Source organism: Budorcas taxicolor, chromosome 13 (genome assembly GCF_023091745.1).
Source record: "Budorcas taxicolor isolate Tak-1 chromosome 13, Takin1.1, whole genome shotgun sequence".
Lineage (NCBI taxonomy): Eukaryota > Metazoa > Chordata > Mammalia > Artiodactyla > Bovidae > Budorcas > Budorcas taxicolor.
The window spans coordinates 52,363,281-52,650,051 of NC_068922.1; the positions used below are offsets into that span (position 1 = coordinate 52,363,281).

The 286,771-nt window shown below is 43.2% G+C and overlaps 5 protein-coding genes, 5 non-coding genes and 1 pseudogene across 11 annotated transcripts; 2 read left to right on the forward strand and 9 right to left on the reverse strand.

Annotated features, from left to right (window-relative positions):
• Window positions 1-1,905: 1,905 nt before the first annotated feature.
• LOC128058608 (STE20-related kinase adapter protein alpha-like) lies at window positions 1,906-3,089 on the reverse strand (annotated as a pseudogene).
• An 18,463-nt stretch (window positions 3,090-21,552) lies between these two features.
• On the forward strand, window positions 21,553-26,486 carry IDH3B (isocitrate dehydrogenase (NAD(+)) 3 non-catalytic subunit beta). 2 transcript variants are annotated; one of them, XM_052650742.1, is made up of 12 exons: window positions 21,553-21,599; window positions 21,717-21,797; window positions 21,923-22,021; window positions 22,114-22,234; window positions 24,019-24,079; window positions 24,157-24,289; window positions 24,394-24,527; window positions 24,619-24,721; window positions 24,802-24,948; window positions 25,174-25,268; window positions 25,376-25,436; window positions 26,350-26,486. In XM_052650742.1, exons 1-12 carry the CDS (start codon window positions 21,564-21,566, stop codon window positions 26,428-26,430), a joined length of 1,152 nt encoding a protein of 383 aa, XP_052506702.1. In that variant the 5' UTR covers window positions 21,553-21,563; the 3' UTR covers window positions 26,431-26,486. The 2 variants fall into 2 exon arrangements, with proteins under 2 accessions (XP_052506702.1, XP_052506701.1); XM_052650741.1 differs by lacking the exon at window positions 26,350-26,486 and adding an exon at window positions 26,059-26,320.
• On the reverse strand, window positions 26,474-31,815 carry NOP56 (NOP56 ribonucleoprotein). Its single transcript, XM_052650740.1, has 12 exons — window positions 31,763-31,815; window positions 31,519-31,608; window positions 31,040-31,154; window positions 30,271-30,432; window positions 29,919-30,117; window positions 29,392-29,579; window positions 29,159-29,310; window positions 28,873-28,973; window positions 28,357-28,505; window positions 28,015-28,136; window positions 27,695-27,829; window positions 26,474-26,944 (listed from the first exon to the last, which is right to left on the reverse strand). The coding sequence occupies exons 1-12, from the start codon at window positions 31,763-31,765 to the stop codon at window positions 26,570-26,572; spliced, it is 1,791 nt and encodes a 596-aa protein (XP_052506700.1). The 5' UTR covers window positions 31,766-31,815; the 3' UTR covers window positions 26,474-26,569.
• LOC128058920 (small nucleolar RNA SNORD57) lies at window positions 27,899-27,969 on the reverse strand. The gene has a single exon (XR_008200522.1). It is a non-coding gene; the product is annotated as a small nucleolar RNA SNORD57 (small nucleolar RNA).
• LOC128058921 (small nucleolar RNA SNORD56) lies at window positions 28,228-28,298 on the reverse strand. Its single transcript, XR_008200523.1, has one exon. It is a non-coding gene; the product is annotated as a small nucleolar RNA SNORD56 (small nucleolar RNA).
• On the reverse strand, window positions 28,724-28,809 carry LOC128058934 (small nucleolar RNA SNORD86). The gene has a single exon (XR_008200535.1). It is a non-coding gene; the product is annotated as a small nucleolar RNA SNORD86 (small nucleolar RNA).
• Window positions 29,696-29,831, reverse strand: LOC128058927 (small nucleolar RNA SNORA51). Its single transcript, XR_008200528.1, has one exon. It is a non-coding gene; the product is annotated as a small nucleolar RNA SNORA51 (small nucleolar RNA).
• Window positions 30,594-30,665, reverse strand: LOC128058939 (small nucleolar RNA SNORD110). The gene has a single exon (XR_008200538.1). It is a non-coding gene; the product is annotated as a small nucleolar RNA SNORD110 (small nucleolar RNA).
• A 14,382-nt stretch (window positions 31,816-46,197) lies between the features above and the next one.
• TMC2 (transmembrane channel like 2) lies at window positions 46,198-147,044 on the reverse strand. The gene is made up of 19 exons (XM_052650431.1): window positions 147,011-147,044; window positions 121,209-121,527; window positions 117,683-117,835; window positions 102,970-103,060; window positions 96,225-96,306; window positions 95,773-95,879; window positions 86,413-86,511; window positions 82,136-82,278; window positions 79,477-79,624; window positions 74,340-74,528; window positions 72,859-73,038; window positions 71,296-71,445; window positions 68,939-69,067; window positions 67,220-67,287; window positions 66,001-66,240; window positions 53,634-53,759; window positions 50,305-50,383; window positions 49,134-49,245; window positions 46,198-46,415 (listed from the first exon to the last, which is right to left on the reverse strand). The coding sequence occupies exons 1-19, from the start codon at window positions 147,042-147,044 to the stop codon at window positions 46,198-46,200; spliced, it is 2,667 nt and encodes an 888-aa protein (XP_052506391.1).
• Window positions 147,045-171,047: 24,003 nt separating this feature from the next.
• Window positions 171,048-179,716, forward strand: SNRPB (small nuclear ribonucleoprotein polypeptides B and B1). Its single transcript, XM_052650900.1, has 7 exons — window positions 171,048-171,185; window positions 173,887-174,038; window positions 175,735-175,846; window positions 177,281-177,433; window positions 178,155-178,293; window positions 178,593-178,718; window positions 179,412-179,716. Exons 1-7 carry the CDS (start codon window positions 171,183-171,185, stop codon window positions 179,420-179,422), a joined length of 696 nt encoding a protein of 231 aa, XP_052506860.1. The 5' UTR covers window positions 171,048-171,182; the 3' UTR covers window positions 179,423-179,716.
• Window positions 179,717-203,309: 23,593 nt separating this feature from the next.
• TGM6 (transglutaminase 6) lies at window positions 203,310-229,806 on the reverse strand. The gene is made up of 13 exons (XM_052650432.1): window positions 229,779-229,806; window positions 229,538-229,711; window positions 228,798-229,040; window positions 227,887-228,005; window positions 226,593-226,721; window positions 224,729-224,906; window positions 224,072-224,210; window positions 220,899-221,002; window positions 220,578-220,820; window positions 211,772-212,113; window positions 205,049-205,203; window positions 204,627-204,760; window positions 203,310-203,463 (listed from the first exon to the last, which is right to left on the reverse strand). Exons 1-13 carry the CDS (start codon window positions 229,804-229,806, stop codon window positions 203,310-203,312), a joined length of 2,142 nt encoding a protein of 713 aa, XP_052506392.1.
• Window positions 229,807-286,771: the final 56,965 nt, after the last annotated feature.

The following is a 286,771-nucleotide window of genomic DNA, read 5'->3' on the forward strand; positions in this document are numbered from 1 at the left end:
TATGGGCATTCACGGTACAAACCTTTACAAACTTCAGTACTAATTATACTTCCAGCAGTGGCAGCCCCAACAACAGTACATTGAGTTGACCTCAAAAGATCCACCTGTGGGGCTTCCCAGGTGGGGATAGTGGTAAAGAATCCTCCTGCCAATGCAGGAGACTTAAGAGATGCAGGTTGGATCCCTGGGTTGGGAAGATCCCCTGGAGGAGGGCCTGGCAACTCACTCCAGTATTCTTGCCTGGATAATCCCATGGATGGCGGATTTCGGCAGGCTACAGTCCATAGGGTCGTAAAGAGTCAGACATGACTGAAGTGGCTTAGCACAGCACACATGACCCAGGTCAATTTAATTTCCTGTCCCCACTTCAAACTTCACTCATAGCCCATCAGTTGAAACTGGGTGATTATTTTTTTCTTGTACCTTCATTGAGATATATTAATAATTGATGTTTGGTGCTGTAAAAGTTTAAGGTGTAAAGCATACACCTGTGAAATGATTATCACAATAAGATTATCACATCATCTCATAGAGATGCAAAATTAAAGAAGTAGAAAATTTTTTCCTTGTGGTGAGAATTCTTAGAATTTATTCTCTTTCATATATAACATATTATAGTGTTAATTATATTTAATGTGTATACATCCTGAGTAGTTATTTACCTTACTGCTGGAAGTTTGTACCTTTTGATCACTGTCATGCAATTTGCCTTCTATCCACCCCCTCATGACCACAAATTTGATCTTTTTCTATGAATTTGTTTGTTTTTGAAGTATAATTGACCTATAACACTGTGTTAGTTCCTGTTATACAACAAAGTGACATGATATTTTTAAATTAAAAATGACCACAAATCAAAGTCTAGTTACAGTATGTCACCTTGTAAGGATATCACGGAGGTTTTCTTTTGGGAATTTTTGCAAGTTTTCATTTGTTCTGGCAATGAATGTAACATGGCATAAGGACTTAGGCCCTCAAGCTAGGCAAGACATTATGGCCGTTGGAAGAAGCACCATGGCAGCTGGCAGGAGGGGTAACATGGACTCTTGTTGGGAAAGGACTGAGCTACACAGATGAACCAAGGGAAGGTTTTAGGTGTCAGGGCCCAAGCGAAAAGGAGGATGAGGATGGACTGCCCTAGCCTTAACCTAGCACTTTAAAAAGAAAAAATACCCTTCCCTTCAGTCACTAGGGAGCTGTCCGAAGAAAGGGAGGCTTCCCTGGTGGCTCCGGTGATAAAGAGTCTGCCTGCAGTGTGGGAGACCCAGGTTCGATCCTTGGGTTGGGAAGATCCCCTGGAGAAGGAAATGGGAACCCACTCCATATTCTTGCCTGGAAAATCCCATGGATGGAGGAACCTGGCAGGTCATGGTCCATAGGGTCGCAAAGAATTGGACACGACTGAGCGACTTCACTTTCCTTTCCTTACTGAGGGGAGGACGTCTTATTACTTGCCCCTCCATGGACCTATAGAATCTGAGAGCAGGGGAGAAGAATGGAGTGAGGCTGATAGGATAGCCAGAGTGGGAAGAAGTCACACAGTTCCCTGGGTGGATGAGTCAAAACTTGGGCTTGGACTTCGGTCCCCCTTGGCCAGAACAGCATCTTTTCCTTCTGAAGAGGTCAGGTCACTTGAGCTCGCAGGACTGGGAATATCAGCTCTTTGGCCCCTTTGATCCCTGGTTGTTGGGATTCCCTCGTGTCTCAAAAGCCTTGGAGCAATAAAGTTGCTCTCCAGGAATTTCTTTCCTAGTCAGCCAGCAGTTGGCTTTCCTGGCAGAAATGTCCTTTCTGCCCAATCTGCCCCCCAGGAGGGTGGGAATGTGGCCAACCCTCCGGAAGGGTCCCAGAAGCTCACATGGCCCCAGATGGAGAATGTGTACCTTCTTCATAGGCTTAGCACTCTCAGTCGTCCACCTCCAGTTCTTCCTGGTTTGGTACCAAGCCAAAGATTCCACTGTGATCTGGAGACTAGCGTCCTTCTAAACTGGTTTTGGGGGTGACAGGATGAAGAAACTTAGGCAAAGCCTCTGAGGCATGTCGCTTGATCTGCTTAAAGGAAGAATTGTTCATGAGGGAGCTGGCACTTGGTCTTATATCTGGGTTGCACAGAATGCACTGCTCCACAAAGTGGAGGAAATGGGGTGAGAAGTTGTGGTGATAAGGGTGGGATGGCGAGTCGCCATCGGAGGTCCCGGGAGTGCTGGTGGCCAGGTTGTCACTCAGGCCATAATTGGCTGCTGAGTATGAGATGCTTATGGTCAGCTCCTCAGGGAGGTTAGTACTGTTGTCCAGCAGGCAGGGCACTGTGCTGTTCAGCTTCTCCAGCAGCATCTAGGTGGCGGGCATATCTTTAAAGGGGACGTGGCCATCAGCCACTTCACAGGCCGTGATTCTCACACTGCAATGTCAAACTTGGCATCATAAACCTGAAGATTCTGCCAGAGCACTTATGAGCTGAGCCAAGGCAGAACCTTGATTCAGTACTTGAGAAAGTACTGTGCTGCTACTGCCAGAGACAGATCGTGCTGAGTTGCTGTGTAAGATCAGAATGTAATTGGCCGGTTTTGACTCTCCTGTGCACATATCCCATGTGGTGGGTGTAGTGGACCCTGAGCGCCCCCTGCAGACTGTAAGCAATTTCCAGTTCATTCATGCCGTCCATGAAGTGTGTATATATGAGGTCCTTTGCAGAGCCATATGCAGGGAATGGTGTGACAAGCCACAGCTCATTATCTGCAATAAAAGCGGCTTGATATGGCAGGGTATTGGGATGGCTGAAAAACTTAGAGACATGGAGCTCCTGCTGCAAGAATGTCACCATCTCACTGGAACGAGCTTCTAGATTAATCCTTTGTACAGTCACATACTCTCCCATTGGTTTGCACTTTGTTAGATTCACTGTTATCAGGTCCTCAAATCCTTTACCTGTAATAACGAGAAGTTCATAACACCCTCCCTCCAGCAGAAAGTTACTCATGATCTCCTGTTTAGAGAAGGATGTTATCGACTCTGAACTCGCCATATTGGTCTGCAAATGGTTCCAAATCTCTTATGCCCTCAACAATGAACTTTTCAGAAACCTAGCGCCTAATTCTATTTACTTATAAGAAAAGACCTAACATGTAGACCTACTTTAATTTCAAAAATTTAAACCTAGTCTCAGCTCTGCCTCCTTGGTTTAAGGTTGCACTTCTGCCAGGCCTATTTCTGGGAGGCCAGAGTTACTGATTATATCTTCCATACTGTACATTTCATACCCCTGACTCATTTATTTTGCAACTGGAAATTTGTACCTCTTAATCTCCCTCACTTATTTCTTTTCTGCCTCCTCTTCTCTCCCCTCTGGCAACCACCTGTTTGTTCTGTGTATCTGTAACTCTGTTTCTGTTTTGTTATGTTTGTTCATTTATTTTGCTTTTTAGATTCCATATTTAAGGGAATTCATAGAGTATTTGTCTTTCTCTGTCTGAGATTTCACTTTAGCATAATACCCTCTACGTTGCTGCAAACTGCAAGATTTCATTCTTTTTATGGCTGAATAATATTCCATTTCTTACATACACCACATCTTATTTATCCATTCATCTATTAGTGGAATCTTAGATTGCTTCCATATCTTGGCTATTGTAAATAATGCTATAATGTACATAAGGGGACATATGTCTTTTTGAACTAGTGTTTTTGTTCCTTTCAGATAAATATCCAGGATGGAATCACTAGTTTATATGGTTTTTGTTGTTCAGTCATTCAGTCACTCAGTCATGTCTGATTCTTTGTGATCCCATGGACTGCAGCATGCCAGGCTTCCCTATCCTTCACCATCTCCCAGAGTTTGCTCAAATTCATGTTCATTGAGTCAGTGATGCCATCCAAGCATCTCATCCTCTGCTGTCCCCTTCTACTTCAACCTTTCCCAGCATCAGGGTCTTTTCTAATGAGTTGGCTCTTTGCATCAGGTGGCCAAAGTATTGGAGCTTCAGCTTTAGCATCAGTCTTTCTGATGAGTATTCAGGGTTGATTAACTTTAGGATTGACTGGTTTGATCTCCCTTTAGTCCAAGGGAATCTCAAGAGTCTTCTCCAATATCACAGTTCAAAAGTATCAGTTCCTCAGTGCTCAGCCTTCTTTATGGCCCAACTCTCACACAGTTTATATGGTAGTTCTATTTTTAATTATTTTAAGGATTCTCCGTACTGTTTCCATAGTGGTTACACCAATTTATATTCCCAACAATAGTGTACAAGGGTTCCTTTTTCTCCACAACCTTGCCAACAAAGTTATTTGTTGTCTTTTCTATACTGGCCATTCCGATGGGTATTAGGTGATATCTCATTGTGGTTTTGAATTGCATTTCCCTGATGATTAAGTGATGTTGAGCAAATATTCTCTCCTATCCAGTAGGTGACCTTTTTGTTTTGTTGACATTTTCCTTCTCTGTGCAAAAGTTTCTTAGTTTGATGTAGTCCTAAATGTTTGTTTTTGCTTTTGTTTTCCTCACATGAGGAAAAATATCCCCCCAAATATTAGTATGGCCTATGTCAAACAGTGTACTGCCTATGTTTCCTTCTAGAAGTGTTATGGTTTCAGGTCTTATATTCAAGTCTTTAATCCATTTTGAATTTATCTTTGTGCATGGGGTGAGAGAGTAATCCTGTCTGACTCTCTTGCAAGTAGCTGTCCATTTCGCTCATACCATTTATTGAAGAGCCTTCCTCCATTGTATATTCTTATCTCTTTTGTGGTAGATTAACTGCCCGTATAAGTGTGGGTTCATTTCTGGGCTCTCTACTCTGTTGCATTGATCAGAATGTCTGTTTTTGTGCTGGTATCAAACTATTTTGATGACACTAGCTTTTCTTTCTCAAGATTTTGGCTATCTGGGCTCTTTTGTGTTTCCATGCAGACTTTATAATTATTTTTTCTAATTCTGTGAAAAATGTCATTGGTATTGTGTCAGGTATTGCACTGCATCTGTAGACTGTGTTGGGTAGTATGGCCATTTTAACAATATTAATTCTTCCAATACATAAACATGGTATATTTTTCCATCCGTTTGTCTTGTCTTCAATTTCTTTCATCAGTGATTTACAGTTTTCTGAGAACAAGTCTTTTACCTCCTTAGTTAGATATATGCCTAGGTATTTTATTATTTTCGATGCAATTGTAAATAAGCTTATTTATTTCATTTCTCTCTTTCTGAGTGTTCATTGTTAGGGTATAGAAATGCAATAAGGACTTCCTTGGTGGTTCAGTGGCTAAGAATCTGCCTGCTAATGAGGGGTTTGGTTCCTTGTCTGAGAAGATCCCACATGCCTAGGAGCAACTAAGCCTGTGCGCCACAACTCCTGAGTGTACACACTAGAGCCTGTGCTCCCCAACAAGAGAAGCCACCACAATCCACAATGAGAAGCTTGAACACCACAACTAGAGAGTAGCCCCCACTCACCACAACTAGAGAAACCTGTGCACAGCAACAGCCAAACATAAAAAGAATAAAACAAATTAATTTCAAAAATTTTTAAAAAGAAATGCAACAGATATTTTCACCTTATGGGAAAACAGACTAAGGAATTTTGTACGTATGGGCCAGGAGCTATCACAACAGCTTTAGGAGATCATGGTATTCCTAAAGGGAGAGCAGGGAGTGCTGGGTGGTAGGGGATGCCAGCTCATGGCAGGAGGCTGGGCAGCTGGAAGACTTTCATTTTCTCTTGCCTCTGAATTCAGGGTTGGCGTGCCACTGCCTCCTTCCTTGTGAATCTCCAGCGTCAGTCCAGAGAGAACCCAAGCCCAGGACCATTTTGCCCCCACTTCACATTGCATCCCTTGGTGACTCAACCACCTCTGCCTGCATTCATCCACAGGACAGGGTAAGATGGTGACACGGACATTGAGTCCTACAGAGCTGTAAGCATCTGAGGTCCTCAGTTCCATGAAGTTCTCAGAACACTTCACTTTTTCATCAAAGCAGCAGAGTGTGGTGGGTGGGTGGGAGTGAGGGAAGGGGAACACAGCATCAAAGGGCAGATCTATGCCAAAAACAAAGATTTTTGTTCACTTTGGATTTGAGTGCCATCTGTGGGGCTCAATCAAATAAACTTGTCATGTTTTTTTTGGCTCATTTAAAGCTCTGTTCCATTTATTTCAGATACTGGGACCCTTTGATTCAGCAGCCTCATCCACATTGACCTTTGAGGGATGCTGTGCAGCTTTCTGCCCCATTGTCATAATATCCCTCCTCCTCCTGCATGGGGTTAGAGTGAGCAGGAACCAAAGCACCATTCAGGTGGCTTTTTGCAATCCTGCCTCTCACTGCTTAGCCTCATTAACAGGTAGGACAATGTGAGACCCTCACCCTAGCCACCCTCATCCTGCTCACCATTTGAGTGAGTGGATTCACTAACATGTGCCAGTGAGTCTTGGCATATACCCTGATATGGTCCACAGTGTCCTCGTCCTTCCTTTTCCACAAGCCATAACCCTGTCAGCACCCTATCCTCATTGCCAAAACTGTCAGGGCCTGGCATTTGAATTTACCCTGCCGATAAGTCAATAATTAGCCTCTTACTGTTTCATAGATGCTGGCCAAGATAAGATTCTAAGGACAGAGACAAAGGACTCTATTACTCACAGCAAGCAGCATAGGCATAAGGTTTACATTGGCTCCCTTGCCCCCAAGTCCCACAGGGGCAACATGAAGGGCCCGAGTAGATGCTGTGCATACAATGGGTTTATGTTGCACCTGAGGTACACCGAACTTGGAGAACCCACTCGCTTTATAGCAGGAAATAAGTAAGACTGCTTTTTGTCCTAGAGGGAGGTGTAGGTTCATCCCTCATTGCAAACACAAGCCTGAGAAATGGCAAAGAGCCATTAGGACCCTGCATCCTTGGCATACCCAGGAAGACACACACACAGGGACCCCCAGGGCTCATAGCCGGTTGCTTCTTCTAGTAGTTCCTACTCTGATCTGCTTCCAGGCAATGCTTGTCTCTTTGAAAATCCCTGATTCTCAGTCCTAACACCCAGATTGGATTGTGGCAGCAGAAACAAATAAAAGAGAAACCCAAGCTCTTTTAAGATCACAGATGCAAAGGACTTACATAGATCTTAACAGATCAAATAGAGCAGTATACTTAAAGAATACTATATTATAACCAAGTTTTTCTAACATGTAAGGATGGCTCAGCCATGAAAACATTTATCAATATATAGTAACAAACATAGAGATAAATTTCATTCACTCATTTAGCAGATATATATGAGCCCAGGGTTGACAAAAACGACAAAATTCCAGTCCTCATTGAACTTACATTCAAGTGGCAGACACAGACAAAAAACAAAGAAACAAAATATGACATCTAATAGTGACTGGTATAACTAAGAAAATAAAACTCCAGTGAAGTGATGGATACCAGCAGTTTCACATTGTTTGACCTAACATATATGTGGGAACGCTCTGTCGTGTCCGACTCTTTGCGACCCCATGGACTGTAGCCTACCAGGCTCCTCTGTCCGTGGGATTTTCCAGGAAATAGTACTGGAGTGGATTGCCATTTCCTTCTCCAGCGGATCTTCCTGACCCAAGGACTGAACCCAGGTCTCCTGCATTGTAGACAGATGCTTTACCATCTGAGCCACCAGGGAAGTCCATATGTGGGAATTTAATATTTGATAAAAGTAGAAGTTCTTATCTGAAGGAACAGATAATAAATGTTGCTGGGGCCATTAGCTAAACTTTCAGAAAAAAAATAAAGTTAAATATTTATATGTCACATTTTATATAAAACTACATTTCAGATAAATTAATGACCATTACAGCATTTGAAAAAACATTGGAAAATAGACCTTCTGAAATGAAAGCACTGAAGACTAAGACTGACACGTTGCTCTCTGTATCATGTGGGAGGAGAGGAGACGTGGTGTGTGCAACTGGCAGGAAGTGTCATTAAAGGACTGGGGCCTCTGCTCTCCTCTCCTGTCCTTCTTCTTGTTGGCTGGAATACATAAATCGTGGCTGGAGCTGAAATAACTGTTCTGAATAAAGTTGGGAATGGAGGCCTTGCATGGTGGATCTACAAGATAATGAAGTCTGAGCCTCTGACAGGATGAAGGCCAATCTAGCCCTGAATCAACTATCACTGAACTTTTACATGAACAAGAAGTAAACCCTTTTCTTGTGTGGGCTGTGGTTATGTGGCACATGGTTGCTGCACCTGAATCTAATCCTAACTGATAAATCTCAGCCCCAGGAAGATCATGATTGGTGTAAGCCACTGGTTCTCAACTCTGATTGACTTTTTAGTCATACAGGGAGTTTTTAAAAAACTCCAGTATCTGGAACTCACCCAAGACCAAATTACATAAAAACCTCTGGCAGTGGGGTCCAGACATGGGTATTTTTAAATAGCTCACCTATGAGGCTAATGGGCTTCTCTGGTGGCTCAAATGGTAAAGAATCTGCCTGCAACATAGGAGACACGGGTTCAATCCCTGGGTTGGGAAGATCTCCTGGAGAAGGAAATGGCATCCCAGTTCAGTATTCTTGCTTAGATAATTCCATGGACAGAGACGCCTGGTGTGCAGTATAGTCCATGGGGTTGCAAAGAATCAGACATGACTGAGTGACTAACATTTTCACTTTCATATGAATCTAATATGCAATCAGACTGTGAAGAATTGGTTTAAGCCAATCAGGACAAGTTTCTTCCCTCTTTCTGAGTCTCCATTACAGTAGGAGAGGTCAGGGACCTAGTTCTGGCCTGCAATACTGAAGTGGAAATTCATTGAGATTGTTTCTTGGACAGTATTTGTACTTCTGATAAGAAGGACCATAAATGGCTATGATCTTTCTTTCTTCCCCTTTCTAGCTCTGATCCCAGAAGTGATGTCCAGAGCTGCTGCAACCATATGGTGAGTATGAGGCACCAAGGATGAGGCTATTAGACAACATATGAAAGTTGGCAGAGTGAAAAGTTAGACAGCCTGGATCTCAGGGTGCATCACCACACAACTAAAGCAGTCCCAGTTACTCCTTACCTTCAGAAAAGAGGCGGAAAAGCCCAACAACCTTATTTGTTTAATGAGTTTCTTGCTTATTGCAGCAGATCATATTCATAACAGAAACATATACATGGGTGTAGGCATTTTGGATGCACTTTGTAACATTTCTCATGTGTACAAAGAAAATCATACAGGGATAAGCACAGCATCATCACTGGTGATGGCCTAAACTAGAAATCACCTAAGGCTCCACCAACTTGAGAAAGGCTCAATAAATTTAGTAGATTCTCACTATAGAATACCATGCAGCAAAATAAAGCAACAAACCTGCCCATTTTCTGAAATGTGGTATCTTAGATCTCTAAGACATGATGTTGAGGGGAAAAAAGCAAATTACAACACAGTAAGTGCTGGAAAAAAAGGCAAATATATAGAGTATGAAACATTTTATTCTGAAACACACACCCATGCACTAAAAACAATACTTTATTCTGTGTGTGTAAGGGGGAGGGTATACACGCATAGGAAAACGGTTTCAAAGGAGACAACCAGCTGCATATGGGGAAAGGGCAAAGGATTGGGGCTGTGGCTGGGGTGGTAGGAAACTTTGGCCTTATTTATAATCTATACAATTAAAAAAATAAGGAATGTGATCATTTACCTACAGTCCAATTAGAAATACTCAAGCAAAAGTTTATATTAACAGGAAGGGAGGTGTTGAAGATGGTGGAGGAGTAAGACGTGGAAATCCTCTTCCTCCCCCAAAACACATGAAAAATGCAGCTCCACGTGGAACAGTCCCTGAAGAACACCTATTGAACGCTGCCAGAAGGCTTCAGACTTCCAAAAAGGCAAGCTAATCCCTATAGCTAATCTTAATAAAGTGGTAGGGAAATAGCAATAAGAAAAAAAAAATAGAAGGAAAATGGGAGGAATCCTGCACCTCAGGAAGAGAGTCATGAAGGAGGCAAAATTCCTCTGAACCCTCCTCACAGGAGCTTCGGAACCTCAGAGGGGAATGCAACAGGTGCTCTCAAGGCAAATGGGAGAGAATTCAGCACAGAGGTTTTTGCTGACCAGCACTTCCAGCTGAAAAGTAGTTTTCATGCCCACTGCAGAAAGTGAGGGTTGGGTGCTGAGGCTCAGGCTTCAGGAATCGGACCCCAGGATGAGGACTGGGGTTGCTTGCCATGAAGTTACTCTGAGGGGACTAGTACAACATGCAGAAAGAGCCCAGGGAAAAGCCTGGGCCTGCCAGAGAGGCAAGAGATCATCACCACTGGGACCATTTAACTCCAAGTGCTCACAGATTGCAGGACTGTGCCTATGTGAGTGTCATAAGGTGGGATGAGCTGGCTGTGGGCTGTGACCCCAGAGGTGGGCATGCCCGTGGACCTACTGCCATCAGGGATGGCACAAGTGTCAAAGGTGGTGGGGTGTGGCATGAGGATATGGTCTGTGATACCAGAGGTGGCTGTGATGGCTGTGGTCTGTGACCCCAGAGGTGGGCATACCCATGGACCTACTGCCATCAAGGATGGCACGAGTGTCAAAGGAGGTGGGGCGTGGCATTAGGGTATGGTCTGCGACACCAGAGGTGGCTGTGATGGCTGCCACACTGGCTGCCAAGCTGTGAGTGGGAGCAGGTCACTGTCCCTAACTGCCTGGAAGACTGTGTAGCTTGGTTCTTCCAAGGGACCCAGGGTCAGTTCGCCTGGGAGAGCAGGTGACCCACCTCTGACTTTGGCAGCTTCCAGCAGGTCTCTGCCACAGGCACTCCCTCATTGTGTCTGCCCTACCCCTTGCACTCCCTAGCCTGACTGAGCAAGTGAGCCCTAATAAGCCTTGGCCTTATTAAGCCCCTCTTGTCTGTGGCCTACACGCAGAGGTGGGGCCAAAACCAAAGCAGAACACCAGGGGCTGTGTGACCAAAGGAGAGGAAGGGAATTCACTCCTGCAGCAGCAGATGCAGCAGATTAAATCCCTGCAATTGGCTTAAGACTGTGAGCTTTGGGGGCAACTGTGGACTTTGGAAGCAAGTACAAGTTGGAGTAAGGCCAGATCTCAGTTGGAGATCTGGCCTTATCACCAACAACATATCACCAACATCAGGTCCAGAGACCTTCTGCAAACTTTGCAGCCTGTGGAAAAGAGACCCCAAACCCAGTAAATTAAACAAAATGAGAAGACAGAGAAACATGCAGCAGATGAAGGAGCATGGTAAAAACCACCAGACCAAACAAAGAAAGAGGAAATAGGCCATCTACCTGAAAAAGAATTCAGAGTAATGGTAGTAAAAATGATCCAGAACCTTGGAGATAAAATGGAGGCACAGATAAATAGAATGGAGACAAGGATGGAGAAGACACAAGAAATAATTTACAAGGACCTAGAAGAACTAAAGAACAAGCAATCAACAATGAACAACATAATATCTGAAATTTAAAATACACTAGAAGGAACCGATAGCAGAATAACTGACTGAGCTGGAAGACAGAGTGGTGGAAATAACTGAAGCAGAACAGAATAAAGAAAAAAGAATCAAAAGAAATGAGGACAGTCTCAGAGACCTCTGGTACAACCTTAAATGCACCAACATTCGACTTATAGGGGCCCCAGAGAAGAAGAGAAAAAGAAAGGGTATGAGAAAATATTTGAGGAATTATAGTTGAAAAATTCCCTAACATGGGAAAGGAAATAGCCATCCAAGTCCAGGAAGCCCAGAAAGTCCCATACAGGATAAATCCAAAAAGAGCAACATGCCAAGAAAACATATTAATCAAACTAACAAAAATTAAGCACAAATAAAAAATATTAAAAGCAGCGAGGTAAAAGCAACAAGTAACATACAAGGGAATCCCCATAAGGTTAAAAGCTTAATCTTTCAGCAGAAACTCTGCAGGCCATAAAGGAGTGGCAGGATATACTTAAAGCGATGAAAGGAAATGCCTACAACCAACAATACTCTACCCAGCAAGGATCTCATTGAGATTTGACAGAGAGATCAAAAGCTTTACAGACAAGCAAAAATTAAGTGAATTCAGCACCACCAAACCAGCTTTACAACAAATGCTAAAGGAACTGCTCTAAACAGGAAACAAAACAGAAAGAAAAGACCTACAAAAACAAATCCAGGGCACTTGCCTTTTGCAGTGGCCCACACTCTGTCTGTGGAGTGTGCTTCTCTCTGAGTCTGAACAAATTCATTTCTTACCTAAAAGAAAAACAAATAAACCGAAATCAATAAAGTTAATGGTAATAGGAGCATACATATCAATAGTTACCATAAATGTAAATGGATTAAATGCTCCAACCAAAAGACACAGACTGGCTGAATGGATTGAAAAAAAACAGGACTCATATATATATACTGTCTAAAAGAGACCCACTTCAATCCAAAAAGATATAACAATTATAAATATATAATATGCACCAACATATGAGCACCTCAATAATAAGGCAAAGCTATTACCTATAAAAGAGGAAATAGACAGTATCACAATAATAGTAGGGGACTTAAATATCCTACTCACAACAATGGACAGATCATCTGGACAGAAAATTAATAAGGAAACACTAGCCTTAAATGACACATTGGATGTGATAGACCAATTGATATTTATAGGGCATTCCATCTAAAAACAGCAGAATACACTTTTTTTCTCAACTGCACAAGAAACATTCTCTAGGATAGATCACATCTTGGGTCACAAATCAAGCCTTGGTAAATTTAAGAAAATTGAAATTGTATCAAGCATTTTTTCTGACCACAGTGCTATGAGATTAGATATCAGTTACAAGGGAAAAAAAACTGTAAAAAAAACCCAAACACATGAAGGTTAAAAAATATCCTTCTTAATAGCCAAGGAATCAGCTAACTAAAATGGACTGGAATGGGTGAATTTAACGCAGATGACCATTATATCTACTATTGTGAGCAGGAATCCCTTAGAAGAAATGGAGTAGCCATCATGGTCAACAAAAGAGTCTGAAATGCAGTACCTGGATGCAATCTCAAAAATGACAGAATGATCTCTGTTCGTTTCCAAGGCAAACCATTCAATATCACGGTAATCCAAGCCTATGCCCCAACCAGTAACGCTGAAGAAGCTGAAGTTGAACAGTTCTATGAAGACCTACAAGACCTTTTAGAACTAACAGCCAAAAAAGATGTCCTTTTCATTATAGGGGACTGGAATGCAAAAGTAGGAAGTCAAGAGACACCTGGAGTAACAGGCAAATTTGGCCTTGGAGTACGGAATGAAGCAGGGCAAAGGCTAATGGAGTTTTGCCAAGAGAACGCACTGGTCATAGCAAACACTCTCTTCCAACAACACAAGAGAAGACTACACATGGACATCACCAGATGGTCAACACTGAAATCAGATTGATTATATTCTTTGCAGCCAAAAATGAAGAAGCTCTATACAGTCAGCAAAAACAAGACCGGGAGCTGACTATGGCTCAGATCATGAACTCCTTATTGCCAAATTCAGACTTAAATTGAAGAAAGTGGGGAAAACCACTAGACCATTCAGGTATGACCTAAATCAAATCCCTTATGATTATACAGTGGAAGTGAGAAATAGATTTAAGGGCCTAGATCTGATAGACAGAGTGCCTGATGAACTATGGAATGAGGTTTGTGACATTGTACAGGAGACAGGGATCAAGACCATCCCCATGGAAAAGAAATGAAAAAAAGCAAAATGGCTGTCTGAGGAGGCCTTACAAATAGCTGTGAAAAGAACAGAAGCGAAAAGCAAAGGAGGAAAGGAAAGATAAAAGCATCTGAATGCAGAGTTCCAAAGAATAGCAAGAAGAGATAAGAAAGCCTTCCTCAGCGATCAATGCAAAGAAATAGAGGAAAACAACAGAATGGGAAAGACTAGAGATCTCTTCAAGAAAATTAGAGATACCAAGGGAACATGTCATGCAAAGACGGGCTCAGTAAAGGACAGAAATGGTATGGACCTAACAGAAGCAGAAGATATTAAGAAGAGGTGGCAAGAATACACAGAAGAACTGTACAAAAAAGATCTTTATGACCAAGATAATCACGATGGTGTGATAACTCACCTAGAGCCAGACATTCTGGAATGTGAAGTCAAATGGGCCTTAGAAAGCATCATTACGAACAAAGCTAGTGGAGGTGATGGAATTCCAGTTGAGCTATTTCAAATCCTGAAAGATGATGCTGTGAAAGTGCTGCACTCAATATGCCAGCAAATGTGGAAAACTCAGCAGTGGCCACAGGACTGGAAAAGGTCAGTTTTCATTTCAATCCCAAAGAAAAGCAATGCCAAAGAATGCTCAAACTACCACACAATTGCACTCATCTCACACGCTAGTAAAGTAATGCTCAAAATTCTCCAAGCCAAGCTTCAGCAGTACGTGAACCGTGAACTTCCAGATATTTAAGCTGGATTCAGAAAAGGCAGCGGAACCAGAGATCAAATTGCCAACATCCGCTGGATCATGGAAAAAGCAAGAGAGTTCCAGAAAAACATCTATTTCTGCTTTATTGACTATGCCAAAGCCTTTGACTGTGTGGATCACAATACACTGTGGAAAATTCTGAAAGAGATGGGAATCCCAGACCACCTGACCTGCCTCTTGAGAAACCTATACGCAGGTCAGGAAGCAACAGTTAGAGCTGGACATGAAACAACAGACTGGTTCCAAATAGGAAAAGGAATACGTCAAGGCTGTATATTGTCACCCTGCTTATTTAACTTCTATGCAGAGTACATCATGAGAAACACTGGGCTGGATGAAGCACAAGCTGGAATCAAGATTGCTGGGAGAAATATCAATAACTTCAGATATGCAGATGACATCACTGTTATGGCAGAAAGTGAAGAGGAACTAAAAAGCCTCTTGATGAAAGTGAAAGAGGAGAGCGAAAAAGTTGGCTTAAAGGTCAACATTCAGAAAACGAAGATCATGGCATCTGGTCCCATCACTTCATGGGAAATAGATGGGGAAACAGTGGAAACAGTGTCAGACTTTATTTTGGGGGGGGCTCCAAAATCACTGCAGATGGTGATTGCAGCCATGAAATTAAAAGACACTTACTACTTGGAAGAAAAGTTATGACCAACCTAGATAGCATATTCAAAAGCAGAGACATTACTTTGCCAACAAAGGTCCATCTAGTCAAGGCTATGGTTTTGCCAGTGGTCACGTATGGATGTGAGAGTTGGACTGTGAAGAAGGCTGAGCGCCGAAGAATTGTTGCTTTTGAACTGTGGTGTTGGAGAAGACTCTTGAGAGTCCCTTGGAATGCAAGGAGATCCAACCAGTCCATTCTAAAGGAGATCAGTCCTGGGATTTCTTTGGAAGGAATGATGCTAAAGCTGAAACTCCAGTACTTTGGACGCCTCATGAGAAGAGTTGACTCATTGGAAAAGACTCTGATGCTGGGAGGGATTGGGGGCAGGAGGAAAAGAGGATGACAGAGGATGAGATGGCTGGATGGCATCTCCGACTCGATGGATGTGAGTCTGAGTGAACTCCGGGAGTTGGTGATGGACAGGGAGGCCTGGCGTGCTGAGATTCATGGGGTCACAAAGAGTTGGACATGACTGAGTGCCTGAACTGAACTGAAAATTGAAAAGCTTTTGCACAGCAAAGGAAATTATAAACAAGATGAAAAGACAACCCTCAGAATAGGAGAAGATAATAGCAAATGAAACAACGGACAGAGGATTAATTTCCAAAATTCATAAGCAGCTCACACAGCTCCATTTCACATAAACAATCCACTCAAAAAACGGGCAGATGATCGAAACAGACATTTCTCCAAAGAAGACATACAGATGGACAATAAACACATGAAAAAGATGCTCAACATTGCTCATTATTAGAGAAATGCAAATCAAAACTACAAAGAAGTACCACATCACATCAGTCAGAATGGCCATCATCAAAAAATTCTACAAACAACAAATATTGGTGAAAATGTGGAGAAAAAGGAAATTTTTGCACTGTTGGTGGGAATGTAAACTGATACAGCCATTATAGAAAACAGTATTGAGATTCCTTTAAAAACTAGGAATAAATCTATCATATACCCTAGCAATTCCACTATTGGGCATATAACCTGGTGGTGGTTTGGTTGTTTAATCTCTAAGTCTGACTCTTGCGACTCCAAAGTCTGTAGCCCACAAAGCTCCTCTGTCCTCTGTCCAAGAGATTTCCCAGGCAAGAATACTGGAGTGGTTTGCAGTTTTCTTCTATAGGGGATATTCCCGTTCCAGGGATTAAACCTGGGTATGCTGCAATGCAGGCAGATTCATTACCGACTGAGCCACCTTCCATGGACCATAGTCTGCCAGTCTCCTCTGTCTATGGAATTCGCCAAACAAGAATACTAGAGTGGGTGGCCATTTCCTCCCCCAGGGGATCTTCCCAACTGAGCGATTGAACCCAGGTCTCCTGCATTGTAGGCAGATTCTTTACAGTCTGATCTACTAGGAAAGCCCTTTTCACTTTTTCATATACCTTGCTGCATGCTAAGTCACTTCAGTTGTGTCTGACTCTTTGCGACCCCATCGACTGTAGCCCGCTAGGCTCTTCTGTCCACAGGATTCTCTAGGCAAGAACACTGGAGTGGGTTGCCCTTTTCTTGTCCAGGAGATTTTCCCAACCCAGGGATCAAACCCACCTCTTTTTACATCTCCTGCATTGGCAGGCAGGTTCTTTACCACAATGTGGGAGTCTCGGGTTCTATCCCTGGCTTGGGAAGATCCCCTGGAGAAGGAAATGGCAACCCACTCCAGTACACTTACCTGGAAAATCCCATGGATGGAGGAGCCTCCATGGGGTTGCAAAGAGTTAGACATGACTGAGCGACTTCACTTCACTTCTTTACCACAGCACCACCTGGGAAGCTCTGAGAAAACCACAATCCTAAAAATCACATGCACCCCAATGTTCATTGCAGCAATATTTACAACAGCCAAAGCACATGGAAGTAATCTAGATGTCCATCAACAGATGAATGGATAAAGAATATGTCCTACATATATACAAAAGAATATTACTGAGCCATAAAAGGAAACAAATTTGAGTCAGTTGTAGTGAGGTAGATGAACCTAGAGCCTTTTATGAAGTGAAGTCTCTCAGTCGTATCTGACTCTTTGTGACCCCATAGACTGCAGCCTGCCAGGCTCCTCTGTCCATGGGATTTTCCAGGCAATAGTACTGGAGTGGATTGCCATTTCCTTCTCCAGGGGATCTTCCCAACCCAGGGCTCGAACCCAGGTCTCCCACATTGTAGACAGACGCTTTATTGTCTGAGCCACCAGGGAAGTCCACAGCGTGAAATAAATCAGAAAGAGAAAAACAAGTATCATATAGAAACACATATACATGGAATCTAGAAAAATGGTACTGGTGAACCTGGTAAAGAATGGAGTTGTGGACTCAGCAGGGGAAGGTGAGAGTGAAATGAATTGAGAAATCAGCATTGACATACATACACTATCATGCGTGAAACAGATAATTAGTGGGAAGTTGCTTTGTAACACAAGAAGCCCAGCCTGGTGCTCTGTGAAGACCTCGGTGGGTGGGATAGGGGGTGAGAATGGAGGTTCCAGAGGGAGGGGATATGTATGTATATATGTATATATATAATTATGACTGATTTGTGTTGTTGTATGGCAGAAACCAACACAACATTGTAAAGTAATTTACCATCAATTAAAAAAAATTAACAGGAAAAAATAAGTTCTATTTTGGGGGGCTCTTCTCACTGAAATTACCCTTCTTATTCTCTGCCGTCTCTGACCTCTTGGTGTCTCCTGCTTGCCAAGAGCATACTCTAGAACCTGGATCCCAGCCTTTTTCCTGCTTCTGCTGATGACATTATCCTAGGTGACTGTCATGGTGACACATTACCCATCCAATGCCGTGGGTCTGAGTCCTCCTCCACTGGAGTTTTTTCAAGATCTCTTCTGGATCCACTCCCATAGTCCCATCTGGTACTTCTTTTTCACTGGCATCTGCTCCATTTCCAAAGCAACTGGTGGAAACACCCTCCTCTCCTTCCATCTTACTTGCTCAGTGAATTCCACAAGGTCTTCTCTGATTATTTGGGGATCTTTGGTTCTTTTTTTCACCGGTCTATCCGTTAGATCTCTTCTGAATGGCTTCACTTCCCTCCTGATCCCATTTTGCCAATACCCTCAATGCTCTTGTACCTCTCTCTGGCAAAATACATCTTTAGATAAACCCAAGTTTGGCTTTCTTCATGAAATCACACATAATCATAACATGATAAATTCATGGTCACCATACCAACAGGGTCCTCAGTATTGCTCATTAATCCCTCTTCATTTCTCTTAGCCCTAGAACTTGAACCGGTCTTACTCACTACTCCTTACTGTACCTCATCTCCTCACACATGTCTGTTCCCCTCACTGGAACCATGGTCATTCTCATCTCCACAGAATAGTAGCTGCCTTGTCCAGCTTTTCTTTGCCAACTGATACATCCAGTCCCCCAGCTACTTCAGGTGTTGGTCATTAACTGCTCACAACTACCTCTTTCTCTAGGAGGGTTGTCCGTGGCCAGTGGAGCCTCCAAGAGCCAAAGAGGCCTGGCAGATTAGGCAATGCAGGGCTGAAGCAGTTATTAAGCCTTGCTTCAAACTGGGACAACCCTGAGACATCATTCCTGCTCCAGGGCTCCCTAGAATAAGCTAACGTAGACTCCAGCTGAGGTTATGTCTTGCTGAGCTCCATCCCTTGTCTTCTTCTTAGGAAAGGATTCTAAATACATAAACTAAAACAAATAGGATTATAAATAAAACTCATTTATGTTAATAATAATATTAATGCAACCTTTTAATATAGTGCTATGCATGATGCTTTATTCATGCATTAAATAACAAAATCTCACATTAGGTCTGCTGCTGCTGCTACTGCTAAGTCGCTTCAGTCATGTCCGACTGTGCGACCCCATAGACTGGAGGGCACCAGGCTCCGCCGTCCCTGGGATTCTCCAGGCAAGAACACTGGAGTGGGTTGCCATTTCCTTCTCCCATGCATGAAAGTGAAAAGTGAAAGTGAAGTCACTCAGTCGTGTCCGACTCTTCTCGACCCCATGGACTGCAGTCTACCAGGTTCCTCCATCCATGGGGTTTTCCAGGCAAGAGTACTGGAGTGGGTTGCCATTGCCTTCTCTGCACATTAGGTCAAATAATATTAAAGTAGTGATCAGAGTAAATAATATTTCAAGATAACTGTGACAAATGAAATGCAGTATGAATTATAATTCTTATTAGTGATAAAATCAAGGGTACTACAAATAGCACTACACTATCACTTTAAATTCATTAAAAAAATACATTTATTTATTTGGCTGAGCCAGGTCTTAGTTGTGGCATGCAGGATCTTTCTCTAGTTGTGGTGCTTGGACTCTGGAGAGTGCAGGTTCAGTAGCTGTGGTGGTGGGCTTAGCTCCTCTGCGCATGTGAGATCTTAGTTTTCCAACCAGTGATCAAATCCATGTCCTCTGAATTGCAAGGCAGAGTCTTAACCACTGGACCACCAGGGCAGTCCCTCACTTTACATTCGTAATGATAGGAAACACTAAGTTTCAGTTAAAGGTCATTGAGAATAAAGAAGGGATTTAAAAAAAAAATTTTCCCCATCCAGGTTCATGGTACTGATTTCTACTGATGGATACCTGGAGCTCTGGTTAGGACCCCTGAACTGGAGTATTTATAGGCCTAGGAAAGTGACATTCAAATCATCCAGCATCACACTGAACACTAATGTATGCTTCATAACAACTCAAAGGAATAAGATGGTTTAACTTCTCTCACTTGTCCAAGAGTCTGGTTAGGGAACTATTCAAGGGTCCAGACTGAACTTCCCTATTCTCAGGTAGTATCAGTAAGAGATGCCTTAATAAGAACTCAAAGTCCAGGAGAGCTCACCAAACTCACCAGAATACAATGACCTGGAACAGTGATGATCACATTTCCCTGGCCTGAGTCATTTGGTACCATTCATCAATTCCTTTCACTCTTTTGACAGCCACACAGCTTGATATCACGAGCAGATGTTGTTTGTCAGACTGGGCTCAGATTTGTGCAGAATTTAGGTATGGAAATAATGTAGTTGCCCTCAAGGAAATTAATATTTCTGGGATGAAAATTAGATTATCAGAGATTAGACTAAGATGGCACATCTCCTTTCCTGCCCTCAATTTCCTAAAGTAAGGGAAAACATAGCTTTGAGAAATTGTAAATCTCCCACTTTTTCTCTACTAGAAAGAGCAATGTTTGGAAGAAAAAAAAATGGTGGCAAATGGCAAGAGCAGTGCGTAACTTGGGACTAGGGAGTCTATGAAGGCAAGATGGTCCTGTTCTCTGGTTTTGATTCTGCAGATGGAGGAGTTTGTCACATTAATATTAACATTGATAATTATATTATCAATTATAATATCAATTAGCTATGTTATTAACAGCCTTTTATTGACACAGAACTTTTCATGTGTTCAAGTTTCTTACACATTTATTTTCTAATTTAAATCTTTTCAACTCACAACAGTAGAGAATGCCCTGCCTAAAGGAATGCAAAGAAGAGGCACAAAGCCTGTTCTTGGTCCCCAAGACTGGAACCACTGCATTCTTTCCCTTGGGCTGGGAGAATGCCTTGCACGTTTTTGGAAGGATTAGGTACATAAATCACAGACAACCTAGTTAGTGGTTCTTAAATTTGCGTGTATCATCTGAAGGAGCCTGTTGAATATGCTTTCTGGGGACCCAATCCTGAAATTTAGATTCAGCAAGTCTGGAGTGACGTAAGTCTGCATTTTTAACAAGTGCTCCATGTCCACTTGGGTCAGGTGCTTTAGGCATGTGAGTGAAATTTAGAAAATCGGTCTGAATTTTCCTTTTAGGGTCACACTAGATTGAGATAATTTGTCTCTAATTACTAACCTGCTCAGGGGAGTTCAATCCTGGGCCACACTATTAGAAAACAAAGGTCAGAGCAAAGAATAAGATCACCTAGGAAAAAACAACGAGGAAACTTGATTAATACAGATTGATAACTGCGCAGGCTCGGAGACTGAAGAAGCCAGGCGCCCACACACCTTCGTCTATGCATTGTGTGGTGTTCATTAACGTCTTCAGTGTCGGACACACGATTGTTCAGCGAGAATTGATAAAAAGAATAACAAATACGAGGACACAAAAACATATAAGACATATTCTCCAGTATTGTTTTTCAACTTGCCCTTAAACTTAGGTCCCTGTTTGATAGAAATGAAACCTCATATTCGCTTTTAATATTATTTTCAAGTTTCAACATAAATACGGTGACTGAAAGTAAAGCAATAGACAAAGCAGCTCTCTGCCGCATCAGGGGGTACCGGAAGAGGTGAGCCCAAGAGGATGCCAGCGGAGGAAAACCACCGAGTTAGCTGTTTTGGTTGGAGGAAATAAGGGGTACCGCCCAACATCCCTGCCGGGCCGGAAATAGGGGCCCCGGGCCGCTCCAGCTTCCGGCGTCACTTCTCCGCGACTTCCTGCGAGTGACATGGCTGCCCTCAGCCGCGTCCGCTGGCTTACCCGAGTAAGGCCTGGGACCCAAGGGCTGGCGGGAGGGCGGGGGGTTTGTACCGGGCTCACAGAAGTAGTCGGGGCCTGAGGCGCCCAGATCAGACTTAAAAGGCTTGTGTGTCTGTTGCAGGCACTGGTCGCCGCTCCGAATCCCGGAGCATGGAGGAGCCTGTGTACCTCAACCGTGGCGCAAGCATCCTCGCGGACCCAGGTAAGCGCAGGTCCGGCTCCCGTCTCGCCCAGGCCCCTGACATCTCCTCTCCTGGCCATGCCCTCCACCCCGCCCCAGAACCCCTTTCCTCGCCCCAGCTCTAGCTCTGCTGCCCCTGCTCGCAGGGCGAGGACGTCAGGGTGGAGGGCGCTTTTCCCGTGACTATGCTGCCAGGAGACGGCGTGGGGCCTGAGCTGATGCACGCTGTCAAGGAGGTGTTCAAGGTTAGTGGCCTGGGGCGTGACGGGGACGATTGCTTGAGTCGGAAAGGACTTACTCCATTCTGATCCTGCGATGTTTGGCACTGTTCTTGAAGGCTGCCTCTGTCCCAGTGGAGTTCCAGGAGCATCACCTGAGCGAGGTGCAGAATATGGCATCTGAGGAGAAGCTGGAGCAGGTTCTGAGTTCCATGAAGGAGAACAAAGTGGCCATCATTGGTATGTGTGCCGAATAAATGCTCATTAAGCTTCCCTCAGCACACACCGATACATTAACTCTTCTGAGTTCTCACCACTGATTGGTAACCATCAGTGGGAACCCAGTTGGAAACCCAGGAGCTGAGGGATCATGTGCCTCATGCTCTATGCAGGAAGGCTTTATGAATTTGTAGTCTGTCGTGGGGCTACCTCGTGGGTCATCGTGCTCAGTCCCGTCAGACTCTTTGCTTGGACTGTAGCTCGCCAGACTCTTCTGTCCATGGAATTTTCCAGGCAAGAATACTGGAGTGGGTTGCCATTTCCTTCTCTAGGGAAATGGTCCTCAAGTCTTGTTAATTGTGTCTCAGAAATGCCATTTCTAGCTGCCTCTTTTCTGTCTTTCCTTCTGCTTTCCTACTGTAACTGCCTCATTAGACTTTTTGGCTTTCAGTTCTGCCCCTACAGTCCATCCTTTACAGCTCTTCTCTTGGAAAGACCACCATGACTTTGCCAGTCCCAGCCTTAGGGTAGGAAAGTAAGTTCGTTATGAGTTTTTCTGCCTTTGTTTATGCAACATGTGTTCTGTTCTTTGGTCACTCCAGACTGTGTTAGTTTCCAGATAATGTGTATTGTCTTGACTTCATCTGTTCCTTCTGCCCACAGTGTTCTCCTTTTGGCTCCTTTTGGTTCCTCCTGTCAGAATCTTCCTTACTCACTGTATTAGTTTCTGAGTGCTGCCACACATTACTATAAACTTGGTGGCTTAAAGTAATAGAAATTTTATTCTTTCCAGTTCTGGAGGCAGAATCCCAAAATTAAGGTGTTGGCAGAGCTTCACCTACAGACTTAAGGGGAATCTTCCCCAGCCTCTTCCAGCTTCTCTGGTGGCTCCTGGGAGCTACTGGCATTCCTCAGTGTTTCTTGCCTTGTAGGTGTGTCACTTCAGTCTCTGCCTCTGTCTGGATCTGGTTTTCTCCACTCTGTGTCTGTGTATCTGTTTCTCCTCCTTTTCTTGTATAAGGACTTGTTACTGGGTTTAGAACCTACAAAGATCCCGTGGGAATCCATCTCAAGATCCTTTACTTCCTATCTCTGCAGACACTGTCTTAACAAATAAGGTCACATTTACAGGTTCTGGGGGTTAAAACATGGACATATCATTTTGGGGATCACTATTTAACCTGGTACACTCACTCAAACTAAGCTCTGGCTGAAGTGCCAGATGTTCTGTGATACTTCCTGGTACTGCCAGATCCCTCTGTGCATCCCTTTCTTCTCTGTGCTCCTGTGCACGTTGGTAATACCTCTCCCATGGTATTTATCATGTCCTTCCTATTAACTTCCTTCTCCCAGTGCATTGTTTGCCCCTTGAAGACAGGAGTTTGTGTTGTTATTTGGTTGGTATTCGTAGTGCCTGGCACATGATATGTGTTGGTTGAAAAGATGTCACATATGTAGACACAGAAACATCAAGAAGGGTCACAGATCTAAGTTGTTTCTCAACCTATTTAATCCAGGCCCTTTGAGAACATGAGAAAATTTTTTTCTGTTCTCCTCTTAGGTCATTTTGAAGTTTCAGCATACATCTGGTGACTAGAAATGAAACACTGGACACAATGTTTCTGGTTTTAACTACATTATTCTTGTTTGCCCCTTGCCTCCAGAGACATTTAAGGGTCACTTATTTGGGAGTGTGAGGTGGGAGTCTGGGTTGCATTATGTCACCAAGGGGACACCACTCCAGGTTTCCTTGAACTTGACCTGTGCTTGATTCTCTCCTCCTAACCTCTACTTTGTTTATGCAGGAAAGATCCACACCCCAATGGAGTATAAAGGGGAGCTAGCCTCCTATGATATGAGGCTGAGGTAGGTGATGGGAGGCTGTTGGTGAGTGGGGTACTGGGGCACCAGGCACAGTATTTATGGCTCTGCCCTATCCCCAGGCGGAAGTTGGACTTGTTTGCCAATGTAGTCCATGTGAAGTCACTTCCTGGGTACAAGACTCGGCACAACAATCTAGATTTGGTGATTATTCGGGAGCAGACAGAAGGGGAGTACAGTTCTCTGGAACACGAGGTGAGGTCCTAGCAACTGTGGGGAGCAGGCGTGAAGAGGGGAGAGAGGCCTAGCTCCTTCTTCGCTTCTTTCCAGTGTCACCCAGCTGCTTCTCTCTTACGCAGAGTGCAAGGGGTGTGATTGAGTGCTTGAAGATTGTCACTCGAACCAAATCACAGCGGATTGCAAAGTTCGCCTTTGACTATGCCACTAAGAAGGGGCGGGGCAAGGTCACGGCTGTCCACAAGGCCAATATCATGTGAGGGACATAACTTTGCATGGGGTAGGTCCTGGGAAGGTAGCCCCCAGCACTCTCCCAGCTGAATCTGTTCCCTTTGGCCCATGAACAGGAAACTGGGGGATGGGTTGTTCCTGCAGTGCTGTGAGGAAGTTGCTGAACTGTATCCCAAGATCAAGTTTGAGAAAATGATCATAGACAACTGCTGCATGCAGGTAAGGCACTCCCAGTGTCTCTGTTCTCAGTGAGAAGCAAGGCAAGGGCTTGGATTCATGTCTTTTCTCCATACCCCCAGCTGGTGCAGAATCCTTACCAGTTTGATGTGCTGGTGATGCCCAATCTCTATGGGAACATTATTGACAATCTGGCTGCCGGCCTGGTTGGGGGAGCTGGTGTGGTCCCTGGTGAGAGCTACAGTGCAGAGTACGCAGTGTTTGAGACGGTGAGTGAGGGACCTCCTCCCTCAGCCCTCTTGTGTGTGCCCTTCATCTGACCGCATATCCCCGACAGCTCTCCTCCAGTGCATCCCCCTGGCCTGCTCTTGTCCCCCCAACCCTTGCATCTTCTCAGTGTTCCTGGCCTGACCTCTCATGTAATACCCTTCCCTGACCTCAGATTCTGCAGAATGTCTGCTGCTAGTGACTCTGGCCTGCTCATCTGTCCACAGGGTGCCCGGCATCCGTTTGCCCAGGCAGTGGGCAGGAATATAGCCAACCCCACAGCCATGCTGCTGTCAGCTTCCAACATGTTGCGGCATCTCAAGTAGGTCACTGCCAGGCTAGGATGGTGGCTGGGTGGTTCGGGGAGCACGGGTGGGGGAAATCAGGAAGACGACGTGGGGGTAATTTAGTTTCTGTCCACATTGGCAGTCTCGAGCATCACTCCAACATGATTGCAGAGGCAGTGAAGAAGGTGATTAAAGTTGGCAAGGTGAGTTTAGAAAGGCTGTGGGGTTTAGGGTCTTGGCACTAATTTCTGGGAACCTGAGTTGGGGCCTCCTTTCCCTCCAGGTCCCCAGAGCCTCTGCTCTTTCCCAAATCCTGTCAGGGCTGTTCATTTCTCTTCTCTTGGCTGTCTCATTCTCTTGATCATCTTTGCCTCCTAGTTTCCCATCTGCTATTTCCTCTTCCATCCACTGGCAGATCTTGTAGCTTCCTATCTAGCGTGGGGGGAGATGGAGGAGCAGAGGGAGATAGCGGACAGGATGAGGCACCACCTTCTCCACACCTGGAAGCCTATCCTTATCTGCCACTCCCCTGCAGTTAGGTATCTTCCTTCGGTCTGACTTGCATTTCCCATCTCACTCATGCTGAGCTTCTTAACCTGCTGAGGCTGCAGCAGAGCAGGAATAGTGGCTCTGGCCCTCAAAAGACAGAACACAGGTTTGTGCTTTTCCAAACCTGGCTGCCTCCTTGCATCTCTGCTGCATCGCATCTTGTTTTCCTGGCCTTGTCACCCTCTTTGGATTCCATTTCCATCACATTGCCCTGCCCCTCACCTTCATGGGCTCTCTTCTCTTCTTCACCACGGTAATTGCCGGTGGTGGCTGTAGGTACGGACTCGAGACATGGGCGGCTACAGCACCACAACCGACTTCATCAAGTCTGTCATCGGCCACCTGCACCCCTATGGGGGCTAGAGCCCTTTATTCCCTCCAACCTCACAAGGACCATACACCTCCCTTCAGTACTGTGGACCAGAGAAGAGCCCTATACCTCTAGACCATAAACCTTCTGGGCAGAGCCTAGGTTGTTGGGAGCTGGCTTCCTTAGGGAACAGTTAGGTGGTGGGGGGTTAGGGATGGGGCCCAGGCCACAGGGATGATAACAATTCTCCCCTACAGGTTCGAACTTCTGACATGGGTGGTTATGCCACCTGCCAAGACTTCACTGAGGCTGTCATTGGTGCCCTGTCCAACCCATAGGTCCCACCCACACCCATGTTAAGGTATCCAATAAAACATGGTATGACTCTTGTGAATTTGTTTTTATTTTTATTGGGCTCTAGGGGATGGGATGGGGAATGCCTCTGTTAAGTTATGCCCCACTAGGAAGACGTCCATTCTAACTTTCCTGGGATAGCTTTCGGAGCTTTTTCTTTTTTTTGGAGCCGCTGCTCTTGCTGGCAGCAGCCTCTTCAGGTCCACTGCTGAGTGGCTCCTCCTTAGAAGACAATTTCCGCTTTTTCTTGGGGACTCTCTTGTTTTCTGACTCATCAGGGTCAGTAACTGGTTCCTCTTTGGGAAAAGATTTCTTCCTCTTGGGAAGACTTCCAGTACCAGCTGTCTCTTCAAGATCACTACTAACTAGCTCTTCCTTGGAAAAAGATTTCTTTTTCTTGGGTTTGGAAAAAGAGACAGATGGGTCTTCCACTCCATTCTCCTGAAGAGCCTCCTGGGGCTTTTGCTTTTTCTTCTTTTTGGGTCTTTCACTTGTCTCCTGATGGCAGAAAGGGAAAAATGGGCATGAAGTAGTGTCATCTGTTTTATGTACACATACTCGTGTTAGAATTCCAGCTGTTAAGTACTCAGGGAACAAAAACTAGTGAAAATGGCATTAAAACTGCCCAGTGTTTCTGGGATGATTTTTAATGAAATGGCTCTAGCTTTGGAAATCCATGTCAAATCAAAGGTAACCTGTCCCGCCCCCCATCACTTAAAAGGTAGAACACACAATTATCCTTAGGGAATTTACAGAAAAACCTCACCATGCTGGTCACAAAAAAGAATCACGATGCCAAGTTCCAGAGGGGACCCTGAGACACCGGCACTGCTGACAATCCTAGGGAGACTGATTCGACCACAGCAGCACATTGGAGCCCTCCCTGTTCCTCATTCCCAGTATGAGATGCTGTCATCTCTAGATACTTCTGAGAACAAGCAGAGCAGTCTGCACTACCCCTGGTTAAGAACTCCTGGAAGGCAGCAGAGGCAGAACACACTTGCCCAGGGAATGAACAGGTGTTGCTACAGACCAGCTCTCTGGGCTCTTGAATATTCAAGTTTTCTCAGCACCTATCTCCTTCCTATAGAATCAAGAGGTAGATTTTGATACTTCAAGTCTTTATTTCAATCCAAAAGCATGTACTCTAGACCCTGACTTGAGATGCTATATTCTCTGTTCTGCTGCTTTCTGTCCTACAACCTAAGATCTTTACCTAGGGCTGAGGGCTGGCAGTTTACTACTGACCTCACACTCCTCCGGGGCACTGCTATTTTCTGAAGAAGCCAGGGCAATTGCAGCCAGCCTTTTCTTTTCCTTCTTCAAGCGTTTCTTCTCCTGTTTCTCGAGCTTCCTAGTGATCTCAGCAGCCGCTTCCTCTGCCTGGCCAAAGAAAGATGCTGAAAAGGCTCGAAGACTTCTGGTTCCCCAGGTCTCTCTCATGGTTTTGTTGGATCAGGCTCATTAAATCAGTTTTTTGCCTCCACTCTACATGGTCAGGTTAAGACAGTTCATCACCTCCAACACCCAGCTCTTATTCTACCTGACCCGACCCGACCCAAACTGACCTGAACCATTGCCTCCTTCATGACATCCAGATTCTTTCGGGGAATCTCTCCAGTCTCATAGAAGGACAGCCGCTCCTCAACTTGTTCTCGAAGCTTCTCCCCAAAAACACTGGTGGGCACCTCTGGATGTGTTTATATAAGTAAACAAAGCACATCAGCCCCTAGAAGGACAAACTATTAGCTCAACCTCCAGTATTCCCTCTACCCTCAGCTTTACTCAGACCCAAAGTATCAACACTCACTAGGTGAACTGCTGTTGACGAAAAATACTGCCATCATTGTAGAAGCTGCTAGGGTAGTCAGCCTCCCCACCCTCCCAACTGCCCACTGCCCCACTCATACCAGAGAAGCAATCAATTCGTGAGGCAATACTGCATTTGTTTGCCAGGTATCGGGAGATGCGACCTTTGTTCTTGGCAGCTGCTCGACCAATGAAGGTAGAGTGGAAAATGAGTCCGTACTTTGGGGTGTTACCCCTTGTCTTCAAGGCTCTGGGAGAAGAATATTCAGCGGAGACTTTTAAGATCAGAAATTTCAACGGTGTTAGCTAAGACAGTGCCTCCCTTCCCTTTCCCCGCAGTTTCCAGAGTGAGCCTCAGGCCAGGTTGGGTTTCTACCCCACCTCATGCCAACCCACCACTCCCAGAGGCAGAGGGAAGGCATCCAATGTCGCTGACCTGGAAACTTGGTCCCTTTGCTGGGCCTAGGGAATCACTCAGACACCAGGACTGGCCATCACCCCCATAGCAGAGGCCTGTATAGGTCAGGGAGCCCTGGTCAACCATCACTGTGATCCCCAAACAAGCAAGTGGGCACCAGAAGTGGCACCTGAGTGTGAGCAGGTGCCCTCACTGGTACCTGAACAGGGCCTTTTCAGCCCCAAGGATCTGCACTGTGGATGCTGGATACTTGGCCAGATTGGTGAGACTGCCAGCGTGAGCAATGAGACGTGCACCTACCTAGAGAAAAGAGTCAAGGAGTCAAAGAAGCTGGAATTGCCAATGTACCAACTGCATAACATGCTTCAACCTCCTCCCCATCAAGTTCAACTGGGGAAGATATGATAGCTCATGAAATACAACAACAGTATGATGACTATGGGGTAATCCCATAATCCCCCATCTTTTGGTTTCCCATGACGTACCGCTTCCCCAATTAGGGCAGACAGGCTGGGGGCTACTTGGCTCATCTTGGATCGCAGGTAAGTGTGTAGACTTTGGCGGTACTCTGACAAAGACACCACACGACTGGAGAAGCTCTCGATGTTTATCAAGTCAATGGCTGATATGTCCATGCCTAAAGAACATCAAGTATGAATGCAGAAGCCCAATATTCAGAGCCCCATACCTTATTTTCACTGCTAGGCTCTGTACTGACCCATGGAAGACCGCGAGGCATCCAAAATAGCCTTAGCCTTGGCTGCATCCATTGTCAGCTCCTCCAGCTTCTCCAACTTTTCTTCATTAAGCTCCTTCCGGTTTCCAATGAACTGAGCAAGGCGGCAGTACGTAGCATTGTCATTGATGATCTTTACCAGCTCAGGAAAGTGATACCCATACCACTCCCTGCAAAGAACACAATCACTCCCTGGCCCAGCTGCCATGCTTCAAAGCTACACTCAGCCCTCTCCACATCTACTTTATGCCTGGAGGAAACTGGAACAAATCAGATCCAAAAACCTCCATGTCTCCCCATTCACAATACAGACCAGGTAAAGGGCCTGCCTGGGCTGAGGTGTATATGGGGTGGGTTTACTCTACCTCCTCTTTCTATACAGTCAGTGTAAGCACACAGCCTGTGGTAAGCATCAGGAGGTCCAGCTCTATCAGTCCTGATTTCAGGATTCAAAATTAGCTAACCCACAGACCCAAGACCTTGTTTCTCAGGTCACCCCTGCACTTTACCTGACACGCATGGAGAAGGTATTAATATCCTTATCCAGCTGGTCCAGGAGGCTAATGGACTGGATAATCATATTGTCCACTCGGTTCACATTAAACTTAACTTTGGCACGAGAATAGCTGTGTCCTAGCCCCAGTTGGGCTTTACAAGCAGACAAATCGGTCAGACCTTTCACCAGGTTGTGGAAGTGCAGACGAACCCCTAGAAGAGGGTGAGACTGTGAGTAAGGAAAGGCTCTGAGCTAGTACCTGCATGCACAGGCACCAGACAAGCAGCAGGGCTTCTAAAAAGCAACCTGCTAGGTTTCCAGAACCACTGCCCCACCACCAGCTCCAGATTTCAAAACTGTCTCACCTCGAAGGATCTCGGCTATGACACCTCCAGTCTGGCAGTTGTACCCTAACTCCTCTTGTATAGCCGCACCTATCTTGGGGTCCCCAACCCCCAGAAGTACTTTCTTCTTTTTGGGTGGCAGGTGAGTCTCCAAGAGCAGGCGGAGGTCCTCATGAACAACACCTCAAGGCAAAGAACAGAGCTCCCACTAACATGCTGAAGGACGTTTAAATCGTAAAAAGGGATCTTGTCACCTCAACTGCTCAGTGAGACTGATCTTACACTGGTCTTGCAGAGCGTGCTAAGATGGCCTGTGCCTAGAGCCCTCCTCTTACTCAGAGGCTTTGCTCAGAGACATGGAGACATCAGTGATTACACTCACTCAGGGGATTGACAGACTCAAGTCATCACTGCAAAGCCAGCATCAACCATAGGAGAACAGAACTCAGGCCCCATAACCTAAGTGTAAAATATATTACTGAAAGCTTGAAACACACCCTGGAGCACAATGGATGTATTTAGTACCAGATCTGCCTTCTGGGACTAAAACTTCCTCCAGGCTTTTGGCATCAAAATTGCCCTTTGCAATCAGCTGAACAAACTAGCAGAGAACCACATTTGATTGGATCTACCATTATACCAGCCCCTCAACCCCAGCCTGATTTCACTTAAAAATCATTACTACGGTGCCTACAAGAAATAAAGCGTACATCCTAGGTTGTTAAAGGGTTAACAGTAGAAAGAACTACATCTCGGCTCATCTCTCTACAATATTTAGTGGCCAACTCACCTTCAGACACAGCGTTGGCATTTTCCAAGGCAACTTGGGACGAGGAAAAGGGACAAAAGGCCACAAGACGAACGATGTTGTGGAATTTGCCAAGGTTCAGTACGCACTCCTCCACCTGGGGGGAGAAAGATGAGTGATATTCTTCCCTCCCTCTTGCCTCTAGGGGGCAGTAAAGCAGCAGCAGCTCTCGGACCTGAAAGCACTTTTAGGACCAATCGAACACTAAAATTGGACAGATCATGGGTCCTAAATTCCGGTTCCGCTTCATCGGTACGGGGTGGAATCTGGGAAGCTTACTTTTTAATGCTTCTAACGCAATTCTAATCACGAATGCAAGTAAGGACCACCTACTTTGGAACTGTCAGGCCCAGCGCACCTCCCAAAGCGCGGCCGGCCACGTGGGAGCGCGCGGTGCATGCTGGGGCCCGCGCGGCCCGAGGGGCTGCGGAGCCGCCGGCTAGCCCACTATGTCCACCCACCTGCGGCAGCAGAAGGCTGATCTCCTCCACCTCCTTCAGCGCCAGAAGCGCGTAGCCGACCGCGTGCTCGAAAAGCACGTGCAGCAGCACCTGAAAAGGGAGCCGGGACACCAGAGTAAGCGCTTATCTCACGTTTGCCCAACCCCGTCCCCGGGGAAGGCCCTGGTCCCGGCCCATGCTCCAGCCCAAACCCAGGCCTAAACCACGGCCTCTACCTCGCCCGCACCCTACAACCACTCCTCACCATGGCGCTCGCTCCTGGTCCGGCTCGCACTACGGCGAGCGCGCTCTGGCACGCGGAACCAGGCTCCGGAGGCCACGCCCCCGCCTCGTCGGCCAATCAGAGGCCGGGGACGGTACCATCCCTTTCCTCGGGAGGGGTCGCCCGGGGTGGTACGGCCCGCAGGCGAGGACAGGGGCGCGAGCGCCGGCAAGTCGGCCTTTTCCGGTCTCTGCTGCGGCATGGTTGGTTGGTACGCGCCGGCCGGAATGGGCCCTGCAGGCTGCAAAACGGTTTGGAAAGGCGCGCTTTTCTGGTTCATTCACTCTTGTTTTCATCCTGTAAATTACAGGCAGCAGAGCTTGGCTGGAGGCCCCCGCACTGATCGCGGCCACACTTCAGAGCAGAAACTGTTGCGGAGCCCAGTCTCCACAGCGCTAGGCATCTCAGGACCTAGGCCCCGCCCAAGCCCCCAGGATACCAGGACCCCCTGCGTCCCCACCCAGCAATAGGGGTCTACCCTCTGCCGGGCCAGGGTTCTGCGCTGGCTTTCCTCACCACTGGGGCGGAAGCTGGGCCTGAGGCACTGGCGCGGACTTTGAAGTCGTGATTCCCATTGCTGACTTGGTGCTTTTCAGTTTTATTTTTAAAAATAAAGGCTTCAGGCGCTGAAGTAGGAAAGAAAGATGATTCCCATCTTTTTCCAGTTCATTGTTCCCTGCTTCGGCAGAACCTTCCTTTGCGGGGCCAAGTGTCACTCGCCCTGGTGCACTGCCCAACTTCTTAGTACCCTGTTAGTTCCAAGTGAACGGGAGCTGCTGTCGTGTCCTCTGGGCAGCTTTAAGGCACTCAGGAGACTGTTTTGAAATTATTGATACTTTTGCTTTAATAATGTCTGAGTTACAAGTCCAAAACCTGGTTACCCCAAAATGGTATATATATGTTGGTAAATTTAAAAATAAATCATCTTAAGGGGATTTTTACAACTTAAAATTCCCTCAACTAGCGTGCATTTATATATTCAAGGTATTTTCTTAAGCAGTTCAGTTATTTGACAAGATTCAAGTACTGAGCTCTTAAAATCTAGTAGATTAAATTTAATCATAAATCTTAAAATATCATAGTCTTAATATTGCTTACATATGTGCTTACATTTTTTTGCCTGTATCCACTTACAATCATGAGTTCAGACTCCCATCTCATGTTTTTAAAACGGAATTGGATCAGTTACTCCATCTCATGTTTTAAAATGGAATTGCAAAATTAATCTGTTACATGAGAATGTTAAAGCATTATAAATGCCAAATTAAATAGAAGTTTCCAAAATGTATTGGAACATATTAATGCTATGACTGATTTACTTGATTACGTCTATACTTAATCCTAAATATTCCTGGGGTTACAGGTGCTTGTCTACTAAAGTAGAGAATTTCAGAGGAGAAGTTGGAATCCATTAATCGGTTTGCAGAATTAATTTAGACAGTCTTGGCCAGCATTAAAAAAGTAGGATGAAAAAAAGGAAATAATAGTCTATCACATAGAGTAAGGAGTATTGATTTGTAAAATTTTTGTTTTAAACAAATATATACATATATATACACCATATATATGTTATGTATATGCACATTTCTGTGGATTATGTACTAGAAGCCTGAGAGTCACTGAGCTGAAAGTTTACCTCATGGCTTTAGATAGATTTGAGTCCTCTGGTTATAAAGGAACTGTGTTAAAGCAGTTTGCTAACTTAGAGGGGTAGCTGAAGAAAAGTGCACTTCAGCTAGTGAGGTAGAAGAGCTTATAATTAGATAAGTGAAAGTGAAGTAGCTCAGCTGCGACCCGGGGACTGTAGCCCACCAGGCTCCTCCGTCCATGGGATTCTCCAGGCAAGGATACTGGAGTGGGTTGCCATTTCCTTCTCCAGGGAATCTTCCCGACCCAGGTATCAAACCCAGGTCTCCCACATTGCAGGCAGATGCTTTAACCTCTGACCCACCAGGGAAGCCCATAATTAGATAAGCTTAGGAAAGTTGGGTGATTAACTTAAGGTCGTGTTGTAAGCAGCAGAGCTCAGATCTGAACCCAGGTTTGCTGACTCTGATTCATATTTACTGCTACTGAAAACAAACATTTTACTGAACATAGGCCAGGTGTGACACAGGTGTGGTACCTGGCATGTAGGAGGAACTCAACGAATATTAGTGGACTTTTTTTTTTTTAATCCCCTTTATCAGTGAATAGTGATAATTTTTTATCACAGTATTTCATTTTACCTATTCTCAGTTGAGTCCCAGTTCTCCCATCACTTCTCATAAAGTCTACTAAAACCCCAATTTTTATAAACCCAGCTACTCTGATTCATTTCTAACATTAACTTACACACATAGACAGAGCACTTATAAAACTGAGTTTTGTTTCACATGGTAAAATAGTTACGCATTCTGTTTTTCAACTTCCAGTGGCAGTAGATAGACAGTTTACTGATTAAATGTTGAAACCTGGAAAATATGTTCAGTATATAAACCTGCCAGTTATTGGTCTCTTGGTTGGTTTTTTTTTTATTTAAACAGGGTTGCTAAGAATCTTTCAGGTTTCCTCTGTCTTCTTCAGGTCTTTTCAAAATGGCAGTGGGGTTTGTGGGAGCACTCTTATATCCTAGTTACAGGGGAAGAGGGGGCATTTCTCAGTTCTCTGTGCTTAGGATCTGGTGCTGTGTCTTGGGACACCATCAATCCCTGCTATAAAATGGCTGCTTTGGACTGGTCCCTGGACCTGTACACTTTTGTCCTCTGAGCCACACTGATCTTAGCCAAATACTTGAAATCTCTGAGCTGTATCTTCTTATGTCAGGCCTCTATTGGTGGAAATACTCCTCACTGAGGCATTTGTGGTCTTTGGGGTCACCTGTCTGCCATGTATAGGCTGGGAGGACCATGCTTATTACCAGAGGAACTTTTATCCTAACCCTTTGCTCATGAAGGACATCCCTGGTGTCTCAGACAGTAAAGAATCTGCCTGCAATGCAAGAGATCTGGGTTCCTGGGTTGGGAAGATCCCCTGGAGAAGGGAATGGCAACTCACTCCTCATGAATGCTCTGTAAGCCTTCCTCTGATGCACTGACCATTGCATTGGGTTGAGTGTGGGACCTCTAGAGCAGGGGTCAGCAAACCATGACCCTGGGGACTAAATCTGGCTTGTGGCTTATTTTTGTAGGACCTCAGAGCTAAGAATGATTTTTGCGTTTTTAAAGGGTTTTAATTTTGGGGTGTGTGTGTGGCAGAGACTAATGGGGCCCACGAAGTCTCAAATCTTTATTATCTGACAATTTATGCAAAAGGATTGCTAGTCCCTATTCTGAGATCTGATGAGATTGGGCGTTTTCAGGGTCATATGGCTGTCCCTGTTCTTGGAGGTAGGCAGTTTCATCTGTGCCATGTTTGGGGAACATGGCAGAAGTGAACAGATAATGATATTTGTAGAAATGAAAAACTTGTTGAAATTTAAAAGAAATGCATTGACTCATTAGCAGATTAGGCATGGTTTAAGAGAGTGTTAGTGAATTGGAAGATCTAACCAAATAATTTATTGAGAATGCAACAAAGATAAAGAGGCGAAAGAGCGGTTAGGAGATGTGGAATAAGTCTAGCCCAGAAAGCAGGAAGGATTTTAGTGAGGGTTCTCTTCAGAGAAACAGAAGCAATAGGATATAGCTATAGATAAAATGAATGGGGCTTCCCTGGTGGCTCAGAATGGGGTGAAGAATTTGCCTGTAGTGCAGGAAATAGCGGGTTTGATCTCTGGAGGATCAAAGGATCAGGAAGATCCCCTGGAGGAGGGCATGGCAACCCACTCCAGTATCTTGCCTGGATAATCCCATGGGCATAGGAGCCTGGCTGGCTACAGTCTATAGGGTCACAAAGAGTCAGATGTGACTGAAGCGACTTAGCATGCAAGTACATAGATATAGATAAGAGGGAATTTATTATAGGAAATGGCTCACATGTTTGTGGAAGCCAGGAAGTTTCTCAGTCTGCCATCTGTGGGCAGGAGAACCAGGGAAACTGATGATGTTAATTCAGTTTGAACCCAAAGGCCTAAGAATGGGGTTGAGGGCAGCTGATGTAGGCCCAAGTCTGATACTGAAAGCCTAAGAACCCAGAGTGTCCGAGGGACAGGAGGAAATGGATGTCTCAGCTCAAGCAGAGATAGAACTAATTTGCCCTTCCTTCACTTTTTTGTTCTATTCTTGTTCTCAGTGAATTGGTTGATGACCGTCCATGTTTGGGAGGGCCATCTGCTTTACTCAGTTCCCCAACTCAGATGCTAATCTCTTCCAGGAACACCCTCACAAACACAACTAGAAACAGTGTTTTACCAGCTGTCTGGGAGTCCCTTAGTCTAGTTGAGTTGACAACATAAAATTAACCGTCATCAGGAGGAACAATATTTGAATAGCTGGTGGATGTAGTTTCCCAAGAACTGATGAAAAACACTGAGCCAAAAGGTACGGGAATGCATCTCAAACAGGATAAAAAGAAATCCAGGCTTGTACCCTTGTAATAAACCAGCAAAACACCAAGAACAAAGAGAAGATCTTGAAAACATATTTTAAATAATTCAAATTTATAATGGTCACAAATTGTTCAGGATTTCTACTTTCTTGTACCATTTTTGTTAGTTTTCTGGGAATTTGTTCATTTCATATATTTTGTTGTTAGTCGTGTCTGACTCTTCATGACCCCATTGACTGCAGCACACCAGGATTCCCTGTCTTTTACTATCTCCTGAGTTTGCTCAAACTCTTGTCCATTGAGTTGGTGATGCCATCCATTTCATCCTCTGTTGTCCCCTTCTGCCTTCAGTCTTTCCCAGCATCAGGGTCTTTTCCAGTGAGTCGGCTCTTCGCATTAGGTGGGTATCGGAGCTTTAGTTTCAGCATCAGTCCTTCCAATGAATATTCAGGATTGACTGGTTTGATCTCCTTGCTGTCCAAGGGACTTTAAAAAGTCTTTTCTGACACCACAGTCCAAAATCAATACTTCAGCACTCAGCCTTTTTTATGGTCCAACTCACATCTATACAGGACTACTGCAAAACCATAGCTTTGAATATACGGACCTTTGTAGGCAAAGTAATGCCTCTGCTTTTTAGTGTGCTGTCTAGGTTGGTCATAGCTTTTCTTTCAAGGAGCAAGCGTCTTAATTTCATAGCTGCAGTCACCATCTGCTGTGATTTTGGAGCCCAAGAAAAATAAAGCATTTCATCTGTGCTTTCACATTTTTTAGTATAGATTTGAATAGATTTTTTTATGTTTTGTGTAGCATATATAGCTGTGATCTTTTTTATCCTTAATATTTATTTTTACCTTATTTTCATCATTCTCAAAAGTTAATTTTATTTTCCTTTTCAAACATTGAACTTTAGATTTTGTTGATTCTATTGTATGTGTATTTTTTTTTAACTTTTATTCTTGTATTTATTATTTCCTTCTACTTGATGGCTTTATTTTGCTGTGTTTTGTTTCTTAATATGGAAGTTTGTTCTTTGGTTTAAAAATTTCTCCTTCAATATGCATTTCTTTCTAGATACTTCTTTAGCTGTATTCACTAATTTGGCATGCAATACTTATAATTCAAATCAAGTTTATTCTAGTTTTCATTATGATTGCTTCAAGGACCCACACGTTGTTTAGATGGGTATTAAAGAGTGAAGGTATTAAAGCTCCTCCTTGCTTTCCATTGCTGCTTTCTAAACATTATTTCCTGTTTCTCTGAGAAAACCCCCAGCCACCCATTACTGCCTGGTAGCATTCGATTTCGTACTGGGAAGGACTGTACTTTTTGGATGAGGAGGCAAGATGCTATTGATCAAAACAGTTTTGGGGTCTCTAAGCTGTTGTACTTCCTCATCTCAGATTTACTATCCTGATTGTATTGTTCCAGCTTCTGTCAGTATCCACCTAGTTCTCTCTTTAAGTGCTGGTGTGGCCATGACAGCTGGCATCATTTTATGTGTGTGAGGCCCAGGGACTCATTGTAGTCTGCAGACACCTCACAGACAGGAAGCTTGAACTGGTGGGGCTGGTGGGAGGGTGCGTGGAGAAATGAGCCTAAAGCTGCATCTGTTCATCTTCCCAGAAACCTAACTAAGTCATGTAATTCAACTGGTCTTTTTTGGGCCCCTGAGAACATAGCTATGTTTTGAGCTAGTGGGCGTCTTGAAGACTATGTGATCGAACATCTTTTGTGGATGAGGTATCAGCTGTAATGATGTTCAAGAAGCTACAGAATCAGTTTTTCCATTCCTTAGAAGAAAAAAAAAAAAGTTTTTATGTGCCCATTGTATGCCAAATATCTTTGTAGATGCTGGGGGTACAGTAGTATACAAAGTCAAGTCCCTGCCACCGTGGAGTTTACATCCTAGGAGACAGGAAATCAAGTAAATATGTAGTACATACTTGGTACCATAGATGTTGGTACATGTTAAGGAAGGTAGCATTGAGTCCCTCAGTGGAGGGGCAACATTTCGAGCAGAGACGTGGAAGGATGATGAAAGCAGTGATAGTACGAACCCATGGCCTCTTCATTCAGAGACGTCACTACCCATGTGCTAAGATGTAGCAGTGTGGGAGGCTGACCAGGGTTCCTGAGGAAGATTTCAGGGGCAGGAGGTAATTTAGGTATTCACAGAAGGGTGTGTAGGTCATTTAGAGATGGAGGGTAGAAAGAGTTGAAAGTCAATCCAGAGAGAAGAAACTCTTGGAGGTGTAAGAGATTCATCCTGCTCGGTAGTTGGACGAAAGACTGAAGGATCTAACATGAAAGATCTAGAATGTATGAAGCCTTGAATGAAGGCCAGGGTGAGGGGCTTGGGCCTGATGACTCTTACTCTCCATAAAGCAGTGTTTGATAGCGGATTAGTTTGGAGGTGATGTGCAAAACATTTCCCACCAAGTTCCAGCTGAGGAAATGGCAGCAGGTCTGAAGGAGGCTACTGGCTTGCCAGGTGTGCTCCAGGCTCAGCTTTAAAAAGCCATGTGGGCCTTTCTTGTCTCTGTGTTCACCCATTGGGAAGGATAATACACTGCAGCATCTCTTCCTCTTTTTATTTAGCCTGGTGTATGGCTCACTGTGTCATTTTGGTGTAATTAAGCTGGAGGTTTTACTCTGAGCAGTGTTAATGGGGACTTACGGAAATGAATGTGCTATTTAAGTTCAAAGGACGAGGCAGAGCTTCAGGAAAGGAAATTACATGAAACAACCACAGGATGGCAGCACTTAACACTCATTTCCTGAATTTTTCTCATCAAATTTCAAAGGTGTCTGGCAATTCCCAGGCCAAATAAACCCTGCAACATTCTTTGGTAACGATTTATACATATTTGCAGCATTTCTTTACAGAGACACATAAGAATGGGAATCCTTCTAGAAAGATCATTTAGGAATACTGGGTAAAAGTTATCTGTTACTTATTAAGAACTTAGTCTAACGCTTGGCACTTAGTCTTATATGTGTCAGCTTGTTGAATCTTCACAGCAGAATCTGGAGGTCTCTGTGCACCTGTCCTTAGGTTGCTGCTGCTGCGTTGCTTCAATCGTGTCTGACTCTGCGACCCCATAGACAGCAGCCCACCAGGCTCCTCCATCCATAGGATTTTCCAGGCAAGAGTACTGGAGTGGGTTGCCATTGCCTTCTCTGGTCCTTAGGTTAATTCCTGATATATTTTGATTTATTTCTAGTATCATATATGCTTTGTATTTGTGCTGTTTTTTGTTTCTTTGTCCTCCTTTTTCTTAGAGGCACTAGTAACCTAAGATCACTTTATTTTTAATTTTTTAGTAACATATTTTTTCTTTTTTATTGAGGTATAGTTGATTTACATTGTTGTGTTCAGTTCAGTTTAGTCGCTCAGTTGTGTCCGACTCTTTGCGACCCCACAAGTCGCACAGCATGCCAGGCCTCCCTGTCCATCACCAACTCCCAGAGTTCACTCAGACTTGTGTCCATCAAGTCAGTGATGCCATCCAGCCATCTCATCCTCGATCGTCCCCTTCTCCTCCTGCCTCCAATCCCTCCCAGCATCAAAGTCTTTTCCAGTGAGTCAACTCTTCACATGAGGTGGCCAAAGTACTGGAGTTTCAGCTTTAGCATCATTCCTCCCAAAGAAATCCCAGGACTGATCTCCTTCAGAATGGTCTGGTTGGATCTCCTTGCAGTCCAAGGGACTCTCAAGAGTCTTCTCCAACACCACAGTTCAAAAGCATCAATTCTTCGGCGCTCAGCTTTCTTCACAGTCCAACTCTCACATCCATACATGAGTACTGGAAAAACCATAGCCTTGACTAGACGGACCTTAGTCGGCAGAGTAATGTCTCTGCTTTTGAATATGCTATGTAGGTTGGTCATAACTTTTCTTCCAAGGAGTAAGCATCTTTTAATTTCATGGCTGCAATCACCACCTGCAGTGATTTTGGAGCCCCCAAAAATAAAGTCTGACACTGTTTCCACTGTTTCTCCATCTATTTCCCATGGAGTGATGGGACCGGATGCCATGATCTTAGTTTTCTGAATGTTGAGCTTTAAACCAACTTTTTCACTCTCCTCTTTCACTTTCATCAAGAGGCTCTTTAGTTCCTCTTCACTTTCTGCCATAAGGGTGGTGTCATCTGCATATCTGAGGTTATTGATATTTCTCCTGGCAATCTTGATTCCAGCTTGTGCTTCTTCCAGTCCAGCGTTTCTCATGATGTACTCTGCATATAAGTTAAGTAAGCAAGGTGACAGTATACAACCTTGACATAAGGTTTCAGGTATATAGCAAAGTGATTCAGTTATATATATATATTTCAGATTCTTTTCCATTAGAGTTTATTAGAAGATGTTGAATATAGTCTCCTGTGCTATACAGTAGATTCTTGTTTATAGCACTGTGTATCTGAGGCTCCAATACTCTGGCCACCTCATGCGAAGAGCCGACTCATTGGAAAAAACCCTGATGCTGGGAAAGATTGAGGGCAGGAGGAGAAGGGGATGACAGAGAATGAGATGGTTGGATGGCATCACTGATTCAATGGACATGAATCTGCGCAAACTCGTGGAGATAGTGAAGGACAAGAGAAGCCTGAGGTGCTGCAGACCATGGGGTTGCAAAGAACCAGACACAACTTAGCAACTGAACAGCAACAACTTATCTGTTAATTGCAAACTTCTAATTTATCCCCCCTTCTCCTTTGTAATTATAAATTTGTTTTCTATGTCTGTGAGTCTTGTTTCATAAAGAGGAAGTTTATTTGCATAATAGTTTTTTAGATTTCACATATAAATGATATAATAATATGATACTTGTCTTTCTCTGTCTTAGGGTGATAATCTCTAGGTCCATCCATGTTACTGCAAATGGCATTATTTCATTTTTATGGCTGAGTAATATTCCATTATAGATAGATAGATAGATAGATAGATAGATAGATAGATAGATGTGTGTGTGTGTACTGGCTCCTTGTATTGAGAGCATGGAGTCTTAGCTATTGGACTACCAGGTAAGTCCCTACCATATCTTTATATCCATTTATCTGTTGATAGACCTTTAGGTTGCTTCTGTATCTTGGCTGTTGAAAACAGTGCTGCTATGAACAGTGAGGTTCATGTACCTTTTGGAATTAGAGTTTTTGTCTTTTCTGAATACATGCCCAAGAGTGGGATTGCTTGGTCATATGGTAACTCTTTAGTTTTTAAAGGAACCTCTCCATAGTGGTTGCACCAGTTTATATTCCCAAAAATATTTCAGGAGGGTTCCTTTTTGTCTATACTCTCTCCATCACTTATTATTTGTAGACTTTTTGATAATGGTCATTCTGACAAGTGTGAGGTGATACCTCATTGTAATTTTGATTTGCATTTCTGTAATAATTCGTGATGGCACATCTTTTCATGTGCCTATTGGTCGTCCGTATGTCATTTTCGGAGAAATGTCTACTTAGGTCTTCTGCCCATTTTTTGGTTAAATAGTTTTTTTCTTTTTTCTTGATATTGAGCTGTATGAACTGTTTTGGTATTTTGGAAATTAATCTGTTGCTGACTGCATTGTTTGCAAACATTTTCTCCCATTCTGTAGGTTATCTTTTTGTTTTGTTTATGGTTTCCCCTGTTATGCAAAAGCTTTTAAGCTTACTTAGGTCCCATTTGTGTATTTCTGCTTCTGTTTGCATTACTCTAGGAGATGAACCCAAAAAACTATTGGTGTGGTTTATGTTAAAGAGTGTTTTGCCTATGTTTTCCTTTAGGGGTTTTATAGTATCTGGTCTTACATTTAGGTCTTTAATCTATTTTGAGTTTATTTTTGTATGTGGTGTTAGAGAATGTTCTAGTTTCCTTCTTTTACATACAGTGGTCCAGTTTTCCCAGCACCATTTATTGAAGAGGCAGTCTTTTCTCTGCTGTGTATTCTTGCCATCTTTGTCGCAGATTAATTGGCCATAAGAGCAGGGGGTTGCTTCTGGACTGTCTATCCTGTTCCACTGACGTGTATGTCTGTTTTTGTGCCAGTACCGTACTGTTTTGATTATTGTAGCTTTGAAGTATATTCTGAATTCAGGGAGCATGATTCTTCCACCCCTGTTTGTCTTCAAGATTGTTGTGTCTATTCAGGGCCTTTTTGTTTTTTTCCATACAAGTTAAAATTTGTTTTTGTTCCAGCTCTGTGAAAAATGCCTCTGGTAATTTGATAGAAACTGCACTGAATCTGTAGTTTGTCTTGGGTAGTATGGTCATTTTAACAATATTGATCCTTCCAATCCAAGAACACTGTAGATCTTTCCATCTGTTTGTGTCATCTTTAATTTCTTTCATCAGCATCTTATAGTTTTTTGGAGTACAGGTTTTTGCCTCTTTAGGTAGGTTTATGCCTAGGCATTTTATTCATTTTGATGTGATTGTAAATAACCTAAGGTCACTTTAGATTAAATTTTCCATTTGAACTTTTTAAATATTTATTTTTTTTGTTTATTTGGCTGGGCTGAGTCTTGGTTGAGGCACATGGGATCTTCAATCTTTGTTTCAGCATACAGGATCTTTATTTGAAGCATGTTGGATCTAGTTCCCCAATCAGGGGTCAAACCCAGGCCCCCTGCATTGGGAGCATGGAATCTTAGCCACTGGACCACCAGGGAAGTCCTCTTGAGTTTTTCTGACACACAGCTGGTATGGGAATTTTTGATTCTCTGTGTGAGGGCTGTCTTGAGATATAATTTCTCAAAGGAGATTTTTGTCTTCCACTTTCTGCTGGTTTATTCCTTATTGTCCCTTTTACAGCATATGGAACTTTGTTGTCCCAGCTTTGGGTGGGCTCTACAAAGCATATCTGAATTGAGGGTCACCAGTGTAGTGGGTGCTGTTAGTACCCTGCCTAGGTTCCTACTGGCTGGTGTATCACTTCTAGTTTCTGTGAGTATCTGAGTCATGGGGCAATCAGGTGTCCCTCTTGATCTTCAGCAGGAGTGTGTTTTTACTTATATGCTTCTTTGTATAATGGGCCTGTTTATGGACACTAACCATGTAGATTCTTAGAAATGAAAGAATCAGCCTTCAAAAATAGTGTCTGACAGAAAATTTTAGTGTCTGTTTCATTTCCCTCCAGTAAGGAATGCGCAGACAAACTAAGGTAATATCAGTAAGATAACAGTTATAATTCTCTGGATAAACTGTTAAATAGACTTGCTAGTTCAATCAGGCTTTCCTGGTGGCTAGACGGTAAAGAATTTGCCTGCAAGGCAGGAGACCTGCGTTTGAATCCTGTGTCAGGAAGATCCCCTGGAGAAGGAAATGGCTATCCACTCCAGTGAAAAGCAGAGATTGCACTTTGCCAACAAAGGTCTGTATAGTCAAAGCTATGGTTTTTCCAGTAGTCATGTACGGATGTGAGAGTTGGACCATAAAGAAAGCTGCACGCCTAAGAATTGATGCTTTCAAACTATGGTGCTCGAGAAGACGCTTGAGAGCCCCTTGGACAGCAAAGAATCAAACCAGTCAGTGCTAAAGGAAAACAGCCCTGAATAATGATTGGAAGGACTCATGCTGAAGCTGAAACTTCAATACTTTGGCCACCTGATGCAAAGAGCCAGCACGTTGGAAAAGAGTCTGACGCTGGGAAAGATTGTGGGCAGGAGGAGAAGGGGTTGACAGAGGATGAGATGGTTGGATGGCATCACCGACTTAATGAACATGAGTTTGAGCAAACTCTGGGAGATAGTATAGGACAGGGAAGCCTAGTGTGCTGAAGTCCATGGAGTTGCAGAGAATGGGGCACCACTTAGTGATTGAACAGCAACAAAATTCAAATCATTCTTAGGTGAATTGAGGAAAGAAAGAGAAAGGAAAGAGGGATGGAAGGAAGGGTGCTCTTCATGGTTGATGATCCCTAGGCTGAGTAGTGAAGCTTTACAATGGAATGAGCTGGAAGATCAGCTCTGAGAAGGCAGAGATGAAACTCCCCTCACACTGTTTTCTAATGAAATGTCCCAGCTATAAAGTCATACCAGATGAACATCCCTTCTCTCTTACCCATGCCTTCTTCCTCTACCCATCTCCCTAGCTCATTTGAAGTTTCCTTTTGCTTGATGGTCCTAGGATCCACCGTTAACGAATCCACTGATGGATGTCTTTCAGAAAAGCTTTAGTGTTTTCATGACAGAGATCTGGTAACTATTTAAATTAAGAAACCTGTTAAAATGTGTCCAAAAATTCTTTGACCACTCTTCATTCAAGAGCTGGAGCCTAATTTCCATCTCTGAGTGTAAGCTAGACTTAGTGACTCTGTTCTAATGAACAGAAACTGGTGGAATTGATAGTGTAACTTTTGAGAACAGGTTATAAGAGGTGTTGTGGCTTCCTCCTTGCTGTCAGATCACTGGGGAAAAGTGAGCTGCTGTGTTGTGAGGACACCTAAGCAGCCCTATGGAGAGGTCATTGTAGGGAGTAAGCAAGTCTGTGGATGGCCAGCAAGGAAGCAACACCTCCTGCTAGCAGCCACGAGTGAGCCACTTGTGAATGTATCTTCCAACTCCCGACAAATGTTCTGATGACTGTAGCCCTGCCTCAGATTGTGACTGCAATATGCAGAACCAGAATTTCCTGGTGAAGCCAATCCCAAATTCTTGATCCACAGAAACTGTGTGAGATAACAAACGTTTACTGTTTTAAGCTGTTAAATTTGGGGGATAATTTATTATGTAACAATAGATAACATACATTCCTTCACATAAAGTTATGTGTCATCAGAACAGGATAATCTGTGTTTGTGGTGGGTGAGTAGGGATATTGGTCAGCCTTGGAAGCCTGAGGGTGACCTCTGGGAGTCCTGGACTGAGACTGGCACCCTGCTGATACTTGACCCATGCTGGCAAGGCCTCCTCAGTGGTCTGGCCTCCCTGGCTGATGCCCCCACGAGACTTCTGCACAGAACCAGGATGTGACATGCAGGATGTGATCGCCAGAGACAAGGCTCTGCACTGCACTCTGCAGAACTCCTCCCCCTCCCCCAAACCCTTTACAGTAAACAATCACTCATTTTAGAATTTCGTGCATGAGAAAGATTTTTCTGCCCTGAGCAATATTTTGTTTCCTTCACCAGGTCGTCCCTGATGGCTCAGAATGTAAAGAATCCATCTACAATGCAGGAGGCCCAGGTTTGATCTCTGGGTCAGGAAGATCCTCTGGAGAAGGAAATGGCAACCCACTCCAGTATTCTTGCCTGGAGAATTCCGTGGACAGAGGAGACTGGTAGGCCACAGTCCATGGGGTCTTGAGTCAGACATGACTGAATGACTAACACTCTCAGTTAGGTCAGAGGAACCATGCTGCTGTCTCTTTGCCTTGCTGCCAGGGAGGCTCCAGTGCCCTTTTGATGCTTGATGGCATCAGCTCTCCTCCAGCTAGTTTCTGGAGAATCACCATTTCCCACTCACCAAGGCTGGACTTCATTTTACTTTTATTTTCATTAGCTTCTTGAACCTTTTGTTTACACTGCATCACCCCCTTTGGAAGGAAGTGGTTGGTGGTCAGGAATGTGTGTCTCTCTGCAACCTCTTCCCAGTTGGTGGAGCTGGTAGAAACCTGTCCCCACGTGGGCTCCGTGCAAAAAGTCTATGATGGTGATCATGGCCCTGTCCCCTCTCCCCAAGTCTGGAGCCGAGGGAATCTGCTGTGAGTGCAGGGTACAGAGCTGCCTGAGCCAGGACTCTGGGATGGGTAGTTAGTCGGGGGAAGGCTCAGCTCTGCTAAGAGGTGGATGAAGCCATTGTCCTCTGGGCAGCTAACAAGAGCCTGAGACTGAGTCATCAAAGTCCCCACAATCGGTGAGAGTAGAGAGAACATGCACGTGTATGAGAGAAGAGAGGAGGAGGGAATGATTTGGGGGGTGGGGTCTGAGGATCAGCCCCAGGACCATGCTCCATTAGTCCCAGCTGTCAGTGGGGTGGTCTCCAGGCCCGCTTTCCAGATGTTGACCTCCAAGGATGAGCCTGAGGCTGGGCTTGGCCAGAGTCTGGTCTGACACCAGGGGCCCGAGATACAGGGAGGTGCTGGGAGGCAGGCAGCACAGTCTTGCCGGCAGAACTGGAGGCCCCAGGGCCCTGTGCCTTCTGGTCCAGGGTCTGGCTTTGGCTAGCAGAGTGATGGGCAGTCCCTGGAAATGAACAAGACAAGAATGAGGATATAGGAGATTTCCCTACAGTGTCCTGGTGTGGAATTGGAGTTCTTGGAAGCTGCCCTGTGCTCTAGGTAGATTCCAGTCCTATATGGTGATGTAAGAATGGCTGGATCACCTTTGGGCACCTGGGGGCCCCTTGGCCCACTCTTGAAATAACAGCTGTGTTGGAGGAGTATGATCTGCTGGATAGAGAGCTAGATTTTGAATGCTGGTCTTAGGCTAGACTCTCCGAGCCTGGTTTTGTTGAGAATAAAATCAGCTACAGTAACAGCTCATAGATGGCTACCAGGGTCAAATATGATGATAGAAAGGGTTGTAGAAACTGGGTCAATCCCAGGACAGTGCCGTGCTAGTCAGATCCATTTCCAGCTCTTTCACCTACTTGTTTCCCTCCTTTCCTTAACTCCACGTTGGGGACAATTACTGGCTTGTTCTTCACCAAACCCAGTTCTAGGACATAGAAATAGACTAAATTTCCTTTGTGGATAGCATGGCCTGTGGCTGAAGTCCAGGCTTTGATGGGCACTGTATCCATGTGTGACCTCTAGGCTCCTCCCATTCCCAGCCTGATGCAGGACAGGATGAACAGAGCCAGGGTTCCCCACATCACTACTTGGGAGGAGAGTGGCCATCAAGTGGAAATACCCAATTTGGGCTTTATAGAGTGAGAAATTTTTATTGTGTTTGAGCCATTAGCTGTTTTAGGCCTGCTTGTTAGAGCAGTGTCAGTGAATACTTCAAGAAGGAGAGGGCTTCCCTGGTGGCTCAGATGGTAAAGAATCTGCAGTGCGAGAGACCCAGGTTCAATCCCTGGATTGGGAAGATTCTCTGGAGAAGGAAATGACAAGAGAAGTTAAATGAAGGCAGTGATAGATGCTGTTGGAAGTTTTCCAGGTGAAAGTTTAACACTCTTCCGTTTCCCCCTACATCCTAGTCCCACTGATGTGTTCTGATAGCCCGTTCATTAAAAAAAAAAAAAAACAAACACTGCAATATTGATTTAATCAGCATAAAATCGAAAGAGCTTCAGATCTGTAATAAAAAATTCAGATTTGGAGAGGAGCAAACTTTAGATCAGCAGCCAGTAAAGAACGTAGGGGAAGGGAGTGGATAAGGGGTACAGGAACCCTGGGACTCTGGGGCCATGAATGGACCACTGTCAAACCAATGTTAGTTTCTTGCTTTCTCATGGAAAATGTTTTATAAACCTATTTTTTCTTTTCCATTGATGTTCAAATACATCCATCCATTTTCTGTCTTTTTTTTGTTGGTGGTGATATGGCAACATAATGTCGCATTTACTCCATTTCCTACCCCTTGTGAAAAAAATCAGGTGAATTCAGACACTTTCTTCAGGTCCATGATAAATACCAACCACCCGCTCTGCTGCATTTCATCTCTGAACCAGCTGTGGACAGACTGCAGCTGATCTTGCTAAGAGGGCTGTAGCTTTGAAATGCCTTCCTTACATTTTTGAGACTCACCAGGAATAGGTTCTATGTTCACACAGACTTCTTGTCCTCTTCTTGCAACCCCCACTTGTTCATGGCTTATTTTAATACCTGTTGCTATTCCAGTATCAATGAGTGTTTGCTAGGAATATCCAAACAGGTGCCGTTTTTCCTCCTGACTTGCTTCCACAGTCACTCTCTGCACTATTGCATCTGGGGAACTGAGGGTTTTCACCTTTGGGGAAATAACTGCTATGGGGCTAGATTCTTCTTGGTTCTGTTTCCTGAAGTCTAGCCTGTCCGTTACAAAGGCAGCAAATAAATGGTAAGTAATTTCCGTACTATAAATTCTAACTAACTCCTAAACTCTCAGCAATTTCTTGTGCATCTCATTCAATTTCCACATGAAAGGTCAAAATTACTGCATACTGATACTTAAATTTTGATACAGGGACAATCCTTGGAAAACAAGAACAGCTCAGAGACGGTCTCTTTCAGTTTGCTTTCCTCGCGGCCGAAGTAGAGGTGGTCTGTGATTACTCCCCTTTGAAGTTCTGTCACACTTTGGAATGTGTGTGGCCCTTCCTCACCATGTTATTCTAGTTGTTCTAGTGCTTCTTGTCTTTTAAGAGAATATGAATTGGTTCTGGTGGGAGTAGCAGTGGCTAGATGCAAATGTCCCTGTTTCTTCTCTTAAAAAATGCTCAAAACAGCACAGAAAACAAATAGCTCCTCCATCCCTGGCAGCTGCATTACATATAAGCCAACCTCAGGGCATCTTAAAGGGATCTGGGTGGGACACCAGGCATGCTCCTACAGTGGTTTAAGTAGCCAGATACTAAGAGGATATGACATGGGAAATGATAGATGTGGAGTGAGATGAAGGCAGAGTCACTTCAGAAATGAAGAAATAATGAAGAACCATCACCATAGAAAACGTGGCATGAGACTCAGAAATGAGGGAAACAACCCTGGTACTTCCCCATTTTACAGACATTCCTCCTCCCACTGGTTTCAGGAAGTCTGTAAGCACTTGACATGCATAATCCCACCTCATTTGCACCACCCTGGGAGGTTACCTATGATTTGCTCTTGCTTCTTGCTTCTATTTGCCCAACTTCATACAGCTACTTAGAAGTTGTCCCAATTCTGACTTCAGTCCCACATGCATCTGATTTCGTAGCATTTGCTCTTTTCACTTTTGTCGCCTTGTAAAAAGTAATCATCGTGCAATAGAATATACCTTCTTTGGTGAGCTGGGTGTCATTTTTGGAGTTGCTTTTATCCGTGTCCTCTGAATCTCTGGCTGTGGCTCTGCTTTTGACAGATTTATGGCTCTTCTCAACTTCACGGAGCTGCAGGAAAAAAAATGAATGGTTGGTCCTGGCCAGGGAAATGGGTGTTTTGAGTTTCGGACCCCGGGATGGTGAGATCCAGAGGGCAGCCACCTTAAATCACTGGTTCTTGTTCTCACCGCTGGTCGGAGAGGGCATCCAGGACTCAGGTTTGCATAGCATTTGAAGGGACATCTGGCCAGGGGAAGACAGACCCTCAGCCAATCCTGTATTTCAGTGCTTTTCTACACCTGGGCAGGAGGACAGTGAGAGGGGCAGAAGGAAGTGTGGGTGGGGACTGGCAGTGAGGCTGACTTGAGATTAGTTCCAGAAGAGAGGGTGAGAAAGCAAGGAGGACAGGGCTTAGGGAGGGTTGGGGTCCAGCTTTTTCCACATTAAAGGGGTGGGGGTGCGTGTTGTGAGAGCAGAAGAGTCAGGGTGTCATCAGATGTTGAGAGAGGCTGCGCTAGTGTGAGGGGACTCACGGAGGCTCCTTAGGCCATGGGGCCCAAGCACTATGTTGTTCTGACAATGCTGTTTTCTTTAGTATTTCTAGTACTCGTTTTAATCAGTAGGAGTTATTGTGGGTACTAGTTTTATTATGTTTGAACACTGGTTTAACGCATTGACTTTTTCCTGTTCTTCAGCAACTACTCAAAATTTAAGTTGTTGAAAGAAAGTGAAGTGGTTCAGTCATGTCTGACTCTTTGCGACCCTATGGACTATTGCGTGCCAGGCTCCTCCATCCGTGGGATTTTTCAGGCAAGAATACTGGAGTGGGTTGCCATTTCCTTCTCCAGGGTATCGTCCCAACCCTGTGATCGAACCCCGGTCTCCCGCATTGCAGCCAGACTCTTTACCATCTGAGCCACCAGGGAATCATTACTGTTATGTATTCCCAATTACCCTCAGACTATAAATGGGTGTCACTGAATCTCTCAAGGCTGCTTCCTACCATACAGGTAACTTGGGGTTTGGTTTAGAAGAAGGCCTTTAAAGAACACAACTTGGCTTAAAAGGTGAATTAGCAAAAGCCAAAAACATAACATTTTGTTTAATGAAAACTCCCGACAGACTTACCGCTTGGATTTTCTTTCTCAGCTGGGCATTTGCTCGAGAAAGGCTTTTGGAAACTGAGTTCAAGTAGTAGATGGCCAGGCTGCAAGAGAAAAGAATGCTCCAGGGGTACTGTGATCTTGGAAAATGATGAGAGCTGGACACCTTACCTAGGAATCATAGCTGGCTTCTGGGAGTAGGTGACCTACTTTGCCTCTGGGCAGGGTGGTGGGAAGTCTAACCATCGTAAGTTCCCCACCTAAAATCAAGAAGGTCTTGGATATCCCTGTTCTCTCTATTTTATTGAACACAATTTTAGTTCTCTGAGTGTTTAATGAAGGTTAGCTAGAGGAATCAGTCCCCTTCTTGGAAATCTGAAGACGCAGGGGAGAGGCAGTGTTTCTTGTCTGCAGGAACAGCCTGGGTACCAGGCTCTGTGCCATGTGGATCCCACTCCACATCTCCATGGTTTTGATGAAACCCTATAAAGAAGAAATGATGACTTCCATCTTTAAGGGTCAGCATCCTGGAATGCAGAGAGTTAAGTCATTTGCCCAAGGCCACCTTATCTGTTAGCACTTGTCAGAGGCCACATTTGATGCCAAAGCCCTTTCCACAGTCTTCAAATGCAGAGGGAGAAGAGAGAGGTGCTAGGTGACCTGCTTCAAGTTTGCTTAGAAACACAACTGCATAGACCCTGAAGGCCCTCCCCCAGGGTACACGGACAGGAATGTCTGTCCTGGACTTGTGGTTTTCAGAGGCCAGCCCCCGCTGGCTGACTGGGTGTCCTTAAATCTGTAGTCTGGTTTCCCTTTCATGGGACCTGGGATTTGGGGTTATGACCTGGATGTACCACTTGAGAGTGAGGGGCCACAAAAGCCTGGGATGCCTCCTGGACTAGGTGCTCTGACAGTTTGTCCTTATCTGTCTCTTTTCTTCCTGCCTTTGAAGCCTCAGCTGCCCAGCTTGAGTCTTCTGATCCTTGCCCTGGGGCTACCCTGAGCCACTTCAGCAGGGTCCAAGAGCTCTCTGCAGGCAGAAGGGAGGAACTACATTGCCTTTGGCAGAGTATAGGTCAGAGGTGTCCTGTGAGCCTCCTCAAGCAAAGACTCAGAGGACTATGGGTGATGAGAGGCCAGAGGGAGGACAGGTGAAGGGACCACCATCTGTTGGGAAGGCGCCCAGCAGGCTTTGCCTGCTCTCCTCATTCACAGCCCATTTTTTAGGGAGGAACTGGTTGTTTCTTTTGAGGCTGTTTCCTGTGCAGCCTGCAAGGTCTGGTTTGGCATTTGGGGTGCAGCATTTCCGCAGGTGGTGGTCATTACCACGTCAACCTTCCCTCACATTCAGACTAGACACAGAAACCAAGGATGTAAGGAAATAGACCTATTTTGGAGAGCAATTCAGCACTGTCTACAAAGATTGAAGAAACACATACCTATGACCCAGCCATTCCACTTCTGGAAGTCTGTTTTAGAGAAAACTGTGTACAAGGAGACATATATAAGGAGAACATTTGCAATAGCACAAGAGTGGAGACAACCTACTCTATGCAGAGAAATGGGTAAATTATGGTTTATTCATACAACTGATAAAAGCAATTTTCACATATTAAGGTTTGGGGAAGTCATTCTGGCTTAAAGATGAGTTAACTTGAATTTTATGCTAACTGAAATAGCCTGTTTGTGGCCTATGAAGCATACATTACATCTGCTTTCTTTGTTTCTTTTTCCCTCTTGGCTTATAGGATCTCAGTTCCTGACCAGAGATTGAGCCAGGGCAATGAAAGTCCAGAATGTTAACTACTAGGCCACCAGGGAATTCCTATATCAGCTTCAATTATGAAATAAAAGGGTGCATTGACTAGAAATAAAGAATGTCCATGTGAAAAATAAAGATTAAATGTCTGCTTTCCTAGGATTCCAATTCCAGTCCTCCTTCAATGATAAGACTCCCTTCCCAGGTGCAAAGGCCATACTGACTCATTGTGTATGTGCTGATCTATTTCTTTTTTTTTTTGAAACCTCGAAGGAATGTATCCCTGATTTGTTTAATGTTCTTTGTTCTGATAAGATATAAAACTGTGCTGAAAACCAGGATTCTCTGGAGCAGCTTCTCAGAGTTATCTAAGAGGCTGTCTTCTGGGATATAGTCTTCAGTTTGGCTCAAATAAAATCCTTTTCTCTTCTATTATAGATTGCTTATTGATTATTTTTGAGACACCATGGAACACAGAAGAGTCATTAAAATGTGTGTTCATGTATCCACATGAGAAAGTCCCCCAAACATAATGTGAGTGAGGAAAGCTGTGTAGTCTGAACCAGTCATGAAAAATTTTATAACTCAGAAGCAGTAGTACATACATGTGATTAAATGGTTCAGATTGAAAATGATTGAAATTAATCCAAATAGCGGTTACCTTTGGAGAAGGAGGGAGAGAGAAAGATTAGGTGGGCTTGAACTGTAATGTCTTTTAAAAAGAGACCAATTGGAAGCAAATATTGCTAAATGTTAACATCCGTTGAATCTTGTGATCTTGCACATGATTGTCTGCATATGTCTGTATGTTGGGACTATTTCATACTGCCCTCTTCCTTCCTTGAACATTCATTGCCTGCTATACCCCAGCCATGGAGCTGGTACTGGGGACACAGATCACCAAGCCCACTCACATGTTCAGTCTGTGAGGATGATGGTGACAGATGCACTGAATGCTCTCGTGTACAGGGGGCTCTGCAGAGAGATCCCGTGAGCCCAGCAGGGACAGGCTGCATCAGCCTCAGCTTTCTTGAGGGGTGGGTCTTTGATATTTCTGGTGGACGTTTTGGAGAGAGCTGTAGCTGCTGCCAGACTCCCCTTATCCTTGGGCCCTGTCTTCACTGTGTTCCCTGAAAGACATACATTGCCAGTGCCTGATGCCTCCTCTCCAGCCTGCACAGAAATCATTCTGCCCATGGATGCAGCTGGCCCAAACTGCTGGGGAGTTAACCAACACCTCTCCCCTGCCACATCTCCCAGCAGCACTCAACACATGATGGATGGGAACTGATCTAAAATGTCCCGATCTTTCACCCTTGAGCAGGATAATTAAAAGGCACACTGTTTCCCAGAGCTTCCATCAGGATTAAAGTCACCGCAGGAGTTAGAATGCACCTTCCTGTCCCTTCTCTGTCTTATGTCCCTACACACACTGCCCCCTCCAAGAAACTACTTGCACTTAAATCCTTGTCTGAGGATCTACTTCTGGGAAATCTAGATTGAGAGGGCAAGAAAGAAGGACTTGCCAAGGAAGTCTCAACTGCAAGGTGGGGGGGGTCTCCATGAGGCAGGGCCATGGCTCCTGGCTAACTTACAACATCAGCAGGATGGCTGGAATGATCAGGCCTGGATTGGCGAGGAAGGCAAAGATCTTGCCCAGGAAGGTTGGGAAATCATTTTCAACTGTCTCTTGGATGACGTCATACATTCTGTTTTTCCCACTGGAAAGAGGAGAGGATACATTATAGCATATGTCTTAACTCATATGGCATGAATGACTGTGTCCATACCTGGAGGGTCCAGGTTGCCACTCACCACTGCTCTCCTGGAAGAACAGAGCTCTTCTGCACAGGGACTGCAGTGAATTGACACATAGACATCACTATGTATGAAACAGATAACTAATGAGAACCTACTGTGTGACACAGGGAACTCTGCTCAATGCTCTGTGGTGACCTAAATGGGAAGGAAATCCAAAAAAGAGGAAATGCATGTATACAAATGGCTGATTCACTTTGCTGTACAGCAGAAAATAACACAACATTGTACTCCAATAAAAATTGGAAAAAGGAAACAAGCCCCATGAGGGGATGTCCTGTAGGTGCGGGCTCAGGGCTGCCCCAGCATCCTGACTCCCCAGCCCACGATGCCTTACGATCTCTCAGACTACCTTGGTCTCCTGTGCCTGGCCCCTTCCTTGGCAAGATGAACATGTTTGTTTTTTTCCTTGTGTACTCTCATAGGAGAAAATGATCTGTGATGTGCCTTAGAGACCAACATGGAGCTTCCTCTGGGGCCCTGGACTTGGGGGCAGCTCTCCAGAGACTGATGTGATGGACACCTTCATGGTGACTCAAAGATACCTACAGTTAGTCTTCAGGTTGTAATTCCAGGTGATTGATTGCCTAGGGTAGGCTCCTGGACAGTTTACAACAGTAACTTTTATATTCTTTGAATGTCTAAGAACCATTTTGTAGACTGTCTTCCATAAATACCCGCCCAGAGATTACTGACTGCTGTTGGCTTTTGATTGGTAGTTTGGTGCCAAGAAATGAAATTTGTGTTTTGAAATTCCTGATTTAAATCCTCATTTCTCCATTTATTAGCTGTGGGACACCATAGACAATTTTCTTACCTTCTGCCTGTATTCATACAGTCACTCTCCCTGGTAGAGCTGTACTGTCCAAGGTGACTATTAAATTAAAAATTCAATGTATTAGTCACACATTTCAAGTGCTCAGTAGTCGTGTGACTAATAGCTCCTATATTTGAGGAGCCGATGTGGATTTTTTCCCCTCATCTAGTTCTATTGGGTAGTGCTGCAGAGATTTGATACCTTTGGGTAAGATACTGAAAATTTCTCTGCCTTGGTTTCCTCATCTATATAATATAGTGCAATAATGATATAGTATAATGTGGTATTATAAATATAATAACAGCATTTGCCTCAGAAGATTGTTTAGAGAATATAGACATGAACTTATATGAAATATTGAGGATGGGGCAAAAGTGCCCTGCAAAATGTTGCATCTAGAAGCTTTGCCTTTCTCTCATGTGTCAATTAGGACTGGCCAACCAAGGACCATGGACCAAATTCTGCTTGTTACCTGATATTATAAGGCCTGGGGGCTAAGAATGATTTTTACATTTTAAAATAATTGGAAAAGATCAAAAAAAGAGTAATATTTTGAGACTCATAAAAATTCAGTGTCTGTAAATAAGTTTTATTGGAACACAGCCATGCTCATTTATTTGTGTATTGTCTGTGGCTGCTTTGTATTATAATAGAGATGAGTAGTTGTGTTAGAGATGGCATGGCCATCTCAATGTTGAGCACTGTTGCACAGTATACTATAAAATGCAGTGATGCAGTTGTAACATGACAGCATTTCAAGCACCATACATATCACCATATTATGACATGTAATTTATTATTTTTAAAATTACCAGTGTATACCCATTTTTCTGTTTGTAAAAACAAGAAAAGTGGACTTCAAATGGTATGCTTAAGTCACAATAGAGTGTAAATTATTTTTTCATTGAATTATAATGTATTAGATGATGTATCAGTTTTCAGTAATTACTGTATAACAAATTACTACATAGGTGGCTTAAAACAAGACAAACTATTCTCTTACAGTTCTGGAGCCCAAAAAGTCTGAAATGGTTTCACTGGACTGAAACCAAGGTGTTGGCAGGGCTGCTCCCCTTTCAGAGGGAGGCTCTAAGGAAGACTGTTTCCTTTTTCAGCTTTTAGAGATTCATTCCTTGCATTCCTAGGCTCATGGCCCCTTTCTGTTTTCAAAGCTAGCAGGATAAAAGCTTCAAATCTCTTCCTGCTTTCAAAGTCACACCACTTACTGATCTTTTATAGTCAAATCTCCCTCTGCCTCCATCTAATAAGGACACTTTTAGGGCCGATCAGGGTAATTCAGACAATCTCCCCATCTCAACATCCTTAATCATATAATCAAAGGCCATTATGATATATAAGGTAACATTCCAGGAATTAGGACCTAGATATTTTGGGGAACCATTATATAACCCACCAGTCTGCTCTCTGGGTTCAAAGATTCATACTCATTCTACCTGCAAAATACATTCACCACCATCCCTACATGGTTGAAGTCTCAGCTTATCTGAATATCATGGACTCAAAGTCCCAGATCTCATCATCTAAGGCAGATAGTGCAGGAACGCCTAGAGGAGCCATCCCATGTTGAAGGTCAGGAAGGGTGGTGGGAGGAGATACCCCTCATCCAAGGTAAGGAGCAGTGGCTGTGCTTTACTGGAGCAGCCGTGAAGAGATACCCCACGCCCAAGGTAAGAGAAACCCAAGTAAGATGGTAGGTGTTGCAAGAGGGTGTCAGAGGGCAGACACACTGAAAGCATACAGAAATCTAGTCAATCTAATCACACTAGGACCACAGCCTTGTCTAACTCAATGAAACTAAGCCATGCCCGCGGGGCAACCCAAGACGGGTGGGTTATAGTGGAGAGGTCTGACAGAATGTGGTCCATTAGAGAAGGGAATGGCAAACCACTTCAGTATTCTTACCTTGAGAACGCCATGAACAGTATGAAAAGGCAAAATGATAGGATACTGAAAGAGGTACTCCCCAGGTCAGTAGGTGCCCAATATGCTACTGGAGGTCAGTGGAGAAATAACTGCAGAAAGAATGAAGGGATGGAGCCAAAGCAAAAACGATACCCAGCTGTGGATGTGACTGGTGACAGAAGCAAGGTCCAATGCTGTAAAGAGCAATATTGCATAGGAACCTGGAATGTCAGGTCCATGAATCAAGGCGAACTGGAAGTAGTCAAACAGGAGATGGCAAGAGTGAACGTCGACATTCTAGGAATCAGTGAACTAAAATGGACTGGAATGGGTGAATTTAACTCAGATGACCATTATATCTACTACTGCGGGCAGGAATGCCTGAGAAGAAATGGAGTAGCCATCATCGTCAACAGAAGAGTCCGAAATGCAGTACTTGGATGAAATCTCAAAAATGACAGAATGATCTCTGTTCGTTTCCAAGGCAAACCATTCAATATCACAATAATCCAAGTCTATGCCCCAACCAGTAACGCTGAAGAAGCTGAAGTTGAACGGTTGGTTCTATGAAGACCTACAAGACCTTTTAGAACTAACACCCAAAAAAGATGTCCTTTTCATTATAGGGGACTGGAATGCAAAAGTAGGAAGTCAAGAAACACCTGGAGTAACAGGCAAATTTGGCCTTGGAATACGGAATGAAGCAGGGCAAAGGCTAATAGAGTTTTGCCAAGAAAATGCACTGGTCATAGCAAGCACCCTCTTCCAACAACAGAAGAGAAGACTCTACACATGGACATCACCAGATGGTCAACACCGAAATCAGACTGATGATATTCTCTGCAGCAAAAGATGGAGAAGCTCTATACAGTCAGCAAAAACAAAACCAGGAGCTGACTGTGGCTCAGATCATGAACTCCTTATTACCAAATTCAGACTGAAATTGAAGAAAGTAGGGAAAACTGCTAGGCCATTCAGGTATGACCTAAATCAAATCCCTTATGATTATACAGTGGAAGTGAGAAATAGATTTAAGGGCTTAGATCTGATAGATAGAGTGCCTGATGAACTATGGACGGAGGTTCGTGACATTGTACAGGAGACAGGGATCAAGACCATCCCCATGGAAAAGAAATGCAAAAAAGCAAAATGGCTGTCTGAGGAGGCCTTACAGATAGCTGTGAAAAGAAGAGAAGCGAAAAGCAAAGGAGAAACAGAAAGATATAAGCATCTGAATGCAGAGTTCCAAAGAATAGCAAGGAGAGATAAGAAAGCCTTCTTCAGCGATCAATGCAAAGAAATAGAGGAAAAGAACAGAATGGGAAAGACTAGAGATCTCTTCAAGAAAATTAGAGATACCAAGGGAACATTTCATGCAAAGATGGGCTCGATAAAGGACAGAAATGGTACAGACCTAACAGAAGCAGAAGATATTAAGAAGAACTGTACAAAAAGGATCTTCACGACCCGGATAATCATGATGGTGTGATCACTCATCTAAAGCCAGACATCCTGGAATGTGAAGTCAAGTGGGCCTTAGAAAGCATCACTACGAACAAAGCTAGTGGAGGTGATGGAATTCCAGTAGAGCTATTTCAAATCCTGAAAGATGATGCTGTGAAAGTGCTGCACTCAGTATACCAGCAAATGTGGAAAACTCAGCAGTGGCCACAGGACTGGAAAAGGTCAATTTTCATTCCAATCCCAAAGAAAGGCAATGCCAAAGAATGCTCAAACTACCACGCAATTGCACTCATCTCACACGCTAGTAAAGCAATGCTCAAAATTCTCCAAGCCAGGCTTCAGCAATACGTGAACTGTGAACTTCCAGATGTTCAAGCTGGATTTAGAAAAGGCAGAGGAACCAGAGATCAAATTGCCAACATCTGCTGGATCATGGAACAAGCAAGAGAGTTCCAGAAAAACATCTATTTCTGCTTTATTGACTATGCCAAAGCCTTTGACTGTGTGGATCACAGTACACTGTGGAAAATTCTGAAAGAGATGGGAGTCCCAGACCCCCTGACCTGCCTCCTGAGAAATCTGTATACAGGTCAGGAAGCAACAGTTAGAACTGCACATGGAACAACAGACTGGTTCCAAATTGGAAAAGGAGTACATCAAGGCTGTATATTGTCACCCTGCTTATTTAACTTCTATGCAGAGAATATCATGAGAAATGCTGGACTGGAAGAAGCACAAGTGGAATCAAGATTGTCGGGAGAAATATCAATAACCTCAGATATGCAGATGACACCACCCTTATGGCAGAAAGTGAAGAGGAACTAAAAAGCCCTCTTAATGAAAGTGAAAGAGGAGAGTGAAAAAGTTGGCTTAAAGCTCAACATTCAGAAAACGAAGATCATGGCATCTGGTCCCATCACTTCATGGGAAATAGATGGGGAAACAGTGGAAACAGTGTCAGACTTTATTTTTTGGGGCTCCAAAATCACTGCAGATGGTGACTGCAGCCATGAAATTAAAAGCACTGCAGATGGTGACTGCAGCCATGAAATTAAAAGACGCTTACTCCTTGGAAGAAAAGTTATGACCAACCTACATAGCATATTCAAAAGCAGAGACATTACTTTGCCAACTAAGGTCCGTCTAGTCAAGGCTATGGTTTTTCCGGTGGTCAAGTATGGATGTGCGAGTTGGACTGTGAAGAAAGCTGAGTGCCGAAGAATTGATGCTTTTGAACTGTGGTGTTGGAGAAGACTCTTGAGAGTCCCTTGGACTGCAAGGAGATCCAACCAGTCCATTCTAAAGGAGATCAACCCTGGGATTTCTTTGGAAGGAATGATGCTAAAGCTGAAACTCCAGTACTTTGGCCACCTCATGTGAAGAGTTGACTCATTGGAAAAGACTTTGATGCTGGGAGGGATTGGGGGTGGGAGGAGAAGGGGATGACCGAGGATGAGATGGCTGGATGGCATCACTGACTCGATGGATGCAGGTTTGAGTGAACTCCGGGAGTTGGTGATGGACAGGGAGGCCTGGCGTGCTGCGACTCGTGGGGTTGCAAAGAGTCGGACACGACTGAGAGACTGAACTGAACTGAAGTCAGATATAGATGAGACTCAAGAGTATGATACATTTTAGGGGCAAAATTCCTTTCTGTCTGTAATGAGAGCTGTGATACTAGAAAGCAAGTTGTACATGCATGCTCAGTCACTTCAGCCATGTTATTTACTCCCAAAACACAATGGTGGTCCAGCCATAGGAGAGCAGTTATAGGCATTCCAATTCAAAAAGGAGAAAAAGGATGGAAGAAAGGAATCACAAATTCCTAGAAGTTTTGAAATCCAATCAGCCAAATTCCATTAGATTTCAAAGACCTGAAAATAATCTTTCCTTGGCTTGACATACCTGCCTGCACCTCTGCCTTCCTGGTCCAAAACTCTGGCCTTGGAATTATCCTTCCTTTTTCTTGAAGAGTAGCGCATGTTTCAGCTAAGGAGATTTAATTAGCCTGTTTACTGTCTGTAGAATATTTGGAGTCCAACAGCTTCCTTCGTTTTGTCTTTTTTCTTCCTCTTTCAGTCCAAGTTGTGTTACTGCTCATAACACATTCTCAAATACCTGGTGGATCTTCTACCCATGTCATGGGAATTCAGTTCACTACACAAGAGAGTCCTACATAGATCATTCCTGGATATTCTGTTTCTGGCTTCTGCTCAGATGGTTGAGAGGATCTGAGCTAAACAACCTTCTTTAAAGATTCTTAAAAGAATCCTCTGTGTGAATGAATATTCAGATCTTATGATCCTTTAGAAGTGCTAGCAAAAGGTTATCCAGCTTCCCCCTTGACTTTCTCCTTAGAGCATGCTTTCCTGAAAGAGAACCTGCTCTTAGTCTCTTCTGCAATCTGACTAGGCTGAGAATTTCTAAAATCATCAAGTCCTGGTTCCTTTTTGCTTATCAGTTCTTTCCTCAATTTATCTCTTTCTTACATTTTAGTATAAATGGCAAGAAGTGACAAGGCTGCACCTTCAACACTGCTCAGAAATATCCTCATCTATAATCTCCAAAATATACAAACAGCTTATAAACTCAACAGCAGAAAAACAAACCACTCAGTTGAAAAATGGGCAGAAGATCTTAATAGACATTTCTCTAACGAAGACATACAGATGACCAGTGGGCACATGAAAAGATGCTCACTATCACTAATTATTAGAGAAATGCAAATAAACATTACAGTAAGGGATTTCCTTGGTGGTTCCGTGGGTGGGAATCTACCTGTCAATACAGAGGACACAGGTTCAATCCCTGGTCCAGGAAGATTCCACTTGCCTGCGAGCAGCTAAGCTGATGCACCACAGCTTCTGAAGCTCGTGTCCCTGGAGCCTGTGCTCTACAACAAGAGCAGCCTGAGCACTGCAACTAGAGCAGCTCCCACTCTCAGCAACTAGAGAAAGCCTGCACACAGCAATGAAGACCCAGCACAGACAGAAATAAAACAAAAGATTAATTAAAGAAAACAATGTGGTCCCACCTCACCCTGATCAGAATGCCCATCATGAAAAAGTCTACACAAATGCTGGAGAGGGTGTGGAGAGAAGGAAACTCTCCTACACTGTTGGTGGGAATGTAAATCGGTGCAGCTACTACGGAGAACATTATAGAGGTTCCTTAAAATAACTAAAAAATAGAACGACCATATAACCCAGCAATTCCACTCCTGGGCATATACCTAGACAAAACTGTAATTCAAAAAGATACCTGCAGCCCTGTGTTCATAGCAGCACTATTCACAATAGCCAACACGTGGAAACAAGCTAAGTATCCACGGACAGGTAAACGGATACAGAAGATGTAGCACATGCATAGAACGGAAAACCACTCCGCCATGAAAGAGAATGAAATAATGCCATGTGCAGCAACACGGACACCATTGGAGATGATCACACTAAGTGAAGTGAGTCAGACAGAGAACTATCCTGTGGTATCACTTATACGTGGAATCTAAAATAGAACAGAAATGGATTTATCCACAAATCAGAAACAGACTCACAGACACAGAGAACAGACTTGCGGTTGACAGGGAGTGGGGGTTGGGGGACGGATGGATTGGGAGTTTGTGGTTATGAGATGCAAGCTATTACATTTAGAATGGATAAACAAGGTCCTACTTATAGAACAGGAAGTTATATCCAATCTCCTGGGATAAACTATAATGGAAAAGAATCTTTAAAAAAAGAATGTATGCATGTATATAACTACTTTGCTGTACAACAGAAATTGGCACAACATTGTAAATCAACTATACTTCAATTAAAAAAACAGAGAAAAATAGTTTTTACTAAGATTGATCTTGAAAAAACATCCTCAGCTAAACATTCAAGTTTATCATTTACAAATTTATCTTTCCATGTAACGGAAGGACATAGTTTAGCTAAGCTTTCTGTCTATACAACAAGGATCCCCTTTCCTCTAGTTTCCAAAATCATGTTTCTCATTTACCAGTGATGAAGTAATTAAATTGTAGGAGCTAAAGAAATGTGTTCAGAGAAAATAAACTTAAAACTTCAAGACTTTCCACCAAGAGCAGCTGCTTGAGGAGTTGAAAACATTGAGAACAATGTCCTATTCAGACACAAGGAAAGTGATCTCAAGTGGTTTTCCTCAGCTTTTGATGAGTCAACAGATATAACTGATACTGCTTGGTTATTTATTTGAGGAGTTAATGACAAGTCTGAGGTGACTGGAGAATTAACTCCCATGAATATTCTGTGCAGGACATATATGGGTGAAAGTTTCTCAAAGAAATTGAAAACACTAATTCAGTACAACTGAATTGACTGGGATTCAGCACAACTGAAATAAAGGAGAATTTGCTATGATGTGCTACAACTGACAATGGTCAAACTATATACAGTGAAGAAGAAGGCACAACTGAGCAAATTAACATAGCTTGTGAAATCTTCAGTTTGTGAGACTATGGTTATTCTTATTCATCGCTAAGTAATTTGCAGAAAACATTTGAATCTATCATGTACAACTGAATCAACAATGTCAATGGTAAACATTTTCTTTCATGACTTTTAATCATTTTAATATCTGTACATTTTTATCAGGAATAGGAACTGAATATCCTGACTTGTTGCACAGCAGTTCAGTGGCTTGGCAGTAATGAAGCTTGTGTCAGTTTTTTTCCCTATGGTGGTAGATGTGTTGCCATGTTACTAAAGTGGATCCAGGCAGCAAAGGCAGCAGTCTGGGCAGGACAATTGACTTTTTTTGGGGGGGCGCATGGCCTGTGGGATCTTAGTTCCTCAACCAGGGATTGAATTCACACCCCCCCTCCCTGCAGTGGAAGTGCAGTCTTAACCACTGGACCCCCAAGGAATCCCCTAATTTTTGATGATAGAGAATAGCAACTTTGACCTTCTATTGTGTGAAATATCACCTCCTTTCCCTCAGAAGAATTCCATTCTTCTCATTCATAGCCCTGTACTATGAAACATTATACTCTATTATTATCATATTTTTAATTTTGTCAATATAAACTTTGTGGATGTTTGTTCCTCTCCTGTTATATAAGAACCTACGTAATAGTCTTGATTTTTGCCTCTTGATCCGCAAAGCCTAAAATATGTACTTTCAGGCTCTAAAAGAAAAAGTTAGCTGATCCTTGGCATAGATAATGCTTACCACCTCATAGTATTGTTATAACTACCAGCTACCCTGGATTTGGGCAGGACTGAAACTAACAAACTTGTATATATGTCCTACAATGGATTAGCATACTTCTCCAAGTACTTAATAGATAATAGCCCACTAAATCCTTACAGCCACCCTATGAAGAAGGCACTACCATTATTTCCATCTCAGAGATGATGAATTTGCAGTGTAATTTGTTCAAGATGACCCAGCTGGCAAACAACAGACCAGGCTCTAAATCATGGGGGTGGCAATTTTTCTCTGAAAAGATTTTAGACTTTGTGAACCAGGTGGTCTCTGTTGGAGCTATTTAAATTCTGCTGTTGTAATTAGAAAGCAGCCATAGATTATATGCAAGCAAATGCATAAGGCTGTGTCCCAATAAAACTTTATTTACAAAAACAAGGGGTGGTCTGAATTTGGTCCATGGCTGTAGTTTGCCAACCGTTACTTTTAACTTCATGCTATACAATGCTGTCCACCTCACTCATTTATGTTGCCTGCCTGGATTTGGTCCAAACCCTAAATCCCTCCCTGGAAAAGTGAATTTCTGCAAGGTGAAGGGGCTGGTTCAAGAACTGAGCATAAACCAGGTGTTTTCTCCTAGACACTGGGTGTAAACCAGGGAGAAGGGAAGAAAAAGAAAATCCCACCTTCATGGAGCTTATGGTCTGGTGGGGGAGATGGGCAACAAATAAGATTAAAAAAGGAAAAAGAGTGGCATGCTAGATGTTGATGAAGAGATGTGATCATCAGAAGTAATGATAAGGTGTATGTGTGTGTGTGTGATTTTAGTTACCATCCCTAGGGAAGGCCTCACTGAAAATGAGCCCACTGAGTAAAGCTCTGAAGCAAGTGGCTTCCCTTGTAGCTCAGTTGGTAAAGAACCCGCCTGCAATGGAGGAGACCCTGGTTCGATTTTTGGGTCGGGAAGATCCGCTGGAGAAGGGATAGGCTACCCACTCTAGTATTCTTGGGCTTCCCTTGTGGCTCAGCTGGTAAAGATCTGCCCACAATGTGGGAGACCTGGGTTCAATCCCCAGGTTGGGGAGATCCCCTGGAGAAAGGAAAGGCTATCCACTCCAGTATTCTGGCCTGGAGAATTCCATGGACTGCATAGTCCACAGGGTCACAAAGAGTTGGACAGGACTGAGACTTTCACTTTCACTGAAGCAAGTGAGAGAACAGCTGTGATGAATGTTCTAGCTGTGGGTGGGTCTTGATCAGAAGAGGGATAGGAAGGAGGTGGCAGCCAAATGTTTTCTGGGCTCCATTTTCAGGTCCCTTCCTCTGCTATCTGGGGGTTGGCTGTCAAGGGCCTCAGGAAGCAGATGAAGCAAGAGTGGGGCAGGTGCTGAGGGCCAGATGTGGTGCAGGCCCACTCTCTGACCTCCTTCCTGGGACAGGTGGGTGGTCTGGAAAAAGGGGCACCAGCGTTCACTTCCAGAGCCCAGCCTTCCAAACCTCGCTCAGGAAGAAGCCAAAAGAGGCTTCTGCCACTTCTGCTTCTGTGGTTGTCCCTCAGCTTGGCATGCAGGCCTCCTATGGCTCAGTTTGGTGCTCCACTCTGGATTCAGCCCCCCTTTTTCTTCTGTCTGGACCCCTTTTCAGCCCCATCACACTCTGCCGTGAGCCCTCCTGCCAAGGACTCCTCAGAACTCCAGGCCCTTGCTGTGGGGCACAACCACAGGCTTTCTCAAGGTCAGTCCATTATAAAGTAAGTTCCAGCTCAGCATTTCCCAAAGCGTGTGGACCCACGTTAGCAGGCAGGGCCAGGACTGGAGTGAGGAGGGTGAGGCCTTGGGGTGCACAGCTTAAGGAGGTACTGCCCTTGGGGTTGGACAAGTGCAGGGTGGACACCTTGCTTGCCTCGCCCTCCTCCTGGCTCTGGATGGTGCTCTGTGAAGCAAGGGTCTGTGGTTAGCGGGGATAGAGGCACCAGCTTGCACACCATAGCTCCCTGCACGTTACTACAGAGCCTTGAATAAAGGAGTCTGCCCTGCGTATTTCTAAGCAAGGAGGCGGCCGATAAGAGGGGCAGCATCCCAAACTCGAACCACAGAGTCTTTTTTTACACAGGAAAGAAAGGGCTTTGTTTTCAGAGGGTGTTGCATTTGGAAGCAGAGCAGTGGATACACATTACCTCTCCATCCACCTCTTTACATAATTATCTCTTTAAACAGTGTCTCTAAACCTAGTCTGGCCCATAGTGCTCTGTAGAGCAGGGGGACCCAGTCAAGAGTCTCGGCAGCTGCTTCATATTTCAATGGCACTTGTAAACGGATGGTCATTTCATTTTCAGAATACTCCCTGTTAACTCATCCTAAGGCAATCCAGGGCAGTAGATTATCCATATGTTAAAAAGTTAGAACTGCACTTTCCAATATGAGTTGGAGAACTATAACCATACCATAACAAATATGGTAGCCATTAGCCACTGCTGGTTATTTACATTAAAATTAATTAAAATGATATAAAATTAGAACTTGAACTTCTTGGTCCTCATTTCGAGTGCTCCACAGCCTGATGTGGCTGGTGGCTACCACACTGGATAGCACAGACATAAAACATCTCTCTCCTGCAGAAAGCTCTGTTGACAGTGTTAATAACTTGCCCAAAGCTCCACTCCATGGCCTTTTGCAGGCTGATGTGATATCAGAACTGGAATTCTGGGCCTGAGACCTCTGAGCAGACTGCCCCAGGAAAGGAGCTGCTCCCCTCCAACCGAGACTGTGTACCTGAATGGCCCGCAGTCGAAGGAGGGCGGAAGGGACATGATGGTGTAGGCCACGGGCAGGAGGCTGAGGAAGAGCACCAGCAGCAGGAGGCCCATGTAGAAGTTGTTGGAGCGGGAGGCCTTGAACACGCGTTCGTGGGGGACGTTGCTGCTCATCACCGCCCAGCACTGGAAGTACATGGAGGTCAGCAGGCGCAGCACATTAATGCCCACCAGTCCCGGGGCGTAGAAGGAACCCATCCTGGAAGGGCAGAGATGGCACACCTGGTTGACTAGACAGCAGGAGAGGCCAGGGAAAGATGGCAGAAGGAAATGGGGCTGGTGGGCTAGGGGCAGGAGGCCTTGCTGCTTTCCCTGTAGGTCCCAAGGGAAGGGATCTCCCTCTTAACCAGGACCTTTATCACCAAGCCATAGCCATCCATTCCTCAGGACAGGGATGCTCTAAGCATTACTGGCTTGGGTTCTGGCCAGGACTTTACCACTGCCCCACCTCCAGCCAAGGAGCAAATTACATGGCCTCTTGTTACTCTGTGGTCTCCATTAAACTGCACTGCTGCTCAGAAAAGTATCTGAAATCCCTAAATTAAAAGAATTGGATATTGGCTTGCAATGAGCCCTTGAAAGCCTTTGCCAGGTTCCCTGGTGGCCAGATGCAGGAGACCCAGGTTCAATCCTTGGGTCAGGAAGATCCCCTGGAGATGGAAAGGGCAACCGACTCCAGTATTCTTGCCAGGAGTATCGCATGGACAGAGGAGTCTGGTGGGCTACAGTTCATGGGGTCACAGAGTCGGACATGACTGAGCGACTAACACTTGGAAGCCTCTGGCTGAAGTCAGGCAGCTTCCTTGGTTCAGGTGTCTCCCTCTTCCCTATCTTTCCTCCCCACTGCTTCCTCCTGCCTCCCTTTCTTTCTCTTCCTTCCTTCCCATCCTACTTTTTCCTTTTTTCTTTCTTGCTTCTCTCCTCTCTCTTTCCTCCCTCTTTCTTTTTTTCCTTCTCCCTCTTTCACTATTCTCTCCCCTTGCTATGTACATAGTAGCAACAGAGTGGGCCAGACACCATCCTGGTTCAAATCTAGTCCTGCTCAAGTGAAGGAAAGGAGCTCAGAGAGGCCAGGTGACTTGTCCAGCCTTTCTCCTGCTGACTGAGAGGCTAAGCCTGGGATTCCAGCTTTTTTATTTCCCAGATGAGGTGATGCCCAGAGGAAATGGATAACTCACCAGATCATTCCTTGGTTGAAGATCAAACCGAGCACATTTCCACTAATATCAAACTCAGCATATGAGGGCTGGAGGGAAAGAGAGAAAGAGGAGAGAGAGAGAAAGTCTGTTAGGTGGTGTCAGCCAGATCCCACTACCAGCCAACTGACCAAGCCACTCCACCCCAAAGAGCCTGCTCTGGTGGCCAGAGAGGAACCTCAGATTCAGGTTCTATTTCTTTAACATGTTTTCAACTTTTTAAAAGTAGTTTTTTTTCCCCTTAAGATTTAGTTGTTATTTATTTATTTTTGACTGTGCTGGGTCTTCATTGCTGCTTGCGGAGAGCTTGTTGTTGCTCTTCGGTTGTGGCAAGCAGGGGCTACTTTCTAGTTGCAGTGCGCGGGCTTCTCGTTGCAGTGGTTTCTCTTGTTGCAGAGCACATGGCTTTGCAACGTGCCTGGGCTTTGGTAGTTGTGGCTCACGGGCTCAGTAGAGCACAGATTCAATACTTGTGGTTGAACCACGGGCTTAGTTGTCCCGAGGCATGTGGGATCTGCCCGGACTAGGCATTGAAACTGTGGTCCTGAACTGGCAGGCAGATTCCTTACCATTGACCCAACAGGGAAGCCACTAAAAAGAGTTTTAAATTTCTCAAACTTGAAGCATTCTTCAATATCTTCTTCAGTTTAAAAACTGAGAATTTTTTTTTTTGAAATTCCATGGCGGTCCAGGGATTAGGGCTTCACCCTTTACTGCTGGGAGTCCAGGTTCAATCCCTGGTAAGAGAACTAAGATTCCCCAAGCCACAAGGTGTAGTCAAGTTTTTAAAAAAATGAGAGAGAGAATTTTACCTTTTAGGGCCTGCAGGTTGACAGTGTGTTCTTGGGAGACTCCCTAAGAGAATGTTTTATCAATGCTTTAATCAGAAATGTATCTTGAAATTATAATCAAATAATCTAAGGTATAAATAAAATAACAAAATGCAAATAATTAAACAAGGAGTCAAATGTAAAGAAAGCTTTAAAAGCAAACAAAATAGATCAATCACTCCTCCAATTCTCTTTTCTCCTTCTCATCTTCCTCTTGGAAAGGAGTGAGCTCAGACAGATCCATATTTTCAACCTGATTCTGATTTTCAGAGTTGTGGAGATTAGTCAACTGTTTGAAAGGACACAAAGTGTGTGAGCACTGGGGAGCTGCAGTGGGGAGCTGGGGTCTTTGTGAGGCCAGCTTAATTCTGCTTCCTGATTTGTCTTCCAGATATGGAGATAAAAAGTGACAGGAATGAGAGAAGAGGAAAACAAAGTGAGGAGAGAGAAAAGGAAAGTCACATGAGCGTGGATCAAAGGAGGAAATATGCCAAATCCCTCCATGGGATTTTCCAGGCAAGAATACTGGAGTGGATTGCCATTTCCTTCTCCAGGGGATCTTCCCGACCCAGGGATCGAACCCAGGTCTTCCGCATTCCAGGCAGACGCTTTAACCTTTGAGCCACCAGGGAAGCCCAAATCCAAATACAGGAAGGTTAAATCTTGGGAATTTAAAATTTGAAAATATTTTTAAAAAACTTCTTTATCTATTGAATTTTGCATCTTGCCTAGAAAAAATGAAATACTTTACTACTTCACAGAGTGGAGATTGACATTAAACAGCTAAAGAAAATAATAGAATGCATCTAACTATATCAGAGAGGATGGTTGGAATGCCTTTCTGCAGAATGTTCAGGAAATGGTGACCTACAAATCCAGCCTCCAGGTCCCAGCACCAGCAGTAGTTCATGAACCGGACAAAACAAGCCCGCAGGAAGTCGCCCAGCAGGATGGTGATATACGTTACCAGCATGTCGGACACTGTCAGCCTCATGAATTCCTGCAAAAAGGAACAAAGCGAAAGGGAGTGGTCAGGGTTTGACCATGCCCACTTCTCCCAACTGACTGTAGCCATGCCATGCCCCCCAACTCCATATTCTTTTTTGTGACTCTCTGATTGATGGTAGCAGAATGGTGGTGGAGATAGAACTCCATGCTTTGAAAAATGCTTACTACAGGTTCCAGTTAAGTTAGTTACAAGTTACTAATTTATTGCTTTGAATAGTCTCTGAACATTTTGATGTTGACATTAACCTTGCAAGTTTATTGGGAAGCTTAGTGATTATGCATACGAATTTCCTGGCAGTTGGCAACACCCAGTATTTGGCAGTTATCAGCACTATTGCACAAATGAAAGATCTGAAGGCTTACTCCTTGCTTCCCCCACCTGCTCTGAAGTACCATCTGTACCAACTAAGACTGAATCTGACCAGTCTCCTTGGGGATAGCTGCTGACATTCTTCACCCCCTGCTGATTGAATTTTTTTTTTTTTTTTTTGGTATGTAGAGAAAATAACCTAGGTTTCTTTACAGAGGCACATGGAATAAGAGCTCAAAGCAAAGAAACAAAGTTTTCTCTGCTTTGCAGAGTACATATAATTTAATTTTTCAAAAAGTTGAAAAGATCTACCAGACATCATTAAAACCTTCAAGACATCCAGTAGACTTAGAGTTCCCAGGGGCATAGGGCCTGCTTTATTCATTTTTGTATCTTCCAAGATGATTAATAAATGTTTGCTGGATGAACAGCTGATGAGTTTTTATGCTTTTTCCTCAATCCTAATGCTCTTAAGTAAAAGACAAACCAACTTGTATTTGGTCTCCACACCTGCGCAAGGTGATGCTCTGGGGCTTGGGGTGGAGATGAACATGGGTAAGCAGGACATAACACTTCAAACCTATAATCACCAGCAAGCTCAGAAAGAAGCAAGGTTTAATCAGTGATGGGCATTCAGGGAGGAAGTCAAGAGAGATGCCCTCCAAGGATGTGAGGTTGGAAAAGAGAAATTCTACAGCAGAATATTCCAAAGAAATCACATAGGTAATGAACTCTTCTGTCTTCCAAAGAGGGTGGGTTTTACTCATGTGCAGACTTTCTCTGTTACACAGCTGTGATGGGCTTAGAAATGTGAGTTGCTCTTCACATTAAAAATGAAGAGGATTTAATGAGAATGGGGGAATCTGGACCAGAGGAGATGAGAAGTGGTGAGTCTTAGCGCTCCATGAAGCAAGTAGAGAGAAAATCCTCCAGGACCCCGTGGGAAAGAGACTGCAGCAGGAAAATATCTGCTGGTGGACCTGCAGGCAGTGTTTGTCAGGGTGTGTGATGTTATCCCCTCTTCCACTGGACTTCATTACCCTCAATTAAAAACTATTTTCTAATGCTCTGCTGCTGCTAAGTCGCTTCGGTCGTGGCCAACTCTGTGCCACCCCATAGACGGCAGCCCACCAGGCTCCCCCGTCGCTGGGATTCTCCAGGCAAGCTCACTGGAGTGGGTTGCCATTTCCTTCTCCAATGCATGAAAGTGAAAAGTGAAAGTGAAGTTGCTCAGTCGTGTCCAGCTCTCAGCGACCCCATGGACTGCAGCCTACCAGGCTCCTCCATCCATGGGATTTTCCAGGCAAGAGTACTGGAGTGGGGTGCCATTGCCTTCTCCGTCTAATGCTCTAGGGGAGTGGATTATTCAGCAGTGACAGGTGAATAGAAACCCCATGCACAGAGATGCAGCTGAGGAGGAGATGGCAGCTGATCCCTATGTTACCCGTGAATACTTCAGATTTCCGCCTGCGAAAGCAAAGAACACTAGCCTTAGAAATCTGCACTGTGAAAGTACAAGGACAGTGTGAAAGTGGCTAAGCGGAAATGGTTGTTAATTTTTGACTTTCTAATGAAAACCTTTAATTCTCTTTACAGAAAAATGCACAGATGCATATACACACAAAATCCTGTGCCCAGTTTTTACGATTATGTATTTATGATTTCCAGGTGGAGAACCTCAGGCTTTTAGTGAAATCTGCAGTAAAACTCTAAATAAATTCAAGTGGTATAGATCGGCAGATGGAGGACATAGAGAAATGTGTGGGCCGCTGAAAAAAAGGGCAATGTGAAAAGGTGGAACTTTCCTAAGAAATGCTGGCTTGACATTTTGGAGACATGGAAACATGAAGAAAGGGATAACAAAGAGCTGAGAATAGGGACCACCTTTTCAGGAGAGCATAATTACTCACAATGCCCACAGCCGTCTCCCAGCAAGAACCCCGGGGCACATCTGCAGGGTGCAAGGGGGGCCGGGGGACACTCTCATTCCAACCTGAGGAGTTGTAGTAGTGAAACAGAGTCCAGTGAGTGATATTCTTTATCGTCTCTTCATTAGAAAGCTAGAAGGGAAGATGGAGATGTGGGGTTGGAAAGAGCCAGGGAAGGTTCAGCAGTTTCTACAGAAAGAACAATTTAAGCCAGCATATGCCACAACCCCACCATCTAGCCTCTGCCTTATCCCTTAACAGGGTCTCTCCAGAACTGCCCTCCCCAGCCTTGCAATCTATAGAGAAGGGGGAGGGGCAACCGGCTGAAGTTCCTGGGTTTTTTTCCAGGAATTTTTCTTCTTTAAGTTATTACTCATCCATCCAAGTATTCATTCTTATTTTGAGATTAATTTATTCTGGGCATATAAGGCAAGGGAGACACAAGAGTGACGGAGGAGTGAACGGAGTTTAGCTCAGAAAATTGCCAGCCTAGTAAGTGACACTTACCCTTCCTCAGTCTAGTAGTAAGCGAGAGAGAGGAACAGACACGTGCAGAACAGAGTGATAAAAGCTGTGGGAAATTTCCTCTGGGGACTGAGGAAATCCACTTCAGACCATGGGGCCCTTTCCTGGAGGTGGGGACATCTGAGCCAAACTGCAGGACAACTCAACTAGTCAAACACGGGGAGGAGAGTGGAGAGTGAGGCAAGAGGGGAGGAAATGTGAGCTCAGAGGGGTGAAGCAGTTTATTAGGGTGGGAGGGAAGTGAGAGATGCAGATGGAGGGCAGGCAAGGGCCAGATCCAGTCACTACTATGCTTAGAATCTTCCAGCAGCTTCTTGTTAATCTCAGGAAAATTCATGAGGAGGGAGGCATGGGAAAAAGGAGCATCACCATCTGATCCTTGCCCAGTTTCATCTTTCACTTCCTGCCCTTCATGCAATTGTTCAGCTAACTCACAGTTCTCTATTTGCATAAGCTCTTCCCTCTGATTTTTTTCCGGTGTCTGCTAAGATCCCTCATGGTGGGGTCTGCAGCGCCTCCTGTACACTGTCCTGCTTCCCTGGGCTCACCCCCAACTGAAGCACCTGGCCCAGAGTGCTGTGATGAATGAGTCTGTCTCCCCTGGAACAGGACTGTGTCTTGCTCTCTGCTGTATTCCCAGGGCCTGACTTGGTGGGTGTGCCATAACTGGTGAGCAGGGATGAAAGGGTAACTCAACCATCACTTTTCATTTCAATGGACACTTGTCAGCTAGTAAACATATGGCAGCTAAGAAACAGTACTGGAAAGGCTGCAGACAAAATATTAAGGTTATCAAATGACTGGAGGAGGATGTGAAAAAAGATAGCCTAAGAAAAAGACAGTAAAGAACTGAAGCAAAACATTAACACTTGGGTCATAAGAATCTGGTGACATTTTTTCAATTTACTTTTCTGACCTTTCTAAAATTTACTTAATATAAATCATACACAAGGAAATTATTATATTTAAACAAGCAACATGGTGGACACTAAGAATTGGGAAGAAGTTTGTGGTCTCTACCTTCAGCTGGACGTCATCCATCAGGGCCAAGAGAAAGGTGTAGAGGTTTCCCAGGAAGAGTGCAAAGATGCGCCCCAGCTGCCACTTCAGTCCAATGCGTGGGTGGTAATTCTCCAGGGTGGCAATAGTTTCAAACAGAGGGGGACAGAACATCCCAAGCAGAGACATCACAATTTCTACCTGGGAAGTCAGGAAAGCTGGGCTAGTTTGTCATCAATGTCACTTGCTTGTCCACCATCTCTGTACCCTCAGGGTCATGCATCTCCATCTCCCAGTTGCCTGCCCCCTCCTCTGCCTCTAGAAATGCCCCACCTGGGGTCTCCACAACGTGCTGTGTGACCCTGACATAGGAACCAATATGCTCTGGGACTGCTTGTCACAATGATTGTTACCAGTAGCATTGATAGAAATAGCAATCTTTAAGAAGGAAATGAGTTAACACATGGGACAGTGCTTTGTGTTTGGTAAAAGTTGTGAATCATTAAGAGTCATCTCATCTGCAAGGAGATCCAACCAGTCCATCCTAAAGGAAATCAGTCCTGAATATTCACTGGAGGGAGTGATGCTGAAGCTGAAACTCCAGTACTTTGGCCACTTGATGAGAAGAACTGACTCATTGGAAAAGACCCTGATGCTGGGAAATATCGAAGGTGGGGGAGAAGAGGACGACAGAGGATGAGATGGTTGGATGGTATCACCAAGTCGATGGATGTGAGTTTGAGAAAACTGCGAGAGTTGGTGATGGACAGGGAGGCCTGGCATGCTGCAGTCCATGGGGTTACAAAGAGTCGGTCATGACTGAGCAACTGAACTGAACTGAACTGTATCATGGTTGTTATCGTTTCACTGACTAAGGCAAGGGTTTGGGAAACAGATTTCACCTCTTCATGGGAGGGGCTATAAAATCACATTTCAAAAAAATGTGCATATAAGAATGGGAAGAACTTGTAGCCATTTTTTGCCAACTACCACAGATGTCAAATTCCTGAGATTTATAGGTTCAACACAATCACAATAAAACCTTAATATGTTTTATTGTGACTCTTGATGAGAGAACTCACTCTATCAGGTATCAAGACATACTATAGAGTCACAGTTTATCAATATGTTATTAGTGCAGGAATAAACAAATAGACCAGCGGAACAGAAGGGCAGCCCAGAATCACACCCATGCAGTACTAGACAACTGACTTATGATCTACGGCACTGTAGAGACCTGAGGAAAGGACCATCTTTTTTAAAAATTCATGTTACGACAACTGGCTACTTAGCTGACTGACATATTAATTGAATCCAGCTTTATCCAGCTATGAAAGCCTAATAACAGGTGACTGTTCAAGATGTTCATGTTACTTGACTTAAAAGCAATGTAATTTCACTTTTAAAAATAAGTCCCACAGTCCAGAATTCAATAATTCAGCTGAATGGCATAGGAACAGGGCAATTTCAGGATATTCACTTCAGCAGGTGTAACATCTTACCTCATTTCTTTCATACCAGCTGACATTCTGCATTTTGGAAAATTCCTGGGATCGCTTCACCACAAAGTAAATGAGGTACCCACTTCCACACAAGCAGCAGATGATGAGGAAGTTGGCCAGAACACGGAGAAATCTTGTCAGATGGACATTTTCTTCTTTGCTACTCTCTTGTTCATCCACTATTGACTCCTGGATGTGTGAAAATGAAATGTGAATAATAACAAGGGATCGTTCGGTTGCTGAGATGACTACTTTTTACATTTTCAGAAATTAAGTAATTGGGGTGGTAGCATTGCGGTCTTGTGGAAGTTAGTACTTTTCTTCGAGAAAATATATTTTGAGTAGGTGAGGGAGATTAAGAGGCACAAACTTCCACTTGCAAAATAAGTGAGTCATGAGTATGAAATGTACACATGTACAAAATGTACAAATATCTTTGGTGACATATTATAACTAGACTTACCATGGTGACCATTTTGAATTGTATAGAAATATAGAATCACTATGCTGTACAATAAGAAGTAACACTGAATTGTAGGTCAGTTATATTTAAACAAACAAACAAACTTATAGAAAAAGAGATCAGATTTGTGGTTACCAGAGGTAGGGGTTGGAGGCAGAGGGAGAACTGGAAGAAAGAGTCAAAAGATACAAACTTCTAGTTATAAGATAAAGAAGTCCCAAAGTACAACATGATGAAACTAATTAACACTACTGTATATTATATATGAAAGTTTTTAAGAGAGTAAACCCTAAGTTCTCATTACAAGGAAAAATTTTTTCTTTTAATTTTGTATCTATACGAGATGATGGATGTTCACTAAACTTATTGTGCTAGTCATTTCATGATGTAAGTTAAAGCATACACCTTAAACTTATACAGTGTATAAGTACTGTACACCTTAAACTTATACAGTGCTGTCTTTCAACTGTATTTCAATAGAACGGGAAGGAAAAAAAAGGAATCTTAAAAAATTACATTTTTTGTTGTTACTGCCATTTCGGTACATGTAATGACAAAAGCTTAGATTTATTGGAAACTTACTGTATGTCAGCTGCAGTGCTAAATGCTTTCCATGCATTATTCTTCTTAATCCCAACAACAAACCAATAGTAGTTACCTTTATTACCCACATTATAGATACTGATGCCCAGAGAGATTTTTCTAACCCACTGGGATTGTTTTAAATCTACAGATCAAATAGATTAAAATTGAATCTTAAAAATATCGAGTCTTCTAAGCCAGGGGCTAGCTTTTTCTATAAAAAAGTTCTGGTCAAACTTTTTTCTATAAAAATCAGAAAGTAAATAGTTTTGGCTTTGCAGGCCACATCGTGTCTTTCATAACTACTTAACTGTGTTGCTGTAGCATGAAAGCAACTATAGACAATATATAATAAATGGGTATGACTTCATTTCAATAAAATGATATTTATAAAAATAGACAGCAGGCTGGATTTGGACCCTGGGCTATAGTTTGTTGATCACTGTTCTAATCCACGGGCATGGTATATTTCTCCATTTATTTAGAGTTTATTAATTCCTTTCAGCAATGTTTTATATTTTTTTGGTGTAGGCAGCTTTGCACGTTTTGTGTGTGTGTGAAATTCATTCCTTGGAATTTTTTACACTTTGTGTCATTTTATTGTACTTTATGTCATTTTATTATAAATGGAATGAAATTGCCTTCTAATTGTTTGCTGCTAGTGTATACAAATACAATAGATTTTTTATTATTAAACATGCCCTGCATTAGTACATTTTTTATAGTATGTGAAATTAGAATGTGGCACAATTAGTATGTGGCAGAATAAGGGTGGAAAACGAGGTCCCCTGGACACAAAAGTCCTGGAAGGAGATCTTTCTTTACTTTTTTAAAGTTGAATATAATCTACAATGTTGTGTTAATTACTACTGCACAGCAAAGTGATTCAGTTATATATGTATACATTAAAAAAAACCCCATTCTTTCCATTATTGTTTATCACAGGATATTGAATATAGTTCCCTAGGCTATACAGTAGGACCTTGTTGTTTATCTGTTCCATATATAAAAGCTTACATCTGCTGAACCCGAACTCCTACTCTGCCCCCTCCCTCAGCCCCCTCCCCCTTGGAACCACAAGTCTGCTCTCCACGTCTGTGAGTCTGTTTCTGTTCCAGAGGTAGGTGCATTTGTGTCTTACTTGAGACTCCACATATAAGAGATCTCATATGGTATCTGTCTTTCTCTTTCTGACTTGACTTAGTATGATAATCGTTACTTGCATCCATGTTGCTGCTAATGGCATTATTTCATTCTTTTTTATGACCAAGTAGTATGTGTGTGTATATATATACATATATATATATACACACACACACATTATATTACATCTTCTTTATCCATTCACCTATAGTTGGACATTTAGATGTTTCCATATATTGGCTAATGTGAATAGTGCTTCTATGAATGCAGTAGTGCATGTATCTTTTTGAATTATAGTTTACTCTGGCTATATGGCCAGGAGTGGGATGCTGGATCATATCATAATTCTACTTTCAGTTTTCTGAGGAACATCTATACTGTTTTCAATAGTGGCTATAGCAACTTACCTCCTCACCAACATTGAAGGAGGGTTCCCTTTTCTCCATACCCTCACCAGCATTTGTTATTTGTAGATTTTTTCATGATGGCCACTCTAACTGGTGTGAGGTGACACCTCATTGTAGTTTTGATTTGCATTTCTCTGTTAATTAGCAATGTTGAACATCTTTTCATGTGCCTGCTGGCCATCTGTATGTCTTCTTTGAAACCATTCAGAGTTCTTGATAGTCCAATGCTTCCCCTGTCTGGTCAGTCAGACTTTGTTACTCCAGGACTTTACAGGGGTCAGATCTACAACACAGCAGTGGTGTAGACTTGATGGCCTTGTCTTCTTCCCTCTCCTCTCTCTTGGCCCTTCTGGGAGGAGAATGGACTGCTGCCCAGTGATACCAGTTGTTGCTTGCAGAAGGCAGGTACACCCACCAGGGACAGGGCTTGAGTCATGAGGCCCAGAGTCCTCTAGGTTTGGCGGTTGTTGGAGCGGGGAGCTGGCTCAGTTTTCCTGTCCACAGCAATGGGGAGCCTGTGATGGAGCATCTAAGGGCAGGGTAGGGGTCAACAGGGGTTTTGACCCTTCCTCCAGGACTACTAGAGAGAGGCAAAGCAGGTCAATTTCTATGAAGCACTTTGAACATCTAGGAAGGAGAAGGCTTCTCTGAATATGTTAAAAACCAAAATAATATACTTATATAACAGGACACATGTTGTGAGAACTGTGTGCATTAATGTATTTTAACTGCCTGATGAGTTAGTTGAAGCTGAACCTGAACACAATAACTGTTAGTTGATTAAAAAATCTCCTTCCAAAAAAAAAAAAAATCTCCTTCCTTCTCTTAAGGCAATAAAAATAACAAAACAAAAATAAATAAATGGGGCCTAATCAAATTATAAGCTTTTGCACAGCAAAGGAAACCATAAAAAAAAAAGGCAACCTACAGAATGGGAGAAAATAACAAATTTTGGAGAGGGTGTGGAGAAAAGGGAACCCTCCTACACTGTTGGTGCGAATGTAAGTGGTTGCAGCCACTATATGCATGCATGCTAAGTTACTTCAGTCATGCCCGACTCTTTGTGACTTTATGGACTGTAGCCCTCCAGGCTCCACTGTCCAAGGGATTCTCCAGGCAAGAATACTGGAGTGGGTTGCCATGTCCTCCTCCTCCAGGCTCTTCCTGACCCTGGGATCAAACCCACATCTCTTATGTCTCCTGCATTGGCTACCTGGGAGCTGTCACTATGGAGAACAGTAAAACTAAAAGTAGAACTACCACATGATCCAGCAATCCCGCTCTTGGGCATATATTTGGAAAACATGAAAACTTTAATTCAAAAAGATAAAAGCATCCCGATGTTCAAAGCAGCACTATTTACAATAGCGAAGATAAGGAAGCAACCTAAGAGTCCATTCACAGATGAATGAATAAAGAAGATGTGGTACATATGGAAAATCATATATTAAAAAGGATGAAAATTTTAAAAGCCATAAAAAAGAATGAAATAGTGCCATTTGCAGCAACATGGATGGATCCAGAGATTATCATAGAAAGTGAAGTAAGTCAGAGACAGACAAATGTCATGATATTGTTTATATATAAGTGGAGTCTAAAAAATGATAAAAATAAACTTTTTTTTCTCAAAACAGAAACAGATGCACAGACTTAGAAAACAAACTTAAGTTTACTAAAGGAGATAGCAGGGCAATAAATTAGGAGTTTGGGACTAGTAGATGCAAACTACCATTATATATAAAACATAGGTCCTACTGTATAGCATAGGGAATCATATTCAATATCTTGTAATAACCTATAATGGTAAAGAATATGAAAATGAATATATATGTATAATTGAATCACTTTGCTGTACAACAGAAACTAACACAATGTTGTAAATCAAATATACTTCAATTAAAAGTAAAGAACCCTGAGTGGTATATACGGTCATGGAGGGAAAAACTAAGATGTGCAGGGCTTCCCCTTTCATTCCAACTGCTTACCCTCAGGCTTGTTTTTGTCCTTTATTCTGTAGGCCACCTCACATCTCTCTTTTGAGCAAATTAATAAGATAATTGAGTGTGGAATTATACATTTAACTGATTCATTTATTCCCATATCCCCAAACCAGGGTTCTGAACTCTCTGTGGGTGTTCTAATTGCCTGGGGAAGTTTTTTTAAAAAAAACCAATGCCAGGACCCCACCCTAGACCAATTATATGAGAGTCTCTGGGGGTGGGGCCCAGAAGATTTTTTAAAGCACCTCAGATCATGCAAATATGTGTAAAAGTTGAGAACAGCTGCCCCAAGTGAGTCCTTTTCACTTTCTCCAGCAGAAAGCAGTTCTGAGAGGAAAGAGGCAGGGCCCAGCATCCATGATTCTCAACCACATTAAGAAACAGATGGTGTGTACCACCCATGAGCATTCTTTCTTGAAGGCTTGAGGATCTTGAAGGCTAATTGGGGATCTTATTTCCCATGCCCCAGCTGGGAGAACTCTCCCAATGACCGGAGGGACTCAGAGTTCCCCAGGAAGTGGAAACGGCCCCGAGGTGACTACCTTGAAGCTGGTGGTGATGGAGGCGTATTTGTTGTCAGCGGTCTCTGAATTCCCAATCAGGTAGTCCCAGCTGGTGAACATCTTGAAGCTGAATGTGAAGTTATCGCTGTCCCCCTCGCTCGTGCTGCCCTGGTTGTTGCTGGCCATCCTGCAGGGCACAGACCGCTGTCGTTAGGGCTGCTGTGTCTGCTGTGTCAGCCCAGTCTTGGGCACAGGTGGCAGATATCCAGTGAAGGAAAAGAGCTAAGACGGATTTGAGTCAGGCTACTGCCAGCCAGAGCACCTTCCCCTCAAAGTCAGAGTGCCCTGTGAGCATACATGGTGTCAGTTGGATAACAAGAAGCCAGCATGGATACAGGACACATAACCATGCGTTCTATCCTGACGTCTGAATTCTTGTGCCAATATTTTAGAACTCATCTCACAGAGAACATCCCCTCCTTTTCAAAAATTTATTGCCATTACTTCTTTGCACATGTATTTTTTTATTTTTAAACTTTTTTGTTGGGGTATTCTATTGGGTTGGGAAGATCCCCTGGAGAAGGGAAAGGCTACCCACTCCAGTAGTCTGGCTGGAGAATTCCATGGACTGTATAGAGTCTTTGTGACATGGAATCACAAAGAGGTGGACACAACTGGGCAACTTTCACTTTTACTTTCATTGGGGTATAGCCAATTAAAAATATTGTGATAGTTTCAGGTGAACAGCAAAGGGACTCAGCCATATATATACATATACATGTATCCCTTCTCCCTTGAACTCTCCTCCCATCCAGGCTGCCATATAACAGTGAGCAGAGTTCTTTGTGCTATACAGTTGTTCCTTGTTGGTTATCCATTTTAAATATAGCAGTGTGTAGATGTCTATCTCCCTAACTATCCCTTCCCCTCATCCTTCCCCCTAGCAACCATAAATTCAAGAACATCCCCTTCTAATTCATCTATTTTCTTGGATAAAAATTATATTTTTCTGATATAAAATTCAATAAGCCCTGAGGCAGTTGGTATTGCAGCCAGATCAGACACACATCCTTTTCTTAAGCAAGCTTGCAGGAAAGTACCTTGGACCTGCTTCAATAGCCCCCTATTTCAACCTCCCTGTCCTCATCTTCTGTTTGTGCTTCCTGGAGATCCACCCTGGGAGAACCATGGAATCCCAGACAGGGGTCCCATCATATGCAACAGGGGGGTTTGCTGCTCTCTGACTCTATCTGACATGTTGGCTTTTGGGATTTGCTGTTTCAGGGGCCTGGCTGCCTTAGCTTTTTGGTTCAACAGGGAAACATTCCATATCCTTACACTTTGCTGGGAAAAATGTAACAATGCCAGGGCTAAGAATAAAACCAACCTGTCTCGCCTGCCCCCTTGTTTTTCTTCCTTTTGCTTGATAGAGCTGGGTAGCCACATGTCACGTAGTGGTCACTGTCTCATGCCAGACAGGCTCTCATGAACAGCAGCATTTTCCTCTCAGTGGATGAGAGAGAAAACCCAGCTGGGCCTGTCCATCGCCTTGTGGGGTTCTGGTCGGGCTTCAAGGGCTCTCTGCTTCTGCTGTGTACACAGCTGCTCTGCTCTTCCAGGATACGTGACCTCCAGTGGCCCTGCTGAAGCGGGGGTGTGGTGGTCGTGTCTGTGCACAGAATGCCCCCATCCTGCACAGCCTGTGCTGACTGGGATCCCCTGACTTAGAAGAAGGCAATCCGGGGGGGGGGGTAACCCAAGTTTTTTCTTCAGAGAATATGAATTAGGAGGCACAAACGTATTAAAGCACCATTTCTGACCACAGAGAAAAGCAGAGTTGGGGTTGGAGAGGACACCAAGGTTAGTCACTGCCACAGACGCTGGTTTAGCCTCATTGTTGTATCTTTGTAAGTGCCGCCTCAGCTTTCACATGAGCTTACAGCAGAGGGTTTTTCTGAGGAAGCCAGGCTCTAAGGAAAACAGAAACAGGCCTCAAAAACTTCTCCAGTATTTCATTACCAGGTGCCATGTTCCTCTTCAAGCCATACTGTTTTGTTTTGTTTTCTTTTTAAGATTTTAATCATTTTTATTTACTTATTTATGGCTGTCCTGAGTCTTCATTGCTATGTGGGCTTTCTCTGGTTGTAGACAGCAGGGACTACTCCTTGCTGCGATTGCAGTGGTTTCTCTTGTTGCAGAGCATGGGGTCTAGGGCATGCGGGCTTCAGTAGTTTTGGCTTCCAGGGTCTAGAGTGCAGGTTCAATAGTTGTGGCACATGGCTTAGCTGCTCCATGTCCTGTAGGGTCTTCCTGGATCAGAGATTGAATCTGTGCTTCCTGCATTGGCAGGCAGATATTTTTTTTTTTACCATTTAGGCACTAGGGAAACCCTACATTGGCTTTTTGACCGTTTTGGGGGCTCAGTAGGATATTCACTGCCTCAGGGCCTTTGCACATGCTCTTGCTTTGTCTAAAGTGCTGTGCCAGCTTCTTCTAAAGGAGTGTCTATCCCATTTTCCAGAACTTCCCACATTAACCTGTATATATCTTTCATGCCTCATATGACAACCTGCATTTGATTTGTTTCCTTGTTTTCTCTCTAAATCCCTGAGAAGAAGGTAAGTAGGCCCAGTGTGACCATAGGAGTGGGCTGTTTGTGGGAAGATTAAATGCCTGTAAATGGGATAATCATACTTACGATCTAATGACGATCATCAGACTGTAGCCGAACACGCTGACCCCCACCATGAAGTAAGCCATGGGCAACCTGTACCTCAGCCACCCGATGGTCCTCTGGTTGTTGTAGTAGCCATAGAAGAGAGCAGAATACCTCATGTAGCCCTGGGCGTCAGCAAAGCAAATGTCCTGGGTTAGTGAGCTTAGAGTGACAGTCATCAGACCCTCCTGTCCAGCCTGGGGTTTCTTTTTCAGAGGTATGATGGGAGCTGGAGGGGAGGAAGGAAGGGCTCTGGACATTCTTGTTCTTCCTTTCACTCCCCTGGTTTGCTCCTGAGGCTGTGCAGGTCCCCACTCTCCCCTCTTTCCTTTCCCCTTCTATTTCTCCATTACACTGAGTACAGAGGACACCGAGATACAGAAGGGGGAGGAGATTATGGTTAATATTTGGGATAAATTAGGGATGAGGGATGTTTGTGTGTGTGTGTCTGTGTGCAACTGCACACACCACTCCAAGTTCCCCTCCGCTCTGCCTCCTGTGCCCAGGGTCTTAATTGAACACTCTGGAACTAGATGGAAATCCATGAACTTTCTCAGTGTCTCAAAACTTCTAAAGAAAACTGTGTGATAAAGCTCACAATCTAACCTGAGTTTTAATTTCAGTTTGGTTCTGGGTATAATTTACTTTCCTGGGGGAGAGCATGGCAACCCACTCCAGTATTCTTGCCTGGAGAATCCCCATGGACAAAGGAGCCTGTTGGGCTACAGTCCATGGGGTCGCAAAGAGTCGGGCATGACTGAGCAACTAAGCACAAAAGCACAAGCACATAATTGACTTTAAGTGTAATTAGCACACTTTTGGAGAAGGCAATGGCACCCCACTCCAGTACTCTTGCCTGGAAAATCCTATGGACGGAGGAGCCTGGTAGGCTGCAGTCCATGGGGTCGCTAAGAGTCGGACATGACTGAGTGACTTCACTTTTACCTTTCACTTTCATGCACTGGAGAAGGAAATGGCAACCCACTCCAGTGTTCTTGCCTGGAGAATCCCAGGGACGGGGGAGCCTGGTGGGCTGCCATCTCTGGGGTCGCACAGAGTCGGACACGACTGAAGTGACTTAGCAGCAGCAGCAGCACACTTTTTAAGTGTGTAGTTGTTTAGGTATAATATTAACTTAGAATTTTAGTACTTCTTTTATATCTTTGCTGAATATGGGATTATTCTGGCTTCACACAGATGTGTAGCTGGAGAGAGGAGCCAAATTTTCATAGTATTTTTCATATATTTGTGACTATTTCTTCTTTGTTATTTTATCTCAACCCCATAACTAGTTCTTAAAAGTTAGCTATCATATGGAATACGAATCATATAAAGAACTTTTTATACCTTAAGATCCTTTGCTCTCCCCCAAGTACTAAGTAATTGAAAAGGGAAAAATACTCACTTTACAGCAGAGAACTCTGGCAGACACCACTTTAACCAAGAGCTCAACATAATGTAACCCTGAGTTGACACCCTGAGAAAGTCACGTTACCTCTGTGGTATCCTTCCCAATGATGCATAACCTTAATACAATCATGAGAGAACATCAGACAAACCCAACTTCAGGGGCATTTTCCAAAAACAACTAATCAGCTATTCAAATGTGTCAAGGTCACTGAAAGAGAGCAGTCACTGGTTGGAGGAGAGTAAAGAGACTTGACAAATCAATGTGAGATTTTGAATTGGGTCCTGGGACAGAAAAAGAACATTAGTGGAAAAACAGGTGAAATCCAAATAAATACAGTATTTCAGTTAATAATACTGGATGAAGATTAATTTCTTAGTTTTGATGATTGTTCTATGGATATCATAAGGTGAATGGGTGAGCGGTATATGGGAACTCTCTGTACTATTTATGCAACACTTCTATAAGTTTAAAGTTATCTCAAAATATGAAGTTTAAAAAATCAATCGCTCTATCTTTTACTATCAAGATGTGGGATCTTTCACTCACACATCATTTTGTATTGGTCATCTGGAAGGTTCACTGAGTTATGAACATACACCAAATGTCAACACATTTCTTATACAAGCAGTTTTCTCTTTTGTTTTAGCTTTGGCTGTGCCTCATGGCATGTGGGATCTTTAGTTTCCTGACCAGGGATCGAACCTGTGCCCCCTGCAGTGGAAGCAGAGTTGTAACCATTGGACTCCCAAAAATCACATTGGTAACATCTCCATTGATCTCATCAGAAAAGTATTTAACTACTGAGAAACTGTCATTGTCATGGTGATGGATGTAACTTTTCCAAAATTTCTATTTTTACTTGAAAAATAAAAATTTATCCTTGGCAACAACAACAACAATGTAGGATTATTGCTGAATAAATTGTTGGTTTGGGGTGGATAGGACATTTCAACAAGGGTTCTTGGGTGAAATAAAGAATAAAGAAGGGTTTTCCTGATGGTCCAGTTGCTAAGAATCCTCCTGCCAATGCAGGGGGTGTGGATTAGATCTCTGGTCTGGGAAGATTCTACGTGCCATGGGGCAACTAAGTCTGTGCACCCCAACTACTGAGCCTCTGTGCCTGGAGCTTGTGCTCTGCAACAAGAGAGTGAAATTTGCTCAGTCGTGTCCAGCTCTTTGCAACTCCATGGACTAATACAGTCCATGGAATTCTCCAGGCCAGAACACTTTCTCCTCTCCAGGGTATCTTCCCAACCCAGGGTCTGAACCCAGGTCTCCCTCATTGCAGGTAGATTCTTTACCAGCTGAGCCACCAGAAAAGCCCAAGAATCCTGGAATGGGTAGCCTATCCCTTCTCCAGCGGATCTTTATGACACAGGAATCAAGCAGGGGTCTCCTGCATTGCAGGCGGGTTCTTTACCAACTGAGCTAACAAGAGAAGCCACCGCAAATAAGCAGCTTGCGCACCAGAACTAGAAAGTAGTCCGCATTTGCCGCAACTAGAGAAAGCCTGCACACAACAAGGAAGACCCAGAGTAGCTAAAAATAAATAAATGAATAAATAAATAAATATTTTTTAAAAAAGAATAAAGGAAATTCTCTGTAGCAGCATATAGTAGTGGTGATGGCGTGTGTGTGTGCTCAGTTGCTAAAGTTGTGTCTGACTCTTGTGACCCCATGGACTGTAGTCTGCCAGGCTCCTCTGTTCATGGGATTTCCCAGGCAAGAATACTGGAGTGGGTTGCTATTTCTTTCTCCAGAGGATCTTCCTGACCCAGGGATTGAACCCAGGTCTCCTGCATTGCAGGTGGATTCTTTACTGCTGAGCCACCAGGGAAATCCGCATATAGTAGCAATAGTATGCAATTGTTAGTGGTATAGTAATTATCTGAAACACTCCTTTCCAAATAACTTGGAAAAAATACTCCAACTCACTTTCACACTTTTCTGAGGGAGGGATGGGCACAGGACCCTGAGCAAAGGCACGGGGCACTGGACTTCCCCCCAGGTTGATAATATTGCGACACAAAATATGAGGTCTTAGACATGGGACTGGCAAGGTAGAGGGCAACTGGGTCATGAACAATTCTTTTGTAAGCCCAATTCAGAACACTTGGTTTTATTCCAGCTGGGAATGGGAATCAATGAATATCAACAACGAGGAGTCACAGGGTCACGTTTGTGTTTTAGAAAGGTCCCTGGCAGCAGAGGGAATGGAGATGTGAGGAGCCAAGAAAAGGCTGGGAGCACAGGCAGAAGATCCTGACAGTGATCTTGGTACAGTGTTATCCGGAGCAGAGGTCCAAGGGAAAGAGAAAAGGAGACCAAGAAATATTTAGTAGACAGGCTCAGATTTAGTGATTCATTGGATGTGAGGGGTGGTAGTGATGGCAGAAAAATGTGGGATGACTTTCAGGCTTCAGACTTGAATGACTGGATGACTGGTGGTTCTCATAAAAGAGATGACAAAAGATGATGTGAGTTTGGTTGGATAGCTGTTGAATTTGAGAAGCAAATTTGATACTTAGTTGAAGATGTCAAGTGAAGCTTGGGGCAAGGTTGGACTGGCAATAGCCCTGGGCTCTTACTGGGTTACAGTGAGATAAAACCATCCTGCAAGATTGCCTTACATAGATCTGGCAGGATGCGGGGAGCAGTGATCTCGTGGGGAACTTGTGCCCATCAGAATGTGTGATGGAAAGACCCATGAAGGGGACCTAGGCGGACATGGTTGGCTAGCTTATTCTGCACAGTGCCAGGATCCCACTGGTTGAAGCACTGTCTTTCCAATAATTAAACATTTCATACTTATCCACAATCACAACATTGTGCACATTGGCAATGGTACCTCAAAATCCCAAAGAACAGAAAAATCCATGGCTTTTTCTTCCTCAGCCCGAGGCACTGTCTTTCTGGGAATACTTCCATAGGGCATGCCCATTAGCACCTTGTGTTGAGACAGAAAGACGCAATTACATGTGGAGGAGATACAAACACACAGAAATGTGTACACAGTGGGTTAAATCCCTTCTCAGAGCAGGAACACTCATTTAAAAAAAAATAAAATTAATCACTTTCCTGATTTAAAATAGTATATACTCATTGCAGAAAATGTGAAAAAGTATAGAAGAGTGTTTAAAAAATTACCTATCACTTTCACATCTTAAAGATGATTGATAGCTATTCATATATTTTCTTTGAAAGTTTCTGAGTTTTATGTATGCTTTAGCTTGGTTATTTAGCTTACTATTATTTTATGACCAACTCCTTATAGCATACAGTATTTTTCAAAATAAAATGACTTCAAATACCTAATCACATGTATGTACCCTAAACCTATTTTTAAAATCCCGTATTGTTGGATTAATTAGAGTATTTCAAGTTCTTTGAGTATTTCAAGTTCTTTGTTGTTGTTGTTTAGTCACTAAGTCATGTCCCACTCTTTGAGACCCTACGGACTGGACATGGAAACTGTCCTTCACTATCTCCTGGAGTTTGCTCAAACTCATGTCCACTGAGTCAGTGATGCCATCCAACCATCTCATCCTCTCTCGCCCCCTTCTCCTCCTGCCCTCAATCTTTCCCAGCATCAAGGTCTTTTCCAATGAGTCAGCTCTTTGTATCAGGGGGCCAAAGTATTAAGAGTTTCAGCTTCAGCAACAGTCCTTCCAATGAGTATTCAGGAGTGATTTCGTTTGAGATTGACTGGTTTGATCTCGCGGCAGTCCAGGGGACTCTCAAGAGTCTTCTCCAGCACCACAATTCAAAAGCATCAATTCTTCAGCGCTCAGCTTTCTTTATGGTCCAACTCTCACATCTGTATGTGACTACTGGAAAAACCATAGCTTTCACTATATGGACCTGGTGGTATCATTTTGTCAGCAAAATGATATCTCTGCTTTTTAATTTGCTGTCTGGGTGTACATAATTCTGTTATCTATCTAGATATATACATATATATATATGCCTTGATTCACGTTGCTATTTATTAAAAAATCAGAATTATATTAAATTTACATATTGATTTAGAAAGAATTGATCTTTTTAAAATGATATTAAGTCTTACCTTCCACGAATGTGCCTCCTGTTTATTTGGTGATATTTTTGTCCTGCCTTGCTTTATAGTATTCCTCATAGAAATCTACTTTGTTAAATTTATTGCTAGTTATTTTATAGATTTATTACTATTTTGAGTATGAACATTTTAAATTTAATTTCAAACTTGATACTGAGAATGTAGAAAATATCACTGATGTTTGTTTATTTAAAATGACTCTCAGTTCAGTTCAGTCCCTCAGTCATGTCCAACTCTTTGTGACCCCATGGACTGCAGCATGCAGGCTTCCCTGTCCATCACCAACTCCTGAAGCTTGCTCAAACCCATGTCTATCGAGTCGGTGATGCCATTCAACCATCTCATCCTCTGTTGTTGCCTTCTCCTGCCCTCAATCTTTCCCAGCATCAGGGTCTTTTTCAGTGAATCAGCTCTTCGCATCAGGTGGCCAAAGTATTGTAGGTTCAGCTTCAGCATCAGTTCTTACAATGAATATTCAGGAGTGATTTCATTTGAGATTGACTGGTTTGATCTCGTTGCCGTCCAAGGGACTCTCAAGAGTCTTCTCCAACCCCACAGCTCAAAAGCGTTTTCTTCGGTGCTTAGCTTTCTTTATAGTCCAAATCTTCTCCTGTGACAACTCCAAAATTACAACTCGCTGCTAAATAACTGTTGATAGGAGAATGTTCAGTTCAGTTCAGTCGCTCGGTTGTGTCTGACTCTTTGCGACCCCATGAACCACAGTAAGTCAGGCCTTCCTGTCCATCACCAACTCCTGGAGTCCACCCAAACCCATGTCCATTGTGTTGGTGATGCCATCCAACCATCTCATCCTCTGTCATCCCCTTCTCCTCCTGCCCTCAGTCTTTCCCAGCATCAGGGTCTTTTCAAATGAGTAAGCTCTCCGCATCAGGTGGCCAAAGTATTGGAGTTTCAGCTTCAACATCAGGCCCTTCAGTGAACATCCAGGACTGATCTCCTTTAGGATGGACTGGTTGGATCTCCTAGCAGTCCAAGGGACTCTCAAGAGTCTTCTCCAACACCACAATTCAAAAGCATCAATTCTTTGGCACTCAGCTTTCTTTATAGTCCAACAATCACATCCATGCATGACCACTGGAAAAACCATAGCCTTGACTAGATGGACCTTTGTTGGCAAAGTTATGTCTCTGCTTTTTAATATGTTGTCTAGGTTGGTCATAACTTTCCTTTCAAGGAACAAGCGTCTTTTAATTTCATGGCTGCAGTCACCATCTGCAGTGATTATGGAGCCCAGAAAAATAAAGCAGCCACTGTTTCCACTGTTACCCAATATATTTGCCATGAAGTGATAAGACCGGATACCATGATCTTAGTTTTCTGAATGTTGAGCTTTAAGCCAACTTTTTCACTCTCCTCTTTCACTTTTATCAAGAGGCTCTTTAGTTCTTCACCTTCTGCCATAAGGCTGGTGTCATCTGCATATCTGAGGTTATTGATATTTCTCCTGACAATCTTGATTCCAGCTTGTGCTTATTCCAGCCCAGCATTTCTCAAGATGTAATCTGCATATAAGTTACATAAGCAGGGTGACAATATACAGCTTTGACGTACTCTTTTTCCTATTTGGAACCAGTCTGTTGTTCCATGTCCAGTTCTAACTGTTGCTTCCTGACCTGTATACAGGTTACTCAAGAGGCAGGTCAGGTGGTCTGGTATTCCCATCTCTTTCAGAATTTTCCACAGTTTACTGTGATCCACACAGTCAAAGGCTTTGGCATAGTCAATAAAGCAGAAACAGATATTTTTCTTGAACCCTCTTGCTTTTTTGATGATCCAGAGGATGTTGGCAATTTGATCTCTGATTCCTCTGCCTTTTGTAAAACCAGCTTGAACATCTAGAAGTTCATGGTTCACATATTGCTTAAGCCTGGCTTGGACAGTGTTGGATCCCACCCAAAAAAGATACCCCACGTCCAAAGGCAAAGGAGAAGCCCCAGCAAGATGGTAGGAGGGGCGAAATCACGTTTAGAATCAAACCCCATAGCCATCAGAGATGCCTGGAGGGCTCAAACAAAACCGTGTGTACACCAGGAGACCCTACAGAGACTGAGCCAGACCTTCCTTTGAGTGTTTGAGTGTCTCCTGTGGAGTACGGGTCAGCAGTGGCCTGCCTCAGAAGCAGGGGCTCTGGGTACAGCAGACTTGGGTATGGCATAAGCCCTCTTGGAGGAGGTTGCCATTAACCCCACCATAGAGGTGCCAGAACATACAAAAGACTGGGGAAACAGACTCTTGGAGGGCACAAACAAAACCTTGTATGCACCAGGACCCAGGAGAAAGGAGCAGTGACCCCATAAGAGACTGAACCAGACTTGCCAGTGAGTGTCTAGGAGCCTCCAGCAGAGGTGTGGGTTGGCAGTGGCCTGCTACAAGGTCAGGGGCACTGAATGTGGCAGCCCCTGCACAGGATCTTTTGAAGGAGGTCACGATTATCTTCATTACCTCCATACCTTCATTACCTCCATCACCATAGTTTGGCCTCAGGTCAAACAACAGAGAGGGAACACAGCTCTGCCCATCAACAGGAAGTTGGATTAAAGTTTTACTGAGCATGGCCCTGCCCATCAGAACAAGACCCAGTTTCCTCCACAGTCAGTCTCTCCCATCAGGAAGCTTCCATAAGCCTCTTATCCTTATCCATCAGAGGGCAGACAGAATGAAAACCACAATCACAGAAAATGAATCAAACTGATCACGTGAAACACAGCCTTGTCTGACTCAATGAAACTATGAGCTATGCCAGGTAGGGCTACTCAAGATGGACTGGTCATGGGGGAGAGCTCTGACATGGTCCACTGGAGAAGGAAATGACAAGCCACTTCAGTATTCTTGCCTTGAGAACCCCATGAACAGTATGAAAAAAAAAATGACTCTAGTCATCCCCATATATTTTTTTATTAATTCAAGAAACTTTTGATGCACTCATTGGTACTTTGGGGGTATATGATAATATCATCTGCAAATTTAAAGAATTTTGTATTTTTTACATAAAATGTATAAGTTTATTTTTCTTTACTTATTGCATTAGGTAGAAATTTGAAAACAAAGTTGAAAAGTGCTGGGATGGGCATTCCATATTGCTCATGATTTTTACTAACACAGGCTTTATTGTTTAGTATTTAATGTAACATTTGTTTTTTAATTTATAGGTTCATAATTTTTAGGTAATTCACTCCTATTTCTTTTTGCTTGCTTTAAAATTTATATTCTTATTGGGAAATATATTGTATATAAAATAGTATATATATATGTATATATGTCTGATCATAATGAAAAGAAAATTAACTAGTGTATATACCTAGTTTAAGAAACAGAATACCATCTGGTTTTCATAACACCTTGGATAAGCCCCTTCTAATCCACAGAAATTGTGAAATAAACGTTTGTTTTTTTAGTAAAAATTTCGGGATACCTTTCTTACTCAGCAATAGATAACTAATACAAACTTAAAGAAAGACATGAGCAGGAAAGAAACTATTAGTTTATGAGTAGAAATTAGGGATGTAGAAAATAGAGATACATAAGACACAGGCCTGAAAGGTGAATGTTTACAGTAGTCCTCATCATAGTCCTCAGCTGGAAACAACCCAAATATTCATGGACTGGTGAACAGATAACAAACTATGATACATCCATACAATAGGATATGACTACTAAGTCGCGTCAGTCGTGTCCGACTCTGTGCAACTCCATAGATGGCAGCCCACCAGGCTCCCCCGTCCCTGGGATTCTCCAGGCAAGAACACTGGAGTGGGTTGCCATTTCCTTCTCCAATGCGTGAAAGTGAAAAGTGAAAGTGAACTCGCTCAGTCGTGTCCGACTCTTAGTGACCCCACGGACTGCAGCCTACCAAGCTCCTCCATCCACGGGATTTTCCAGGCAAGAGTACTGGAGTGGGGTGCCATTGCCTTCCCCAACAACAGGATATTACTCAGCAATAAAGGGACAAACTATTTGATACATGCAACAACATGGATGAATCTCATTGACACTGTGCTAAATGAAAGAGGCCAGGCACAAAAAAGCTACAGAGTGCAGGATTCTATTCATATGATATTCTGGAAAAGGCAAAAATTTAGGGTCAGAAATTAGATCACTGCTCGTCAAGGGCTGGAGGTAAGGAGAGATTTCTTGCAAAGGGGACAATGGGGAACTTTCTGGGTGATAGAGTTGTGGTGATAGTTACTTGACTCTATATATTTGTCAAAACTTATCAAACTGTATACTTTAAAAGAGTGAAGTTTATAATATGTAAATTATGTCCTCCTCAACGTGAATTAAAAAAAAGACATGCCAGAGAATCAACAAAGCCAGTTGTTTATTTAATAAAATAACTAAAAGAGACAAACCTTCAATGTAAATGAAAGAGGAAAAAAATTACACTATCATGTAAAAGGGAATATAACTTCAGATACATGAGTGATTAAAAAAGACAAGAAACCATGTTATTTAACTTTAAGCCAATATATGTTAACATGTAAATTGAAATGGAAAGTTCAGGAGACTGATTACATGTGAGAATTTTGTGGGTAATACAATTAGGGAGAAGCAGATGGAGGACTTTAATGTGCATATAACTTTTTATTCTTAAACTTAATAGAAGGTGAGTGGGCTCATTCTTTATACCTTTCTAAATATCTGAAATTTTTAATAGTTATGTTTAGAAGAAGTATCAATATGAGGCTTCTCTGTACGGGAGAGTGACAATGGCTTGAGAATATAGGACGAAGTGGACTAACTCATAATCCTTGAGTGCTGCCTATGTGATTTCTAGAGCAGAACTTACAAGGTATTTTAAAGAATTATTTAGTCTAATTAATTAATGTACACCAGCAATGTACACCGTGGCTGCACACTAGGATCCCCTGGAGAACTGGATCCAACATCTGCTGCTGTGCATCAAATTACCATACAACTGTCTCTTGGTTTCTGCAGGTCAGGAACCTGGGTTTGGTTTATCTGGGTCCTTTAGTCTCATCTGTAGGCCTGGGGGGGAGGATCTGATTCCAGATTCACTAACACGGTTACTGGTGAGATCTAGTTCCTTGTGGGCTGTTGGACTGAGGGTCACAGTTCCTTACTGGCTCTTGTCCAAAGGTCACATCAGTTCCTTGCCAGTGGGCTTCTCCAGTCTGGCAGATTGCTTCATCAAATCATGTGAGCCAAGAAGGGAATCAAGAGAGAATGCCAGATGGAAGTCATGGTTTTTTATAAGCTAGTCCTGTAAGTGACAGTTTGTTATTTTGGTTATATTCTATTTTTTAAAAGCAAGCCACAAAGTCTAGCCTTTACTCAAGTGAGGGGATTATACAAAGGCATGATATCAGGAAAGGGGGATCATTGGGGGCAATCTGAGATGCCTGCCTTCCATAGGAGCATTTAACATAGGGGTAAAATTTCATCACCATAAAATTTCACCAAATTCACAGGTCCAGTCCATATTCAAGAAATTCTACACAAGTGTGGGTCACTGGGGGTCATTTTAGGGTTCTGTCAACCAAAGATAGACGAAGACTTCTTAGATTGGACACAAAAAACATGAATCATTAAAAAAAAGTAATTAATCTGTGGCTTCCCTGGTGGTTCAGTGGTTAAGAATTCAGCTTGCAATACAAGGACACTGGTTCGATCCCTGGTCTGGGAAGATCCTACATGCTTCGGGGCAACTGAGCCCATGTGCCACAACTAATGAGCATGCACTCTGGAGTCCACAAGCGGCAACTACTGAAGCCATGCACCACAGCCACTGAAGCCCGCATGCCTAGAGCCTAAGCCCTGCAACAACAGAAGCCATCACAGTGAGAAGCCCCTGCATGGCAACCAGAGTAGCCCCAGCTCGCAGCGAGAGAAAGCCCACGTGTAGCAACGAAGCCCAGCACAGCCAGGATAAGTAAATAGATATCTTTTCAAGTGATAATTTGAACTTCATCAAAATTACAACTTTCTGCTCTTTGAGAAACACCATTCAGTTCAGTTCAGTTCAGTTGCTCAGTCGTGTCCAACTCTTTGCGACCCCATGAACCGCAGTATGCCAGGCCTCCCTGTCCATCACCAACTCCCAGAGTCCACCCAAACCAATGTCCATTGAGTCGGTGATGCCATCCAACCATCTCATCCTCTGTCTTCCTCTTCTCCTGCCCTCAATCTTTCCCAGCATCAAGAGTCTTCTCAAGTGAGTCAGCTCTTCGTATCAGGTGGCCAAAGTATTGGAGTTTCAGCTTCAACATCAGACTTTCCAATGAACACCTAAGACTGATCTCTTTTAGGATGGACTGGATGGATCTCCTTGCAGTCCAAGGGACTCTCAAGAGTCTTCAACACCACAGTTCAAAAGCATCAATTCTTCGGCGCTCAGCTTTCTTTATAGTCCAGCTCTCACATCCATACATGACCACTGGAAAAAACATAGCCTTGACTAGACGGACCCACTACCCTAATTGAGGGCATTTTGAGATACCCTACATTCTCATCTATGGTTGTCCAACCTGTCATCAAGTCCTCTCTGTTCTATTCTTTCCCTGTCTCTCTCTCTCTCTTCTTTCTTCCATCCTATTCCAATACAGCTTCCTAAACACCTGCCAATCAAATCAAGGTACTCTTGCCTGGACAGTTAAGGTCTTGCCATCTTCACTAGAAAGCACCAATCACTAAATTTTCATTTTTTTCAAACAAATGTCCACTGGATATGAAATACTTATAAATTATATTAATTTACATAAATTATACAAGATGTAAGGTCTTCTTTGAGAAGAAAAAATCCTCAGTATTTTAAAAATTATTCAACTTCCCTAACACACAGCCTTCTTGGACCATTGTACAGCAAAACTCTAGAGATGTCTCATAGGTTTACAGCATTTAAATGTATTCTCTTCTCATGGAAGTAAATCCGTTTGGAATCAAAAACTCCCAAGAAAAAAGCAGAGAGTCTGTGAAGATAAAATTCCTCCCTGACTACTGCAGAAAACTCTCACTTCCTAGGTTATGGAGAGGAGAAGTGAAACTTAACTTCTGACAATATTTTCCACTTGAAGAGAACCAGATTTGTTTCAAGAGCATTTGCATACATTTTCCAGAATGTTAAAATCCTTTTCTTTGTATGGGACAGTGACAGTGGCTTAAGGCTATAGGACAAAGTGGACTGACTCATAATCCTTGATTTTCAGGTGTGCACTCTTTAGGTTATGTAGAAAAGAATTAAATGGTTTTGTAAGTAATATAACACTTCTTTCCTATCGAGTATTAATACTATTATAATAGATCCTCAATGTTTTCTAACTAATTTGATTTAATTAACATTCTGTGGAAGTCTTTTAATTTCATGAAAAATAGATATTCAGGAAAGTTTCCCAAGGATGTGACTACAGATAGAATTGACTCTAATATTCTCATGGAATTATTTGTAATAAAGTAGGAATCAGTAACCTATCATAGAGCTGATTAATAAATCTGGAAGAAAAACTACTAAATTCATAAATATCATTACCCTCTAAGCTGTAGAGGTAATCCGCTGGTGTACCCAGCACTAGTGCCAGGAGGTTCAGATGGGACAATAGCAATTACTGTGCTGAGTGCTAGTGGACCACAGTCACCCCTGGAAAGGGTCCCAGGACAGCACTCTGGAAACCTGGGATCTCATTCACCACAAGTTTATCATGTAGATTTGCACAGGTCATTTGCTCATTTTTTGTCTCTCTATTACTCATTTATAGGTAAGGATCTACCTACATCCATAATAAGATTGTATCTGGGAGAGCAGTGAGAAGTGCTATTCAAAGGCAGGGTTTCTTTGGGGTAATAAATTATAATGTAATGCATTCTCTGTCTCTTTTTTTTTTAGGGTAAAAGAAAATACCTCACTGAAGTATTAATTCTTGACTAATCTCAAAGTAAAATAAAAGGTAGAAAAATGTAGGGTCCACATATTCATTCAGACATGCAAGTATTCTGGTTCCATTCTTCGTACTGGGTTCTCTGGGCAATTGATGTGAGCCTCAAATTAAAAACAAATGATGGAGTCTTTGTAAAACAGAGTATTTGTTTCATATAAATGAAGATGGAAGTCATGATAAGCCTCATAACACTATCCAGAGTTATAGGCAGTTCTTTTCTTACCTCTGGGATTATGACTAGACCAAATATTAAGCCAAAAAGGACAAGGTTAACTCCATACATCCATCGGAGGAAGATGAAATATGATGCCACCGAAGAGCCAAAGTGACCTGCAGAGAAGATGACAGTGGGTGTAAGTGCTGCAGGAGGAGGGTGTAACACTGCCAAGCACTGTGTGTGTGTGATGGATACGATCTTCATGTCAGTCTGTGGAACACACATCTCTCTCTCTCTCTCTTTTTTTTTTTTAATAAAAAGGACCGATCTGCCTGAGTTCCTACAATCAGAAAGTGAAGAAGCACAATTTAAATTCTGGTCTAACTTGTCCAAAGCCCATTCCTTTTTCTAATACAATAGAACCTATGATAAACTAACCAGTTGGTCCAGAACACAGTCTAAACCCTTGGAAAACCCTTCAGCAAACCAACTAAAAACAGTGACACCAAAATACTCACTTTCAATGTCCTTGATCTTCATTTCCCAGGGGATACATTGAGTCTTGAAATTATCAAAGTCTCTTTTAAACTTGACCCATTTCTGAAATTAAACAGACAACACCCTCAGTTTATTAACATGCTGCTTTGGGGCTTGGAGGTTCATGTGGATGCTGACATGTTAACACGAGGTCAACAGGTGAGGGAGGCTGTCACGTTGGAGCTATTGAGACCAGGCTGTCTGAGGTGGATGCTCACATCATCACTTTCAAAGTTAGGTGTGAGTGAGAGAGAAGCCAGGGCAACACAATATCTTGCAATTTTCTATAATGCCGATAAAATTTCAGGTTTGGAAGTTTACATATAAACTTAGAAAGTCTATTTTTAATTTCTGATTTGGGGAATCAAATTGGTTTAGCAAACTCTTATATAACTTCCTTCATCTAAAACCAAAAATTCAAGGGAAAAAAAGAATCTCACACCTACAATTGGCAGACAGTCGAGTGCCTTAATCTGATAGGAACTGTTGTTAAACTATAAGACTGAAGGCAGTGGTAAAGAGATCTCAGCCCCAGGTTTCCCACTCTTCTTCCAGTGAAACGGCAGCCTGTTTTTTGTTTTTATTTTTTTATCCCTGCTAACATTAGTTAGGAAGGCATTATGTCCCTTTCCAGGGTCTACTCCAGATCCAACACTCACTTTTTACCAGTCAGAAACCTGAGCAGCTGTCTGCTGGCTGCATGAAAATCTGTCAACTCTTTCAGGGGATGCTCTTCAACAGTCCTCCCCCTGAAAATAAATCCATTTGGAATTTTTAAAAAAACTTCTAGAAAATAGCAGGCAAAGATGAAGTACAGAGAAAATTCTAAGATCAGTTTCTATTGTTACAAAGGTCTCAGAAGAACTTGTTCATGAAGGAAATGAGATTTTCCTTTGTAAATTCACTAAAGCATAAAAGGGAAAATTTATCTGAAGGAACCAGATGGACTTCCAGATGTAAAGGCTTTGACTATGTAGTTATTGGATAATTACTGTATAAAGAAGGAAACCACCTGTCAGAAGGGAGATGGTCACAGATGCCAAGGAGAAGAGGAACCCATCAGCAAAGGACAGGTTCATAATAATGGCAAAGATCTTCCTAAGACGAGCAGGGATGTGGGGACACTGGCTACCCCAATCCCATTGCTTCTTCTACCTTTCCTAGTTCTGATTCTGTGCTTGAAAACCATCTTTGGTTTATTTGGCTTCTTATGCAGGTCTGTCTATAAGGCAAGCATTTGCCCATCACCTGGGCTGTGAATATTTTTATTTCTATGGCAGCAATTTTTTTTCATTGCAAATTAGTAGATTAGAATTGGGATAATAATTCATGTGTGCATGTTAAGTCATGTCTGACAACCCCATGGACGGCAGCCCACCAGGCTCTGTCCATGGAATTTCCCAAGAAAGAATACTGGAGTGGGTTGCCATTTCCTACTTCAGGGGATCTTCCAGACCCAGGGGTTGAACCTGCATCTCCTCCAGTGGATTCTTTACCACCGAGCCACTTGGGAAGCCTGGGATTATTGTTTAGCTTCCCATAAAACTGTACTGGGATTCCCTGGTGGCTCAGATGGTAAAGAATCTGCCTGCAGTGTGGGAGACCTGGGTTGGGAAGATCCCCTGGAGGAGGGCATGGTAATCCACTGCAGTATTCTTGCCTGGAGAATCTCATGGACAGAGGAGCCTGGCGGGCTACAGTCCATGGGGTCGCAAAGAGTCAGACACGACTGCGCGACTAAGCACAGCACATAACTGTACTATCAAAAATAAAGGACACTGTTGATATGGACTTCAAATTTTTCAGTTCTTGCATTGGTTATTCCTCCTTGTAAATTAGTAACCTGGTATTTGATTTTATATATTTGTCTCATAAGCTTTATTAATGTCAGTCCTCCCCTGAGAGACAGATCCTCTGTCAGGGTGCTGATAAAATCAGTATAAAATATAGCTTTGCAAGGCTGAGGATCAATGGAGTAATGAATGTTGCCAAGTGAGGCCCTTGGAGATACAGTCTGCCAGTCTGGTCACTTGGCAACCACTTGCAGCCCCTCAAGGCTGAGGGCATCTCAGCCTAAAAGTGATGCCTGGAGATGGGGGGCATAGGCAGAGAGAGGCCTGGGAGAAGCTCAGCATTGAAACTCTTATCCTTCATTGATTTAGAACATCAGAAAACTGAGCCTGGGCATGGGTGGGAGAAGACCGCAAACTCAGAACTATGTGAGATGGTAGTTGCCCCCTCGGACGGGGTTCCTGGCTGTCCGTGTCATCTTGCTCTTCAGCTGTAAATAGGAGAAAAGATTTCAAACAGCAGTCAAACGAGACACAGGTACATTCTGCCTGGGGATGATGTCTGAATCTGAATAACCAAAAACAACCAGTGAAGCCTGAGAAATAGTGTGCAAAACAAGAAAAAAGAGATCCCTTTCTCTGAGGTTTTTAGAAAGTATCTCCTCCAGGATATATGATTAAATTTTGAGAGATGGTTCAGTATTCTTGCTTGTATATGTGCTTAGCCACTCAGTCATGTCCAACTCTTTGTGACCCCATAGACTGTAGCCCTCCATGCTTCTCTGTCCATGAGATTTCCCAGGCAAGAATACTCGAGTGGGTTACCATTTTCTAAGCCATCAATATTCTTAGCAGGATACAAAAAACCATGGCTTCTAAAGTGCAGGATGGCAATGAGAGTTTTAAAAAAGAATATGGGGTGTGTGTGGTGCGGGGCAGAATTCCCTGGCAGCTCAGTGGCTTAGGACTCTGCATTTTCACTGCTGAAGGAGTGGGTTCAATCCTTGGTCCAGGGAACTAAGATCCCACAAGCCTTGTGGCTGGAAAATAAAAGAATAGAGGTGAAGTATGGAAGAACTGATTGCAAGATTGCTAAAAGTTCAGTAATAGAATGAAAATAAACATTATACTTTAATTGAGACAAAAGAAAATTGATCCAATGATATTGAAAATAAACCTGAGAAATTTCTGAGATGCGAAGAGAGAGTAAGAAGAGAATTAAAAATCATGAGGGAAAGTAAATACAAAGAGTGAGGAATTGGCAGCCATCCTTCTCCTAGTGAAAAAGCTGGAACTGTTTGAACAGACACAAATTAGATCATTTATCAGACATATTTGAAGAACACATTCCTCAGTTGAGAAGAAAATTCTGAGTGTGCAGTTGTTAAGCGATAGATGGTTTTTAGATAAAAATTAATGTGACACATAGATAGTTGTCAGGCAACTATAACAGAAAAGGAAGAAAAAATAATATTAGGGATAAAAAAGATTTAAACTCAACATATATAAAATGTAATTACAAAAATTATGAGACTATCTATATGCAATTTTCTGTTAATACATATGAAACTCTTAATGAAAGGATCAAGTCTGGGAAGATAAAAAATATCAAAATGACCCCAAGAAGAAGTTAAAACTTGACTACCCCAATTGGAAAAACATTAAAAAATTATCAAGATACTCTATAAAATGCTTCCTGACCTGTATACTTTTGAGGAGGCCATCTCTCAATTTTCAAATAAAAAAAAAATCATGCTCCTCAAGCTGATTTACAGCATAAAAGGGAGGTAATGCTATTCCTTTAATGTTACAAAGCAAGTACAACCCTAATATTAAAATATGCCAAGATAGCATGCATGTGTGTGCACACATAAATTCAATCAATCTTGTGAAATTTTATGTAAAAATTATAAATAAAATACTTGAAAATCAGATGTGCCTGATAAAACTAAGTTTATGAACAGATGGGAAAGGTATTTAACAAAATCTAACATCTATTTATCTTAGGAAGTATCAATATGAACAAAGCTAGTGGAGGTGTTGGAATTCCAGCTGAGCTATTTCAAATCCTAAAAGATGATGCTATTAAAGTACCTCATTCAATATGCCAGCAAATTTGCAAAACTCAGCAGTGGCCACAGGACTGGAAAAGCTCAGTTTTCATTCCAATACCAAAGAAAGGCAATGCTGAAGAATGTTCAAACTACCACACAATTGCACTCATCTCACATGCTAGCAAAGAAATGCTCAAAATTCTCCAAGCCAGGTTTCAATAGTATGTGAACCGAGAACTTCCAGATGTTGAAGCTGGATTTAGAAAAGGCAGAGGAACCAGAGATCAAATTGCCAACATCTGTTGGATCATTGAAAAAGCAAGAGAGTTCCAGGAAAACATCTATTGCTTTATTGACTATGCCAAAGCCTTTGACTGTGTGGATCACAATAAACTGTGTAACATTCTTAAAGAGATGGGAATACCAGACGACCTGACCAGCCTCTTGAGAAATCTGTATGCAGGTCAAGAAGCAACAGTTAGAACCAGACATGGAACAACAGACTGGTTCCACATTGGGAAAGGAGTACATCAAGGCTGTATATTGCCACCTTGCTTATTTAACTTATATGCAGAGTACATCATGAGAAACACTGGACTGGAAGAAGCACAAGCTGGAATCAAGATTGCTGGGAGAAATATCAATAACCTCAGATATGCAGATGACACCACCTTTATGGCAGAAAGTGAAGAAACACTAAAGAACCTCTTAATGAAAGTGAAAGAGTAGAGTGAAAAAGCTGGTTTAAAACTCAACGTTCAAAAAACTAAGACCATGGCTTCTGGTCCCACCACTTCATGGCAAATAGATGGGGAAACAGTGGAAACAGTGACAGAGTTTATTTTCTTGGGATCCAAAATCACTGCAGATAGTGACAGAAGCCATGAAATTAAAAGATGTCTGCTCCTTGGAAGAAAAGCTATTACTAACCTAGACAGCATATTAAAAAGCAGAGACATTACTTTACTGACAAAGGAGGTATGTTTAGTCAAAGCTATGGTTTTGACTATACTGGAAAAACCATAGCTATGGTTATGTATGTATGGATGGATGTATGGATGTAAGAGTTAGACCATAAAGAAAGCTGAGCATGGGAGAACTGATGCTTTCGAACTGTGGTGTTTGAGAAGACTCTTGAGAGTCCCTTGGACTGCAAGGAAATCAAACCAGTGAGTCCTAAAGGAAATCAGTCCTGAATATTCATTGTAAGGACTGTTGCTGAAGCTGAAGCTCCAATACTCTGGCCACCTGATGCAAAGAACTGACACTGGAAAAGACCCTGATGCTGGGAAAGATTGAAGGCAGGAGGAGAAGTGGATGACAGAGAATGAGACGGTTGGATGGCATCACTGACTGAATGGACCTGAGTTTGAGCAAGCTCCGGGAGCTGGTGATGGACAGGGAAGCCTGGCGTTTTGCAGTCCATGGGGTCGCAAAAAGCTGGACACAACTGAGCAGCTAAACTAAACTGAACTGAACATCTATTTGGAAATTCCAATAAAATGGAGGTCTTATTAAACTAGAAATAAAAGGATAATTTCTTATTGTGAGAAAGAAAATCTATTTCAAAGTTGTCAAGGTAACAACTCTCATCAATCTAATGTGAAACACTGGAGTCATTTTCATTAAAGTAATGGAAAAGCAAAGAGACTTATGATCACCATCATCGACTGAAACTGTTCTATTATTGCTAATCTGCAGTTCAGGACAGGAATGACTTAGAACTCAAGAAAAATATCTTTACATACACAATTAGATGAAAATGATTAAAGCTAATAAGGAAGTACAATAGAGGAAGCAGATTAAAAATGAATATTCAAATATACAGTTTTCCTGCATACCAGCAATATCTAGTTACTAAATGAAAGGAAAAATGATCTCATTCACAAAAGCAACCAAAATATAAATTTTGTAGAAATAACATATAACATAGAAAAGATCTATATGAAGAAAATGACAAACTTTGCTGAAGGATATAAAACTAAAGCTTGAGAAATTGTGATATTCTTAGATGTGAAGACTGGATATTCTACAGATAAGTTTTCCCAAATTAAATCAAAGATTAAAAAAATTTCCACTCTATTTCGTGGTTTAAGGAGAATAAAATTGACTACATTAAAAAAAATTTCCAATCAAAATCTCAATGGACTATTCTGGAAATTGGCAAAGTGATTTTAAAATTGCATATGGAAAAAAAACAATGCTAATAAAACATAACAAAATGCAAATGGAAACATTGGAAAGACTGGCCAAGACATTTTTGAGAAAGAAAGGTAAAAAGAGGAAGTCTTATGAGCCATTAGACTGAATCAATAGTTGAAATGATGAATTCAAATAAAAGTTCCAAAAAAGGCCCTATATAAGAATTAAATGAATGAAAATGATAGTTTTTCAGATCAGTAGGTAAAGGAAAGATACTTCCGTAGTTTCATAGTTAAATATCCAATTAGAGGTCATTACTTTAGCTTGAATCAGAAGCCCAGGTTATGACATAACACACCAGAGCTGTCCCTGATGCCCTGTTGACATCACTGTCTTCTGTATGACTCTGATTAAACCATGGCCCTTCTGGGTCTCCACCAAACCAAAGTCTTGATTTGGGGGCTTGGAAAATACGATCCCAGTAGATTCAACACCATTAATTCTGTGAGTTTAGTTCTTCACTGGAGGGGAAACAAGTCTCCAGTATATTGAAGCCCTCACAGTTAATCAGAGAGAAATGAACAGTTGGTTTCATTCCTGGATCAATTAGAATGACTGACTGGACCTCAGACTCAGGATTCTGGGGGAGGTGGACACAAGCTGGGAAGCCAGGCAGGTGCCTGCGATGGTCAGGAACTGAGCAACTCCTCGCATAGGTTTGCAGCCTCCGAACCACACACCTTAGCCATCAGCATCCTATAGGCGTAGAGTCGCTTGCCTTTGCCCTTTCCCAAGGCTCCTTCATACTTCTCCAGAAATTCTTGGGCCTCCCTGGTTAGAGGAGGGAATAAGGCAGAAATTTAATTAACACTCAAGCAAAAGAAATCTGAACTATGAAGGCATATATATGGCCGAGGGCCTTGAGTGTTTTATACCCCTAGTTTAGAATGTAAGTTCCATGAAGGCAGGACATTTTGTCTGTTTTGTCCACTGAGATTTCCCAAATGCCAAGGACAGTGATTGGTACATGGCTGGCACCTGTAGGCAGAATTTTGGCTTCCATGACCTTCACCCCCTTGTGAATAGCAAAAGGAATTTTGCAGATATAATTAAGATTACTGACTTTAACCTAGTGAGATTACCCTGGATATCTGAAAGGGTCCATACATCACATGAGCCCTTAGAAAAAGAAGAGGAAGGCAGAAGAGTCAGAGAGAGATGTGGCAAAAAAGGAAATCAGAGAAATTAGAATCAAGAGAATCATCTATTCTCTGTTGCTGGGGCCCTTCTGGAGGATGTCACATTGGAGAGCAAGAGAAGAAAATAAATTTCTATCAAAAGTCAGCGAACCAGGAAGAGGATCTTGAGTCCCAGGTAGGAGGGAACCACAGCCCTGCTGATACCTTGATTTTGGCCTGGTGAGACCCTGAGCAGAGAATCCAGCCACACTATGCTGAACTTGTGACCAACAGGATTGTGAGCTAATAAACTGTCTTAAGCTATTAAACTTGTAGTATTTTGTTAGAGCAGCAATTGAAAAAAAAAAACACAATACAGCATTCATTAGATATTTGCAGAGGGCATGAGCTTTGGATGAGTGAGTGAACATCTAAGGAAGACCGCATGAGAAACACATGGGTAGATCTCTCTGTTAAATACTTTGGGTCAAATGCTGGAGCTAGTGAGGGCTGGCTTCTGAGAACTGATTGTTAGATATTCAGAAACTTGGTCCACCAATTATTAAACTATTGATAAGTTGAAACTGGCCATGGTGGGAGTATTTAGACTATGGGAATCAGCAGGTGTTCCATATCAGGGCTCTCCCATGCCGACACCCAAAGAATCAGTTTATCAGCAATCACTGGATAAGACCATACAAGAGGATGAAGAATTAAATCCATCTCAGCATGGGTGGAAGAAGACATTGGGTGTCTGGGTGCTGTTGCTCAGGCTCTCCTGCTGGCAACATAACCTACCCCACCTCCAAAGTGCAAATGCAGGTAGTTGCTACCTGTCAAAGTGACATTCTAACCTGAGGTTAATTCCAAGACTGGTTTTATTAGGATGTCTCAATGATGTTCCAATGTTAATGAGGCCATCTGTGCAGCTTCTGGGCCCAGGGTCAAAAGCGGGGCTATATGAGATTAAGGCTCCTTTATGGGGTCAGCCCCTGCTCCCCCCAGGCTGCAGTCATTCTGGCAGTGAGTTGTCTGTGACTACCAATGACTCCAGGACAACAAAGAATGTTTTCACCAAACTCATATCTTTGTCCTCTTCCTATATTTCCCGAGTGGGTAGGGACTCCTAAGCATTCAGGGTTTGTGAATTTGAATGTGACAACGTTTAAGATTTGGTAACTCTGGATAAAAAAATCTCAAAAGTAAGAGTCAGATCTTATGCCTGAGCCATTGAACCTGACAACAAATGCTTCTCTTCTTGACATTCAGACTGTGTCCAGAAACCCAGAGAGCCCTCAGAAGAACAGAGGGCCCCGCTCAGAACTGGTTACAAACTGTAAGGATTGTTCACTGCAAACAGACCAAGCGGTCTAACAATTTTGATGGATGCAACAAGCTTTTTTGGATCAGTAAAAGTGTATAAATAATCACAACTAACATTTTAATAGCAAATCCTTTTACACCCGTTATCTGTGATCCATGTGCTTCCTTACTAGAAATAGTAGTTAGTTTATGGAAACACTGGCTCTTGCCCTGCACTTCCCAACTGTTGCAAATCCTCTTTTTCTTTCTTTTCTTTTTTCACACTGTGTGGCTTGCAGGATCTTAGTTCCAAAACTAGGGATTGAACCCATGACTTTGGCAGTGAAATTGTGGAGGTCTAACCACTGGACCACCAGGGGAAGTCCCTGCAAATCTTCCCTCTGTAGGGTGCTCCTGTCCCCTCCTTTTCCCCTCCTTTCAAATGGGGAACTTCATGCAAGCTCATCTCTCCTCTTCCTCAAACAAGATGGTGTGTGATAAATGAAGTGAAAAGGCAAAAGACATGGGATCCTTTGCTTTGTGGAAACTTCTAGGGGCCTGAATCTCAAGGTCATTTTTGACAGGCGGTTATCAACCCCTCAGGCCCCTCCAACACTCAGGATAGGAGGAAGCCATTGAGGCATGGCTTTCCTGGGTAGCCACCCACAGACAGTACTTCAGGAGCCCCTCACATTGCCCTAGAAAGACCCTCCTTGTTGATAAAGTGGCCCAAATTACAGTGAAAGACACAGTCAGGGTGGCCAGTGATTACTGCTGGGAGAAAAGGGTTTATTGTGTGGCTTTAGTGCCAGAGAGAGCCATGCAAGGTTCTGTGCCTCCTGGGGTGGCAGTTTTCATTTAGAAATGGGCATGATGTTATGAGATTTAAATGTGTGGATGCAGACCACGTGAGCACAGTGGTTTCATTTAGTAAGCAGTCACTCTTCTCCTTCTGGGGAAATAGCAGCTCCTAAAGTGGACAGCTGATAAAGAGTCTTTGCTAGCACAGGGGGCTGCTGTGAAGGGCCTTCTGTGGAGGGGTCTGGACAAGGGACTCAGCAATGCAGCCTTCCACAACAGGGATACTCTGAAGTTGACCCAAAGTATCTCTTAGAGAGACCACATACATCCAAAAACCCACTGCTGGTGAAGCAGATCAGATTCAAAATCACACTTAATTTTGCAATGCAGAGGTACAAATAGACACAGGGCAGCCTGAGTTTGACAGCATCCTTACAGAGCTTTGCTGTCTCATGCAGAACACCAGGAAAGTGTATGAGTCAGCCAGAAATCCAGAAGACATCTAGATTAAGGTAAGGGACACAGATGGCCAAAGAGAGGTGGCCAGAGGTTGGAGACGGCCAGATGTTGAAGGTAACTTGGGCTATGCTAGTTTGGTGTCTCCCTTTGCCTCCAACCAGTTTTTATTTTTCAGTTGTGGAGGCAAAGGTCAAACAGATGCTGAACTCACTCTGAGTGGAAACTCAGATAAGCCAGACCTAGAGATGTCACTGAATCAACCTAAAGGTACCTGAGGCTAACCAAGCATACCTGACTTCCCATATGTGTTGGTTTTCAACTATGTCAACAGATTTCTTGACATTCCTCCCTTTAAAATGGAGAAATGAATTTTTCTCCCCTTGAATGTGAGCCAAACTTAGCAATGTGCCTCCAATGAATAGAAAGTGGTAAAAGTGACAACTTATGACTTCTGAGACTAGGACTTCTGAAACTAGGTGTTGTGACTTCCCCCTTGAAATCTCCCTCTTTTGGAGGAAGCTAGCTGTCATGTTATGAGGATACTTAAGCAGCCTATGGAGAGGCCCATATGGAGAGAAACTGGGGCCCCTACTAATAATCAGAACCACCTTGTCATCCATGTATATGAGCAACCTTGGAAGTGGCTTCACCAGCCCCAGTCACCTGAAGGCTGAAGCCCTGACCAACATCTTGACTCAACCTTATGCTGCTGAGGCCGCCAAGTCGCCTCAGTCATGTCTGACTCCGTGCGACCCCACAGACGGCAGCCCACCAGGCTCCCCTGTCCCTGGGATTCTCCAGGCAAGAACACTGGAGTGGGTTGCCATTTCCTTCTCCAATGCGTGAAAGTGAGAAGTGAAAGTGAAGTTGCCCAGTCGTGTCCGACTCTTAGCGACCCCATGGACTGCAGCCTACCAGGCTCCTCCATCCATGGGATTTTCCAGGCAAGAGTACTGGAGTGGGTTGCCATTTCCTTCTCCAATGCATGAAAGTGAAAAGTGAAAGTGATGTCGCTCAGTCGTGTCCGATCCTCAGCAACCCCATGGACTGCAGCCTTCCAGGCTCCTCCATCCATGGGATTTTTCCAGGCAAGAGTACTAGAGTGGGGTGCCATTGCCTTCTCTGCAACCTCATGAGAGAGACTCCAAGTTAGAGCCACCAGCTAAGCTGATCCTGAATTTCTGACTAACAGAAGATAACATATGTTTATTACTGTTTTCAATTATTAAGTTTTAGGGTAATTTATTACATAGCACTGGACAATTAATAACCTATAGAATCCAAACCAGTGATCTCTTTGGTGCATATACATTTAGGATTGTTCTGTTTGCTTGGTATATTGACCCTTTTATCATTAAAAGGGTTTCTTTTCTTGCTCGGCTGTGACCAACTCTTTGCAACCCCAGGGACTGCAGCATGCCAGGTTTCCCTGTCCTTCACTATCTCCTGGAGTTTGCTCAAACTCATATCCACTGAATCAGTGATGCCATCCAACTATCTCATCCTCTGTTGTCCCCTTCTCCTTCTGCCTTTAATCTTTCTCAGCATCAGGGTCTTTTCCAATGAGTCGGCTCTTTACATCAGGTGGCCAAAGTATTGGAGCTTCAGCTTAGCAAGAGTCCTTCCAATGAATATTCAGGGTTGATTTCCTTTAGGATAGACTGGTTTGATCTCTGTCAGGGACTCTCAAGAGTCTTCTCCAACACCACAGTTCTAAAGCATCAGTTCTTTGGTGCTCAGCCTTCTTTATGGTCCAACTCTAACATCTTTACGCGATTACTGGAAAAAACCATAGCTTTGACTATATAGACCTTTGTCGACAAAATAATATCTCTGCTTTTTAGTATGCTGTCTAGGTTGGTCATAACTTTTCTTCTAAGGAGCAAGTGTCTTTTAATTTCATGGCTGCAATCACCATCTGCAGTGATTTTGGATCCCAAGAAAATAAAGTCTGTCACTGTTTCCATTGTTTCCCCATCTATTTGCCATGAAGTGATGGGATTGAAAGCCATGATCTTAGTTTTTTGAATGTTTTAAGCCAGCTTTTTCACTCTCCTTTTTCACTTTCATCAACAGGCTCTTCAGTTCCTCTTCACTTTCATAAGGGTGGTGTCATCTGCATATCTAAGGTTATTGATATTTCTCCCAGCAGTCTTGATTCCAGCTTGTGCTTCATCCAGCCTGGCATTGCCCATGATGTACTCTGTATATAAATTAAATAAGCAGTGTGACAATATACAGCCTAGATGTTCTTTCCCAATTTGGAACCAGTCTGTTGTTCCATGTCTGATTCTAACTGTTACTTCTTGAGATGCCTACAGGTTTCTCAGGAGGTGGTAAGTGTTAGTCACTCAGTCGTGTCCAACTCTTTGTGATCCTATAGGCTATAGCCCATGAGGCTCCTCTGTCCATGGGATTCTCCAGGCAAGAATACTGGAGCGGGTTGCCGTTCCCTTCTCCTTGGGAGCTTCCTGACCCAGGGATCGAACCAAGGTCTCCTGCATTGAAGGCAGATACTTTACCGTCTGAGCCACCTGGGAAGCCCAGGTAAGGTGGTATTCCCATCTCTTTACGAATCTTTTATAGTTTCTTGTGATCCACAAAGTCAAAGGCTTTAGTGTAGTCAATAAGGCAGAAGCAGATGTTTTTCTGGAATTCCCCCTGCTTTTTCTATGATCCAACAGATGTTGGCAATGTGATATCTTGTTCTGCCTTTTCTAAACTCAGATTGTATATGTGGAAGTTCTCAGTTCACATACTATTGAAGCCTAGCTTGAAGGATTTTGAGCATTACCTTGCTAGCATGTGAAATGAGTGCAATTGTGTGGTCCTTTGAACATTCTGTGGCATTGCCCTTCTTTGGGATTGGAATGAAAATTGACTTTTTCCAGTCCTGTGGCCAGTGCTAAGGCATATTGAAAGCAGCACTTTTACAGCATCACCTTTTAGGATTTTAAGTAGCTCAGCTGGAATTCTATCACCTCCACTAGCTTTGTTTATAGTGGTGCTTCCTAAGGCCCACTTGACCTCACAGTCCAGGATGTCTGGCTCTAGGTGAGTGATCACACCATCACAGTTATCTGGGTCATCAAGATCTTCTTTGTACAGTTCTTCTGTGTTTTCTTGCCCCCTCTTCTTAATATGTTCTGCTTCTGTTAGGTCCATACCATTTCTGTCCTTTATTGTGCCCATCTTTGCATGAAATGTTCCCTTGGTATCTCTAATTTTCTTGAAGAGATCTCTCTAGTCTTTCCCATTCTATTGTTTTCCTCTATTTCTTTACATTGTTCACTTATGGCTTTCTTATCTCTCCTTGCTATTCTTTAGAACTCTGCATTTAGATGGGTATATCTCTCCTTTTCCCCCTTTGCCTTTTACTTCTTTTCTCAGTTGTTTGTAAGTCCTCCTCAGACAACCATTTTGTCTTGTTGCATTTCTTTTTCTTGAGGATGGTTTTGATCACTGACTCCAGCACTCCGTCCATAATTCTTCTGGCACTCTATCTATCAGATTTAATTTCTTGATTCTATTTGTCATTTCTACTGTATAATCATAAGGGATTTTATTTAGGTTCATGTGGTTTTCCTGGCCTAGTGGTTTTCCCTACTTTCTTCAATTTAAGTCTGAATTTTGCAACAAGGAGTTCAGTCAGCTCCTGGTTTTGCTTTTGTTGACTGTATACAGCTTATCCATCTTCAGCTGCAAAGAATATAATCAATCTGATTTTGGTATTGACCATCTGGTGACATCCCTGTGTAGAGTTGTCTCTTGTGTTTTGGAAGAGGGTGTTTGCTATGACCAGTGTATTCACTTGGTAAAAGTCTTGTTAGTTTTTGTCCTGCTTTATTTTGTACTCCAAGGCCAAACTTGCCTGTTGCTCTAGGTATCTCTTGACTTCTTACTTTTGCATTTCAGTCCCCTATGATGAAAAGGACATCTTTTTTTTTTTTTTTTTTTGGTGTTAGTTCTAGAAGGTCTTGTAGGTCTTCATAGAATCATTCAACTTCAGCTTCTTTGGCATTAGTGGTTGGGGCATAGACTCGGATTACTGTTATTGAATGGTTTGCTTTGAAATGAATCGAAATCATTCTGTCATTTTTGAGATTGCACCCGAGTGCTGCATTTTGGACTCTTTTGTTGATTAGGAGGACTAGTCCATTTCTTCTAAGGGATTCTTGCCCACAGTTTTACATATGGTCATCTGAATTAAATTTGCCCATTCCCGTCCATTTTAGTTCACTGATTCCTAAAATGTTGATGTTCACTCTTGCCATCTCATTATATAGTGTCCCTCTATAACCTTGGTGATTTTCTTTGTGCTGAAATTGACTTTGACATTTACATAGCTTCTCCTACTTTCTTTTGGTTATTTTTTCATGGTGTATTTTCTGCCATTCTTTACTTGCAACTTATGTATATCATATTTAAAGTGAGTTTCTTATAGACTGCATGTACTTGGATCATCTTTTAAATCCAGTCTGCCAATCTCTGTCTTTTAATTGAAATATTTAGATCATTAACATATTATTTACATGTTACAGTTTAAATACATCATTTTATTTCTTGTTTTGTTTTTCATTTCTACTTGCCTTCTTCCCTGTCTTCCTGAACATTTTTTTAGAATTCAATTTTGTTTAACCTGCAGTGTTTTTCAGTATATCAATTTGTATAGCCTTTTCAATAGTTGCTCTAGGCATTACTATGTGTCGACCTATATCTATCATCCATCTCTCTGTTATCTACCTATCCATATGTATTATCAAGACCTACAGATTCATTTTACTAGCTAGAGTGAAGTAGAGCCTTATTTCTCTTTATGTCACTTTATCCTACTCATTTATAATGGTTTTAACCATTTCCTCTGCATTTTTGAGAATCACATTAGGTAGTGTTTTCATTTTTGCTTCAACTGTCAAATATAATTTTAAAAATCAAGAGGAGAAGGAAAACGCATGGTATTTCCCAAGATTTTTTTCTCTTACCATGTTCTTCCTTCCTGATGTTCCAAGATGCCTTCTTTTATCATATCCTTTATTTTTAGAAAACTTTCTTTAGTTATACTTTAGGGTAGACCTGGTAACAGATTCTTCTAGTTTTCCTTCCTCTGAGAATGTCTTGATTTTTCATTTATTCTTGAAGGATGTTACTGCTGGATATAGAATTCTGGACTGACAATTCTTTTCACTTAGTACTTCTGTTCTCCATGGTTTCTGATGAGAAATATGCTGTCTTTCTATTTTTTTTTCTTTAGTAATGCATTGTTTCTCTCAGACTCTTAAAAGTATTCAGAAGTTTGACCATGATATGTATTAGCGTGGATTACTTTGGATTTATCTTACTGGGGTTTTGTTTAACTTCTTGAATACTTAAGTTTTGTCAAATTTGAAAAATTTTCAGTCCTTATATATTTGAAGACTTTTTTCCAGCCCCACTCTATCTTCTTTTGACACCTCCTGTTTTTCTTTCATATCTAGGGATTTGGAGGGGACACCAAGGTTAGATGTTTTAAAATAATGCTACATGTCCCGGAGGCTCTATTCACTTTTCCCCTAGATTATTCTCTTGCTATTGTTCAGACTGAGTGATCTGTTTTGTTCTACCTTCACTGATAATCTACTCAGTTTTCTCCATTCTGCTGTTGAGCCCATTCAAAAAGTTTTAGTTACTATATTTTTTACTTCTAAAATTTCCAGTTGCTCTCTTTTATATCTTCTATTCATTTTCTGAGACTATTTTTTTGTTTTGTTTTGTGTGTTCATAATTGCCACTGAAACATTTTTATGATGATTTCTTTAAAATCTTTGTCAGATAACCCTAACATCTATATAATCCTGATGTTAGCATCTGATGATTATCTTTTATCGTTCAGTTTGAGATCTTTCTGGTTCTTGGTATGATGAGTGAGTTTTCAATTGAAGCCTAGACATTTGGGATTTTATGTTATGTGACTCTGGATCTTACTTAAATCTTGTGTTTTAGCAGCCCTCCTCTGACACTGCTGTAGGTGCAGTAGGTGAAGGGGGATGCTGCCCAGTTACTTCTAGGTAGAAGTCCAGATTGCTCACTTGGCCTCCTTTGACACCTGGGACTGGGCTGGAGCTCCTTGTTACTGGTGAGTCAGGGTGGGAGTTCGGGCTTCCATAAGCCTTCTACTCATATCATCCTGGCTTGAAGGTATAATTTGTCACTGCCTGGTTGCGGTGAAAGTCCATGCTCCCTGTGTGGTCTCCACTGACACCACAGGGAGAGGGAGGGCTTGTTGCTACAGTGGGTATGAATGTCCCTGCTCCTCATTTGGCTTTCTCTGATAATTTATTGATGAGGGTGTTGGGATACCATGTTAAATCCTGGCAACAGAGGAAATATAGGCTTCCCAACTTGACTTGTGCTGCCAGGAGCGGGGCTAAAGATGTTTTTGGTTTATGGTGTTTGGTTGGAGACGGATCGTTTTCTTTCACAAGTATTCTGTCTTTTCTGGTCCTTTGGCTAGAAACGGCAGACTTCTCTTGAGGTGCTTTTGTGAGTATCTGTCCACGTTTTGGGGCCGCCAGCTTCTCCAGTATCTCCGGTATCCAGTTTGGATACATAGACTAAAAGGAAACCTAGGACTTGATGCCCTGTCATCATCTGGCCCTGAGGTCCTTAGCCAGTCTGCTGTCTTCTCTCCACCTTTCTGAGTCTCTTCTGTTTGCTTTACACATAATATCTGGGGTTTCAGTTGTGCTTCATGGGAAGACTATGGAGAAGTATGTCTATTGCATCTTTTTGGAAGTGGAATTCTTCAGATCTCTCTGAAGAGAGCAAGCACTTGGCTAATTTTCTAGCACATTGGGTTTCTGACAAAGCTGGGTGACACACCTAATTAATTCTATGATTAAAGCAAACATCCCTGACTCAAGGGCACTCGAAACTCTTTTACCAATATCAACAGCCTGCCTTGTGCCGTTATTAATGTGCATCACTAGTGAAGTCTCCTCTGATTCATCTTTGTTCCCCATCCTCATTTCTCAGGGTTTAGCACAGTGTCTGGCACAAGATGTTCAACCCTTAATAATAGCAATAACTACTATCTATTAATTGTACATTACATGCTGGGCCCTTAAATACATATTTTGAATTAGTCAAAACAACTCTGAAGGTAGATAATATTATTTCTAATTTACAAAAAAGGACTGTGAGGCTCAGAGAGGTTAAGGGAAGGAAGCCAGACTGAGGGGGATTGAATAGCTAGTCAAATCAACCAGATATGGTAGAAGTGTGAATGCAGGCTTGCCCCAGTTCACTGCTGTTGCCCTTTATCCCTTACCACCCTTCTTCAATTGTCTACAACAAGTATGCCAAAGTCAGCCAGCTGCCTGAGTCGGCCAAAGACTGGGGTCCCCACACCATTGCTTCTAAAAAAAGATGTAGTCTGGGGATGCTGTCTGCAGATCTGCAGTTGAAGACTTTATTGCCAGAAGAGGAAATCACATAGGAGGCAAAGAGTGTATTCTAGAATGTCTAGGAATTCTAGAGAGGCAATTATAATTCAAGAGTGCAAGTTCTGGAGCCAGAATTCCTTAGTTCAAATTCTGGCCAGGCCTCTAAACTCACTGTGTGGCCTGGAAAAATTACTAGGTTGCTCTGTATCTCAGTTTTCCATCAGTAAAATGGGGACAATAGCAATAGTACCTACATCACAGGGTGATTAGGAAGATTAAATGAATTTTTACACATCCAGGCTCAGAACAATATCTGGCACATAGGGAGCATGCAGCAAATGTTGACAAAATATAAAAAAGAAATAAATTAAAAGATGAATAAGACACAGCTTTGCAAACTAGAGTAGCCAGTCCAGTGAGGGATAGGGCCTTAAGGCTCAGAGAGGTGGTAACTAACTCAGCCTGAATGCAGGGAGGGCAGTAGGGACTTCCCTGCAGAGGCAACACTTGGCCTGTGTCTCAAAAGGTAGGACCTAGCCAGGTGGGCAAGGCAGAGGCATCACTGGAGCTGAGACCCAGAGGCTGGAGAGCCTGAGACTTGAGTCTGGGATAGGGAGCCTTGCAAGAGGGAAGAGGAAGGCAGGCAGGCTGGAGGGAAGAGATCACTATTGTCAGGAGGACTTGCTCCAGTGGGAGAGATGAGAGTCCTTTCAGCTTCTCGGGCCTTAGCCACTTCCCACCCTGACCATGAGCAGGAACTCTGCCCCTAGCCTGGAGGAGATGCAGACTTCTCCTCTGGGCAGCTCAGGGATTTTCATGGTTCCTGAGAGTTCCAGTCAGCTGGATATCTTATTTCCATAAACAGCAAGGTTGCTCTTTTTCCACTGTTAATAAAAGATGTGTCCCAGTGACACTTGAGTGGGGATGAGGTTCTGTTAGAGTGACAGATGGAAGGAGGAAGAACTTGGCCCTGGGGGAGCAGGAAGAAGAAAGTCAGAAAAAGGGAGCTGGAAAGGCAGACAGCCCACTGCCTGAAGCTGTACCTACCACTCAAACTGTCACTACCTGTGACTACCTGCTGCTGCTGCCAAGTCACTTCAGTCGTGTCCGACTCTGTGCGACCTCCCCCGTCCCTGGGATTCTCCAGGCAAGAATACTGGAGTGGGTTGCCATTTCCTTCTCCAATGCATGAAAGTGAAAAGTGAAAGTGAAGTCACTCAGTTGTGTCCGACTCTTAGCGACCCCATGGACTGCAGCCTACCAGGCCCCTCCGTCCATGGGATTTCCCAGGCAAGGGTACCAAAGTGGGTTGCCATTGCCTTCTCCGTGTGACTGCCTAAGTTTAAATAAGTTTAAATAAAACAGAAATTCAGTTTCTCAGTTGCGCTACTTTCTAAGTGCTTACTAGTTAGGTGTGACTGGTGGCTACTCTATTAGCATAGCATTAGAACTTTTCCACTATCTCAGCAAGCTCTGTTGGTCAGCACTGGCCTGGAGGCACTGTGGGGAGGCATTTCTCCCAGGAGCTGACTTTGAGAGAAGGTAATGTTCTCAGGGCAGTGGCGGGTGTGCTCACTCAGTCATGTTCGACTCTTTGCAGCCCCATGGACGGCCAGGCTCCTCTGTCTGGGGCATTTTCCAGACAAGAATACTGGAGTGGCTTGCCATATCCCCTTGCAGGGGATCTCCTGACCCAGGGATAGAACCCACACCTCCTGCACTGGCAGGCAGATTTTTTATCATGGCACCACCTGGGAAGCGCTCCACACGGTGGAGTAAGCTCTATTTACCAGATTGCTTGTCAGGGCCAGACCCCATTTGCAGAGCCAGCATCTTCGCTGTGCCTTGCAGACACACACAGAGAGGCTGAAGGTCAAAATGTGGCTGCCAGATTGTTCTGTGATAAAGGGAGGGGCATTCGAGCAATGAGGAAACTCAGGTGTGAGAAGAGCTGAGGGAAATAATAGCTTTATATAGAGGGAACGAGGAAGGGAGTCACCCAATCTTATGGCAGAAAGATTGAGGCAGGACTTGGGGGAAGATGGTAAAATCAGATTATAGTTTTCTATTAGAAACATCCTGCTCTTCTTTCAAAACTGCAGCAGAGACTGAAGAGCCATAACATGAGTGATGAGCTGGCCAGTCACATGGAAACCAGGGAAGCAGCTGAGCTTAAAATAGAATTCAGGGGCATGGGCACAAGTCCAGGCAATATTTATGGAGTGTCACTGCAAACTACTTCACAATTGCACTCATCTCACACACTAGCAAAGTAATGCTCAAATTTCTCCAAGCCAGGCTTCAGCAATACGTGAACCGTGAACTTCCAGATGTTCAAGCTGGTTTTAGAAAAGGCAGAGGAACCAGAGATCAAATTGCTAACATCCGCTGGATCATGGAAAAAGCAAGAGAGTTCCAGAAAAACATCTATTTCTGCTTTATTGACTATGCCAAAGCCTTTGACTGTGTGGATCATAATCAACTGTGGAAAATTCTGAGAGAGATGGGAATACCAGACCACCTGACCTGCCTCTTGAGAAACCTGTATGCCAGTCAGGAAGCAACAGTTAGAACTGGACATGGAACAACAGACTGGTTTCAGATAGGAAAAGGAGTACGTCAAGGCTGTATATTGTCACCCTGCTTATTTAACTTATATGCAGAGTACATCATGAGAAATGCTGGACTGGAAGAAACAGAAGCTGGAATCATGATTGCCAGGAGAAATATCAATAACCTCAGATATGCAGATGACACCACCCTTATGGCAGAAAGTGAAGAGGAACTAAACAGCCTCTTGATGAAAGTGACAGTGGAGAGTGAAAAAGTTGGCTTAAAGCTCAACATTCAGAAAACGAAGATTATGGCATCCGGTCCCATCACTTCATGGGAAATAGATGGGGAAACAGTGGAAACAGTGTCAGACTTTGTTTTTTTGGGCTCCAAAATCACTGCAGATGGTGATTGCAGCCATGAAATTAAAAGATGGTTTACTCCTTGGAAGAAAAGTTATGACCAACCTAGATAGCATATTCAAAAGCAGAGACATTACTTTGCCGACTAAGGTCCGTCTAGTTAAGGCTATGGTTTTTCCTGTGGTCATGTATGGGTGTGACAGTTGGACTGTGAAGAAGGCTGAGCACTGAAGAATTGATGCTTTTGAATTGTGGTGTTGGAGAAGACTCTTGAGTGTCCCTTGGACTGCAAGGAGATCCAACCAGTCCATTCTGAAAGAGATCAGCCCTGGGATTTCTTTGGAAGGAATGATGCTAAAGCTGAAACTCCAGTACTTTGGCCACGTAATGTGAAGAGCTGACTCATTGGAAAAGACTCTGATGCTGGGAGGGATTGGGGGCAGGAGGAGAAGGGGACGACCCAGGATGAGATGGCTGGATGGCATCACTGACTCGATGGACGTGAGTCTGAGTGAACTCCGGGAGTTGGTGATGGACAGGGAGGCCTGACATGCTGTGATTCATGGGGTCGCAAAGAGTCGGACACGACTGAGCGACCTAACTGAACTGAACTGAACTGAACTGCAAGCTTGGCCCCGTGTTAGGCCTCCGGGACACAAGTGTAGGTAAGACAGCCCATCCTCCTGCTCTCCACACTGCAAGGGTGAGTGTGTGACAAGGGGAGAGATTCTGGTGCTTAGAGAACACAAGAGAGGGAGGAACTTGCTGAGGTTGGGGGATCATAACTGACCCCCACCCCACCACCACCACCAAGGAAGGCATGGGCTTCCCTGGTGGCTCAGATGGTAAAGAATCTGCCTGCAATGAGGGAGACCCAGTTTCGATCCCTGGGTCAGGAAGATCCCCTGGAGGAGGGAATGGCAACCCACTCCAGTACTCTTGCCTAGAGAATTCCATGGACAGAGGAGCCTGGCAGGCTACAGTCCATCGAGTCTCAAAGAATTGGACACGACTGAGCAATTAACACACACACACATACAAAGAAGACATGTCTGTTTGGTTGTGAGGGAAGTGCAGAAGCCACCAGATGGGGCGGTGTGTGAGACAAAGGGGTGATGAGGCAGCGGAGGCAGGGTGTATAGCCCAAGGGCCATGATCCTCCTTGTCTCCTACTAGGCCTGGCTCGGTGCTAACCAACAGCAGGGCCGGTAGCCAGTTGTGTGCTGGGGACAGGGGGACCGAAGCAGGGTGGAAGGGTGAACCCCTATTCTTGTCGAGCTCTTTTGGGTGGAGAGGAGAAGAGAAGGGATTCCCAAGACCATTAGAGGAGCTGAGCCTTCTCAACTGGGAGAGCCCTGGCCAACTGCCACCACTCACCTGAGCTCTGTCAGCTTCCTCGACATGGGCCAGGGCTTGCTCCGCATGCTGGCGATCAGCTTCTTCTTATCTTCCACCTGCTCCAAGATACGGGCCAGTTCCTCCTCAGACAGAGACTCCCCACTGGAGGTGCTGGAGGCCATGGAGGATGACCTGGAGCAGAGGTGGGGTGGAGTGGAGGAGAGTGGGGAGGAGGGCAGGGTCCTCGGGGATTCTGTGGGATGCAAGGAGCCCCACTGGAGATGCTCCCAGCTGCCACCTTACACAGGCCTGCCCTGCTCAGAACCCTCTGTGACTCCACCCACCTGGCAGAGGAGGCCACTATTCTTCCTGCAGCCCAGAGTGCCTTGAGGGCTGCCTCCCGAAACTCCATGCCTCTGAATCCTACCCACATAGACATCCTCACTTGCATAGGGTTGCCCAATGGAAATATATCATAATTTAAAATTTTCTAGTAGCTATATTATAAAATAACATGAATATATTATTAATAATTTTAATAATACACTTCAATTAACCCAATATATTAAAATTTTATAATTTCAACATATAATCAGTGAAAAAATTATTAATGAGACAATTTACATCCTTTTTGTACTGTCTTCAAAATCCAGTGTTCATCTTGTACTGTCAATTCAGACATGAAATTTTCATTGAACATATTTAATCTGTATTTGGATTTCAAAACATTTAGTTGAAAGAGTAGATTCACATATCTAAATTGTTTTAGACATACTTAAAAATTTCCTCATAAATGAATCAAGTAATGGAATATCATTTTCCTTTGATGTTCACATCTGCACTGACAAAACTGTCTTTTTTGGGGGAGAAGAAATGCTTTAGTTTCAAAATTAAATCAACCTCAAAACTACATTTGTCTGTCCAAGTAAATTTACTAATTCTTGTTTTGTGTGTGTGTGCGTGTGTGTGTGTGTGTGTGTGCACGCGCGTACACGCTCAGTGTGTCCAACTCTTTGCAACCCTTTGGACTATAGCCCACCAGGCTCCTGTGTCCATGGGATTTTTCAGGCAAGAATACAGGAGTGGGTTGCCATTTCCTCCTCCAGGGGATCTTCCTGACCCAGAACTGAACCTGCATTGCCTGCATTTCAGGAGGATTTTTTACCTGCTGAGCCATTGGGCAAGGCTAATTCTTGTTTTAACTCAGTAGTATTAACATCAGATTAAAGCTAAATTGAATTAAAAGTCAGTTCCTCAGTCACAGCAGGCACATTTCAAATGCCCAACATGTGGCTAGTGACTACTGTATAGGACAGCACAGCTGCAGAACCCTTCCAGCTGGAGGGTGTGATGACCCTCACCATCTCACAAAGACTGTGCGCTCAGCTGCCACAAAATCCAAGTTCTCGTCTGTTGGCTCACAGCCTCCTTCACTCATAAAAACTGTGACTCTTAGCTGAGTTGGCAGCAACTGACAGGGGGTGAGGGAAAGGCTGGAGAAGGGTTCTCCTGGGCAGCCTGCTTAGCAAGTTTCATAATTGGAAATATCAGGATGTGGACTTGGGTTACCATGGGCTTTAGAGACCAGTTTGCAGCAGACTCCGTGAGTTTAGCTTCTGATCAACTCCTGAAGAGCAAGGAGAGGTCATAAGAATGAGGTGGAGAGGAGAGACCCTAGCTCTTGAATGCTGGGAAGCCTAGAGCACAGGGGCTTTCTGCCATGCCTCACGCACACCCCAGGACATCTGTCCTTGAGTCTCTGTATAAGGGGTTCCCTTAGTTTGGGTGGTGGTGGAGGTGTGACATTCAGTCACTGTTCAAATTCCACCTGGTCTTCAAAGTCTTACTGAAATGTTTAACTTCTCCATAGAGGAACCCCAGCCTCGCAGCAGTACACTCTTCATCAAATCCTTTCTGGTATACATATTCCTTTCTGTTTTGTGCTATGATGATGGCTCAGACGGTAAAGAATCTGCCTGAAATATGCAGGAGACCCAGGTTTGAACGCTGGATTGGGAATATCCCCTGGAGAAGGGAATGACTGCCCACTCCAGTATTCTTGCCTGGAGAAGTCCATGGACAGAGGAGCCTGGTGGGTTACAGTCCCTGGGGTCTCAAAGAGTTGGACACAACTGAGCAACTAACACTTGTGCTATGATAGCTAATAAGTGAAAGTGAAGTCGTTCATTCATGTCTGACTCTTTGCAACCCCATGGACTGCAGCCTACCGGGCTTCTCCGTCCATGGGATTTTCCCAGCAAGGGTACTGGAGTGGTTTGCCATTGCCTTCTCCAATGATAGCCGATAACCCTGTCTTTTTTCACATGTCAGACTGTCAGCCTCTGGGGAAGAAGGCTGGATATTTTTCATCTCTATGCCCTGCTACGGCATGAAGCTGAAAATGGCACAATTGAGTCCTTACCCTTTACTTTGCATCTGCCTTCCAGACAGGATGGGACAGCCTCCTTCTAAAATTCAGGACACTCTGCCAATGATGTATTCAAGTTCTAAGTTGCTAGGGGCACCATGCATCCTGTATCCCATTAGTCCAGGGCTAGGGACAACCAGACAATAGACAAAAGCCCTAAGAGAGCCAGGGATGGCTGGCACGGATGATGAAAGAAATCAGTGGCCCCTTTTGAGGGCCTTAATTTCCCCTCTGTAAAGTTGGAGATGTACAGTGGAATACCTGAGTGAGGGTGTGGGCAAATAAGGTTTATTAGAAATGGGTGGAAGGAGTATCAACTCTTTGCCATAATCCTAGTATCTCTGTTTCCAAAGCCTCTTCACCCATTATCAATGGGGATTCTTAAAACATCCTGAGAAGTGATGCAAAGTGAAGTGGAAGAGGGAGGCAAAGAGAGGGAGATGGTTCATCAAAATTGGTAGCAAAAAAAATGAAACTAAAACCCCAACTTGTTGATTCCATACACTGACTCTGTCAATTAACCCCCCGTATGCCAATGCTAATGTAACAAAGGAAATATAGCAAATAAACCCCCTAATCCTGGAATTTCAGAGCTTATGGGACTCTTGAAGTTCTTCTAGATCAAAACCATATTTCACAGAAGAGGATGCAGGTCAGGTTGGGAAACGGCATGCTTAAGCCCTCTTATGACTCCTAAATTCAATTTTAATTTTTAATTTCCAATTTTAACTAGAAATTTAGAATTTTTAATTTTTAATAATTAATTTTAAAGTTCTCTCAGCTCCTCTTCAAGAGCTGTAGTGAGTCACCACTACGACTGAAATTCAGGAGATCTGGGATCTTGTCACCTCCCCATTCACAGCCTCCGCTTGCACCTGCCCTACTGGAGGGGGTTGGGACAACAGTGGGCAGGGCCACGCCACCTGGGATGAGTGTGATCCTCATCCCGGTTGGCCCCAGCGGTGAGCTGGGCAGGGACGAAGGTAGAGGCAGAGGGAGGCTGGAGAGAGCAAGGGCCGTCCATTCGTGGGAGGGGTAGGGAGGATGAAGGCACCTGACCCTTATCAAGGGAGAGAGCAGGGCTGGCAGGAGGGAGAGGGCGCTTTGAAACGCGCCTGAAGTCGGGTCACAACACACCTGTGTTTCTTCAGCTGCTTCCACACCTCTTCCTTCCTCCGGACCTCCTTTTCCTTCTTTGAAGGAGCTCTCTGCTCCCTGAGGGAAGCCCTCCCATCCTTCCTCCTCCCTCGTCGGCAGGGCTTCTCTGCTGACCCCCGCTCCCGGTCCCCCAGCAGCTCCCGGCGTCCCCTGCGCTCTGCCTGCTTCCTCCGAGGAGACCCGGACCCCGGGCTGCCCCCGGCCCGCTCCTTCTGTCCTGGCTGGGCTCTGCGCCGGCCTGGCGCCTCCTCGGCTCGATGAGGCCGCTTCATCGAGGGGCTCCTCCTGGACCTGTCACCTGCAAGGGCAAAGAATAAGTAGTTCTGGCCTCACGGGCCTCCTCCCCAGGAAAGTGCCCCCAGCTGTGAGAAGTCAGACATTCAAGAGGCTCCCTTTGAACTTCTCTGGTGGTCCAGTGGCTAAGACTCCTGCTCCCAACCAGAGAGCCAGGTTGGATCCTTGATCAGGGAACTAGATCTCACTTGTCACAACTAAGAGTTAGCATGGCAACTAAAAGATCTTTCACGCCCACGACCAAGACCTGGTGCAGCCAAAATAAATGAATAAATAGGTTTTTTAAAAAAGATGCTTCCTGGAGCTTACTGGTTCCAAAGGCTCTTGTAGATAGAGCCTCTGGTCTGGGGTGAGAGCTAAGGTCTCTCTCCCCTGAGCAGCAGGCACTGCCACACTCTCATCTAAACCTCAGCTAGAGACCCAGGCCTTCCTCTGCTTGGGGTGCAGTCCTGTGGGGTCACAGCTGAGTCCTCTCCTTCTGCCCAGGGCCAAGGCCAAGCGTGGGCCTCTGTTTGGTAAGGCTGGACCACTGGCCCGCTGGCTCCACTCTCCAGGGGCTGTCCCCTCATGTGTCCTGCCTGACATGAGAGACAGGACAGCTGTCAGAGCCTATCCTGTTCCTCAGCACTGCCCCAACCTTGATGCTGTTATTTTATTTTTTGATGCTGCTATTTTAAACCACTACTTTATAACACTGGCAAAAGGCCTGGCTAAACAGAATCTGCTCTACAGTGTGATCTTTCTGCAATAGCTTGCCCAACCCCTTGTTTAAGCACAGCTATCCTATGTGGGCATTTACAACATTAAACACAGGAAAAATTGTAATGCGGTTCTAGTATTATTAAGCAGCCTCTCCATCACTTACTAGCAGGATGTCTTTGAGCCAGTCACTTAACCTCTCTGGGTCTCAGCTCATCTCTAACATGGGGATGTTACCACTCCAACAGCTTGTTAATGAACATGACACAGTGACTGACATCTGAGAACAGACATCATTACTATGATACTCTTATCCAGAAATAAGATCTTACTTGTAAAAAGAACACAGGTTTGGAGTTAGGCCAGTCCGCATGAACATATCAGTTCTATCTTTTACTTATCTCTGTGACCACAGATATACTACTTAGCTTTACTGCACCTCAGTTTTCTCATCTGTAAAATGGCTCTAGTAGCTGCTATTTCCCCACGTGGTTGGGTTAATTTAAATAGGAATAAAGGATCTGATTCATGGGAAGTATACAACAAAGGCCTCTCCCTCACTGCCCCTTCAGCCTGCCTTGCCACGTTTGTGCTCTAGGTGGGCACCTGGAACCCGATTGGCTGCAGAGCACAGTTTCTCACTGTTCACAGTGGCTCCCCACCCAGGCTTTTCTGCCTGATTATGACCAGGCTGATTTTCCCAACAGAGTTGTGAGAGCCCCAACTTTGGGCAAAACAGAACAGAGTGGAGTTTTGTCACCCAGCATCCCCAGTGGCAGTCGCATCAGCGATGGAGTCCAGGACAAGGAGTCCCAAGTTCTCAAATTCTTGCCTCTGTCCCACTCCCTTTCCAGCTTCTCAAGGTTGTGCATGTAATGTAGCAGCCACAGAGAGTTTTCCTCACTGCTTCCCTGATCCCTGAGCTTTACGAATGAGAAGCAAGCCACCCTGTGAAACAGCAACAAAAACTGGTCACTGGTGGATTTGGGCAGACTGAGCTGGGGGATTGAGTCTGGATATCTGAGTCTGAAGCCTTGTTCTGCTGGTTATTACCTGGGTAACTCTGGACAGGTTGCCTATTCTCCTGAGTCAGTTTCCTCGTGGGTATGCTGTTGGTGGTCTAACCAGACCTCCATTATCTGCATTGTTCCTTAGCTGCTCTGCATCTTGGCCCTGACAGTTCATAGCTTCTCCCTTCCCAAGGGAGCCCGAGGTTGATGGAAACCGTCTTGCTGGTAAATGCCTGGGAGTTTACATTTGTCCCCTCTCTTCAAGTCAGTTGACAGACAATTGCTAACTGATATGGAATACAAATGTCCAGTCCTCTGGCCTCCAGGCAGAGTAAGGCTGGTGGTTCATTCATGTTCCAGGGCTCCCCATGGGATCAGGCAGAGGCTAGACTCCAGCTGAACACACATCTTTGCTCAGCTTCTTCCCTTGATCTGTCCTGCTTCCCTTACTGCTTATCTCCTGAGAACTGCCCTCAATAAATCACAGGCATCAGGAATCCCTATCTCTTCCAGGGGACCTGATCTATCTATAGACACCTGTCTCAAAGTGTGGTAGGTAAATTCAACTGAAAAAATATGTCTACAAGTGTGATATAAGCTGGAACATGCTGGATTTAGCAAGCAGAATTTACTTAGAGTTTCAAAGAAAAACTACCCAAAATTCTCTTCTTGGATCTCAAGGTAGGATTGTAGGATTCAAGAACTACTGTGGTGAGTTTTACCCAGAACTGGAGGAAGAAACTTCTAAACTAGGACCTGAAAACAGAGTGTGTGTGTGTTGGGGTGTGTGTGTGCATGTGTGTGTGTGTGTGTGCAGTGGGTGGGTATAGGGGAGGTTAGGTAGTGAGTGGGTGGGAAAGACCCAGAAATATTTTCATCAGAGAAGATATAGTCAGTTCATGCTTTTATAAAGGTCCCCTTCAGTATTCAAACCCTAATGTAGGGAGTTTATTGATAAAGATACTTGGAGAAACTATAACCACAAAGGATACTGGAAAAATAATTGTTCTGCCTTGGCTAAGAAGATAGAGAAAATAGGTAAGAAAATTAAATGATTGGGCTTCTGGGTTTCACTCCAATATGTAAAGAGCTCCATCCTAACAATAAGAAAAAAAAATCTGAACAAACTAAAAAACAATTATAAATAGATCCATCAGAGAATTGGGTTTGTAGGGCAAGGTACTGTCCAGAAACTGGAGAGAGAGGCAGAGAATCGTAGCTTATCTTGAGCAGAAGCCCTCCATGGAAGCCAGTACTTGTAGTGCTTAAAGGAAGAGTTGTTGTTGTTCCACTGCTAAGTTGTATTCGGCTCTTTTGTGACCCCATGGACTGTAGCCTGCTAGGCTCCTCTGTCCTTGCGATTTCTTAGGCAAGAATACTGGAGTGGGTTGCCATTTCCTTCACCAGGGGATCGTTTCAACCCAGGGACCGAACCCTTATCTCCTGCACTGCAGGCGGATCCTTTACCGCTGAGCCACCAGGGAAGCCCAATGGCTTATTTTAATTAGGTATGGCAAGATACTCAGACATGGAAATGATCGTCATGTACTTACAGATCCCAAGAGACACCACGCCACATAGGGCCACATGAGGCAGCAGCAGTTTCAGTCAATGGCAAGGCAGAGAGGAAAGATGTGGGGAAGAAATGTTATAGTTTCGAGGGAAAGGAAGGGATCAATCAGCATATGCAGAGTTAGGATTGGCTATTTTGAGTAATTTCAGTGGGCCCTGAAGCATAGGGACTTTCCCTAGTTTTCTGGTAACAGGTCCTGGGTTGAATAAGGTGGATGGATAGAAGTCCAGCGTATGAACTTAATAAGGAGGTGGTTGAGCTTATAAGCTCTGGGTTGGTGGGTTTGCATATGAAAGGAAAGCTTGCAGATGACTTGTCTGCTGTCTGTAAGAATTAGCTAAAACTGGGAGGGCTGTCTTTCCAGGGCCAGCAAAGCCTCAAGGTGCTATAGGATCAGAGTTTAGAAGATAAAAAGCATGGCTATTACTGGTAGGAATACAAACTGTAATGGATGAAATGCTGGAGGTTCAGTGTGGACTAACTTGAGAGTTAAAAACTGCAGGGTCCAGTCTTTGGAGGAGGTTCAGTTCAGTTCAGTTGCTCAGTTGTGTCTGACTCTTTGTGACCCCATGGACTGCAGCACATCAGGCTTCCTTGTCCATCACCAACTCCCGGAGCTTATTCAAACTAATGCCCATTGAGTTGGTGATGACATCCAACCATCTCATCCTCTGTCATCCCCTTTTCCTGCCTTCAGTCTTTCCCAGCATCACGGTCTTTTCAAATAGGTCAGTTCTTCACATCAGGTGGCCAAAGTATTGGAGTTTCAGCTTCAACATCAGTCCTTCCAACGAACACTCAGGACTGATTTTCTTTAGGATTGACTGGCTGGATCTCCTTGCAGTCCAAGGGACTCTCAAGAGTCTTCTCCAACACCATAGTTCAAAAGCATCAATTCTCCGGCGCTCAGGTTTCTTTATAGTTCAACTCTCACATCCATACATGACCACTGGGAAAACCATAGCTTTGACTAGACAGATCTTTGTTGGCAAAGTAATGTCTCTGCTTTTTAATATGCTGTCTAGATTGGTCATAACTTTTCTTCTCAGGAGTAAGCGTCTTTTAATTTCATGGCTGCAGTCACCATCTGCAGTGATTTTGGAGCGCCCCCCCCCCAAAAGTCTGTCACTCTTTCCACTGTTTCCCCATCTATTTCCCATGAACTGATGGGACCGGATGCCATGATCTTAGTTTTCTGAATGTTGAGTTTTAAGCCAACTTTTTCACTCTCCTCTTTCACTTTCATCAAGAGGTTCTTTAGTTCTTTTTCGCTTTCTGCCATAAATGTGGTTTCATCTGCATATCTGAGGTTACTGATATTTCTCCTGGCAATCTTGATTCCAGTTTGTACTTCATCCAGTCCAGCATTTCTCATGACGTACTCTGCATATAAGTTGAATAAGCAGGGTGACAATACTTGACATACTCCTTTTCCTATTTGGAACCAGTCTGTTGTTCATGTCCAGTTCTAATTGTTGCTTCTTGACCTGCATACAGATTTCTCAGGAGGCAGGTCAGGTGGTCTAGTATTTCCATCTCTTTAAGAATTTTCCACAGTTTGTTGTGATCCACACAGTCAAAGGCTTTGGCGTAGTCAATAAAGCAGAAGTAGATGTTTTTCTGGAATTCTCTTGCTTTTTCTATGATCCAACGGATGCTGGCAATTTGATCTTTGGTTCCTCTGCCTTTTCTAAAGCCAGCTTGAGCATCTGGAAGTTCATGGTTCATGTACTGTTGAAGCCTGGCTTGGAGAATTTTGAGCATTTACTTTCCTAGCATGTGAGATGACTGTAATTGTGTGGTAGTTTGAGCATTCTTTGGCATTGCCTTTCTTTGGGATGGGAATGAAAACTTACCTTTTCCAGGCCTGTGGCCACTGCTGAGTTTTCCACATTTGCTGGCATATTGAGTGCAGCACTTTAACAGCATCATCTTTTAGGATTTGAAATAGCTCAGTTGGAATTCCATCACCTCCACTAGCTTTGTTTATAGTGATGCTTCCTAAGGCCTGCTTGACCTCACACTCCAGGATGTCTGGCTCTAGGTGAGTGATCACACCATCATGATTATCCGGGTCATGAAGATCTTTTTTATATAGTTCCTCTGTGTATTCTTGCCACCTCTTCTTAATATCTTCTGCTTCTGTTAGGTCCATACTATTTCTGTCCTTTATTGTGCCCATATTTGCCTGAAATGTTCCCTTGGTATCTCTAATTTTCTTGAAGAGATCTCTAGCCTTTCCCATTCTATTGTTTTCCTCTATTTCTTTGCATTGATCACTGAGGAAGACTTTCTTATCTCTCCTTCCTATTCTTTGGAACTCTGCATTCAAATGGGTATATCTTTCCTTTTCTCCTTTCCCTAGAGGGCACACTTAAATGAGTTTTACCTCCTGGGAGCCCTAACAGGTTCTCACTGTGGAGACTGGAGAAAAATCCCTGGTGCTTCCAGCAGGGGGAGGAGAATGTTATTACTTTAAAATATGAAAAATAACTCAGAGTGTCTCTCTTTAACAAAGTGTTCTCTTTAAGAAAGAGTGTTTTCTTTAACAAAGGCCTATTGTGAGATAATGGGGAATGTGTATTGGTCTCTGTCCCCACTTTCCCGCAGAGAGGTCCTAAAATCTCTGTAAAACCCTAAAAGCACTAGGAGCATCTATTGTTCTAAAGACGTGACTCTGGAGGGCTCCTGAATGGCTAGGTGGGGGCTGATCACCAGAAAAACCACTCCATGATTAGAAGCTTGGAATTGTCATCCCCACCCCACTCCCATCCTCAAGAGCTGGGAGAGGGGCTAGAAAGGAAGGTAAAAATTGCTAATGTCTATGTGAGGAAGTCTCCATAAAATTCCAGTAACAGTGGATTTGGAGAGCTTCCAGATGAGTAAACACATCCACAGACCAGGAGGGTGACATACCCCAACTCCAAGACTTGCTGTCTGTATCTCTTCATCTGTGTTCTTTATCATGTGCATGCATGTTAAGTTGTTTCAGTTGTGTCCAACTTTTTGTGACCCTCTAGACTGTAGCCTGCCAGGCTCCTCTGTCCATGGGATTCTCCAGGCAAAACTGGAGTGGGTTGCCATGCCCTCCTCCAGGGGATGTTCTTGACATAGGGATCAAAACTGCATCTCTTATGTCTCCTGAATTAGCAGGCAGATTCTTTAGCAGGCTTTCCTGGTGGCTCAGATGGCAAAAAATCTGCCTGTAGTGTTGGAGAAGGAAATGGCCACCCACTCCAGTACTCTTGCCTGGAAAAATCAATGGATGGAGGATCCTGGTAGGCTACAGTCCATGGGGTCACAAAGAGTCGCACATGACTGAGCGACTTCACTTTCAGTGTGGGAGACCTCGGTTCGATCACAGGGTTGGGAATATCTCTGGAGAAGGGAATGGCAACCCATTCCAGTATTCTTGCCTGGAGAATTCCATGGGTAGAGGAGCCTGGCAGGCTACAGTCCGTGGGGTCACAAAGCGTCCGACACGACTGAGTGGCTAACTTTTCCTTTACCACTAGTACCCTGGAGAGCACACTCTCCACCATGCTGTTGTGGTGTTAGTCGCTCTGTCGTGTCTGACTCTTGGTGACCCCACGGACTGTAGCTCACTAGGCTCTTCTGTCCGTGGAATTCTTCAAGCAAGAATAATGGAGTGGGTAGCTATTCCCTTCTCCAGGGGGTCTTCCTGACCCAGGGATCAAACCCACATCTCCTGCACTGGCAGTCAGATTTACCATCTGAGTCACCAGGGAAGCCCATTCTTTATCACGTCCCTTAGTAAATTAGTAAATGTAAATAAAAATTTCTCTGAGTTCTGTGAGCAAGGAGATCCAACCAGTCCATTCTGAAGGAGATCAACCCTGGGATTTCTTTGGAAGGAATGATGCTAACGCTGAAACTCCATTACTTTGGCCACCTCATGCGAAGAGTTGACTCATTGGAAAAGACTCTGATGCTGGGAGGGATTGAGGGCAGGAGGAGAAGGGGACGGCTGAGGATGAGATGGCTGGATGGCATCACAGACTCGATGGACATGAGTCTGAGTAAACTCCGGGAGTTGGTGATGAACAGGGAGGCCTGGTGTGCTGCAATTCATGGGGTCGCAAAGAGTCGGACACGACTGAGCGACTGAACTGAACTGAACTGTGAGCTACACTAGCAAATTAACTGAACACAAGGAGGGGGTCTTTGGAACCTTTCATCTATAGCTAGTTGGTCAGAAGCACCTGGGCTTGTGATTGGTGTCTGAAGTGGGTTGTAGTCTTGAGGAAATGAGTGTGGGGTCTGATGCTATCTTTGGGTAGGTAGTGTCAGAATTGACTTATATTGTGGGACACCCAGCTAATGTCATAGAGAATTGTTTGTTATAAGGAAAAATATCCACACATCTGGTGAAATGTCAGAAGTGAAATATTCTGTGTAAGTGATCAAGGAGACAGACAGGGAAGAAACTCACAGTAGGGAAGAATTGGGTATTTCCCTACGTGGGAAAGAAAAAATTGAGTTTTTCCCTTACACTTAGGCTCCAGGGAAACTATTTTCCCAGAGTGAGCCTAACTGACCAGAGTTTACCAGTTTAACTGACCAGGAGGAAGGGAAGTACCCCACTCCAGACCTCTAGATAATTAGTCTCACTGAAGGCTAGCAGAAGAAGGCTGAGAAACATTTGTGAAGGTCACAGCCTAGAGACACAGGCTCACGAAAGACTGAAATCTAGTCTCAAGATTATAGGACTTCCCCTGCCCCTTATCTCACCACTACATCAACAGGACTCTGATATAATGAGAGGAGATGACAATGGAAAGAACTGCAAGGCTCAGACTAAAATAAAAAGGAGTTCCCAAGTAAACTCAAAACATCTGGAGAGACAAGAACAAGAACACTAAAGGAAATTGAGTTCTCTTACACCTACAACTACAGTGAACAATGAACACGGTCTAACACCTAGCCAGACAAAAATAAAACCTCATGCTAAAGGCCTATTTACCTCAATTCCTTTTACCCAGTACATCATGCTGACTCTCAACAAACATTACAAGGCACACTAAGAGGCAAAAAAAAAAAAATTTATAGAGACAGAGAAAATATCAGAATTAGACTCAGATATGGCAGAGATTTTAGAATTATCAGACCAAGAATTTAAGAATAACTATGATTAATATGCAAATTTGGCCTTGGAATGCGCAATGAAGCAGGGCAAAGATTAATAGAGTTTTCCCAAGAAAAGGCACTGGTCATAGCAAACACCCTCTTCCAACAACACAAGCGAAGACTCTACACATGGACATCACCAGATGGTCAACACCGAAATCAGACTGATTATATTCTTTGCAGCCAAAGATGGAGAAGCTCTATACAGTCAGCAAAAACAAGACCAGGAGCTGACTGTGGCTGAGATCATGAACTCCTTATTACCAAATTCAGACTGAAATTGAAGAAAGTAGGGAAAACTGCTAGACCATTCAGGTATGACCTAAATCAAATCCCTTATGATTATACAGTGGAAGTGAGAAATAGATTTAAGGGCCTAGATCTGATAGATAGAGTGCCTGATGAACTATGGAATGAGGTTCGTGACATTGTACAGGAGACAGGGATCAAGACCATCCCCATGGAAAAGAAATGCAAAAAGCAAAATGGCTGTCTGGGGAGGCTTTACAAATAGCTATGAAAAGAAGAGAAGCAAAAAGCAAAGGAGAAAAGGAAAGATGTAAGCATCTGAATGCAGAGTTCCAAAGAACAGCAAGAAGAGATAAGAAAGCCTTCTTCAGTGATCAATGCAAAGAAATAGAGGAAAAGAACAGAATGGGAAAGACTAGAGATCTCTTCAAGAAAAGTAGAGATACCAAGGGAACGTTTCATGCAAAGATGGGCTCGATAAAGGACAGAAATGGTATGGACCTAACAGAGCAGAAGATATTAAGAAGAGGTGGCAAGAATACACAGAACTATACAAAAAAGATCTTCATGACCCGGATAATCACGATGGTGTGATCACTCATCTAGAGCCAGACATCCTGGAATGTGAAGTCAAGTGGGCCTTAGAAAGCATCACTATGAACAAAGCTAGTGGAGGTGATGGAATTCCAGTTGAGCTATTTCAAATCCTGAAAGATGATGCTGTGAAAGTGCTGCACCCAATATGCCAGCAAATTTGGAAAACTCAGCAGTGGCCACAGGACTGGAAAAGGTCAGTTTTCATTCCAATCCCAAAGAAAGGCAATGCCAAAGAATGCTCAAACTACCACACAATTGCACTCATCTCACATGCTAGTAAAGTAATGCTCAAAATTCTCCAAGCCAGGCTTCAGCAATACGTGAACTGTGAACTTCCAGATGTTCAAGCTGGCTTTAGAAAAGGCAGAGGAACCAAAGATCAAATTGCCAGCATCCGCTGGATCATGGAAAAAGCAAGAGAATTCCAGAAAAACATCTATTTCTGCTTTATTGACTATGCCAAAAGCCTTTGACTGTGTGGATCACAATAAACTGCGGAAAATTCTGAGACAGATGGGAATACCAGACCACCTGACCTGCCTCTTGAGAAACCTATATGCAGGTCAGGAAGCAACAGTTAGAACTGGACATGAAACAACAGACTGATTCCAAAGAGGAAAAGGAGTATGTCAAGGCTGTATATTGTCACCCTGCTTATTTAACTTATATGCAGAGTACATCATGAGAAATGCTGGACTGGAAGAAACAGAAGCTGGAATCATGATTGCCAGGAGAAATATCAATAACCTCAGATATGCAGATGACACCACCCTTATGGCAGAAAGTGAAGAGGAACTAAAAAGCCTCTTGATGAAAGTGAAAGAGGAGAGTGAAAAAGTTGGCTTAAAGCTCAACATTCAGAAAACGAAGATCTTGACATCTGGTCCCATCACTTCATGGGAAATAGATGGGGAAACAGTGGAAACAGTGTCAGACTTTATTTTTTTGGGCTCCAAAATCACTGCAGATGGTGACTGCAGCCATGAAATTAAAAGAGGCTTACTCCTTGGAAGAAAAGTTATGACCAACCTAGATAGCATATTCAAAAGCAGAGACATTACTTTGCCGACTAAGGTCCGTCTAGTCAAAGCTATGGTTTTTTCAGTAGTCATGTATGGATATGAGAGTTGGACTGTGAAGAAGGCTGAGCACTGAAAAACTGATGCTTTTGAACTGTGGTGTTGGAGAAGACTCTTGAGTGTCCCTCGGACTGCAAGGAGATCCAACCAGTCCATTCTGAAGGAGATCAGCCCTGGGATTTCTTGAACGAATGATGCTAAAGCTGAAACTCCAGTACTTTGGCCACCTCATGTGAAGAGTTGACTCATTGGAAAAGACTCTGATGCTGGGAGGGATTGAGGGCAGGAGGAGAAGGGGATGACAGAGGATGAGATGGCTGGATGGCATCACGGACTCGATGGACGTGAATCTGAGTGAACTCCGGGAGTTGGTGATGGATGGACATGGACGCCTGGCATGCTGTGATTCATGGGGTCTCAAAGAGTCGAAGATGACTAAGTGACTGAACTGAACTGAACTGAATGTTAGCAGAGAGATTCAAACTTTTGAGAAGAATCAAAAGGAAAGGATAAGAACAAAAAACGCCGTAACGGAGATGAAGGATACCTTTGATGGGTTCAGTAGTAGACTTTTCATAGTCAAGGGAAAAAATCAGTTGAGTGAAAGATACATCAATAGAAACTTTCCAAACTGAAAAGCAAAGAGGGAAAAAGGATAAAAAAGATAGAACAAAATATCACAAGAATTGTGAGACAATTACTAAATGTGTAACATAGAGTAATGCGGATACCAGAAGGGAAGAAAGAGAGACAAAAATAGAACTATTTAAAGCAATAATGGCTGAAAAATGTCCAAAATCAATGACAACCACCAAACCACAGATGCAGGAAGCTCAGAAAATAACAGGAAGAACAAGTGCCAATATGCTTCAATATAAAAGCATATTGTATTAAAACTACAGAGAATCAAAGACAAAGAGAAAATCTTGAAAGAAGCCAGAGAGAGGAAGAAAAAAACTCATTTTACCTATAGAGGAGGAAAAATAAGAATTACATTAGATTTCTCTTCAGAAACCACACAAGGAAGAAGAGAGTGAGGTGAAATATTTTAAAGCAATAAAAGGAATAAAAAGCCCCACAGCCTAATCTTGTATTAAACAAAATTATTCTTCATACATAAAGGAGAAATAGGCTTTCTCAGACAAACAAAAGTTGAGTCAGTTTACCTTGCAAAAAAGGTTAAGTTCTTCAGAGAGAAAGAAAATGACATAGGTCATAAAAAAAGAGCACTTAAGAAGGAACAAAGGACATGTAAAATATTTTATTTTTCTTATTCTTAATCTAACAGATGAGTTTGTTTAAAATAATAATAGCAACAATATATTAGATGATCATAGCTAATAGGTAAGTGAAATGAATGACAACAGTGTTAAAGAGATGAGAGAAGGAATTGGGAACACTGTCATAAAGTACCTGCACTACCCAAGAAGAGGTATAGTTTTGTTTGAAAGTGGACTTGACTTTGTCCTAACTGTATATTGCAAACTCTACGACCACCAAAAAAAAGTGAAAAAGAAATGTAATTGATATGCTACAAAGGAAAGAAACTGGAGTCATATAAAATGCTCAATCAAAACCACAAAATGCAGAAAAAAGAGTGGAAGACAAGAATAGGAACAAAAAACAAGGGCAATGAATAGAAAACAGCAACAAATATGGTAAGTGTTGTCAATGGTCTAAATATAGCAATTAAAGACACAGATTGTCAGAGTGAATTAAAAAAAGACAACTATATGTTGTCTAGAAGAAATCCACTTAATATAAAGACACATATAGACTAAAAGTAAAGGAATGGAGAAAAAATATCATGCTAACAAGTAACCAAAAGAAAGCTAGAATAACTGTACTAATTTCAGACAACACAGATTTCAGAGCAGGGAAAGTTACTAGGGATAAAGTAGGGCATTAGCGGGATTTGGGGGAGAATGGATATATATATATATATATATATGCATGGCTGAGTCCCTTTGCTGTTCATCTGAAGCTGTGACAACACTGTTTGTTAACTGACTATACCCCAATACAAAATAAAAAGTGTAAAAAACTAATAAACAGGTTGGTTCTCCAAGACGACATAACCATCTCTCATATCTATGCACCTAACAACAGAGCACCTAAATATGTGAGGCAAAATCTGATAAAACTGCAAGGAGAAATGGACAAATCCACCATTACAGCTGGAGACTTCAACACACATCTACCAGTAACTGAAAGATACAGCCGGCAGAAGATCAGTAAGGACATAATTGAATTGAACAGCACCGCCAATCAAGTGAAGCGAGTTGACATTTATAAAACATTTCATCCAACAACAGCAGAACATACACTCTTCTTGAAGAACTTACCAAGATAGGCAACATTCTGGCCCATAAACATAAGTTAACAAATTTAAAAGAATAGAAATTACTCAAAATATGCTGTCAGATCACAATGGAACTAAATTAAAAATCCCTAAGAGAAAGATAACTTAAAAAATACCAAAATGATTGAAGATAGAACAAAACACTTTTAAATAACATATGGGATAAAGAAGTCTGAAGAGAAATTTTAAAATACTTTGAACTAAATTTAAATGAAAATAAAACATTAAAATTTGTAGGAGGGACTTTCCTGGTGGTCCAGTGGTTAAGAATCCACCTGCCAATGCAGGTGATATGAGTTTGATCCCTGGTCTGGGAAGATTCCACTTGCCACTGGGCAACTAAGCCTGTGCATCACTACTCAGCCTGCTCTCTAGAGCCTGTAAGCCACAACTTCTGAAGTCTGCAAGCCTTAGAGTTCAGGCACCACAAGAGAAAGTGCACAAGCGGCACTGAAGATGCAGTGCAGTCATAAATGAGTGAATGAGTAATAGTAAAATAAAGGAGCTCATTCGATTGGTTCGTAAGATATCAATGTATTTATATGAATTAAATATTCCAAAAAATCCTAGGAAGTAATAAGCATTTGGCAAATGAATTAATTTAATGCACGTGTGTGTGCATGCTCAGCCACTGAGTTGTGTCCAACTCGTGATTCTATGGACTGTGGCCTGCCAGATTTTTCTATCCATAGAATTTTCCAGGCAAGATTACTGGAGTGGGTTGCCATTTCCTACTCCAGGGGAATTAGTTTAATACTTCTGGCATAATAAGAACAAATATGTCTTCTTTGATTTTTCAGCATTAAATATAATACAATATTGCAACTTTATTCTACTTAGGTTCTTCCTAAACTAAAATTGGTTCATTGATTAAATATGCTAGCATTATTTCTGTTGTTGTTCAATCACTAAGTTGTGTCCAACTCTTTGCAATCCCATGGACTGCAGCATGCTAGGCTTCCCTGTCCCTCACTATCTCCTGGAGTTTGCCCAAGTTCATGCCCATTGAGTTGGTGATGCTATCCAACATCTCATCCTCGCTGCCCTCTTCTCCTTTTGCCTTCAATCTTTCCCAGCATCAAGGATTTTTCCACTGAGTCAGCTCTTCACATCAGGTGGCCCAAGTAATGGAGCTTCAGCTTCAGCATCAGTCCTTCCAATGAGTATTAGGGGTTGATTTCCTCTAAGACTGACTAGTTTGATCTTGATATCCACGGGACTCTAAAAAGTCTTCTCCAGCACCACAATTTGAAAGCATCAATTCTTTGGCACTCAGCCTTCTTTATGGTCCTACTCTCACTCCTACATGACTGCTGGAAAAAATGTAGCTTTGATTATATGGACCTTTGTTGGCAAAGTGCTATCTTTGTTTTTTAATACACTGTCCAGGTTTGTCATAGCTTTCCTTCTAAGAAGCAAGCATCTTTTAATTTCATAGCTGCAGTCACCATCTTCAGTGATTTTGGAGCCCAAGAAGAGAAAATCTGTCACAGCTTCTACTTTTATCCCTTCTATCTGCCATGAAGCCATAGGGCTGGATGCCATGATCTTTGTTTTTTGAATAGTGAATTTCAAGCCAGCTTTTTCACTCTCCTCTTTCACCCTCATCAAGAGGCTCTTTAGTGCCTCTTCACTTTCTGCCATTAGAGTGGTATCATCTGCAAATCTGAGGTTGTTCATATTTCTTCCAGCAGTCTTGATTCCAGCTTGTGATTCATCCAGCCCAGCATTTCACATGATATACTCTGCATAGAAGTTAAACAGAGTGACAATATACAGACTTGTACTCTTTTCCTGATTTTGAACCAGTCCATTCCACGTAAGTTTCTTACTGTTGCTTCTTGATCCTCATACAGGTTTCTCAGGAGATAGGTAAGATGGTCTGGTATTCCCATCTCTTAAGGAATTTTCCACAGTTTGTTGTGATCCACACAGTGAAAGGTTTTACCATAATCAATGAGACAGAAGTAGCTGTTTCTCTGGAATTCCCTTGCTTTCTCTATGATCCAACAAATCTTGGCAATTTGATCTCGTATTCCTCTGCCTTTTCTAAACTCAGCTTGTACATCTGGAAGTTCTTGATTCAAGTACTGCTAAAGCCTAGCTTGAAGGATTTTGAGCATAACCTTACTAGCATGGGAAATGAGCAAAACTGTCTGGTAATTAGAACATTCTTTAGCACTGCCCTTATTTAGGGTTGGGATGAAAACTAACTTTTTCCTCTTCAGTGGCCACTGCTGGGTTTTCCGAATTTACTGACATATTGAGTGCAACACTTTAACAGCATCATCTTTTAGGATTTGAAATAGCTCAACTGGAATTCCATCACCTCCACTAGCTTTGTTCACAGCAATGCTTCCTAAGACCCACTTGACTTCATACTCCAGGATGTCTGACTCTAGGTGAATAACCACACCATCATGGTTATTCAGGTTATTAAGACCTTTTTGTATAATTCTTCTGTGTATTCTTGCCATCTCTTCTCAATCTCTTCTGCCTCTGTTAGATCCTTACTGTTTCTGTCCTTTATCATGCCCATCCTTGCATGAAATGTTTGTTTGATATCTCCAGTTTTCTTGAAGAGATCTCTAGTCTTCTCCATCCTATTGTTTTCCTCTATTTCTTTGCATTGTTCATTGAAGAAGGCCTTCTTATCTATTTTTGCTTTTATGTTAAACTCTGCATTCAGTTGGGTATATCCTTCCCTTTCTCCCTTGCTTTTCACTTCTGTTCTTCCCTCGGCTACTTGTAAAGCCTCCTCAGACCACTACTTTGCCTTCATGCATTTCTTTTTCTTTGGGATGATTTTGGTCACTGCCTCCTGTACAGTGTTATAAACCTCCATTCATAGTTCTTCAGGCACCCTGTCTATCAGATCTAATCCCTTGAATCTATCTGTCACCTTCACTGAATCATATGAGATTTGATTTGAGTCATATGTAAGTGAGCTTGTGGTTTTCCCTACTTTCTTCAATTTAAGCCAGAATTTTGCTATATGGAGCTGATGATCTGAACCATAGTCAGCTCCAAGTCTTGTTTTTGCTGACTGTTTAGAACTTCTCCATCTTCAGCTGCAAATAATATAATTAATCTGATTTTGGTATTGAGTGATGTCCACATGTAGAGTCATCTCTTGTGTTGTTGAAAAAGGGTGTTTGCTATAACCATCATGCTCTCTTGACAAAACTCTGTTAGCCTTTGTCCTGCTTCATTTTGTAGTCCAAGGCCGGAGTTGCCTGTTACTCTAGGTATCTCTTGACTTCCTACTTTTGCATTCCAATTCCCTATGATGAAAAGGACATCTTTTTTTGCATTAGTTCTAGAAGGTCTTGATAGGTCTTCATAGAACCAGTCAGCTTCAGCTTAGGTATTAGAGTAGTTGGAGCATAGACTTGGATTACCATGATGTTGAATGGTTTGCTTGGAAATGAACTGAGATCATTCTGTCATTGTTGAGATTGCACCCAAGTATTGTATTTCCAACTCTTTTGTTGACTATAAGCGTTACTTCACTTCCTTTATGGGATTTTTGCCCACAGTAGTAGACATAATGATCATCTGAATTAAATTTGTCCATTCCTGTCCATTTTAGTTCACTGATTTGTGCTCCACTCCTCCCCAGTAGCATATTGAGCACCTTCCAACCTGGGAAGCTCATCTTTCGGTGTCATATCTTTTTGCCTTTTTATACTGTTCGTGGGGTTCTTGAGACAACCACTGGAGGGGTTTGTCATTCACTCCTCCAATGGACCTCGTTTTTTCAGCATTATTTCTGCATCATGTTTAAAATTATGAAGTACCTAAATTTGTGCTTAATTGATTCATTATTATGAACATTTGATTTCAATAGTATTTATATTTTATAGTATCTCAGCTGCAAGATTAATTTCCAAGATCTAGGGGTTGCCAATGCAGAGACATGGGTTTGGCCCCTGGTCTGGAAAGATTCCCCATATTGCAGGGCAACTAAGCCCATGATCCATAACTACTGAGGCCTGTGTGTTGAACAGCCAGTGCTCCGCAACAAGAAGAAGCCACCACAGTGAGAAGTCTGTGCACTGCAAGTAGAGAGTAGCCCCTGCCCCCTGCAACTAGAGAGAGCCTGAAGGCAGCAACAAAGACCCAGCACCAAACATATAATTAATTAGTTAATTAAAAAAATTCCAAGATCTATAGGTCTCTTGAAACTTTGGACTGATATTAAGGGGAATTAATGAATATTCATTGAATGCTCAGCTCATTCTAAATAAGATGGAATTCCAAAACATTGATTGTGCTACATGCTAAATCGCTTCAGTTGTGTTCAACTCTTCACAACCCTATGGACCATAGCCCGCCAGGCTCCTCTGTCCATGATTGCTAAGCATTATTTTAAGTATGGGCTTCCTTTATAGCTCAGTCTGTAAAGAATCTGCCTGCAGTGCAGAAGACCCAGGTTCAGTCCCTGGGTCGGAAAGATCCCCTGGAGAAGGAAATGGCAACCCACTCCAGTATTCTTGCCTGGAGAATCCTATGGACAGAGGAGCCTGGCAGGCTACAGTCCACGGGGGTGCAAAAGTTGGACAGGACTTAGTGACTAAACATCACCATCATTTTAAGTATATATACTTCTGCTTCTTTTTAAAAAATATGTTACATAGAAGTGATAGCTTCGTGTCTATAAATGAACATGTACATTCCTTTCCCTTTGAAAATTATGTGTGGGTTGAGTTTGTAGAAAGTTGTGTTATGTGTACTCATGAGTTCTGCTCATCTAAAGTGCTGATGTGTGACACCTGACAAGTCTCCATCTTCCCAGCTTGTTTTGTGAAACAAAAGCTTCTTCAGTTAAGGGTTATAACTCAGTGAGACTCTACTATGATACGTTCTGACAGAAAGGTACAGCTCTGTATGCAAAGTAAAGAAATGTACTTTTGTTAAGGGAAAAGGAATATGTTTGTCCTAAAATGAAATCACAGGTTGTTGCAGAGAGAAAGGAGCATGGTGAAGGGCAAAACCTGAATGGATATAGAAAATAAGAGAAGCTTCATGGAAAGTGAATTTTATTGGCCTCGGATTATAGATGAGTAAATAATGAGTCTGAGAAGCTATTAAGCGTGTTAAAATTCTAACAAAATCTGCTCAATTTTGATGGGCTTGTTTCTGTTTATTTTTATTGTTTACTGTTTGTTGCCTTCGTTTACAATATAAAGGATCCTCCCATCACTTATCTGCCTATATAGCAAAGATTCTGAGTCTTCCCCCAATAATTATCTGTGTTTTGTCTTGATTTCATTATGGCTTTGGTTATTTAGGGGAAAAAAAGCTTCGTCATTTTTGAAAGTGCCAAGGTTCTTGTAGGTGATCACATTACCTTCTAAGTATATATATATTTTTGAAGTCTTTTTGTCACTTTCAACTAAATAGCCAAATACTGTTTCCAAGGCACCCATGGTCCTATCTTGCATTCAAATCCTATTTTTGTGTGTGTGTGTGGCTGTACTGCGCGGCTTGCTGGATCTCAGTTCCCTGACCAAGGACTGAACCTGGGCCCACGGCAGTGAAAGTGCTGAGTTCTAACCACTGGATCACCAGGGAATTCCCATCAAATCTGAAAACTTTTTATTTCATTTTTCTTCCTAAGACTGATTTGGAAGTGTAAAATGAAGTAAAACTACTTTCAGAATATCTTTTGTATCTAAAACTATCTTTGTGACTTCCCAGACGGCCCTGGGAAGTCACAAAGACTTGCTCTTCCATTTCCTAAAAAAGAGATGTACCAGAAGCTATTAAGGTTATTTGATATGTTACTGGAGTTATTTGGAGTTTCATGGGAAGAGGTGTCAATCAGAACAGATGCTGAGACTTTTCTAGGTTAAACTGGTAAAGTCAAACGTTAATAAATATTTCAGCAATTGTATGCTCTATGGGCTGCTCCTAGAGATTTGTCAGTGACTTTTCTGCCATGATTTGTTCCTATTAATCAGAGTCCTGGTGATGATTTTCTCCTGATAGGCAGTATTATAATTATCAGTCACAATTCAGTTATCATTTAAGATGTTTATTTGATAACAATTTAAAATTTTGAATCTAACTTTTAAAGGTCAGTGCTTCATCTGCCTCCAGTATTCAACTGGAGATGAACATCAGCCTTATCTATGGAGTTTCATTAAAATACAGATGCTTAGGACCTGCTCCAAATTTACAAAATCTCTTTACTTGATATAATCTTGAAATATTTTTCTTACATGCTTGGTATGTCTTGGTATGTGTGTATATGTTTTAAATTATGTATTATACTTCAAGATATTTTTATCTATAAAGACATATCTTTATCTGTTCAACCATCTATAAATCTGACATAATGTTCATTGTTTATAAAAACATACTTAATCATTATAGATATTTTGTTCAAAGATTGCCTTAACTGTGTTTGTTCTGTGTGCTATGGAAGCAACCAAACCCTTGTCAATTTCATTATTGCTATGAACTATTTCACTTTTGATGGTTAAAAGTTAACCTAGCCGTTTTACGTCTCTGTTATCTCCAGATACTATTTGTATCCCCAAAGCTTCCTTGAAACCTCAGCTGTGGGCCAGAATTTCTATTTTATACAAAAAAAGCTTTGTAGAGGTTTCTACTTTCTCAGAACCCTGTCTGGAAGGACTCTGTCAGGTACTGTTAACAACTAGCACAGTAATGAAATGCTTAAGCAGTTTGATTCTTAGATTCATGTCCTTCAACTCAAGAGACATAAACCATGCTCAAATTATTGGAAGACTGTCCTTACTGGTGACCTCAGCCTGAGGGTTCTCAGGAAACATCCTGAAGCAGACAGCCTTTGGACGTAGACAGCTGTGCCCAAGATCCGTGGCACAAGATCCCAGATTGTTACTTTATAACCTGTGCTCCTCGGCTTTCTGTTCCTTTACCTATGTTCTACTCCTCTTATGTAGACTTAAGTCTACATTTCACTGTGTTCTTTATAATCCCTATTTCTAATATTGCTGTTTGCATCCTTATCCTTCCTTGGTATGACTCCCATGTTGCTGTTGTTTAGACGTTCGGTCATGTCCAACTCTTTTGTGACCCCATGAACTATATTCCTCCAGGCTCCTCTGTCCCCTTGAGATTTCCCAGGCAAGAACACTGGAGTGGGTTGCCGTTTCCTCCTCCAGGGGATATTCCTGATCTAGGGATCAAACCTGCATCTCCTGTATTTTTCAGGCGGCTTCTTTACCACTGAGCTACCTGGGAAGCCCATGACTCTCATATCAGCTACAATCTACCCATGAACTGGTGAAAATGCCAGCTTCTCTTGGGAACCAACCAGCTTTGCTTGGACCCAGTTCGTTGTAAAAAATCAGTTTATTTCCTAGGTAGTTGGACTCACTTTTTAGTTGGCAAACTCCACAGCAGGCAAAGTGGCCAGAAATCCTGCCTCTGTGGAAACAATACTTGGGGTCCTTTCGTGATAACTAGTCTTTGCAACTGAACTTTCACTGAAATAGAACTTGGAAGGGGATCAGGGAACAGGTAGTGGCAGGGGAGTATCTCATACTCATAGATGTTACAAGTTAAGATATATCATTTTTCTTTTGACACTTCCCCACCCCCCCAGCCAATGATCTTTGATACTACAAAATTCACTGCCTGACACCAGACTACTCTTCATGAATGGTGTCAAAATTTTACAGCATTATTTGATAATCCCTTAGGAATATTTGGCCAAAACCAGATTAGTGGGCAACTCCCAATGACTGGTATTGAATCTGGCACAGAAGTCTACTAGCTGCTACCCACAAATTGGACAGGAACTTGTTACATTGGTACACTAATCCCTACTCTCAAGATCACCTCTGACATTACCCAAGGTCCATTTTGGCCCATTGGTTTGTCTGCTAGGAAAAAGAGATCAGTTGGTAGTTTCACTGAAAAAGGACAAACAGTGGCCCTGATTCCAGAACTGAAACCCTAACTACTCTATAGGAATTCTGAATTCCCCTCTTCTCTCTTCAGAACTCTTCATTTCATACTTTACAAGAAGCCCAGATAGTACGATGAACCTTACATGCTAACACAGAGAGGAAAAGCTATAGGACTCACAGAGTGCCCCCAAGACTGGAACCTCCAGAGAGGTTCAGAATGAGAGGTTATGTGAAAGAATGTTGTACTCGCATTCCTACAGACCACTCAGAGATCTTGAACATTACTGAAAAGATCCAGGAAGTAAATGAAGATATCAGAAAGCTGGGTAACATGCCTAACGGCCCCATGTATAGTTCTGTGTACTCCTCCTCATGTTGGGCATGAGATCTGTTCTCTTGTTCAGTCTGAGCACTTGGCTCCTGCCTGACAAGTGAGCTATACAAACTCTGGCCACAATCCTCTTAATCCAGAGCTTTGAAGCTGTTGCACAGCTGCTGTGTGTCAAATGATCCAGCAAAGCGTCCTCCATCAGAAAGAACTGGAAAACCCGACAGACACACAGGTTGAAAGGACCATCAGCAGATACTTGACACACAATTATGACACCTTACACAGTAGTGCAGATCTGGGCTGATACTCTCAGCTATTAGTGGCTAGTCCTTCAATTCAGGCTGAAGAACTGAAACCATTTCCTCACACTCAGCCTGCACACAGAGAAATCAAACTACACCTTAGTGTCTGTATGAAGATGACGTTGTGCTATGCTTCTGTCTTCATTAGCATGACTCTTTTTCCAGGAATATACTGCCTGGAAAATGGCTTGATTGCTCATTATAGAATTTTCTCAGACACCCATCAGCTCTTCAGCAGAAAGCATCACAGACTCTAATTTGCCCCCTAAGATCCTTTTGATGCTTTGATTCAAAATCCTGGCTTTGCTGTTTGTTGTGGACTGTTTTACTGTGATTCTTACCCAATCCTAATTAAGCCCTCATTTTGAAAGTCCTATCCTAAACCAAACTTTTATTTCTTAATAAATTCTGACCTTATTTTCCTTCTGTGAGATATTGTCAAGACTTTGCTTGCTGTAAGCATTAAATCAGTTTTGTCTTATCAACAGACTGTGTTGATGATATTTAGGGAGCCAGCTCTTGACAATAATTTGGGTAAATATCTTTTAAAAAGAAGGAATAAAAGATGAACTAAAGGAAAAAAGATCTTGAAAATATAGAGGAAGAGTGATGCATTATGGCTAGGATGGTTGAAAATGTTTCACAAAGAACTGATGTTTTCCCTGAATCTTGAAGGATGAACAAGGGTTTGTCAAGAGAAGAAAGGGGTGGAAATAGAGAGAGCTGGTGGTGAAGTGGGCAGATTCCAGGCAGAGGAAATGGGGGTTTAAAGGGCCCCAGTGAAAAGGCCAAGCAGTCTGGAGGTGTAGGTGACCAGGGCAGAGCTGAGTCTTGGTTATGACTGATGCTGCGGCAGGGACAATGGGGAGAGGAGGTTGCCCAGAGAGCAATGCATACCTGTGGGAGCAGGGGGAAATCTACAGGGAGAGAATATAACTCTGGAGCATCTACCAGATATGATCACATCAAAGGATCATGACAGCAGCACTGAAGAGGGTGCTGAGGGTGGAGACACCTGATGTAAACACACTGAAAAGTACCGAGTGCTAGTTACAGACTCAAAGATAGACAATCACATGCGTGGCAGGAAGGTTTTCTTCACCCACTCCTGCCCTAACCTCTTCTCCTTCTCACCTCTTAGGGGAAGAGGGTTTTGGGTAAGACAATGTGACAACAAATTGTTTAGGTGTAATAATAACTCATCAAGGTAGGAAGCTGGTCAGCACTGGCCAGTGAAAGATGGGTTTGTCCTACAGATGCTCTTTGCTGTGCTTGGCAACGCTTTGGACAGAAACAAATCTACTCTTCCCAAAGATGTGGGAAGGAGTGTGAAAAAGTGTGTGTCACCACAGTGGTGATCTCAGGGAAGAGTTCTAGAACTGAGCTCTGCTCTCAGAGAGGGCAGAGGAACAGAGACAGGGGGGCAAGGGATTAATGATTCATCCAAGACTGCTTCCAGTCTTGGTTGAAAAGACTGGATAAGAAAGTCAATATATGTTTGTGTTCTCTTCTGAACTGTGTATCCTCAGTTAGCTAGGAATTGGTTTTCTCTTCAGTAATGAACTGTCCCAGGCATTCTTCCAAGCATTGTAGACATAACTAGAGGGTTCATAAATTTTTTCCAAACTGTAATTCCTAATGTAATCTCATTTCCCAACTGAATGAAATTCATGTGGAAAGCAAGCCAGAATTTGCCTTTCAGTCTTCTCTAACCTTTTTTTCACAGAAAGCAAACTGCTTCAGTTTTTCTTTCATAGTCAGTTTTCAATAGACTTCACATAATGCATAATTTAGGAGCTAGGAGAGCAGCTGTCACATTAGGAAGACCTCCAAGCCCTGAATGCACTCACTTACACTTAACAGTCCTCCTCACGTTTATGCACCTGACTCAAGTGAAAAATTCAGAACGAAAAATAGGCTGAAAGGAAAATAGAGAAGCCGGGAGACCTAGTGGGTCTGGCTCACCCTCCAGTTCCTCACAGTTAAGTATGTTCACCAAAGGATACAAGAGAAGGGAGAATCCTGACCCTCTTTTTTGATGGATGGAATAAAAAATTGTAATTATTTTGAGAAACACACTTTGTGTTCTCAGACATATTTTTTCCTTCTTGTAGAACAGAAGCTGAAGGAGTAGGATTTGGGTCCCTCAGAGGCCACTCCAGAGGAGATTTAAAATGGAAATCTTTATGTAATTGGGTTCCAGTTCATTGAATGAATTCCCGTTATTTAACTTCACTGCATGCCTTGACCACTGGCATCCCTGAAGTGAAAATTTTGACTCAATTCCTTTTTTCTCTGCACAAGGGAAAATGGCAAGGGGGGAGAGATGTGTATGTGGCATATTTCAGTAGAAAAAGGTTTGTGTTTTAGGCAAAATGACTTTGCATTGCAGGACCATTTGCCCACAGGTGGCCCCTACAAGGCCCACCTCTTCAGGGGGGCAGAGGGGGAGTTGGGATGGGAGGAGAATGGACAGAAATCAGAAGAGAGCAGGGAAATGGAATGTGGGCCAGACCGGCATCAACACAGTGTTACCAAGGGCTTGGACCCTCCATGAGGAGAGGGCCTCATCCAGCCCCACCGGGATACTGTGCTCTTTCTCACACTCACTCCTGACACTCTGGGGGGATGGGAAGACTAGACAGGGAGGAGGTGGGGTGGGGAGGAGGGACAGTGGCCATGTGGCAGCTCCGGGGGCAGGAAGGAGTGTTGAGACGTGTGGTGCCTCCATAGCCTCTCTCTGCCCAGAGTCATAGCTCTGCTATATACCCTGCTCTTGGGTGTACCCCCCACCCCATTTTGGACTGCCTCACCAAGGGCTCAGGCCCCAAGTAGTGGTGAGTAGTAGGTGCAGGAGGGAAGGGGTTGGCAGATGCAATGGGGTAGATCCTGGGGCCAGCTCCCTATGCTCCGTGTGCCAGCATGGGGTCAGGACATGTTCTTCTCCTGGGAATGAGGAGGGGAATCTCTCCCAACATCCTCCCCCAAGAAGTCCATTACTTCCTGAGACTCTGCTTCCTCACCTACAAGCAGGGCCCTGCCTGGGATGCAAGGAGGAGAAAACGTACCATAACCACATGTCTCCTGACCTGAAGTGCAGGATGCCTGACCCCTGAGTGTGGCTCAAGCTCCCTTGATGGCATTGGAGGGCTTTCCACCTGTGACTTCAGCTCCTCCTGGAGCAGGTTGTCCCCTCTGGGTAAACCTCTCACTGTCTCACAGAGGAGCTGTGTCCGCATTTCAGATGGGAAGGTGACCCACTGCTGCTGGCGCTTTGTGAGGGTGAGAGCTTGTCCTCTGGAGTCAGGGTGCCTGGGTGTGAGCTCAGGCTTCACTCCCTACTGGCTGCCTGGAATGGCATCCCGACCCCACAAGCTGGTGAATGTTCACTGATCTTTGAGGCTCAACTCAGTGTCACTCACTCTGGGCCTGTCCCTTGACTCTCGGGGCTGAGGGCAGGCCCTCTCTGAGCAGCCCTCAACCTCCTCCCCAATTAAACTATTATACCTGCCTTGGGAGGGCTCCTTACAGTGAGTGGGGGGAAGGCAGGAAGCAGGAGGGTGGAAGAGAAGGTTGAGTGGATGGCTAGACTTTCAGCTCCCCAGGATACCTCACCCCTTCTCACCTGTGCCCAGAGAGCCGCTCCTTGCCTGCCCCCTCGTGCCACCTCCTCCTGTAAGAGATGGAACAGGTGTGAATGGCTGACCTCTGGAGAGTGCCCTTCCCTACACTGCCCATCTCACCACAAGGACCCTTAGCAGGTTGATCCCTATCCGAGGGATCTGGGCTCCAATTGTTTAGCTCCACAAGCTCCAGGAGCCCTCGTTCTGACATTTCTCTGGCACCCTGGAAACTCGCGAGGTCAGAACATCTCCACAACCACAGAGAGAAAGGGAAATCTGTGGAGAGGATTGCTAAGGAAGGGCGACTGTTACCAAGGCAGGGGAGGCTGAATGAGCCCGGTGGGCACAGATGGCCTCTGTCAGTCAACTTTAAAGCAGGCACAAGGCTGTTTTTAATCCCTCCAACAGCCCTTCAAGGAGGCTATCGCTGCCTTTGCTCATGGATGAGGCAGGGAGAGTTTGGATAACCAGACTGAAGTTGCTCAGCAAGCAAGTGGCAGGCCCTGCAACTCAAACCTGGGTCCCGCAAAACATCCCGTCTGCTTCCCTGCCCTCTGCGGCCCAGGATACCTGGGAAGGGGCTCTGCAGAGATGAGGATAAGCTCACCTTCCTCCCCTCGGCCCTTTAGCTGATGGCTCATGGTCTGCAGGGCTCTGTCAGCCCCCAGGCGGGCTCACAAGGCTCGCTCATCCACGGACACCTTCGGCCTGGGGTGTTTTGGGGCTCTCATGGTGGTTGGCTTCCTTTCCTGGTAGCCGAGGCTCCTTGGCTTGTTTGAGATTGAACGTGGAGGCTGGTGAAGTTTGGGAGAGAGGTGGAGCAGGAGGCGGTGAGTTCCCAGCCCTTCAATCCGGCTGCACAGTCCTCTGCTCAGGTTTCTCTGCATAGAGGCGCTGTGGTCTCGCATTTCAGGCATCACTTACACTCGAAGGGGCCCTGAAAGGGCCAGAAGCTGCTGGCTCATTTCCTGGCAGGGATGCCACTTTCACTCCAGCCAGGGGAGGTGTGAGGAGCTTCCCAGGGTTCTTTCCCTCTATCTTGGGTCCTTGGTTGGGACAGGCACTGGGGAAATGATAGGATATTTGTGAAAGTTATCACCAGGAATTATACTTAAAACACAAACTCCCAGGGTACCAATGGGCATTCAGATTAGTCTGAATCTGAATCCTGATAAGGAAGTCCCGAGCCCACTCTGATGAACTGTTCCTGTTCGCACCATCTGCTCGCTTGCTCACCAGCTCTTCCCACTGCTGCCTGGCTTCAAAAAGGGCAGATTTGGCTGGGTTGGAAACCACCTTTCAGTGTGCCTCTGAAAGGTGATCACAGTCCTCAGTGTGCTCTGTTCTTAACCTGAGGTCCCTGGCACTCCAAGAGTCATGAATGGAATTTTGTGGGTCTGAGAACAGGAATGGGGGAAAACATTGTATTTTTATTTTCCTTGCCTTAAACCAAAATTTAGCATTTCCCTAAAACAAAAAAAAGTGTGATTTTGTCCCCAATAGAAGTCACAAATATTTTCTTTTCTTTTTAAATTGAAGTATAGTTGATGTACACTATTATATGAGTTATAGGTGTGCAGTACAGTGATCCGCAATTGTAAAGGTTATGCTCCGCTTATGGTTATTGTAAAATATTGGCGATATTTCCTATATTGTGGAATATATCCTTGTAGCTCATTTCATACATAATAGTTTGTGCAGCTTAATCCTCTTCCCCTATGTTGTCCCTCCCCCCATCCGTCTCTTCACAGGTAACCGCTAATTTGATCTCTACATCTGTGAGTCTATTTCTTTTGTTATATTCACATTTGTTGTGTTTTGCAGATTCCACATGTAAGTGATATCATATATCTGACTTATATATGATATCTGTTTGTCTTAATTCACTTAGCATGAAAGAAAGGTGAAAGTTGTGTCTGACTCTTTGCGATCCCACGGACTGTAGTCCACCAGTCACCTCTGTCTATGGAATTCTCCAGGCAAGAGTACTGGAATAGGTAGCCATTCCCTTCTCCAGGGGATCTTTCTGACCCAAGGATCAAACCCAGTTCTTCCACACTGCAGGCAGATTCTTTACTGTCTGAGCCACCAGGGATGCCCTTCACTTAGCATAATACCCTCCAAGTCCATCTGTGTTGCTACAAATGGCAAGATTTTATTCTTTTTTATGATTGAGAAGGATTCCATTGTGTATATAGACCACATCTTCTTTATCCATTCATCTGTTGATGGACACTTAGGATGCTTCTACATCTTGGCAATTGTAAATAATGCTGTGATGGACATTGGAGTGCATGTATCTTTTTGAATTAGTGTTTTTTTTTTTTTTTTTTTTAAGATAAGACCCAGGAATTATATGGTAGTTTTTGGAAAAACCTCCATACTGTTTTCCACAAAGGCTGCACAAATTGACATTCTTACTACAGTGTATGAAGGTTCCCTTTCCTCCACATCCTTGCCATCGTTTGTGTTCTTTTTGATGATACCCATTCTGACAGGTGTGGTGATATTTCCTGATTGTTTTGATTTGCATTTCCCTGAGGATGAGCATCTTTTCCTGTGCCTGTTAACCATTTCCATGTCCTCTTCGGAAAAATGTCTATTCAAGTCTTCTGCCCATTTTTAAATTATTTGTCTTTTTATTGTTGTTGAGTTGCATGAGCTATTCGTATATTTTGGATGTTAACCTCTTGTCAGTCATATCATTTGGAAATACTTTTTCCATTTCTGTAGATTGTCTTTTCATTTGTTGATGATTTCCATCGTTGTGCAAAAGTTTTAAGTTTAATTAGGTCCCATTAGTTTAGTTTTTCTTTTATTTCCTCCACTTTAAGAGATAGATCTAAAAAAATATTGCTGTGATTTATGTCAGAGTGTTCTGCCTATGTTTTCTGCTAGGAATTTCATGGTTTCTGATCTTACATTTAGATCTTTAATCCATTTTGAGTTTATTTTTGTGTGTGGTGTGAGAGTATATTCTAATTGCATTCTCTTACATGTAGTTGTTCAGTTTTCCCAGCACCACTTTGAGAAATAAAATGTTTCTTGTCATGTCAATAAACAAACAATGTCACAGTCAGAAGTGATTGCAGCCCTCCATTGTGAGCCATTGAGTACTGTGGGAACTCAGGAAAGAAACAAAGAATTCCTGCCATCTAGCTGCCATCGGCCTGCAGCCATTCCCAATGGTGAGCCCTGGGGAAACTCAAAATAAGAAAACACAGGATCCTGGCCCCAGATAGCTTAGGTGCACAGCAAAGGAATGATTCCAGTGAGCCCAGACTCTTGTATCTTCTCGTATACAGAAAAGGACTAAATTCCTTAACTTGAGATATCTGGTTTTCTTTAATTAATGATAATAATTTGATGTTCAGACTACCTGCCCTTGGTTGCAAAACTTCTATATATTTTGGCTCCCCTCCTTTGCTCCTCGGAGCAGTTCCTTGAAATGCTGCTCCTGGGATTGAACTCCTCAGTATGTCTGCTGAATAAAACAGAACTCTCAACTTTTAGGTCATGCATACTTTTTTAGTCAACAACTTATTGATGAGACTGTCTTTTCTTTGTTGTACATTCTTGCCTCCTTTGTTGTATATTTTTGCCTCCTTTGTTGACCATAAGTGTGCGGATTTATTTCTGGATGGAGTCACAGCTATTTTCACATCATACCTTCCAGGGCCGAAGAGTAGGCTTTTGTCTATCACTTAGAAATGAACTGTCTGAGGAGACACATGTGCTGACAAAACAAGACAGATGAGGCGTCCTTTATTGGGAAGGGGAGCCTTGGCAGAGAGCAGGGGTGTCAGGGAACCCAGGAAGGCTGCTCTGCCATGTGGCTCACAGTCTCAGTTTTTATGGTGACAGGACTGGTTTCTGGGTTGTCTTCGGTCTATCATTCTGACTTAGGGTCCTTCCTGGTGGTGCATGCACTTCAGCGAGGATGATTCTGGGAGGTGGTAGGACACATGGCATCTCCTTCTGACCTTTCTTGAATTCTTCCAGCTGGTGGTGGCATATTAGTTCTGTGTTCCTTACCAGGCCTCCTGTTGTAAAATAACTCAGACAGATGGTTACTATGGTGCCCAGCCAGCGTGGACAGTTTCAGTCAGTGTTTCCTCTAACAACTATAAAGCTGTTGGAGATCTCTCAAAATATCATTTATGTTTATCACCACTTTGAAATTATGATAGTTTTATATTTTCCACTAGATCTTGCTGCTTAATTTTGAGGAAGCACATATGTCACTGTTGACAGATTTTAAAAATTATTTCAACACCAATTTCAGGATCATTAGTCTCCTTTGTAATCCTAGTACTTTATCACATGGAATTAAAATCAATGTTCTGAGAAGGGTACTCTATATATCTCACCAGGATTCTCACAATAGGATTATGAACCTACTCCAGGGCAAGTCTTACAAGGGTGTTGGAACAGACCCAATCTGGGACTTTTACACCCCTAACAGGGTCAAGAGTAGGACTGTCTGCCACCTGGGGACCTTGGCAAATGGCAAGGGCAAAAGAACCACCAAGTGTGGTAAAACATCTGAAATGGACACAAAAGTTCAACTCAAGCTTTAAACTTTTTCTCTTTGTCACTGACGCTCTTCTCAGATCATGTTGCTGGTTTCTGCAGCATGTCCTTGCCCCCCTCTGGGGTTCAGGGGAAGTGAGGGGACTCTCAGTTGCATTCTCTGGCCTCTGCTGCCCCTCCCCATCTGCTGATGAGGAAGACCCTCCCAGCAGACCTACCCTGCCCTTCCCTATTCTCTACCATTGGAGGAGGGATGATTTCTGCCTCATCTTCCTCTCTGGAGGAGAAATCCCTTGTGTTTCAGCACTTGCCCTGTTTACACCATGAAATACTCCCCTTCTCTGCTTCCCTCAGAAAATTTCAAGCACTCACTAGGGCCAGACCCAATTCTAGGCATTTGGGGATTCATCAGTGAATAAGACTGTGAATAATAAGTGACTGTGAATAAGACAGTGAATAATAACTTTGGCCTTGGGAACTGGTGTGTTCCTGACGTGTAAGGTTGTCAGTTTCAGCCTGTGGTGTCTCAACAAGTGATCTGAGATTTAGGGATTTCTTCCCTCTCACAATAGTGCCTATTTTCCACAATTATTTCTATGGAATTCCAAAGTCAAGTTTGGGAGTCAAATAAATAATATGAGTATTTTGCTTTATTTGTTGCATGGCACTTACATCAATTTCAATATTTCTAGAGGAAAACACATCCAGGGGAGAGTGAGAAGGTTCCTGAGGAAGGGAGGAAGACATCTTTGTCTCCATGGGGCCCACCCACAGGGTTCCTAGGCTGCAACAGGGATGCAGAAGGCTGATGACGTCTTGTGAGGCAAAGGGACCCAGGTTAGAGCCACTTGCTCAAGGAGTGAGAAAAAGAGAACAACATAGGTACTTTAAAACTCTTACCCAGGTAGCATGTGTGCTGTCTGCTGCTCTTTGCTGGGTCCTGCCCAGGAACCCTCTGCAAGACCCCCATGTTCTTTCTGCCAGGCTGTTGGCAAGGACTTATTTAGAGCAGAAGCAAGAAGAACTACAACTGCAGCCTCCAGAACAAAAACCTCAATCACAGAGAGTTAAAATGAAAATGCAGAGGATTATGTCATAGATGAAGGAACAAGATAAAACTCCAGAAAAACAACCAAATGAAGAAGAAATAGGCAACCTTCCAGAAAAAGAATTCTAAGTAATTATAGTGAAGATGATCCAGGATCTTGGAAAAAGAATGGAGGCAAAGACTGAGAAGATGCAAGATATGTTCAACAAAGGCCTAGAAGAATTAAAGAACAAACAGAGAAGAATACAATAACTGAAATGAAAAATATGCCACAAGAATCAATAGCAGAATAATTGAGGCAGAAGAATGAATAAGTGACCTAAAAGACAGAATGGTGATAATCACTGCTGCAGAACAGAATAAAGAAAAAAGAATAAAAGGGAATGAAGACAGCCTAAGGGATCTCTTGGACAACATTAAATGCACCAACATTCACATTATACGGGTCTCAGAAGGAGAAGAGAGAAGAGAAAGGATATGAGAAAATAAGTGAAGAGATAATAACTGCAAACTTTCCTAGCATGGGAAAGGAAACAGTCAACCAAGTCCAGGAAGTGCAGAGAGTCCCAGGTAGGATAAACCCAAGGAAGAACATGCCAAGACACATTGTAATTAAGCTGACAAAAATGAAAGACAAAGATAAAATATTAAAGGCAACAAGGGAAAAAAATGACAAATAACATACAAGGGAAAGCCCATAAGGTTATCAGCTGATTTCTCAGCAGAAATTTTGCAAGCCAGAAGGGAGTGGCATGATATATTTAAAGTGATGAAAAGGAAGACTCTACAACAAAGAATACTCTACCTGGTGAGGCTCCAGTTCAGATTTGACAGAGAAATCAAAAGTTTTAGATAAGCAAAAGCTAAGAGAATTCAATACTACCAGACTAGCTTTGCAACAAATGCTAAAGGAACTCCTCTAGGTGGGAAAAAGACTAGCAACTTAAAAACCAAAAAACAAACAAAAAATCTTGTACATATATGTACTGTTATATCAAAACCTCATGAGAACAGCAAACACCAAAACTACAATAGACAGACACACATACAAAAGGAAAAGCAACCCAAACACAACACTATAGATGGTACTCAAACCACAATAGAGGGAACAAAAGAGGAGGGGAAGAAAAAGACAAACCCAAAACGATTAAGAAAATGGCAATAGAAATACACATATCGATAATTACCTTAAATGTAAATGGATTAAATGTGCTAACCAAAAGACGTAGACTGGCTGGGGGGATTGAAAACAAGACTTGTATATATGCTGTTTACAAGAGACCCACCTCAGACCCAGGGAAACATACAGACTGAAAGTGTAAATGGAAATCAAAAGAAAACTGGAGTAGCAATACTCAAATCAGACAAAATAGACTTTAAAACAAAGACTGTTACAAGAGACAAAGAAAGACACTACATAATGATCAAGGGATCTCCAAGAAGAAGATATAACAATTATAAATATATATGCACCCAACATTTGTTGTTGTTCAGTCGGTAGGTTATATCCAACTCTTTGTGACCCCAAGGACTGTAGCACGCCAGGCACCCAACATAGGAGCACCTCAATACGTAAGGCAAGTACTAACAGACGTAAATGGAGAAGTCAACAGTAACACAATAATAGTGGGGGAATTTAACACCCCACTTTCAATGGACAGATCCTCTAGACAGAAAATTAATAAGGAAACACAGGCCTTGAATGACACATTAGACTGGATGGACTTGATATTTGTAGAGCGTTCCTTCCAAAAGCAGCAGAATACACGTTCTTCTCAAGTGCACATGGAACATTCTCCAGGATTGACCACATCCTGGGCCACAGGGTGAGCCTTGGTAAATTTAAGAGAACTGAAATCTTATCAAGCAGCTTTTCTGATCACAAAGCTATGAAATTAGAAGTAAACTACAAGAAAAAACTATAAAAAACAAAAACATGGGGAGGCTAAACTATCTGCTACTAAACAACAAATGAATCACTGAAGAAATCAAAGAGGAAATAAAGAAAAACTACCTAGAGACAAATGAAAATAAAAGCACAGTGATCCAAAATGTGTGAGATGCACCAAAAGCAGTTCTAAGAGGGAAGTTTATAGCAATACAGCCTTAAGGACTTGAGACACCATGGACTGTAGCCTAGCAGGCTCTTCTGTCCATGAGATTTTCCAGGCAAGAGTACTGGAGCGGGTTCCATTTTCCTCCTCCAGGAGATCTTCCTGACCCAGGGATTGAACCCGGGTCTCCTGCATTGTAGGCAGACGCTTTACCATCTGAGCCACCAAGGAAGTCCCTATTCAAGTACTACAACAACCATTTGAGGTGGGCAGTCTCATCTTTTTTTTTGTAAACAGATAGGAAATTGAGGCTGAGATAGTAAGTGTCCTTCAGTCCCTGGAGGCTGCTCTTACTCCAGGGCACAAGCTGTTACTCCCTACACTCTCTGACCTCTCAGGAAAAATCTGGGTCACACCCCATCCTTCCTTTCAAAAGACCCTGCCTTTGCCTCCCACTTGGGAGGCCTCTAGAGCAGAAATCTGACTGCATCTTTCCTCTGCTTAAAGCTCTGCCCTAAAACCTCAAGGCCTGGGGATGAAACTCAGACTCCTTACTGTGCCAAGCAAGGCCCCTGAGAACTCGGGTGTCGCCAGCCTCCTCCGCCTCTCCATTTCAGGCCAGCTTCCCGCCTTGAAAATGCAACTGGCTCTTTACTCCCAGAGCTATTATCTTCCTTTGCTTTGCTTCCTCTCAGCTGAGGATCCAACTCTGAAGTATGCTGCCATGAGAGCTTGTGGCAGAGCCCTGGGCACACCAGCCATTCAACATTTAAAAGTAAGTCTTGGAATGGTGTTTCCCCACAGAATTTTTGAGTGCTGAACAAGGGCAGTGTATGAAGGTGATTTAGAGCATGAGCTGGGATATCAGGCAGAGTTCAGTCCTGTATGACCTTATGCATGTTATTTATCCTTCTTGAGCCTGTTTCTTTATCTGGGAAATGGGGTTAAGAGGGCTCCTTCTGGGACTTGAGAGGGAAGATGGATGAAGGTAGGTAAGGGAACCTGCACAAGCCAGAGAATTCCAGTAAATGAAGAGCATGCCCACTCCCACTTATGGGAGGTGCTTGCTTCAAGCTCTGAGCCCTATGGGGCCTCATTTATCTCCCCTCACTCCATGTGCTCTGTTCATGCCCCTCTGTGCCCTTGGCAGCAGGGCAAAGAGGGCTGTCTCTTACTTGGCACAGGAAGATCCCAAGGCTGGTGCTGGATCAGCCAAGAAACTGCTCGCCGTCAGTAGGCAAGCACCTGAACTCAACCCAAGCCAGAATCCAAGAACAGCTCCTCCTAAAAACTGTAGCCAAGCCCAGCTAGAGTGGATTCTCCACTTTGAAGAGCATTTCTTAGACTTCGAGTAACATCCTTCCCAACCAGAGAAGAACCTTGTTAGAACAGCAGAAGCCACATCAGGGTGTCTCAAGATCACCTGCATGCAGTCTGTCTCCTGCTGTTCCTGCTGGAAGGGCTTCACGTCCTTCCATATTGGTTTCTTCTTGTCTTCCTCCTGCTGGAGGACAGTGGGGTTCTTGTGAGCAGGAATCCAATACCTCAGGATGAGGAGCTTACTCCCTCTTTAAGCTGTTCTTTTCACCAACGACCACACGGGTTTGGGGAAGAATTCACTCTGGGCCCTATTTATGAAAGCGTCACAAACACAGAGGGCTAACCATCAGAAGCACCCAGTGTACTCCTTCCCAAGGGATCAGCCACACACATGGTTGCTTGCATCCATAATGCCTATGCCAGCCCCTAACCCACTTTCCACAACTCTTTGACTGCACTGACCACATTTGACAACTTGAATCTTCCTCCTCTGTGTTCCCTCAAGTGTGAGGCAGTTCTTAACCCTCCACAACGCTGGAAAAAGGAGGTAGCTTGTCTCATTTGTGGGGAGGGATCGGGGACCCCCAGGAAGCAGTGTGCTGAGCTGAGTTTAACTGTGAGACAAAGGGAGAGTGTCTTGGGCAGAGCTAATGGCTAGGGCAGGGCAAGAAGCCCAGTATGTGTCCTTTGGTGGTGCTGCTGGGTCAGGGGGAGGTGAGGCCAGGAGGAGGGCGAGGCTGACAGGCAGACCGGGCAGACAGTGAAGGAGACCTAAAATCATCTTTCAAGGATACAGAACACCGAAGCGTTTTGATCAAGGGCATAAGAATCTCAAACAAACAGAGAATGGTTAGAAGCAGGTGAGTCATAATGTCTGTGATACTGACTCACGGAGTTCCAAAGGTTTTGCTGTCTTTGAGGCAATCCAGTCATGCGATACGGAATATCAGAAAACAATATCCAACCCCAGCTACCAGCGGGAGAGAACAGGCATCCTGCTTGGTGGTTGCAGGGCAGGTGGGGCAGCCAGGGCTTTGGAAGTGCTCCCTGGGTGGCAGCATGGGTATCATAGTTACACTGTGTCCACATCCTTTTCATTTCTTTCCTGTGGAGCTTCCAAGTCTACTTGGGATGGTCAGCACTTTGCCAAATGTCTGATTCTGGCTTATATCCTCCTTGTATCATTGCCACTGTTCCAGGCTGGTGGGTACATGAGCACTCAGACACACAGCTCTGCTGGGATAGGTGGCAGGTTTCTTTCAGCGGATGAGAAAGTAGTGTACCTGATACCATCTTGAGAAGTTCTGTAAGAACTTCTGCTCTTTACTTGGGGAGATGCTGCAAGGCAGAAGTCAACACTCCATCCACGGGAAGGAACTGCATCCCGACTCATCACATGGCGGCTGGTGTCTGAGATCCTTTGAGCCTCTGGGAAGATTCCTTCTCCCCTTTGCCCCTGAGTTTTGGCTCAATATTTGCCTTTTGTTTGTGGTGATTTCACCATGACTATAAGGTGAAATCTCTTGATTTCATATATTTGCAAGTTTTCAGAAAAACAATCTACTTTGTAGACAGTAAGACCAAAACAGGTGGTGCAAAAACATATCTTTTAACTTTTCATAAATATTCTTATTTTTCATTCTCCTCAACACAGGCTTTAGCTAATTAATACTTGAGTTGCATTTACTGGACAGTCAACTCAACATAAATAAACATTGCTCTGAAGAGTAATAATGTTGTGAAACTGCTAGATGGTATTTTGGGGGCAGCTCTAAGGAGCTCCAGTACTTCATGTCTCAGCACAGTAAGAATTCAGTGGGAGGCAAAGTGATAGATAAGAAGTGATTTAATAAGAATAGGATGCTTGTGAAGCTTACAAGTGGGTGGGCGGGAGGGTGCCTCAAGCAAGAACTTATTGGTTACAGTGTTATAATCAAAGGAAAAGAGGGGAGAGGGAAAAGACCATCTCCTTCCTCATTCCTGAATAGATGTCACACTTCAACCATCTGTTCCACCTCCATGTGGGGGGTGGGGGGTGGGGGGGAAGTTTTCTTGTCCCTCTGTGGTCAAATAAGGACTGTCATGGCACTATGGGAAAATCATTTCAGGTCTCAGTACAATGAGGGTCTTTCACTTTGAAAGACCTTTTACCTTCCCATAAACTATTGTTTTTCATGTATGCACAGAGCATGTTCTAGGGATCATTAACTTCCTTAGCTCACTGAGCAGCAGGTGGGTCTCATGCCCACATTGTTTTATTGTCTTGAGGCCTCTCTTGCATGGTTTTGTTGCTAAATAAGCCTGTTCGATTTTGTGGTTAAGCAAACCTGGTTTCTAGAGTGATCATTAACTTACAGAGTCTCCTATACTTTTTTCTTTTCCTACAATCCCCTAGAGGAATGAACTATTTAATAACTTACTTTGTCCTTTTACTCTGTCCTTATCAATTGGAATAGTATTTTACCATGATGGTGAATATTCCTATTGCTAAGGTTATAGGTGGTAAGCTCTATAGTAACTCTCTTCCATGAGTGTGGCTTGATCTGAGAAAACCCTAAAACCCAACAAAACAACAACAAGATGACATGTGCAATTTCAACCAAAGGTCCCTGGGCATCCAAATCTGGTGGTGATTTTGTCTCAGAAACCATCATTAATTGGGAACTTCTTGGATCACCTTGTTAATTTAACTCCCCAATTAAAAAAACATCTCTCTCTATATAATTAGCTATGGGTATCTTCTTACAAACATCCAGTATCGCTCACAGAATGTTGTAAACCAGCACAATGGAGAGGCTCCAGTGACAGGAGGGAATGCCTTCTCTGGATAAGGTGAGCTGGTGTGATGGCCGGGCTCTTCCCCTCCACCTACAAGCTGCACCAAAGAGCTTCCTACAGGGAAGTTTGCAGGGGCAGGGCAGCCACGGGGCCATGGAGATCTGGATGGCAGCCACGTACGTGTCCCTGCAAGTTTTGTGGACTGTATTATGAACGGCTGATTCTAAGGCTCCTTTGTACAGGCTCTTATTTAGTCGACTTTCCTGGATCAGTAGGAAAAGGGTGGAGCAGAGCACTGAGGGTATTTACAAGGATCTGCCTGCCAGTCTGGCCTCTGTTAGGAAGGGAGAGCCACACCTGGTATTTGGAACCTGAGGGTGCACTACTCCCAGGGAGGGGATGATTCTGACCAGATATTAGCTGGGCAGATGATGAGATCTGGCTGGGCATGGTTCACAATCCATGAAGAAAACTGCAGCCAGGTGGTATCTGGGGCCATGGGTTTTATGCACCTGCTTCTTTCCCCTCCTCAGGAGGCAGTCAGGCAAAGAGAGCTGGGAACCAGGGTTCCAAGGCCGTTAGTTCTGCCCATAGGGGATAAGGACAATTAATAACTGGAATGTTCCCCACAAGCTAGCTGATTACAGATGTCACCTGGATCAAACAGGTAACAAATCCCTCTTCAGCCCCCATTATATACAGGACATAAGCAAGATACTTGATTTCTTCATCTGTTTGGTGGAGGTAATTTTGCTACGAGTCCTACAAGGGTGCTTTGGGGGTAGAGGGTGTCATGTGGCTATTAACAGGAACACCCTGAAGCCCTGAGGTGCTCAGAGGGGTTCTCTTGCTCACAGCCCCACTTTTAGGAGAGCACGGACCAGGCCCTTTCCTCTGTTCCTCCATGCACCTGCCTCGATGCTCTTCACCAAGGCAGAGAGGGGTTAAATTCACTCTGCTGCTGCTCACCTCTGGCCTCTGCTGTGCTTGCCTGTGCCCATGTGGCTCTGGCAGAGGCAGGGGTAGGTGGGTGAGCAGCTTCTCCTCCAACCCACAGAGTAGCACTAAGCCCAGGATGTATCGCCTGTCATCAGCAGCTTGCAGATAACCAGGTGTGGCTGTAACAGAGCCCAGGGCAGGAAGTCTCAAACAGGGACAACTCAACAGCTCGAATTTTCTTGGCGGCTTGTGCCCTCCCCCCTCCCCAAGTGTTTCAATGCTACCTGCCACTTGGTTTCCAGAGCTCAACCTTCCTAGCAAGATGCCTCTCATCTGATAAACTTGATGACCAAGTTGATCATGCACAGATTGGGGTGGAGAAAAAGCCCTTTACTGAGCTGTAGACTCTCCATGGTTTAAGATTCCTGGGAAACTACAAGTCGTGTGGTTGGAATGCTGCTTGCTTGGTGAGCAGGGACCATGGGAAGGAACTGGGAAGGGTACAAGGGGACTTCACTTGTTGGGATGCAGGTGTCTGCCTCAGTAATAATTTAGTGAGGACTTGTGGGTAAACTCATGGGTAAGGTCTTATGAGTCCTCACTCTTTTGATGTTTATCATCTAGAGGTTTTAGCTATCTGTTTATATTTAACCTTGAGGTACTAAGAAGCCCAGGGAAGCTTTCTGCCCATGGGTGGGCCCTGCTGATTGGAGTGGGGGGGGGGGTCGCTCACTTTAGGACAGGGTTACTTAAGCTACACATTATTGACATTTAGGACCAGATAATTCTTTATGTGGGAGCTGTCCTGTGACTTGAAGATGTTAAGCAGAGTCCCATTAGATACTTGTTAAGTCCCACCCCCACCTCAGGTAAGACAACCAACAGGGTCTCCAGAGATTGCCAAGTGTCTCCTGGGGGCAGAAGTGCCATGGGGTTGAGAGTCGCTGTCCTAGAATGATGAGGCAGGGATAAGAGACACCCATTCAGTGTCCGTGTGCCTTTTCTTTCCCAGAGAGAAATCTTCCCATCTCCTGCCTGAGGAAGATAACCTTGGCTGCCAGTGTGGGAAGCTGAGGAAGAGGAGGCTGGGAGTCCCACTCTTCAGCATGTGGTTTTTCACTCCAATCTGTCCTCTTTGTGGTGCTTTGTCTTGCTCTCAGTCCAGAGCTCCCCTCTGTGTCAGCCTCTTCACTCAATGCTGAATCTTTTGCAGGGGTCTAAGATGGTGACTGCAGCCATGAAATTAAAAGACGCTTACTCCTTGGAAGGAAAGTTATGACCAACCTAGATAGCATATTCAAAAGCAGAGACATTACTTTGCCAACAAAGGTCTGTCTAGTCAAGGCTATGGTTTTTCCTGTGGTCATGTATGGATATGAGAGCTGGACTGTGAAGAAGGCTGAGCGCCGAAGAATTGATGCTTTTGAACTGCGGTGTTGGAGAAGACTCTTGAGAGTCCCTTGGATTGCAAGGAGATCCAACCAGTCCATTCTGAAAGAGATCAGCCCTGGGATTTCTTTGGAGGGAATGATGCTAAAGCTGAAGCTCCAGTACTTTGGCCACCTCATGCGAAGAGTTGACTCATTGGAAAAGACTGTGATGCTGGGAGGGATTGGGGGCAAGAGGAGAAGGGGACGACCGAGGATGAGATGGCTGGATGGCATCACTGACTTGATGGATGTGAGTCTGAGTGAACTCTGGGTGTTGGTGATGGACAGGGAGGCCTGGAGTGCTGTGATTCATGGGGTCACAAAGAGTTGGACACGACTGAGCGACTGAACTGAACACTGTTTTAAAATAACAGCTTTACCAAAAAATTCACCCTTTTAAAGTGTACAATTCAGTGGGTCTTAGTACATTCACACATTTGTCTCTGGTTTTCAGAAGAGATTGCTTCATTATTCTTTTTCAAATTGGTGCTGACTGTGATCATAGTTAACACTTTCCCTTTCTGGAAAGGGAAAAGTGGAAACCCTTTCCTGGTGAAAGTTCTGTTAGCCCTCTGTGCCCCAAGTCCAGGAGAAGAGAGGGAGCAGAGCTGGCTGGTGTGTGGGAAGGGTGAGCCTTGTCTGGGGCTTCCTCTCCTCTTGGTTCAGGAACATGGCCCACCCTCATCTGCTCTGCACTTTGTGCAGGGCTGGAGTCCTTTCCTGGCTGTTTGGTCGGGCGCTTCCCTACAGAGGCTTGTAAAAGTTGTGACAAGGAGGACACCAAGGTAAAAAAAAGTGGGGACCTTGCCTCTGGGCAAAAAGTAGGGACTAGGTTGGTGGCCACTGGCACTTAGCCTCTGGTGGTGGAGTATGGGGAGGGTGACATACGTCTTAGTCTCTGGAGCGGAAGGTCAGGACTTAGACCTTGGATAAAAAGTTCTGAATTCAGGTTATGGGGTGGACAGTTAGAGAGTACTGGAGGGAGAGTGGGACTAGGCATTGGGAGTGGTCACTGGGGATTCAGGTGGACTTTGGGAGGGAGACTCAGTGTCTAAGTTGGAACCAGGAAACTTGGCCTCTGGGACCAGCTTGCAAGGGTGTTCCCTAGAAGGCCCTGTGAGCGGGGTGGGCTCCCCTGGAGGTTTGCAGGTCAGACTCAGTGCTCTCCATCCTTAGAAGGGGTCAGGAAGGGACCAGGTGAGGGAGGCCCCTGGCCTATGGCCCTGGGGAAAGCAAGCGGCCGGACTGAAAGGTCCCGAATCCTCTGTGAAGGCCCCGCATCCTCTGTGAAGGCCCCTTGGCTTCCCCTATGGTTCCAGCCGCTCTCCTACCCCAAGGGGTCCGGAGAAATTGCGCTTGGGTCCTGGCCGTCGGTCGGACGCCCCCTGTCGGCCAAGCCGGGACTTGCCTTTGTGGTGACGCGGGCGCGACAGGCCAAACCAGAACCAGAAACAGCTTCTACAGGTGCAACGCAGCTTATCTGGGCCTTGGCGGCTGGAGATTCCACCAGTGTTTGTACACTGGTGAAAACAAATTAACATTTGTTCCTTGCCAAAGTAAGAATCTGTTGTGAATTAGAGGAACTTCACCTGAATCTAAGCAGTATAATTAGAAGAAGCTCAGATCTTTGATCTCAAAAATAACTTCTTGTGAATTAGAGCACATACAAATGTAACCAAGCAATTTATGTTGAAATGAAAAATTAGCTATAGTGATTTCCTTGATTTCTTATAGTGAGTTATACCACATTAGCTCAGAAACACACATCTCAAACTAAAGATCTTTTAACAAGTTAGAGCAAATTAATATACATCTAAGAAGTATTCCTAAACCAAATTTGGCATGGAAAATTTGGAACAAATTTTCTATTTATCAAACTTAAAATACTCATTTAACTCATTTATTTTAACACATTTAAAATAAAATGTCTTATCTTTAAAGTGCTATATAAAATTTTTGGTTTCTGGTTCAAGATGGCAGAGTAGAAGGGCAAGCTCTCATCTCCTGTGAGAGAGCCAAAATTGCAACTCGCTGTTGAACAACCATAGATAGGAGCATGCTGGAATTCACCAAAAAAAGATACCCAACATCCAAAGACAAAGAAGAGGTTGCAGTGAGATGGTAAGAGGGGTGTAACCATGATAAAATCAAATCCCATACCCGCTGGGTGGGTGACCCACAAACTGGAGAACAATAATACCAAAGAAGTTCTCCCATTGCTGTGAAGGTTTTGAACTCCATATCAGGCTTCCCAGCCTGGGGATCCAACAAAGGGAGTGGGAATCCCCAAGGAATCTGACCTTGAAGGCCGGTGGGATTTGACTACAGGACTTCTACAGGACTGGGGGAAACAGAGACACCAGCCTTGGAGGACACTTGTGCACACCAAGAGCAGTCAAGGAGCCGTCACCTCACAAGAGACTGTCACCCAACAAGTCACCCCACAAGACCAAAACCACCTGCTAGTGTGGGAGGGTCTCCTCTGGAGGCGTGGGTTGACAGTGGCTCACCACAGAGACAGGGGCACTGGCAGCAGCAGTCCGGGAAGATCCCTCTTGGCATAAGCCCTCTTGGAAGTCACCATTAACTGCCATACAGCCCACAGACCCCAGGGTGGGTTGCCTCAAGCCAAACAACTACCAGGGAGGAGCTCAACCCCATCCACCAGCAGATAACTGGATTAAGGCTTTGGCTTCCCCTGGTGGCTCAGACATTAAAGAATCTGCCTGCAATGCAGAGACCTGGGTTTGATCCCTGGGTTGGGAAGATCCCCTGGAGAAGGGAAAGGCTACCCACTCCAGTATTCTGGCCTGGAGAATTCTATGGAAGAGGAACCTGGCAGGCTACAGTCCATAGGGTAACAAAGAGTTGGACACAACTGGGTGAATTTCACTTTTACTGAGCAAGACCCTGCCATCAGAGTAAGACTCAGTTTTTCCCACCACCAGTCCCTCCTATTAGGAAGCTTACACAAGTCTCTCAGCCTCCTCCATCAGAGAGCAAACAGAAGAAGCAAGAAGAACCACAGTCCCACAGTTCAGTTCAGTTCAATTCAGTTGCTCAGTCGTGTCCGACTCTTTGCGACCCCATGAATTGCAGCACGCCAGGCCTTCCTGTCCATCACCAACTCCCGGAGTTCACTCAGACTCACGTCCATGTCCCACAGGTTATCACAAAAACCACATCATAGAAAGTCAATCAGGATGAAAAAGCAGAAAGTTATGTCCCAGATGAAGGAACAAGATAAAACTCCAGAAAAGCAACTAAATGAAGTGGAGATAGGCAACCTCCAAGAAAAAGAATTCAGAATAATGATAGTGAAGATGATCTAAGATCTCAGGGAAACAATGGAGAAGATGCAAGAATTGTTTACCAAAGACCTAGAAGAACTAAAGAACAAACAGAGATGAATAATACACTAGAAGGAATCAATAGCAGAATAAGTGAGGCAGAAGAGTGGATAAATGACCCGGAGGACAGAATGGTGCAAACCATTGCTGCAGAACAGAATACAGAAAAAAGAATGAAAGGGAATGAAGGCAGCCTAAGAAACCTCTGGGACATTAAATGCACCAACATTCAAATAATAGGGGTCCCAGAAGGAGAAGAAAGAGAAAGGACCTGAGAAAATATTTGAAGAGATAATAGCTGAAAACTTCCCTAATCTGGAAAAGGAAACAGTCAAAAAAGTCCAGGAAGCACAGAGAGTCCCAGGCAGAATAAAAACAAGAAGGAACACATAGAGATAGTATAATCAAACTGACAAAAATTAAAGACCAAGATAAAATATTAAAAATGAGGGAAAAAAAAACCACCAAATAACATACAAGGGAACTTCCATAAAGCTATCAGCTGATTTATCAACAGAAACTCTACAAGCCAGAAGGGAATGGCATAATATATTTAAAGTGATGAAAGGGAAGAAACTACAACAAAGAATACTCTACCCAGTAAGACTCTTAATTCATATTTGATAGAGAAATCAAAAGTTTTCCTGACAAGCAAAAGTTAAGAGAATCTAGTACCACCAAACCAGCTTTACAAAACATGCTAAAGGAAATTTTCTAAGCAGGAAATGCAAGAGAAGGAAAAGACCTACAGAAAAGAAACACAAAACAATTAAGAAAATGGTGATAGGATCACACATATCAATAACTACCTTAAATGCAAATGGATTAAATTCACCAATCAAAAGACAGACTGGCTGGGCGGATGAAAACATGTGAATGTATGCACTTACCACATCACTCTGCTTGACCCACCAAACTGTATGTAATTATTTTATATTGTTAGGTAAATTATGTTCCCATTATGGCTTGCAACTGTAATTATCTTTTATTTTTTGTCTGGTTATTGATTGTGAAAACAGATAAACATCTTTTCTACTGTGATTATGTAACTATTATTCTCTTAATACCATTGTATCATGATTGGTCAACAGAAAACTAATAGAACCCTATATCACAAAAATTACCATTTAATAGAAAATCCTGTAGTCACTTTTTAAAATCCAGATGCATATCACAATTATCTTGGAATTTTTTGAAAACTACAAATGCCCAGGTATTGCTTTTTTTCCACCAGAGCTTCAGATATGTTTATAATGAGCAGTCATGTTTAAAAACAGCTGGACAATATGCTGACCTTTTACTTTTGTCTAGTTTCACTTTTTCTATTTCCTATTCAGTGCTTCCTTTTCATTTAGTTTGTTTTCCATTTTCTCCATCTCTTCTTTCTCTTAAAGTGTTCTTTCTTAAGCCTTTATCAAGTGTAGTAGAAAAGCTTTTGTATATGTATATATAAATGATATGTATAATATATATTAGAAAATTTATGAATTTTTGCCTAACCAAAAAAATTTATGACATTTTGATTCCACTTGTTTGACTTAGTATGCATAGAGTGCTAGATTTCTAACTAAAAATAGATATGCAACAAAAAAAAAGGTTTACTGTATAACAAAGGGAACCATAGCCAATATCTTATAATAAGCTGTAATGGAAAATAATTTCAAAAATAATATATGTGTATATGTATAATGGAATCATCTTGTTGTGCGTCTGAAACACTGTAAGCCAACTATACTTCAATAAAAATATATATATTTAGAAAAAATTTAAGAAAAAATCTTTTTATGTGCAAATAAGTTCAGAAACACACCATCACCTCAAAAGTACTATTTTTGTGCAAATTAAAGCAAATTAAGATTAATTTATAGCAAATTAAGTAGATTAAGTAGTATGTTAATCCTACACTTTTACTTATAAAGTAAATCAAAAGTACCTTATTATGATGTTAGTGAAAATAAAGATGAAACTATACTATGTCTACAAACAAACAGTATGTTTATAAACAATCTAAGAATCAGACATTGCCCCTCTAAGGAAATTTCTAATGGTGAGAGAGAGCAAATAAGAATGAGTTAGAACTAATTTAGAGAAATCTAAGCAGTATTAGGGAATATGTCATTATTCTTTAATTTACCTTGTGAGGAATCAGAGTAAATATAGTCACTTCTAAGCATTTTAGGTGAAATCAAGCTCAAAATCACTCATTCATTTCAAATGAAATTTCTTATTGCTACTTAGAGATATTCATATGTAACAGTTGATATATTAAAAACAAGTATAGACTCAAGTTTAATCTAAAGGAACTTCTTGGGATAACTTAGAGTGTATCTAAGAGTTTACGTGAAATCAAGATAAAAAATCATTCATTCATTTCAAACAGCTTCAGAAGTACTTCGTAAATTTTATGTATGCAAACAAGCTCAGAAAACACATTCATCTCAAAATTTCCTGCTTCCCTCAATCACCAGGGGGAGCTCTTTTCCTCACAACAGACAGAAGCTGATTTGACTGCTGCCAAAATTTCAGCTCTCTGTCCCCCTCCAGAGGCTGAGTCCATATTTCAGCTCCAGAAACTAAGTCTTACTCTTCCATTTCAGAAGCTAAGACCCCACTCCCCACACCAGAAGTTAAAGATCCCACTTCTCCATCTAGCGGCTAATTTCCCACCACATGCCCTACTGGCTAGGTCCACACATCCCCTTACAGAGGCTGAACCCCAGTTTTGGCTGCAGAGGTCACCTGATGCCCCAGAGACTACATCCGGCTTCTCTCATCTGAGTCGGTCTCTGCTTCTCCATCCAGAAGCTAGGTCCTCGGAGCTCTCATTTGAGGTTAGGTCCACACTCCTCCTTCTAGAGGCTGAGTCTAGACTTTGGCTCCACAGGCAGTCCCTAGCTCTCACCTGAGAGGTGGCGCCCCTGCTTTCTCTCCAGAGGATGAGAACTCACTGCTGGCCTGAGTCCCTGTCCCTCCTCCAGATACTGAGTCCCCATTTCAGATCCAGAGTCTAGTGTCAACTTGTGCTGCTAGTGACTGTCCCCATATTCTGCTATATATGTGCCCCTTGTCCCATAGTCTTAAGTTGCTACTTTTCCCTGCAGAAGACAAGTCCCTATATTCACAAGTACTTTTAACGGGGTGCCAACAAAACTACTGGAACCAGAGCCAATCAGTAATCTTCCCAGTTCGCTTCTCCTTAAGGTGAGTAAGAGTATATTTAGTCAAAATTAAGCAACATATTAATAAATATAAGCTCAGGATCAGACATTGTTTTCAAGAATAACTAACTTCTTAGGCAGTTAGAGTATTCAGTTCAGTTCAGTCAATCAGTCATGTCTGACTCTTTGCGACCCCATGAACTGCAGCACGCCAGGCCTCCCTGTCCATCACCAACTCCCGGAGTTCACCCAAACTCATGTCCATCGAGTCGGTGATGCCATCCAGCCATCTCATCCTCTGTCGTCCCCTTCTCCTCCTGCCCTCAGTCCCTCCCAGCATCAGAGTCTTTTCCAATAAGTCAACTCTTTGCATGAGGTGGCCAAAGTACTGGAGTTTCAGCTTTAGCATCATTCCTTCCAAGGAAATTCCAGGGTTGATCTCCTTCAGAATGGACTGGTTGGATCTCCTGGTAGTCCAAGGGACTCTCAAGAGTCTTCTCCAACACCACAGTTCAAAAGCATCAATTCTTCGGCACTCAGCTTTCTTCACAGTCCAACTCTCACATCCATACATGACCACTGGAAAAACCAAAGCCTTGACTAGACGGACCTTTGTTGGCAAAGTAATGTCTCTGCTTTTTAATATGCTATCTAGGTTGGTCATAACTTTCCTTCTAAGGAGTAAGTGTCTTTTAATTTTGTGGCTGCAATCACCATCTGCAGTGATTTTGGAGCCCCAAAAAATAAAGTCTGACACTGTTTCCACTGTTTCCCCATCTATTTCCCATCTAGTGATGGGAACAGATGCCATGATCTTTGTTTTCTGAATGTTGAGCTTTAAGCCAACTTTTTCACTCTCCTCTTTCACTTTCATCAAGAGGCTTTTTAGTTCCTCTTCACTTTCTGCCATAAGGGTGGTGTCATCTGCATATCTGAGGTTATTGATATTTCTCCTGGCAATCTTGATTCCAGCTTGTGCTTCTTCCAGCCCAGCATTTCTCATGATGTACTCTGCATATAAATAAGCAGGGTGACAATATACAGCCTTGATGTACTCCTTTTCCTATTTGGAACCAGTCTGTTGTTCCATGTCCAGTTCTAACTGTTGCTTCCTGACCTGCATACAGGTTTCTCAAGAGGCAGGTCAGGTGGCCTGGGATTTCTATCTCTTTCAGAATTTTCCACAGTTGATTATGATCCACACAGTCAAAGGCTTTGGCATAGTCAATAAAGCAAAAATAGATGTTTTTCTGGAACGTTCTTCTTTTTTCCATGATCCAGCAGATGTTGGCAATTTGATCTCTGGTTCTTCTGCCTTTTCTAAAACCAGCTTGAACATCTGGAAGTTCATGGTTCACGTATTGCTGAAGCCTGGCTTGGAGAATTTTGAGCATTACTTTACTAGCATGTGAGATGAGTGCAATTGTGCGGTAGTTTGAGCATTCTTTGGCATTGCCTTTCTTTGGGATTGGAATGAAAACTGACCTTTTCCAGTCCTGTGGCCACTGCTGAGTTTTCCACATTTGCTGGCATATTGGGTGCAGCACTTTCACAGCATCATCTTTCAGGATTTGAAATAGTTCAACTGGAATTCCATCACCTCCACTAGTTTTGTTTGTAGTGATGCTTTCTAAGGCCCACTTGACTTCACATTCCAGGATGTCTGGCTCTAGGTGGGTTATCGCACCATCGTGATTATCTTGGTCGTGAAGATCTTTTTTTGTACAGTTCTTGTGTATATTCTTGCCACCTCTTCTTAATATCTTCTGCTTCCGTTAGGGCCATACCATTTCTGTCCTTTATTGAACCCATCTTTACATGAAACGTTCCCTTGGTATCTCTAATTTTCTTGAAGAGATCTCTAGTCTTTCCCATTCTGGTGTTTTCCTCTATTTATTTGCATTGATCACTGAGGAGGCTTTCTTATCTCTCCTTGCTAAGAGATACAGCTCGTCTAAATTAGTCAATGTATGTGAAATCAAGCTCAAAATCATTCACCCACTTATACATGAAATTTATAAGCTTCATAAGTGATATGTAAATTTTATATGTACAGACTTACTCAGAAATACATGTATGACACAAATACACAATCCCACATCACTCTACCTAACCCTCCAAACTGGATGTAATTATTTGGTATTAGGTTAATCATGTTTCCATTATGGCTTGTAATTGCAATAATCTTTTATTTTTTGTCTGGCTACTGATTGTGAAAACTGATAAACATCTACTATTGTGATTTTTGCTTAATACAATAATTGCATCATGATTAGTCAACAGAAAATAGTAGAATTCTATATCAGTAAAACTACCATTTAATAGAAAAACCTGTGGTCACTTTTTAAAATCCAGATGCATATCACAATTATCTTGGAATTTTTGAAAAATACAAATGCCCAGGTATTGCTCTTTTTCCTTCAAAGCTCCAGATGTGTTTCTAATAAGTAGCCATGTTTAAAAACAAGTGGACTATATGATTATTTTTTACTTTTATCTAGTTTGTTTCACTTTTTCTATTTCATATTTGGTGCTCCCATTTCTTTTAGTTTATGTTTTCCAATTTCTCTCTCTTTTTTTTTGACGTTCTTTCTCAAGTGTTTACCAAGCATAGTAGAAAAGCTTTTGTATACACAAATATATACATAAATAGTATATATAATATATACATATTTTATAAAACTTGTGAATTTTTGCCTAAATAAAATATTTGACATTTTGATCCCACTTGTTTAACTTAGCCTTAATAGAATGCTAGACTTCTAATTTATATTCACTTAAAATTCTGAAATACTTCCAGGTATTTTGGCATCTAGAAAAAAAGTCTTAAACGTTTATTATCTTGGTGATTAAAAAAAATTTGAATTAGGCTTGACACTTCTAATTCAATTCTGAATATATAAAGAAATATGTTGCCAAAAAACAAGAAAATTAGCGTGTGATATAGTATCACTAACTGAAGTACAGATTTTGTCCAAATCTCAAAAATACAAAAAAAATTATGGAAATTCAAAATATAAAAAAATTAAAACATTAATTTTCTTTTTTGTGTCTTTACCTGAATGGTCATATTTTCTGTAATGCATTGGAAATACATTTTGTGTGTGTGTGTTAGGACATTTTAGTAAAGGTTATCATTGAAAAAAAAGTCATGGGACTGGATGGGACTGACTGATAAATTCATTCATTCAAATATTTATTAAGCCCTTGTTTTGTACTAAGCAGTGTTCTAGGCACTACAGCAATGACCAATGGACAGAGAAAAATTCATATCCTTTGAAGTCACATTCTAATGCGGAGGGATAATAACACACATACAGTATGCTAGCAATCAATGTTAAGGAGAAAGGTGTTAAGTTAATACAACAGGGATGGGTGGGAAGGTTTCAGTTTTAGAAAAGGACGGCCAGGAAAGCCCTCAGTGGGAAAACGTTACTTGAACTTAATTCATGAAGGTGAGGCTGTTAGCCTTGCACATACATGGACGAATAGCATTCTAGGCAGAGGCAACAGCAAAGGTGCTGTGCAGAAGCAGGTCGAGTAAGTTCACGGAAAAGCAGGGACTGTGGCTGTAGGCAAGAGATGAAAGTGAAAGTCGCTCAGTGGTGTCTGACTTGCGACCCCATGGGCTGATACAGTCCATGGAATTCTCCAGGCCAGAATATCGAAGTCAGTAGCCCATGCCTTCTCCAGGGGATCTTCCCGACCCAGGAATCAAACAGGGGTCTCCTGCATTACAGGCAGATTCTTTACCAGCTGAACTACCACGAAAGTCCTGTAGACAAGAGAGCCGGGATAAAGTGCTGGGAGATGAGGACCGAAAGTTAACGGGGAGATGAGGACCGAAAGTTAACGGGCTGGGACGCGGGGGAACGCGTGGTAAACGTGAAGAGGAGCAGCTCTAAGTACCGATTGAAGCCAGGAAGCTGTCCAACAAAGAGGATCCGAAGATAGCACCGCCCAAAGCTCCGCCCTGCTCTAAGCTCATAACTCAGCGCCTCGGCCGGAACTCAAGGCCCAACTCCGGGACCGGAAGCAGCTTTCTACCCGACCCCATTTTCCCCGCGGTTACATTTCCGGTAGCGGCGGCGGGAAGCGAGTTACTCGCGGGCTTCTAGGCCTCCGCGAAGGCGAATCCGGCGGGAATCTGAGCCATCAGAACCGCCACCATGGTGAGGAGGCGCAGACCAGCAGCACGGGAGCTCCTGAGTCTCTTGTGGGGTGGGGATCGCGATTAACGGGGAAGGAGGTCATGGGTTGGCCGCTCAGGGGGTGAAGGCCCGGGCCGCGGCGCCTCCGTCTGCGTAGGAAAGACTCGCACCGTCGTCCCTCGGTGGACTGGGCGAGGGGGTCGGGGGTGGGGGGTCGGGGAGAAGGCTGGAAATAAGGGACCGAGGCCAGAAGTCGCTTGGTGCGCGCGAGGTTAGCGCTGGGGCTCTCCAAGCCGCTGTGGGATCCCATAGGCGCTGAGTAAACTTTGCGGCATGTATGTGTGTGGGGGGCTTCTGAGCAAGCACTAGCGCCGTAGAAGGACTGAGTAAGACCGAGTGAGAGGCTCAGACTTGTGAAGGGTGAGGGTCCGAGGAGTTGCGGAAAGACGTGGAAGGACTTGTGGCCGGAAACAGTCTTGATTCTGGTAGATGGGGAGGAGGGAACGGAGGATGAGTGAGGGGAGGAAAACTTCAACTCTTTTGTTCAGCATTTATGCTTGAGTACGCCTGACTTTTCAGGCCCTGGGGCTACACAATGAAGTGTTTCCTTTCTTCACTGCGTTCACTCTTATTTGGAGACACGGGTAACATAATTCGGAGTGGTAATTCAGCGTTAAGTAAAAGTAACAGCGGGGAGCGAGATAAGAATGTGTTCTAGACTCGGTGATCCCTGTCAGAGTCCTAAGACTCAGGCGAAAATGGGAGAGAATGGTATAGATCCGAAGGACTGCAAGAACAAAGCGTGAAGGGTAGCATTGTTGAAAATTCTTAGAGGGGAAAGGGAAGAATGTTGGTGGGAGGAAATGGCGGGAATCTGATTATTAAAGGCTTTACATGCTATTTAATTTTGTTAGTGGTAAGGGATGCCATTGAAGGATTTTTAACAAGCAAAAGGACACGTACTTATTTGTGTTCAGAAAGATAACTGTTATGTAGCTGTTATATATTGGGTGAACCGGAAGCAGGATGTTGTTGAGAGAGTTGGTTAGAAAAGTAGGCACTGGATTTAGTGCTAGTCAGTAGGCTGACTAGCTTTCAGCACAGCTTGACCTCTTACAGCCTTGTGACCTCATCTGTAAAGTCTGATTTTAAGGATTAAATGAGATAAGTAGTGCTTGTGGCAGTGCCTGCCAGTCAGCGCCCAGTGCGAATTAGCTGTAGAAGACAAATGGAGCAGTAAATGTTACTGTAAAGGTTCAGACCCGAGTGGTTAGAAGCTGTGGTTACAGTTTGGTTAAAATGGTCGTGTAAAAGAAACTGCACCACATAACTTGAGTCTGCAGGGTAACAGGAGTCAAGATTCTGATCCATGCATTTGTAGGTTCAGAAAACCTGTGTTTGTTCAACCTCACAGAGATGAATAGCAAGCACAGTGCCTGGTACCTCAAAGGCTCTTGGATGAGTTAAGACTGGTCAGACTAATGGGAGGCTGATATAACAAATGCCAGGTTGTTTATTCATAGAGATGTAACTGCCAAGGGCACTTGACAGTCCTCGTGTGAGGTCTGTATACTCTATTTTAGCACAACTACATTTGAAGCCAGGCTGTGAAGGAGAAAAGGTTGTTGGGTTAAGGAGTATAGCAGCTTGTATATTCTCATTATGTGTTCAAACTCATTAGCACTCTGACTACTAGGAAGTTTTGACGTTGCTGAATATAGTCTTGGAGACAGACTAACAAATCACTGATTTGGGGGTTCCATTCTCCTCTTCTAAGCTGTTCATCTTTCTGATAACAGGCTCTCCATTGATTGGGTTCTTAGTGCCAGTCCCATTCCAGCTCTTTTACTCGGTCTTTTTTTTTTTTTAACTCAGTCTTTTTAATGGGATGGTGGTGTTCCACAGCACTGGAGTCACCTGTAATCTGCACAGTGGCAGATGGCCACTGATCTCTAATATGCATGGGGTTCAGTAGTTTGGAGCCGTCTTACCCTCTCACTTCTGAAACATATACAACATTCAATCCAGTTCAGTCTCTCAGTTGTGTCCAACTCTTTGTGACCCCATGGACTGCAGCACACCAGGCCTCCCTGTCCATCACCAACTCCTGGAGTTTACTCAAACTCATGTCCATTGTGTTGGTGATGCCATGCAACCATTTTATCCTCTGTCGTCCCCTCCTCCCACCTTTAATCTTTCCCAGCATCAGGGTCTTTTCAAATGAGTCAGTTCTTCGCATCAGGTGGCCAAAGTATTGGAGTTTCAGCTGCAGCATCAGTCCTTCCAATGAATATTCAGGACTGATTTCCTTTAGGATGGACTGGTTGGATCTCCTTGCAGTCCAAGGGACTCTCAAGAGTCTTCTCCGACTCCACAGTACAAAAGCATCAGTTCTTCTGTGCTCAGCTTTCTTTATAGTCCAACTCTCACATCCATACGTGACTACAGCATAGACAAAGATATACAACATAGACAAAGATATACAACATAGACAAAGGCAATTGTTATATGAAAAAGATGATTTTACAAGAAGGGACAATAACAGGTCAGGTTTGAAAACAGGTGAGAGAATTCCTAGGAAATGGCTGTGGTTGAAAGATAGAACTGAGAATACTGAGAAGGACAAACAGAAAATAAGGCTGCAGCAGAAGTTTTAAGGAAAGACAACAGTTTTGTGGGTCCAAAAGAGCTGAGTCTCATTCCTGCTGATTTCTCCTTGCAGACGGTGGGCAAGAGCAGCAAGATGCTGCAACACATTGACTACAGGATGAGGTGTATCCTGCAAGATGGCCGTATCTTCATTGGCACCTTTAAAGCTTTTGACAAACATATGAATTTGATCCTCTGTGACTGTGATGAGTTCAGGAAGATCAAGTAAGGAGTGGGTTGAGGGGGGAGGGGTTGAGTGGATGGGGAGTGGATTGGGTGGGTGGGCCAAGTGATAGGTGGTGACTAGCTGGCTGGTTCCTCTCAGTTTGCTCTCCTGTTTTACAGGGCAGATTAAAATGGAGAGTTTCTTAAATCTCTTTCCTTAGTCTTGCTCTTTACTTCTAGCAGAGTACAAGTTGTAAGTAGGGCTGCCAGGCTTTTTATTTCTCTGATTTTGTGTGCCCGGGGGTACTGGGGTAAAGGGCTCTCATGTTCTCCCCACAGGTGTGTAAGGGGGGAGAGCTTGATTTTCTGGCCTCATTGCCTATTTGTAAAGCTGTAGCCTAAAGGGCTCTCACAGTGCAGCCTGGTCTGAAACTGCTTTAAGAAGCCTCTGACCCTCTTCAGGGTAAGTGCTCAACTCCCCTTGTGGGTTTGGGGCCAGTGATTTTTGGTGTCATTTACAGAAACAATTGGAGAATACAATCCCATAATTTGTTAGGTAATTCCCTTGTCTTAGGACTCACAGATCTTAAGCTTCTAGCCTGGTGAAAGATGTGGTCTAGTGTTTTATACAGTAAAGGCATCTTGAGGCCCAAAGAAGTTATGTAATTTCCTTGACCATCCAGCTCTCTTTTGCCACTGGAGTGTCCATAGTGTGTTGCCAGTGGCTGTCAGTTCCCTTTAATTCTCTTTGGGACTTTTGTTTTCTTTGTGGCATGAGGTCAAGAAGTATAGGACAGAAAATGGTAGTGATGGCTGAGTGCCAGGTGTACATTAGAGAGTGGCCAACATTTTTAAATGAGACTAACTTTATTCCGGTAATGAAAATGTGCCCATTAGAAAATATTTTGTAAAAGTACATAGAAGTATATGAGAAAAAACTTAAGATACCCAGAAAGGATTTTTTTTTTAATTGTGAAAGGGCAGTACATGCTTTTTCTAAAAAAATAAGTATAGATAAGTTTTGAAAAAGAGGAAAAAATGACCACCTATAGAAAATTTATATAAAATATCATTAAAGTGAAACCTTTAAGTAATTTTTTAAAATCAAGATATTTTGTATTTCCTTTAACTTTAGGATATTGGCTTTGACTTTCCTTTCCCTGTCTTGTTACAATTACTTTTTCCCAGTCTATCTCGTTTATATTTTGCTCATCCTTTTCTACTTGCGGATATTTGGAAATTTGTTTTTGTTCTTTGAGCATAGAAGTGTAATTTCTATGTAGCTTATCTCTTAACCTTTTCCTTTATGGCTTCTATTTCTAATATGAGGTGAGAGACAGAGTTATAGTTCTGTGGGGTTGAATTAATACTAGAAGGATACTACATCTAAGTAGAGTGAATGGGATTCAGTTGACTTGAGGAATTGTTCCGACTGCCTTCCTGACATTGTTAAGGCCTTAAGCTGAAGGAAGAAAAAGGGTAATGGCAACAAAGAGTTGACTGAGGGAAGGCTTTCACGGTGGCTTTGTGAGTGAGCCTGGGCTGGGCTTTCTTGAATCTTGTCCTGTCTCTTGGTCTGTGCATTCTCTTGGCATGGGAGACAACCATCTAATGGGGGGAGGTTACAAGTTTAGCCTGTCAGTAGATTTAGTGTAAAAAAAGTCTCGGAGGGCCCCTAGGTAGGTGAACATGAACTTTACCCTTTTTCTAATGCTGTTTTGCTTTGTTTTGTTTCTTCTCCTAAACCTGTCTTTAGACCAAAGAACTCAAAACAAGCAGAGAGAGAAGAGAAGCGAGTCCTCGGTCTCGTACTGCTTCGAGGGGAGAACCTGGTCTCAATGACAGTAGAGGGACCACCTCCAAAAGATGTAAGTCAGAACTGAGAGCCAGTGCAAGGCCAGGAACCTTGTGCAAGGGAGGTACCACCCTGAGCTGGGCCCTGTGTGGGGTTCTCTGTTTCATTGCAGTTCTCACAGGTATCTTCTGGTTTCTGTTTCCCTTATACAGATAATAAACCAGAATCTTAGAGAGGTTACTTTGCAAGTCAGAAGTAAGGAACTAGGATTTGAGGGTTTGTAACTTTAAAGCCCTCTTTTCCTTAGTTGATGTACCTAGTCAATAGAAGAGGTACTTAGGGCCTCCTGGGTCAATTCTTAATGTGATGACAGTCTAGTTGGACCATAGAAAATTGTAACTCCAAACAATAGAATGCATGTATAGTTTTTGTATAGTTATAGAATAATAGTTAATACTTAATTAAGCATCTGCTATTTGCCACGCCCTTCAGTATTTAATCCATGTAACAGTCTTTTGAGATAGATTATTCCCACTTAATAGATAATGCAAATTGAAATTTAGTAACCTGCACAAGGTGGCACAGCTGGAAAGTGGTGAAACTGTCATTTGATTCCAAGCAGTATTGGTTCATTAACATCAGCCTCCCTTTAGAAATAGAAGAGGCTTTAGAGAATCTAACCAAATTTGTTTCCCCTTTTTTGTTTTAAGATAATGTTTGTTAAAGGAATAATCTTGTTACCTTGTGTTAATTTTTGTCCACGTGTATATATATGTTGGTTTTTTTTTTACTTGTAATAGGTATGGATCATTCTGCTTTTTAACTTAACATTGTAAACATTTTTCCAGTTGCTGTATTCAAAAGTCATGTTAATGACTTAAAGATACTTTCAAGTGAGTGCAGAGTAGTTTATCCTAGTTATTTCCTTCTGTTTAGACTCTTATATGCAAAGGATGTTACCATGTTTCTGATTCAAGGCCTAGGTACCTATTCATAGCTTTGGTATCTATTTCCAGTAGAATTTGCTACTCTAATGTAGCTGATTGTAAACCTTCAGGACCACAACCAGTTTTGTTAAAACCTCTTCATTGGTAGATGAGGAAGCAGTACTAGAATGGTGGGATTACTTGCCCACTATCCCCACTATTACCCACCAAGTGAGAATCAGAGCTGGGACTGGACCTCACATCTCTTTGTCAGGTCGAAACACTAATCTAACATAGATACCCTTTGGGGTGGAGGCTTGGCTGTTTATTTAATTTTCATAGGAATGCATATTGGTTGAGTTGTACCTGTTTGTCTGGACTTAAAACCCTTAAGTTCTTCTAGCCTGCTAGGCATATAATCTTGGATGGAGGAAGAGTGGTGTTAACAGGAATGGATAGTGTTTATAAGAAGGTGTTTGGATGCCCTGTAAATCTGAGGGGTTCTCTTGGCAGTGATATTCCAAAGTGTACTTCTTATTCTCTAGGCCACAAGCATATTAACGTATATATTTATTTTTCAGACTGGCATTGCCCGAGTGCCACTTGCTGGAGCTGCTGGGGGCCCAGGGATTGGCAGAGCTGCTGGTAGAGGAATCCCAGCTGGGGTTCCTATGCCTCAGGCTCCTGCAGGACTTGCTGGGCCAGTCCGTGGGGTTGGTGGTCCATCCCAACAGGTGAGGAGTTGGAGGAAGGGGCACTAGCTTCTGTAGTTAAAATAAAGGATAGAGTGAAGATCTGGGTCCAGAATGACCAATTAGGCTGTGATTGTCAAGCTATCAGTATTTCACTGTGCTTCATACGCGGTTGGAGAGTCAAGCAAAAAGGAAAGCTTGCCATTATGCATTATGTTGATGCTGTAAGAGATGCATGAAGTTTCTGACCAACTGTATTAGAGTAAAGTATTTCCATGACAACATTTGAAATCTTGACCCTTGAACAATATGGGGGTTAGGAATGCCAACTCTGCAGGTGAAAATTTGTATATAACTTTACAGTTGGCTCATTATGTCCATGGATTCAGGCCAAGATTGTGCATAGTACTATAGTATGTATTTAGGGAGAAGAATGCATATAAGTGGACCCTGGCAGATTAAAACCATGTTCAAGGGTCAGCTGTACTATAGCTTTTACAACCTATTGTCAGTCCTGTTTGAGCATGCAAATGCCTTATCTAATTTGGATTGGGCATCCTTAACTTAGGCCTGGAAAACAGGAAATGAACTTAAGATCACGCTTGATCTCCTCTGGCATAATAGGTTTTGATAGAAGTCTGATGCTTTGAGTTGTAGCTCAGCGGATTTGGTGTCTGCTTTTTCTTTACCAAGCTGGAGAGGAGAGAGGGGCACTGCATTGCACTGTACTGTTCTGCCTAACTTCTTTCCCGTGTCTTCCTAGGTGATGACCCCACAAGGAAGAGGTACTGTTGCAGCAGCTGCAGCTGCTGCCACAGCCAGTATTGCAGGGGCCCCAACCCAGTACCCACCTGGCCGTGCAGGTCCTCCACCACCTATGGGCCGAGGGGCACCCCCTCCAGGTGAGGAGCCCAGGAGTCCATTGTTAATTGATAGAAGATGCCTTAGCTGGATTTATGATGAGACATAAGCTTGACTGAAACTAATGACGAGTTTGTGTAATTAAGCAGGATTACTCTGAGATCCAGCTTGGTTGACTAACTTTGGAACTAGCCAGACAAGAGCTCTATCTCTGGCTCTAGTGCTAGGAAGGACTGGAAGGGTGGAATGGTCCCTCTGTCTTAGAATGTGGTGAACAGTTTTGTACTTTTCCTGCTATGATGGACACTTGAGCTGTATTCTTGGGATTTTTCTCTTACAGGCATGATGGGCCCACCTCCTGGTATGAGGCCTCCCATGGGTCCCCCAATGGGGATCCCACCTGGACGAGGAACTCCTATGGGCATGCCGCCACCGGGGATGCGGCCCCCTCCCCCAGGGATGCGAGGTAAGTGCCTGTAGCAGTGGTGTTGATTGCCTAGAGCTGTGTTGGGTTAGGAATTGGAGAGAACGTTGGATTTTGACCATACGTTCTTGGCTTTTATGCCTTAAGTTTAGAGAAGTGAACACTTAAGAGGATAGCTTTGTTCAGAAAGGAAAGAGGGAACAATCACTTCTTAAATGGACCTTACCTCCCTGTTAGAATAGTGAGACCCTCCCTGTGCACAGTACTTCCAGTGTCTAAGGCAGTATTCCCTGGTCACTGTAAAATAGTGCATTTTGTTGCATGACTGAGAAAGGTCTTAGGCCCTTTGGTTTGGGAGTGGCTAGTAATTAAGGAGGGACTCTGGGCTTTGGTGTACTGTTTATTATGGATTATCTGTTTAACTCCAGTTTGAAAAATGCTGGCGTAGATCAGTTCTCTTGTTTTATAGGCGAGAAACAGGCCCATAGAGAGCTCAGTGTCCAGGCCAGTGTTCTTTTCATGAAGCCATAGTGGCCTATAAGTTAACCTGTGGCCACACTGGCTGATCACTGTATTTATAGTTTTCCATTACTGAGCTTTATAAGCTTAGGAGCCCATGGCCCCAGAGAAGTATCCCTCTGATCATTTGGTAACTGCCGGGTGTGGGAGGCTGGGGTAGGGTGCGGATTTGAATTGCAGATCAGGCACTGACTAAACTTCTTACTCTTACTTCAGGCCTTCTTTGACCTTGGCCACAGAGTTATGGAAGTAGCTCCACAGAGGCTTGGGCCCGATTCTCCAGGGCCACGTTACCACACCTGTTTGTTTGTTAAGCCGTTGTTCGCGGAGTCTCACCGGATTGTCTGGTTTCCCTTACAGGGCCCCCTCCCCCGGGAATGCGCCCACCAAGGCCCTAGGCTCATCTTGGCCCTCCTCAGCTCCCTGCCTGTTACCCGTAAGGCTGTACATAGTCCTTTTACTTCCTTGTGGCCTGTGACACTAGTTTATAATAAACTCTTTAAGAGAATATTAAAAATGCACCTAGTATGTTTGTTTATTTTCAGAAAAGCTGTTGATGTATTGGGTGCTTGATAAGAATCAAGAAGGGTTGCCTTGGAAAAACTAGCCCTAATCCTTAGCTGTTTCCCTTGTAAAATACTGTATTCATTTGCAGGGATGCACAGTCTCATTCAAGAGAATTACAAAATTGAACTGTAAACAGACATTTTCACCTGTTATACTGGCAAAAATCATTTTGTTAACTTTAATACTGTATTGGTGAGGATTGTGAATTGGTATAGCCTCTTTGGAAGGCACTAATCAAGATAACTTCTTAAGCAGCACTTTATTTTCTTTAGAAACTAAATTTATAATTCCATCTTAAAGTTGAAAGTTGGCAACAAGTCTTTACAATTTAGGATCTTCCTCCATAGCCTCTCTAAAGATCTTAATTCCTAAACTACACCATGAGCTCTGAAATGTTGTTCCCCACACCATTCTGGAAGTTTTCACATCTTAGTGTGAGATCTGACACCTTGTTAATGAAGGGAACTGTTAAAAGCCGGCTTCCTCTTGGCTAACGCAGTCCACCAGCAATGTTAACAATTAATTTACTATTTAAAAACAAAACTACTCTCAAGCATTGCTTGAAACTGTTATGCTGGGAATCCTTTCCAGAGATTTCACTCCCTGAGAGAAAAGAGAGATCCTAACCAGTTGCTTCTACGGACAATAACCCTAGTTCGGTGTATGTAATGTCCTTTGAAGCTTAACTCGAAAGGTCAGGAATCCTTGGTCATTCTGACAAACTTAACGGTATTTACATAGAAGATATATCTAAAACTGATCCCAGACCAAGTATTGCAACCATAATCTCAAATAATTCCATTATTTAGCACATGAAGTTCCTACTGAGTTGCCAGAGCTAGCTAGAAGCAAAGAGTGGTGGTTCATCATCTTTTACAAGTAAGAAAAAAGCAAGAAGGAAAGGAAACTTCTTCCTAAATTTGTCAAATTGATGGCTGTCTTCAGGTCTTTGATATGATTGAGGAGTCCATTTTCAAAGTTACTGCCAAGATCAGGAAGCACTTTCAGGTTTTTCTTTGCCATGGCCCAAGAGCCCCAGTCCTTCAATAAGAATCTCCTTCATTGCTTTCTAAACACACTGCTGGTAGCACTTGAAGAGGCCAGTGCATGGGTCCCTGGAGCCATCCGCCTTGAGGAAATTACTGGCAAACCAGTGATTGAACCACTGGTTGTATTCAGCTTTCGAGTTGGTGCAAGCCTCCCCTACATTGTTCACAATGTCAGTGTCTGTGGTGGTTGAGCAGTGCTTTGTCATTTTTCTACAATAAACTATGAAGCAAATACTGAGACGTCCCTGATCCAGTGGCTGAGAATCCGCCTTCCAAAGCAGGGGACAATTCCTGGTTGGAGAACTAAAACCCCATAGGCCTTGGAGCAACTAAGCCCATGTGCCTCACCTATTGAGCCTGCACGCTCTAGAGCCTGCATGCCCCAAGAGAAGCCTGTGCACTGCCAAGAAGACCCATTGCAGCCAAAATAAAGTATGAAGCAAGTAATAAAAATGGAAATGAATCCTATTGAAAGAGGAACAATTTTGGTATAACTTTCTCCTGTGGTCATATGCATGTATATAATCTGATTTTTGAGTTGTGGGGTATCAGTTTCTTCCACCCAAAGTCTGTTTGGTAGGTCACTAAACTATTAGTACATCAAGCTTAAAAAGGCTACAGAAATAAAGTGAATACTTTAAAATTACTGCATGGGATGGAGGACCATCCTAAATGTAAAAGAGAACTCAGTGAAAAAGGAGAGACTACTGTTGTAGAATGAAGGTGTTTGTCCAGGGAAATAAAAGTGGTTCAGTATAAAAACAGACAAATGTACCAAGTTAATAGGACAAGGAAAAAGCTGTATGGTCATCTCAGTAAGAAGACATTGGATAAAATTCTAACACATTAGGAATAGAAGGGAAATTTATAAACATGATACACGTTTGTTTTTTTTTTTTTTAATGAAAAAGAAAAACAACCCACAGCTAACATAATGAAAGGTTGAAAACTTTACCCTTAAGACCAGAAATAAGTGTCCCCACTTCAACCACTGCTATTTAAAATTATACTGGAAGGTCTAGCCAGAGTAATTAAGGAAGAAAAAGCCAAATTGGAAAGGAAGATTGTATAGATACAATTCTGTATGTGGAAAATCACAAAGAATCCGTAAGAAAGCTCCTAGATGTGATAATTGAATTCAGCAAGATTGCAAATTATGAGAGTGCACATAAATTGTATTTCTATATACTATCTGTAATCTGAAAAAAGGTAAAGTCCATTTAAACAGCATCCAGGAGAATAATATACTTAGGAATCAATTTAACCAAGGTTGTGGAAGATTTGTATGCTGAAAATTAAGAACATCCTGAAAGAAAAAATGGAAATACCTACCTTATTCATGAATTGAGACAGTATTAAAATGGCTGTATTTCCCAAAGAAATATAGATTAGATGCAATCTAACAAAATTCCAAGAGATCTTTTTGCAGAAAAGAAGCTCATCCTCAAATTCTATGAAGCTGCAAGGGACACTGAATAGCAAGAACAATCTTGATATCTCACTTCTTAATTTCAAAACTTTTAACTACAAAGCTTGAATAATCAAAACTCTGGTATTGGCATAAGGATAGATACAGACCAATGGAATAGAATTGAGAACCCAGAAATAAGGCGTTGCATATTTGACCACGGAAGTGTCAACAGCTTTCACTGGGAAAAGGATAGTCTGTTGGACAAGTGGTGCTAAGACAATCGGAAAACCACATAGAAAAGAATGAAGTTGGTCACCTGCCTCACTTCATAAATCAGTCATTAACTCAAAATGGATTAACAGTTTATAAGAACTAAAACTAAATCGCCAGAAGAAAACAAGTCTTGATGACCTTGGGTTGCATTCTTATATTTGACACTAAAAGCTCAAGGAAAAATAAGAAATGGATTTCATCAAATTCAGAAACTGCATCAAAGGACATCAAAAATGTGAAAATGTAACTTACAGAATGGAAGAAAATATTTGCCAAGTATATATCTGATTTGTGTTTAAAATCCAGACTACTAATTGTGTATAAAGAACTTTCAAAACTCAACTATAGATAAACAGCCTAATTAAAAAGTCAACAAAGGAATACACATTTCTTCAAATGGACAACACATGAAAAACTTCATTGGTCATTAAAGAAATTCAAATCAAACCCACAATGAGATATCACTTCAACCCACTGCTGCTGCTGCTAAGTCGCTTCAGTCGTGTTCGACTCTGCGACCCCATAGACGGCAGCCCACCAGGCTCCTCTGTCCCTGGGATTCTCCAGGCAAGAATACTGGAGTGGGTTGCCATTTCCTTCTCCAATGCACAAAAGTGAAAAGTGAAAGTGAAGTCGCTCAGTCATGTACGACTCTTAGTGAGCCCATGGACTGTAGCCAACCAGGCTTTTCCATCCATGGGATTTTCCAGGCAAGAGTACTAGGATGACTTTAATGGGGGAAAAAAGCTGGCAAGGATCTGGAGAAATACTGCATTACTGGTAAGAATGTAAAATGTTGCAGTGACTATGTAAAATGATTTGGTGGTTCCTCAAAAAGATAAACAGAATTACCATATGATTCTACTCTGAAGTATGTATTCAAGAGAAATGAAAATACATGTCTACACAGAAACTTGTATAGGAATGTTTGTAGTAGAATTCATAACAGGCAAAAGATGGGAACAGCCCAAATGTCCATCAGTGAATTAATTGATAGGTAAATTGTGGGCTGTACATATAATGGACTATTATTCAGCCATAAAAGAAATGAAATATTGATACTGCTACTTCTTGGATGAACCTTGAGAATATTCTGCTAAGTAAAAGAAATTGATCTCAGAGAGACAGCAGTGAGCAGCCCTGAAGAGGGATCTTACTTCCCTGCCCAGGAATTGAACATGTGTAGCCTGAATGAAGGGGCTTCCCAGGTGGCACTAGTGGTAACGAACCCATCTGCCAATGCAGGAGACATAAAGAGATGCGGGTTCGATCCCCTGGAGGAGGGCATGGCAACCCACTCCAGTATTCTTTCTTGGAGAATCCAATGGACAGAGGAGCCTCGTGGGCTACAGTCCATAGGGTTGCAAAGAATTGGACGCAACTGAAGTGACTTAGCAGCAGCAGCAGCAGCAGCAGCATGCAGCCTGGATGAAAACCAGGAATCCTAGCTACTAGACCACCAGGGGCTAGAGGTTAGAAGCAAAGTTTTTCTCTTACCCTTTTGAAACAATGTTTCAAAGAGCAGAAACTGAAAACAGGTGTGAAGTTTATTATTTGAGACAGAATGAGATGTGGGAGAGCACAACAGAGAAGCAGTTTGTTTATTTAAGACAGGTGGACGAATCTGGAGCGTGTTATACAGAGTGAAGGAAGTCAGAAAAATAATGTATTAACACATATGGAATCTAGAAAAATGATATTGATGAAGCTATTTGCAAGGAAGGAATGGAGATGCAGGTGTAGAGAATGGACTTGTGGATGCAGTGGGGGAGGAAAAGGGGGACAGAGAAAGTAGCATCAGCATATATATGTATACTATCAGGTGTAAGATGGATAGCTAGTGAGAAGTTGCTGTGTAGTGCAGGGAGCCCCTTCTGGTGCTCTGTGATGACCTGGGGGATGGGATGGGGGGAGAGAAGGGAAGGGTTGTGTGTATAATTATGGCTGATTTGCGTTGTATGGCAGAAACCAACACAGCATTGTAAAAAAAATTTTTTTAATTATATGTACTGTATGGTGTTAAAAAAAGGATACTGCAAAAAAAAAAAAAAACAAAAACAAAAACCACACACACAAACAAACAAAAAAACCTGAAGCAAGCCAGAGATACACAGCTAGAGAGAGAGAGTATAGGCACCCTCTACTGAGGCAGGACACAGATTAGAGGTGATTTGTTCAGTCAGTCAGTCATGTCCAACTCTGTAACCCCATGGACTGCAGCACGCCAGCTTCATCTCCTGGAGCTTGCTCAAACTCATGTCCATTTGAGTCAGTGATGCCATTTAACCATCTCGTCCTTTGTTGTCCCCTTCTGCCTTCGATCTTTCCCAACATCAAGGTCTTTTCTAATGAGTCAGCTCTTTGCATCAGGTGGCCAAAGTATTGGAGCTTCAACTTCAGCATCAGTCCTTCCAGTGAATATTCAGGGTTGATTTCCCTTAGGATTGACTGGTTTGATCTTGCTATGCAAGGGACTCTCAAGAATCTTCTCCAACACCACCGTTCAAAAGCATCAATTCTTTGGTGCTCAGCCTTTATAGTTCAACTCTCTATGGTTCAAGTCATCCATACATGACTACTGGAAAAACAATAGCTTTGACTATACAGACCTTTGTTGGCAAAGTAATGTCTTTGCTCCTTAATACACTGTCTAGGTTTGTCATAGCTTTTCTTCCAAGGAGCATCTTTAACTTCATGGCTGCAGTCACCATCTGCAGTGATTTTGGAGCCCAAGAAAATAGTCTGTCACTGTTTCCATTGTTTTCCCATCTATTTGCCATGAAGTGATGGGATCAAATGCCATGATCTTCATTTTTTGAATGTTGAGTTTTAAGCCGGCTTTTTCACTCCTCTTTCATCTTCATCAAGAGGCTGTTTAGTTCCTTTTCACTTTCTGCCATAAGGGGGTGTCATCTGCATATCTGAGGTTATTGATATTTTTCCCAGCATTCTTGATTCCAGCTTGTGATTCATCCAGCCTGGCATTTTGCATGATGTACTCTGCATAGACGTTAAATAAGCAGGATGACAATACAGCCTTGATGTACTCCTTTCCCTATTTGGAACCAATCTGTTGTTCCATGTCTGGTTCTAACTGTTGCTTCTTGACCTGCATACAGGTTTCTCAGGAGACAGGTAAGGTGGTCTGGTATTCCTATCTCTTTAAGAATTTTCCATTTTCCACATTTTGTGATCCACACAAAGAGGTGATTGAAGTCACTCATATAGGATAGTCCTTCCGTGTCTTTGTTTACATTTGGCCAATTATCTTGTTTCTTTCTTCACTCTTAACTAGTCTTTGGACCCTCTGCCAGATGCCTATGCAACATTTTTCTAAGATGAATTCTACCACAGAGGCTTGTGGGTACATGTCTACACTTATTACGGGGAGGTGTTGCTCCCTACCCCCACCCCACCCCCCACTTTTTTAAGCTTTTCTTTTTTTCCCCACTGTCTCTCCCTCCTTGATCCTCCCTCTACTTGTCCTGGTGTTTCTTTTTTTTTTTTTTGGCTGTCCTGGGTCTTCATTGCTGCCAGACTTTTCTCTAGTTGCAGTGAGCAGGGGCTACACTCTGGTTGCAGTGGACAGGCTTCTCAGTGTGGTGGCTTCTCTTACTGCAGAGCACAGGCTCCAGGGTGCACGAGCTCAGGGGTAGGGTTCCTAGACTCTAGAGCACAGGCCCAGCTGCTCTGGCATGTGGGATCATCCTGGATCTGAGATTGACTTGTGTCTCCTGCATTGGCAGGTGTATTCTTTACCACTGAGCCACCAGGGTAGCCCTTCTTCCCTTTCTGACCTCCAAGGAGCCTTCCTCTGCATGTGCAGACAGGGAAGTTTCTCTTGACCTCAGGAGTGGTCATCTTATCTCCACTTTAGCAGAGCTCAGCTTCTGCCACTAGCTTTGTCCTTGGAGTGTCTGGGTGAGAACGAAGCTCCAATTTTACTCCACTTAGCAATCACCATCTGTCTAGTGCAGGGGCCTATTTATCTCTTCCCTCAACACTAGACCCAGCAAGGCATATGTGGCTCCTTTTTGTTTTTAGTTTGCATGTTCTTTTTTATTTTAAATTGAGATATTTGTCGTTGTAGTTGTTGTTCAGTCACTAAGTCATGTCCAACTCTTTGTGACCCCATGAACTGTAGCATGCCAGGCTTCCCTTCCTTCACTGTCTCCTGGAGTTTGCTCAAACTCATGTCCATTGAGTTGGTGATGTCATCCAACTATCTCATCCTCTCTCACCCCGTTCCCCTCCTGCCCTCAATCCGTCCCAGCATCAGGGTCTTTTCCAATGAGTTGGCTTTTCACATCAGGTGGCCAAAATATTGGAGTATTGGCTTCAGCATCAGTCCTTCCAATGAATATTCAGGGTTGACTTCCTTTAGGACTGACTGATTTGATCTTGCTGTCCAAGGGACTCTCAAGAGTCTTCTCTAGCACCACAATTCGAAAGCATCAATTCTTTGGCACTCAGCCTTCTTTATGGTCCAACTCTCACATCCATACATGACTACTGGAGAAACCATAGCTTTGACTATATGTACCTTTGTTGGCAAAATGATGTCTGCTTCTTAATATGCTGTCTAGGTTTGTCATAGCTTTTCTTCCAAATAGCAATCATATTTTAATTTTATGACTGCAGTCACCATCCAAAGTGATTTTGGAGCCCAAGAAAATCTGCTGTTTTCATTTTTTCCCCATTTATTTGCTATGAAGTGATGGAACCAGATGCCATCATCTTTGTTTTTTGAATGGTGAATTTCAAAGCCAGCTTTTTCGCTTTATTCTCTCACACTTATCAGGAGGCTCTTTAGTTCTTCTTCATTTTCTGCCATTAGGGTGGTGCCATCTGCATATCTGAGGTTGTTGATATTTCTCCCAGGAATCTTGGTTCCAGCTTGTGATTCATCCAGACTGTCATTTCACATGATGTACTCTGCATAGAAGCTAAATAAGCAGGGTGACAATACAGCTTTGATGTATTCCTTTCCCAATTTTGAACCAGCCCGTTGTCCCATGTCTGATTCTGACTTGCTTCTTGTCTCAGAAGACAGGTTTCTCAGAAGATAGGTAAGGTGGTCTGGTATTCCCATCTCTTTAAGAATTTTCCACAATTTGTTGTAATCCACACAGTCAAAGGCTTTAGTGTAGTCAGTGAAGCAGAAGTAGATGTTTTTCTGGAATTGTCTCACTTTTTCTATGATCCACTGAATGTTGGCAATTTGGTCTCTGGTTTCTCTGCCTTTTGTAAATCCAGCTTGTACATCTGGAAGTTCTCCGTTCACATACTGTTGAACAGTAGCTTGAAGAATTTTGAACATTACTTTGCTAGCATGTGAAATGTGTGCAATTTTGAACATTCTTTGGTATTGCCCTTCTTTGGGATTGGAACGAAAACTGACAGTCTTATGTACCTCTTAAATTGTTACCCCTTTATTGCCCTCACCTCTTTCCTCTCTGTGTTGGTAACCATGAATTTGCTCTCTGTGAGAGAGTGAGTCTGTTTCTTTTTGTTATGTTCACTAGTTTGTTGGATTTTTTTAGATTCCACACACAAATGATATCATACAGTATTTGTCTTTATCTGATTTATTTCACTTAGCATCAGTTCAGTTGCTCAGTCATGTCCGACTCTGCGACCCCATGAATCGCAGCATGCCAGGGCTCCCTGTCCATCACCAACTCCCAGAGTTCACTCAAACTCATGTCCATCAAGTTGGTGATGCCATCCAGTCATCTCATTCTCTGTCATCCCCTTCTCCTCCTGCCCCCAATCCCTCCCAGCATCAGGGTCTTTTCCAATGAGTCAACTCTTTGCATAAGGTGGCCTAAGTATTGGGAGTTTCAGCTTTAGCATCAGTCCTTCCAAAGAACACCCAGGACTGATCTTTAGGATGGACTGGTTGGATCTCCGTGCAGTCCAAGGGACTCTCAGGAGTCTTCTCCAACACCACAGTTCAAAAGCATCAGTTCTTCAGCACTCAGCTTTCTTCACAGTCCAACTCGCACATCCATACATGACCACTGGAAAAACCATAGCCTTGACTAGATGGATTTTTGTTGGCAAAGTAATGTCTCTGCTTTTCAATATGCTATCTAGGTTGGTCATAACTTTCCTTCCGGGGAGTAAGCGTCTTTTAATTTCATGGCTGCAATCACCATCTGCAGTGATTTTGGAGCCCAAAAAAATAAAGTCTGATACTGTTTCCACTGTTTCCCCATCTATTTCCCATGAAGTGATGGGACCAGATGCCATGATCTTCGTTTTCTGAATGTTGAGCTTTAAGCCAACTTTTTCACTCTCTTCTTTCACTTTCATCAAGAGGCTTTTTAGTTCCTCTTCACTTTCTGCCATAAGGGTGGTGTCATCTGCATATCTGAGGTTATTGATATTTCTCCTGGCAATCTTGATTCCAGCTTGTGCTTCTTCCAGCCCAGCGTTTCTCATGATGTACTCTGCATATAAGTTAAATAAGCAGGGTGACAATATACAGCCTTGATGTACTCCTTTTCCTATTTGGAACCAGTCTGTTGTTCCACGTCCAGTTCTAACTTGCTTCCTGACCTGCATATAGGTTTCTCACTTAGCATAGTGACCTCCAAATCCATTCATTTTGTTGCAAATGGCAAAGATTCCTTCTTTTCTATGTGTGAATAGTATTCCTTTATATATACACGCATATGATATATATGTATACTATATATACCACATCTGTAGGTGTATCTGTATGAAAGTGTTAGTTTCTCAGTTGTGTCTACTCTTTGCGACCCCGTGGACTGTAGCCTGCCAGGCTCCTCTGTCCGTGGAATTCTGCAGGCAAGAATACTGGATCAGGTTGCCATTCCCTTCTCCAGGGGATCTTCTCAACCCAGGGATCAAACCTAGGTCTCCTCTATTGCAGGCAAATTCTTTACCATCTGAGCCACCAGAGGAGCCCCTATCTGTATCTATATGTCTATATCTATATATAGCAGTTCAGTTGCCTGTGGGAAAAGAAACCTAGTTTAAGGGAAACAAATGGATAGGAGAGTTTCCATTCTATACCATTTAGAACTTAAAATATTTAACAGTGTGAGTTCATTACCTAGTTTAAAAAATTAAGTGCATTTTAAAAATTCAAAATTGTAAAATAATGAATGTACTTAAAAAAGTAAATCCACTAGGAGGCATCCATGCTCTGTCAGGAGGAAGGAAGCAGTGGATATGTGAGCTCAGTCTTATTCATGGATGCTGGGATTGTGGGGTTGTTTTTTTTTTTCCTCCCTAATACTCTGTATTTTCTAATTTTCTACAAAGACCCATACAGAAATAAAATACACTTAAGGAAAGAAGGAAGTGTCAAACCCTGCCCCTTTATAGCTGTGTCTGTATGTATAAACTCCTGAAAGTAGGGTTACCGAGGGAGAGTGAGGCTACATTTAAAAAGTTGATAGACCTACCAGGTATCCCTCCAGTGGTATTACCCTACACCACTCACAATGGTGTATGCAGGTGCTGATAGTGTGTAGTTACAGTGTTACATTTTATTCAGTTTAAGTTAAAAATAGCTCCTTGTTTTAATTAGTATGTGTTTAGCTAAAGGGATACTAGTTATATTTTCATATATTTAAAAGTAACTTACATTTATTTTTCAGTAAACTACTTCCTTCGCTCTACCAAGGGCTGGAAATCAGTCCATGCTGTTTCCTACTTTGTGCACTGAACACATGCTGTTGAATGAATTAATGATGAGTAACTTTTCTAAGCTCACTTTCCTCATCTATTGTGTCTTCTTGTTGTCTCATGGGGGGCAGCACTGTACCCTTCATCAGCTTTGATTTGGATATCTGAGACTGATCTATCTGTGCACCACAAGTGTTTGTAATGATTTATTATAGACATAATGAGGCTTTCTGGGGAGGCAGGGCAGGGTCCCAGACAGGTCTGAAAATGTTTTGAGAGAGCAGGGTGGGGCAACTCTCCCATTTCATGTGGTTGTTGGGGTAGGGGATGCTGTGGTGAGGTCCCATAGAAGGGCCAGGGCATGTATGGCTTGGACATCCCACAGGTGCCAAGGGAGGGTGCTCATAATTTTCTTACGAGCTTTGAAGCTGTCAGTAGTCAAACAGCAGAAATGAAGGGGGCCTTGGTAGAACCTTATCTCTTGTCGTTTAGTCATTAAGTCGTATCCGACATTGACTCCATGGACTGTAGCGTGCCTTATACCACTGAAGATTAGATGAGGTAATATACACAATAAGCTTGCCATAGAGGAAATGGTCAATAAATATTTGCCATTATTATTGTTATTCTTGAGTCTTTCAATTGTAGCTTTGTAAGAAGTTTTTTTCCCTTGTTTTTTCATTTTGAATATAACCTTAGAATTTTTTTTCTACTCATCTGCTGTCACTGTAGATCTCATTATAGAGTGAGATCTACAGTGACAATATTGACAGGTCTTCTTACATATCATACGGCTTACTTTGAACAATACTTACTTTGAGTCTTTGTTTCATCCCACTGAACCAGGTACAGTGCTTTGCATGGAGTCTAAGAAAGAAAATGCCTGTTTCCAGAATCCTCATACTGAACCCAGCCCAAAGCTGGGTGCTTCATATATGTCATGTCAGGGAATGTATTTGACATGAATGAAAGAGACTATCCCTGTGGTCTTGGCTGAGGAAGCTGGCTGATAAATCTGAATATGGTATATCTGCTCCTAGATAAACACCCAACAGAAATTCTGACATATGCTCACAAGAAGACATGTACAGGAAAACGCACAGTGACTCTATTCATAACAGCCAAAACTGGGAAGTACCCAAAGATTCATTGACAGTACATAAATAAACTTGTAGTATATTCACACATTGGAATGTTGCACATCAAGGAGTATGAAAGATACACAGTAAAACAATGAAATATGGATGAATCTTCTATAAAAATGTCAAGTGACAGAAACCAAAGACCAATCACAAAATACATATTGTGTAATTCCACTCATATGAAGGACAAAAACTAATCTTTGATTCTGCAATCTAGGATAACATTTACCCTTAAAGGGGGCACAAAGGGAATTTTTAGGGTACTCGGTATTGTTCTATTTTTTTGATCTGAGTGCTGGTTACCTAGGGGGTTCAGTTTGTGAAAATTCAGAAAGTTTCACATACAAATGCATTCCTGTGCCTTTATTAAACCCCTAAAAAAAATCCTCATGGGGAAAATCTGAAAGGAACAAAATATTAGTAGAATTCTTTGTACTTGATGAGCTAACATCCTTGGACGTGGAGAAGGATAATAAATAATAAATACCCAAGTAAATAATTGCTTTGGAGAAAGGATGAGGTCTGAGTTGCAGAGTGCTGTGAGTATGGTGCTATTTAATGAAGTTGGTTAGAAAAGGCCCTACTGATAAAGAGCAATTTGAGCAGAAACCTGTTGGATGTAAGGGAGCAAGTCATGCAGAAAAGACTGGGGATCAAGAAGAAGGATTCCAGATGGAGGGCATAGCAACTGCAAAGGCACTAAGGCGGGAGTGAGTTTTTCAGAGACTATCAAGAAGGTCACAGGCCACTTATCAATTGATTTCAGTTGTTAAGGTTTGTCAGTGGAGGGTACTTGAAGAGACATTGCAGGAAAAGAGGGCTTTCTGTCCTGGTTCTGCTGTGCTCTAGAGGATTTCTGCAGGGAAAGTGACTTTTTAAAAAAATTTATTTTTAATTGGAGGATAATTGCTTTACAATGCTGTGTTTGTTTCTGCCATACAACAGCATGAATCAGCCATAAGTATACATATGTACCCTCCTCTTAAACCTCCCTGCAACTCCCACCCCATCCCACCCTTCTAGGTTGCCACAGAGTAGGAGGTTGAGCTCCTTGTGTTATATAAAGTCTGAATGATAGCATTTCTGGATAGAGTATTCATGCTTATAGGTGTCTTCCTTTCATCATTTAGAGGGATGGACCCTATAGGAAGGACTCCAAAATGGCACCAGCCAACAGCACTGTCCTTGTAGTAGAACAAACTCTCAAAAATGGTCATCATGAACGTCCCTTTCCCCAAGGGGAGTCCCAGTTGCCTCCTGCTTCTCCAGGAGGCTTTCCAAGATCAGCAAATGGGTCTGACCTAGGATCCTCATATTACTCTTTCTGAGGTGGGCTTCAGATTTTGAATGAAGATTTTGAATGAAGTCTCTGGTTCCTACAGCCCTTGCTTTCCCATACTCAAGCCCCATTGGTCTTCAAATCCAGGCTTCTGGGAGCTCATCTTTCTGCTTCAGGGCCTCCAGACTAGGGAGGTTGATGTGGGCCTCACAGCCCTTTTTCCTTGGGCGAAACCTCTCCAATTGTGGTTATCCTTCTGTTTGAGGTTACCTACCCAGGTGGGTGGGTCTTGACTATACTGCATCTCCACCCCCTCCTTCCCTTCTAATTGTAGTTTCTTTTTTGTGTCTTCAGTTATAGAAAGTCTTTTCTGCTATTTTTCAGGTCATTCTCGTAAAGAATAAATAGTTGTAATTTTGGTGTGCTCATAGGACAAGGTAATCTCAGGGTCTTCCTACTCCATGATCTTGGCCACATTTTGAATAATTCCAAGCTTTTTGACCTGAAAAGCTGGAAAGAAGGAGGTTCCACTAATAGTGGGAAAGGACAGGAGTCAGAGATTCAGTTTGATATGTTATGTTAGAAACAACAGATTGAGAAACATTTATTGAAGAACATCTGCCAAGCCTCGATATGAACAATGGGAATCCATGGCATATTAGCTGTTCTCCCACTACCCACCACCCCCACCTCTGTAGTCCTACGAAGACATGGTAGGCCATGAGGGCTAATGAAAGGGACAGACTTTATGGGAGAAGAGTTCAGAACCACTTGCCAGGGTGGTTGTAAAAATCAACAGTGACATCAGTGGCAAATAATTAGAGAAGGCCAACAGCACAGCTAACCTAAGGTCTCTGTAATGGCTGGGGCAAGCAACAGGCAGATAAACCAGCCAGAAATTTAACAAGGGAGATCTAGGTAGGAGTCAACCAGAGTGGATCTTTGTAAGATCTCTGCTTAATTCCTGGAGGTCTGAAAGGCTGTGCTCATGCTCAAGGCTGTGAGCTCCTAAGTAGAGACCAGAGAGGACACCAGCCAGCTACTCCTTTCTTGTTGAAGGTGAGGTACTGTAAACACAGAGCATAAAATGTGGACCCCACTTGAAAGCTGCTTGAACTTTAAATACATTCTCTAAACTACTCACAGATCCATCAGCAAAGAATGGGTGTCTTACTGGCTCAAGGTGGTTTCAGCACAACCTCTGACTAATCATATGTTGGCCAAGAGTGACCTCTAGGCAGTCAAGCTTAAAAGTAAAAGCAAGAATTGAAAAGAACCCTAAGTAAAGACATCAGCACACAACGTGAGGGAAATAGATTTCATAGAATTAATCCAGGCAAACAAATCCAGGACACACACAAAAAAACACTATTAACAATCACCCCTCCTGGTGGGATTACAATTCAGAGTTGCAATGATACACAAAATGTCCAATCTTCAACAGAAAGTATAAGACATGCAACACACACGTACACACATACCCACACCCAGGAAAGTGTGACTCCTACAGAGAAGAAAGCAGTCAATAACACAATCTCTCTGGGGGCCCAGATGTTAAACTTAGCAGAACGAGACTTCAAAGCAGCTATTAGCATTATGTTGACCTAACAAATCTGTGGAACACCCAGCAACAACAGAACACACATTCTTCTCAAGCACACATGGAAAGTTCTCAAGGACAGACTAAATGCCAGACAATGAAAGAAGCCTCAATCAATTATTTTTCAGATTAAACTTTTTATTTTGAGGTAAGTATAGATTCACATGCATCTGTAAGAAGCAATATGGAGAGATCCCACGTATTCTTTACCTAGTTTCCCCTAGTGGTAACATCTGGCAAAACATCTTGTATGGTATCACAACCAGGATATTAACGATGCAGTCAAGAGAGAGAATATCCCATCACAAAGATCTTTGTTAAGCCCTTTTATACCCACACTCTTTCACCTTCAACTACCTCCATAACCTCTGGCAACCACTAATCTGTTCTCTATTTCTACGACTTTGTCACTTCAAGAATGTTACATACTGTTGGCTCTCTGCATCTATGGGTTCCACTTTCATGGATTCAACAAACCATGGACTGACATTCTGCAATTGGTTGAATTCATGGATGCAAAATCTCTGGATAAAGACAGTTGACAGTACTCTGTCGTTTTGTACAAGGGACTTGAGTATCCTTGGATTCTGGCGTCTGAGAGGGTCCTGGAACCAGTCCCTATCGATACTGAGGGATGATTGTAGATAGGATCAGATAGCAGGTGACCTTTTAGAATTGACCTTTCTCATTCAGCATGGTTCTAGGAGATTCTTCCAGGTGTTGCATGTATCAAGTCTGTTCCTTTTTTATTGCTAAGTAGTAGTCCACAATATGGATGTACCACAGTTTAACTACTTACCAGCTGAAAGACATCTAGGCTGCTTTTCATTTGGGTCTACTACAAATCAAGCTGCAATAAATATTTATGTACAGGTTTTTATGTGATCACATTTTTCATTTCTTGGAATTAATGCGGAGAGTACAATTGTTGGGTTATGTTAGTTGCATGTTTTTTTAAAAAAGTTTTCTGTTGTTGTTTTTTTTGTTGCCAAACTATTTTACAAAGTAGCTGTAACATTTCATTTACCCTAGCAATGTAGAGTTATCATGTTCCTCAGTATCCTTGCCAGCATTTGGCATTGTCACTGTTTTGAAAGACATTTTGTTGGTATGTAGTGCTATCTCATTGTGGTTTTAATTTGTAATTTCCTAATGTCTAATACTCCTTGGAAGAAAAGTTATGACCAACCTAGACAGCATATTGAAAAGCAGAGACATTACTTTGCCAACAAAGGTCCATCTAGTCAAGGCTATAGTTTTTCCAGTGGTCATGTATGGATGTGAGAGTTGGACTGTGAAGAAAGCTGAGCACTGAAGAATTGATGCTTTTGAACTATGGTGTTGGAGAAGACTCTTGAGAGTCCCTTGGACTGCAAGAAGATCCAACCAGTCCATCCTAAAAGAGATCAGTCTTGGGTGTTCATTGGAAGGTCTGATGTTGAAGCTGAAACTCCAATACGTTGGCCACCTGATGTGAAGAGCTGACTCACTTGAAAAGACTCTGATGCTGGGAAAGATTGAGGGCAGGAGAAGAGGACGACAGAGGATGAGATGGTTGGGTGGCATCACCGACTCAATGGATATCGGTTTGGGTGGACTCCAGGAGCTGGTGATGGACAGGGAGGCCTGGCATGCTGCAATTCATGGCGTCACAGAGTCGGACGTGACCGAGTGACTGAACTGAACTGAACTGAATGTCTAATAACATTAACATCTTTTCATGTGCTTGTTTGCCATCTCTATCCTACTCAAGGAATAGTTTATAGATTTTCAGGTTTTCTTAGAGAACTTTTATGCTGTTCTTTACATATTCTATATGCTAGTTCTGTGTCAGATATGTGGTTTGCAAACATTTTCTCCCAGTGTGTAGCCTGTCTTTTCATTCTCTTAACCAAATCTTTTTGCAGAGCAAATGTTTGATTTTTGATGAAGTCTAATGTATCAGTTTTTCTTCTTGGAATTTTGATAGAAATTGCATTAAACCTGTATATCAGGTTGAGTAGAACTGACTTTTTAATTATGTTGAGGCTTTCAATTTATGAACATGGTATGTCTCTCCATTTGTTTGGGTCTCCTTTGATTTCTTTCACCAACATTATAGTTTTCAGCATATAAATACATATGTTTTGTTAACTTTACATCTAATTTTTTTTTAGTGATTATAAATATATTTTAAATTTTATTTTGGATTAGTCATTGATGGTACATAGAAATGCATTTGATTAAGGAATTGGCTCACACAGCTATGGAGGCTGACAAATCATATATATATATATATATATCTCCTATTGATTCTGTTTCTGTAGAGAACCCTGACTAACATGAGCATCACCACTACCACAATCACCCTCTGCCTTTTTTGCTTCAATTCAAGAAAGAGTCATAAATTGGAGGGAAGGGACTGACTACAGAGGGGCATGTAACGATTTGGGGGAGATAGAAAAAAAAGAGTCTGATAACCCACTTGGCCAGACCAATGGGTAGAATGCCAAGGATCTTTCTGAGGGACGGCCTTTTAGGCCTACTGAAAAGATGACACAAATGAGAAGCTATTGAAGTGGTCAGGTTCGAGGTACTGTCCTCTGAATCCCCTCTTGCTGGTTGCTGTACAGGAATTGAAGATCAGGGCCGCTGACCACGGTTAGGAGGAAGGTGCTGAGCTGCACGACACTTTGGGTGCACTGGCTTTCACTTTGTCCCTTGGACACATCGTGCTTACTTCTGCCTCTACCTCACTGCCTGTGTGAGTCAAGGTTCTTGGCTGCAACCAATAAAAACAAAAACAAAAACTGACTCTTGCTGACTTAGGCAAGAGGCGATGGAGTCGAAATTATGTATAGATTAGAGAGGATGCTAACAGGCCAGACATAGGGAAATATGGGATTCCATGAGGATCCACAGAATGAAAGAGCGGGCAGCAGGTAACAGTATGGTAGGCAATATGCTTTCAGAAATATCTACAGCAGTAGTTCCAACCCTATAAGCTCTTCCAGAATCTTTCCACTTCTTATCATGAATTCGGTCTACTTCTCCTCCCCTGGAACCAAGAGTAACTTTGTAACCTCTTTGATGAATAGAATGTGGCAGAGTGACACTGTTGACCCCCAATCCTAGGTCATAAGGGCAATATGGCTTCCATCTGACTCTTTCTTGAGAGACTCCCTTTGAAACCCAACCACCACGTTATGAGGAAGCCCAGGCTATGTGGAGAGGTAGTAGGTACATGATTTGGCCCATGTCCGCAGCCTAGGGTCAGCCAACAGCCAGCACTGACCACCAGAAATGTGAGTAAACAAGCCTTCAAATGATCCCAGACCTAGTTTTTGAGCAGCCCCAGCTTCATTAGGTTGAGCAGAGGTAGCTGTCTCTACCAGTTCAGTCAGTTCAGTCGCTCAGTCGTGTCCGACTCTTTGCGACCCCATGAATCGCAGCACGCCAGGCCTCCCTGTCCATCACCAACTCCCAGAGTTCACTCAGACTCATGTCCATCGAGTTGGTGATGCCATCCAGCCATCTCATCCTCTGTCGTCCCCTTCTCCTCCTGCCCCTAATCCGTCCCAGCATCAGTCTTTTCCAATGAGTCAACTCTTCACATGAGGTGGCCAAAGTACTGGAGCTTCAGCTTTAGCATCATTCCTTCCAAAGAACACCCAGGGCTGATCTCCTTTAGAATGGACTGGTTGGATCTCCTTGCAGTTCAAGGGACTCTCAGGAGTCTTCTCCAACACCACGGTTCAAAAGCATCAATTCTTCGGTGCTCAGCTTTCTTCACAGTCCAACTCTCACATCCATACATGCCCATGAGAAAAATAATTATGGTCATTATTTTAAGCCTTTACGGGTTGGTTTGTTACACAGCGACTGGTAATAGGAACATTCACAACCATGTCATAGAATAAATCACATGGTTCCGACACTGCCCGGGGCTCTACCACCTTTAAATAAGTTAGTATGTGTAAAGTACTTGAAACAGTTTCTGGCATGTAAGGAACTCTCTAGGAAACACACTCATTTAGATTTTGATCATTATTTTTATTATCAAAATTTCAGCTTAAACATCACTTCCTCAGAGAATCTTTCTCTGATGCCATTATCTCCCCACCATCTGAGGACAGATGGCCTTCAGTTTTATTTATTTGTTTTTTGTCATGTGTCACTAAGTTTAATTAGCTTCAGTTCAGTTGCTCAGTTGTGTCCGACTCTTTGCGACCCCATGAATCGCAGCACGCCAGGCCTCCCTGTCCACCAACTCCCAGAGTTCACTTAGACTCGTGTCCATTGAGTCAGTGATGCCATCAGCCATCTCATCCTCGGTCATCTCCTTCTCCTGCCCCTAATCCCTCCCAGCATCAAAATCTTTTCCAATGAGTCAACTCTTCTCATGAGGTGGCCAAAGTACTGGAGTTTCAGCTTTGGCACCATTCCTTCCAAAGAAATCCCAGGGTTGATCTCCTTTAGAATGGACTGGTTGGATCTCCATGCAGTCCAAGGGACTCTCAAGAGTCTTCTCCAGCACCACAGTTCAAAAGCATCAATTCTTCAGCACTCAGCCTTCTTCACAGTCCAACTCTCACATCCATACATGACCACTGGAAAAACCATAGCCTTGACTAGATGGACCTTAGTCAGCGAAGTAATGTCTCTGCTTTTGAATATGCTATCTAGGTTGGTCATAACTTATTTACTTAAAATCTTGCTTACTTATTTACCTGTGTCTCTCACTTTACTTTTTGTACTTTTAAGAATGTGATTGAATACCTCTGCATACCAGCTGGAAGGCAATCCCCTTAGTGCAGGGAACTTGGGATCTCACCACTCTGTCCTTGGGTTGAGCAGACTGCAGGGTGCTGGACAGGCAGATGTGCTATCCAGACCATCCATCAGTGGAGGACTTCTTTCCCCAAATGCTAGAAGTGCTGTCTGCAGACAACCCTCGGCTGTCGGCCACTTTCAGAATGGCCTTAGCTGTAGAGCTGCCCAAAGTCATGCTCATTTTGGGCCAAATTGGTGGCAGATGATGGCAGATAAAAAGGCCCAGCCATCTCAGCTAAAGCTGGGATAACTCTGACAGGTCATTCTAGCTCTAGAGCTGCCCATGGATGCACTCAGGCTGTCACTAGGCCTGCATCATGGGTTGACTTCTCCTCTGGTCCCTTCTCCTCCTTCCAACCCCCTTCCATGAGGTTGATCCCTAGGTCACCCCTCAGTCAACACCCTGCACCTTAAGTTCTATCTCAGAGTCAGCTTCCTGGGAAGCTCAGTCTAGGACAGCTGAGCTTAAGGGAGATGGGCATCTGGTGTTTGCAGGAAGACAGGTATCTGGGGCCCCCATAAGATGAGACCATCTTGGATGACACATGGAGCCTCCCTGCTGACAGGAGTGTCCTTTGTAATAAGAGTGGGAGATGATCTTCTGCCCTGGTGGCAGGTGTTCAGCAGAGCTCCTTCTGTTCTTGGCAAATATGTAAGACAAGTGAATGCACAGGGTGGAGGAGGGACCCTGGTCAGCTGCCAGGCTTTTCTATTTATTCCTGGAGAAGTGGGCTGTGAGTGCACACTCTCACAGAACAACAGAGCTGGAAGGGTCCAGGACTTCACCATGCTTCTCAAATATTTCTTCCCAAGTACCTCAAAGGAAAACGAAGGTGAACTCAGACCCCCGGTGCAAGAAGACAGGTCATGTTTGCTAAATGACATCAAATATACTGAAAGGGTATGTGGGTCCCAGTTTGAGAAGCTTGGATCTGGATGAGAAATCCAAAGCCAAGGCCTAGAGTTCAATCTGGCTGGGGTCTGATGGAGGTCAGGACTTGAAATGAGGCTAGATCAGGGCTTAATGTGGGATCAGAGTTCTGTTTGGGACCAGGATTCAGCCTGGGTTCAGGAGTTAATCAGAGGTCAGGATTAGAGCTGTCTGGGACTAGGATTATCTGAGGCTAGGTCAGGGTTTGATCTAGGGCTAATCAAGTCATGGTTTAGCTGTGATAGGAGCCAGGACTCAATGTGAGGCCAAGATCTAGGACTCATTCTAGCATCAGGGTCTAACCCAGTCTAATCAGTCATGACTAGTGATGGTTCCATCTAAGGTCATGAGCACAAGCTGGAACCTCATCTGAGTTCCTTGTGAGGCCTGCTCAGGGCTTGGCCTCAGTCCAGGTAGGGGCTTGATCTTAGGCTGAGTGTAGCCTGGCATCAGGACTCAGTACTGGAGCAAGCAGGTAAGCCAGCCTGTTGTTCTGCAGCAGAGTCAGCAAATCACAACCTGTGGGCCAAACTTAGCATGCCACCTGTTTTTATAAATACAGCTTTATTGCAACACATCCACACTTATTTGTCTACCTCTTGCTTATGGCTGCTTGCATGCTGTGACAGCAGAGTGAAGTAGTTGGAACAGAGATCAAATGGCCTGCAAAGTCCCAGATATTCACTATCTGGTCCTTACAGTAAAAGCTTGCCAACCCCTGATCTAAAGGCTTGGAGGCCTCTCTGGCATGAGAAAGCTAGATCAGGCCCTAACTCAGTGTTGAGAGCCTCCCTAAAGGTTATGGCGATGTTTAAGAGACCATTCAAAGGACCGTGGAGGCCTGAGCCATGGCCCCACAGCCAGCTGACTAAGGTTCTGCAGTCTTGAAATCCCCGTTTGGCCTTTCTCCATGAAGGGCGCTGTCAGGGTGTAGCCCTACCACCTAACAGGTAATCCCTACCTGCGCATTTTTCTTTGCAGCTTCCAAAGTAGCATTTCCATTCACACTCTCCCTTGGGCCATCTTCTCTCAATGTCCCCACATATCCAACCTCTGACCATGGTGCTCTCATTGGCTGCTGGGGTGTCTTCTGCTTTTAGTTGGAGCTGGAAGGACCTGGTCAGGTTTGTCCCAGTGAAGCACTACCTTGGCCCAGCTGAGAGGGTAAAGGGGTCAAACTAGAGACATGAGTACCTGGCAGGTATCCCCATCACCTTCAGCTACTTTCCCTTCTTCAAACACACACACTCTGACAGGCCATGCTAGCTCTAGAGCTGCCTGTGGGTACAACCAGGCGGCCACTGGGTCTGTATCATGGCTTGATATCTCCTTTCTCCTTCTTCCTCCCCTTCCCTTCCATGAGGGTTGATCCCAAGGTCACCCTTCAGTCAACACTCAGCATCCTAAGCCCCATCTCAGAGTCAGTTTCCTGGGAAGCTCAATGTGTGACCATTGAACTTAAGGAAGACAGACAGTTGGTGTTTTCAGGAAGAATGAAGTATCTAGGGCCCCAGCTCCCAAGGCCCCTTCCTGTTGCTCAATCTTAAGGAAATGGCTGCCTCCTCTGAACCTCCACCTGCCTTTCTTATATGGGTTGTTATTTAGTTGCTAAGTTGTGTCTGACTCTTTTGCAACCCCATGGACTGTAGCCTTCCAGGCTGCTTTGTCCATGGGATTTCCCAGGCAAGAATACTGGAAAGGGTTGCCATTTCCTCCTCCAGGGGATCTTGTTGACCTAGGGATAGAATTCATGTCTCCTGTGTTGTAGGTGGAGAAGGCAATGGCACCCCACTCAAGTACTCTTGCCTGGAAAATCCCATGGACGGAGGAGCCTGGTGGGCTGTAGTCCATGGGGTGGCTATGAGTCAGATACAACTGAGCGTCTTCACTTTCACTTTTCACTTTCATGCATTGGAGAAGGAAATGGCAACCCACTCCAGTGTTCTTGCCTGGAGAATCCCAGGGATGGGGGAGCCTGGTGGGCTACCATCCATGGGGTCACACAGAGTCAGACACGACTGAAGCAACTTAGCAGCAGCAGTGTTGTAGGTGGATTCTTTACCATTGAACCACTCTATAGATCAGCATTCAAAACCTCTGGATGGTTTGGAGGGGGCTCCTGGAACTGAGGACCTGATTCATTAAATGTACCCACTCATCCGGATTCTCCAAGCTGTCCCCGTGTTGTGTGGAATCATCAGAGAGATCTCTACATAAGGCTTTGGTCACTGAGATCACCCATCAGACACTGTTTATGTGTTTGTCTGACCACCTTTTTGCAAAGACGCACTGCATGAATTGTTCTCACCCAAATCATGACCAGGAGGTGTCTCACTGCAGATGTGCCTGTTTTGTTGTTGCTCAGATGACTTAAATTATATGCTTAGTCACAATTCCTTGGCTATCTAGAGCATTTCGGAGCCGATTTCCATGTCTGATGCACTCATCTTCAGGGCCTTGTGGTGTCCTCTCTAGTCCTCAACCTAGTAATTCCTGTTCTGCTTTGATACTAAGACAGTATATAATTGTGTGTAGGGTAAGCTGCTGGGGAGATTTTTCAAAGTCAACACTACTCTAGTTTCTAAGAAACTTGGTGTTCTCAGTACTTGGTGTACTGAGCTGGTCATATGTGACCACAGCTAGATTAGATTTGGGGCTCTATCCCTCAACACTCGATGATCCTTCCTCTATCTTCGGCTTCTTTCAGGCAGCAGTGACCCTCCCCCCAGCCCCCAGCTGCTAGGCCTGTGTTTTCACTGAGGGAAATTCTCACATCACTTTAAGCCCAATGCTTTTCAGGAACATGACTTTGGGATATAATTTTGCGGGTGTAAATGGCATGTACATGGGCCCCAGATCTGCCTCTAGCTCATCCCATGGTCATAAGCAAGGTTCTCTCCTCTGTGTAGGATGGAAGTGTTGAGGAATGTTTAGGTGTCAGTGCCAACACTTTTGGGTTCTCTGTCAGAGCTAGGAGGAGTTTCTTGATCTGGCTGTGGTCAGAGCATTGAAGAGTTGTGAGACAAGCAAGGTGAGCACAGGGATCAGCCAGGGTGATGGTGAACTGGCAGGAGGTGGCACAGCTGGGTGGGCCAAGGTTACTGTGACACTCAATTCATCAGTCTCCCAGCAGCGAGGGTGATGAGATGGAGGTGGGAGACCCAAAGTTTAAGGGTTACTGAGTCTAACACCTCATTTTACAGATGAGGAAACTGAGACCCAGGAAAGGAGGGACTTGCCCAAGTTCACAGAGTAGGCAAAAGCTGAAGCGGGACTGGAATCCAGGCCTCCTGACTCCCATATGGGAAGGGCAGAGAAGTGGACAGGAGAGGAATAGGGACCTTCTCCTCCCTCCTCAGCCTCCTCCCTCCTCAGCCCTTCATGCCTGTCATTTAGCGGTGGCCACGTGGATGATCACAAAGCCCTTGATGTCCGGGAAGTGGGGGCTGACGAAGTCTACCTGCAGCTGCCGTGGGCCGCTCTTGAAAGGAGTGATCTTGAATTGGACCGAGGCCTTCTCTTGGGGCTCCAGGCTGGGGACACTGGGGAAAGAAGATGGAAGAAAGACAGACCATCAGTCATGTCTCTTTCCTGAGCCTGGTCTGCCGGTCCATGGCACTCCAGAACCCTCAGGATCAAGGTCATACTTTGTGGCTTGACAATCAAGCCTTTCAATATGCTTTCAGCTTAGTCATCCCTTCCACTGCTTCTCACTTATTTCAACCAGTCAGGCTAGTCTCCTCCCTGTGCCCTGAACATACCTTACACTTACCCTCCTCTAGGCTTTTGGATGGATTGTTCCTCCTCCCTAGGGTGCCCTTCCCTTCCCAATTACATTCAAGGCCCAGATTAACTTTTTCTTCTTCCAGGAGACTTTCCTTGACAATACCAGCCATAGAGACCTTTGACTGGGAAGGTCTCCACCTTTCTTGATACCTGAAAAGCTCCCCAAGTCATTATTTAAAGCCCAGTTTAAATATCAGTTCCACTGGGGCTTTCCCCTGGTCCCACCCCACTCCCACTCAACGGCTGCCTCTGAGCCCCTAGATTTTGGGGAATCCATCCTTTTGCACAAATCACACTGTCTTCATTTGAAGGGCCATATGTTGCTAGAGTCCTTCTCCAGGCAGAACTCCATCTGTTCATCTTGGTGTTTCCAGCAGTTGACACATGAGTCAGGGTACAAGACCATATGAGTGTGACTGAGCAAATGAATGAATGAGTGAATGAGTGAATGAATGACTGAGAATGAATAAGCAAATAAGTGAGTACATGGATAATTCAAATGTGTGTGAATGAGTGAATGAATGTATAAATGAATGAATGAGTGTGAATGAATAGGTAAATAAGGGAGCAAATTAAAGAAATAATATGGATGAATGAACCAGTGAAAACTGAGTTGAGCAGATAAATGAATGAATGAGTGAAAACATGAATAGAAGAGTGAATGAGTGAGTGAAGGAGAGAGTAAATGAATAAGAGGAGTAAATGAATAAATAAATGGGTAAATGAGAGAAAATATGAATGTGGACGAGTGGATGAGTTACATGATTGAATAAGTTAAATGATTAAATAAATAAATGAAGAAATGAAAGACTAATGTGTCTAGGCAGTGGGCTGGTTTCTCCCTCCTGCCCTTGCTGGCAGTGTTTTTATGGCCCATTTTACACGGAAGGCAGCCCTCCCACCCTGGGCTGACACTTACTTGATGCTGAGCTGTCCCTGGAGAAGGCCACTGCCCTCCACCATTAGCGTGCAGTCTTCCACTCTCTCCGAGAGAGGGTTAAGCACCATCACTTCTACTTCGACTGCCACCCCCACCACAGCTGGGCCAAGCACCTAGAGGGACAGAAGCCATAAGTCATACTCCCTCCTCCGCATTCTCCCAGGAAACCCAGGATCCTGGCTGGGTCAGGGAGTGGGGAGCTAAACTTGGCTATCCTTTGCTTCTACCTACCCCATCACTGAGACCTATCATTATATCCACCCCCCTCCATTCACACCATTTGTCCTCACCCTTGAGAGCCGAAGCTAGAGCCAAAAGCACAAATCCCCAGCCTCTGATGCCCTCCTTCAGATCTGAAGGGGACCTGCCAGGAACAGGTGTCAGATTCAGACAGTAGTCACCTTGATGGTAATGAAGTCCTCCAGAGTAATGTCCTTCTCCACCAGGAGCTTCTCTCCTTTGGTCACAAGGCACATGGCAGCCAAGAGGATCTTCTTGTCCTCTGTCAGGCCTTCCTTGTATTGAGAATAAGATATTGCAATTGGGATCTTTTTCTCTGGAAGGGAAAGCAGAGGTGGGAGTTGGGAGTCCAGTGTTCTTTTTCAAAGAACCCAGAAGAGGAACTCTATGAACCTTGCAACCAATGTGAGACAGTCATTATTATCATCAGTTCACAGATTAAGAAACCTAAGGCTCAGAGAGGGTAATTTCTTGTCTAGTGTCACATAGCAAGTGCATCAAGGGGCCAGGATAATGTAGGATTCAAATTCAGGCCAGTCAGCTACTGTGACACCAGACTGTCTCTCTAAGAGCTTCTGGAGATGAGTTTAAAATTCCCCCAATCATTTCAAATGGAGATATCACAATCCATCAATGATTCATCCATCAGGAATTCACTCACTGTTCAATGAGCACCTACTATGTCCCAGGTGCACAGAAGAAGGAGGCCAAAGGCCTCCCTCAAGCTTCCTACTCAATGAGGAGGCCAACTCCTTACAGCTTCACTAAATCCTCTCTCCCCATTAAGGCCCAGTTCCAGTCAGGCCCACCACCTGTGGAAAGCCTTCACTGATGCACTTACCCAATGATCTTGTGCCTTCTGCCTTCGGAGCGCCTATGGTTCTGACCATTTCTGTCTCTTTCTCAGAAGCCACAAACTCCCTGCTTATGTAATCTCTTCTTTTGAGCATGTGTGTGTATATATATATCTGATCACTGTATATTTTTTGTTTAAGGTACAACACATTCTTTACAGTTTGCCTAAGCTCTACCATCCCCTACTGTTCTATTGCCACTGCTTCCTTTATTTCTGTTTCCTTCCTGTCCCCAAAGGCATCTGAGTATTCACCCTGTGGAAAAGATCCATAAATGTTTCAAACTATCTGTTCCTCAGAGCTTTGCATATAATACATGCTTCTTGAATGACCCACGAGTCAAAGTTCTACCTTAACAGGTTCTCTAAGTCTAACACATTCTACCAGGAGAAACTTTACTACAACAACAATAATAATTAATAATTTTAAAAGCTAAATTTTACTGAGAGATTAAAGTATGCTAGGGACTTGCAAGCACATTCAGGGATTATCTCATTTAATCCTCACAACAATTGCATGAGCAAGTATTATTATCCCCATCTTATAATAACATCAACAATACTGAAGATCACTACCATAAATTAAATGTTCTTTAGTGGTAGGAATTGTGAGAAATACTTTATATATGTTATATCATTTGTTCCTTGTATGGTAGGAGATGAGTGGTTCTCAAAGTGTGGTCCCAGGGCCAGCAGCATCAGCATCTCTAGGGAACTTATTAGAAGTGCAAATTTTATGGCTCCAGAGTAAAGAATCACCAGATGCTCTCAATTATGCACATGAGAGCTTTGGATATTAGTTCAGACCATGGGAGAAGGAAAGAGAAAGACTGTTCCATACAATATTCAGAACAGAGCTTCATTAAGTTCTCTGGGTCATGAACTCCATTGACAATCTAATAAAAGCTGAGATTCTTTTCATTAACAAATGTTCTCAACAGTCCCATCAACCATTAGATAGAACTGATAACTATAGACTACTTCATCCAACAAGAGCAGAATACACATCCTTCTCAAGTTCATACTGAATGTTCCCCAAGAATGATCACACTGTGGGCTATGAATAACACATGAACAAATTTTAAAGAATAAAAATTATACAGTGTATCCTCTCAGACCAGAATAGAATTAAACTTGATATCAGTAACAGAAAGATAGCTGGATGACTCCAAAATATTTGGAGATTAAGCCACATACTTCTAAATGACACTTAGGTTAAGGAACATACATCAAAAAATTTAAAAACATTTTGAACTAAATGAAAATATAACAGTTTGTGGAATGCAGCAAAGCATTGCTTATGTAGAAATTTGTAGCACTGAATACAGATATTAAAAGAAGACCTAAAATAAGATAAATTTGTTAATAATAAAATTTGTTAATCTTAAAATTTCCATCTTAAGAAATTAGAAAAAGAAGAGCAAATTAAATCCAAAGTAAGCAAAAAAAAGAGAGAAATAAAATTTAGAAAAAAATTAAACAGAAATCAATAAAATTGAAAGCAAGAAATCAAAAGAGAAAATCAACAAAACCAAAAGCTGTTTTCTTAAGAAACAATCAATAAAACTGATAAGTCTCCAGCCAGGTTAAATAAGAAAAAAAAAGGAGAGAAGACACAAATTACTAACAACAGAAATGAAAGAGGTGATATCACTATAGATCATGGACATTAAAAGGATAATTAATATTATGAAGACCTATATGCCCACAGATTTTATAACCTAGATGAAATGTACCAATTCCTTGAGTACATTATCTGCCAAAAGTCACAGAAGAAGAAATATACAATCTTGAACAGGTCTATTTTTATTTAAGAAATCAATAGTGAATCAAAGAATCAATAGTGAATAACCTTCTAAAACAGAAAACATTGTGCCCAGATGAGTTCACTGGTGAATTCTTCCAAGCTTTTGAGGAAGAAATGCCATCAATTCTCTACAAACTCTTCCAGAAGATGGAAGCAGAAGGAATACTTCCTAACCCATTCTATGAGGGCAGCATTACTCTAATACCAAAACCAAGGACATTATAGGAAAAGGAAATTAGAGACCAATATTTCTCATGAACACTGATGCAAAAGCCTCAGCAAGATGTTAGCAAATTGAGTCCAACAATGTATAAAATGAATTATATATCTCGACCAAGTGGGATTCATTACAGGAATAGGAGGTTGGCTCAACATTCCAAAGTCAACTAATGTAACTTATCACATCAATAGACTAAAGAAGAAAAGTCACATGAACATATCAGTAGATGCCGAGGAGGAATTTGACAAAATCTAGCACCATTTCATGACTAAAATTCTCAGAAAACTAGAAATAGTTGAAGTTTTCAACTTGACAAAGAACATCTACATTAACTATTACTCGAAAAAAAAAAAATAAATAAAAAAACCCTACAAAAACCTAGGCCTGGCGTGCTACTATTCATGGGGTGGCAAAGAGTCAGACACGACTGAGCGACTGAACTGAATTGAACAACATACTTAATAGGGAGAAACTCAAAGCTTTCCTACTAAGAAGGAACAAGGCATGGATGTCTCTCTCACCACTTCTTTTCAACACTGGACTAGAAGTCCCAGCTAAGACAAAAATACAGGAAAAGGAAATAAAAGGTATATATATTTGGAAGAAAGAAATGAAACTGTGTTTGTTCACAGATGACATGACCATCTATGTAAAAAATCTGAAAGAATCAGCAACAAAAAACTCCTTGAAGTAATTATGCTAATTACTAATTATAGCAAGGACACAAGATATAAGGTTAACTTGCAAAATTCAATCACTTTTTTAAAATACCAGCAATAAACTAGTGGAATTTGAAGTTAAAAATACCACTTATATTAGCAGCACCAAAATGAAAAACTCAGGCATTAATCTAACAAAAATATGTCAAAGATATACATATATGAGGAAAACCAAACAAACAAAAAAACTGATGAAAGAAATCAAAGACTAAATTAGTTAATGGAGAGATATTCCATGTTCATGGATAGGAAGACTCGATACTATCAAGATGTCAGTTCTTCCCCACTTGATCTACAGACAGACAAGGTAAACCCATCAGAATCTCAGCAAGTTATTTAATGTATTTCAACAAACTGATTCTAAACTGATTTATGTGAAGAGGCAAAAGATCCAGAATAGTCAACATCATATCGAAGGAAAAGAAGAACATCAGAGGATCAACATTACCTGACTTCAAGACTTAGTATAAAACTATAGTAATCAAAACAGTGTGGTATTAATGAAAGAATAGACAAATCAGTGGAACAAAATAGAGCTCAGAAGTAGATCCACACAAATATAGCCAACTGATCTTTGACAAAGGAGCAATGCAAATAAAATGGAGAAAAGATAGTGTTTTTAATATATGGTGCTGGAACAGCTAGACATCTGCATTTACAAAAAAGATTCTAGACACATACCTTACACACTTTATGAAAATGAAATCAACATCGATCTTAAGCCTAAATGCAAACTGTGAAACTATAACATGTCTAGACAATAACAAATGAGAAAACCTAGATAATCTTGGGTATGATGATGATGACTAATTTTTTAGATACAACACCAAAGGCATGATCCATGAAAGAAAAAATTGATAAGTTGCACTTGATTAAAATTAAAAACTCCCGCTCTGTGGAAGGACTGTCAAGAAAATGAGAAGACAAGCCACAAACTGGGAGAAAATATCTGCAAAATACACATCTGATAAAGGACTATTATACAAAATATACAAAGAACTCAAACTTCAACAATAAGAAAATGAACATGATTAAAAGATGAGCAAAAAATCGATACAGACAACTCACCAGAGATGTATACATGCACAAGAAAAGATGCTCACATCATACATCACTGTGAAATTTCAAACTGAAACAGTGAGATAGTACCACATATCTATTAGAATGGCAAGAATCCAAAACACTGACAACACTAAATGCTGGAAAGGATGAGGAGCTCTTCATTCATGAACTGTCATTCATTAATGGTGGGAATGCAAAGTGTTACAGCCACGTTGGAAGATAACTTTGGCAGCTTCTTAGAAAACTGAACATTTTTTATCATACCATTAGCAATCATACTCCTCAGTATTTACCCACGTAAGTTGAAAACTTATCTTCACACAAAAACCTGCACGTGGATGTTTATAGCAGCTTGATCCATGATTGCCAAAACTTGGAAGCAATCAAGATATTCTTCAGTAGGTGAGTGGGTCAGTCAACTGTGATGTATCCATATAAAGGAAATTCAGTGATAACAAGAAATGAGCTGTCAAGCTATAAAAAGCCATGGAGGAATCTTAAATATACATTCCCAAGTGAAAGAATCCAATCAGAAATGGCTACACACTATATGATTTCAGTGATATGACATTTGGAAAAAGCAAAACTGGTGACAGTTAAAAGATCAGTGGTTGCCAGAGATTTGAGGCAAGGGAGGCAGAAGTAAATAGATGAAGAGCAGGGAATTTTAGGGCAGTGAAACTATCCTGTGTCATATTCTAGTGTTGGATACACGTCATACATTGGTCACAACCCATGGAATGTACAATACAGAATGAACCCTAATGTAGACTATGGGCTTTAGTTAATAATAATAATCTACCAGTATCTGTCAGTTGTAACAAATGTACCACACTCTTGGCAAGATGTTAGTAACACGGGAAGATGGGAGGTCGTGAGGGAATATATGGAAACTCTTGGGACTTTCTGAGCATTTTTCTGGAACAAAAACTCCTTTAAAAAGTCTGTTAATTTAAAAATTATAAATTTTTAATAAATTACATATATTAATAGTTACACCATTTGGCTTAGCAATTCCATTTTGGTGAATCTATTCTGAAAAAAAGCAGTCCAAAAATCTAGACCAGAATACAGGAATTTTTTTTCACCAGAGTGCTTACTTTAGTCTTTTTAAAAAAATAGCAGGATGGGGGGCACAAGTACACTCATGGCTGATTCATGTCAATGTATGGCAAAAACCACTATAATGTTGTGAAGTAATTAGCCTTCAATTAAAATAAATGCATTAATTAAAAAATAGCAATAGATAATAACTACCTCAAAGAAGGTAACAAATAAAATAAGTCACCATATATTTATTTACAGATTATATATTTATTAAAATGATGTGAGTGAAGAGCTTATAAAAATATTTAAATTACAATGTAATATGAAAAGAGCAGAGCACTAATGAGTGTTTGTGATATCATTAGAACTGTTTTTCAAAAAGCAACAAGCTTTAAAAATTTGGAAGGAAAACATGTTAACAATTTGTAGGTGGGTGGCAGGATCATAGGTGATCTTTCCCTTGTGCTAAATCTTTAATGGATATGCATTCCTTTTAATAAGAAAAAAAGTCAGGAAAAAGTGTATGTTAATTAATAAATCCTTGTGAAGTGTTATTTTGTGATTTAGATTCTGTGAAAAATAAGTGAGAGAAAAGCTAAAAATATGGGACACCTCCTTCACATATTTTCACACCTTGTCAAAAAACACAAGCTTCACTTACTGGAAAAGTGGTTCAGAGAACAATCTCTTTGATTGAATCCTTGGGGTTCAGAAAGTGTATGAGAGAAAGAGGGAGACAGAGAGAATATATGGGACGAGAGGAGGGGGAGAGGATTCAGGGTGGTTGTAGGTTGTGGCTGATGCCTACAGAATTCTCAGGACAAGGTCTCACATATGTAGGCACTTAATAAACACCTCTTACTGGTCTCTTGAGAAACACTGGAGCCAGATGAGCTCCAAAATTTGTTGGATTTTAAAAAGGTAACATAAGATATATTCCACATGTTATGAAATGCTCCCAGCAGGTATTTATTCATTGCTAAGTATTCAAACTGAGTGGGAACACTTGAGCATTACATGTTTGCCACTAGATGATTGTGCACTTTTATTATTATCCTTATTATTCAGTCCCTCTGAACCTCAGTTTTCTCATCTGCAAATGCTCAGAAATATCCCCTTCTCTCCTGGGAAAAGAGGCTGGGCCGACCAGGTCCCATCCAGCTGGGGCGTTCTTACCTTCTTCTGGCCCTAGCTTCACTGTGTGGGATTCGTGCAGGATCTCTGCCACTGGCCTGCGGGTGTAAAGGATGGTGGCACCGCTCAAGTTGACTTGGACCCGCTGGGCCCGGGAGGTGAGGCTGGTCAAGCACAGGGCCAGCTTCAGGTCATGGCCCAGCACGGGTGGCTCCAGCACCTTGAACTTGCCAGTGATGCTGGGCTTGGTGGCAGGCTCCAGGAGGTCATCACGCCAGAGTCTACGGCTGCCCCCTCTGCGGACCCGGGCCCTCCTTGCAGAGGCTTCCACACTGAACAGCTTCTTCACGGCCTTGCTGTACACCTGCCTCTCCTTCCGGGACCCTGCAGGGCATGGGACATCGTGAGGCAGGCCCCCTCTTCTCTGCCACCTCTCCCAGGGTTAGCTCTTCTCATTTCCCTCTTCTCTAAAAACAACCACTACTCCATCCCCACTTTAATTGACCATGGCTGTCGGCGGTCTCAAATTGGCAGCCCAAGAGCCATATGCAGACCTCAGCCATATGCATTGTGTTTGGACCTGGGACTACTTAAATAAATTTTTAAACAGTTACCAACTTCAGATTAGAAAATTTCACATAACAATAGAGATTGGTAGCCCTCTCTACCAATGACATATGGATGTGAAGTCTCATATAATAAAGATAGCTGACACTTTTGTAGACTTACTATGTGCCAGGCACTGTAGTTCTAGATGACATATATATATGTGTGTGTGTGTATATATATATATATTTATATACACATATATATTTCCTCCCTGGCCCAGGATGAAGGTACTATTATCATCCCGATTTTACAGATAAGGTACCCAAGGTACTGGAAATGAAGACAACTTGAGAGAGCTAAAATTTGAACCCAGGCAGTCTGGTTCCAATTTCTGTGTGCTTAATAACCCCCTCTTCCCAGTCTCTACATGGCAGTCATGGTCTCTAGCTGAGGAAGCTGTGCTTTCTCCGGATGGGAACATACTTGCTGGTTCTCCACAGTCTCCACCCGTAATTCTCCTGCTGCTGGTCTGCCACACTGGGGTGCCATCTGCAAGCTCCTGAAGACAAGAGTTTAGGATCCCTGATCTCCTATTTTCCCCGTTGCTAGCACAGACCTCTCTTCTCTTTTTTGATCTCCAGACCAATATATGACTGGTCCACTGGCCCACTTCCACCCCCCGGATGTCCCACAGGCGCCTCCAACCCAACCAAATATGCCATCTTCTGGCTGGCAGCATTCCCATGTCAGCAAATGGCTCCACTGTTTACCCAGCATACAAGTCAGAAACTGGACATGTCCTTGACTCTTCCCTCAACCTTACTACCCACAACTGGTCAGGCGATAAGTTCCACCCAACATCCTTGCTGGTCTCTGGAATCTGCCCCCTTCTCCCCTCACTCCTTTCCCCTCAGACCACCATGTAAACTGTCTCACCCTCAGGTCAGTTTGCTGCCAGGTGACTGTGAACTTTATTATCATTTACAATCCCTCCAAGTCTCCGTTTCCCGTCTATGAAGTGGGGAGAAGAGTTGCACAGGCGAGGCCCGAGCACAGTGCTCAGGAATGTTTCTCCCTTCTGGAGGATGTAGGCTCCACGTCCACTCCAGTCATTTTTCTACCCTGATCTGTTCAAGAACCAACTCTGATGCTTCCTCTGCCTTGAGCTCTGGGCTGTGCTCCTACCCAAACGTTCTCCCAAGTACCCGACTACTGTGTGGCCTGGGCTTGAAGGGACTTGTGTGGACCTAAAGATTCTTTAACATGTCATGTTTTATTATTAAAATTTATGTGAAGTTTTCACTTTCCTCCATAACTTACTTATAAAATATTTTTATTAGGAAAATGTTTCCTTTCTCTGCCAAAAATTCTAGTGTGACTTTCTCAGGGAGGCCTTCTCTGACTACCTTTTTTAAAAACAGCTTTATTTGGGTATATGTTAATTTGCCAACACACAATGTACAGATTTAAAAGGACACAAGCCAATGTTTTTTTAATACATTCACAGAGTTGTGTACCCATCACTACAATCTAAATTTATAACAATTTCTGTCACCCTTAAGAAACTCTATAACCATTAGCGGTCACTTCCCATTCCTCCCTGCCCTGCCCCAACCCTAGGCAACTGCTATTTTAATTTCTAATTTGCCTATTCTGGGCATTTCACATAAAGGGAATCATATAATGTGTGGTCCTTTGTGACTGGCTTTTTTTTCACTCAATATTTTTAAGGTTCATCCATATTATAGTATATATCAGTACTTCATTCCTTTTTATTGCTGAATAATATTGCATTATTGGAGAAGGCAATGGCACCCCATTCCAGTACTCTTGCCTGGAAAATCCCATGGATGGAGGAGACTGGTGTGCTGCCATCTATGGGGTCGCACAGAATCGGACATGACTGAAGCGACTTAGCAGCAGCATTGCATTATGCGGACAGACCACACTGTGTTTATCCACTGATGTTAGGGTTGTTTCCACTGTAGCTGTTTTGAATAATGTTGCTGCGGATGTTCACGTGGAAGACTTTGGCGGATGTTGGTTCTCATTTCTCTTGGGTGTATATCTGAAGTGCATCTGCTTGCTGGTGTGGTGCTCTGTGTTTAAGTTAACACTGTGAGCAACTGTCAAATTGTTTTCCAAAGTGTTTGCACTATTTCACATTCCCGCCAGCAGTGTATGACTGTTCCAATTCCTCTACAACCTCACCAGCTCTCACTGCCTGTCTTTTTGATTATAGCAGTTCTAGTGGATGTGAAGCGGTATGTTGTTGTGGCTTTGAATATTATTAATGATGTTAAGCATAATTATTAAAGATGGTAAGCATCTTTTCATGTTTTTTGGACATTTGTATATTGTCTTCAGAGAAAGGTCTATCTAAATCCTTTGCCCATTTAAAAATTGGATTATTTATCTTTTTATTATGGAGCTATAAGGATTATTTATACATTCTGGATACAAGTCCTTTATTGGATACATGATTTGAAAATATTTTCTGTTCCATGGGCTATCTTTCTGTTTTCTTGATGCTACCATTTGTAGTACAAATTTTTAGTTTTAATGAAGCCCAACTTATCAATTTTTTCTTTTGTCATTTGTGTTCTTGATGTCATATCCAAAAAGGCTCTGTTAAACTCAAGCGTATAAAGATTAACTCCTGTTTTCTTCTAAAACCTTAAAATTTTAGTTCTTTGATACAGATCAGTGACCCATTTGAGTTAATTTTTGTGTATGGTCTGATGTAAACAGCCAGGTTTATTCTTGTGCACGTAGATAATCAGAGGTCCCAACACCATCTATTGAAAAAGGCTATTCTTATTCACCCTTCATGGAATTGCCTTGACATCCTGTCAAAATCAATTGAGCATAACTATAAGGGTTTATTTCTGGATTCCTCATTCTTTGCTATTGATCTATATGTCCATTTTCATGACCGTATCACAGTATCTGGGTTACTACATATTTATAGTAAGTTTTGAATTTGAGAAGTTTGAGCCATCCATTTTTCTACTTTTCTAAGATTGTTTTGGTTATTCTGGGTCTCTTGAATTTCCAAGTGAATTTTAGAAACAGCTTGTCAATTTTGGTAAAAAAAAAAACAAAACTCAGCTGGAACTTTGATAAGGGTTTCATGGAGACTGTAGGTCAATTCTGGGGTATTGCCATCTTAAAAAAAATCTCTCAGTCCATGAAAATAGGGAATCTTTCCATTTATAATTTCTTTCAACAATGCTTTGTAGTTTTCAGTGTACTAGTCTTGTTCTCCTTTTGTTAAATTTATTCTTAAACATCTTATTCTTTTTTTTGCCATGCTGTGTGGCTTGCACAGACCTTAAGTTCCCCAACCAGAGATTGAACCTAGGCCCTGCCAGTGAAAACACCAAGTCCTAGCCATCGGACAAACTGCCAGGGAATTCCCAAAGTATTGATATTTTATTCTTTTGGATACTATTGTAAATGAACTTGTTTTCTTAATTTCACTTCATATTATACATTTTTAGTATCTTGAAATGCTATTAATTTTTAAAAATTGATTTTGTTTTCCACAATTTTGCTGAAATCATTTATTGGCTCTATCAACTTTTAGTGAATTCCTTAGAATATTATGTGTACAAGATTATATCATGTGCAAGAGATAGTTTTACTTCTTCTTTTCCAGTTGGGTTTTCTGTGTCTATTGAGATGATCATGTGGTTTCTGTCTTTTGTTCTATTGTTATGGTATATTATATTAATTAGTTTTTAATATTAAATCCATCTTGCATTCCTGCAATAAATCCCTTCTTCATGGCATATGATCTTTTTTATACGTTGCTAGATTCAGTTTGCTAGTATGTTGTTGACAATTTTTCTTCTATGCACATAAGGGATATTGATCTCTAATTTTCTTTCTTGTGATGTCATCATCTGGTTTTGGTATCAGGATAATACTGACCTCATAGGACAAATTGGGAAATGTTCCCCCCTCTACTATTTTTTGAGGAAAAGTTTGTGAAGAATTGGTATTAATTCTTCTTTTAATGTTTGGTAGAATATTCACCGGTGACATGTGGGCTTGGTCTTTGTGTGTGTGTGTGTGTGTGTGTGTGTGTGTGTGTGTGTGTGTGTGTGTGGTGTGTGTGTGTATTTTTAATTTACTACTGCATTCTATTTATAAACCTGTTCAGATTTTCTAATTCTTCCTAAGGCAGTTTTGGTAATTCTTAGAGAAATTTGTCCATTTTATCTAAAGTTATCTAATATGTTGGTATATAGTTGTTCATAGTATCCCCTAATGAACTGTTTTATTCACAACTCTTCTGACACCAAATGTGTGGGAGTTTCCCATACATACACAAGAAGGAAGGGAGGGAGAAGGGCACAGCACAGAAGTGGAGAAACAGATAGCAGAGTAACAGAGAGGGAGGGAAAAGGTGGAAGGGGAGTTCCCTAGGGGCTGGTCACTGGGTCGCTATGGATCAGCCTCTGAGCTCCAGCCCCACAGTCACTGGAGGCACTGTCCTCTGCCTGCCTGGCTGGCCAGGGCCTGATCAGCATGCGCTGGGTCTTCCTCCAGGCTGCAGTGGGCAGAATAGTGTCCCCCTAAATGGTATGTCAAAGTCTTAATCCCTGGTACCTGCGAATATAACCTTATTTGGAAATAGGGTCTTTATAGATGTAAAAGACTCCTGGGATAAGATCATCCTGGATTTAAGGTGGGACCGAAAGTCAATGATTGACATCATTGTAAGAGAAAGGAGATGGTGATTTGAGACATATAGGAGGAAAGAAGGAGCCAAGATGGAGGCAGAGACTGGAGTGATGCGGCCACAAGGCAAAGAATGCAGGGACCGCCAGCAGCTGGAAGGATCAAGGAAGGACTCTCCCCTTAGAGACTTTGGAGGGAGTGTGCTAACACCTTGGTTTTGTACTTCTGGCCTCCACAACTGTGAGAAAATAATTTTCCGATGTTTTAAGTAGCTACATTTGTAGTGATTTGTTATGGCAGTCCTAGCAAGCAATATGCAAGCTCCGAGGCAGATGGCTGAACTGCCAATCTGGCTCCCTTGCAAGCCCCTGGCACCAGCCTCTAACTGAGATCTTGCCTCTGTGCTTAGAGCCTCTGACTAAAGATCAGTGCGGGGAAACTGCTTTCCTCCTCTCTACAGCCTGTTCCAGAAAGCCCCCCTGCATCTGAGGACAGCCAGTGCGTTCTTTGTAAATACAGTTTCCTTTGCTTGGAAAGCTGGTTCTTCTTTGCTCAGCATCCAGGCTGACTCAGGGTTAGGGACAAAGCACATTGCCCCAGGGGCTCTGAATCTTTATGCTTCAGTGAATGGAGCAAGTAGACAGGCCTTGGCATTTCATCCATGGAATGGAATGCCTGTGGTTTGTTTGAATAGCACTGCTCAGAGTGAATCTGGAGTCAGGACGCAGAGGGTCCTGTCTTCCCAGAATGCCTTCCCAACCCTTTATCTCCTGGCTAAATCTTGCTCCCTGTAGATGCTCTTCATGAACTGTCCGCCCTGGCTGGATTAGCAACCCTTTCTCTGTGCTTCTCCAGCCTTCAGGTCTCCCCTACACTGCGCTGATGACCCTGCACTGTCCTTACACTTACTGGATGGTGAGTTCTCTGGCTCTTCTCTTTCTCCCTTGCCTCTGAATCATGCCTGATACTTAGGAGGTGTTTTATATTCTGGAATACATAAAAGAACCTGGCACAGTGCATGGCACATTGTGGGTACTCATGGAAGAGACAGCAGTCTAGCAGAGTGGAGGACCAGAGGCTCTGAGATTAGACAGAAGCTCTAGTTAGCACCGTGCTCTTCTAGGCTTTGGAAACTTCGAGAAGCTACTTAACCTCTCTACGATTCAACTTGCTTACCTGTAAGATGGGATATTTATGAATATTAAATGAAACAAGTCATGGACATTGCTTACCACGATGCTTAACACAATTTAGATACTATTATTAGCCTACATGTAAAATCAACTGCCCCACAGTGGGCAGTCAATCAACAGTAGATTATATTATGATTAGATAGTGCAGCCAAGCGTAGAGGAAGAGCATCGTTGTGTTCCTTGGCCGAGTCCACTTTCCTCTCTGCACCTCTGCCTTTCCCTCTGTCAAATAAACGTTATACAAGTGTCTACCTTACAAGCTTGTGGGGACGTCTTTGTAAACATTTGTTAAATAAAAGCATTAAGTAACATGTGAACATGGCCAGCCCACAGTCGGCACCCAGCAGTGGTGACTGCTGTTATTGTCATCACACAGCAGCATGTTGATTTCTCTCATCAGCCATGGCTGATGCTTAGGACAGAAGGCCCCAAAGTTCTAGAAACTCCCAGCAGATGGGACCAGGCATCAAACTGTGGGACATATGAGAGAGGTAGGAGTTTAGAAGAGGTCTTGCCACATACCACCCCTCTACTCCCCACCCCGTGACAGTGAGGAGAGGCCTGAAGAGGAGAAGGACATCAACATCAAGGGCCATGTTTCTAGAGAAGGAACTGAGGGAATATGTTAGTGTGTGTGTTTACGTGCGCATGTGTGTGCATATGTGTGTGGGGAGGTGTTTACAGACAGAATCAATGTTAAAGTTTGGGGTGTTTTCAATAAGAAGGAGCTGGCTGGTAAAGGCTGGCAGTGCCTAAAGGAAGGGGAAGCTGGCATTTCATTCTGGTGGCATTTCATTTCATTCAGCTCATTACTGAGCTGTGTATTCCCTGAGCACAGAGTAGAAAACTGAAGGAAGATGGCAGGTGGATCACAGCCCATCAAGAACTCTCTCCCCACCAGCTTCTGAGGGGGACACAGCAGCTGGATGAGTTTGGAGGCCACAGCCCTCCAGAATCTGGGGACAGAAATGACCACGCATCAGAGAGAAGCTGTGGAATGGCCAGTGGAGCGGGAGGGGGTCTGCCGCAAGAGGGGCCAGTGTCTCAGGAATCAGCAGTGCCTGGGGCCGGCACAGGTGTGAGTCCCGAGACTGCAGGCCGTAACAGAGCCACCACCTGTCCTCCCAAAGCTTCGGAGTGAGTAAGACAGCAGCACCTGCCTGTCTTCAGGCCTTGAATCCTTGCCCCACAAAGTCAAAGGCATTTCTTCTCTCCTCTCCTCCTTGGCCTAACACACTAGAAGACAGACTGGTGTTCTCAACCTGGCTGCACATTGGAATCGCCTGGGGTGCTTTTAAAAGTCCTGATGGCTGGGCCACACCCTCTAGAGACTGCAATTCAGTTAGCCTGGGTGCAGTCGGGTTGCTGTGGTAGGTTAAAATGGCCATAATACTTTCTTTGCAACTCTTCTCATCAAGAGGTAGAGTATACTTCCTGTCCCTTCCATCTGGGGTGGTTGTTTATTGTTTGATCAACAGAATGTAGCAAAGGCAAGTTCTAAGTAAAGCCTCAAGAGACCCTGTAGCTTTAGATGTCACCCGCTGGGCACACTGCCAGGATTCTGTGGGTCTGTAGTTGACACACAGAATCCTGAGCAGAGGGTAATTGTTGTTCAACCTGTATAACTGAGACTGTACCCTAGGTGACTCCGATGTACATCCAGTGCTGCAAACCACCACACTAGAGGGAGATAGTGGACAGCTGGAGGCAACCCGGGCACACACTGTCCCCTCCTTATACAGCAGCCTTCTGGGGTCACCACCCCAGTTTGTGCTCAGAGGAGGGGAGGAGGCTAGCTCTGACTCAAGTTTGAACTTGAAGTCTTGATTACCCAAACAACATCCTTTTAACAGGCAGAAATGGCTGGCAAGCGCACAGTCAGATCACAGCATTATTAAGGAACCTGTTACTTAGTGGGAAAAGGTGATTTTTAAAGTTTACAGCTGGAGGCAGTGACCAGAAAAAATACATGTGTTTTGTGTTTGTACCCCAACAAGCACAGAATCTTCAGTAAGCCAGTGATCCCCTAAATTAGTGACCATGGCTTAGGCCTTGGCAGATGATAAACAGGAGTTACTATTATTATTATTTGGTAGGGCCTACTGGTATGTATCCTAAGTGTTCAATAAATAATACATGTTACTTTCATCACTATTATTAGTGATTATTATTATCACATGTCAGAATACCTGGCACAGTATGCAAATGTAGCTATTGATATTGTCAGATGTGAGAAATCTATTTAGTAAACAAAAGAAGCGGTTAATATAAGCTAAAGACACTTGGCTCAAAGCATGAGAGACAGTGCCTAACCAGGCTGTCACCAACACATCTTATGAGAAAGGGCCTGGCCATATTGCCCGTCTGCAGCAGCCTGGTCACTGGGAAGGCTGATGGAGGCCACTATATGCCCTTACCTTCCGGATACTTGTAGAGGCTGGTGATGTCCACGCGGGAGTCGCTGCCCACCGCCTTGGTGCTGATGCACCGCCCGATCTTCTTCGTGTCTGAGTACACACGCTCCCGGCTCTCATCCTCATTCCAGAGCCAGGTGATGTAGTCTGCGTTGACCTCCGCAAACACGAAAGGACCATCATGGGCCAGATGCACGTCGCCCTCGCGGATGGCGGTGACTGAGGCTGGGCCACACCGGAACACGCCTGCGCAGGACGGGAGGGCGTGAGCATCTCCAGGAGTCAGAAAGCGAGAGTCTGGGACCCACCCGGCTGAGCCCGTACCTTCGCTCTCCTCTTGGGGGGTGGCATCCAGAACCTGCCAACCATTGTAAGAGGCGCCCAGGTCCCGCCGGGCAAACCAGCTCTCATTCCAGACATGGAAATTCCTGCCGCAGAGAGAGGAAGGGGCAGGGTGGCCTCTGGTGAGCAAGAGAGGTTCCCCAGAGAGAGCAAGTGCCTGTTGCCAGCCAGACCCTGGGCCCTGCTCTGTGGTTGAGTTTGTGAACCGTCATTCAGCTGTATTGATGAATACATATCATCCACACAGGTACAGGCAGACCTTGTTTTATCCTGCTTCATTCACTTTATCCCGCTTTATAGATAACTGTGTTTGTTTTTTTTTTTAAATAAATTGAGTGTTTATGGCAACACTTCCTCATGCCTGTCTCGCCTGTTTTCCCAGTAGCATTTGCTCACTTCGTGTCTCTTTGTGTCACATTCTGGTAATTTCTGCACTATTTCAAACTTTTTCATTATTATATTTTTTATAGTGATCTGTAATATTTGATGTTACTAGTACGATTCGCTGAAGGCTCAAATGATAGCATCTAGCAATAAGTATTTTAAAAATAATGTATGAAAAAAATAAAAATAATGTATGTATATTGTTTCTTAGACATAATGCTATTGCACTTATTAGACTATAGTGTAAACGTAACTTTTATATGCTCTTTTGGATTAAAAAATTGATGTGACTCACTTGATTGTGATATTCCCTTTATTGAAGTGGTCTGGAACCTAACTGGCAATAGCTTCAAGGCCTGCCTTTATGTATACATATATGTGTCTATATCTATATCTATACCTATGTCTCTATCTCGATCACCTATATCTATATCCTGTTGTTCAAGGTCCAAAAATGCAACAGCCAATAAGACAGAAGATCCTTGTTCTCATGCAGCATACATTCTAAGGAAGGAGACAGATAGGAAGACAGGAAAAATTAAGGAATCAGATAATTAATAAAACAATAAAGTAACAATAAATGCTGTGAAGAAAGAGAGGAGCTTGAGATAGAGAATAACTTCTGGAGATCTTCTCTAAGTAAATGACATCTAAGATGGGACTTAGAGTAGAAAGAATTAGTCATAGGATGAGTGAAGGGAACAGTGGTCTAGGAGGAAGGAACAGCATGTGCAAAGGCTCTTGAGACAAGAAAAAACTTAGTGTATTCAAGGAACAGAAAGTATGTGTCTTTGGGCTATGTCAAGCACTAGGGCAGGTAGGTTTCAGATTATGCAGAGTTCTGTAGGCCTTGGTAGGGACTTTAAGCTTTAAGTTTCCTATGTTAAAGATGAGAATATGAGGCTAGGAAAAGTGACACCATTTGCACAAGATCACACAGTAGGAAGCAGCAGAGAGAAACCCTGATTGGCCTGAGTTGGTGTCTTTTGTCTTTACAGCTGGCCTCCAAACTTCTTTGGAAAAATATTATAAAAAGCCTTTGGAAGTAAAAGGGAGAACATGTATAACCTGCAAGGCGACAGAGATCCCAATAACAAAAGAATGGCCTGTCCATTCTGCATAAATAAAGAGAAGACTGAAAATGTTTTTGGTGCTACTGAAAAGAGAGGGAGTGAAAAGAACCAAAAATAAGAGAAGAAAAGAGGAGAAGAGAGGTAGAGAGATGGTCTGAGGCTGGACACTAACTAGCTTGGGGAGTGTCCTTCACTCCTCCCCTGGGGAGCTGAAGGACATCCTAAGAAGAGGGATGCTGAGGCTGGCTGTGTTTCTTTCTGTACCGTATGCTCTTCACTAGTCCCCTGCTCTTTAGAAAGTTGGTTTTTCTCGGCAACTTGCACATGTGTGAATAGACATTTGTACAAGGTTATTCATGGAAGCCTTGTTTGTAAAGGCAAATGTTTGGTCTGGCCTCCTGAGGTGGTTAAATAAGCAATGGTTTTGCTGTCCAATTGAAAAGCAGGCCAGGTTTGTAACTTCTCTTCCACTCACTAGCTATGTGGCCTTAGGCAAGTTACTTGATCTCTCTGTGCTCTGGTTTTCTCATCTGCAAAACAGAGACAACAATACTACCTTGCTCACAAGGTTGCTTGGAGGAATACATGAATTTGTACACAGGTACACCTTGGAGGTATAGTGGACTCAGTTCCAGACCACTACAGAGATGTGGATAGTTCAATAAGGTGAGTTACACAAGTATTTTTGGTTTCCCAGTGTGTATAAAAGTTATGCTTGCGCTATGCTGTCATCTATTAAGTGTGCAATAGCTTTCTGTCTAAGAAAACAACCTACATACTTTAATGAATCTGTTGAAAAAATGATGCTGATAGACTTGCTTGACACAGGGTTGCCACAAATCTTTGATTTGTAGAAAAATGCAATATCTATGAAGCACAGTAAAAAGAAGAGTAATAAAATGAGGTAAGCCTGCACTGCAGCACTTAGAACTGGGCATGGCATAGACTGTGCTCACGGATTACGGTGTTATTAAGTTTAAAACACTCTAAAAATAAGGAAACTTTGTATGTACTGATATGGGATTGTTAAATGTAAAGCAAGATGAACAGTATTACATTATGTTGCTGATATTAAGTAGGAGGGGGAGGTGGGGGTGCGTGGGGACTGTGCATATGTGTGCCCCTATATCTGCAGAGCTTCTCTCTGAAGACATGTAAGAAACTAGTTTCAGCCTTGCATCCAGGAGGATGGGGAGGCTTGAAATGGGGGAGGGAGACTTTAACACTGTAGCCCATTTGGTACCTTTTGAATATTAAAGCACTGAATGTATCCTCTACTTTAAAAAATCAAATTAAAATGAATTTTGTGAAGCTTTGTGCAAAGAGTTTTGTTTGAGCTGATAGAGGAGCTTGTTTCCTACACAGCATAGTGCACAAGCAGCCCAGAGAGCAGGAGCAGGCTACAGAGGTGACCCTGCAGAGGCAGTCACGTCACCAGAATCTAGGGGCCGGCCCAGAGTCCTGCAGAGCGGAGAGCTGGGGGTACAAGGTCATTCAACCTTGAGCCCTGTTCTTGGCCTCCGAGTTACATGTCCAGAGCCCCCTGTATCTCAGAAGAAGAGTCATCCTGCTGGGGACCAACCCCTCCTCTGCAGGGTGCCTGTCACCCCTTCCAGAACTGGCTCAGACCCAGTGAGCTGGGCTGCAGATCTGGGTGGGCCACAGGGTGCCCCTGGGACCCAATAGCTGGGGGCTCACCACATGCTGTCTTCCGTCAGGTCTTCCAGCGTTCGCCCGAAGGAGTCCACGTACTTGTCCACACTCAGGTTCCTGTCCGTGTCATGGGCTGAGTTAAAGTTGGACACAACCCGTGTAGCGATTCCCAAACACCTGAGGACTGAAGAACAGGGTGCTCACGAGGCTCCAGGACAGGCTGGGACCCAGCCTCAGGGATGGGGGGTCTGGCCCCCCAGCAGGCGGCCTGCCTCTCGTCTGGCCACAGCCCCCTCCCTGTCTCTCCCAGGGCTGACCCCTGTCTCCAGGCTCAGAAACACCTCCATCTCCTGGACATTCTCTCAGGGCACTTCGAGCGTCACCCTGCCACCCCCATTTGAATAGATGGGCTCTGAAACTGAGAGGACCTTGGAAGCTGTATAATAACCCTATAATAGCCGTAACAGCCTAGGAGGACTGGGGGCCCAGGACCACAAGACTCTCTCAAAGGCACTCAGTGAGCCTGAGATTCCTCAAAGATCAAGAGTCGCATAAATGAGGGATCTGGTTTCTCTCTTCATTAACCTGTCTTCTAGTTCCCCAATAAAGATTTTTTGGTGTGGGGGAGGGATTCTTATGAAAATATATGCAACCAAATGCAGTTGAGTTGATCAGGGGTTGGGATCTTCTTTCTTGGGGTACCTGTGCACATGACTCCAGCGAAGACCCAGCACTGGCCGTATTTGACTGGCTTGAACCTGCCCTTGAACCACTTGTGCAGAATGGTTACGCTGCCACGCCAGTGCAGAGGGCTGGTGCCGCCGCCGTACTTGCCCCGCCACTGGCCTTGTACCACGCCCCGGTCGTTGTTGCTGTTCACCTGGACAGAGGAGGCCACAAGTCCACCCTCTGGCAGAGCTTCCCCCTTCAGGAACTTCACCATCGTAAAATCTCCAACTTTGGGCCACCCCCTTATTTGGGGCTACTCCTTCCTTTTAAACTGTCTGAAAATTGGGACCATCTGCTGTCTCAAAATACTTACCTTTTGGTGCCATTTATCATTTTCAATTACCTTCCTTCGGGATGTTCTGTTGTTGAAAATCAAATACAGTTTTTGAGCATTTCTTGTTTTAAGTGATCTGTTTTGGGGGACTGTTGGTGGTAATAGTTATAGAGACACTTCGTTGTTGTGGTTTTTAGTCACTAAGTCATGTCCGACTCTTTTGCAATTCTGTGGATTGTAGTCTGTCAGGCTTCTCTATCCATGGGATTTTCCTGGCAAGAACACTGGTGTGGGTTGCCATTTTCTTCTCCAACGGATCTTCCTGACCCAGGGATCAAACTCGCATCTCCTGCACACATCTCTTGCACTGCAGGAAGATTCTTTACTGTTGAGCCAAATGTTCACTAGGTACCAGACCCTGTTCTAAAGGCTTAGTACACACTATATTAATCTTTTAAACCTATGATGTACATTCTATTATCTTCCTTTTTTTCAGATGAGTAAACTGAGATGCATAGAGGTTAGGGAACTTGCTCAAACTGCACAGAAAGTTAGAAAGAGGTGACCTGCAAGTTCAGTCCTTTGACTTGGGAGCCTGTCAAATCCCACAGGCTTGTAATGCTCTACTGTTTGGGACTGGTCACTGCTTTTGATTCTCTGTGCTCTGACATCTCTCTGAAATCTTGAGGAACTGAGAATATCAAATATGAAAAAATCAGTTTTATCTGTTTTTGGAATCACAGATACCCAGGCACTGACTTCAACAGCTACTTGCTATAGAGAGAGTTAGTAGGCCCTGTGGCTACCTTCTGAGGAGGAAGCACTGGCCTGTAACAGATTAAAGATGGCACTATTCCCACAGCAAGGTGGTTCCATGTACCCTCTCCCCGAATCTGGGCTGGCCTGTGACTGCTTTGACCAAGGACCATGGTGGAAGTGATGCTGCGCCTGTTCCCAGGCCTAGGCTTTATGAGACTGGCAGCTTCTACTTCTTCTTTTTAGAATAATTGCTTGGGGAGGCACCAGCTGCTTTGTCTGATTACCCTGAGACTGCCATGCTATGAGGAAGCTCAACCTGGTCACATGGAGGCACTACATGGAGAGACAGGGTGATGACTGGCCAGCCCCAGCTCATGCAACCATCCCAGCCCAGGAGCCAGACATGAGAGTGAGCAAGCCCCTGGGCATTCCAGCTCCAGCAGACACGGCATGGAAGAGACCCAAGGAAACACTGACTGCTGGAGCCAAGGCCCTAGATATATAGTCCCCACAAACCATCCCAGACATCTTCAGGCATTCAGACACTCCAGCTGAAGCATCTGGGAACAGAGATATTCTGTCTTCCCAGTGCCCTGCCCAGTTTCCAATTCCTGCAAATCACTGATTTGCAAAATTGTCAGCATAGTAAATGGCTGTTTTACACCACTGAGTTTTGGGGTGGTTGTTTATGCAGCAAGAGAGGATTAAAACAAGAGGTGACAGGAAAAATCTTAGGGTTGTTCCTGAGGTTTGGCCTGGGGACCTGTGAAGGAGAGTGTGTGCAGGGATGGCAGGGCTCCTCACCATGGCACTGACAGCTCTGGTGATGTAGATGGGGTCATGGCGGTGGGACACGTCGGTGGCTGGGTCGTCTTGGTAACTAGGGGTTCGGTCCAGGATGGAGAGGCAGATGTTCAGGATGTCCTCCTCAAACTGTCCCCAGAGAGGCTGCTCTTAGAGGTCAGAGTCACACCCACACTTCAGACCCTCTCACAACCTCCCCCAGTCATTTGTGTTGTGCAAGGGAGCTTGCCTACACTTCCTGCCCCCCTCCCGACTCCAGGGACACCGCAGAGGACTCCCAAGTTTCAAAAACCCTCCCTCAAAGAGTTACCAGGAACCATATACTCAGCCTTAATCACCTTTTTCCCCATGATTTTTTCAAATACACTTGAGTTAGTTGATAACATTTAAGAACTGGGAGATTTTTCATATGCAAATTAAGATTTCTGGTCTTTGAAGATTTGGAAGGTCTGGGAACCCTGGGCTGATTTTCCTGCATGTTGAGATGGCGTTACCCCTTAGATGGAATTAGACCTTCTGGTGTGTCATCCCTGCCCAGTCTCGAACCTTCAATGCTTTCAACCCCTGCCCCTCAGCCTGAGAGTCAGGGTTCTCTACTTGCCCGGAGCCCAGGCAGACAGAGCTCCTCCACAGAACCTCCGCTACTCCCCGACTCCCCTCCGCTGCTCTGTCTGCTCCTCCTCTGCCTGTCCAGATCCTGCCTGACTTTGGAGACCCAACCCCAATATCATGAAGTCTTCTGTACTCCCTGAGGTGGTTTTCCTTGACAGTCTTTTAAATTCTTTCTGCTGCCATCTATACCATTCTGCCCACGCCACCCCCTCTCACAACATTGCACCTTGCATTGTAACTGTTTATCTAAGCCAGTGGCTCTTGAAGTGTGGTTCCAGACCAGCAGCAGCAGCACCTGGTGACTTGGTTAGGAATTCAAGCTCTCAGGCCACCTCAGATCTAATGAATCAGCAACTTGTTGGGGAGGCACATGGGTCCCAGCCACCTGTATGTTTTAATGAGCCCTCTGTGTCCTTCCTGTCCACACACAAGACTGAGAGCCCCTGATCTGAGCTATTTATGTATACCCAATGTACTTTCCCTTCCCAAGGACCCAGTGTGGGCCCTGGTACAACTACTAGTAGAGACTGGATAAGTGAGCTTGGTCTAAGAGTCGGTCTAGTTGTACCTCTTGGGAAGAAGAGGACACGCAGAAGGGCTCCTGCACTGACTTCTCATGTCCCCAGCCCTCCTTCTGTCTCTCATGCCTCTCAGCCCCCTTTAGGTCTGGGCCCCTGGAGACCTGCCCGAAGTTCCAGCCTTGGGCTCGGATGCGCTTCTCCACACCCCGGAAGATGATCCCGCTGTCGCTGAGCACATACTCTTGTCTCTCTTCCTCTGAGTCCAGGAACACATCATCCTCTGAAAGGCAGTGGTCAGGCCTGGTGTGAGGGATGGGAAGGTGGAGCCCTGGCCTCACCAGCCTGGGGAAGGGGCTACATCAGGCATCAGGTGCAGGATGGTGCCTAGAGGCAGCTGGAATAGGAGCGGGCAAGAGGGGCTTGCTGGCTCCCAGGCTGCCCCCTGGCCAGGCCCTATTCTGCCTGGATGGTCTTTCCTTAGGCAGGGACCAACCCCACCCCAGGCCCAGATGGAAGGAATTTAGGAGTCCTGATGTCTTTGGACAACCTGACTTAATGCTAATTAAATGTTAGTAAGAATTGTCATTCAAGTTACTGCTTACTGACTTAACCCTTAATAAGAGTACTGACCCCAGTACCCCTTATGATGTACCTTGCATATTACAAGCATTAGCTCAATGGATTCTCACCATAACCCTAATAGGTAGACACTATTATTATCCACATATTACAGATGAGGAAACTGAGACTCACAGAGGGCAGCAACTTAGCAAAGCTGGGACTAAACCAAGGCTGTCTGATGGCTAAAGCCTGGTACTTACCCACTTTTAGGTCTTTCCTGCCATTAGGCCCCATCTTTGCCCCCTGGCCTCCACACACTAATCCCTGTCCCTCTGGCACAGCAGCTTTGGAGTGTCTGCTACCAACTTCCTCTGCCCAGGCCTGCCCCTACCTGGGCCCCAGGCTCTTGCCAGGCCTTAGCACTCATCCCCCTGTCCCCTAACCTGCCTCCCAGACTTTCCCGAAGGACAGTTTCTGGGAGAACCTCAGCCTCAGCCTCAGGAGCTCCTACCTGGGCACCATGGGTTGAAAAGGAGAACAAACTTGCCCAGCTTCCGGTCACTATGTTTGCGGCGAGAGGAAACCCTGGCACTCAGCTGGTAACGGCCAATGATGGCACTGGGAGGGCTGGCAAGGCTGAAGGTTGTGGTGTTCTCTGTCTGAGCCTCCTTCACTGCCATCCAGGTGTCACCCCGCTCCAGCTCTGACGTCTGGAACACGGCTTTGGTGCGGAGGGCCTCAGAAGCCTGGGGTCCTGGCAGAAAAGAGAGGGAATCAAGAGAGCCAGCCGGCTCCAGGAAGCTCAGCCCTGGAGAAATGGAAAAGCCACAGGCCCGGAAGGCCAACCTTCAGCACCTGAGCTGCTGGACACTGCTGTGGGGCAGGACCTGACCAAGACGCAGGCGGGCCAGTGGCAGAGTGGCGTCCACCTTGGCTCTCCTGACTCCCGCCCACTTTCCGGATCAAGGAGGAAGTAACAAGCCTCTCTGAAACCATAGAGTGCTTAAGGAACTTCCATACCCTCCCAGGACCGTGGACTTCTTGGTGTGCATAGAATTCCAGAGTTGCCATCTCACCTGTCCTACTGCCTGCTGGAAGCACCTTCCAACCACCCCAGAAAGCTCAAACCACCTCTAGGGACTTGTTTTCCGCAAAGTCTGGGCTGATGACCACAGGGTTTCAGGTTGCTGGTCACCAGACCCATCTTTAGGACTGCAAATTAGCAGCAGGACGCACTGACCAGTCAGGTACCTGTCTCCACGGTGAAGATGAGGGTCTCCTCGCTCTCCAGGGGTCTGCTCAGCTCCAGTGTGAAGGTGAACCTCTGGCCCCTGCGCACCACCAGCTCAGGGCCGGGGTACTCCTGGGTGTGGTGTGCAGTGCCGTTGCTCAGCCGCTGCCAGTCCACCTCAGTGACTCTGAGCCCTGGGCAGGGAGAGCACAGGGAGATGGGACGCAGCTCTTGAACATTTCCCATTCACGCCTGGCTCACCTTCCAACAGCTGCAGCCTGCCTGTCATTTGCTCTTGGAGTCACTATTTACCAGGTATAGTAGTTTCTGGTGTACCAGAAGTAGTTATTCTTGGTTGTTCTATACTGTTCATGAACTAACTCAGTCTGGGTTGATGTCCACTGGGCTAAGCTCTGAACTAGCCAGTACTGAACCATTGTTCCCGGGCGAAAATACAGAGCTTGGTTCCTGTGAGCCCCTGGTCACAACTTTTTCATCAACTGAACAAAACATAACCTTGTTTTATGTGTTTCTGTTTAAACACACCTTATTTAGTAAATTGTTGATTCATTAATATTGAACTCATGACAACAGTGCTGTAATTAATGTCTGAACAAAGCTTATCCAACACATGTGTTTTCTCCATAAGGCATGTCACACCTTCCTGAGCTTAGGAATACTGGACAGCACTTCAGAGCTAAACATGGAATCATTATAAACAGCAAAAATCAGCAACAAAAGGGACAAAAATGCAAATTACATAGCATCAGATAGACCACGAAAGCCACTTGTCTGAGAACTGAAACAGCAAGGCAGAGTGTGCTCATCTCTGGAAGGTACTCAACGAACATGTCTGGGATGAATGAAGATACTGGGGCCAAGGGAAGTGAAGCCACTTTCCAAAGGGCACACAGTCAGGCTCAGGCCAGAGTTGAGTCCGTGAGCTGGTTTCCTACTTTTGACCACTGGTCTGGTGGCTTTCATGACCTTCATTTCCTTCATGACCCACTGAAGAAATAATGTTACCTGCTGCCCCAGTGCCTGCAAACATATAAACATGTGCAGATATAGATAAATTGGAAGTTTCACTAATATCTTCCCTTATTTATTATGATGAGTAATGAATGCTGAAATTTTATGTCCTTTTCTGTCAAAGCTCTTGAGCCACAGACCACCAGGGACACAGTAGAAGTTGAATTAGTCTCGTGGCGGTGAGAAAGCTCCAACCCCGTGGGAACCAGGAAGCACCTCAGGAAGGGGGTCCTGGAGAGGGCTTATTGTGGGATTTGGGCTGTTTTTAGGTGGTTTGGGTGAGAGTTGAAGGAAGCAGGGCTTTGATCTGGACTGGATGCTGTCAGGAAGCTAGACAAGTCTATATTCATCTTAATTATTCTTATGTAGAAGGTGGGAGGGACGAGTGGAGGCTGAAGCTGTCGGTGGAGTGGCAGCACTCATTAGCCAGAACACAGGGGTGTTTACTCATTCCAGGGTGTTGTCTGGTTTCACACAGGATTATGGAGTGCTCTTTTTTGTCTTGACCCATCACAGCCGCATTACACTGGTGGCGGTGCTGCTGCTGCTGCTAAGTCGCTTCAGTCATGTTTTCTCTACTTCAAGAGGTGGAGAGAGAAAGTCAGCTTAGAACAGATTTTATTTGGAATAAATTCCCTTGAGTGACTTCCATTACTTACATCTGTCTTTGGGCACCAGGTACCCACTCTCTGGGGTAAGGCATGCAGAGCCTGTGTGGCCTGGCAAAGATGGCTCCTCTAAGTCCTGCTTGGTATATGAAACTAGACTGGTTGCAGGTGCATTTACAATACGGAGGATCTCAGGAGGAAGAGAATCGAGGTCCCTAAGCTCTTGCCTTTTGAGGTTCAATATTACTGGAAGTGTTTTGATAAAATGAATTTGTCTTGATTGAGGTTGGTAGCTGATGCTGCCCAGGTTACATCTCTACTCTGACTTCTTTGAAATCCAAACAATATATCAATCATCTACTTGCAGTCTCCATTTGGTGGTCTTCTAGGCAAATCCAATCTAATGTGCTCAAAGCAGAACTCTTGATTTCATCCTCCCTGACCCCCAAATCCACGCTCTCATGCATCTTGGTAGACAGCACCTCATCTGCCCTGATGCTCAGGCCCAGAACAAAGAATCTTCTTTGATTCCCCTTTGCTCTCACATCCCTCATCCAAATCACCATCAAGCTCAAACGGCACCACCTCCAAAGGTGTGTGCTCAGTTGTGTCTGACTCTTTTGCAACCCCATCGACTATAACCTGCCAACTTCCTCTGTCCATAGAATTTTCCAAGCAAGAATACTATAGTGGGTGGGTTGCCATTTCCTTCTCCAGGGGATCTTCCTCACCCAGGGATTGAACCTGTGTCTCTTGCATTTCCTTCGTTGGCTGGCAGATTCTTTACCACTCCACTGCATACCCCAATGGCTCAGTGCATAAAGAAGCTGCTGCAGTGTAAGAGACATGGGAGATGTGGTTTGATCCCTGGGTGAGGACGATCCCCTGAAGTAGGAAATGGCTCCAGTACTGTTACTTGGAAATTTCATGGACATAGGAGCCTGGTACTGTCCATGGGGTTGCAAAAGAGTCAGACACGACTGTAGCCAGTGACTCTAACTCACCACCTCTAAAACCTGTCCCCAATTCATCACAGGCCTCCATCTCCACCACTAGCCTGGGCCAAGCTACCTGATGTATCTCTTGTCTAGACGGCACCAGCCTTCTAACTGCTCTCTACTTGTGAGCAGCTGGGCTGGTGCTACCATCTCAAACTCAGGCCTGGGACTCATAGAAAAGGCTACTCTTGCTTGAGCTCAGCTGGCAGGCTTAGACTGACATCATGATTTGGGGGGAATGACTGAACATGAGGAGGGAACTTTCACACTGACATGTGTCCCAGGTTGAGAGCTCCTGCAGCACTGCTCTGGTGAGTGAGTGAGGATTGTGCAGGACCAGTGTTCAACAGCAACCCCATGACTCAGGAGCCCAACACTAGTGCCAGGGACTTCCCCAGAAGCTGGCCCATTCTCCCATTTGAAAGCAGAACTGAAGCCTTCACATGTAGTGAGTCCAGTAGCTCTTGGGCAGAATAGACCACTCAAGCCCCAGAAATTTGAGCTCAGATGGTCTCTGTTTAGTCTGAAGACACAGGAAGAAACTCCATTTACCTTGTACATAAGGTTGTCTAATCTAGTACCTGCAAAGTTGGAAGGGCCACGAGAAGCCCAGGTTTCCATTTTATTGATGGAAACTGAGACCCAGAGAAAACAAAAGAAGGACTTCCTGCTTGAGGACAGATTGGAGCCACAGCCTATGAAATCAAGCCACTTCCTCTGTGGGAACAGGCTGGAACAGAATGCAACTTCTGTTTTGTTTTTTTTTTTCTCCAGAAGATGAGTCAGGAGCATGGGATGAGGCTATTATGTGATAATTATCTCCAGCATGCCCCAGGGCTGCTTGGTGGGTGTGGGGAAGGGCTTAGGATGTGGTGAGTGTTCCTGGACCCTGGGTCATGGGATCAAGCCCTGAGGAGTCCATCTCAGCATCCTCTTTCCCTGTCACAGCCCAAACCGGCTCCCACCAGCCTAGGGACATCTCCCATCATAGGGAGTGGGGTGCATGAGTGGGGTGCATTTGGGGTTGATGAGTAAGAACTGCCGTCATCACTATCCTCAAACCTCAGAGACTGTCTCTCTCACAACTTCTTGCCCAGATCAATTCCCTCAGCCAGATTCTCAATGGAAACTTGATCATAGTTCCAGCTTCATACATCCAAGAGGTGGCTCATCTGCTGCCCCGATGTTAAGAAGTCTTTCCTTCTGCTGAACCAAGGTTTGTTTTCTTACAACTTCTCCCCACTTGTCCCCACTCTTTCCCTTACCCCCACAGAACACACCTGTTCCAACTGCCCTTTGATGATTTTATAGTGCTATTACTGAGAAGTCCTGACCTGTCACCCCCTCCAGTTCTACATTTGCCCAATGGCACCCCACTCCAGCACTCTTGCCTGGAAAATCCCATGGACAGAGGAGCCTGGTAGGCTGCAGTCCATGGGGTCGCTAAGAGTCAGACACGACTGAGCAACTTCCCTTTCCCTTTTCACTTTCATGCATTGGAGAAGGAAATGGCAACCCACTCCAGTGTTCTTGCCTGGAGAATCCCAGGGACGGGGGAGCCTGATGGGCTGCCATCTATGGGGTCGCACAGAGTCGGACACGACTGAAGCGACTTAGCAGCAGCAGCAGGAGGTTACAGATCTGGCCCCTGGGCGATCCGTCCCTGGAGCTGCTACTTAGATGATCTCAGTCACCTGTACTGGTCAACATTACCCTCCTGTGACTTGGTGGGCTGATGGTCAGGGCTGGGGGCCAGGACCCTACAGGGAGAAAGCGGCAGGTCTGAAGTTACAGCCAATTCTTCCCTAGGAGAGTCCTCCCCAGCCCTCATGGGGACTGATGGACTCAGGGGAGGGGAGTTCTATGTATGGGGCAGCCCAAAGCAGGGAGACAGATGTATATGTAGGAGGATTTCTGAGCCCATCAAAATAAACCCAGTGATTACCTCCTCCATGTGCTCAGCTTGAATTTTCCTCTCTGAGACATAAGTTTCTGTCTGCAGAAAATCATCAAGGCAGTGGGATTATAGCTGTTTGCCTACACATTTCTCTCCTCCACTGAAAGGTAAGCCCCATGAAGGCAAGGTCTGCGTCTCATTCTCTGTGGGTTGTTAGAGCCTGGCTCAGGGCCCAGGGAATAGTGGATGCTCGGTGAACATGGCTGGAGAATGAATGGTTGGGATAAGAGCAGCTGATGCTCACAGCTTCCTAGTGCGGCCTCAAGGATCAGCATCCGCGCCTCTCCACCTGCGCATGCCCCAGCTTCCCACCCATCCACAATCCCTCCTTCTCAAGCTGTCACATTTCAAAGCCTGCCCTTCCTTCCAGACTTCCTTCCCTCTGCGGCCCTCCTTCCCTTCTCCATCCCACCTTCCTCTCTTAGCCTTCCTTCCCACACTGCATAGTGGTTAGGAGCCTGATTTCAGAGGCTGTGTGACCTGAGGCAGGTGACTGACCCTTTCTGAACTTCAGTTTCCAGATGAAAATGGTGGTGATAATAGCTGCCTCTTTGGGTGGTGAGGATTAAATGAAATAATTCACACAGAATAATTAGAAAAGCACTCATGAGGTGCTCAGTAAATGTGCATGTTATTAATCATATTATTATTGTTATATTTGCACAAGATCTCCTGGCTGCCATTCCAGGGTTCTGATAATCAACGCAATTCTGAATCTTTCACTTATTGGCTATGTGACTCTGGATAAATTAGTAGACCTTTCTGAAGTGGCTTCCCTGGTGGCTCAGACAGTAAAGCATCTGGCCTGCAGTGCAGGAGACCTGGGTTTGATCCCTGGGTTGGGAAGATCCCCTGGAGAAGGAAATGGCAACCCACTCCAGTACTCTTGCCTGGAAAATTCCATGGACTGAGGAGCCTGGTAGGCTACAGTCCGTAGGGTCGCAAAGAGTTGGACATGACTGAGTGACTTCACTACTTTCACTTGGCAAGCAGTGGTGGCTCAGAGGTTAAAGCATCTGCCCACAATGCGGGAGACCTGGGTTCAGTCCCTGGGTCAGGAAGATCCTCTGGAGAAGGAAATGGCAACCCACTCCAGTATTCTTGCCTGGAGAATCTCATGGACGGAGGAGCCTGGTGGGCTATAGTCCATGGGATTGCAAAGAGTCGGACACGACTGAGCGACTTCACTTTCGCTTTCTGAAGTAGATTTCCTTACCTGAAAAGTGCCAGTAACAATACTTTCCTCATAGGATTTTGGGGGAGGATATGATTAAATAGGCTAATGGGGAAATGCATTACCTAAGTCTGTAAATTCTGGGAGTGAAAGGAGAACCCATTAATAAACACCCTAGGACAACAAGCTTCAGCCAGGTGAGTGGTCTCCTTACTTATAAGGTACTTAGCACAGTGCTTGGTTCACAGTTTCGAGATCTGTAGATGGAGTTTTATATCATCACCTCTTTCTTTCTCCCCCACCACTTTGGCCCTCTTCTCCCAATTCCTACACACATTGTTTTTTTTTTTTTGTTCCCTCTTCACCTCTTGCATAAATTACTTCATGGCCCCAAGAACCTGAGAACATTTTCAACTGTTTGATCCAACCCGTTACTATGGAGAAATTGAGGGTCCGTGCGAGAAGGGATTTCCCTGTTGCGTGGGGATCAGCATGTCACTTCCCCTGCTCAAGAGCCATCAAACCCACGACCATTATGCTGGCATTCAAGGCACACCTACCACTCCCTCCCCTGCCAACCTCGCCTTCTGCTCCCCAGCCCACTTGCTCACCAGCTGGCCTAAGGAAGAGTTCCACTTAGAGAGAAGGGTCCGTGTACAGAGGACTGCCTGCCAACCACGGCCCTAGCTCACTCCAGCTGTTTTTCCTCTTTCCCTTGGGCGACACCAAGCAGCTGATGATGCTCTGCTCCCCGGATCTCTGCTCCAGCCAGGGGATGGAACCCAGTGGGACCGAACCCAGGAGTCTCTGCTAAAGCCAGCACCATTTCCCAGACTCTGGCCTCCACATAATTGGTTTTTAATGGGTCCCATTATGACTCTGTCCTTACTGTGCATTATGGGTGCCTGACCTTCACACTAAGGGATTGAGGAGTTGCTGACCTCGGAAGCTGCTGACCTCTCTCTCATCAGTGGGCAGTGGCCCATCAACTCCAACCCAGTGTCCCAGACAATCTCACATAGAATATCCTTAGAATTTCTGAGCTGAAAGATTGTTGTAATTCAACAATGACAAAAAGTGTCCAATTTCATTTGCTAATCAACTGGTAGGGACCACCTGAAGAACTATGTTGAGAATTCTGGGGCCACATCCAGGCTCTTATAGGGAAGAGCTCTGGCATCAGCTAGAGATGTCTGTCAGGGACAGTATGAAGGAGGGTGAGAGGAGGAGAGGCCTGCAGGCCACAGACTTTAGATTCAGGGTCTGAGATCTCAGTCTTTCACACGCAGATTGCATAGTAGGCTTGGTCTACCGCTCTCAGGAGCAGGTTCCCAAGAAGCCAGAAGGACCCAAAAGATTGGGAAACTGAATTCAACCTACTAGTCAACTTATACACTAGGCATGATGGATCAAACCTTGATATTTTACAGGTGGAGAAATTGAGGTTCAGAGAGAGGAATGATCACCTAGCAAGTTAGTAATGACCTGACATGGAGCCCCCAGTCCCCAACTTTGCTCATAGAAGGATCCTTTCTCAGCAATTAAACTTGGCCAGATTTAAGGCTGATAGTACGCTAAATACTGAGGGAAGAGGGACCTCTAGGTGAGTCCCAAAATATACATCCTGAAGGGAGCAAAACCAGTATCTCTCATCCAGGACTAAAGGGAGAAGCCGCCCCAGCTCTTGAAACTGAAGCCTGGGGTAGCAAGGCCTGGTCATCAGAGAGCAGACCTTCCCAAGGGCCAGAAGGGCCCAGGATGCCAGTAATGTTCCCAATTGCCAGGCGACAATAAGAAGAGGAATTTCAAATATGATAAGGAAATTAAAATACCAGCCTTGAAAGTCAAAGAGTAAACAGGACTTGATTCATATAACTGTTACATAATACTGAACAATCGAAAATAGAAACATAGAAACATCTTTTAAAAACCTGTGAAAATAGGCTCCCTGCTTCCGCTGACCTGCTCATCACTGGAGCCCAGCTCCCAGCACAGAGTAGGTACAAAGCAATTATTAACTAAAAGACGTATTCCTGGGGAAGGTGAGGAATCTGCCTCTCCCTGTATTGGAGCCCCAGGGGGAGGCACATGTTCTGAGTGTTATGTTGACAAGGCCCCACATGAGATACTGCTGGGGCTGTGAATACTTGGTCTCATCAGTTTCTCACTGCAGGCCGGTGAGATGATCTGAATTATAATACCCATTTTACAGATGAGGAAAGTGGAGGCACCAAGGGCAAATTCTCTTGTTCACACTCATATTGCTCTTTTCACCGTGGCTAGAGCTGCACTTACCCTCAGCTCTCTGGAGTGGGGATTAGAAGAGGATGCAGCCCATGGGTGCCTCAGTCTCCTCACCCACCCTGCAACCCCCAGCTCTGCCCAGACATGCTTCTGGATCCTTGTAATGTACACAGAGTGTGAGAAGATTTCAGACCTTCTACACTTCCCTTTCTGCTCCCCCTCCTCCAGTCAGTCCCACAGGATGTGTTGGGGAGGCCTGGCCCCAGTTCAGGAAGGACTTGCTTGCTGGGTGGTTGGGGCAGACTCTTACTGTCTCTGGGCCTCTACATCCTTATGAACATGAGGGAATAGCTCATGGACTGGCCAGCACCATGGTGCTAAGAAGCAGTGACCCAAGTGTTTTTCCACAAACATCTGCTTCCCAAAGTTCCTCTCATGGGCCTGGTGCTCCAAGGCCCCCAGGCCCCCAGGCCCTGTCTACTCACCTGCCATGACAGGGCTGCCCGACTCCTTGCTTCCTCTGCTTGGTGGTGTGTGAACCGTCAGGACAGCGTTTTTGAGCAGCCAACCAGACCCACATTAACAAGGCAAGTGTTGGGACACTCCTAGACAGGACAGTCAGAATTCAGAAGGAGGCGTGGCCCTGCTACCCCAGCCGTGACACCTATGAGGCACCTAATCACCCAGTAATTGCCTTGGTTTGCACCTAGAATTTGTCCAGTGTGGGAGGGGCTCCAGCTAAGAGGCTTCCAAATGTAAAGTTGAGAGCCAGACTGTGAGAGAAACAATCCCACAAGCCTGGGAACAAGTTTTATGGTCTGCTGTTCTTAAAAGAAAACAGAGGCTCAGAGAAGGGGCCCTAAATGTATGTGGCAGAGCAATGTACCAGTTGCAGAGCCGAAATGGGCCAGGCCTCGTGGCATCCAGTCCAGGGTGGTTTTCTCCCCTCCTGGTTGAGGAGAGAAGGTTCTGGAAAACACAGTTCTCTCTTTTGTGGACTCCAGAAGCGTCTACAAGAGCAGTGACCTACCTTCCTCTCCCAGGGATGTGCCCCCACCACGCCACACCCTCCTACACACTTGCACGTTCCCACCCGTAGGCTCAGCCTCCACAGAGGAGCCCTTAGGTTCAGAGGAATAAACTTTAGATCCAGCTGGCCCAAGTTTGAAGGTCAGCTCCTGCCCCTGGTCACTCTGATCCTGCAGAGGTCTGTGATCCCCTGAGTCTTAGTAAAATGAAGACAGCAACCTCTCTTTATCTGATGACTAAAGGAATGAGAGGGGAAACTCTGGGGCAGGGCCTGGGTGCTTAGAGAGCCTGGCTCACTGGTCCCCTGCTCTTACAGTCTCCCTTACTTTGGAAGTTGAACCATTCCTGAGCTTGTCTGGCCCTTCAGTGTTGGGATCTCTGAGCTCTGTAGAACAGAGGTGGGGACATCATGCTGCCTGGGCTAAATCTACTCTGGGGATTGAAAGGAGACCCTTGGCCTGAGTTCTTGTGGGATCTTCTATCCTTTGGACTCCTTGCAGGGCCTCCCTGTGGCAAGCCAACTGCCTGGAGTGGTGTCAACCTAGGCTTTTGGGAGGAAGTGAATAATAAAGAGGCGAGAGGCCCTCTGGTTCAAAGCAAGGCTAATTCACTGATCTTTGTGCACTGGCTCCAGCCTGGAACTTAGCGACCTGAAAGCCGCTGGTGCCCCATGACCTTGGATAAGACCTCTCCATCTGAGAATGCTGTCTTCCCACCCTGTGAACTAAAAAGGACTGGGCTAAAGTATTCTCAAAGGCATTTCTAGCTCAAAGTCTAAGATTCTCGGGCCCAAAGACTCTAGACTTGTGTGGAAATAAAATGGGGAGAAATTTATTTTCAGGGGAGCTGGGAGAGGAGTTTCTCTTTGTTTGGAAGTGCCTTGAGAGGAGGCTCTGGGGCCATCAGAGGCCAAGTAGGGTGGGTCAGGGAGGAAAGAGGAAGTGGCAGGGAATAGACTTCCTGAGATGGGCACAGACGGGCAGGCAGTGGTCTATGCCATGCACCCTTGCTCCCCCGTTGTTTGTGTGATCATCATTTGGGAAAGTGTATAAAAATCCCAAGGTGTTTGATGTGGTTGGTTTTCTTACAGAAAGTGGCCAAGTGGTTGCGTTCTGCCTGCTGGTTTGATGCAGGCCAAACATCTTTATGGGCTCTTTGCAGGCTCACATGCCTTTAATTACTGACTTCTGGCACCTGGCTCCTTCTCTCACGCCCTGCAGCCTGCTGCCCTGGGTGCTGGGCAGACCTGGGCCCTCTGAAGCTTCTGCCTATATAGGGTCAGACTCCTCCCTGCTAATGACAGTCTCACTCGGGGCCCTTTTATCTTTCATCTTGGGTTTGCTTGCCTGGACTAGGGCTTCCAGAAGATGACAGGGCATTCCAAAATCACACCTTCAACAAACCCAAACAATTCATTGTTAGATTTAGGGGAAAGCAGCCTGGCAGTAGAGCCCTGGGATGAGAGCCAGGAGACTGGGTTTTGTATCTCTGGGCCAAACTGGCTGTGTGGCCCACAGCAAGTCACTTACCATCTCTGAGACTCTGTGTCCTCATCTATGAAATAAGGGTGTGAGCTGGATCTTATTGGTTCTAACATTCTCTGATTGTAAATGATCAGACTAGAGATGGCAGACAGGAGCCAAAGATTGGGAAAACTCAGGATACTCCAGTGTCCAGCATATAGTGGGTATTTCACAAGCTAAAATCTGTGCTATGGAACAAATATGCTTTAAAATAATTTAAAGCTCAACATTCAGAAAACGAAGATCATGGCATCTGGTCCCATCACTTCATGGGAAATAGATGGGGAAACAGTAGAAACAGTGTCAGACTTTATATTGGGGGGCTCCAAAATCACTGCAGATGGTGACTGCAGCCATGAAATTAAAAGACACTTACTCCTTGGAAGAAAAGTTATGACCAACCTAGATAGTATATTCAAAAGCAGAGACATTACTTTGCCGACTAAGGTCCATCTAGTCAAGGCTATGGTTTTTCCTGTGGTCATGTATGGATGTGAGAGTTGGACTGTGAAGAAGGCTGATTGCCGAAGAATTGATGCTTTTGAACTGTGGTGTTGGAGAAGACTCTTGAGAGTCCCTTGGACTGCAAGGAGATCCAACCAGTCCATTCTGAAGGAGATCAACCCTGGGATTTCTTTGGAAGGAATGATGCTAAAGCTGAAGCTCCAGTACTTTGGCCACCTCATGAGAAGAGTTGACTCATTGGAAAAGACCGTGATGCTGAGAGAGATTAGGGGCAGGAGGAGAAGGGGACGACCCAGGATGAGATGGCTGGATGGCATCACGGACTCGATGAACGTGGGTCTGGGTGAACTCTGGGAGATGGTGATGGACAGGGAGGCCTGGCGTGCTGGGATTCATGAGGTTGCAAAGAGTTGGACATGACTGAGGGACTGAACTGAACTGAACTGAAAGAAAACTATACTCATAGAAAATCCAAGCAACACAGAGGAAGAAGAAAGCATACATGCATATTGCCTCAAACATATGTAAAATAAATGTACATAAATCCCATTGTCCAGAGAAGCTTGTTTGTTGCCTGCGCTTTATGCTTAACCGTATAAATGCTCACGTGAGGCTTTCTTTTCTTTTCTTTTTTTTTTGAGGCTTTCTTTTCAAAGCACGGACTGCACACGCACTGTCATCAGTAGTGGTGTCTCTTGCGTGAGTTTACAGAATTTAGTTAAGCCTCCCCAAATCAATGGGGATTTAGTTTGTTTCCAGTATTTTTGTCCTTATAAAGAAACATAATACGATTTTTTCTGGTATTTGTGAGTGCTTCCTGTTTCAGTCTCCTTGACTGAAGAGCATCTTGAGGGCTTTGGAGTTACCTGCTCCCAGCACCAAGCCCTAGATCTGGTGGAAAGGAGGTCCTGCTAGGTAGCCCTGTCCTTTTGGTGGTGGTAGTACAGAAAAACAGAGGCCTCTTGGTGGGCCTCGGAGAATGGGGAAGAACTTTCTCCAGGAAGCGAAGCAGCTAGAGGTCTAGGCAGGGCTCCTGCCCTTTAAGCAATAATGGATTATCCACATGCTTGAGACCAGCAAAATGTGAGCACCAAAAGCAATTTAAAAAATCATTAACAATTTAAAAAATCAAACTGATCACCTTGAGAAAAATAATTTTGTTGGGGTTGTTTAATTTCAAATTTACTTGTGTTTTAGTTATAGGGATCTTGGGAGGGCATCATGGCTTTTCCAGGACTCAGGGCAACTATCTGGCCCTGCCTCAGAGAGTGGCAGAGGCACAGCTGAGAATCTGTGAATGTGGTCTGCAGACTAGCAGCATCAGTATCACCTGGGAGATGGTTAGAAATGCAGGCTCCTGGGCCCTACCCCGGAACCCCTGAACCAGAATCTGCATTGTGACAGGTGATTTGCATGCATCCTAAAATTGGAGGAACTCTATTCAGACCTTCCCTGAATGAATAGAATTGGAGGAATTCTATTCAGACTCTATTCAGGGGCTTCCCTGGTGGCTCAATCAGTAAAGAATCTGCCTGCAATGCAAGAAACCTGTGTTCCATCCCTGGGTTGGGAAGATCCCCTAGAGGAGAGCATGGCAACCTAGCCCAGTATTCTTGCCTGGAGAATCCCCACGGACAAAGGAGCCTGGCTGGCTGTAATTCATGGGGTCGCAAAGAGCTGGACGACTCAGTGACTAAGCACACACAATTCAGACCAGCTATTCTCAAAAGAAGGTCCAGGGTTCCCAGGACTCTTTTGGAGAATCTGCGTGTTTGAAACTATTTTCGTAATATTAAAACTTTCTGGGGCCTATTTCACTCTCATTGTCTCATGAGTGTACAGTGTTTTCCAGAGGCTACATGATAATGCAAAAAATTGAATGCAAAAGAAGATATGAGAATAGAGCCTTCTATTTAAAAAGATTTGCAAAAAGAGTAAAACAATGCTATTTTTATTATTTTTTGTTTTTGAAAATTTAATTATTTTTCATAAATACATGTTATTTGTCTTAAGATGCAATGAGCTTATTAGTTTTTAAATGAGTTAATGAATAAACATTTAATAAGTTTCTCAGTGTTAATTTCCAACTTCGTAACTATCCAGAAATATAACCCACATAAACAAGTGCTCTTTGGAATTCTCAATAATTTTTAAGGGTATAAAGAGGTCCTGAGACCAAAATGTTGGAGAACTGCTGGACTAGAATATGGTTCCCCTCTAGGATTTCAGTTCTGTCCCTCAAGAGAAAAGCCATAAACTGACAAATCAGAGAGGAGTGGCCTGAGGCCATGCCCTCAAGTCCGGATGAGGCCATAGGACAGCCAAGTCCAGGGGCAGCTGTGTTGTGCTTGGGGCAGCCCACAGAGCGCCCTGGTGCTGGGAATCTTCATTTCTAAAGCCCCGTGGCTCCAGCAAATACAGACAGGTGCTGCTCATGGGTGAATCCAAAGGTCTGAGCAGGCGGCTGGAAATATGAGTCCCTGTGTGCTTAGGATAGAAGTTACCTCCACTGTGTAGGAACTCATCCTCATAGGATCATGGTGGGTCAGAGGGACCCACCAGGACTAGACCTGGACTGGTCTGGTGGCAAGCCACCCTTCCCCTCTCTGGGCCTTTGCCAACCCAGCCTGTAAAATGGAAGATGAGTCTGTTCCCCTCCCAATACTGGGTGAACTCACTGGACAACTAAGACTGTGAAGCTCTAACTAATTGCTGCATCACCTTCTCCTGAAAGCGATAACCGTGGTGATGTAGACAGAGTTCAGACTCTGAGAGGGAAGTTCTTGCCCAGTAAGAAAGCAAGTTCCTCTTCTACTCTCATCAGGAGACCTTGTTACTGCCTGCTGTGTGTGGACCAGCAGCTGCAGGGCAAGCCAGGAGGTTAGAGGTGGCCTCACCTGGCCCTCAGTGTCCAGGTAATACCCTGTTCATCCATCTGTACTTCTGTCTAACATCACTGAAACCACCAGGTGGTGTTTCAGGGGGCTCCAAGGAACTCCACTCCTTTGTGTTTCAATGAAGAAAGAATTCAGCAAGAGGCAAAGAGGAATTTGTTAGAATAGGGCACTTGTGAGGCTTACACGTGAGCGGGTGAGAGGGTGCCTTACCCCGACAACTTAGTGGGCTACAGTTTTATAGTCAAAGGAAAAGTAGGGAGGGGGAAAAACCCACTTTCTTCCTGATCTTTGAGTAGGTGCCATGCTTCTAACATCAGCTCCTCCCCCAGGTCAGGCAGAGGAGCTTTTTGTCCCTATGTGGTCAAGCCAGGACTCTCATGGCTCTATGGAGAAATTATTCAGGTCTCAGTACAACGAGCATCTTTTATTTTGAAATACCAGCTTTCTATAAATTATTATTTTATGCATGCAGAGAGCATGTCCAGGGATTATTAAATTCCTGAGCTCACTGGGCAGGATGTGGGTCTCAGGCCACCATTATTTTATTGTTTTACAGTATGTCTCAGGCGTCTGTTGCATGGTTTTGTTGCTGAACAAACCTGCTAGGTTTTGTGGTTAAGTAAACCTGCGGCGGCTGGGAGAAGCTACCCAACGCCTGAGGTTCGGGCAGCGGCCCAGAGGAGCAACCCCACATCCAAGGAACGGTGGCTGTGCGGGCGCAGGAGGGCCAAGAGGAGCTACTCCACGTTCAAGGTCAGGAGGGGCGGCAGGGAGGAGATACCCCTCATCTAAGATAAGGAGCAGCGGCTGCGCTTTGCTGGTGCAGCCATGAAGAGATACCCCACGTCCAAGTTAAGAGAAACCCAATTAAGACGGTAAGTGTTGTGAGAAGGCATCAGAGGGCAGACACACTGAAACCATAATCACAGAAAACTAGGGAATCTAATCACACAGACCACAGCCTGGTCTAACTCAATGAAACTAAGTCATGCCGTGTGGGGCCAACCAAGATGGGCGGGTCACGGTGGAGAGGTCTGACAGAATGTGGTCCACTGGAGAGGGGAATGGCAAACCACTTCAGTATTCTTGCCTTGTGAACCCCATGAACAGTATGAAAAGGCAAAATGATAAGGTACTGAAAGAGGAACTCCCCAGGTTGGTAGGGGCCCAATATGCTACTGGAGATCAGTGGAGAAATAACTCCAGAAAGAATGATGGGATGGAGCCAAAGCAAAAACAATACCCAGCTGTGGATGTGACTGGTGATAGAAGCAAGGTCTGATGCTGTAAAGAGCAATATTGCATAGGAACCTGGAATGTTAGGTCCATGAATCAAGGCAAATTGGAAGTGGTCAAACAGGAGATGGCAAGAGTGAACGTCAACATTCTAGGAATCAGTGAACTAAAATGGACTGGAATGGGTGAATTTAACTCAGATGACCATTATATCTACTACTGTGAGCAGGAATCCCTTAGAAGAAATGGAGTAGCCATCATGGTCAACAGAAGAGTCCGAAATGCAGTACTTGGATGCAATCTCAAAAACAACAGAATGATCTCTGTTCGTTTCCAAGGCAAACCATTCAATATCACAGTAACCCAAGTCTATGCCCCAACTAGTAACGCTGAAGAAGCTGAAGTTGAACGGTTCTATGAAGACCTACAAGACCTTTTAGAACTAACAACCAAAAAAGATGTCCTTTTCATTATAGGGGGCTGGAATGCAAAAGTAGGAAGTCAAGAAACACCTGGGGTAACAGGTATATTTGGCCTTGGAATACGGAATGAAGCAGGGCAAAGGCTAATAGAATTTTGCCAAGAGAACACACTGGTCATAGCAAACATCCTCTTCCAACAAAACAAGAGAACATGGACATCACCAGATGGTCAACACCAAAATCAGACTGATTATATTTTTTGACTAAAGATGGAGAAGCTCTATACAGTCCATAAAAACAAGACCAGGAGCTGACTGTGGCTCAGATCATGAACTCCTTATTGCCAAATTCAGACTTAAATTGAAGAAAGTAGAGAAAACCACTAGACCATTCAAGTATGACCTAAGTCAAATCCCTTATGATTATACAGTGGAAGTGAGAAATAGATTTAAGGGACTAGATCTGATAGATAGAGTGCCTGAAGAACTACGGACTGAGGTTTGTGACATTGTACAGGAGACAGGGATCAAGACCATTCTCATGGAAAAGAAATGCAAAAAAGCAAAATGGCTGTCTGAGGAGGCCTTACGGATAGCTGTGAAAAGAAGAGAAGCGAAAAGCAAAGGAGAAAAGGAAAGATATAAGCATCTGAATGCAGAGTTCCAAAGAATAGCAAGGAGAGATAAGAAAGCCTTCCTCAACAATCAATGCAAAGAAATAGAGGAAAAGAACAGAATGGGAAAGACTAGAGATCTCTTCAAGAAAATTAGAGATACCAAGGGAACATTTCATGCAAAGATGGGCTTGATAAAGGACAGAAATGGTCTGGACCTAACAGAAGCAGAAGATATTAAGAAGAGGTGGCAAGAATACACAGAAGAACTATACAAAAAAATCTTCACGACCCAGATAATCACGATGGTGTGATCACTCACCTAGAGCCAGACATCCTGGAATGTGAAGTCAAGTGGGCCTTCGAAGGCATCACTACGAACAAAGCTAGTGGAGGTGATGGAATTCCAGTGGATCTCTTTCAAATCCTGAAAGATGATGGTGTGAAAGTGCTGCACTGAATATGCCAGGAAATTTGGAAAACTCAGCGGTGGCCACAGGACTGGAAAACGTCCGTTTTCATTCCAATCCCAAAGAAAGGCAATGCCAAAGAATGCTCAAACTACCACACAATTGCACTCATCTCACACGCTAGAAAGTAATGCTCAAAATTCTCCAAGCCAGGCTTCAGCAATATGTGAACCGTGAAATTCCTGATGTTCAAGCTGGTTTTAGAAAAGGCAGAGGAACCAGAGATCAAATTGCCAACATCCGCTGGATCATGGAAAAGCAAGAGAGTTCCAGAGAAACATCTATTTCTGCTTTATTGACTATGCCAAAGCCTTTGACAGTGTGGATCAAAATAAACTGTGGAAAATCCTGAAAGAGATGGGCATACCAACCACCTGACCTGCCTCTTGAGAAACCTATATGCAGGTCAGGTAGCAACAGTTAGAACTGGACATGGAACAACAGACTGGTTCCAAATAGGAAAAAGAGTATGTCAAGGCTGTATATTGTCACCCTGCTTATTTAACCTCTATGCAAAGTACATCATGAGAAATGCTGGGCTGGAAGAAGCACAAGCTGGAATCAAGATTGCTGGGAGAAATATCAATCACCTCAGATATGCAGATGACACCACCCTTATGGCAGAAAGTGAAGAGGAACTAAAGAGCCTCTTGTGAAAATGAAAGAGGAGAGTGAAAAAGCTGGTTTAAAGCTCAACATTCAGAAAACGAAGATCATGGCATCTGGTCCCATCACTTCATGGCAAACAGATGGGGAAACAGTGTCAGATTTTATTTTGGGGGGCTCCAAAATCACTGCAGATGGTGACTGCAGCCATGAAATTAAAAGACGCTTACTCCCCAGAAGGAAAGTTATGACCAACCTAGATAGCATATTGAAAAGCAGAGACATTACTTTGCCAACAAAGGTCCATCTAGTCAAGGCTATGGTTTTTCCAGTGGTCAGGTATGGATACGAGAGTTGGACTGTGAAGAAGGCTGAGCGCCGAAGAATTGATGCTTTTGAACTGTGGTGTTGGAGAAGACTCTTGAGAGTCCCTTGGACTGCAAGGAGATCCAACCAGTCCATTCTGAAGGAGATCAGTCCTTGGTGTGCTTTGGAAGGAATGATGCTGAAGCTGAAACTCCAGTACTTTGGCCACCTCATGCGAAGAGGTGACTCATTGGTAAAGACTCTGATGCTGGGAGGGATTGGGGGCAGGAGGAGAAGGGGATGACAGAGGGTGAGATGGCTGGATGGCATCACTGACTCGAAGGATGTGAGTCTGAGTTAATTCCGGGAGTTGGTGATGGACAGGGAGACCTGGCGTGCTGCGATTCATGGGGTGGCAAAGAGTCGGACACGACTGAGTGACTGAACTGAACTGAAACCTGCTTTCTTGAGTAATCATTAACTTACAGGGATCACCACATTTTTCTCTACTTACAATCCCTTAGTTGTTCAGTTCAGTTCAGTTCAGTCACTCAGTCATGTCCAACTCTGCGATCCCATGAATCGCAGCATGCCAAGCCTCCCTGTCCATCACCAACTCCTGGGGTTCACTCAGATTCACATCCATCGAGTCAGTGATGCCATCCAGCCATCTCATCCTCTGTCATCCCCTTCTCCTCCTGCCCCCAATCCCTCCCAGCATCAGAGTCTTTTCCAATGAGTCAGCTCTTCGCATGAGGTGGCCAAAGTACTGGAGTTTCAGCTTTAGCATCATTCCTTCCAAAGAAATCCCAGGACTGATCTCCTTCAGAATGGACTGGTTGGCTCTCCCTGCAGTCCAAGAGACTCTCAAGAGTCTTCTCCAACACCACAGTTCAAAAGCATCAATTCTTCGGTGCTCAGCCTTCTTCACAGTCCAACTCTCGTATCCATACCTGACCACTGGAAAAACCATAGCCTTGACTAGATGGACCTTTGTTGGCAAAGTAATGTCTCTGCTTTTGAATATGCTATCTAGTTTGGTCATAACTTTTTTTCCAAGGAGTAAGCGTCTTTTAATTTCATGGCTGCAGTCACCATCTGCAGTGATTTTGGAGCCCCCCAAAATAAAGTCTGACACTGTTTCCACTGTTTCCCCATCTATTTGCCATGAAGTGATGGGACCAGATGCCATGATCTTCGTTTTCTGAATGTTGAGCTTTAAACCAACTTTTTCACTCTCCTCTTTCACTTTCACAAGAGGTTCTTTAGTTCCTCTTCACTTTCTGCCATAAGGGTGGTGTCATCTGCATATCTGAGGTTATTGATATTTCTCCCGGCAATCTTGATTCCAGCTTGTGTTTCTTTCAGTCCAGCGTTTCTCATGATGTACTCTGCAAAAAAGTTAAATAAGCAGGATGACAAAATATATCCTTGATGCACTCCTTTTCTTATTTGGAACCAGTCTGTTGTTCCATGTCCAGTTCTAACTGTTGCTTCCTGACCTGCATACAGATTTCTCAAGAGGCAGGTTAGGTGGTCTGGTATTCCCATCTCTTTCAGAATTTTCCACAGTGGTATTAACTGTTTAATTGTCTACTTTGTTCCTTTACTCTTTTTCCAACATCATCAGGACCTAGAAGCTGCTATGAAAGTATTCAGAGCTCACTGAGTTCTTGCTTTGGTGCTCATGATCCACTCATGTTTAATTTTTCGTTCATTCATTCCTTCCAAATTAGTTTGACAAATACTTCTTCATTCCCACCAAAGGGCAAATCACTGTGAAATCTCCAGAGATACCAGTGGTTGATGCACTTTTTCTATCAATGTCTAGATAGCAACTGATTTTAGCTTCTCCCCTTGGTTCATGTTGATTTACTCATTCTGTAGTGGGGACAGTGTTTTGAAGTATTTTGAACTGCGTTTCCCATAAATTATGCTGCCTGGAAACCAAAGATGGAGGAGGATGAGAACAATGGGCTACTGTTTAGCATTGGCTGCCTGATGGAGTGTTTTGGTTTCTGTTTGTTTTGTCCCTCACAAGACAATGGTCTTCTGGCTTTGCTGGAAAAGGGCTTAATTTACCCTAAACTTGCATTAAGAAGAGCCAGACCTAATGGATTTTACCCTCAAGGTTACTATAAGCCAAGGCCAGAGGTCTCTGGATGTACCATTTAAAGGAAATTCTTTCCATCCAGGGAGGGAAAGAAACCAACTTCTGCTGATTGTGAGAGGAGGAAGGGGATCAAATGAGACGAAGCAGACAGATTTATCCACCTGACTTCACCTCTCTGGACCAAGTTTCCAGAGCAGCAAGAGGGCAGGTGGGGAAGTGTTGGTAGCTCCTACTTTGAGGGAAAAGCCAAAATTAAAGGGTTTTGCCAACTAACTTTTGATGGGAAAAGATCAGAACAGTGGTTGCCTTTGGGGTGAGTTGTTGATAGGGGTTGACTTGGAAGGGTCAGGAAGGAATTTTCTGCTGTGATGGGTTGATTGAGACAGTTGATTGGGAGTCTCAGGCGTTTGTTAAATTTCAATAAATGTACACTTAGGATTTATACATTTTGTTGTATGTAAACTTAATATCCAAGAAAAAAGCTGTAAGCAAATTTCAAGCTTTAGTTAATGATAGGCATGCTGAAGTGTTTAGAGAGAAGTGCATCACCAAAAAATGATATGGATGGGCAGATGTGTGCTAAAACAAATATAGTAAAATGTTAAAGGAGAATCTGGAGGATGGTATACAGTACTTAATAAACAATTCTTTCAACTTTACTGCATGTTTGACAATTTTCATGAAAAACTGGAAAAGGTTTTTTGTTTCATGTGATATAACCTGGTATAGCTGCTGAGCCTGTTTTGAATGCCTTTGGTGTGTTTTGTGAATTTCCAGGCTTGAGTCCCAATATCCCAAGGGAGGACACACAAAACTGAAAGCCCACCCTCCTTTGCAGCTAGGATACCAGCCTGAGACCCAGATGCATCAAATTACACCCAGACTCTAGCTCGGAAGTGTGTGATTTGATGACACTGACTCCTCACACGACCTGTGTTTATTGGCATGGGTGGTGGCAGGATGAAGCTGAAGTTTTTCAGCTTCTGTGGTGATTATGCTTTTCCAGACACTGCCAAGATGAGTTCCTGCCCCAAAGGTGCTACTGGCAGGGTGGGGAGGTGGGAGCATCAGTAGCAACTGTTGTTTCTTTTTGTGAGGCTAGTTGTGAGGTTCCAGACATTATTCCTGGAAGCTGAGTACTTCTGATGATTCTGTGGGTCCTTCTTATACTTTAAATAAACTCATTTTCTGCTGAAAACAGCAGTTGCAGAAAGAGGATGCCTAAGAGGCAGGCCTGAAACAACCTTGTTTTATATATCAGATAGGAATCCAGACGTTCCCACATATCTCAGGAAGTAGAGTTGCTGAAAGGGCGCATGGAGGAGGTCTTCTGGTTACCTGTATGGCATGTGAGGAGCTTTGCAGTGCTCATGGTGTCCTTACAAAAAGTAAACAACCCCAAATCAACAACTCTACTTAGATCCATCAGAGAAATGAAGTTACAGGGAAAACTGCTGCCCCTTCGAGTTCGAGGAACAGACAAGCACAGAGAATGACAATTTACCAGAAAGAAACCCACCAGTAGAAACCATGGCAACCCATCCTGGAATAGAAAAATCTAAACTGTGATGGATGAATTTCTGGAGGCTCAGCGTGGATAAGATTGAGAGATACAAACTCCAAGAGGCTCAGTCACAGACAGGACCATGCACTTCTGTGAGTTTTACATCTAGGAGCCCCACTAGGTTCTCACAGTGAATGATGGAGAAAAAACCTCTCAAGTTTCAGACAGAGGGAGAGGAAAAGGAAGCATTATGAAACATACCCTAGCTTATCATCCTTAACAAGGCTTGTCTGTAAGAGAAACTGTTTCATTAGATGCTAATCTACTGGATAAGAACCTGACTGATCTGGGGCAAGGGAAATACCCAACTCCAGCCCACCCTAGCCATCCTGACTAAAGGGGTGGGGAAGAGACTGAGAAGTGCTTGTGAAGGTCAAAACCCAGAAACGCAGGCTTGCTAAAAGAGTGAGACCTAATCAAAGGATAATAGAATGCCTCCCCACCCCCTCAGCTTTATTTATATCAACAACGGTGTATTTTATCAGAATTCTTTCTAACCAGTCCAACTTTCAGCAAAAAATTGTACAGCATACTAAAAGGTGAAAACACAGTTTTTGAGAGAGCAAACATCATAACCAGATGTTTGATACAACAAGGATTTTGGAATTATAAGACTGAGAATTTAAAATAACTAAGATTAATATGCTAAGGGTCCTAATGGAAAAAGTAGACAATAAGCAAGAACAGATGGAGAATGTAAGCAGAGGGATGGAAATCCTAACAAAGAATCAGAAAGAAATGTTAGAAACACTATAACAGAAATGAAGAATGCCTTTGAGGCCTCATTAGTAGACTAGATACTGCTGAGGAAAGAATCAGTGAGCTTGAGGTTATGTCAACGGACACTCCCAAAACGGAATAACAAAGAGAAAAAAAAGTGAAAAAGGAAGAGAACAGAATATTCAGAATTATGGGACAATCACAAAAGGTGTAACAAATGCACGATGGGAATGTCAGAATACCAGAAAGAGGAAAAGGAACAGAAGAAATAGTTGAAGCAATAATAAGTGAGAATATCTGAAGCTCCAAGGGCACCAAGTAGGCTAAGTAAAAGGGCTAATTGAACTGAGGTGGCCTAGGACTGAGACAGAAGCTGCAGAAAGCAAGTACTTCTAACTGGAGGCACATGGTTGGAACCACAGCCTCCGGTCCTGGGAACCCGCTTCATTCCCAGAAGGCCAGATGGGGTCATGGACACATCAGCTGTCACCAGTAAGGACTTATCAGGTCAGATAAATCTCTCTATAACAGAGAACTCCCTGGGGTGGGGGCTTACCCCACCCAGGCAGACCTGGAGAGGAACAGGAAGAGGAGAAAGATCCAAGAGGCTGAGCATTTGTCCGTCCTGCAGGGGCTGGATCATTACTGTAGGTCACATGAGCTGGAAGTGTCTAAGGTATGGTTGATCCAAGTTTAAAATGTATTGTTCCTGGGATTCAGCAGGACCAGGGCTCATGAAGATTCGATCAATGATAGAAAATTTTAAAGCCATATTTTCTTATCTTTTGAGAAATTATGATAACCACCATTTACTATGTGCCACTGCCCTAATCTGCTTCTTAGAGATCATTTGGCATGTGTTGTCCTCATTTTTCAGAAGTGGAGACTGAGGCTTGGAAAGGACACACATTTCTTAGAGTCACAAATCTAAATATTGGTGGAATCAAAATTTGAACCTGTGTAGCCTGAGCTTAGAGCCCATATTCTAAATACGGTGTTACACAGTGAATTAACTTTCCAGCCTCACTGAAATTCTTCCATTTCCTTATTTTTGCAACAAAAAGCAAGTGCTATTTGTTGGGAAAGGAACAGGTATAGCTGGAATACAACAGGAATACAAGGAGGTAGCCATAATCTTGCCTCTCTGGTCCAGTCATCACTGTTTAAGATTCCTCTCTTTCTCTTGCCAGCCACTGAACGTACTAGACCTTGTGTCAGGAAGGACACTGTGGAAGGTTGAGTTAGACACAGTCCTGCCACCAGGCATTATATAGTTTAGAATCCCTTAATTAATTCACGCACTCATTTTGAGGCAAGCTGGGAACCCTGTGCTGCAGTGCTAGAACTTGGACAAATATCTCCTTGAGCAGCAAAATGCAAAGAAACTATAAGTGACTAAAAATAACTACATGCATGCAGAGTTGGGGCAAATTATGGACAACAAGATATGAAAGACCAAAAAAACCCAACTGCTACTTCTGAAGAATCCAGAGCAAAAGCACAGTGATGGGAGAAAAAGCAGGGTACTGTACATGACCCATGAACACAACACTGCCAAAGCAGAGGGCAGACCACTTAAACCACCCCTCTGGCCTGACCCCTACCCTCATCCCATGTAAGGTACCAGCTCACTCCCACCTTGGGGAGTGAGCAAGCAAAGGAAGCTGTTACTTGTTCTCATTCCCCCCTGCTGCATCAGGGGCCCCAGTGAAACCTTGCCTGAATTTGTCTGGCCTCTTATCAACTTCTGTTGATTTAGGAGGCCAAGTAGGCTTCCTTGGTGGCTCAGATGGTAAAGAATCTGCCTTCAGTGTGGAAGACTTGGGTTCGATCCCTGGGTTGGGAAGATCCCCTGGAGAAGGGAAAGGCTACCCACTCCAGTATTCTTACCTGGACAATTCCTTGCACAGAGGAGTCTGGCCAGCGAAAGTCCATGGGGTCACAAAGAGTCGAACACAACTGAGTGACTAACACACACGCATAAGGAGGCCAAGAACAACTCAATCATTTATAAAATGCTTATTAACACCTGCTCTTGGCAAAGTGATAATGAAGGTCTGGGGAGGTGGGGGAGATAAAAATGAGTAAGACATACTCTCCAGCCTTAAGGAAACTCAAAGTTTATAAGAAAGAGAAAACAAGTACATAAAATAACTATGGACATGGTAGAAATGGATAATTCCTAAGAAGTGCATAAACAGAAAATATGTTAGTTCAGAGGTGGGAGAGGCCGTTACCAGTAAAAGTTTCTTGGGAAACAGAAAAAAAGTAGTTTAATTCTACTGGGAAAATTATGTTCTATTTGTGAGTCCTTAAGTGCTCTTTTTCTTTTTCAATTAAATCTCAAATCTAAAATACTCTTGCACCTAACTTCCCACTTTTCTGTCCTGAAACATTCTTCAAGCTCTCAAGAAGATGAAAATGTAAGAAGATGATGAAACAATTAAAAGTGATAGTCTTTGGCTCTGACTATGTTTAGGCCAGCACAACCTGGATGGTTCTCAGACCAGTAACTTCAGAAAGCCAGATTCTCCTCTCAGAACCTTATTGAGTACTCTGCAGAACAGAGAGGTATGAGGGGTGACTTCCAGGTAAAGATGTTGAGTGAATGTGTACAGTCATTTCCTGAAACCCCACCGAAATGGCAGGAAGGAATTCCTATGCAAAAATCATAAACGCACAAGGATGGGATAACTAGGGTGAAGGTCACAGCAGCAAAACTTTAAAATCTAAATAACAGAAAGAAGAATGGCAACTTACTGCTCCTGATGCTGCTAAGTCATGTCAGTTGTGTCCAACTCTGTGCCACCCCATAGATAGCAGCCCAACAGGCTCCTCTGTCCCTGGGATTCTCCAGGCAAGAATACTGGAGTGAGTTGCCATTGCCTTCTCCGGGGCAACTTACTAGCAGATCTGAAAAAAAGAAAACCTATTCCTTACCTGGCAATAGAGAAAGCCAGGCAGTGGAGGAAACCAACCCAACAGTCATTGTGGAGTTTCCCAAAGACTCCAGAACTGACAGCACCAGGCACCTCTGTAAATGGAGGCTGGAGTTGGGGCTTATGGTAATAAAGTAGGAATTGATTGAAAATCTGTTTATAAAGCAGTCAGCCCCAGGTCCCTCCCTCACTCTGTGAGCTGAATGATTTCTCCTTCCCTTTGCCAGGAAATCTTTACTCTTTGCATAGAATACAACAGCATGCACATTTGAGGTCAAGGGTCTTGCAATGAAGCTATGGGTTCTGAGGGGATGTTTCCATACTAGATGTTGAGATGCTGAGATGCTGGCCCATCACACCTCTACCTTCTTCTCACACTTTCTACCTATGATGCTGGCAGCTGGGAAGAAGCACTTCTCACAAAGCTGACCAGCTCATAAGATCTAAAAATACTTGAGTTGGAGTTTCCCCAGTAAAACAGGCCTAAGTAGTCATCCTATGACACTTGGTCCACAAGCTTCACCTACCCTCTTGGAGCTTCCCATCACCAATCACCACTTCAGTTCCCACTCTTTTTTTTTTTTTTGAAATTGATGTATCATTGATTTGGGCTTTCCTGATGGCTCAGCTGGTAAAGAGTCTGTCAGCAATGCAGGAGACCCAGGCTCTGGAAGACCCTCTGGAGAAGGGAATGGCAACCCACTCCAGTATTCTTGCCTGGAGAATTCCATGGACAGAGGAACCTGTTGGGCTACAGTCCACGGGGTTGCAAAATGTCAGACATGACTGAGCAATTAATACTTTTACTTTCCATCATTGATTTACAATGTTGTATTAGTTTCCTGTGTACAGCAACATGATTCAGTTATGTATATGTGTATATGTACACACACACACACACACACACACATGCACGCATATACAGGCTTCCCTGATGGCTCAGTGGGTAAAGAATCAGCCTGCAATGCAGGAGATGTAGGTAAAGAATTCCTGGGTTGGGAAGGTCCCCTGGAGGAGGGCATGGCATCTCACTCCAGATTTCTTGACTGGAGAATCTCATAGACAGAAGAGACTGGAGGGCTACAGTCCATAGAGTTGCGAAAAGTTGGACACAACTGAAGCGACTGATCACACATGCACGTATAAATATATTCTTTTCCAGATTCATTTCCATTATAGGTTATAGAAGATATTGACTCCAGTTTCTTTGCTATGCTTCCCTGGTGGCTCAGACAGTAAACACGTCTGTCTACAATGCGGCAGACCCGGGTTTGATCCCTGGGTGGGGAAGATCTCCTGGAGAAGGAAATGGCAACCCACTCCAGTATTCTTGCCCGGAAAATCCCATGGATGGAGGAGCCTGGTAGGCTACAGTCCATGGGGTCGCAAAGAGTCGGACACGACTGAGAGACTTCACTTTCCTTTTCCTTTCTTATGCAACAGGTCCTTGTGGTTTTCCTATTTTATACATAGTAGTGTCTATCTGTTAATGTCAAACTTTCAGTCTATCCCTCCCCCCTTTCCCCTTTGGTAACAGTAAGCTTGTTTTCTCTGTCTGTGAGTCTGTTTCTGTTTTGTTCATTTGCGTCATTTTTAAAGATTCTACGTATAAGTGATGTTGTATGATATTATTCTTTGTCTGACTTATTTCACTTGGTATGATAATCTTGAGGTTCATCTATATTGCTGCAAATGGTATTATTTCATTATTTTTATAGCTGAGTAATATTTCATTGTGCACTCATACCACATCTTCTTTATCCACTCATCTGCTGATGGACACTTCTGTTGCTTCTGTGTCTTGGTTATTGTAAATAGTGCTGCTGTGAACACTGGGGTGCATGTATCTTTTCAGATTAGAGTTTTCATCTTTTCTGGATATATGCCATGAGTGGGATTGCTGCATCATATATGTAACTCCATTTTTAATTTTTGAAGGAACCTCCATACTATTCTCCATAGTGGTTGCACAAATTTACATTTCCACATTTTCTCCACACCCTTTCTAGCATTTATTGTTTGTAGACTTTTTGAGGATGGTCATTCTGATTGGTGTGAGGTGATATACCTCATTGTAATTTTGATTTTCATTTCTGTAATAATTAGTGATGTTGAATATCTTTTTCCATGCCTCTTGGCCATCTGTATGTTTTATTGGAGAAATGTTTGTTTAGGCCGTTTACTCATTTTTTGATTGGGTTGTTTGTTTTTGATATTCAACTGTATGAGATGCTTGTATATTTTGGGAACTAATCCTTTGTTGGGTGCATTGTTTGCGAATATTTTCTCCCATTTCATACATTGTCTTTTCACTTTATTTATAGTTTCCTTTGTTGTGCAGAAGCGTTTGCATTTGATTAGGTCACGTTTGTTTACTTCTGCTTTTATTTCTTTGCCTTGGAAAACTGACCTAAGAAAACATTGGTATGATTTATGTCAGAAAATGTTTTGCCTGTGTTCTCTTCTAGGAATGTTATGGTGTCATGTCTCCTATTTAAGTCTTTAAGGCATTTTGAGTTTATTTCTGTGTGTGGTGTGAGGGAGTGTTCTTACTTCATTGATTTACATGTGAGTATCCAGCTTTCCCAACACCACTTTCTGAAGAGACTGTTTTTTCTCCATTGTATAGTCTTGCCTCATTTATTGAAGGTTAATTGACCATACTTGTATGAGTTTATTTCTGGGCTCTCTATTCTGTTCCACGCGTCTGTTTTGGTGCCAATACCATGCTGTTTTGATAACTATAGCTTTGTCCATATTTTCTGAAGTCTGGGAGGGTTATTCCTGCAGCTTTGCTTTTTTCCCTCAGGATTGCTTTGGCAATTCTCAGTCTACTTGAAATCTGTAGATTGCTTGGGGCAGTGTGGCCATTTAAACAATATTAATTTCTTCCAATCCAAGAGCATGGACTATCTCTCCATTTCTTTGAATCATCTTCATTTCCATAATGTTTCATAGTTCTCAGTGTTTAACTCTTTCACCTCCTTGGTTGGGTTTATTCCTAAACCTAGGAATTTTTTTTGGTGTGATTTTAAATGAGACTGTTTTTTAATTTCTCTTTCTGATGTTTCATTATTAGTGTGAAGAAATGCAACCAATTTCTGTATGATAATTTTGCATCTTGCCACCTTGCTGAGTTCATTTATCAGTTCCAGTAGTTTTTGTGTGGCGTCTTTAGACTCTTCTATATAGAGTATCTTGTCATCTGCACATAATTATGATTTGACTTCTTCCCTTCCAATCTGGATATCTTTTATTTCTTTTTCCTTTCTGATTGCTATGGCTAGGACTTCCAATACTATGTTGAATAAAAGTAGTGAGAGTGGGCATCCTTATTCCAGAATTTAATGGGAAGGCTTTCAGCCTTTTTTCTTTGGTGTGTTGGCTGTAGGTTTCTCATAAATAGCTTTTATTATGTTCAGATATATATTTTTTTCTACCCACAGTTTGGCAAGAGTTTTTTTTTTTTTTATCATGAATGAATGTTGAATTTTGTGAAATGCTTTCTCTGCATCTATTGAGATGATCATGTGGTTCTGTCTTTTCTTTTGATGTGGTGTATCACAGAGATGGATCTGCATATGTGGAACCACTCTTGCAACCCTGGAATAAATCCAACTTGATTATAGTGTATAACCCTTTTTGTATGTTATTTGAGAGGATTTTTGCCTCTATGTTCATCAAAGATATTGGATTGAAAATTTTCCTTTTTGGTAGTGTCTTTTCTAGTTTTGTTATCAGGGTGATAGTGGCTTCATAGACTGAATTTGGGAGAGTTCCTTCCTCTTCTGTCTTGTGGAAGAGTTTGAGAAGGAGTCATAAAAATTCTTCTTTGTATATTTGGTAGAATTCCCAGTAAAGCCATCTGGTCCTCGACTTTTGTCTGTAGGGTTTTAAAATTACACATCCTATTTCACATTTAGTGACTGATCTGTTCAAATTATCTTTCTTCTTGATTCAGTTTTGACAGGCTGTATGTTTCTAAAAACTTGTCCATTTCTTCGAGGTTGTCCATTTTCTGTTGGCTCTTTTGGTATTTTGTGGAGAAGGCACTGGCACCCCACTCCAGTACTCTTGCCTGGAAAATCCCATGAGTGGAGGAGCCTGGTAGGCTGTAGTCCATGGGGTCACTAAGGGTGGGATATGACTGATCAACTTCACTTTCACTTTTCACTTTCATGCATTGGAGAAGGAAATGGCAACCCACTCCAGTGTTCTTGCCTGGAGAATCCCACCGACGGCGGAGCCTGGTGGGCTGCCATCTATGGGGTCGCACAGAGTCCTCGGACATTCTGAAGCGACTTAGCAGCAGCATGGTATTTTGTGTATCTATAGGACAGGTTGTTATTTTTCCTCTTTCAGTTCTTCTTTATTTAGGTCCTCTCTTTTCTTGGTGAGCCTGGCCAGAGGTTTGTTGATTTCATTTATCTTTTCAAAAGACCAGTTCTTGGTTTTATTGATTTTTTTCTATACTTTAATGTCTATTTTAATTTCTCTCTAATCTTTATTATTTCGTTCCTCTGCTGTGACTTTAAGTTTTATTTGTTATTCTTTTCTTAATTCTTTTAGGTAGTAGATTAGGTTGCTTATTTTGTATTTTTCTTATTTGTTTAAGAAAGGCCTGTATCACCATGAACTTCCCTTTTAGTATGGCTTTTGCCACATCCCATATTTTGTATGGTTGTGCTTTCATTTTCATTTGTCCTATGGCATTTTACAATTTCCTCTTTGATTTCATTGTTGAATTACTAGTTTTTTAGTAGCATGTTTTTTAGTCTCATGTAATTTTCTTTGTTTCTTGCTTTTCTTTCTGTGGTTGATTCCTACTTTCATGCCATTGTGGTCAGAAAATATGCTTGAAATAATTTCTATCATCTTAAATTTGTTGAAACTAATTTTGTATCCTAGCAATCAGTCCATTCTGAAGGAGATCAGCCCTGGGATTTCTTTGGAGGGAATGATGCTAAAGCTGAAACTCCAGTACTTTGGCCACCTCATGCAAAGAGCTGACTCATTGGAAAAGACTGTGATGCTGGGAGGGATTGGGGCCAGGAGGAGAAGGGGACGACAGAGGATGAGATGGCTGGATGGCATCACTGACTCGATGGATGTGAGTCTGAGTGAACTCTGGGAGTTGGCGATGGACATGGAGGCCTGGCGTGCTGTGATTCATGGGGTCGCAAAGACTCAGACATGACTGAGCGACTGAACTGAACTGATGTGGTCTATTCTTGAGAATGTTCCATATGCACTTGAAAAGGATGTGCATTCTGTTTTCTTGGATGTAATGTCCTGAAGATTTCAATTAAGTTTAACTGTTCTATTGTGTCATTTAGGATCTCTGTTGCCTTACTGATCTGTCTGAAATATCTGTCCATTGAAATCAGTGAGAATGTTAAAGTCTCTACTATTATTGTATTCCCATCAGTTTCTCCCTTTACATCTCTGTTAGTATTTGTTTTACGTGTTTAGGTGCTCCTCCATTGGGTGCAATATGTTAATGAGTGCAATACTCTCTTCTTGTATTAATCCTTTTGTCATTATATAATGTCCTTCTTGATCTTTCTTTGTGGCCTTTGTTTTAAAATCTATTTTGTCTTACATGAATTTGGCTATCCCCACTTTCTTGTCATTTCCTTATGCATAGAATATCTTTTCCCATCTTCTCACTTTCAATCAATATGTGTCCTTTGCCCTAAGTTGGGTATCCTTTGGCAGTATATTGTATATTTTTGTTTTATTGTCCAATTTCCACTGTTTGTCTTTGGATCAGAGTATTCAGTCCATTGGCATTTAATGTAATTATTGATAGATGTGTGTTTATTGCCATTTTAACTTGGTTTTCCAGTTGACTAAGTATTACTTTTTTGTTATTTTCTTCTGTTTTTCCTTTCCTGGTTTGATTTTTTTTTCCTATTATGCTTGAGTACCTTTCTGTTTGGTTTTGTGAATCTATTGTATGTTTTTGAGTTGTAGTTACCCTGGTTTTCAAGTATATTGACCTGTCATTATATCTGTGTACTTTAGACTGGTATTCATCTAAGCTCAAACACATTCTAGAAGGCCTACATTTTCTTACCCCTTTCCCAACATTTTGTAATTTTCATGTCTTATTTTACATCATCATGTTTATCATCTTGCTGTTCACTGTAGTTAAAATTGCTTTCACAGAATTTTCTAATATTTTTTAAAAAATGTAGGTACTGGCTAATTTAAGTGATCTTCAATCCTTAAACATTTTTACCTTTCTTATTGTCATTTTCACTTTCCTATAGATTATCTGTTTCTTTCTTTAGGTTTGAGAAGTTTTCAGTCATACTTTCTTCAAATAAACTTTCGATCCCTTTTCTCTTCCTTCTCCTTTTGGGATCCCTATTATACATAGACTGTCATGCTTTCTATTATCCCATAGATGTCATATATTATTTTCATTTTTCTTTCTGCTGTTCTGAGTGGTGGTTTTCACTATTCTACCTTCCAGATCACTTATTCATTCTTCTGCACTATTCAGTTAGTTATTTATTGCCTTTGGTTTGGTTTTCATCTTGGCAATTGAGTTGTCTAATTTTGATTGGCTTTTCTTTATAGTTTCTAGTTCCTTGTTACAATGATCCATGTTTCTGTCAATAGTCTTTCTTAATTCCTTCAGCATTCTTACTACCTCCTTTTTGAATCTGGGATCTGGTGGTTTGGAGAGGTCTGATTCACTGTTCTCTCCGGGGGTTTCCCTTGTTCTTTTAATTGAGGGTGGTTCCTCTGCTTTTTCATTTTATTTGTACATTTCTGGCTCTATGAATTTAGAAGAAGCCGTTGTCTACTACGGTCTTGAAGGGCTCCTTTTATGTAAGAGTGTCCCCGTTGCCTATGTGAGTCCAATAGTTTTGGTGCAAGGATTGTTTTTGGTGTGGATGCCTACCGCTTCTTTCTTCAGAGTGTGCTGGCCATTATCTCCTTGATAGGGGGTATGTTGTGGTGGTGTTGACAGTGCACACTGGATGCTGGATGGGGCCCCCTCTTAACTCTGTGGATGTCATGGCCCTGTTGGGGGCAGGGTCTACTCCCAAAATATTGTAGTAGAAGTCCCCAGATCCAGTTCTAAACTGCAGTGTGAGGTAGGTGGGCTTGGAGTGCTCATGCTGGGAAAGGAACTGCTGCATATTCCTCCCCAGGAGCTGTTCCCTGGGTTATGCACTCTGTGACACCACCTGCCACCTGGTATGTGTGCCCACAATATACACTGTTATTCACACTGCCCTTAGCCCCACCCCTACTGTGGGAATGTTGATACTAAGCTTAGATGTCCCTCAGGTGCTGTGCTCACAAATCCACTGGTATAACGTGCTGAAGCCATGCGCCCATACCTACTATAGGAATGCTGAAAATTGGCTTGGATTTTGGCCCTACTTTCACATGCGTGTGTGCCCTCAAAGCCTGCTGCTGCTGGCTCCAGATGTGCCTCAGCTACAGGCACCAGTAATCAGCTTGGATGTCTCTCAGTCACTTTGGTCATAAAGCTGCTGGTGTAAATCCACTGAAGCTGCATGCCCACACCTGCTCTAGGAGTGCCAGAAGCTGGCTTAAACTTCAGCCCTGCCTCCACTTGTGAGAAGCCCACTGGCTCTTGCGTGGTTCCAGAGCTTGCAGCTTTGGACTCATCCCCACTGTGAGCATGCAGAGAGTGAGGCTGCTAAGGCAGGACCACATATGTCCTTTGACAGTGGAGTTCTATGGTGGACCTGGACTCTATCCTGCACACACCCCAAGTTATGGCCCAGACCACACTAGTCTCTTTGGACTGGCTCTATGCAGCTAAACTTAGTCCTCGCCCTGGGTTTGTCCACTGAGGCTGGAGTTTTAGCATCCAGTTGCTGTGCACTTTTCAGGCTGGGAAGTGAAGCCAGATGGCTAGGACCATCTGTGCTGGTTTCTTTCTGTCCTGCCCACTATGAAGAGGCTGCTGTCTTCTCCTCTGAGTCTCTGAAGCTCCCCATCCATCCCAGCTGACCTTCCAGTTGGTGAAGGAGGTTCACAGGGTGAGGGACCCTTCCCTTTTGGGAGGATGGGGAGTCGTGTCTACTTCATTTCATCCTTGCCCCTGATCTCTTTGCTCCTTACAATAATGAGTGGATCCTTTGGTGAAGTTGGCAACTCATCCTGAGTTTTATAGGTTGCACTCTTCAAGAGAGCAGGTTGTTGCCTTTCTTGGAGAACTGCCCTCTGAAACAGCCCAGAGAGACTTGGCGGCTGTCATGTGGTGAATAGATAGAACAAATTCACTTTCTCTGCCTCCCTTGTGTAAGCCCATGGCAGACAATGTCCAGGTGTTGGGCAGGCCTGGCACAGTTAATCTCAGGAGGATGGAACAAACCTGCCCTTTGAGCTGGGTCTTGAAAAATGCTTCCAGCAGGTGCAGGATCATCTTCATGACCCTGTCTTTGGTTTTCTTCTTTTATTCTCAACTCTATAGATAAATGTGTTTCCAAGAACAAATAAAAGTGTCTTTAAAAACAGGAAGTGGGGAGGACAAGATGGGGGAGGAGTAGATGTACGTGGAGTACATCTCTCTGCACAGATGCATCAGGAATACACCTTCAGACACAGAAATGCATGCAGAACACCAGTTGAGAGCAGACAGGAGTACCTGACTAGCAGAAAAGAATATATAGAGCCACACAAAACCCAGTAAGATGAAGGAAATAGGGTCTGATCCCCACACTGGGGTAATTGTCTGAGTCAGAGGAGAAACATTTAAGGCTGAGAGTGAAACAGCTGATCTGTGGCAACCTAAATGAAATGAGAATCAGACAGTCCTTGCTGCAGCCATATGTACCCCAGACAGGGATACAGGTCCTCTAGAAGGTGCAGCATCTGGGAGTTGGACCTTAGGGATTGTGGAGCAATCCCAGGGCAAGGGCTGCTGTTGACTGCAGCAGAGATGGACTGAGGGGATGTGAGGGAGGAGATTGTGGAGGGAAATGCCTGTGGGGAAAAAGCCAGGCAGTTGTGGAAGCGAGGTGATACTGCTGAGTCATGTGGAGGCGGTGGAGCCATCACCAGAGCGTCTCCCTCTCCACATGCCAGCTTCGACAGCTGGACTATAGAGAGGCTGGCCCATCAACCGCCTGATGCAGGGAACTACAGAGTAGGACCCCACCCAGGGTGCTCCTTTAAGTGACTGATGCGCCAGTCTACAGAATAGGACCCCAGTCAGGGAGGCCCTGTATGTGCCTGATGTGCTAACAACAGAGAAGGACCCCAGGCAAGGGACCCCTCTAAGTGACTGAATGGGTGGAGCTACAGAGAAAAACTAGTCAAAGAGTCCTTCAGATCACCAGCTACAAGAGGGTTGAAAAAAGACTCTGATAGGGCCATAACTCCAGTGACTGAGGCAGTCCATATCCCTGTACACTTGACGCCACCGAGGTCCCCACCAACCAAGCAGCTGCACTACCTTCATGCTCAACCCTCCCTGGGACAGAGCTGCCACAGGCAAAAAAAAGAAAAAAAAAAAAAAGTCTTGTGTCTATGCATGCGGGGTTGCCTTGGTCTTGTCCAACTCTGCGACCCTGTGGACTGTGGCCTGCCAGGCTCTTCTGCCAGGGGGGTTCTCCAGGCAAGAATACTGGAGTGTATTGGCCAATACTGGTTGCTATACCCTCCTAGAGCACTATATTTCCTGCTGCCCTAGCCGCCAACTTCCCTGAGTACCTGGTGCTGCCAGAACCCCTGTGACCCAAGTAGCTGCACCACCCTCACACCTGGCCCTCAGTGGGGCAGACCCAAGTCCTCCAGAGCAGCCTCAGGAGCAAACCCCAGTGGATGACTCACATGCAGAGGTGGAAAAAAAACCACAATTGAAACCCAGGGGCAGTGTAGTTAAGGAAGAAGACCCAAACGTTACCACTAGCGGTACAAGCTGCAGATTAAATCCACATGATCAAACTGCGTCTACAGAATATGTAAAAGGACAATGAGAGCTCCCACAAAAGAAAACTCACTAATTCCGATAGCTGTGGACATTGGAGGCAAGAACACACAGGAGTAGGACCAGATTAGAATCTGAGCTGCCCCTACAGCAGGTCCAGAGACCAGCACAGTATTGGAGAGCATCCTAGGGAGGTGAGATGGCCTATGACTCCCAGTGAGGGAAAGGATCCTGACAGCAGTGACTCAAGAAAAACATTTATTATTTTTATGCTTTGACTTGTTCTGTAGTTTCATTTGGATTTTTAATTTTTCCTCCCCCCGCCCCCAGTTGTAGTTGTCAATTTTATTGGCAGTATGAAATCTAATTAAGCTTTTGAGCTTTTTTTTTTCAGTCACACTTTTTATTGTTGTCATAACCTCTGCCTCTATGTTGGTCTTTTGCAGTTTTGCAGAGTTTTCCTTTTTTTCCCTCTCTTTTTCTTCTTTCTTTTCTTTAATTTTTAATTTTTTAAACTTATTATTATTTTTTCTACATTTATTCCTTTGTTTGTTTTTCCTAATGTTCTTTTCCCCTTGCAATTAATCTTTAATATATATATAATCTTATCTACCTCTATTTAGCTTTGCATGTCTATTCTTTCTTTCTTTTCTCTCTTATCCTCTCAACATATGTTAGTTTTGCTTTCATTGCTTTATTCCCCAATTGGCATCTTGCTTTAGTTTTGTTTTCCAGTTTGTGCTTTAGTTAGTTTTGTTATTAACTGGTGGATACACTTTTTGGATTCCTTTGTTGGCTGGGTCAATCTATTGTACTTTATTTTTGTTGGACTGCTTTGATTTTGCTTATGGATGTATATGTATATATTCCATTATTTTAATTATTATTTGCCCAATTTTGTAATGCCATTTGTCTGGGGTTCATCTTTTGTTTCTCATTTTTGGATATGTGTTTTAGTCTCAATGCCATAATAAACTGCTTGTGGAATCTTCATTCCTGACCAGAGGTCAAGCCCTGCACCTTTGGAGTGGGAGCACTGACTCTCAGACCCTAGACTACCAGAGAACTAACCACAGGGAGTATCAAATAGTGAGGACTCCCACAAAGGAAATCACATGAATACAAGACTTGGCATCACCCAACCACCAGTAGTACCCTGTGCAGGATGCCTCATCCAAACAACAAACAAAACAAAAATAAAAACCCAATCATCAGCAGACAGGATTGCCACCTCACTCAGCCTTGCCCATTAGGGGAAAAACAAGCAAACAAAAAACTTAGAATAAATCTCACCCTATATGAAGCTTACACAAACCACTGCACCAACCTTAGGGGAGCAGAAACCAAAAGGAAGAAAGAATTCATCCTTGAAGCCTGGGAAAAGGAGACCTCAAACATAATAAGTTTAAAAAAAATAATGAAAAGGCAGAGAAATACTGCATATGGAGGAACAAACTAGAAACACAGAAGTCCAAATAAATGAAGTGGAAATAGGCAAACTACCTGAAAAAGAATTCAGAATAATGATAGTAAAGATGATCAAAAACCTTGAAAACAGAATGGAAAAAAATGCAAGTTTCAATTTAAAAAGACCTACAAGAATTAAAGAATAAACATACAGAGACAAATAACACAATTACTGAAATTAAAAATATTCTAGAAGGAATCAATAGCAGAATATCTGAAGCAGAAAAATGAATCAGAACTGAAAGATAAAATGGTGGAAATAGTTTTTGAAGAGCAGAATAAAGTAAAAAGAATGAAAAGAACTGAGAATAGTCTCAGAGACCTCTAGGACAATATCAAATGCACCAACATTCAAATTATAGGGGTCCCAGAAGAAGAAGAGAAAAAGAAAGGGTATGAGAAAAATTTTGAAGAGATTATAGTTGAAATTTTCCCCAACATGGAAAAGGAAATAGTCAATCAAGTCCAAGAGTCACAAAGAATCCCATACAGGATAAACACAAGGAGAAACACACCAAGACACATACTAATCAAACTAACAAATATTAAACACAAAGAATATTAAAAGCAGCAAGGGAAAAGCAACAAGTAACATACAAGGGAAACCTCATACTTTTAACAGCTGATCTTTCAGCAGAAACTCTGCAGGCCAGAGTATATAGGGAAAAATCTACAACCAAGATTACTGTACCTGGCAAGGATCTCATTCAAAGTTGATGGAGAAATCAAAAGTTTCTCAGACAAGCAAAAGTTAAGAGAATTCAGTACCACCAAACCAGCTTTACAGCAAATGTTAAAGGGAATTATATGGTCAAGCAATACAAGAGAAGAAAAAGATCTACAAAATCAACCCCCAAATAATTAAGAAAATGGCAATAGGAACATATATATCAGTAGTTACTTTAAATGTAAATGAATTAAATGCTCCAATCAAAATACACAGATTGGCTGAATGGATATAAAAACAAGACCCATATATATGCTGTCTACAAGAAATCCATTTCAGACCTAAAGACACATATAGACTGAAAGTGAGAGGATGGAAAAATATATTCCATGCAAATAGAAAGCAAAAGAAAGTTGGAGTAGCAATCCTCATATCAGACAAAATAGACCTTAAAGAATATTGCAAGAGACAAGGAAGGACACTACATAATGATCAAGGGGTCAATTCAAGAGGAAGACATAAAAATTGCAAATATCTATGCACCCATCATAAGAGCCCCTCAATGTATAAGATAAACACTAATAGACATAAAAGGAGAGATTGACAATAATAGTAGTAGACTATTATAACACAATAACACAGTAAAACAATAATAGTAGGAGACTTTAACGGCCCACTTACACCAATGGACAGATCATCAAAACAGAAGATTAATAAGGAAATGCAAGTCTTAAATGATACATTAGATGAGATGGATTTCATTGATATCTTCAGGACACTCCATCCAAATGCAGAAGAATACACCTTCTTCTCAAGTGCACATGGAACATTCCCCAGGATAGACCACATCTTGGGTCACAATTCAAACAAACTTCAGTAAATTTAAGAAGATTGATATTGTATCAGGCATCTTTTCTGACCACAATGCTATCAGACTAGATATCAGTTACAAGAAAAAAAACTGTAAAAAACACAAACACATGGAGATTAAACAATACATTTCTAAATAACCTATAGGTTACTAGGAAATCAAAAGGGAAAATTTCTAGAAACAAATGACAATGAAAACACGACAACTCAAAACCTATGGGATGCAGCAAAAGCAGTTCTAAGAGGGAAGTTTATAGCAATACAATCCTACCTCAAGAAACAAGAAAAACATCAAACAGACAACCTAATTTTACACCTAAAACAACTGGAAGAAGAAGAAAAATAAAGCTCCCAAAATTAGCAGAAGGAAAGAAATCATAAAGATCAGAGCAGAAATAAATGAAAAAGCAATGAATTAAATAGTACCAAAGATTAATACAGCTAAAACCTGGTTCTTTGAGAAGATAAACAAAATTGACAAACCTTTAGCCAGACTCATCGAGAAAAAAAGAGAGAAGAATCAAATTAACACAATTAGAAATGAAAAAGGAGAGGTTACAACAGACAATGCAGAATACAAAGGATTATAAGAGACTATTATGAACAACTATATGGCAATACAGTGGATAACCTGGAAGAAATGGACAGATTCTTAGAAAAGTTCAATCTTCCAAGACTGAACCAGGAAGAAATAGAAATTATGACCAACCCAACTACAAGCTCTGAAATTGAAGCTGTGATAAAAAATCTCCCAAAAAACAAAAGCCCAGGACCTGATGGCTTCACATGAGAACTCTATCAAACATTTAGAGAAGAGCTAATGCCTATCCTTCTAAAACCCTTTCAAAAAATTGCAGAGGAAGGAACACTTCCAAACTCATTCTACAAGGCCACCATCACCCTGATACCAAAACCAGACAAAGACAACACACAAAAAACTACAGGCCAATCTCACCGATGAACATAGATGCAAGAATCCTCAACAAAATTTTAGCAAACAGAATTCAGCAACACATCAAAAACCATGATCAAGTTGGGTTTATTCCAGAGATGCAAGGATTCTTCAATATATGTAAATCAAGCAATGTGATACACCATATTAACAAATTTAAAGATAAAAACCATATGATAATCTCAATAGATGCAGAAAAAGCCTTTGACAAAATTCAGCACCCATTTATGATTAAAACTCTTCAAAAAATGGGCATATAAGAACCTACCTCAACATAGTAAAGGTCATATATGCTGAGCCTATAGCAAACATTATTCTCAATGGTGAAAAACTGAAAGCATTCCCCCTAAGATCAGGAACAAGACAAGGGTGTCCATTTTCACCACTGTTATTCAGCATAGTTTTGGAAGCCCTAGCTACAGCAAGAAGAGAAGGAAAAGAAATAAAAGAAATCCAGATCGGAAAAGAAGAAGTAAAGCTCTCACTGTTTGCAGATGACATGATACTGTACATATAAAACCTTAAAATTACTGTCAGAAAATTACTAGAGCTAATCGGTGAATTTAGCAAAGTCACAGGATACAAAATCAATACACAGAAATCACTTGCATTTCTATATACTAACAATGAGAAATCAGAAAGAGAAATTAAGGAATCAATCCCATTCATCATTGCAACAAAAAGAATAACTAGGAATAAACTTACCTAAGGAGACAAAAGAACTGTACCCAGAAAATTATAAGACATTTATGAAAGAAATCAAAGATGTCATAAACAGATGGAGAGATATTCCATGTTCCTGGGTAGAAGGAATCAGTATTGTGAAAATGACTATACTATCAAAGGCAATCTACATATTTAATGTGATCCCTATCAAATTATCAATGGCATTTTTCACAGAACTAGAACAAAAAAATTCCACAATTCATATGGAAATACAAAGTACCCTGAATAGACAAAGCAGTCTTGAGAAAGAAAAGGAGCTGGAGGGATCAACTTTCCTGACTTCAGATTATATTACAAAGCTACAGTCATGAAGACAGTATGGCACTGGCACAAAAACAGAAATACAGGCCAATGCAACAAGATAGAAAGAACCAGAAATTAACCCATGCACCTATGGGTACCTTATTTTTCACAAAGGAGGCAAGAATATACATAGGGGCAAAGACAGCCTCTTCAATAAATGGTGCTGGGAAAACTGGACAGCTACATGTAAAAGAATGAAATTAGAACACTTCCTAACACCATACACAAAGATAAACTCAAAATGGATTAAATGCCTAAATGTAAGACCAGAAACAATGAAACTCTTAGAAGAAAACATAGGCAGAACACTCGATGATATAAATCAAAGCAAGATCCTCTATGACCCACCTCCTAGTTCAGGTCAGTTCAGTTCAGTCACTCAGTTGTGTCCAACTCTCTGCACCCTCATGAACTGCAGCATGCCAGGCCTCCCTGTTAATCACCAACTCCTGGAGTCCACCCAAACCCATGTCCATTGAGTCAGTGATGCCATCCAACCATCTCATCCTCTGTCGTCCCCTTTTCCTCCTGCCCTCAATCCAGCATCAGAGTCTTTTCCAGTGAGTCAACTCTTCACATCAGGTGGCCAAAGTATTGGAGTTTCAGCTTCAACATCAGTCCTTCCAAGGAACACCCAGGACTGATTTCCTTTAGGATGGACTTGTTGGATCTCTTTGCAGTCCAAGGGACTCTCAAGAGTCTTCTCCAACACACTGACGCTTCTCCAAAAGCATCAATTCTTCTGCACTCGACTTTCTTTATAACTCTCACATCCATACATGACCACTGGAAAAACCATAGCCTTGACTAGACAGACCTCCGTTGGCAAAGCAATGTCTCTGCTTTTTAATATGCTGTCTGGGTTGGTCATAACTTTCCTTCCAAGGAGTAAGCGTCTTTTAATTTCATGGCTGCAATCACCATCTGCAGTGATTTTGGAGCCAAGAAAAATAAAGTCAGCCACTGTTTCCCCATCTATTTGCCATGAAGTGATGGGACCGGATGTCATGATCTTAGTTTTCTGAATGTTGAGCTTTAAGCCAACTTTTTCACTCTCCTCTTTCACTTTCATCAAGAGGCTCTTTAGTTCTTCTTCACTTTCTGCCATAAGGGTGGTGTCATCTGCATATCTGAGGTTATTGATATTTCTCCTGGCAATCTTGATCCAGCTTGTGCTTCTTCCAGTCCAACATTTCTCATGATGTACTCTGCATAGAAGTTAAATAAGCAGGGTGACAGTATACAGCCTTGACATACTCCTTTTCCTATTTGGAACCAGTCTGTTGTTCCATGTCCAGTTCTAACTCTTGCTTCCTGACCTGCATACAGCCTAGAGTAATGGAAATAAAAACAAAAGTAAACAGTCAGACCTGATTAAACTTGAAAGCTTTTGCACAGCAAAGGAAACTATAAGCAAGGTGAAAAGACAACCCTCAGAATGGGAGAAAATAATAGCAAATGAAACAACTGACAAATGATTAATATCCAAAATATACAAGCAGCTCATACAACTCAATATCAGAAAAACAAACAACCCAATCAAAAAGTGGGGAAAAGACCTAAAAAGACATTTCTCCAAAAAAGACATACAGATAGCTAACAAACACATGAAAAGATACTCAACATCACTCATTATTAGAGAAATGCAAATCAAAACTACAATGAGATATCACCTCACAGTGGTCAGAATGGCCATCATCAAAAAATCTATAAATAATAAATGCTGGAGAGGGTGTGGAGAAAAGGAAACACTCTTGCACTGTTGGTGGGAATGTAAATTGATACAGCCACCATGGAATACAGTATGGAGATTCCTTGAAAAACTAGGAATAAAACCATCAAATGACCTGGCAATCCCACTCCTAGGCATATACCCTGAGGAAACCAAAATTGAAAAAGATGCATGTATCCCAATGTTCACTGCAGCACTATTTACAATAGCTAGAACATGGAAGCAACCTAGATGTCCATTGACAGATGAATGGATAAAGAAGTACTGGTATATATACACAATAGAATATTACTCAGCCATAAAAAGTACACATTTAAGTCAGTTCTAATGAGGTGCATGAACATAGAGCCTATTATACAGAGTGAAGTAAGCCAGAAAGAGAAAGATAAATATCATATACTAATGCATATATATCGAATCTAGAAAAATGGTACCGAAGAATTTATTTGCAGGGCAGCAATGGAGAGACAGACATAGAGACTAGACTTATAGACATGGGGAGAAGGGAGGAGAGGGTGAGATGTATGGAGAGAGTAACATGGAAACTTACATTACCATATGTAAAATAGATAGTCAACAGGAATTTGCTGTAAGTCTCAGGAAACCCAAACAGGGGCTCTGTATCAACCTAGAGGGGTGAGATGGGGAGGGAAATGGGAGGGAGGTTCAAAAGGAAGGGGATATATGTATACCTATGGCTGATTCATGTTGAGGTTTGACAGAATACAATAAAATTCTGTAAAGCAATTATCCTTCAATTTAAAAATAAACAAGTTTAATAATAAATAAATTAATTAAAAAACAGAAAGTGAAAAGCTCATAGAAATAGTAGCAAAATGGTTGCTGGTGGCTGGAGGTGGGGGGTAATAAGAGGTCATAAAAGGGTACAAAGCTCTGAGCATCTAATATAAAACATGGTGGCTTTAGTTGATAACATTGAATTGTGTGCAGTGAGTCCTCTACATATGAACCTTCAAGTTGTGAAGTTTCAAAGACTGACGCGTGTATCTGGTTTCAGCAAGGAACCGGAACCTGTGCCATCAGTATCAGGCGTGAGTGAAACTGCAGCTTGCCCTCCATCTCCTATTGCTGATGATCTTTCAGCTCTACTGTCTGTCACCTGATCTCCCTCCTCCAGTCAGTAACTCTTCTTGCCTCTTCACTCTACGCCAGCCCTGTATGCCAGTTGTCGCACTATACTATTGTACATTTGAAGGCATTGTACTGTAAGATTTAAAATGTTTTCATTATTTTCGTTGCTTTTTATGTATTATTTGTATGAAATGTATTATAAACCTCTTATAGTACAGTACTATATAGCCAGCTGGGCTTCCCAGGTGGCACTAGTTTTAAAAAACCCACCTGCCTATGCAGGAGACCTAAGAGACACAGAGTTCAGATCCTGGGTCAGGAAGATACCCTGGAGGAGGGCATGGCAACCCACTCCAGTATTCTTGCCTGGACAGTCCCATGGACAGAGGAGCCTGGTGGGCTACAGTCATAGGGTCACAATGAGTCAGACACAACTGAAGCGACTTAGTACCCACGTCTCAATCTTGACTGTACATGGAAAGCACCTGGTTTCCAGGTCTGGCATTTGCTAGTTGCTGTATGCTGGAAGTTGACTCTGGTCTAGGTCTCCCTCTGTTGGTTATCAGAAGGATTGCAGTGGGTTCAGAGCAACCCTGAGTCTTTCAAAATCCAGGCTGCAGCTCAGCATCTATTCCTGTGATTCTTCAGAGAAGGAAGCCTTTGCTTTACTCTGGGCAGACCCTCAGAGTTCTGAGTTGAGCCCCAGCCGAAGTTTCTCCCTGGAGCCACAGATTCAGCCTTGATTAGACCTCTTCTGACCAAAGGAGAAATCAAATCTCATCTCCTTCAAAAGTCCTCCCTGTGACCTCTAGGCAGAATGATTGTGTCCTCTCTGGTACTCTCAAATCCCGGTGCTCTGGGGTGGGAGTGGGGATGGGGAGCTCTTTGACTAAGATGAATGCCTGACCCTGGCAATAATAATTAAAGTTGACCTTTTTGCTCCCCCCCAACCCAGATTTCCATGTCTTTATTTAGTGATGGATTATGAACCATCTGCTGGCAGGCCACGTAAAGGATTCTTCAAACACCTTATAACAGCTATTCTTTAGAAGCACATTCCTTGTTATACTTCATTAAGTTAAGCTTCTGTCAAGAATTCTTTCCCATCTTTCTCTAGCTTACTTCTCACTAATTTTAAGTGCCTACCATGTGCTGAGCATGCTGCTAAAGACTTCACGTGGATTATCTCATTTAGCTCTTAGACAAGGCCTCTGAGTTAGATTCTACCATTGGCACCTGATGCAGATGAATAAATTGCAGTTTTGAAATGACAAGTTGCTGCTTGAAGCTGTGTCGCTAAGGAAGAATGAAGGCAAAGACATGTAAGTAACTTAAATATCCATTGACAGAGGAATGGATAAAGAAGATGTGTTACAAATGTACAATGGAATAGTGCTTAACCATTAGAAAGAATGAAATAATGCCATTTGCAGCAACATGGATAGACCTGGAGATTGTCATACTGAGTGAAGTAAGTCAGACAGAGAAGGAGAAATATCATATGACATCCTTTATTTGTAGAAGCTAAAAAGAAATTATACAAATGAACTTACTTACAAAATAGAAACAGATTCACGGAAAATGAACTTCTGGTTGCTGGGGGAAGGAGGGGGGAAGGGATAGTTAGGAAGTTTGGGGTGGACATGTACACACTGTTATATTTAAAATGGATAACCACAAGAGCTTACTGTATAGCACATGGAACTCTGGTCAACGTTATGTAGCAGCCTGGATGGGAGGGGAGTTTGGCGGAGAATATATGTATGACCGAGTCCCTTTGCTGTCAACCTGAAACTATCACAACATTGTTTGTTGATTGGCTACACCCTGATAAAAAATAAAAAGTTTATTTAAAATGTAAAATATAAGAGTTAAGGCAAAACTAACGTAGTTCTTGATGATTCTAAAATTCTTCACTTTAGCTTCTATGGTTCTACTGAGGCTAATTAAGGAACGAAGTTGTTGATATTAATAATATTAAGGGATATAAACAATAAAAAACAAATCAAACAAGCAAAGTTAAATTAAGTTAAAAAACAAGCAAAGAGAGTTGACTTGAGTATGCATTCCTATCTGTATAACGGATGACCAGTGCGAGTTCGATGTGTGAAGTAGGGTACCCAGAGTCAGTGCTCTGTGACAACCTGGAGGGATGGAATGAGGAGAGGAGTTAGTGAGGGCGTCAGGATTGGGGAGACACATGTATGCACATGGCTGATTCATGTTGATATATGGCAAAAAAAAAAAACAGCACAATATTGTAAAGTAATTACCTTCCAATTAAATAAGTTAAAAAATCAAGAAGTGATATTTTCAAATGAAGATTTTATATACCAAATGCAAACATTGTGTGTGTGTTTCTAGGATATGAATAAGTCATTTAAGTATGGAATGTAACCTTGTGTTTTTGAGAGTAAAAGAAAATTTAGCATTTGATTTTTTTAACTGGGTGTTTTGGAACCATTTGACTTACAGAATCATTTTTAAAATAGCACAGAATACATTGAAAAAATGGACACCTCTTCCCTGGTGTTAACATCTGTTAGATGTTAACTTCTTTCCGATTGAGAAATTAACATTGACGAATAAAAGGGGAAAAAATGGAATCAGTGACAGATTTTATTTTCTTGGGCTCCAAAACCTTTGTGGATGGGGACCGCAGTCATGAAATTGAAAGATATTTTCTCCTTGGAAGGAAAGCTATGACAAACCTAGACAGTGTATTAAAAAGCAGAGACATCACTTTGCTCACAAAGGTCCAAGTAGTCAAAGCTATGGTTTTTCCAGTAGTCACATATGGATGTAAGAGCTGGACCATAAGGAAGGCTGAATGCTGAAGATTTGATGCTGCTGAACTGTGGTGTTGGAGAAGACTCTTGAGAGTCTTGTACTGCAAGAAAATCAAACCAGCCAATCCTAAAGGAAATCAACCCTGAGTACTCATTGGAAGGACGGAGGCTGAAGCTGAAGCTCCAACACTTTGGCCACCTGATGCAAAGAGCCAACTTATTGGAAAAGATCCTGATGCTGGGAAAGACTGAGGGCCTAAGGAGAAGGGGGTGACAGAGGATGAGATGGTTAAATGGCATCATCAAACAATGGACAGGAATTTGAGAAAACTGGGAAATAATGAAGGACAGGGAAGCCTGGTGTGCTGCAGTCCATGGGATTGCAAAGAGTTGGACATGACTTTGTAACTGAACAACAACAAATAACCTGAACTAAACCACAGACCTTGTTTGTACTTCACCCATTTTCCACTTCTGTCTTTATTCCAGGTTTCAACTCAAGATCTCAAAAAACTGACCTTCACTGAACACTTAGCTTTTTGCCAACTGCTGTTCTCAGTGCTCAACACATTTAAGTCACTGATCACAACTCTGTGAGGTGGGACCTTCATTATCTGTATTGTATGAATGAAGGAATTAAGGCACAGAGAGTTTAAATAATTTGTCCAAAGTCGTACAGTTAGTTGTGAGACAAACCAGAATCTCTAGGCTGTCTGGTACTATAAATTGGGGTCAGATCCAGTAAAATTAAGATTGATGCAAGGAGATTACCACCTATTTTTTCTTCTAGGAATTTCATGGTTTCAGGTCTTATGTTCAAGTCTTTAATCTACCTTGAGTTAATTTTTGCGTATGGTGTAAAATAGTCGTCTAGCATGTGGCTGTCCAGTTTTTTATCAACATGATTTTTAAAAAAGATTGTCTTTTCTCCACTGTATATATATTTTTTACTGTTTTATTATAAATTAGCTGTTTGTATATTTGTGGTGTTATTTTTGGACTCTCAATTCTGTTCCATTGATATGTTTCTATTATTATGCCAATATCATACTTTTTTGATTACTATAGCTTTGTAATATAGTTTGAAATCAGAGCGCATGATACCTCCAGCTTTGTTTTTCCTTCTCAAGATTACTTTGGCTCCTCAGGGTTTTTTGTGGTTCCATACAAAGTTTAGAATTATTTGTTCTAGTTTTGTGAAATATGCCTTTGAATTTTTTTTTTTAAGTATTTATTTTCTTGGTTTTCCTGGGTCTGTGCTGTACTTGGTCTTTCTCTAGTTATGGTGAGTGGGGGGCTACTCTCTAGTTGTGGTGTATGGTCTTCTCACTTTGGTGACTTCTCTTGTTCTGGAACATGGGCTCTAGAGCATGGGCTCAGTGGTGCATGGGCTAAGTTGTCCCTTGGCATGTAGAATCTTCCTGGACTAGGAATGAAACCTGTGTCTCCTATATTGGTAGGCAGATTCTTAACCACTAGACCACCAGGGAAGTCTGCCTTTGGAATTTTTATAGAGATTACATTGAATTGAATTTGATAGTAGATTACTTTGGGTAGTATGGACATCTAAACAAGTTTAGTTATTCTCATTTATGAGCATAGACTATCTTTCCATTTACTTGTGTCTTCAATTTCCTTCATCAATGTCTTATGGTTTTCAATGTACAGGTCTTTAATTTCCTTGGTTAAATTTTTCTTGTGTACTTTATTTATCTATTTTTGATGCAATTGTAAATTGGATTCTTTCCTTAATTTCTGTTTCTGATAGTTCATTATTAGTGTATAGAAATACCACTGACTTCTATAGCTGCTGCTGCTGCTAAGTCGCTTCAGTTGTGTCCAACTCTGTGTGACCCCATAGACGGCAGCCCACCAGGCTCCCCCGTCCCTGGAGTTCTCCAGGCAAGAACACGAGTGGATTGCCATTTCCTTCTCCAATGCATGAAAGTGAAAAGTGAAAGTGAAGTCGCTCAGTCATGTCCAACTCCTAGCGACCCCGTGGACTGCAGCCTACCAGGCTCCTCCATCCATGGGATTTTACAGGCAAGACTACTGGAGTGGGTTGCTATTGCCTTCTTCAAGCTGACTTCTATAGACTGATTTTCTATCCTATAATTTTACTAATAGTTCATTTGATAGAATCTTTAGGGTTTCCTATAATATATAAAGTATCATACCATCTGCAAATAGTGACAGCTTTACTCCTTTCTTTCCAATTTAGTTGCATTTTATTTCCTTTTCTTGCCTAATTGGTATCATTAGGATTTCCAACAAAATGTTGAGTAAAAGTGATGGGAATGGACATTCCCATCTTATTACTGATCTTGGAGGAAAAGGTTCAAGCTTTTCACCATTAATTATGATGTTAGCTGTGGATTTGTCATATATAGCCTTTATTATGCTGAAGTATGTTCCTTCAACTCCCACTGTGTTAAAGTTTTTCTATAAATGGATGTTGAATTTTGTTAAATGCCTTTCCTGAGTCTGTTGAGATGATTATATGCTTTTCATCCTTTATTTTGTTAATGTGGTGTATCACATTGATTGATTTATGACTGTTGAACCATTCTTGTGTCCTTGCAATAAATCCCACTTAATCATGATATATGATGCTTTTAATGTATTGTTGAATTGGTGTGCTAGTATTTTGTTGAGGACTCTTGCATCTATCTTCATTAAGAACATTGACTTGTAATTTTCTTTTTTTATGATATCCTTGTCTGGTTTAAGTAGCAGGGTAATGCTGAATTCATAAATTGAGTTTGGAAGTACTCACTGTTCTTCAATCTTTTGGACAAATTTGAGGATAGGTATAAATCTTTTTTGAATGTTTGGTAGAATTCACCAGTGAAGCCATCTGGTCTGGAATTTTATTCATTAGGAGATTTTTGATTACTAATTCAATCTTTGTACTACTAATTAGCCTATTCAGATTTTCTATTTCCTCATGACTCAGGCTTGGAAGATTGAATGTTTCTATGAATTTATCGATTTCTCCTAGGTTGTCCAATTTGTTGGCATGTGATTGCGTTAGTCTTTTATCTTTTCATATTTCTGTGGTATCAGTTATAAGGATTCCTCTTTCTTTTCTTATTTTGTTTATTTAGGACTTCTATTTTTTCTTGGTTAATCTAGGTAAAGATTTGTTAATTTTGCTTGTCTTTTCAAAGAACCAGCTCTTAGTTTCATTGACTTTTTTTTTCTCTTCCATTTATTTCTACTCTTATCTTTATTATTTCTTTTCCTCTCCTAAAGTTGAACTTCATTTGTTCTTTTCCTAGTTCCTTTAGGTGTGAAGTTAGATTGTTTAATTGAGATTTTTCTTATTTCTTGCAGTAGACCTGCCACCGTCTCTCTCAGAGCTTCTTCTGTATCCCATAGGTTTTGGTATGTCCCATTTCTGTTTTCATTTCACAGATGAAAGTTCTGATTTCCTCTTTGATTTCTTTGATGACCCATTGGTTGTTTATGTGTTCATGCTTAATCACTCAGTTGTATTCAACTGTTTGTGACCCTTTGAACTGTAGCTCACCAGGCTCCTCTGTCCACGGGATTTTTCAGGCAGGAATACTGGAGCTGGTTGCCATTTCCTCCTCCAGGGAATCTCCCCAACCCAGGGATCAAACCCACTTCCCGTGTCTCCTCCTGCATTGCAGGCAGATTCTTTACCCACTGAAGCATGGCAAGTTATTTAATCTCTACATTTCCCGGATTCTTCCAGTTTTCTTTTTGTAGTTGATTTCCTGTTTCATACCATTATGGTCAGAGAAAATGCCTGATAGAATTTCAGTCTTCTTGACTTTATTGAGACTTGTTTTGTGACCTAACATGTGATCTATCCTGAAGAATGTTCCATGTGACTTCAGAAGAATGTGAATGTGTGTTTTGCTGCTTTTGGTGGGGTGCTCTATGTATATATCTACTAACTTAACTGTTGCACTGTGTCATTTAAGGTCACTGTTTCCTTGTTTATTTTCTGTCTGATCTACCTGTTGATGTATGCGGGTTGTTAATGTCCTCTACTATTATTGTATTGCTGTCAACTTTTCCCTTTAGGCCTGTTAACACTTGCTTTGCATATTTTGGTGCTCTTTTGATGGGTGCATATATGTTTATAAATACTATATTTTTTTTTCTGGATTGATCTTTTATCCTTATGTAATTCCCATCTTTGCATTTTATTACAGTCTTTGTTTTACAGACTTAATTTTTTAAAATTTATTCTTATTTATATATTTTTGGCTGCACTAGGTCTTTATTGCTGTGCACAGGATTTCTCTAGTTGTGGTGAGTGGGTGCTTCTCATCGTGGTGGCTTCTCTTGTTGTGTAACATGGGCTGTAGGTGCTCGGGCTTCCATAGCTGTGACACAAGGACTCAGTGGCTGTGGCTCATGGGCTTGGAGTGCAGGCTTGGTAGTGGTGCACAGGCTTAGCTGCCCTGCAGCATATGGAATCTTTCTGGAGCAGGGATCAAATCCGTTTACTGTGCATTGACAAGCGGATTCTTAACCGCTGGGCAACCAAATAAGTTCTGTTTTAATACTTTTTAAATATGATATAACTATATTAGCTTTCTTTTCATTTTCATGGAGTTTCTTTTTCTATCTTTAACTTTTAGCCTGTGTGTATACTTACTTCTGAGGTTAATCTCTTGTAGGCAGCGTATGAATGAGTCCTGTTTAACTCATTTACCCATTCTATATCTTTGGATTGGCACATTTAGTCCATTTACATTTAAAATTATTATCAATATGCATGCACTTATTGCAGTTGCAATTTTGTTAATTGCTTTCTGCTTTTTTTCATAATTCTTCTCTGTTCCTTTCTTCTTCTCATTCTCTCTTCCCTTATGGTTTGATGCCTTTCTTTAGTGTTAAGTTTAGGTGCTTTTCTTTATTTCTTTTCTATATTTCATTTTGTAACTACTGTGAGATTCATCTATAAAACCCTGTATGTATGATGCTTTTGAATTGTGGTGCTGGAGAAGACTCTTGGAGGACTCTGGAGAGTCCCTTAGACTGCAAGGGTATCAAACCAGTCAATCCTGAAGGAAATCAACCCTGAATACTCATTGGAAGGACTGATGCTGCAGCTCCAATATTTTGGCCACCTGATGTGAAGAGCTGACTCATTGGAAAAGACCCTGATGCTAGGAAAGATTGAGGGCATGAGGAGAAGGGGGTGACAGAGGATGAGATGGTTGGAAGGCATCACTGACTCAATGAACATGAGTTCGAGTAAACTCAAGAAGATAGTAAAGGACAGGGAAGGCTGGCTTGCTGCAGTCCATGGGATCAAAAAGAGTTGGACATAACTTAGCAACTGAACAAATAATATGTTTACAACAATCTGTTTAAGTTGAAAGCAGCTTAAATTTAAACACATTTTTACTCCCTCCCACCATGTTTTATATTTTTGATGTCTTATTTTACATTGTTTTATTTTGTGTATCCCTTAATTAATTATTGTTCAGTTCAGTCACTTAGTCGTGTCCGACTCTTTGCAGCCCCATGAATTGCAGGACGTCAGGCCTTCCTGTCCATCACCAACTCCCGAAGATCACTCAAACTCACGTCCATCGAGTCAGTGATGCCATCTAGCCATCTCATCCTCTGTCGTCCCCTTCTCCTCCTGCCCCCAATCCCTCTTGGCATCACAGTCTTTTCCACTGAGTCAACACTTCACGTGAAGTGGCCAGAGTACTGGAGTTTCAGCTTTAGCATCAGTCCTTCCAAAGAAATCCCAGGGCTGATCTCCTTTAGAATGGACTGGTTGGATCTCCTTGCAGTCCAAGGGACTCTCAAGAGTCTTCTCCAACACCACAGTTCAAAAGCATCAATTCTTCAATGCTCAGCTTTCTTCACAGGCCAACTCTCACATCCATACATGACCACAGGAAAAACCATAGCCTTGACGAGACGGACCTTGGTTGGCAAAGTAATGTCTCTGCTTTTGAATATGCTGTCTAGGTTGGTCATAACTTTTCTTCCAAGTAGTAAGCGTCTTTTAATTTCATGGCTGCAATCACCATCTGCAGTGATTTTGGAGCCCCCCAAAATTAAGTCTGACACTGCTTCCACTGTTTCCCCATCTACTTCCCATGAAGTGATGGGACCAGATGCCGTGATCTTCGTTTTCTGAATGTTGAGCTTTAAGCCAACTTTTTCACTCTCCTCTTTCACTTTCATCAAGAGGCTTTTTAGTTCCTCTTCACTTTCTGCCATAAGGGTGGTGTCATCTGCATATCTGAGGTTATTGAGATATCTCCCGGCGATCTTGATTCCAGCTTGTGCTTCTTCCAGCCCAGCGTTTCTCATGATGTACTCTGCATAGAAGTTAAATAAGCAGGGTGAAGTTTTAGTTAATTTTTACTATTTTTGTCTTTCAACCTTTGTATTTGCATTATAAATAATTGACTCACTATCTTTACTATATATTTATCTTTTTCAGTGAATTTTTACTTTTGTATGTTTTCTTGTTAATTAGTGCCATTTCTCTTCAGCTCAAAGCAGTCTCTTTAACCTTTCTTGAAAGGCTGATTTAGTGGTGATGAACTTCAGCTTCTTATTTGGAAAGCTGTTGATCTCTCCTGATCTGCTGATAGTGTTATGAGGTTTCCCTTGTATATAAGAAGTTGTTTTTCTCTTGCTGTTTTTAAGATCTTCTCTTTAACTTTTACCATTTTAATATAATGTGGATTTCTTTGGGTTTATTTGAAACTCTCTCTCCTTCCCCACATTAGGAAAGTTTTCAGCCATTATCTCCTTAAATTTGTTTTCTGGTCCTTCTCCCTCTCTTCTTTGTCTGGGACCCCCCCCCCCCCATAATGCAAATGTTATTCTTGGAATTGTCCCAGAAGTCCCTTAAGAAATCTTCACTTTTTAAAATTCTGTTTTATTTTTGCTGCTCTAGCTGCTTGATTTTCATTGTCTTCCAATGGGGCCCAGAAACACAAACCCTTCTGGCCACCAACACCCGATGTTCAAGTAGTGTCCCTTGTGTGGGATGCATGCACCTTCTAGATCTAGTGGGGTGAGGCTGCTGTGGATGAGAGCCAAGATGAGGCAAGCCCATCTGCTAGATCTGGTGGTGCAGGGCCTGTGCTGAACAAGCGCTGGACTGGGGTGAGGTCACACTCTGAGTCTGGTGGGATGGGGTCTGTGGTGGGTGAGCACCAGGCTGGGTAAGCAGTGCTAGTATAAGATCGAGAGTGCCGAAAATGATGCCTGCTAGCACCAGGCTAACAAGGCAGAAGTTGAGTTAGAAAACTAGCACCTGCCAGCACCTCTGTCCCTGGAGAGACCTCCAGAAGACCTTCACCCTCCAGTATACATCCTAGGATGAGTTAGGGAATCTCCCTCGCACATGGCCCAGGTGCATCTCAAGCCACTGCTTCTGTGTCAGGACTTGGAGAGAGTGAGTCTGTGTGTAAGCAAGAGTGGAGGCTCAGTTTCTGACTGTCCTCCTGCTCTCCTGAGTGTAAGCCCTGCTGGACTTCAGAGCCAGTCATTCCAGGGGCTCACTTTTCTGGATCGGGTCTCACAGGCTAGGGGCCCCCATGTGGGGCTGAACCACTCACTTCTTAGGGAAGAGCTCTGTGTTGGCAGCATCCCTCCTGCCTGTGGGTCACTGTACTGGGGGGTGGGAGTGAGTCCTAGGAAGATGGCACCTCTGCCTCTCTTATCCATCTTGATGTGCACTTATCCTCCTTTTTTGTCTTTTGCTGTGGAATAGCTGTTTTGCCAATCTTCAGGTCTTTTCTGAGAGAACTGTTCTATAGTAGTTGAAACTTTAGTGTGTCCATGGGAGGAGGTGCGCTCAGGATCCTCCTCTGTTACCATTTTAAACCCTTTCCCTGTGGTGAAGTTTTGACTGTCATGCCAGTTACGTGGCCATCATTTGCTCCTGCTCATATTCTAAGCCTAGTCCTCCCTCTTCTCTCTTTAATGAGCGTTCCCTTTGTCCTTTTGACATTTTCTCCTCTCCAGCCAGGGTCATTTTCCTTTGCTTGCAGGCAGGTCTACTGTGCTTGGTTTCTTCAGGTCTCAGCTGAAACAATTCTGCAGAGAGATCTCCTCCAACCAGAGGGGAAGTAGCCTATTATTCCCCAGGACAACATCTGTGTTTTTCCTTCATTCCACTTATAATAAACTGTCATTATTTTATTTGCTTGTTTACCTGCTTCTGTCTGACTCCCCATTATGAACACATGAAACTTCATGAGGTCATGGATCATTGTGTTCTCATGTGTGCAGTGTAGTGCCTGACAGTACGTGTTTAAGATGGTTGTGACTGAATAAATGCATAGATGACTGAGGGATGCATGGATGGTTAAAGAGGCTTGTTTTGGGACAGAGCTGACCTGGGAGGCACCTGACGGGCAGATAAGCCTTAGGTCACATTCCTTCCTCCAGAGTCATCTCAAGTCTCCCAATTCTCTTCCTCTACGATGAGCAGGCATATCATTTCTACAAGACAGCATTATGCAGAGAGAAACTTATTCTTAAGCAGAACTGCAAGGGTTCTTCCTGTCCTCCACTGGGAGTGTTCTTGCTTTTCCAATAAACAGCCAAGCACAAAGTGGAACAATAATAAGATACTATTTAGATAAAAGGCTATAATTGGCTTTAATGTTTTTGCATAATACCTACTTAGACATTGATAACCTTGTAAATGATAGGGACACATTAATGACACTGGAAAATTATTCACCAGACTCACATGCACTGAAACTTGTGACAGTTACTATAAATGCATAACAAATTACCCCCAAAGTTTGTGGGGTAAAATGTTCATGTATTGTTCTCATGAGTGAAGATTTCAGACAGGGCAAGGTGGGAATGGCTTGCCTGTGCTCCATGAAGTCCAGTGCATTGGCTTGAGGACTCGAGGACTGAGGGTAACTCAGTGTCTGGGGCTGTAGCTATTGAAGGTTCACTTACTCACATGGTTGGCAGTTGATTCTGGCTGGTGAACCTTAGCTGGTTCATGGTTACATAAGGCCTCTCCATGTGATTTGGGCTTCCTTACAACATAGAGTTGACTCATTGGAAAAGACTCTGATGCTGGGAGGGATTGGGGGCAGGAGGAGAAGGGGACGACAGAGGATGAGATGGCTGGATGGCATCACTGACTCGATGGACGTGAGTCTGAGTGAACTCCAGGAGTTGGTGATGGACAGGGAGGCCTGGCATGCTGCGATTCATGGGGTCGCAAAGAGTCAGACACGACTGAGCGACTGAACTGAACTGAACTGAACTGAACAACATAGAGGCTGGGTTCCAAAGATGAGTGCTGAGAGAGACAGAGAGAGAGAGGAAGAGAGAAAGAGAGCCAGGCAAGAGCCATATTGTCTTTTAAGCTTTAGAAGTCACATAATACTACCTCTGCTGTATTCTGTTCATCAAGGTGGTCTCAACGGATAACTCTTTGACAAGGGGAGAAATTAGATTCTACTTTTTGATTTAGTCTGCAAGAACACATGACACTATAATTGTGGTCTAGTTTGGAAAATATTATCTGCCATACTGTTCCTCTCCAACTCTACCCTGCCAAGTTGAAATGAACTCTGGCCGGTCAGAGTCAGGCTTTTCCAAGTCTTCATCTACTTGCCTCTCCAGCCTCACATCTGTCAAGTTTAGCAACACATCTTCCCTTCTCATGTCTCCCTATGCCAAGGTCCAAGGCCTCCTGCCTAAATGTGAGGAAATCCCAACATCTTTCAAGGTCAATTCATCTGAGAAGTCCTTCTTGATTGCTCCAGTCTCCCATCTGCACCTCAAGTCTTTTCTCTCTGAAACCTGCTCTTCCTTCCAGGACTGCTCTGGAACTCTGAACACCTGGGACATCAATCAGAGAAGATGCTTCCTGTGTTTAGGCCAGGGTCCCAGCACAGTGGGTAGGGAGCTACACAGAGAGGTGGCCAGTGGGGGGGTCAGAGTGAGCCTGGAGGGAGAGATAAAGAGCTTCTATTTTACAGTCCCCCACAGCTCACCTGGTGGTTGTTCAGTCACTCAGTCGTGTCCGACTCTTTGCAACCCCATGGACTGCAGCATGCCAGGCTTCTCTGTCCTTCACCATCTCCCAGAGTTTGCTCAAACTCATGTCCATTGAGTTGATGATGCCATCCAGCAATCTTGTCCTCTGTCATCCCCTTCTCCTCCTGCCTTCAATCTTTCCCAGGAAGGGCAAAAGAGCTTGCTCCATAAGACCTGGAATCACTGAATTGCTCACACTAATAGGTGTTGGTGTCAGTTACATGCCTCCTTTCTTCATATCCCACATCTTATCCTTTGGGATGTGTTACGGGTTCTGTTTTCTCCACCACTCCTCAGTCAAGGCATTGCTACCACCCCTGAGCTACCATCACCTGATCTGAGCTACCATCACCTCTCACCTGGGTGGTTACAGTAACCTGATTACTGGACTCCCTGCATCAGCCAGAGGGTTTCTTTTGAAACACAAGTTAGATCCTGGCACTTCTCTGCTCAAGCCCCTTCTGGACTGCACCCCCCATCTCACTTAAGATAGAAGCCAAGTGCACCGATGGTCTCAAAGACCCTGTGGGAATCTGTGCCCCCCACCCCACTTCTCTTTCTTCATTCTGATTACACTCACCCCCCGCTTCTCCCCTACCAGAGTATTGCTTCCTTATGTTCTGATTACATACCAGGGATACTCCCATCTCAGGGCTTTGCCCTGCTGTTCCTGGAACTTACCCGTTTAGATCTTTACATGGCATTCCTTCACAGTTAATTTTAGGTTTCTGTCTAAACATCATCTGTCAGAAGGTTGCCCCGCCCAGTCCCTCCCCAACCCATACCCCCATCCTGACTTTTATTCATTAGTGTACTAGTCGTTACTTAAAGATATATTTATTTATTGGACTGTGCATTTTATTATTTATCTTCCCACATCTACTCCCATACCTCTGTCTCCCCATGACAACAAACTTCCAGAAAACACAGATGATCATCTGTGCTGAGTCCCTAGAGCCTGATCACAGTAGGGGTTCATGAATCATCAATGATTCAATAAAATCTTGGAATTTAATGGCTTGGTGACCTGGGAGTTTACTCACATCAGGTGACATGGATTGCCCATGTTCTAAACAAAAATGCCAAAATCTTGTAGCGTTATGCCCCTGGTCTCCACAGGGGTATCAAGATTAAACAGATGGTGGGACTTTCAGTCTGAAGTGTGGACCATTGGATTTTACAAAAGCCTGTAATTCTCACCACAGCACAGTAGGAGACTTTAACTTCCCTCCTTCAAGAGCCCAGAAATTGGAAGGTGCATGCTCCAAACTGACAACTTATGTGTTTTCTGGAAAAAAAGAGCAGAAGAGTGGGGAAAAGAACTATTTTCCCACTCTCTTACTTGCTTAAGCATTTAAGGAATTTTTATACTGTGACTATATTTGTATGAAATATTTTAATAAATGTATCTGTATATGTTAAATATATAAAAATGTTGAAGCTGAAGCTCCAATACTCTGGCCACCTGATGCAAAGAGCCGACTCATTAGAAAATACCAGGAAGCTGGGAAAGATTGAAGGCAGGAGGGGAAGGGGATGACAGAGGACAAGATCACTGGATGGCATCACTGACTCAATGGACATGAGTTTGAGCAAGCTTTGGGAGATGGTGAAGGACAGGAAAGCCTGGCGTGCTGCAGTCCATGGGGTTGCAAAGAGCCAGACATTACTGAGCAATTGAATACCACCACCAACAATTTACTACAGGTTGGCCATCAAGTTAAAATACATAAGCAATATTACTTAATTTTACTCCAGATTGAAAGCACTTGGTTAT

Coding starts and splice junctions, on each gene's coding strand:
- IDH3B (XM_052650741.1), top strand. CDS start 21,564: ATGGCTGCCCTCAGCCGCGTCCGCTGGCTTACCCGA. Junction 24,080..24,156: donor TCCTATGATATGAGGCTGAG/GTAGGTGATGGG, acceptor CCCTATCCCCAG/GCGGAAGTTGGACTTGTTTG. Junction 25,437..26,058: donor AGGTGATTAAAGTTGGCAAG/GTGAGTTTAGAA, acceptor TGGTGGCTGTAG/GTACGGACTCGAGACATGGG.
- NOP56 (XM_052650740.1), bottom strand. Junction 30,433..31,039: donor TGCCAACGCTGTGTCTGAAG/GTGAGTTGGCCA, acceptor CTTTGCCTTGAG/GTGTTGTTCATGAGGACCTC. Junction 29,311..29,391: donor TGCCTCGCGGTCTTCCATGG/GTCAGTACAGAG, acceptor GATGTTCTTTAG/GCATGGACATATCAGCCATT.
- TMC2 (XM_052650431.1), bottom strand. CDS start 147,044: ATGAGCCATCAGCTAAAGGGCCGAGGGGAGGAAG. Junction 73,039..74,339: donor GCTGGTATGAAAGAAATGAG/GTAAGATGTTAC, acceptor CTGACTTCCCAG/GTAGAAATTGTGATGTCTCT. Junction 71,446..72,858: donor TGGATGACGTCCAGCTGAAG/GTAGAGACCACA, acceptor CTTCCCTTCTAG/CTTTCTAATGAAGAGACGAT.
- SNRPB (XM_052650900.1), top strand. Junction 174,039..175,734: donor GATGAGTTCAGGAAGATCAA/GTAAGGAGTGGG, acceptor ACCTGTCTTTAG/ACCAAAGAACTCAAAACAAG. Junction 178,294..178,592: donor CCGAGGGGCACCCCCTCCAG/GTGAGGAGCCCA, acceptor TTTCTCTTACAG/GCATGATGGGCCCACCTCCT.
- TGM6 (XM_052650432.1), bottom strand. CDS start 229,806: ATGACAGGCAGGCTGCAGCTGTTGGAAG. Junction 229,712..229,778: donor CAGGCTGCAGCTGTTGGAAG/GTGAGCCAGGCG, acceptor CTCCCTGCCCAG/GGCTCAGAGTCACTGAGGTG. Junction 229,041..229,537: donor CATCTTCACCGTGGAGACAG/GTACCTGACTGG, acceptor CTTTTCTGCCAG/GACCCCAGGCTTCTGAGGCC.